This window comes from Peromyscus californicus, unplaced genomic scaffold (genome assembly GCF_007827085.1).
Source record: "Peromyscus californicus insignis strain IS unplaced genomic scaffold, ASM782708v3 Scaffold_3__1_contigs__length_106647218, whole genome shotgun sequence".
Classification (NCBI taxonomy): Eukaryota; Metazoa; Chordata; class Mammalia; order Rodentia; family Cricetidae; genus Peromyscus; species Peromyscus californicus.
The window spans coordinates 4,455,918-4,697,697 of NW_026294551.1; the positions used below are offsets into that span (position 1 = coordinate 4,455,918).

At 47.8% G+C, this 241,780-nt stretch overlaps 7 protein-coding genes across 14 annotated transcripts; 2 read left to right on the forward strand and 5 right to left on the reverse strand.

The window, feature by feature from the left end:
• Window positions 1-8,076: 8,076 nt before the first annotated feature.
• Window positions 8,077-24,705, reverse strand: Afmid (arylformamidase). The gene is made up of 11 exons (XM_052757490.1): window positions 24,595-24,705; window positions 22,855-22,945; window positions 15,735-15,839; window positions 15,607-15,655; window positions 13,204-13,289; window positions 13,052-13,124; window positions 12,831-12,928; window positions 12,528-12,606; window positions 12,300-12,441; window positions 11,775-11,879; window positions 8,077-9,731 (listed from the first exon to the last, which is right to left on the reverse strand). The coding sequence occupies exons 1-11, from the start codon at window positions 24,649-24,651 to the stop codon at window positions 9,699-9,701; spliced, it is 918 nt and encodes a 305-aa protein (XP_052613450.1). The 5' UTR covers window positions 24,652-24,705; the 3' UTR covers window positions 8,077-9,698.
• Window positions 24,706-24,813: 108 nt separating this feature from the next.
• Tk1 (thymidine kinase 1) lies at window positions 24,814-37,140 on the forward strand. Its single transcript, XM_052757491.1, has 7 exons — window positions 24,814-24,911; window positions 24,998-25,029; window positions 25,918-26,028; window positions 29,922-30,015; window positions 34,434-34,523; window positions 35,083-35,202; window positions 35,292-37,140. The coding sequence occupies exons 1-7, from the start codon at window positions 24,846-24,848 to the stop codon at window positions 35,481-35,483; spliced, it is 705 nt and encodes a 234-aa protein (XP_052613451.1). The 5' UTR covers window positions 24,814-24,845; the 3' UTR covers window positions 35,484-37,140.
• Window positions 37,141-37,255: 115 nt separating this feature from the next.
• Syngr2 (synaptogyrin 2) lies at window positions 37,256-43,347 on the reverse strand. Of its 2 annotated transcripts, XM_052757492.1 has the most exons (4): window positions 41,740-43,299; window positions 38,913-39,150; window positions 38,418-38,557; window positions 37,256-38,329 (listed from the first exon to the last, which is right to left on the reverse strand). In XM_052757492.1, the coding sequence occupies exons 1-4, from the start codon at window positions 41,836-41,838 to the stop codon at window positions 38,132-38,134; spliced, it is 675 nt and encodes a 224-aa protein (XP_052613452.1). In that variant the 5' UTR covers window positions 41,839-43,299; the 3' UTR covers window positions 37,256-38,131. The 2 variants fall into 2 exon arrangements, with proteins under 2 accessions (XP_052613452.1, XP_052613453.1); XM_052757493.1 differs by lacking the exon at window positions 38,418-38,557 and having other exon boundaries at window positions 38,134-38,329; window positions 41,740-43,347.
• CUNH17orf99 (chromosome unknown C17orf99 homolog) lies at window positions 41,903-48,007 on the reverse strand (the record flags this gene model as incomplete). Its single annotated transcript, XM_052756203.1, has 4 exons — window positions 41,903-41,999; window positions 44,998-45,114; window positions 45,235-45,529; window positions 47,713-48,007. Coding segments are annotated over 4 exons (804 nt in total), but the record flags the coding sequence as incomplete, so codon positions are not given.
• Window positions 48,008-57,879: 9,872 nt separating this feature from the next.
• On the reverse strand, window positions 57,880-67,781 carry Tmc8 (transmembrane channel like 8). Its single transcript, XM_052757072.1, has 15 exons — window positions 67,480-67,781; window positions 67,203-67,351; window positions 66,814-66,963; window positions 66,538-66,623; window positions 65,825-65,961; window positions 65,437-65,584; window positions 64,266-64,436; window positions 63,525-63,664; window positions 60,676-60,799; window positions 60,237-60,334; window positions 59,900-60,083; window positions 59,648-59,778; window positions 59,408-59,566; window positions 58,777-58,855; window positions 57,880-58,368 (listed from the first exon to the last, which is right to left on the reverse strand). The coding sequence occupies exons 1-15, from the start codon at window positions 67,638-67,640 to the stop codon at window positions 58,123-58,125; spliced, it is 2,163 nt and encodes a 720-aa protein (XP_052613032.1). The 5' UTR covers window positions 67,641-67,781; the 3' UTR covers window positions 57,880-58,122.
• A 2,153-nt stretch (window positions 67,782-69,934) lies between these two features.
• Window positions 69,935-86,496, forward strand: Tmc6 (transmembrane channel like 6). Of its 7 annotated transcripts, XM_052758058.1 has the most exons (21): window positions 69,935-70,079; window positions 71,349-71,484; window positions 71,594-71,712; window positions 71,818-71,913; window positions 72,415-72,573; window positions 74,245-74,350; window positions 74,452-74,548; window positions 74,722-74,979; window positions 75,359-75,549; window positions 76,103-76,247; window positions 77,055-77,210; window positions 77,478-77,629; window positions 77,720-77,899; window positions 79,103-79,198; window positions 79,367-79,442; window positions 80,368-80,501; window positions 80,609-80,785; window positions 80,890-80,968; window positions 81,824-81,891; window positions 82,979-83,137; window positions 83,232-83,408. In XM_052758058.1, the coding sequence occupies exons 2-20, from the start codon at window positions 71,429-71,431 to the stop codon at window positions 83,112-83,114; spliced, it is 2,481 nt and encodes an 826-aa protein (XP_052614018.1). In that variant the 5' UTR covers window positions 69,935-70,079; window positions 71,349-71,428; the 3' UTR covers window positions 83,115-83,137; window positions 83,232-83,408. The 7 variants fall into 7 exon arrangements, with proteins under 7 accessions (XP_052614018.1, XP_052614022.1, XP_052614016.1 ...); XM_052758062.1 differs by lacking the exons at window positions 82,979-83,137; window positions 83,232-83,408 and adding an exon at window positions 85,395-86,496; XM_052758056.1 differs by having other exon boundaries at window positions 82,979-83,408.
• On the reverse strand, window positions 86,305-168,763 carry Tnrc6c (trinucleotide repeat containing adaptor 6C). Its single transcript, XM_052758055.1, is given in 23 exon segments — window positions 86,305-89,144; window positions 89,787-89,926; window positions 90,533-90,603; window positions 91,404-91,598; window positions 98,144-98,287; window positions 98,745-98,936; window positions 101,601-101,768; window positions 107,076-107,220; window positions 107,222-107,317; window positions 107,576-107,659; window positions 110,226-110,345; window positions 113,786-113,923; window positions 115,102-115,251; window positions 116,963-117,105; window positions 120,792-120,849; window positions 123,104-123,184; window positions 125,418-125,584; window positions 129,423-129,635; window positions 138,292-138,751; window positions 138,753-140,890; window positions 152,893-153,219; window positions 167,534-167,555; window positions 168,664-168,763. Coding segments are annotated over 23 exon segments (5,676 nt in total). The 5' UTR covers window positions 168,727-168,763; the 3' UTR covers window positions 86,305-88,783.
• Between the last annotated feature and the right edge of the window lie 73,017 nt (window positions 168,764-241,780).

Genomic DNA, 241,780 nt, shown 5'->3' on the forward strand with positions numbered 1-241,780 from the left:
ACTGGCCGGGCGGTGGTGGCGCACGCCTTTAATCCCAGCACTCGGGAGGCAGAGCCAGGCGGATCTCTGTGAGTTCGAGGCCAGCCTGGGCTACCAAGTGAGTCCCAGGAAAGGCGCAAAGCTGCACAGAGAAACCCTGTCTCGAAAAACAAAAACAAAAAAAAAAAAAAAAAAAAAAAAAAGAAAGCAGACTGAAGCCAGTTGGTTGTGATGACACACGCCTTTAATCTCAGCACTCGGGAGGCAGAGCCAGGCAGATCTCTGTGAGTTTGAGGCCAGCCTGGTCTACAGTGTGAGATCCAGGACAGGCACCAAAACTATACAGAGAAACCCTGTCTCAAAAACAACAAAACAAAACAACAAAAACCCCAAACAAACAAACAAACAAACAAAAAAAGAAAGCAGGCCAAGCAAGCCATGGAGAGCAAGCCAGTAAGCAGCACCCCTCCATGTTCTCTGCATCAGCTCCTGCCTCCAGGTTCCTGTTTGAGTTCCTGTCCAGACTTCCTTCAGTGACAGACTATGGAGTTTCATCATAGTAATAGTAGCCCTGACTAAGACAGTAGGTTCTTTGTTTTATGGCTTTTTATTTTTTCTGCTTTGGCTTCTAAGTGCTGGATCCTTTGTCCTGGCTCTCCTTCACTGCTCAGCCTTGGCTGGGATCTTAACACTTACGGGGCCCAGCAGGTGTGAGACAAGGGTAAAAGGTTTCAGGGTAAAAGGTTTTGGGGCAAGGACAGAGCTCTGTCCTTCCCAAAGTATATGCCACTCAAATCTAGACACTTGGGCTGTTAATTTTTTTGTTTGTTTTTGTTTTTGAAGACAGGATTTCTGTTGCAAGATATTTGGTTATATTGTTTAAAGAGATGGCACTGTGATTGGTTTAATAAAAAGCTAAATGGCTAATAGCTAAGCAGGAGGTAGAGCAGGGACTTCTAGACAGAGGGAGCTCTGGGAAGAAGAAAGACTGAGTTGCCAGTCAGGTGCAAAGGAAGCAAGACATGCAGGAGGAGAGGTAAAAGCCATAAGCCACATTGCAGCATGTAGATGAATAGAAATGGGTTAATTTAAGTTATAAGAGCTAGTGGGCCAGGCAGTGGTGGTGCATGCCTTTGATCCCAGCACTCGGGAGGCAGAGGCAGGTGGATCTTTGTGAGTTCAAGGCCAGCCAGCAAGATCTAGGAAAGGCACAAAGCTACACAGAGAAACCCTGTCTTCAAAAACAAAAACAAAAACAAAACAAAAAAGAACTAGTGGGACAAGCCTAAGCTATAGGCCGAGCTTTTATAATTAAAATAAGTCTCCATGTCATTTTTTGTGAGCTGGTGGCCCAAAGAAAAATCCATCTACAGGTTTCTCTGTGTAGTCTTGGCTGTCCTGGAACTTCCAAAAAAAAAAATGTCTACAGGTTTGTCTGTGTAGCCCTGGCTGTCCTGGAATTTGCTCTGTAGACCAGGCTGATCTCAAACTCAGAGATCCACCTGCCACTGCCTCTCAAGTGCTGGGATTAAAGGCGTGCACCACCACCCAGCTGGGCTGTAGATTTTCTAAAGAAACATTTATGTTTCTGTGTGAACTCTGGATTTTCAAGAAATTGACAAGGGATCCCAATTCCAGTCAATATTTGATGATACAGCCAGCTTTAGGATCATAAAATATTCATGTTAAACATCAACTTTCAGGAACTCACTTCTCCATTACAAAATAACATTCATGGTCTGGTAAAAAGCCAGGCAACAAGATCAGTCAACATTCCGGTGGGCAGTACTTACTGGACTCAGAGGAGGAAAAAAAAAAAGACATGGTGGCCAGGCATGTCACTGTGCACCCAGGAGGCAGAGGCAGAGAGATCTCTGTGAGTTTGAAGCCAGCTGTCTACATAGTGAACTCTGGACCAGCCAGGGCTACACCATGAGACCCTGTCTCAAAAAAGAAGACATGGAGGTAGGATGGGAACATGTTGGTGAGGCCAGCCTGATCTATGTACTGAATTCTGGGCCACCCAGAGCTGCACAGTGAGACTCTATCACAAAAGAAATAATTAAACAATCTACGACAAGCAAGTTGTCCTCTGACCTCCACGTGTGTTGCTAGCAAGAGGACATTCAGTAGATAGGCATGAAAAAAATGCAATTTTCAAAATAAGTTTCTGGGGAAAAAAATTTAAAAGATGGCTCACTAGCTCCTGCATTTTTTAAAATTTTCTTTTGTTAAAGAGATATGTGTATGAGTGTTTTGGCTGTATATCTGTATGCATAAGCACCTGTGTGCCTGTTGCCTGTGAAGGCCAGAAGAATTCGAATTCCCTGAAATGGCTCTCAAATGATTGAGAGCCATGTGTGTGCTGGGCACTCAACCAGGTTCTCTGGAAAAGCAGTAGTACGTGCTCTTAAACCACTGAACCATGTTTCCAGCCCTTGAATCTTTTTCTCCTTGATCAGGCTTTTCTTCTGTGTATATGTGAGAGAGTTTTGCTTTAGTTTAGTTTAGTTTTGTTGTTCTGGTTGTTGGGTTTTGGGTTTTTTGTTTGTTTTCTTTTGGTTTTTAGAGACAGCGTTGCTCTGTGTTACATCTCTGGCTGTCCTGGATCTCACTTTGTAGACCAGGCTGGTTTCGAACTCACAGAGATCTGCCTGTCTTTGCCTCCCTAGTGCTGAGATTAAAGGCGTGCACCACCACCACATCTGGCTGACAAGAGAATTTTATATAGTAAATTGTATGTAATATTTCAGAAATACTTGAAGCACAGGTCGAGGCACCAAACACACTGACAATGTTGTTGCTGTCTCCTGAAGGTGTTTTACTCTCGGTTGAAACTGTCCCATTGGACACTGACTCCTCATTTTACGTAAAATCTTGTTGTAGTTAATAATATTATTGATTTAGTTCACAGAGCATCGGCTTTCCCCTCATTCTTTATCTTTGGTTGGGGAAGGGCAGGTTGAGACAGAGGTGTTCTGTGTGGTCTGGGCTGTGTGGTCTAAGTAGTCTAGGCGTGTGGTCTAGGCTCAATTCTGTTTTCTTGCCTCAGCCTCCCTAGTGCTACAATTACAGGCCTTCAATACCACACCCAACTGGAGTTAAACAAAGAGAAAAAAATCCTAGTCAGCCCAGGCTGACCTTGAACTCACAATATAACTAAACTCCCGATTCTACCACCTCACCTGGGCTACGCACTGCTGGGACTGGACACAGGGCCTCATGCAAGCTAGGCAAGCACTCCACTAATGGAGCTATCCTCTGAGGCCGAGTCAAGGGTGTGTGCTTGTATGTGGGATTTGTTTTTGATTATGTGTGTGCGTGAGAGAGAGGTGTATGCACACATATGCACACACTCCTAAACACACATGTGGAGGCCAGAGGAGTACAATGAGTGTCCTGCTCTGTCACTCTCCATCTTAGCCCCTTGAGACAAAGTCTCTCACTGAACCTGGAGCTGGGCTGGCAGCCAGGCAGCCCCAATGATCCTCCTGTCTCTACACCTCTACACCCCACAGTGCTGGGCTTACAGATACACACATGGCCATCCCCGGCCTTTAACATGTGTGCTGGGGATTCAAACTCAGATAAGAACACAGTGATTGCTCTCACTCACTGAGCCATCTCCCCAGCCCTGAGTCAAGTATTTTTAGCATAACAGTCTAAATTTCTTTAATTTTTTTTATTTTAGCAAAACATTTGCCTGTAGATGGAGTTTTTCATTGGGACCTGGATCAGCTCTGTTCTACCAGCTGCTTCCCAAATAACCACTCAGAGACTTACTGTTTATGATAAATGCTCGGCTGCTAGCTCAGGCTTATTACTAATTAGCTCTTACAACTTAAATTAACCCATTTCTATTAATCTATGTGCTGCCCCAAGGCTGGTGGTGGCTGTTACCTCTCCTGAACGTTCTGCTTCCTTTCCATCTAGCCGGCGACTCCTCTGACTCTGCCCTTCTTCCCAGCATTCTCTCTGCCCCGAAAATCCTGCCTAGCCATCGGCCAATCAGCTTTTTATTAACAATGAGAACAATACATATTCACAGTGCACAAAGATTTTCCACAGCATTTGCCATGTGCAATTTTACTGTTACGTGATAAATTTTATTCATTTTTGCCAGTAACCACCATTCTGAGTCGGGTAAGAAGCTGGCAGACTGGATTTATTTCTCAGCTTAATCATAAGAAAATTATGAGGAATTTTGTGAAACGGAGCTAGGGAAGGAAAACAGAGAAATTAACAAAGGGTCAAAGGGGTCAGAGGAAAGGGCAAGGTCGTGTTGGCGCAGTCAGTCAGGCCACTTTGTTTGATGTCCCGAGAGTCCCCGTTCTCTAAAAACACCACACAGTGTCACAACACTGTGAGGTCAAAGCGTTTGGATCTTTGCTTACCTGAGAGTGTAACTGCTGAGAGGCGTATTAACTTCCCAAAAGATGCTCATTAACATTTTTTTTTTTTTTTTTTTGTAGACCAAGTTGGCCTCAAACTTAGAGATATACCTGACTCTGCCTACTGAGTGCTGGATTCATGCACCACCACAGCCTGGCTTCCTTAACTCTTCCACAGATAAGCTCCTCTTTTTAGCCCGGCTTGCCCGTCCTTCACCCTCCTTTTTTTTAAGACCTATGAGTGTTTTGCCTCCATGTATGCATGCAGTGCCCACAGAGGCCAGAAGAGGGCGTCGCCCCCCGGAACAGGAGTTAGTTGTGAGCTGCCATGGAGGTTCTGAAACTGAACTGAGCAAGTGCTCTTCACCACTGAGTCGTGGCTCCAGCCCTATTCCAAGATGATTTTTGGGTTTTGTTTTGTTTTTCGAGACAGGATTTCTCTGGTTGTCCTGGAACTCACTGTGTAGACCAGGCTGGCCTCAGACTCAGAGACCCGCCTGCCTCTGCCTCCTGAGTGTTGGGACTAAAGGCGCGCACCACCACTGTCTGGCCTGTTTGGTTTTTTGTTGCTGTTGTCGAAGTCTTGACCCCTCTGGGAAATGTGTCAGTGAAAGAACTGTGAAAAAGTTTGTGATGTTCAAGGTCTGACCAGGCATTCCCACCCCAGCCTGATTATTCAGTAACCAGCTCCAAGCTGCCCGGCCTTTGTCAGCTAAAGTCAATTATATAATGGGTCTAGTCTCCACAGCCCTGTCTGTTGACTCCTCTGTTCCTGCTCTAGGCAGGTTATTTGACGGGTAAGTACAGACTCAGAGCTACTGGGAAAAATCTGGAAGGTTCCTGAGTCCAGGTGAAATCAGATCCTGGAGTTAATCTATGAGCAGTTACTGGATGCTAGGCAACCAGAGAGACCCAAGGCAGGCCCTGGCTTCCCAGGCAGTCAGAGAGATATTCAATAGGGCCCCATCGCTAAAAACCCAAAGCTTTCAAACAACAAAAACCCCCAAGATCCCCAAATGCACACGAAGGGCCAGTGGCCAGGGCAGGAGCTCCGGGTCTCCAGAACCACCTTCTGTAGTCTGGGGCCACTGGGCCACTGGGGAACCAGGAAAAGACCATTGCCATATAGAGGCCTAGTTATTGGGCCAACTCTCCACCACTTTCAAAGTAAGGAGACCAAGTCATGGTAAATCCTTCAGTCTATTAAACAATTTCATTAAAACCCAAAGAAAAAGAAACAAAGCAAGATAATCCACTGCCTTGCCTGTGGTAACAGAAGTTGCTGGAGACAAAGGACAAGGTCTCTACTGTCCTGTGCAGAAGATGAGGCCTTCGGTCAGTCCCACAGGCTGATGACTTCTTTTAACCCAATAACTTCTTTTGGTGGGGGGGGGGGATAACTTTTTAAGTTTTAAAAGTAGTTATCTTTAATATTTAAAAATTATTATTTGTGTGTGTATGTGTGTGTGTGTGTGTGTGTATGTGTGTGTGTATGTGTATTCATACCGTGGCACCCGTGTGGAAGTCAGAGGACAATTTTTGAGAGTTGATTCTCTCCTTCTACCTTGGTATCCAGGGATGGGGCTCAAACGGTCAGGCTTGTTCAGCAAGCGCTTTTACCCCTCAGCCATCTTGATGGCCCTTCTCGGAGTTTTGAGTCTCGCTAGGGAGCCCTGAACAGACTAAAACTCACCATGTTGAACTTACTACACTCCTCCTGCCTCTGCCTGTCTGCTGGATTACTGGCAAACACCCTCCCAGGCCTTCTCTCTATACTGTGTTTTATGTATAGCATATCGTATACCTACATAAATGTTTATGTATTCACTTATGTTTTCTCTTGCCTGGCTTAGGGTACAGCCTAGGGAGCAACTCTCAGCCCAGCCCAGGTAAGCGATACCCAGGAATGCGTTACAGAATTCAGGGAGGCCCTGGGGTTTGTGAGTCACCTTCCTTGCAACTCCAGAGTGGATTCTGGTCACAACCACAACATTCCCACACTGAAGTCCTCAGTCCTCTTTCAACACTTACTGTAAAGAGTCAGAGAATCAGCCGGGTGCTGGTGGCGCACACCTTTAATCCCAGCACTTGGGAGGCAGGGCCAGGCGGATCTCTGTGAGTTCGAGGCCAGCCTGGGCTACCAAGTGAGTCCCAGGAAAGGCGCAAAGCTACAGAGAAACCCTGTCTCGAAAAACCAAAAAAAAAAAAAAAAAAAAGAGTCAGAGAATCCAGACAGAGCAAACACCCCTCCATGTCTCCCTGGCACCACACCCTCCATAGAGCACAGAATCTTGTGTGGATCTTTCTAGAGTTTTCCCTTTCTATTCTTTGTTCTGTGCACACACGGAAACCCAGGGAAGCAGAGACAAGCTGGCCTCAGTGAGTCCCAGGCCAGCCAGGAATAGGCAGGCAGACAGACAGACCAAATAGAAGCCCATGGAAGTTGTGGCCTCATATATGACATTCTGAGACCATGCTGCATCACATAGTTGAATATCTACTTTCTGTCACTAAGACTGTATCTTGATTTTCTTTTTTCTTCCCCTCCCCACTTGGTTTTTCAAGACAGGATTTCCTCTGTGTAGCCCAACTGACTGTCCTGAACTTGCTCTATAGATCAGGCTGGCCTCAAACTCACAAAGATCTGCCTGCCTCTACCTCCCAAGTGCTGAGATTAAAGGAATGCACCGCCACCACCCAGCATTATCTTGATTTTCTATGTGGTACATGAAGATCCTCCAGTGGCCTCGTAGTAGGTGTCACTTGGATGTTCATGTGCTCGGTGACTTAGGATGGGGTCTTTTCCAATAAACCCACTGTGAACTGAAATTATCCCAAGTCAAAGATGCATTTAATAGGTCTGACCTCCCCAGCGTCCCAGCTTAACCCAACCTACCTTAAAGATGCTCAGAAAGCCAGGCCTGGTGGCCGGAGAGATGACTCAGTTGAGAGTACTTCCTGCTCTTCCAGGGTCATTCCATTCCCAGAACCTATGTCAGGCAGTTCACTATGTAGCCCAGGCCGGCTTCAAACTGGCAGTGCTCACGTGACTCATGTGACGCCTCAGGCTCCCCAGTGGAGGGATTACAGGCATGCACTCCCATGTGTGTGGGGGTGGGGAAAGATTTGTGGACCCCACAAGGCTCAGCTTAAAAGAACCATACAGGAGCTCAAGGCCTGGCTCCAAGCTTATTGAAGCGGTACATAAGCTCTGAGAGCGGACCTAACCACATGCAGTAGCCCCAGGGGTAAAGTTCTGGGTCCCCACCTCTGCTGCAAGGGTTTCTCAGGGACACAGCCGCCTTAGAGCCAGCTATGCTCCTGCCGGGAACCCCAGTAAACTCAGTGGGTCCCTAGACTTGGGGGAATCATTTCTTTGGTCTGTTGTTGGTGCCCTTTTTGAGGTGAGGGGGTATCTGTTCATATCACCTCAGGAAAAGTCATGTGATACAATGATGCCTGAACAAGGACAAACAGAACTGATAGTCAATGGGGGGGGAGCTGGGTGCATGGCCCCCAGTGGGTGATAAAAAGCAACTGAGGCGCCGGGCCATGGTGGCGCACACCTTTAATCCCAGCACTCGGAGGCAGAGGCAGGCGGATCTCTGTGAGTTCCAGGACAGCCAAGGCTATACAGAGAAACCCTGTCCCAGGAGGTTGGGGAGGGCGGGGGGAAGCACTGAGGCTTAGCTTGTCTGTCCAGAAATGGCTCACATAAGGGAATAATTTTGAGAAAAGGAGCAGGCAGATGCTCCACTCTGCATGAGCCTCTGATTTGGCAGAAAAGGGTGAAAAAGGCGATGACATGGGAGTGTGAGTTTACTGTTTCTCACAACCATCAGGATGCAAGATGCCATAGTTAGTGTCAGCTGTCAACTTCACACTAGACACACACCTGGGTAGAGAAACTCGGTTGAGGAATTACCTCCATCAGAGTAGTCTGTTGACATGTCTGTAGGATTCTGTCTTCATTGCTGACGCATAGAAGAGGGTCCAGACCACCGTGGGCAGTATCATTCCTAGTGCGTACGGACTGTATACCAAAGGCAGATGAACATGAGCCTGGGAGCAAGAGAGTAAGCAGCCTTCCTCTGGTCATTTCTGCTCCCAGTGCCTGCCATGGCTTCCTTCAATGACAGACCATTAAGTGTAAGAGGAAATAAACCCTTTCCTTCCCAAATTGCTTTTGGTCATGGTGTTTATCACAGCAACATAAAAGCAAACTTGACAGAGAGAACCAGAGTATAAATTAAATGTGTGCTAAGAGCCCTTTCTAGGTCCAAAGGCCCTCCTGCCTTTATGGCTCCTGACATGCCTCATCATGCCCAGTTTGGGGGAAGCTTTGAAAATGAAGTAGGAATGCCCACATGAGCTGCTTTGGAAGGCCCAGCGGCTGCGGGGTGTACTGCAGGAGTTAGGTCTGGTGGAGTCTGTCACACAACTGTCTTTGTGCAGGTGGCCTCCCTGGGATGCTGCAGTCCTAAGTAAATCCTTGTGTTCGTCTGTACAGCAGGCACAAGCCTGGGCTCTTATTACCATCGTCACATCATCACCATCGTGCATGTGTAGGTGTGCACGCTAAGGCACACGTAGACATGACAGTCAAAGGAGAGTTTGGGGAGCTGGTTGTTTCCTTCCATATGGGTCCCCAGGACCAAACACAGGTTGTCAGACTTGGTGCCAGGCCCTCGGACCTGCTGCACTATCTCATCAGCTCTTTTTCTTACTTAGACACGGTCTTGCTATGCAGCTCAGGCTGGACTTGAACTAAAAGCAACCCTCCTGCTTCCGTGTTGGGATTCAGGTGTACACCACCACACCAGGCATGACCTTTATCTCTGTCTTTTTTTTTTTTTCTTTCCTTTATTATTTCCTTGTTAATACCAGGGATTGAATCCAGGATCCTATACACATTGGTCAAGCATCTACCCTTGAGCTGCACCCCCGGCAGTTGGTTGGTCTCTTTCATTCTTCATTCCCTCCCGACTCCGCCCTCTTCTGTGGTGCAAGACAGGAGCTGAGTAATAGCCCCAGTCCCAGCCAGTCCACACTGATGCTGCAAAACGGCACAGAAAGCCGGCCAGAGGCCGGTGTCATGCCCTGTCAGCAGGAGGCAGGCAGACTTGGCCAGATGGTGGCTGTGTGCATATCCCAGTGCCAATCTGCAGGCTCTCCCCGGAGCTCCATCCAGGTGGGGAGAAGAATGACATGGAGGCTGTGTTCAGAGCAGGGAAAATGTCCCAGTGGATGGACAAGCCAGCATTAGGTGGCAGTCACCTCTTTTCTGGAGGTTTTCTGAGGTACACACAGGCTAGAGACCAGGTGTCCTCAGAGGGTCGGGAAGATTGTTTTCAAAATGATCTGCAGTAAGAAGAGAAGATGAGAAAGTCCAGGGCTGGATGGCTACCCGACTGAAGAGCATCTGTGGGTGCCGGGAGTGGTGGTACAAACCTTTGATCCCAGCACTTGGGAGTAGAGGCAGGAGGATCTCCGATTCCAGGCCAGCGAGGCTACACAGTGAGACCCTGTCTTAAAATAAATAGACAAACCAAACAAAAAGATGGTCTACAGAGCAAGTTCCAGGACAGGTACCAAAACTACACAGAGAAACTCTGTCTCAAAAACAAAAACAAAAACCAAAAAAAGGTCAAAGCTAGCCGGGTGGTGGTGGTGCACACACCTTTAATCCCAGCACTCAGCATGCAGAGGCAGGTGGATTTCTGAGTTCAAGGCCAGTCTGGTCTACATATTGAGTTCCAAGACAGACAGGGTGACAGAAAGAAACCCTGCCTCAAGAAAAACCTAAATCAAAAAAGCAAAACAAAAGTCTATCTAGGCTATTTAGAACGATCCTGTCTCAAAATTTAAAAGTAGGGACTAAGAGGCAGCTCAGCTGGTGAAGTATGTGACAAGCAAGTATGAGGACCTGAATTCAGGGTCCCAGCACCCACATAAAAGGCTGGTGCAGTGTGCACGTGTGACCTCAGTGCTGGGCAGAGTGGCAGAGACAGCTGGGTTCCTAGACCTCACTGGCCACCAAGCCAGGCAAAATCAATGAGCTCTAGGTTCAGTGAGATGCCCTGCCTCAAAAAATAAGTAGAATAACCAAGGAAGATATCTCATGTCAATTTCTGACCTCTACACACACACACACACACACACACACACACACACACACACGTAAGCATGCACATATATACAGCACACATACTATATGTGTACACACGCACAGGTTCAATCCCAGATACACAAAATAAAACCAAGCTAGTCAGCCCCATCCCCTACTACCAAAGGGAGAAAAGAAAAAAAGAAAGATTATTGCCCATCAGAATCGTGGCAACAATTTTCTGTTTACTTTTTGCCTTTTTATGTTTGTTTGGTTTTGGTTTTTTTTTTTTTTTTTTTTTTTTTTTGGTTTTTCGAGACAGGGTTTCTCTGTGTAGCTTTGCGCCTTTCCTGGAACTCACTTGGTAGCCCAGGCTGGCCTCGAACTCACAGCGATCCGCCTGGCTCTGCCTCCCAAGTGCTGGGATTAAAGGCGTGCGCCACCACCGCCCGGCGTGGTTTTGGTTTTTTGAGACAGGGTCTCTCTGTGTAGACCAGGCTGACCTCAAGCTCACAGAGATCCGCCTGCCTCTGCCTCCCTGAGTCCTGGGATTAAAGGCGTGCGCCACCACCGCCCGACTTACCCTTTGACTTTTAAAGAGAACTATTTATTTATTGTATGTTCACACACCATGGAACACAGGTGGAGGTCAGAGGACAACTTGTAAGAGTTGGTTCTCTCCTTCCACCACGTGGGTCCCAGGGATCGGACTGAAGTTCTCAGGCATGACAGCAAGGATCTTTTTCTTTGCCCAGTGAGCCACGTTGCTGGCCCCTCTAAACTGTTTCTGCTGTTCTCTGTGTCCAAGCTGTAATAAGGCTGATAGGCTTCTACACTCCTCAAATCTCAGTGTACAGGAGACCGAGGCAGAAGGATCACCGCAAGTGTTGAGGGCAGCCTGATCTGCATAGGAGGCCCCAGTCCAGCAGGGCTACACAGTGGGCACTGTCTCAGACACAAACCGAAGGCTGTGATAAACACTAGCCACCTGCACCGGCCCTTCTGTGAGGCTGCTTTCACTTCGGCACCTAGACACCGGTCAGTGGTTTTCCTGTGCCCTTGCTGCCCTGGCCACGGCCATGTATAGTTCCCACACGGCAGATCCCTCCACACTGTGGAGAGAAAGTGGCCTACAGAAAGCCCGGGATGCATTTGCCTCCTGTGTCGGGGGCCAGGGGCCTCAACCTTCTGGATGCCGAGGTAAGCCAGCCCCTCCACATAGCCGTCCTCTGTTAGGGCAATGGGATCCACACTCTCCGCCTTAGGAGGGCTGTGCTGAGGGAAGGGTTGAGCCCCACCTGGGTGAGTACGTCATCCTCTCGGGTCAGGTTCTCTATGATGTCAAAGTGATCCACACCACGCAGCTGCTGGAAAGAGGCCTTCCACCCTACTCGGCGCAGTGTCTGAACAGGAATGAGGAGCAGACATAAGAGTGTGCCTGGGGGAGGTAGGACTCTCAGTGTTCAGTGATGGCAGGTTCATCTGAATCCATCTGTTGAATGACTGACTGTCCCGGAGTCCAGTTAGACAGAATATCTCTATTTATTACAGTCCTGAGGACTATACCAAGGCCTTCCTCATGCTTAGAAAGTACACTACCACCAGGTGACATGTTTCCTTTCCTTTTAAATTTTGGAACAAGTTACTTAGGCTGGCCTTGGGATCACTTTACAGCACACCCTGACCTCACGGTCCTCTTGCCTCAGCCTCCAGAGTAATTGGGATAGTGTGTGCACCACCAAGCCCAGCTCGGGGCCCAATAACAAGGAAGACGAGATCACATGACCCTCAACCAGGTGTCATAACCAAGCCATTGGCAGTACCTCATAGAACTTCCTGGACTGTCGGTGGAATTCCGGGGAATCATGCTGACCCACAACCACTAGCACAGAACAGGATGGACCCACAGGCCTCGCTGGGGCCATCTCCAAGCATCGCTGTGGGCTGTTTCTCTGAGCGTCTTCCCTGGGGGAGGGAGAGTGGAGGAGTCAGGGCAGAGGGGAGACAGGCCTCAGGTGAGGGCTGGAAATGGAGAGAGGCCGACAACTCACAGGGTCATGTGCAGAGGGGCATTCTGGGACGTAGATATGATGGGCTCCAGGTCATAGATTCCACTCACCAGGAGAAAGCCTGTGAAGGTGAGGAGCTCAGGCCAGGGGTCAGGCCCAGCAAGATGGACCTACCCACCCTCTAGGTCAGCACCCAAGTCACCAGCCTTCCAACCAGCTACTCAACCCTCCACCCCTCTAGAGAGGGGAAGAGCTGCCTGGCTAGACCCTGTACCTACAGAAACCTTAATGGTTGGATGCCAGCCTGGGCAACCTGAGATCCTGTTTTGACAAACATTGAGAAACCTTGGAGGTTGGGTGTGACACCATGCTTGGTCCAATTGGCAAGGAGCACCATGGCGGCCAGGTGAGCTCCTGCAGAATGTCCACAGAGGTAGATTCCCCTGGGTCAGACAGAGAGCAGGGTTATATCCACGGCCCTAAGGCAGCAGGAGTCCCAGTCTGCTTCTGGCTCCACAGACCTACCCCTCCCTTGGACCACCACGAGCATCAGCAACGATACCTACTCATTGCTCGGATACCGCCGCTGCAGAAATGCAACACTGCGGGTCACCTGCTCCACCATCCGGTCCAGCGTGCCTGAGTAGAGGAAAAAGCTGGATCAGGATCTGGGGCTCTCCCCTCACAAAGCTCCGGCCCCCAAATCTTCAGAGGCTACCTTTGGGTGCAATGTCGTAGGCCGCTATCACCACGACCACCCCCTGTGCTGTCAGCGGGTTCACCATGAAGGCCGAGTCATCTTTACTGTGGAAAGACAAAGAGGGGGCTGGAGGGCCAGCTCATGGGTTAAGAGCACTGGCTGCTCTTCCGGGACAAAGGTTGATCCCTAGTTCCCATGTGGAGGCACATAAACATCTGTAACTCCAGTTCCTCTTCTACCTCCGCATGCACTAAGCGTGCCCGTGGTGCACTTACATGCATGCAGGCAAAACACTCACACACATCATATGTCAAGGAGCTTGTAATGCCACATTTGGGAAGGAGAGGCAGGAGGATCAGGAGTCCAAGGTCATACTCAGCTACTTAGTGAGTCTGAGGCTAGCCTCGGTTATGTGAGATCCAGTCTCAAAAACCCCCAACAACAGAAAAAGATGAAGTGACCACTGGAGGCATCTTGACCATGATGCTGTTTCCCTAAGGTCCCAGACACACCACATGGCAGATATCCCACGCACACAGGACACTGTGTGCCGAGAGAAAAGAATAGGCTGCCCTCACTCCGTCACGATAACCACAAGAGCTTGGGGACTTTCACCTCCAGGCTCGCTCCCTCCGTTGGAAAATAGAGACAGTCATGTTCCCTCTCTTAGCAAGTCGTGAGAGCTGAAGATTAAAAGTGTAGAAAGTTTTAAATGAAATGTAGTGGATGAATAAGCTCAAAAAAGACGAGCATGCTGGAGGGGGATAGATCCAATGACAGGCATTGTCCTCCAAGATGCTAAGCACCCTCCTTCCCAACTCAGGGACATCAACTGTGTGCATACAGTATGCGTGTGTAAACATGTACTCCCCATTTCAAGTATCCCAGGCTGGCTCAAACTCCCTACATAGCTGAGGATAACCCGGAACTTCTGACCGTGTTGTCCACCTCCTCTCGCTGGGATCACAGGTATACACCATCACACTCAGTTCGATTCAGTGCTGGCAGTGGAACACAGGGCTTAGTGCACACCACAGGCTTTCTACTGACCTAGCTATATCTCAAGTTCTTGCTTTGTGTCTTCTGAGACAAGGCTGGCCTCAAACTTGCAGTCATCCTCCTGCCTCAGCTTTCCCATTCTTATTTTCCAAAGCACTGAACATTCCATGTCCTCTTGGTCCCAAACAAGCCTGTATAGCTGGTCACGCTGACATTACTTTGACAAGCAAGTTGGTCAAACACAATTTTCAGTGCATGTAGAGTCTTGGATTCTATTTCCTGAAAATATATGTCCAAATCTTGCACCCAAGAGCTCAGGATGTGATCTTACATGGATGAAGAATCTCTACAGACAGAAGTGATAATCTTGGTGGGCTGGAGAGATGGATCAGTGGTGAAGAGCACCGGCTGCTCTTGGAGAGGACCTAGGTTCAGTGTCCAGCACCCACATGACAGTTTACAACCACCTATAGCTCCAGTTCAGGAGATCTGATGCCCTCTTCTGGCCTCCTTGGGCACTGCATGCACGTGGTACATATACATACATGCACACAAACACTCATACACAAATAAAAACACAGTATGCACGATGTATATGTTGGGTGGTGCACCCGTCACAGCACACGTGGAGGTCAGAGGACAACTCTGTGGAGTTGGTTCTCTCTTCCACCTTTATGTGGATTCCAGGGACTGAACTCAGGCTGCCAGGCTTGCGTGGCAAGCACCTTTACCCACTGAGCCAACCTGCCAACTTGAAATTGATAATCTTGAGATCATCTAATTAGGGACAGGGACATCTACATCTAAGACAGTGCCTTTTTTAAAAAAGATTCATTGCCAGGCAGTGGTGGCACACACCTTTAATCCCAGCACTTGAGAGGCAGAGGCAGGTGGGTCTTGGAGTCTAAGACCAACCTGGTCTACAGAGTGAGTTCTAGGACAGCCAGGTATACACAGAGAAATCCTGTCTTGAACTGCCCCCTCCCTCCAAAAAAGATTTATTACTTTTTTTTAATGTATGTGCGTGTATCTGTGCACATAGGTGCAGTTCCTGTGGAGGCCAGAAGAGGACATCAGGTCCCCTGGAGCTGTAGGTCTCCGGGAAGAGCAGTAAGTGTGCTTAACCCCTGAGCCATGTGTCCAACCCTAGGATGATGTCTTTATAAGGAGAGGGAGCTCTGGGACAGTCATCAATGACCACGTGGAGGCCAAAGCCAGAAGCTGAGCACCTCACCTAGCACCTCCAGGCTGTCCCTGGAGCACCTTGATTCTGACTTCCTGCCCCACAGGAAGAGGAAGAGAGAGGTCACATCTCTCTGCTTGCAGACTGGACCTCGTGGTAATGTGTCACGGCAGCTTGGGAACGCCAATCTGAGGAGAGGTGACTCCTGCTCTTCTTCAGTCACCCGCATCCCTACTCACCTTCCACTCTGCCAGTATCCTCCATGGAAGAACAGGAAGAGGGGGAAAGCTGTAACAAAAGGCAGGGGGTACTGGTGAGCCAGACGCCTGGCTGCTTCTGCGGGGACCACGAGTCCTGCTCATCTCACCCTTGGAGTCCTCATCAGGAAAGTAGATGTCCATTTTTTCCCCTTCGCAATCTCCATAGGGGACATCCAGCTGGTTTCTCCTGGTGGCCCGGGCTTTCCTGGTGGCTGCAGATGCAGACAAGTTGTCAGTCAAGCCCGGAACAGCAAGTTGTAGGCAGCGGTGATAAATGGTCAGCTGAGGCAGCTCCCGGCAGGAGGTTCCCCAGCCCTGATATCGGCAGACCTGTGGCCCCAGCAGCTCTGTGGCAGGCACAGTTTCACTGCATTCTTCTCACACATACCACCAGACGCACGCCTTAGCTAAGCCTGTGGAAAAGCAATCTATTTTTACTTGTATTTTTAAATTACACTTTTATCTGTTCATTCGGTGTGGCATGCATATGTATTAAGGTGTGAACGTGTCACAGTATGCTTGTGGAGGTCAGAGGACTACTTGTAGGAATCAATTCTCTCCTTTCACCATGGGTACTGGGGATTGAACTCAGATCATCAGAGGGCAATTTACAGATCTTGTGTGTGTGACGGTGAGGGTATGATTGCCACCAAGTCTGAACTCAGGTCCTCACATCTGAGCAGCAAGCACTTCATCAACTGACCCAGCAACCCAGCCATGCTTTGTTTCTATTTGTTTATTTTTTTGTCTATTTTTATATTATTTTAATTTAATTTTATTTTTTGGTTTTTCGAGACAGGGTTTCTCTGTGTAGCTTTGCGCCTTTCCTGGGACTCACTTGGTAGCCCAGGCTGGCCTTGAACTCACAGAGATCCACCTGGCTCTGCCTCCCGAGTGCTGGGATTAAAGGCGTGCGCCACCACCGCCCGGCTATATTATTTTTATATGTATTTAATTTGTTTTTTGAGAAAGGATATCTCTACATAGCCCTGGCTGTCCTGGAACTCACTCTGTAGACCAGGCTGGCCTTGAACTCACAAAGAAATCTGTTTGCCTCTGCTTCCCCATGCTGGGATTAAAGGTGTGCACCACCATGCCTGGCTCCTTGTATTATTTTTTGAGGCAGGGTCTCAAAAAAGGTATATGGAGCCGGGTGGTGGTGGTGGCGGTGGTGGCGGCGCACGCCTTTAATCCCAGCACTCGGGAGGCAGAGGCAGGTGGATCTCTGTGAGTTCGAGGCTAGTCTGGTCTACAGAGCGAGTTCCAGGACAGTCAGGACTGTTACACAGAGAAACCCTGTCTCGAAAAGCAAAGGGGGGAAAAAAGTTTGCCACGCTCCCATCTTGCCAACCTGAAATTGGTAATCTTGAGTGTGGGGGCCCACAGAGGCTTCCTAGTAAGACCTTACTCAAGGTCAGAGACTCTGAGCTCGCTTTACCCAGCAGGGCTGCATAATGGGATGATTTGGCATGGGCGTGGTTACCAGGTGTTTTGAAGGGTCCACACTTGGCTGTAGTTGTACGTTGATCTTGAAAGGGGGAGGCCTTTTGCCTCACCTCTTGGCACTGTATAAAAAGCCCTTTGGAATAAACCTCAAGGTGGCTGGTTTATTGACCCAGCCCTTCTCTCCGCCTCTGTCTATATTTCTATCTAATACTTCCTCATTCCTCCCCCCAAGAACCCTCTGCCAGGTCAGAGATGGACTCCCACACTTGAGACCATCCATTTAGGGACAGGGACATCTGAATCTAAGACAGTGCCTTTTAAAAGAGATTATTTTATGCCTGGTGGTGGTGGCACACGCCTTTAATCCCAGCACTCGGGAGGCAGAGGCAGGCGGATCTCTGTGAGTTCAAGGCCAGCCTGGTCTACAGAGCGAGATCCAGGACAGGAACCAAAACTACATAGAGAAACCCTGTCTGGGAATAAGCACCCACAGGAAGTGTAACTTCTGGGTCAAAGGGTGGACATGCTTGTCAGTAGGAGGGTACTGCCAGTGTCCTCCACAGGAGCTTCTAACAAGTGAGCTGTGTGTGCCTCTGGGTCATCAGCACAGGAGTCAATCAAAAACTATTGATTTCATTAAGAGTCCTAACAGCTTGCCTGACTGGATTAGACTTACTTGGTGCTCCTGGAGAGCCGCCTGGGATTAAAGCTGTAAATACCACCACAGCCTGGCTTAAAACCACACTTTTGTTTTTTTTTTTTTTTAAAGATTTATTTATTTATTTTGTATACAGCATGTATGACCAGAAGAGGGCACCAGATCTCATTACAGATGGTTGTGAGCCACCATGTGGTTGCTGGGAGTTGAACTCAGGACCTCTGGAAGAGCAGTCAGTGCTCTTAACCTCTGAGCCATCTCTCCAGCCCTAAAACCACACTTTTGTGCTCAGTTGAAGAGCAAAAGAAACAAAGCCACTGTAGGTGACTGGGGTAGGCACATAGGAATCCCAGACATTCAAAACACCACTGACCAAGAAACTGCCCCTGGCCAGGCGGTGGTGGCACACACCTTTATTCTCAGCACTTGGCAGGGAGAGGCAGGCAAATCTCTGTGAGTTCAAAGTCAGCCTGGTCTATAGAGCAAGTTCCAGAACAGCCAGGGCTATACAGAGAAACCCTGTCTGGAAAACAAACAAACAAACAAACAAAAAAAGACAAGAAAAGAAAAAAGAAAGAAAAGGCCTCTGGCTGGGACGTTGCTCAGTGGACTTCTGTGCAACGATCTTTTTGTACACTGAATATTTGTTGTTCTCAGTGGTTGAATAAAGGGCTAACTGGCCAATAGCTAGGCAGGTAGAGGTTAGGTGGGACTTGAGGACAGAAAGAGAGCATGGGGATAAAGAAGGGCGGAGTCTCCAGCCAGACACAGAGGAGGCAGATGATCATGCCATTCTGAAAAAAGGTACTGCCACGTGGTGGAATGTAGATAGAAATGAGTTAATTTAAGTTGTAAGAGCTAGTCAGTAACAAGCCTGAGCGATTGTCTGAGCACTTATAATTAATAAGTCTCTGTGTGGTTATTTAGGAGCTGGCTGGCAGGACAAAGAAAGTTCACCTACAGTGGGCAGCAGGGACACAAAGGTCAGGTGGTGTACAGCCACCCGCAGAGTGTAGGTACCACCCAGCCTCCAGGCTCTGAACTCTCAGGTAGGAACACAGGAGGGCTTTAGCAAGACGCCCCAGCATAAACCTCCTAACAAAGCCAGAACTGGACTTTAATTATCCATAACCCAAAGTGTCAAAACACTTACAGACAAAACCCTGCCGGGGGAAGTCTTCTGTTTGCTGTGATATGTGTTGTTCCCATTGGTTAATAAAGAAAGTTGCATTGGCCTATGGCAAGGCAGCTTAGAGGCGGACGGGAAATCCGAGAGAGACAGGAAGAGAAAGGCGGAGTCTAGAGAGACGCCCGCACCGCCAGGAGAAGCAAGACGTGAAAGCACCAGTGAGCCACGGCCACGTGTCAGCTCACAGATCTATAAGATATATAAGATAAACAGAAACGGGTTAAGTTATAAGAGCTGGCTAGCAAGAGGCCTGAGCCATAGGCCATATAATTTACAATTAACACTAAGCCTCTGGGTGATTATTTTATAAGTGGCTGAGGGACCACGGGGCCAGGCACAACTGGAGGAAGGCAGACCAGGAGGCCGGGCAGGACCGGAAAAAACTTCCAACTACAAAACCCCAGGTTCTAGCAGTCATGGCACAGAACCAACCTGAGTACTGTGTTAGCAGGCTAATAGTGGAAGTGGAGGCCTGAGCCAGGCAGCTGAGAGGGTAGCCTCAAACTTCCAATCCTCCTGCCTCCACATTCCAATTGCTAGGATCATTGGAGTGTATATCACACTCTGTTTTGCTTTGTATTTTTGAGACCCTTTCCCCAAGCTGGTCTGTATCTCACTATGTAGCCCAGGCTGGCCCCTTGAACCTCCTGCTTTGGCCTCTTGAGTGCTAGCACTCTGGTGTTTTGTTTTGTTAAGATTTATTTTATTTCTATTTACATACGTATATGTGCACCTCTGCAGGTGTCTGTGGAAGCCAGAGGAGGGCCCTAGATCCCCTGGAGTGGAGTTAAAGGCAGCTATGTGCCACCTAACATGGGGGCTGGGAACCAAAGTCTGGTCTTATGCAAGAGCAGTACATGCTCTTAACCACTGAGCCACCTCTCCAGCCCTGGGATTCTGGTTTATTTTTATTTTTCACTTCATTTAGCGTGCGGCACACCTGAGCCCTAGTACGGCCACTCAGCTCTGCAAACCAGAGCTCCCAGAAGGACTTCACACCCCCACCCCATAATTAAAAGAAACCTTTTTAAAAAACATAGTTGTGAAGCAGGGCATGGTCACATGCCTTTAATCCCAGCATCTGGGAGGTAGAGGCAGGGAGCTCTCTGAGTTCGAGGCCAGCCAGGCTATGCAGTGAGGCTCTTGTCTCAACAAGACAAAGGTAACTCACAGCACACGGCTGGACCTTCTCTTCTACCCTTGCAGGGAGGTCCTCTGAGTTGGCTGGAGGATGTTTTTCAGTTTTCCCCAACCCCATCCGTCTACACTCTTCTTCCATCTCCTGTCTCATCACAATGAGGAAACCTCGGAGCCTCATGGGCAGCTCTGAGGAAGCCCTGGGATCGTCCAGAAACTCAGCAACTGAGGAAAAGTGGTTTCTGGTTAGTAGATGGGTGGGCAATTTGACCTCATCTGGCAGGGAAGTGGGACATGCCTGTTATACATAAACTAAAGAAGAAGTGGGGACAGACAGACAGACAGAATTGACTTCTACCAACTCAATAATTAAGGGCAACATTTTAATGCAATATCCTGTTTGCTTTGATCTGGTTTTGTTTGTTTCTGAGACTGGGTGTCATGTAGCCTAGGCTGGCCTCTAATTCACTAAGTAGCTGAGGATGCCCGGCGCTCCCATTACCACTGACGGAGGATGGATTATAGGTGTGCACCCGGCCAATGCAATTGATTTAAAATAAAAAGGTGGGGCCAGGGAGATGTCTTAGCAGGTAAAAGCCCCCTGCTGCCAGTCAAGCCTGACAAACTGTTTCATCCCATGTGGCAGGAGGAGAGCAGACTCCAGCATATTGCCCTCTGACCTCTACATGCACATGTGGTACTCGTGCCCACCCACATACACATACAAAACAAATGCACACTATGCCTGGTGGTGGCAGTGGCGGTGGTAGCGGTGGCGGTGGCGGGCGGCGGCGGCGGCGGCGGTGCACACCTTTAATCCCAGCACTCGGGAGGCAGAGGCAGGTGGATCTCTGTGAGTTCGAGACCAGCTTGGTCTACAAAGGGAGTTCCAAGACAGCCTGGGCTGTTACACAGAGAAACTCTGTCTCTAAAGAGACATTAAGGGGCTAGGGGGCTGGCTGGGTTGGTAAACGTGCTTGCCTGGGAAACACAAAGAAGAAGGCTAAGGGAAAAAAGCTGAAACCCAAGCCCTGCTAGGACACGGTTCACTGTGTAGCCCTGGCTGGCCTTGAACTCACAACCTAGACCACACTGGTCTTGCACGCTAGAGATCTGCCTTGAGTGCTTGCACCACCAGAACAGCCCTGCTGGAATTTCTCGAGAGCTGCGCACAGGGGTTTCTGAGCAAGCATCGGCTACTCTGAACTCTGGCCTTTGGCTGCTGACGTCCTTCCCTCTGGGCTGGCCTTTTTTAATCCCTCTAGACAAGACCGGCAAATGGGCTCGCTCCAAACCCACACATCTCCACGTATTTACTGAGATGGCCACAGCGAGGACCCTTCAAAGCCCAACCCAAGAAACAGTTCCAACCCACACTTCAGGGACAAGGTGGAAGACAGAATGTGTGGATTAAACGCCCCAAAGCCTGATCCTCCCCTCTGGCTATCTGTTGAGGAAACTCCCTAGCACAGAGATCTGGTCAGTCAGCTAGGCAGAAGGCCAGGATCCAGTTCCCCGAGTGCACAGCTAGCTGCCTCAAGTTCCTCCCCTGAGGGGACAGCTGGCTCTCTCCACACCCGACTCCCTCCTCAAAGCAGCTTTCCACTCAGCACGGATGCCTCACCAAGGGCTGGAGCTACCACAGAGCACCACAGCACTCTGGGGCAGAGGGAAGACCACACATGCACAGTTCCCAAACTCTGATTGCTTTAAAGGAAACCAAGGCTTAATTTCCCTCCCTCCCTTCCTTCCTTTCTCCCTCCCTTCCTTCCTTCCAATCTTTCTAGTCATTGTCTCCTGTATCCCAGCCTGGCTTGGCATTCACTCCATAACTGAGGCTGACCCTGAACCTCTGCTCTTCGCTGTGCTAGAATCACAGGCATGCGCTACCGGGCAGGTTTATCTCTCACTGAGAATTGAACCCAGGGCTGTGTGTGTGCTGGGCAAGAGTCCCCCATCATACTCCACCCTAGCTGCTTTCTGTACCTGCAACCCAGCTCTCAGGGGGCCGAGGCAAGAGGTTTATGAGTTTGAGGCCAGCCTGGGTTACATAGTAAATCAGAGGCCAGCCTAGGCTACACAGAAAGACCTTGTCTCAAAATAAAATAAAACAATCAAATTAAAAACTGCTGGTCAGTAGTGGTGCATGCCTTTAATCCCAGCACTTGGAATGCTGAGGCAGGAGGATCTCTGAGTTCAAGGACAGCCTGGTCTATAGGACAGTCAAGGCTGCTACATAGAGAAACCCTGTTTTGAATACCAAAAAAAAATGAACTTAAAAAAAAATAGCAACAATATCTTGCGTTCTTTCCTCTTTTCAGCTCATATTTCAGTGCCAACCATAAAATGCCCTTTTAGAGTGGTGATTCTCAACCTTCCTAATGCTGGGACCCTTTAATACAGTTCCTCATGTTGTGGTGACCCCCAACCATACAATTATTTTCGTTGCTACTTCATAACTGTAATGTTGCTACTGTTATGAACTGTAATGTAAATATCTGATATTTCCGATGGTCTTAGGCAGCCCCTGTGAAAAGGTTGCTCAGCCCCCAAAAGGGGTCCATGACCCACAAACAAGCTGAGAACCACCGCTTTAGAGCCTGGAAGCCCTTGCCAACCAGGAGGGGAGGCTGTGTCTCACCAGAGCTTGACCTCATCCAAGCTTCTTCTGCCTCCAGCCATATCCCCACCTCCTGCCCCAGCAGAGGGGGCTGGAACAAGGGAAGTGCCCCTCAGCACTCAGGGGTGCAGCCCCCCCATAAGTGGCTACTGGATCCCCAGAGAAGTCCCACAGTACCCTGGATTCCTGTCTGCACGAAGGTGCTGATGACTTCTTCTGCTTTCATCCGGATGACCCACCTGCTAGGTGAGTACTGCTTCTCCAGTTCCTGCGGGCAAGACAGGGCTCTGTGAGACGCCCCCTCTCAGCTGGGTGTGCCCACCCACCCCAAGACAGATGTTCTTCTCTGTTTCTCTGCCCTGAAAAGACCCTCTGTAATACACTCAGCTATCTTCAAGCCCTTGTACCTTCCACTACCATACCCTCTAGCTGTCCCCAATTAGGTATTTCAGTGGAACACTACATGCCATTAGGTTTGTGGCAAAGGAGCACCCCAATGGCAGCCATGCCCTTAACCAGCTAACAGCCTTAATGAGAGATGAGGTCTGTAAAGGTGTTCAGTTATGGCAATGGAGGGCCACATTCCTCCAGAAACTAAGACCACAGGAGGCCAAGCAGCTCCGTGGCCATTAGTGACCGATCAAGTGGTATGACTCAGTTTTCCTGGGAGGTCAGTATTGATCACAGGCAGACACAGGGTCACAGGGGCAGAGGTAAGTGAGGAAGGAGAAATCAAAGGTCAGTTTGCAAATGCTGCCCAGCCAGGTGGAAAGCAAGGGGTGTGGGGGAGGCTAGGCAGCTGGGGTGCAGTGACGTCCAGCTGCAATCCCAGCACTGCGGAGGCCGAGGCCAGAGGAGCAACATAGCTTTGCGAACAGCCTCGAACATAGCAAGTGCCTGGGTAGCCAGGGCTACAGAGTGAGACCTTGCCTGGAAATAAATGAAGTAAAAAGAAGGAATACAGGTCAATAGCAGAGCGCAGCACCATGAGAGGAACATATAAAATGCCCACATGTAACACAGAAAGTAAGGAGGAGATAGATTACAGCTAACGCTCTAAGCCAACAGCATCATGGGAATCTTGAAGATAGTGTGTCATCACGCAAAGGCCTGGGCTGAACCCCATCAACTGGCATTACCTACTGCCTCTAACCTCAGTCTCCTCATTCGTATAATGGGGGTTTTTCACAGGATTTCTCTGTGTAGCCTTGGTGCTCCTGGAACTTGCTTTGTAGACCAGACTGGCCTCCAACTCAGAGACTTGCCTGCCTCTGCCCGGGATTACAGGCGTCACCAGGCTGACAGGTTGTGAGAAAGGGGAGAACTCCAGTGTCCCTAACTTTCAACAGATTCTGAGATGCCTGTCCCTGACCTAAACAAAGAATCTCGTTTAAATAATACACGCTGACCAGTCCAGAAATCATAACGGAATAGTAATTAGCCAGCGCCAATATGTGTTGTCCTGCCTTGTGTATGCCGTTGGTAAGCCTTGCAATAATCCATGGCCGAGTAACCAAACACAAATTCGTAGTACAAAGACTGCTTCTAGTCATGTTCAGCGTGAACCATAAGAATTTTTAGCTGAAATCAAATAATGAATACTGTCTGTCCCTGGAGGTGCCTGCCTTGCTTAGCGACTAGGGACCCCCAGCCTTTGACATTTTTCAGATCTAGTTTCATAAACCCACACTGAACCTCAGAATAAGGTTCAAACCCTCAGCTCCTTAGTTCTGCTGGACTTCAATTTTCGCTATCTTGTTTTCAAAACCAGGTTAACAGGCTAAACCTGCCCTGAAACGAGAAAATGAAGAAATCTGGCGCTCAAGCCTTGAAAATCTGGCACGTGGGCACCGAAGGGGTGGTCTAGTGTCTTCCTAATATTCCAGTCCGGGCTCTGGGCGGCTGCACCCCACCTACCTCTGCAGACAAGGTCTTCCAGGGCGTCTCGCTCGCGGAATGCGCAGAGGCAGCCATGGTCAGGTCTAGCACGGAAGGCTACGCTCCAGCTTTTGCTCCAGGATCCGGGAAGAGGGGGCGGGACCACGTGCGCCCTGTTCGCTGTATTCTGCGGCTTGCGATTGGTCGGCGCGGATTATTTAAAGGAAAGCGCCAAAACTTGCTGACGTTTACCACCCACAGGTCCCGGGACCGAGGCTTGAACAGCGACCATGAGTTACATCAATCTGCCCACCGTGCTGCCCGGCTCCCCCAGCAAGACCCGGGGGCAGATCCAGGTTCGGGGTCCGGCCTGCGAGGGGGCGGGTGGTGGCTGGTGCCCGGGGTGCGCGAGCAGGGACCCCTAAGATGACTTCTCTCGTAGGTGATCCTCGGGCCCATGTTCTCAGGAAAAAGGTAATGAATGAATGGGTGTTCGGGGCGGATGGGCCTCCCCCTCTCTGCAGACCCTGGCTCTTCTCTCCCGCCTCCCCCTCCTTCTCAGCCCCCGACTAGGCAGCAGACTCCGCCTGACCTCTGTACGCGCCTTCCCGCCCAAATTCTGTCTCTCGGATTCCTGCTTCCCTCCCGCCCTAACCACAGCCCCTTCTCCCGGGGAACTCTTCTATCTTTGCTGAGGCGGATCACATCGGGTTACCATAGAGACCCCCAGCCCACATCCCCAGAAGCCCACAGGGCAACCCCATGTGGCCACGAGGGCCTGGGCGGTGCGTGGACACCTCTTCCGCGAGTTTCCTCATGCATTCCCCATGCAAGCTCGCCTGAAGCCACGGAACTCAATTTCCACTGAGGCGAGGGTCCGTCCACTGGAAGTCCCACCTGGGACTCCAGTCCCCCACTGCTCGGGGATTCTTGGTTTTATTTTTTGGGTATTTTGTTGTTCTTGTTGTTTTGACTCAGCGTCTTTCTATGTGGCCCTGACTGACCTGGAACTCGCTCTATAGACCAGGGTAGGCTCGAACTCACAGAAATCCGCTTGCCCCTGCTTCCCTAGTACTGGGATTAAAGGGGTGCCCCACCTACCAGGCACCCCCACTGTTCTTGAATGGTCTGCTGTCACCTGAGTTTGGTCCCTTGCTCGGAGGGTGAGGCCCAGGCTCTGGGGTCCAGAAGCAAGCGCTTTGGCGCCTCTTCAAAAGCTTCGTAAAGTTCATTCAGAAAAGTTTGTTCAGAACAGCTGGGGGTAAGCCTTGGCAAACGGGTGAGGTTTGGGATGTCCGCCACTAGGTGGTGGCGGTGAGCCGCCTTTCCCACGGGTCTCACCTGCCCTGGTAACTCTTGCAGCACCGAGCTAATGAGAAGGGTCCGGCGCTTCCAGATCGCCCAGAACAAATGCCTGGTCGTCAAGTATGCCAAAGACACGCGTTATAGCAGCAGCTTCTCCACACACGACCGGTCAGTCCCGCCCCCTTGATCCTGTGGAAACCCTCAGGCATGGGGCAGACTGTCAGATGTACCAGGGTGGGGGGTCTTTGTCAGAACTGGAGAAGGGATGGGCTGCTACAGGCCTCTAGTGGACAGGAGTGAGTGCTCAGAATTCTGAATGGCCTGTCCCAGATGGTCACTGTGCTAGGAGAGCCTGGGTTCCACTTGGGTAGAGGCTGCACGACGCCCCGTCATGACTGACCCCACAGAACTTTTTCTTCAGTGGGCTCCCTGCCATTCACCATTCTGAATTGTTACGCCAGAGCACTGGACACTTCCTTTTGCAGCCGAAGGGCAGGAGCTGACTAAAGTGATTTGGTGGCAAGTTTGGGGATTGGTGTTCTGAGTGTCCTGGGCTCACCCCCGAGCCAGAACTGACCACTGGAGCTGCAGGTCAGGGTTGCTGTAAGCTGGGCCAAGGTTGAGAGCAGGGCAGGTTTCTGAATCGGAACGGGAAGCAGAGTGTCCAGGACTTGGAATTGGGGCTGGAATTCAAGCCATGCTTCCGACCAGGCTCTGTGCTGAGATCTTTCCTTCTTCCGAGTGTAATCACGCTGTCCACAGGATGGGTGAGCATCCAGGAGGACCGAGAGCAGAGGAGGCCACAGAATGGCCGTAGTGTCTGGGGTGGGCCACAGCCAGTTTGGGGCCTGTCCTCTCTCTGGTCTGCTGGGGGGCGGGATTTAAAATACAGGAGTACTGTGTTAGCTCTTTGGTTGGGTTTTGTTTGTTTTGTTTTACAACTTTGGACTTGTGGGTGCGTGCATGTCTGCGCCTGAGCTCAGAGGACATCATCAAGCATTAGTCTTCAGCTTCCATCTTCTTTCATTCAGGTTTGTGAGTTCTTGGGTTTTGGTTTTTTTGAGGCAGAATCTCTACAGAGCCCTTGGCTGTCCTGGAACTTACAGAGATCCATCTGCCTCTGCCTCAGCCTCTCTAATGCTGAGATTAAAGGCGTACACCAACACGCCTGCCTTTTTTTTTTTTTTTTTTTGGTTTTTCGAGACAGAGTTTCTCTGTGTAGTTCTGACTGTTCTGGATCTCACTCTGTAGACCAGGCCAGCCTCAAACTCACAGAGATCCACCTGCCTCTGCTTCTGGTTGTGAGCCGCCATGTGAGTGCCAGGAATTGGACCATAGGTCCTGTGCAAGAACAACAAATAATCTTAACTGCTGACCAACCTGTTTATTCATGGTCGCATTATGTAGCCTAGGTGGGCCTTGTAACTTGTGACCCTTCCTCTTTATCCTGGAATTACAGGTGAGCAACACCACATCCACCCCCTAACACCCTCCCCACACACACACACACTCTTTTTTTGTTTTGTTTTTCGAGACAAGGTTTCTCTGTGTAGCTTTTGGAGCCTGTCCTGGAGCTCACTTTGTAGACCAGGCTGGCCTTGAACCCACAGAGATCCGCCTGCCTCTGCCTCCCGAGTGCTGGGATTAAAGGCGGGCGCCACCACCGCCCGGCCACACACTCTTTATTACTAGGATTATAGACAAGTTCTGTCATGCCCAGCTTCCCAAGTCTTGAAGAGTGTGAGGTCGTAACTAAGGCCGAGACATTTGCGTGACTACCACTGCACACTGCTTGTCTGTGTTTTGGTAAACTGTTTTTTCGGAGTTTGTTTCGAAAGTGAGGTAGACAGAAGACAGAAGGAAACAGAGGGAAGGGATTGGATCCAGCCCAGCATTCCACTCCTTAGAAAGCCATGCAGACAGTGAGGCCGGGTTCCCAGTGTCCTTTAATGGCATTCTGGAGCATATCCAAACTGGCTTTCAGAGGCCTGGGTGGGTTCTTCCTTGCCGGGAAGCAGTCTGCCACAAGGTCCGTAAGCAGGGGCCTCTTGTCTCAGCTCTGCCAGCAGGTAGCCATGTAATATAGAGAGTCCTTTAATCTGTGGGGGGCAATGAATGGAGGGGGTGGTTCCAGAGGGTCACCCTGCTGCCTGGCTTCCAAGCTCGCCTACCATTCCGGACACTGAGAACAAGATACTTCTTGTCTCAGTTGCCACTAGGCTATCCACAGGCATGTTATAGCGTTCCTAGGTGCTGGACTCTCTTGTGGGGCTGGAGAGATGGCTGAGTGGTTAAGAGCTCTTGCCGAGGACCCAGCACCCACATGGCAGCTCACAACTATCAATGACTCCAGTTCCAGGGGAACCGATGCCCTCTTCTGACCTCTGAGGGTACCAGATGTGCCCCTGATACATAGACATCCATGCAGGAAAAACACACACATGCCTAAAATTTTAAAAAACCTTTGCCTACAGGAAAAGCGCAAAGCTACACAAACCCTGTCTTGAAAAACCAAAAAAGAAAAACCTTTGCCAGGTGTTTATAGTGCGCACCTTTAATCCCAACACTTGGTGGACAGAGGTAGGCAGATCTCTGTGAGTTCGAGGGCAGCCTGGTCTCCAGAGAGACCCTGTCTCAAATGAATTTTTTTTTTTTTTTTTTTTTTTTTTTTTTTTTTTTTTTTTTTGGTTTTTCGAGACAGGGTTTCTCTGTGTAGCTTTGCGCCTTTCCTGGAACTCACTTGGTAGTCCAGGCTGGCCTCGAACTCACAGAGATCCGCCTGGCTCTGCCTCCCGAGTGCTGGGATTAAAGGCGTGCGCCACCACCGCCCGGCTCAAATGAATTATTTTGCTTTATCTTTTGGCACCAACAATAGAACCCTGGGCATGACCTACCAGGAGCTCTACCACCAGGCTGCGATCCAGAATCTCCCTAAAATTTTAAATTATATTTTATGATGGCAGTGATATAGGTCAGTGTTATCCTGGTTTATTTCAAATTTTAAAAGAAATAAAAATAGTTTTTGCTGCTCGAGTTGTGGTGATATATTGTGTACCCTAATAAACTTGCCTGAGGATCAGAAAAGCAGAGCAGCCAGCCTCTAGTTCTTCCCTCTACGAAATCCTCAGCCTAAAGAGAGTGAGTTCCTGTTTCCTCGCGCCTTATAGACTTTCTTGGCCCTGCCATATTTCTTCCTGGGATTAAAGGCGTGTGTGCTTCCCAAGCAAAGGCATGAGCTCTCAAGTGCTGGGATTAAGGGTGTGTGTCACCACTGCCTGACCTCTATGTCTAATCTAGTGGTTGGCTCTGTCCTCTGATCCTCAGGCAAGTTGATTAGGCTACACAGTATATTACCACACAGAGTATTGTGGACCCTGGGGACTGTGTCCCCTGAAGACCTTGAGCTGGAGTTGTGGCTTAGTAGCTGAGGGCTTATGTAGCATACATACCTGATTCCCAAGAGGGTTAGTTTTGAGGTTTGGGTTTTTTGTTTTTGAAACATTTCATAGCCTAGGCTGATTTAGAACTCACTTGCTTCAGCCTCCTGAGCTTCTGAGCACTTCAGTTACAGGTGTGAATGCATTACCACACGCACTTTAGGCCATAGGTTTGAACCCCTGCCCTCCTGTTTTCAGAGACCCAGCCAGACTCCTTGGACATGGCCTTTTCTTCTTACTCTCAGTCAGTCACTCTGTAACCTAGGTCAGGTGCCTGATGACCAGTTAGCTGCCCCCAAGTCCTGTTCCCCATTCTAACCATAGGAGAGATTTATTTCTTTTTTTAAAAAAGACAAGCATAGAAATCCCACCTTAATTTCCAGAGAAAACTTTGGAGTCTTTGCTGAGCTTAATAGCAAATGCTATTAATTTTCAGTTAAGGGAGGTAACTTGTATTAACTGGTTTTGTGAGCAAGGCCCTTTATTCCCCATCCCTCTCCCACAGGAACTGATGCAACACCACAGGTTGCTCTCCTGGATCACGGTAGCACCCTCTCCCCTGCATTTGGGCCTGGGGATGCCCTGCTGCTGGCCTTGCTCATCCTCTGGCCTTTGTCTTCCCAGGAACACCATGGATGCACTGCCGGCCTGCCTGCTGCGGGATGTAATCCAGGAGGCCCTGAGTGTGGCTGTCATTGGCATCGATGAAGGGCAGTTTGTAAGTTAGCTTGAAGCATAACTCACACTCACACCCCCGACCCCTCTTGTCCCTGCTGGTTCAGAAGTTCCTTCTTTCATCTTTTGGGGAAGTTAGGAGACTAACATGTCTTCACTGGTGTGTGAATGCCCTGACCGTATAGTGTTGTCGTATAGGATTTCTTTTCCCGAACAGGCTGGGGATAGAGCTCAGTGGGAGAGCTCCTCCTTCACCTCTGTAGTGGCTGGGCCTCCAGGCCTTTGACACCAGCCTTGCCTTGGTTTGGGAGTTTGTCTCTGTGGTTTTTATTTTTCTGAAAAATCTTGAGTTAGTCCTTTCTGGCCAACTACATCCCTGTTTTTTTTTTTTTTTTTTTTCCAGGGCATCCTCTGACTGGGGTGGGAGTTGTCTTTTGTGGTCTTCAATTCCCTCTCTGAGTGCCTGAGCTGGCAGAGCACCTGCCTAGCATGCACACGGCCCTGGGTTCCACCCCCAGCACCATGTGAGCGGGCTGTGCTAGCATGCCTATAATTCTAGTGCTAGCATGGAGGTGGGGATCAGTCCAAAGTATCCTCGGCTATATAACCACTTTGAGGTTAACCTGGGCTACATGAAGGCCTGTCAACAAAAAGGGTCTGGCCACACTTGATTCTTTGCCTTTAAGGTTATCTCTAGTCCATGAGGGCGGGCAAGGACAGAAGCTTAACAAATGTGCACTAGACTCCAAAACTTAACATCATGGGTGTTTTCAAAAATATTTGTTGGCGGGTGAGGTGGTACTGTAGAGTCTCCTGTACTTGAGAGACTAAGGCAGGAAGAGAATCAGGAGTTCAAGGCTAGCCTCAGCCACAAGGTGAGACATTTTCTTAAATAATCCCAAATAGGGCCATGGGACTGCTCAGTGGGTAAAGGAGCTTGCTGCACAAACCTGGAGACCTGAGTTTGATCCCTGGAGCCCACGAAAGGGTAAAAGTAGAGAACCACATCCAGAGTTGTCCTCTGACCACCCACACATGTGCTAGGGTACACATGAGAGGCCTCCCACCCCTACATCATATGTAGTAGTGACCATTTTAAGACAGATAAATGGGCTGGAGAGAAGGCTCCATCGCTGATCACTTGCTGGTTTTGCAGGTGACCCAAATTTGGTTCCCAGCACACACGTTGGGCACCTCCGGCTGCTTATGACTCCAGCTCAGAGGATGTGATACTCCTGGTCTGTGTGGACATCTGCATGCACGCACACACATACCCTCACATAGACACAAAACTTAAAATGTTTTAAATGGTTTAGTTGTCAAATAAAGATGGAATATATGTCCCTAGCATGCAGCCTGGTGACACTAACCAATCAATAGAAAATAATTTCCCACTGTCCTGTGGCTCCTAGTGGCTTGCTCACAAAGCTAAATGGTGGCCCTGGGTGGCCTGGGTTTGGGCTAGAGGTTCTTTGTCACTTGCTGACGCTCTGCAAGCTGGAATTTGCTTTGGCCCTCTGGCTGTCTGCTACTCTCATGCTCTACTTTGGAAGGAGCCAAGCTCGTTGGGGGGGTAGTCCCCAGCCTGCTCCCTGTACACCCCGCTCCCCAGGGCAGGGTAAGGCAGCTCTGGCTGTGATGCCCTCAAGTATAAGTCCTGCCCCTCGGGCCTGCTGCATTGACCTGCTTATCAGTTATGCCCTTCTGGTATTCCTAGAGGCCCAGGTCTGGCACCAGCCTACCAGTTGCCCCAGTCTGTTCCCCATCCTAACCTATAGGAGAGATTTATTCCTATGTTTCCCACCTTATGACTGAGAAAAAATAATTTATTGAGTGGATTCTTCAATTTTGTTTTTAAGATTTATTTATTTATGTATGTATTATATGCATATATGCCTGCGTGCCAGAAGAGGGCATCAGAACCCATTATGAGCCACCATGTGGTTAGAGGGATTTGAACTCTGGACTTCAGGAAGAACAGGCAGTGCTCTTAACCACTGAGTCATCTCTCCAGCCTGATACTTTGATTTTTGAGATGAGGCCTTGCTTTGTGGTCCAGGCTGAATTAGAACTCAGCCTCCTGAGTGCTAGGATTATAGTCCCAGCCCCCAGCCCAGCTTCAGTGAGTGTTCGTTGTGCACGCTATATAAATACACGGTTATTCCATCTGCCCCAGCCTGTAGGACCCTGCTCTTTACAAAATTCAGGATCTCCCCCTTGCAAAAGAAAAGGCCCTCCCTTTCTTGCCTTGGACAGTGGGTAGAGGGTTGTCTAGGGCCCCTGAAGCCACAGCTGAGGATATGGAGCCTCCCATGTGTTCATTCCCCAGGGCCCTGCGGGCTTCTTGGCAAGAGTAAAAGAAGCTATGCATCCTCCAGAACTTTGTGTTTCGTTTCTGTGTGGCACAAGTCATGACAACCTAGGTCACAGTAGGAACACACTAGGAAAGGAACTTGCCACATCAGCATCTTTGAACCAGAGACTACTGGGAATGCCCTGCATGCACCACATCGTGGCTTCTAAAACCTGCCACAGGGCACAGTAGGCATGGAGCAGTGGGACTCCAGAGAGGGGAGAAGCTCCCTTCCGTCCTTTGGCAGAAGGGCTGAAGCCTGGCTTTGCTGTGGACCAGGAAACATCAGGAACCTGCACTCTTAGTTGTGGGAGGGGCCTGGAAGGAGGGTGGTGCCTCACTAGTTCATTTTGGCATAGACTGTACCTAAGTTTTGTTGATGCTCTGATTGAGTGGGGAGGGGTCATTATCCACAGTGGCTAGGGTTCCTGGCCTAATGTTGGCCCAGGAGATTATGTTCAGCCAGTGCCCCGACTCTGAGTGAGGGCCAGCCCAGCCTTGATGCTTCTAATTATATACATGTGTTTTTATAGAGCAGGCCATGTCACATGCTGTGACTATTGTGGGAATGGCTGGGTCCAGGGACCAATCACATCCATTCCAAGTATCTGCCCTTTGGCTGTGGCGTTCTAGGTTCTGGAGACAAAACTGGAACTTCCAGGTGGAGGGAATAAGGAGGAAGGCGTGGGGGAGGGATGTGTTAAAAAAAAAAACCTGGTCTGAAGAACCAGGCACAGTGGCAGCACCTATTAACTCAATATTCAGAAGGCTGAGGCAGGGGATTGTGACGAGTCCCAGGCTAGCCTGGGCTATACAGTAACAACCAATTAAAAAATAAAAAACAAAAGGGATGGGGAGAGAATTCGGTTAGTGAGGCACCGTCTCTGCACACATGAGCACCTGAGCTCTGGTCCCTAGCACCCTGTAAAACACTGGGTATAGCCAGTGTCCATAATCCTAGTATTAGGGAGGCAGAGACAAGCAGGTCCCTGGAGCGCGCTGTTCAGCAGCCTCACTGAATCATTGAGCTCTAGAACCCTGTCTCAAAAACAAGGTGGAAAAGCCAAGCTTGGTAGCATATGCCTTTAATCTTGAAGAGGCAAGTAGATCTCTGAGTTCAAGGCTAGCCTGGTCTACATAGCAAGTTCCAAGCCAGCCAGAGCTACAAAGTGAGACCCTGTCTCAAAAAGAAGACAAGAAAAAGACATACAAGGTAAAGAACTATTAAGGAAAACGCCCAGTATTGGTCTTGGCCTATACACGTTCACACACATTCTTGGACATGACATGTGTGCTGAACACAAAAGGCCCTGAAAGAACCGAAGCCAGCAAGATCAGGGGCTGGGGACAGGGCAAGGGCCCATCTATAGCTGTTTCAGGAGAGAGGTGTGCCAGGAGCCAGCTGGGCAAACTGACTGTTCTGGAGACCAGGCTGGTCTTGAACGAACAGAGCTCTATCTGCCTCTGCTTCTCAAGTGCTGGTATTAAAGGCCTGTGTCACCATGCCCAGCAAAGTTCCTTTTTTTTTTTTTTAATGAGCATGAGTGTATAGCTATAAGTATGTATGTGCACCCTGTGTGTGTAGTGCCCATAGAGGCCAGAAGAGGGCACTGGGGCCCATGGAAAGATGATTGTTAGTGACCATGTGGGTGCCAGCAACCTGAACCAGGTCCTTTGCAAGGGCAGCAAGTGCTTACCTGCTGAGCCATCCCAGCCCTCTGTGAGAGTCTGTTTTAAACAGAAGCTGTGTTTAGCTTCTAAGGCTGCCCGAACAGCACTCAAAATGGGCTTTAAGCACAGAGTTTTGTTCACTAGCTGTTCTAGAAGGCAGAAACCCATGATTGATTAATTACAATCAGAGGACTGTAAGGGGAAGTTCTGGCCTCTCCTCTGTTTATAGAGGTCTCTGTTGGGTGTGGAAGTCTGCTGGCAAGCCCTAGGTAGCGTCACGCTGCTGCACCCTGGGAAGGGTTTGGGTAGCCAGGGCATGCAGGTGGGTGCTGCACAGGAACGGTCGCATGGCCTGGTCTCCAGCTCGGGGCTGATGCGTCTGCCTGAAGCCCTGCCCATGGCAGCTGCCTCACTTCCTCCTCTACCAACTTTCCCAGTTCCCTGACATCGTGGAATTCTGTGAAATGATGGCCAATGCAGGCAAGACAGTGATCGTGGCAGCATTAGACGGAACCTTCCAGAGAAAGGTAAAGTGACTCAGGCCTGGCAGTGGGTCCTGAGAGGGAGGTGGGGATTTGAGCATGAGACAGTACACAAGATGTCCCCAGAAGTAGGTATGTTCAGAATAGTGCTCTGACCAGGCCAGGGGTCGAGAGCATGAGGGTGTGGCTCTCCAGAAAAGCGGGATCAGGGTGATGTATCCTGATCACAGGGTATAAGGGAGAAGCTGGCAAGAGCTCAGGCTACAACGTGCTTGCCTTGCAAAGCATGCAGACCTGCGATTGATCCTCAGAACCCTCTTTTTAAAAATGCCAGGCAAGCTGGTGTGTGTTTATTACCCCACCACTGGGAGGCAGAGACGGGTGAATCTCAGCTCACCTGTAAGTCAGCCTAGCCTACACAGCAAGCTCCAAACCAGTGAAAAAAACCTGTTTCCAAAAAAAACCAAAACCAACCAAGGTGGGCAGTGCTGGAGGAAGAGCACCTACAGTTGCGCTCTGGCTTCCGCACGCATGCACACGAACACAGGCAGAAAGGGGAGCTGCCTGGCTGAATGACCAAACATACCTGCTGTCCTGTGTGCAGGCTTTCGGCAGCATCTTGAACCTGGTGCCGCTGGCTGAGAGCGTGGTGAAGCTGACCGCAGTGTGCATGGAGTGCTTCCGAGAAGCGGCCTACACTAAGAGGCTGGGCCAGGAGAAGGAGGTAGCTCCTTGTACTTCTGTCCATGGAGTCGGGTGGGCTTGGGCTTCTGAGTGCTACGTTCACACATCCTCTGTGGCCCTGTCCACCAGGTGGAGGTGATAGGTGGAGCCGACAAGTACCACTCCGTGTGCCGCCTTTGCTACTTTAAGAAGTCCTCTGTCCAGCCTGCTGGGCCAGACAACAAAGAGAACTGTCCGGTGCTGGGCCAGCCTGGAGAGGCCTCAGCTGTCAGGAAGCTCTTTGCCCCTCAGCAAGTCCTACAGCACAACTCTACCAACTGAGAGGACCTGGGGCCTGCCAGCTCCTATCCAAGCTGGACTCTCAGAGAACGGAGGAGAGGCTGGAACTGCCGTGCCTAATGGACACTGTGCCCTGGACAGGCTCATCTGCTTGTCACAGCCTTTTTTAGTTCCCTTGGTTGCAGAGATGCTTCAGCCCAGACTGGAGCCAGCACTTGTCTGGTGGTTAAGGTTTGACATCCAGCCAGAGGTGAGGACAGAGCCACATGGTGTTGTGACATTGTTGGTGCTGACTTCTTCCTCCTTGGTGGCTTTTGCTGCTGGGTTTCAGTCTCACAGAGCCCCGCCCCTTACTGAGGCTCTAGCCCTCACAGCCCTCCCTTTGTGCGGAAGCCTGACCTACACTCCCACAATGTGCTCCCGCCCCCTGGGCCAATCTTTACACAGTGGCACTAGGGCTTGCCCTGCTGAGCCCCAGCCCTGTGACTCAAGACTCTTAGTGAGAGCCTGCTTCTTGTGCGATAGTGTAAACAATATTAAAGTTTGCTACTTGAGAGCGTATTTCTCTTTAACCTGGGTTTCCCCAAATCTTGCAGCCAGAGTCCACATGACCTGGGGGGGCAGGGATTTCTTCCCTCTTTTGTAATGGTCTCTCCACCACAGCCCAAGGGGAGCAGTTACCCACCTTCCTGTCTGGTGGGTTTCAGGACAAAAATGGAAAAGCAGGGAGAGCCGAGGGGATGGTGTCTCTAGCTGGCACTGGGAGGTCAGGTTTTGTAACAGACACTTGATAATTTGGGTTGAGAAAACAGCTCATGTGCCTTGGAAAGTGGGCTGTGACAACTCTCTTGAAAGCCAAGGACCTGCGTCTAAGACATGTCGGTGTGTCCCTGGCACTGTGCCCAGCCTCAGGACATGCTCGAGAGGGAAGACCTCCTGCTCCGAGCCTGGGTATATATAGCACCTTGTTAGTTTGTTTATACTTCAGATTTGGAAACTGTCAGAACCCGCTATTGATGGCCTCATCATTGCACAAAAGAGCTGCCTCGGGCATGCTACTTCCTGATAGAGATGGCTCCACTCCATGCCATGTCCCAGGGAGGCATCAAGAGGGACCAGACTCGACCTCCCCTACTGTGCCCTTCACTTCTAATGGCAAATGTCTGCTCTGGAGGAGGCACTGAGAGGGGCAGCCCCCTAAGGCCTGCTCTAGGATGCTACCTGGGCTAGCTATTCAGGACAACTCATCTTTACAAGCTGACACAGTAGCTATTTTAAGATGCAGTAGAAGGCAGTTGGAAGAATGAGACCCCATTAGGGGGAGCTGCCACCCCATGTTCAAAGTACACGTTCTTCTGGACATGACGGTTTACAGCTTTATTCCCAACACTCAGGAGGCAGAGCCAGGTGGATCTCTGAGTTCCAGGACAGCCAGATCGACACAGTGAGACGCTGTCTCCAAAAAAAAAAAAAAAAAAAAAAGTTCTAGAGCCAGGAGGAGGCAGGAGGATTGCCTTAAGTTGGAAGCTTGCCCGGGTTACATAGTGAGAGACTCTGGTCTAGCCAAGCATGGCAGCACAGGTCTGTGCTTCAGAGTCTGGGGTAAGTTTTGAGGCCAGCCTGGGCTATCTAGATACTATCTTTGAAAAGCTGGGGTGTAGCTCAGTTGCCTAACATGAAGTCCAGGGTTTAAACCAAGTACTTGGGGAGGGTCAGAGGGTCATCTTTGGCTATATAAGCTTGAGGCCTTTTCTCAAAACAATACTAATCAAAGTGTATTTCTACCCCTATCTGAGGCGCCATCAAGGACAACACACTGAGAAAAACATTTATTCCATCTCCCAACTAGTCTACAGAACATGAGGGCAGGGATGTCCCCACCAAGTCCCCAGTACATTCAGTGCAGGGGTTCCTGTCCTCCTCACTAGCATCAGAGAACTGCTGGGGAATATTTACATAAAGCTGGGTGTTGTCTCCAGGCAAAGCTCCTCCCTCCCGTCAGGGGCGGGAGCAAGAAGGAAGTGATATCCAGTCCCTCTGCCTGCTCTACAGCTGTCGGGCAAGCAGCCTGGGGCCAGCTGGCACAGTGGTGACCCCAGAACACAGCACTGAGCATAGAGCCCAGCCGAAGCTGGGTAATGAACCTGAGTGAGGAAGTGAGGAGCCTAGGCCCGGCACTCCAAGGAGATAGGTGCATGGACACCCAACCTTGTCTTTGGAGGGAAAAAAAGACAGCTGGGGCTCCTGTGGCCTCAAGCTGAGCTCCGCCTTCCAGCCGAGGGGAAACTATGGCGTATGTCAAAAACAGTATACAGCAGGCACCTGCTCTGGCCGGGACGGGATCCAGGGTTATCAAAAGCAACAAGGAACAGAACACACAGCTCGGTGGTAGCGCTGGTTAAGCAAATTCAAGGCCCTGGGCGCCATCCCCAGCACTGGGGATAGGCAGAGAGAAAAGATCTAGTGAAAACCCTTTGCTAAAAAGGAGGTTTGGGTGGGTGGCGGTGAAGCCCCTTTGGGCACAGGCACTTCAGGTGTGCTCTGTCTGGCTGCAGCTAGGATGCAAAAAGGCATGGGCTCTTTGGCTGTAACAGGCAAGGGACTGCAGTTCCAGGCAGCAAACCTCCAGAAAGAAGTCCAGGGGAGAGGGGTGGCCCCAAGCACTCTCCCTGCCTCTTTACCCCGGCTGCTCAGTACACAGGGGGAGGCTGGTAGCCTTCAGTGGTCTCCACGTTCTGGGTGAAGGGTGGCTGCTGGTAGTTTTCCACCGAGGCACTGGGGTAGGAGGCGTAGGCTGTGTTAGGGTCTGGGGTGGGGTCCACATAGTTCTGAATGAAGGCATCCACTCCAACCTTGTAGCGCTGGTAGGCCAGGGAAGCCAGCATACCCTGCAGGGGAAGACCCAAGGTGTGGGCAGGGCAAGGGGACCTCCATGTCCACCGAAGCCTCTGCAGCTGCCCTCCGCAGCCCACCTACCCAGGAAAAGATGGAGAAGAAACTGAAGGCGATGGCTGCCCGTGCTGAGTCCTCTCCCACCAGCACATCTTCAGATTTGGTGACTGCCCACTGGTTGGTCAGGAAGCAGAAACCAACGAACCACAGGAAAGTCCAGAGAGCTGGGGAGACAACAGGAGGGAAGAGTTGGCCCCAGGGACGGATGGGATTCCCAGGGGCCCAGGAGGGACTCAAGGCTTTGTGCTGTGTAACCGATAGAAGCAGAGGGCAGTGGGGGCTTAGGGGTCAGCTGCTAGGTGGGATGGCTGAGTTCAGAAACCTGATGCCATGCCCTTATGCCCCAACACCCTTGAGTTTCTGAAGTCAGAATGCCTTGTGTGCCATCCCAGGGTATATGGGGACCTAGGAGAAACCTCAGGTGAGGCTCCTGATCCTGAGTTGCTATCAGCAACCCCTCCCAACAACACCAAGGCGCCTCAATTGTGAAGCCCTGGTGTGCCAGTGCCGCAGGCATACCTGAGAAGAGCAGGTCACCAATGACCAGGTACTTGCGGTCGGTAGCATTGCTTATCTGGGAGAAAAAGGCATCGACCACCAGGAAGAAGGCTGAGGCCAGAAAGGCCAGCACCCCGATGGCACTGCCGTATCGGCACGCATCCTCATTCTGGTTAAACACACAGTGTAACTGGTCAGATTTATGAGTGTTGCTGTAGCCCTCGCCGAAGATGCAGGAGAACACGATCAAGGCCAAGACCTGAGGGGAGAGGAGCGTTGATGGGCAGGTGCAGACACCTGTGGGCCAGATCCTGTACAGACCCCTCTTGGGGCCTAGAGATGAGGATCCTAGCAGGGCCTCAAATGTCTCTTTCTCTTCTGATGCCTCGTTCTGAGACTGGTATGTCAACCCCTTCTGGACTCCTGGGAGTGAGGTGAGGGGCAGGCTGTGGCCAGGGTATCATCAATTCTTCACCACCAGGGGCCAGAGGACAGACTGGGCTGTTATTTGGGAAAGGGCTATCCCCAGCTGTCTGACTACAGGTATCATCTCAGTTAGGCTTGTGACAAAAGACAGAATAATCTGCTCATCTCCATTAGCAAATGAGATTTGCGTTGAGTTTTTTGTTTGTTTTGTTTTTTTCGAGACAGGGTTTCTCCGTGTAGTTTTACTGACTGTCCTGGATCTCGCTCTGTAGACCAGGCTGGCCTTGAACTCAGAGATCTGCCTGTCTCTGCCTCCTGAGTGCTGGGATTAAGGGCGTGTGCCACCACCGCCTGGCTGTTTTTGGTTGGTTGGGTTGGGTTGAGTTTTTGTTTTGTTGTTGTTTGTTTGTTTTGGATAAAGGGGTCACCTTTAGTCCAGGCTGGACTCTGTATAACCTAGGATGATCTTGACTCCTGATCCTTCTGCCTCCACCTCCCAAATGCTGGGATTACAATCATGTACTACCATGCTTGCTTGGGGCTCCCCCAACCCTGTCCCAGCCTCATTGCTGGCAATTTGAACCTAGAGCCTCAGACATGCTGGGCAGGTGCACGATTGGTTGTTTTTGTGTTTGAGAGAGAGAGTCTCACTGTGTAGCCCTGGCCATCCCGGAACTCAGAGAACCGGCCTCTGCCTCCAGAGTGGAGTGCTGGGGTTAACGGGTGCACCACACTTGCTCCTTCTTGGCTGTTTCATCGTTAAGAGCAGTCACTGCTCTTGCAGAGGATCTGGATCTGGTTCCCAGCACCCGCATGGTGGCTCATTACTTCCTGTAACTCCAGTTACAGGTTATCAGGGGGCTGGATAACTGTCTGCTGACATCTGTGGATACCAAGCATGCACTAGGTGCACCTTCATATACACAGGCAAACACTCATACACAAAAAAGACAGGATCTGGCTCCGGCTGGCCTGAAGCCTATGGCAATCCTCCTGTCTCAACCTCCTCAGTGCTGAGATTACAGGCGTGAACCACCACATCCCATTTGAAAGAGCTTTAGACAAGATGGGCCACAAAATCACGGTGGCGAAACTCAAGAGTTTCATCCAACCCTCACCCCAACACCCTGTCCCAAGTCAATTCTACAGCATCAACCAGCATCTTCCAGAACACCCTTTAACAGCAGCCCTGGCCCCTCCAAGACTCCCCGGCTGGCCAGCCCTCTCCCTACCAGCTTCTTTGGCACGCTGGCTGCTCCCCTCCAGAGAGCTACAGCCTAGATTCCAGCCCCACACTTGTTCTCCTCAGAACAAGGTTCTTGGGGTGGTCAGATCCAGAGGTCTGTGGGCCAGGCTCAGACCCCTCACAGGAGCCAGGACGGAGGTGGGAAACTCACCAGCAGAAACTTTCCAGTTCAGAAAACAGCCCTTTTGCAATCGCCCTAGTCATTTCGCCTCCTCACACCTCAGGGCCACTGCCAAGCCCACCTCAACACGGCAGAAGGAGCTGAGTCTGGGCACCTGGCTGCCTCCAGACTCCTAGGGCCAGAACAAACCGATTCTCCCGGAACACTCTATCGGGCTGTGGAACTGAAAGTCACAAGCCCCGCCTCCAGCTGGAGATGAAGCCGGAACTCCGGACTGGGCGCTGAGTCTGGGTCAGGACTCCTGGCACTGCCAGCCTGACTGACAGAGTACAACCCGGGACGGAGTCTACTAGACTCCACCGCTAGGCTGAGAGGCTCGGGGAGCCACGGCACCTCCAAGATTCCAGGCCCAGATCCCCTGGGAGCAGTAGGCCCACCCTCAATCCCGCAGCTAAAGCCTCAGCTTTCAGAGTTTTCGTCCCAAGGTATGGACACCCGCCATATGCGCCTGGTACTAGAGGGCTCGCCCGGCGTCTGGGGAGGGAGTACATTCTGGGTGGGTTAGCAGACCTGTTGCTAGCCTCTGAGCGGGAAGGAAATCCTACTTCTGGACGCCAGGCCACCCCCCTCCTTGCACCCCACGTGGCCTCAGAAAGTCCCTTCCAGGTGAATTCCCCACGCTGGGAACCGCGGCGTGCAGGCCACCTGCTGTGGCGTGGCCCCGAAGCCCCACCTCCTGCCAGCAAGGCGACGGGCCTGCCCCCCCACCCCAGAGCACCTCGGGGACATCCCGCACCGGGGTGGCCGGGACGGGTGGTTGAGGGTGCGGCGGGGCCCGGGCCCGAGTGGCTGAGACAAGATCCGGAGCCACGCGGTGGGATAGGCGACAGGACGCACGGCCTGGAGGGGACACAGACGCGGAGGGCTGCGGGGCCCCGCGCTCTCCGCCAGGCCTGGGACCTGCGGCCGCAGCCACCTGTCGTGCTCGGAAGCCGGCGGTCCACGGGGCCTGACGACCAGGACGCGCGGCCCCGGGTCCTCTCTGGCCGACTCACCATGCTCACGAGGCGCGTCACCACCTGAGGCTGCGACACGAAGCGCCTCAGGTCGAAGGAGCCGCCCGCGTTGGCCGCGCCGTAGGCCCCGCTCTCCATGTCGCCGTCGCCGCCGAGCCGCGGATGGCCGAGAACCAGCCGGACCGCCCCGCCCGTTCTGGCCTCAGGGGCGTGGCCAGCCGGCGATTGAGGGCGTGGCCAGCCGCCGATCGAGGGCGTGGCCAGCCGCCGGGGACTCGCTGCAGAGTGCCCCTCCGTGCCTGCGGTGGTGGTGGCAGGTGCAGGAACTTGGAGCTGCGCCTGCGGCGCCAGGGTGGGGCAGAAGGGAGGAAAAGCTCACCCCTGGGAGGTCTGTCCTGCTAAGCTCAACCAGAAAGGTTCAGAGAGTCCCCAGGAAGAGAAACTCTTGGTGACCCCCACCTTACACCCACACAGTGCCCTGGCTTCTGGTCCTCTCCAGAAGACACCTGAATCCCACCAACCCAGAACCTAGGCTCATAAATGTCCAGAGCTCACCACTGTGCTCCAGATCGAAGGACTGGGGCTTAAGTTCTTGCCTAGCACATCAGAGTCCCCTGGGTTCTAACCTCGGGACAAGAATAGGATTAGGTGTGGCCCCACCAATCTGGGTACTCGGCCCCACCAATCTGGGTACTCGGTCCTCCGGAGCTAGGCCTGGGATGGGGTGGAGGACAACCCCTTTACCCATGCCTCTTGGACCTTCCAGGGAAAAGGCTCCGAAGGACAGGGTGTCTGTACATTTCTAGATGTCAAGATCATGCAGGGCAAACCACACAGTGATGGTCTCAGGAAGGGGAGGAAGAGGGCAGGAGAATAAGGAGTTCATGACCAGCCTGAGCTGTCTGAGATCCTGTCTCAAAACACACAAGCACACACACACAAATGTAATTTTAAAAATTAAATAAGATCATTAGTTCAGAGAACCCAGCTGCCCTTCCCGCCCAAAAAAATAACATTTAGAAAGGGAACCAGGTGCTTACTCTGTGAAGGGTTGTGTGCCAACCCAGGGGCTGAACTGACTGCCCAGAGGCCTCCAGACAGCCTTACATGGACAACACAAATGTATTGCCAAGGCAGACATGGCTGTTGAGGCATGCAGAGGGCTGAGAGGTGACTAGCAGACACAAAACGAGTCAGGACAAGATGACACTACTGTGGTCACTTCAGTGGGAAGGAATAATGAGGGGGGCTGGACAGTAAGGGAAGTTGAGGCAGAAACCTGGCCCACCAGAAGGGGTGCACTGGAGGGGGAAGACAGGAGTGGGCGCAAGAGGGGCTGGGCCCTTTAACCGTCTACCCCCACCCTGCCCACACTCACACAGAGACTGACAAGCTGCTGGTGAGCACAGGGCCACTCTTACTATCTAACTCCTAAAATCTGCATACACACACACACACACACACACACACACACACACACACACACATACACACATACACCGTGAGTGTTTGCTGAGGGGGTCCTGCTAGCAGGACTCTCCTGACCTCCTTCCTTCACTTCTAGATTAAAAAATAATTAGACTTAGCTGGGTGGTGGTGGCGCACGCCTTTGATCCCAGCTCTTGAGAGGCAGAGGCAGGTGGATCTCTGAGTTCGAGGCCAGCCTGGGCTACAGAGCGAGTTCCAGGACAGCCAGGACTGTTATATAGAGAAACCCTGTCTGGAAAAACAAGCAAATAAACAAAACTTCTTTCGTTACATTTATTTAATTGTTTTGTGCCTGGAGTGGGGGGCACATGTGTCATGACACATGTCCTAGAGAGGGCATCTTGGAGCCTGTGCCCTCCTTCCAGCATTGAACCCAGGCTGCCAGGCCTGGCAGCAAGCACCCTTACCCATCTCCCGGGCCCCTTTTTAGACTTTGTTGTTATTTTATTTTGAGACAGAGTCTCACTATGCAGCCTGGCTGTCTTAGAACTCACTATGTAGACCAGGCTGGCCGCTAACTTACAGGGATCTTCCTGCTTCTGCTTCCCAAGTGCTGGGAGCAAAGGTGTGCACTACTACACTCAGCTGACACCTCAATTTTTGTTTTTATTGATTTGTTTCTTTGAGACCCAGACTCCTGTACTAAGACTGATCTGATCCTCCTGCCTCTACCTCCCAAATTCTGGGGTTACAGGTATGAGCCACCACACACAGAAACTTCTCACTATTGCCAAATTGTTGATGACCCCCCCCTCTTCAGTTATGCAACCTCAATGGGGTCGTGACCAGAAGTTTAAGAAGCTGGGCTCCAGTGCACCAGTGAGCAAGCACAGCCACTGAGTTACTCAGGCCGCCAACAACCACTCACGCTGCGGGACTCCCACACAATTTTATTTCTTTGGGCCTTATACACACTAATGCTCCAGACTTCTTGGGGTGTACTACTTTTGGTACCGTGATCTGCACACACATAACCTTTCTGCCCCCACCCCCCTCCCCCAGCTCTTTTTCGCTCCAGTGATGGGTTCTTGTATAGGGCAGGCAGGAAAGCCTGGGCTCTGTCTTCTGGTCACGACCTGATGACAAGGGAGTTACAGTCCAGGTCAGGCAGACTCACCCACTCTTATGGTTTCAAGAGCATCAGTGATCTTACTCATGCTACTAAACACACCAAGTCACCGAGAGGTTACTGGCTGGTCCCTGGTCACACGGTCAGCAGGAGCTAGGCCTCTGTACCCCATTTTATAGGGGAAAACAATGAGTCTCAGAGAGCGACATGCTCTCCCAAGAGTCTGGCCACTGGATAGTCTTGGGAGGAGGGCCAAGCGGAGATATTCAAGAAGGCGGAAGTGGCCACCACCCAAAGGCCAGTAGCTGGTGCTCAGAGATCTGTGGTGCCTGGAGCCAGACCACACATAGGCCCTGGCCACTGTACATGTGAGAGATGTGAAGGCTTGGAGAGGGGAACCTGGGAGGCCTCACCTCTGCAGAAAAGGCTGGCTGGTGGGACCACTGTGGAGGGCTGTGGAGGCCAGAAGCGCCTGGACCACCCTGGTTCCTGGAGGCCCCATGAAACCCATAGGGAAGTCCCCCACCAGATGTCAGCTGAGAGCCCTGGTTAGGGTGGGGTGTGTAAGGAACATGCTAGACACTGTAGGCTTTTGGCTTTAATAAGCAGCTTCAGGTTGGGCACATGTTGTGCCTCAATGACAACCAGTCTCACAAGACTAACCTGCTGTTCCCCCTGGGGACCCTGGCTGGTCACAGAGGTGGTCGGCCACTCGCCCCACATCAAGCGCCCATGATTACCTGGTTGACCTCAGCATCCCGAAACTAATAGCTGCAATGGAGACCAGGCTGCCAGCCAGCATGCAGGTGGCTGTCACGGGCAGCTCCCCTGTAGGGTGGTAAGGAGCCTGGGTTGGCCTTGGCTAGGCAAGGGGCAAGGGAGGCACGCGGCTTCCTCAGGCCCATCCTGCCCTGGGCAGTGCAGGTCCAGCTGTTCCCCAGCCCTGACCACCTTCCTGGACACGCTGTAGGCCCCACTCCAGGCCTGGAAGGGCCTTCTCACCTGGGGGCAGCAGAACTCGGGCGCTGCTGTCGACACTGACGCTGTTCGCAGCTTCGCAGTGGAACCAGCCCGACATCTGGGATAGTGGGATGGAGAAGTTGGCCGGCTTCCCATGGAGTGGCCTCTGCTGTGCGTGTACACGCCCATCATTCCCAACCAAGCTGTAGACGATGGGTGGACTGCCTGAGGATGCCAGGCAGGACAGCTCCACAGTGGGGCCTGAGTCCCCATCGTACAGGGTGAAGTCAGCCTGCAGCTGGGACAAGGGCTCTGTCAGGGTGGGAGAGGGCAGTGCAGGTGAGATGGAGGAGCTTTTCACACTCCCAATGCATTCTCCTCCTTCTATGTCAAATGACCCCAGAGACTCCACTGTGACTGCCACCTCCCCCAGGCAGCCTGCCAGACTGCTCTCTGCACAGCTTGACTAGCATCTAGTCTGCTTGTAGTATACACTATACAATTCCATTTTTAAAATGTTCTTTAAAATGTATTTTTAAAAATTCTTTTTTGAGCCAGGCGGTGGTGGCACATGCCTTTAATCCCAGCACTCAGGAGGCAGAGGCAGGCAGAAATCTGTGAGTTCAAAGCCAGCTTGGTCTATAGAGAGAAACCCTGTCTTGAGAACAACAAAAAGGAATTTTTTCTGTCTTTCTTTCTTTCTTTTTTTTTTCTTTTTGGTTTTTCAAGACAGGGTTTCTTCGTGTAGCCCTGGCTGTCTTAGAATTCACTCTGTAGCCCAGGCTGGCCTCGAATTCAGAGATCCACCTGCCTCTGCCTCCTGAGTGCTGGGATTAAAGGTGCACACCACCACTGCCTGACATCATTGAGTAATTTTAAAAATTGTTTTGGACTAAGCTCTTACAGGGACCAGGCTAAAAATAAAAATGGACTCACAAGAGCTAGGTTCCACATCATCAAGCTAACACTGAGCAGACTGCTTTCTAAGTTCCTAAATAGTGACTTGGCTGGACACAGCAGCACGTGCCTGAAATCCTAGCCCTCAGGAATCTAGGCAGAAAATAATAAATAAATCAATATGGAAAAGGAGGCTCAGAGAGATAGTTCAGCAGTTAAGAATGCTTACCACAAAAAAAGAAAGAAAGAGAGAGAGAGAGAAAGAAACAAAAGAGTGCTTATTGCAGGCTGGGTCTACAGAGCAAGTTCCAGGACAGCCAGGGATACACAGAGAAACCCTGCATTAAAAAAAAAAAAAAAAAGAAAAGAAAAAAAGTACTTGATGTGTGCCGGGTAATGGTGGCTCATACCTTTAATCCCAGCACTCAGGAGGCAGAGCCAGGTGGATCTCTGAGTTCGAGGCCAGCCTGGTCTATAGACCAAGATCCAGGACAGGCACCAAAACTACACAGAGAAACCTCAAAAAAAAAAAAAAAAAAAAAAAAGTACTTGCTGCTCTCAAAGGACCCCAGTTTGGTTCCCAGCTCCCATATGGTGGCTACAACCACCTGTAACTCCAGTTCCAGGGGCTCTGACATCCTCATCTGGACTCCACTACACATATGTGGAGCACACACATAGAAACAAAACCCTCATACACGTAAAAAAAAATAAACCTTTAAGCTAAGGTAGGGATGTGTAGCCCAGTGAGTGGGTGCTAACCAGCCTGACACACCCAAGCCTAGAGATTAAAGGTAAGTGCTGAGGAGCAGGGTGACAGTCTAGACTCAGGACAAGAGCCACCGCTTAGAAGAATGGAGGTGCTGGAGTCTTCGGCCTGATGCACTGAGCATCCCTACTGACCAGGAGCTAGCTGCCCCATGCCTGGTCTCAGCCTCATCAGGGCAGAAGGCAACCTCCCTTGTGCCTTTCCAAGCCTCCCGGGGTGCCCTGTTATATCATCTTGCTTCCCAGGCAAAGCAACTGAGGCCCAGACATTGACTTGTTCAAGATCCCACAGCCAGCTCACAAGGAGATCCCAGCCTTCCACATGCTGGGCTTCAGACCCTGTGCACCCCCTTTTAGGCTTTGTCTTGGTGTTTTTAGGGGGTCAGGATGCTGGACTCATGGAGGCAAGCAATACTTCCTTGTTCCTATTAACAGGGAGTGACGGCTGGGGTGGAGAGGGAAGGAAGAGGGTCTGGAGTGGGTGGCGGGGGAGATGAAAGCAGATGTGGTCACTTACAGGTTGTCTAAGCAACGCCCTCAACCTCAGAGAACTTTGACTTCCACAGTGGCAGTGGGGAACCTGACTGCCTCCCCGTGAGTGTGGACGAGATCATTAACAGCGATGCCTTGATTACCAGCCCCACGTCAGAGCCCACTGAACCTTCTGGCCCCTGCCAGGAGACTCTGTCCTCTGGTCACCATGGACTGGGCGCAGCCTTGGAGGCAGGCAGTCTGCCCTCTGTCCCCACTCTGCTGCCCTCCTCCTCTCTCCCCACCCCTCCATGGATCCACATCCCACCAGCCTCACCAGCCCGCACCCTTGTACTCACTGGCCCACAGCTCCCAGTACATCTGCAGCCTGGTGCTGGGCCCATAGGTACCCGAGTGAGAGGCTGCTTGGCAGGAGTACGTGAGCAGGTCTGGGCTGGACTTGAGTGTGATGTTGATTTTGAAGGAGACTGGCTTGTAGTCGTACACGACCCTCTTTGTCACCAGGAGACCTCGGCTAGCTATGAGGGAGTAAGTGATGGGCCGGGGTGCCTCGGGGATGTCGCAGGTTATAAGCACTTGGCGGCTTTGAGGGTACACTTCCAGCACTTTGTAGGCAATGGTGATGTCTGGGAGATGAACCAGTCAGGGAGAGAAAGAGATCAAGAGGGATCAAGCAGTTTACACCTCTGCTTTGGTAATTCTTCAAAAACTTAAAATGGTCAGAGCTGGACAGAGGGCTCAGGGGCCAAGAGCACTTCCAGAAGATTTGGGTTTTGGTTCCCAGCTTATATCAGTCAACTCGCAACCACCTGTAACTTCAGGACAGGGGGATGGACATGCTCTCCTGGCCTCCAAGCGCACCTGCACAAAGATGGTTCACAAAAACTCATGCAGATACATACACACATAAGCAAATACGTTTTTGAAAGAAGTGTAAAGCTAGGGGCTGAGAGTTTATCTCAGTGGTATATAAGGCTAGCAGTCATAAGATCCTGAGTTCAGTCTCCAGCGCCATAAAAAAGGGGGGGGGGTATAAGAATTAGTGATGACTCAGATATGATACTCCAAGACACATCCTAACAGAACCAAAGACAGACTCGAACAGATCTGTCATACACATGTCAGGGCAGCTCCGGTTATGGGTACCAAGAGATGGAAACAGCTTCAGATCCTAACAGTTGAACATGAACTGTGCAAGGAATATGATTTGATCTTGAGAACAATTGGGGGTTTAGAGGTATCATGCCATGGCAGAGCCTGAGTCCAGGATGTGCAAGGCCCTTGATTTCTGGTGAAGTCAAAAGGAAGAAATGAGGCACATATTTCTTGACGTCATAGCACCAATATAACATGACTCCATGCCTGAGAATCCGGACAGGAACGAAACTGCTGTGTAAGTACACCTTTTTGGGCTGGAGAGATGGCTCAGTGGTTAAGAATGCTTGCTGCTCCAAGTCACCCAGTGGCTCACAACTGCCTGTAACTCCACTCCCAGAAGGAATCTAAACCCTCTCCTGGCTTCTGTGGGTACTGCATATATGTGGTGCACAGACAGACAGACAGACAGATAGACAGACAGACACACACACACACACACACACACACACAGAGCAGGTATGGTGTCAGTCTTTAATGTCAGCCGTTGGGAGGCAGAATCAGGCAGATCTCTGTGGGTTTAAGGCTAGCCTTGTGTACATAGTTCCAGGAAAGCCAAAACAGTGAAACCCTGTCTAGAGGAGGAGAAGGAGGAGGAGGAGGAGGAGGAGGAGGAGGAGGAGGAGCACTGTTGGAGCCCATTTAGGTTTCCTAGTGGCTTTACCCAGCAGGTCTTCATAGAGAGGATGATTGGACCATGGGCCTGAGTACCAGGTGTCTGAGCTGGTCTGCACTTGGCTGTGCTGGGGGAGGTCTTTTGCTCCACCCTTTGAGATTCCTTTAAAAACCCTTTGGCAGAGACAGGGCCCGACGGATTGGGATCCAGGCCCTCCTGAGGCTATCCTGTATTTTCTGTTTCTCTCCCTCTTTACTTCTATCTTATATTTCCTGCTGCTCCTACTTAAGAATACTCTGGGGAAAAATGAAGATGGGATGCCTACCCCCCGGAGGAGGAGGAAATAATTAACATCCCAGACTCGGACTGTATAGATAGCCCTTGCTCTACTAGACCTGAAAACTGGAAGTACCATGATCAGAAAACTTCCCGTGGGCTGGGCATGGTGACACACACCTTTAACCCCAGCACTTGGGAGGCAGAGGCAGGTGGCTCTCTGAGTTTGAGCCATCCTTGTCTACAGAGTGAGTTCCAGGACAGCCAGGGCTGCACAGAGAAACCCTGTCTGGAAAAACCAAAAAAAAAGAAAGGAAAACTCCCATGGAGGAGTCTCCTGACTGTCACAAACATCTCCTGGGACTTCCCAGCTTCTGACCACTGTACACACTTTCTTTCAGATCCTAATTCCTGCCTCAGGGGAACTTGTGTCTCCTGGTACTGCAGCTGAGTGCTGAGGCTGGGGACCCACTCCACACGCCACGGCAGGGAGTGACTGGCTGAGACAAAAGCAGGATCTTTAATTAAATAAATCTTTAAGTTAGGCTAGGGATGTAGCTCAGTGAGTGGAGAGAGAACATGTTCTGGAGCCACCTGGCCCGACACCAACAGAGCATGTTTCTTCTGTGACTGTTTAAACACTTTAAGTGCCCCCTCTTTGTGGGGGGAGTTTTTTTTTTTTTTTTTTAATTAAAATCCATTTCCAATTTGAGATACTGGACCTAATGCTAAAGTCTGAGCTTCTCTGGGCTCTGTTTGGCAGACTTTTAACAGGACTTCTGTGAGCTTGATCTTTGGGGCAGCAGGCCTTCTCAGGGTCCAAGGAAGGTGTTTGGGGCTGGACTCGGTTCACTGGGCAGGGAAAGGAGTCAAGGGCCAAACTGTGGTTACAGGTTTGTTTGTTTGTCTCCTTCCTGCATGAAGGGCAGCGAGCTTGACGGATAAAAGTGAAAAGACGAACGGTCCCTCTCATTTCTCTCTCAATCCGGTGGCCCGGAATAGAAGCTGGGTTTGCATAACGTGGGCCTTGGAAGCGCTAAGAAAGCACAGTTTGCCGCCTGAGGTGGAAATCGAAGAGATCCCGCTCCACACTGAGCCGCTGTGGTGACAGCTGCCTGCCGGGGCTGTTGTTTTCCTCTGCTTTCATTTTTTGAGACAGGGTCTCACTGGCTGTTCTGGAACTCAGCACGTAGACCAGGCTGCCTTGGAACTCACAGAGATCCTCCTCATCCACCTCCCAAGTGCTGGGATTAAAGGTTGCAACCAGGACTGGCACCCGTGCCCCCCCCCCCACTTTTTTTAAAGATAGGGTCTCACTGTAGCCCAGGCTTGCTTCCACCTTGCTGAGGATAACCTTGCACCTGTGATCCTCCTGCCTCTAACTCCCAGGTGTGGGGACCATAGGTTTTCCCCCTCAACACCCACTGATGCTCTTGATTCTAACAGCCTGGAGCACTCCCTTCTCTCTGTCCCTGCGGGAAGGGTGGCTTTTCTTTCTGTACCTGGTTTTATCCTCATGGCCTGCAACAGTGCCAGCAACCAAGCATCCTCTGAGAAGATTTGTGAAGGAAGAAGGGATCAGTCAGCCTTCAGAAGCCTCCTGAGCAGGACTCCATCAGCAGAGCTGAGCAGAGGCCATGGGCTGAGGGGACAGGAAGGCAGGACGGCTTCTGCCCAGGTACTTTCCTGAGACTCAGCCACTAGCTCTTTTTTTAGCTATGACACTAATAACCTTTTTCTTTTTTACAGAAATGAGGAAATGGTAGTTTGGTCTGTGCCTCATCCGACTGAGACCTCCGTCAACACCACCCTGCACCCTTCCTTAAGCAGAACAGAAGGGGATGCCCAGGGACGCTAGGCGAGGGACTAGACATGGAGGGGACTGCCTGCCTCCACCCTGAGGGGCACAGAGATGAGCCTGAGTGCGAAGGGAGGGTCCATGCCGGAGAGCGGAGGGGAGGAGGCAAAGGGAAATATGGAGAAGGTCAGAGGCTGTGAGCAGCTTTCCCTGACTCCCTTCCTTCCTGGCTCTGTACCTGGACTATTGGGGAGGAAAAGAGGAGGAGAAAGAGGAGGGGGGACAAAAAGAGGGAAGAAAGGAATGGGAGACAAAACACACACACACATGTATATGTATTACACACACATATATGTATATATATTACACACACATATATATTACACACATATATGTATATATCACACATATATGTATATATTACACACATCATATATACACACGTATATGTATATATCATACATCACATATATGTATGCTGTTTATATATGTATATATATATATACATATATATATACAGAGAGAGAGAGAGAGAGAGAATACTCACTCTCAGCTGCTTCCAGAGCAAAGAAGCTTAATGGCTGAGTCCCCCAGCTCCCTCCCTCACCACCCTCCTCCTCTCCTGAGGGTTCCTCCTCCAGGGATAAGTGTACACTAGAGCCGGGTGGTGGTGGCGCACGCCTTTAATCCCAGCACTCGGGAGGCAGAGGCAGGCGGATCTCTGTGAGTTCGAGGCCAGCCTGGGCTACCAAGTGAGTCCCAGGAAAGGCGCAAAGCTACACAGAGAAACCCTGTCTCAGAAAACCAAAAAAAAAAAAAAAAGTGTACACTAGAATTTCCTGGCCTTCTCTGGATCCCACCCATCAAACAGAGCTATGGGGCTTAGGGCAGGGGGAATACTGCTCCCTATGAGGACCTGGGGTCCTGTGACTGGAACTGCTGAGGACCTCTCCTCTCCACACACTCCACACCCCTCCTCTCTCCATGTGCCCTCGAGGCCTCATCTGTAGGGCTGGAGGCCAGAATTACCCATCTGGGGCCTCCCAAACCCCTCCCTCACCATCAGGAACCTCCTTCCAGCCAAGGCACCTGCCACAGCATGCAGCTCTGCCCGAGGTGTCCCCAACTAAATCCTTCTCCCTGCAGTGTGGGGGCTACTCACCTTCTGTCTGCTTCCCCGAGAGGCTGCAGGCAGCTGTAAAAGAGAAGTACAGGGGAGCTGGGAGAGGAGCGGGACAGCCTGGACAGCTTCCTGCCCAGGCTGACTCCTGACACTGAGGTCTCCAGAGCCAGTTAGCATCTCCGAGCATGACAGCTGTTTATTTTATCTTCCTTCAAACGGGGTCTCTCCTGTATTCCAGGCTGGCCTTGAACTCACTGTGTACCTAAGGGTGGCCTGGAACTCTTGACCTTCCTGTCTCCACTCCCTGAGTGCTGGGGTTACCAGCCTGCACCATCAGCCTGGTGAAAGCTCTTTTGCACACTCTCACATTTGAAATCCCCGTTGCAGGCAAGTTAATGGGGACCAGTGTGGAAGCCCACAGAGGTTTCCTGGTGAGATCTGAGCTTGCTTTACCATCAGGGCTGCATAAGACCACGGGCCTGGGTACCAGGTGTTTGGAAGGGTCTACACTTGGTTGTATCTAGCAAGGGGGAGGTCTTTTGCCTCGCCCCTTGGCATTATTATAAAAAGCCTTTTGAATAAAGTTCTGGGCTAGTGGATAAGGATCTAGGCAATCCTGAAGCTATCCTGTGTTTCTGTCTTTTTCTCTCCCCTCTATCCTTCTATCTAAATCTCTTATCCCTCTCTCCTCAAGAGTACCCTGGGGAAAAAGGTGGGGGTGGGTCCCCCACAAACCAGGGCTGGAGAGATGGTTCAGAGGGCAACATGCTTGCCATGCAAGCATCCAGACCTTAGTTCGGGTCCCCAGTTCAGCACACCCAAAAAGGGTGTGGTGCATGTTTTAACCACAGTGTTGGGGAGCAGGGTGGAGAAAGGTGGATTTCTGGGGCTAACTAGCCAGTCTAGCTGAAACTGCAAGCTTCAGGCCAGTGAGAGCCTTTGCCTCAAAAAATAAGATGAGGAGGTGATTGAAGAAGACACCTGACCTTAATGCCTTAATGTCTGGCTTCCATATGCATCCACACTGGCAACTGCACGTGTGCACGCATAAGTGCACACTCACGCACCCCCCCCCCCCCAGTGGAATCGAGGCGATGCCCTAATCCCATCATACATGCATGTGTCGTCTATGGGGCTGGTGTCAGCACCCTGCTCAGACCCCCTCACATTCTCCCTCTCTCCCTCTGGTTCTTCTGCCTTCAGCGCTCTCTCTCTCTCTCTCTCTCTCTCTAACACCCCATTCCTACTTCCTCAAGGCCGTTCCCATGGTGTCTGCAGGAGACTCACCCAGCATGGCCAAGAAGAGCAGCCAAAGGAACCTCATGCTTCTGTTGGAGTAGGGCTGTGTGGGGCCTCTGTCTCAGGCTGTCAAAAGCTTCCTCATCTACCCTCTCCACCCTAAGGCCCCTGGATGCTCCTTGGGTGTTGGCCTGCAGCTAGGAGATAAATTGAACGTTGTGGCTATCCAGGGGGCCCCCTAATGCCCTGCAGGGCTGACTCCAGGGATGTCTGTGTTCTCCCTGTTCCCTGTAGGGGAGGGAGTGAGGCTGGGCCTGCTGAGCTCAGGATGGTGTTAACACAAGGGCCTTTCTTTATCAAGAAACTTTTTAAAAAATTTGTAATGATTTATTTTTGTTCTATGTACATTGGTGTTTTGTCTGCATGTATGTCTGAGTGAGGGTGTTGGATCCCCTGGAACTGGAGCTATAAACAGCTGTGAGCTGCCATGTGGGTGCTGGGAATTGAACCTGGGTCCTCTGCAAGAGCAGCCCGTACTCCCAACTGCTGAGCCATCTCTCCAGCCCCATCAACAAGGGGCTGGCTTTATGAAGGAGCCTGGAGTGGTTACCTGCTAGGAGGCAGGGAGGGGAGGAGGGGAGGAGCTTCGGTCCGTGTCCCCCACGGACAGGCATCTGCCATAGGGGCTGTGTTCTGTCTCCAGGTTAGACCTCAGGGTGAATGAGGCTTTCCCTCACCTGAGAGTGTGGAGCTGTGTGCCTAAGCCTATTCTTAAAGGAGTCCAGAGAAGGGCAAAGCCATCCCTTAAGGAACTGGACTCAGTCTAACCTGGACAGAGGAGAGCAGGCCATGTTCCCAACCCTAAGGCCACACCAGGGCCAGACCCACGGGGTCTGAGGGACACAGAGCACCAAGGAAGTAGGTGATATGGGCACTAGAACATGCTATCCAATGGGAGGCCGCTCATATCTGCCCACCCATGTGGCTGGGCTCCTCACCCCAGTCCAGGCCCGTGCCTGCCGACTAACTATGGCTTTCTGAGCATGCTCAGTGGCTGCTCAGCAAACATCCACTTCGGCAGTTTCTTCACAGTCAAGGTCGTCCACTGTCAGGTCACATCCTGTGTCAAGTGCGGATGCTCCACAGAGCCTGGCTGGCAGCTGCACTCAGGCCCAGCCCTGCCCTCTGGGAAGGCACGCTGCATCTGGGAAGGCCACTCCAGCTACTCTTGGGGCATCTATGGAGGCCTGTTTTTTTATCAGGAAGCTGTCTGAGCAGTGGTCTTGCAGCCAGAGAGCAGAGGGGAAGCCATGGGAAGAGCCAGCAAAGGGGTCAGGTCACCTGAACACTAGCTCTGCTCCTCACAGTGAGACCCCTCCTGCCAACCACCTTGAGTCAGCTCTGCCATTGAGCACCCACAGCCTGGCATCTCCCCCAGAGCTAACATCTGTACCCCCCACACACACACCTCTGTAAGATTCTCCAGTGGGAGCTGGGAGAGAGGGAGAAGACTGACTTAGTTTCCAACAAAATCTCTTTTCTTTAAAAATTATTTTTTTTAAATTTAGAATACTTATTTATATTTTATGAGTATGCATGTGTGCCTGAGTGCTTGTATGGCCTCCATGTGTATCCAGGAGCCTGTGGCAGTCAGAAGAAGGTGTCGGATCCCCTGGTATTGGAGTTACAGATATTTGTGAGCCAACATGTAAGTGCTGGGAATTGAACCCAGGTCTCTGCAAGAGCAGCAAGTGGCCAGCCTCTATCTATCTACTTTTGAGACAGGGTTTCACTACTGTGGTCCTGGACTGGCAGTGAAGGCACATTTCATAGCGGCCCTGGTATCCATCATCTAAGTCCTGACATACACCACAGAGGTGCTGCCCGGGCCTCCTGCACCCTGACCACCTTGCAGTGTCTCAACTGGGCAAGCCTGGACAGCACAGCACACCGCACGCCTTTCTCAACACCCGACACCTGCCAAATCCTGCTCACATCTTCCCTTTCCCCCAAAGCTGTACCTGGGAGGACTCCAACAAGCCCTCCCTTGAGACAGGGTCTTGCTGTATAGTCTAGGCTGACCTCAACCTCATAATCCTCCTGCCTCAGTTTCCCAAGTGTTACAGGTGTGAGCCATGAACCTGGCTGAAAAAGCAACAAATAGCCAAGTGGTGGTGCTACACACCTTTAATTCCAGCATTGGGGAGGCAGAGGCAGGTGGATCTTTAAGTTCGAGGCCAGCCTGGTCTACAAAGTGAGTTCCAGGACAGTCAGAGTTACACAGAGAAACCCTGTCTCAGGGGAAAAGAAAAAAAGAAAAGAAAAGAAAAGAAAAGAAAGAGAGAAAGAAAAGAAAACAACAAATAAAGAACCACAAATGAACAAGAAAGCCAAAAAGACTCCGATACTGCTGAGCCTTACAGCTCATGATTTAGAGGGCGGGACAAGAATCTGTTTCCAGCAGAGTTTGCTGCGGCTGCTGCTCAAAAAGCTGTTAATGGCTGGACGGTGGTGGCGCACGCCTTTAATCCCAGCACTCGGAATGCAGAGGCAGAAGGATAGCCTGTGAGTTTGAGGCCAGCCTGGTCTACAGAGCTGTTAATTACCGTGTTCTCTTCACCAGGACAGTTTGTGACCTCCCTCCCATTGATCACCAGGGCCTGCCTGTGCCCCTCCAGGTCTTGATGCCCCAGACACAGAACCCTGCACCTCTCTCCCGCCCTGTCTTTGTGGGCCAGGGAATGGGGACATCACCTTCCACCACTGACAGTACATTTTCCACGTGTCTCAAAGTGTAGGCCTGTACATACCACCTAGACCTGGCGTTTGGTTACAGATGGGAGCAGGAGGCCCTGTGAGGGCCAAGCATGCGAGGCAAGGTCAGTCACAGGACGGTCTGAACAGGCCAAGTCTTCAGTGGTCACCTGAGAAGACTCCAGTCTCCAGGGCAGAAGTCCAGGCAGGAGCTTCAGGCTTCTCAGCTGGGTGGATGGCCCATGCCTGTCACCCTAGAGCTTGGAGGCAGGAGGATCAGGCCACCTTGGCTACATTTCCTGTTTCAAGAGGATAAAAGGCACCCCCTGGGGTTCCCTCTGTCTCTCTCTGCTAACAGTTCTGCACTCTAGCTGCCTGTACCTGGGTACTTTAAAATGTCCCCACAGAGTCTGGTGAGCGCCTTTAATGCCAGCAGAGGAGGCAGAGGCAGGAGGATCTCTGTGAGTTTGAGGTAGCCTGGTCTGCATAGTGAGTTCCAGGATAGCCAGGACTATCTAAAAACAGAGACCTTGTCTCAAGATGAACAGACAGATAAAAACAAAAAAAGAAAAACAACATAACACACACACACACAAAACAAAAACAAAAACAAACAAACAAAAAACCCAGCCACACATGGTGGCGAATGCCTTTGATTCCAGCACTTGGGAGGCAGAGGCAGGCATATCTCTAGATCTCTATGAGTTCCAGGGCAGCCTGGTCTACAGAGAGAGTTCCAGGGCAGTGAGGGCCACAACAGAAAAACCTTGTCTCAAAAAATAAAACAAAAACAAAAAACCAGACACTGACCCCCATGCCTGGCTATGGCTACATCCAGACCAGTCACCTCAAAGCCAGTAGGATCCGTTAGCATCTGACCTTTATAGAGATTTCCTTCCAAGCTGTGGGTTCAAAGCCATTGCAGCAAGAGATGGGGTGAGAAGAGGAAACCCAGGCAGAGCTCCAGGCTGCACCCTGCCCTGCCTCTGCATCCCCCAGGATTGCAGGCAATCCTTCCAGGGTTGCCTCCCACAGCACTCCCCAAGGTCTCCAAGTGCAGGCCTGCACCTGCCACTGAGAGTCTGGCAGGGTGGGCACTGTCACCCCTCAGACTCACTGTCAGTTCACAGGAAGGCTGAGAGAACAATGCCCTGCAGAGGTGTGGCCATGGACCCTGACCTGCTTTCCCCAAGGGACCCAGATGTCACTGAACTTAAGCAAGCCACTCTCAGGATCAGGAGTGACCTCGGGCCCCACCCTGGTTTAGTGTGTCTTGGAGTCCCTCTATCTAGTTCAAGCCACTTGCTGAGCGTGGCTTCACCTTTGTGCACAGGTGGGTGGAGGGTTAAGCGGGTGGTGCAGTGTGGGAGGGGGGTGGCAGAGAAGAGTCCTCAGTCTGCGGAGGGCTGTTCCAGACCAGGGCTTGCAGCATCATGGAGAGAGGTATACAAACATTCCTGAGAGCAACCCCTTCCTAAGAAATTTGAATGCTTCCAAAAAATGTATATTTATAATATATCCACGAGTTAATATACATACCATTATGTACACTACAAAACACTCAATAAAACATATGAAGGGATTAGATAAAATAAAACAGAGGTAGAAATTCTCATGTTCTTCCTGCTGACCTGAGGATAAGGCCCTGGAGCCAGCTGTAAGCAGTGGTTCCTGGGACCAGTGATCATAGGGTAAGGAGGTGGAGGGGCTGGGAGGGGAGGCACCGGAGGAAGCTGCGGCAAAGCCAGGGGTAGGGTGTGGGTGTGTGGGGAGGGGGCGGGCCGGGGCTACAGTTCTGTGCGGCTGGGGAAGTGAAATCTGGAGACGGGAACCGAGGCACCAGAGCTCGAGGAGCTCAGCCTAGTGGAGGGTCCTTTCAGGGGTGTCCTGGGGCCGGGTGAGCCTGGGCACGGGAATCCAGGGCAGAAGGACCGCGGACGCGAAGCTCGAGAGCGAGGGGTCTCGGGCTCCGGGCTCAGCTCAAGCAGCAGCCGCGACAGGTCGTCCACCAGATGCCACTTCTCCTGGACCAGCTGCAGGGAAACCAAGAAACCAGATGTTAGACTGAAGCAAGCTGCAGCCGGAAGCCACGCCCACAACGTAATCTGAGGCCTTGGCCCCTCCAGGGCGGGTTCTCCAGGCAGCGGGAGGCCACCTCGAAGCCGGCCCCTAATTTAGGACCAGACAGCACCACGGCCCCGCCCCTAACCCGCCCCTAACCCATCCCAGCCCGGACCCAGACCACGCCCACCACCTGAGGCTTTGCTTCCACCCAAGGCCACGCCTCTACCAAAGTAGGCTGCCAGTGGCAGGAGCCGAGGGTTCCTCCCTAACCTCCGGGTACACCCGGCACGAGAGAAAAAACCCCTCACCCCTCTCAGCCAGATTCTTCAGTCTAGCTACACACTCCTAAAGGGCTAGGCCGAAGTGGAGCCACTCACCCACACCAGCTGCTTCCGCAGCCCTTGGATGGCTCTGGCATTCGCCCGGGACTGGGAGACGCACACGGTCAGGATCAGGCTTAAGGCAGACAGGATTCCAGGTCAGTCACCTCCCAGGCTGCAGTGGTCGCTGCCTGACTTCCGCCCCGCTTCCTCAGTCTTAATCTTTGAGACAGGGTATTGCCATGTAGACCAGGTTGCCCTGGAGCTCACTCTGTAAGCAGGGTGGCCTCACATTCATAGCCATCCTCCTGCCTCAGCCTCCCGAGTGCTGGGATTATAGGTGTGCACACCACACCAGATCTACCGTCTCAATCTCAAAGTTCTGTGCACACTGTTTTATCTAAAAACTCCCCTTCTCCTCACAGCCCCTCACTCCAAGTACTTCAGCATGGGAAGGCTGCTTCAGCAGAAGCTGGGTTTCCTCAGTGGCCATGCAGTCCTCAGGAGCATCCTAGGAGCCCAGAGGGCCTATAGTATGCCCTCAGGTCACCTCTCTTTGAGTCAGTTTCCCTGAGTCGTGCACCCCAGGACACTGTCTGGAGATGCTCAGGTGTACACCACCCCCGGGAAGGAAAAGACAAAACCAAGAAACTGGGTTTCTCCCACAGTCCCTGCTGTCTGGAAGCACCTGAGCAGAATGAGCAGCGGGAAGCTGAAGGCGTGAGAGCTGAGGTAATGGAGGGTACGCTGGCCAGCACGTGGCAGCTGGAGGGTCACCAGCTCTGGTACCACCTGCCAGGGGGCTGAATAGTTGGTGAAGAGGCCGCAGTCCCAGGAGGAGCGGGTGCTGGAGAGGTGGAATGGACAGGGTTGTCAGGGTCTCGGGGACGAGTCCTGGACCAGCCTCCCAGCTGCCAACCCCCATCACCTGGTGATCACGTAGGCCAGAGGTACTGCAGCCAAGAGCAAGCCCAGGAGCAACACCAGTTGGAAGAAGAAGGTGGAGCTGGAGGCTCGGAACAGCCTTGGGGACGCCCTGGAGTTCCTCAGGAGGGTGTACTGGAGGTGGTGGAGATAGCAGGACTTACCAGGGTGTTTTGTGGACCACGGAGTCTGAGGTCCAGGGGAGGGAGGACAGAAGGAGGATGCAGCGCTCGGATGCCTTAACCAAGCTCCCCACCTTCTTGATGTAGAAGGTGAGGAAGAGAAAGGCGCTGTTGAGGAGCGGCAGCAGTGGACAGTAGAAGAGACCCATCCAGGTGACAGTCTGCGCAGCCACGATGTCCAGCACATTCTTTGGCACCAGGAACTCCTCCCGGTCCAGCCAAGTCCAGAACCGGCCTGAAAAGCGCTCCACTAACATCCTGGGGTGAGGGGAGTGGGGGATCTGGGTACTCTCCAGGCGGAGCCACATGGGTCTTCCCTATGGCCATCACATCCTTACTCATGGGGACAGACCTGGCTTGCGCTTGGCAGTGGCCTCCAGCCATCCCCTGGGGTGTCCCCCTGTAGCTCACCTCCGAGGCAGGCTGACCAGAAAGGCGAAGGCCGTGGTGAGCAGGAAGTTGAAGATGATTAGTTTATATAACTCTTCACCCACCGAGTTCTCCCAGCACTGGGGTGCAGAGGAAGGGGAACCATCACTATCCCCAGGTTCCTCCAGACTCTTCCCTCACCCTCTGCTTGCTGGGTTTGGAGGTGGGTTGGTGGCTGGGGTGGGTCTCAGAGCCTTGCTTGCAGTCAGACATGACCTCGGGGGACAGAACTAGAGCAGAGGACTCCCAAACCAGAAGAGCTATAGCAGCACATCTGGGGTGTGGTGCGGGGCGCCCCCTGGGGGCACGCCGTGGTATGGCAGTTCCGCCTCCAGCTACTCACAAAAGTGATACCTGGGAAAGGACTGAAAGGGACCGGGCTCTGGAGTTTGGGGCTTCGTGGGGAAGGATGGGTTGCCACCTGGTATTCGCAGGCGTTGTAGCCGTAAGCCTCGCAGCTGGTCTTGTTTCTGCCTACGCACAGCACGGTCTGACCCAGCGAGAAGGAGAACATCCCCAGGCTGGCCAGCTTCAGCACCACGCACCTGAGGGCAGGGGCTGCATCAGAGGGGGGTCGGGGCTCTATCCAGGCCACAGAGTGGCTGGTGTCTGAGACCTGGTGTCGTGGGCTCAGCCCTGCCTCCTTCCAGCCTGCTTCATCTCCCTCCAGTGGTTTTCAAAATGCGGTTCCTCAAGCCTGACTCTACATAGTGCATGGGGAATGAATGGGTCTGGTCTAAACCAGTTTGGGAAATACCGCCCCGGCCAGCTATCCTCCCTGCTGCCAGATCTACGGTCCTGCAAGAGAAAGTCTGCGCCTTCCTGGGTCCTCAGAGTCTCAGATCCTCCTCCTTTTTTTATTTACTACATAGCCCTGGCTGGCCCAGAACTTACTATGTAGGCCAGGCTAGCCTCAAACTTGCAGAGATCTGTCTGCCTCTGCCACTGGTGTTAAAGGTGTGCACCACCATGCCTGGCCACCTTCTGTGTGTGTGTGTGTGTGTGTGTGTGTGTGTGTGTGTGTGTGCTCGCGTGTGCTCGCGTGTGTTGGGTACACTCGCCTGCACAAGTGCATGCGGAGCCCAGAGGTTGACTTTGGGTATCTCCTCTATTGCTCTCTACTTACATTTTTAAAATTTTATTTTTGTCTATTTATTTGAGACAGGGTCTCACTATGTAGCCCAGGCTGGCCCGGGGTTTGTTCTGTGGACCGAGTTGGCCTCAATCTCATAGAGATCTGCCTGTCTCTAACTCCCAAGTGCTATTTTTATTTTTAAAATTCTGTCTTCTGTGTCTCTATGTGGGTATGTGCATGTGAATAGAGTTGCCAGTGAAGGGCAGAGGCATTGGATCTCCTTGGAATCAGGGTTACAGGCAGTTGTGAGCTGCCCAATGTGGCTGCTGAGAATATGACTGGAGTCCTCTGGGAGAGCTGTACCTGGCTTAACCGCTCAGCCATTATATCCAGCCTCCACTTTTAAAAATTTATTTTGAGACAGGGTGGTTCACTGAACCCAAAGCTCAATGTTTCAAGTTAGGCTGTCCAGTGAGCTCCTGGGATCTACCCATCTCCCTCACCCCAGTGGGGTGGGATGTGGGGTGTGACAAGCATGTGCCACCACACCCAGCTTTTACGTGGATTCTGGGATCTGAACTCGGGTCCTCTTTCATGCTAAGCACACACTCCATGCTAAGCTACATCCCAGGCCCACTTGTTAACGCCTGGGCTCACTTATGCTTCAGTAACACATGCCAAGTGTAGTTTCTAAATATGTCAGGACCACATTGGTCTGATGGCCTGAAACCATCTTATGCCTATAACCTGGACAATTACAATGTCTGTGTGCCTAGGACAGCTGAGGACCAAGGGCTGGTCTCCAGTTCAAGGTAAGCCTGGTATAGTGGTGCTAGTGGCACACGCTTTTAATCCCAGCACTGGGAGGCAGAGGTGGGGGTGGGGGGGTGGGGGGAGCGGAGGCAGGCAGAGGCAGAGGCGGGCAGGAGCGGGGGCGGGCGGAAGCAGAGGCAGTGGGGGAGCAGAGGCGGGCAGGGGCGGGCAGAGGCAGGCAGGGGCAGGCAGGGGCAGGCAGAGGCAGAGGCGGGCAGGGGCGGGGGCGGGCAGAGGTGGGCAGAAGCAGAGGCAGTGGGGGAGCAGAGGCGGGCAGAGGCAGGCAGGGGCGGGCAGTGTGCTGGGATCCAAGGCGTGCACCACCATGCTTGGGCTTTCTTTTCTTTTCTTTTTTTTTTTTTTTTGGTTTTTCGAGACAGGGTTTCTCTGTGTAGCTTTGCGCCTTTCCTGGAACTCACTTGGTAGCCCAGGTTGGCCTCGAACTCACAGAGATCCGCCTGGCTCTGCCTCCTGAGTGCTGGGATTAAAGGGCGTGCACCACCACCGCCCGGCTGGGCTTTCTTTTCTAAAGCTGCATTGTATACTCTAGGTTTGCTGGCCCGAGAGCTTCCAGGTGATGCTCTTGTCTCTCTCCCGTCTTTACACAGGTGTACTGTAACCGGGTACAGATGTGTGCCACCACATCTGGCTTTCTACATGTGTTCCAGGATCCAAGCCCAGGTTGTCAGGCCGCATGGCATGTGCTTTTCCACACTGAGCCATCTTGCTGGCTCTTGACTTTGATGGTTTTGACAGCTTCTTCCTGTGTAGCCCAGGCTAGCTTTGAGCTTGTGATCCCCCTGCCTCTGCCTCTCAAGTGCTAGGACTATGCCACTGTGCCTGACACAGTTTGAGTTGTTTCTCATCTATGTGTCAAAGCAAATCAGAATTGACCATGAGGGAAGTGGAGGGAAAGAAGGCAGGACATGGAGGGGAGGACAGAGAAGCTGGAGAAGCTGGCGAGGCACACAGAGGTTTCGCGGGGACCCTCAGAGTGGGCTTGTGCTGGAATCATGACTGTGTGGCAGAGATAGGGGGATGAGAGTGACCTTGGCCAGGACACTTCAGCAGTGAGTGAGGGCCATCAAGGCAAAGTGTCCAGCCCTCACGGTTCACAGGAGCTGTGTCTCAAATCACCAGACTTTGTAAGTGTTCACAGCTGGCTCTTGACTCCCCGAGGCCAAACAGCACCCCTACCCTTCCGAATGGCCCTCTGCTTCATGCAGGTTCATGGCTCCATTCAGGGGAAGCCTCAGATTTGGGGCCCGAGGCTGAATGTTCTAGAAGCACTGCCCACCTCCGCTTTGGTGTATTGGTGAACATGAGACTCTCCCAGTTCAGGACTCTTGGGGACCACAACGATGCACCCCCTGGATACTCACCAGATCAGGGTGAGGTTGACCTCGGTGCTGGGAGGGTAGTTCTCCAGCTGGATCAGGACTGTGAACAATTGGGGACCCAGGAAGTTGACCAGGGCAATGACTCCAGGGGGCAGGTATTGCAGCACCAGAAAAAGGGTCTCCTGTGGGGAGGAGGAGGGGAGTCAAGGTTCCGAGGATGCAGCTCACCCGAGGGACCCTGGCCTGAGCCTCGGTCTTCTCGGCTGCAAAGTGGGGTCACCTATCTCTTCTCACAGTTCACACCAAAAAAGCAAGTAAACAAACTATAAAGAAAGGAATACATGGGGGGCTGGAGAGATGGCTCAGCAGTTAAGAGCACTGGCTGCTCGTCCAGAGGACCTGGGTTCAATTCCCAGGACCCACATAGCAGCTCACAACTGTCTGTAACTCCAGTTCCAGGGGACCTGACATCCTCACACAGACACACATGCAAGTCAAACACCAATGCACATAAAATAAATAATTTAAAAACATAATAAATAGCCAGGCGGTGGTGTTGCACGCCTTTAATCCCAGCACTTGGGAGGCAGAGCCAGGCGGATCTCTGTGAGTTTGAGGCCAGCCTGGTCTCCAGAGTGAGATCCAGGACAGGCTCCAAAACTACACAGAGAAACCCTGTCTCAGGAAACAACAACAACATAATAAATAAATAGATCTCAAAAAAAAAAAAAAAAAAGAAAAAGAAAAAGGAAAAGGAAAAGAAAGGCATCCCCTGTCCCTCACCTCCTTGTTGTCCTGTGAGTACTTGGTGGCCCAGAAGATGGCGCTGATGGCTCCCGCCACTAGGAGTCCAATGAGGACATTGGTACGCAGGTAGGTGAGCAGGCGGCAGGCCTTTTGGGCCCGGGTCTGCTGCTGAGCCAGCTCCAGGCGGCGGCCCTCTTCCAGCTCCACCTGAAGGCAGGAGGGGAGGGGTCCTGAAGCATTCCACACCCACCCACCCACCCTCACCCAGTCACTAGCCACCACTAATCATAGCCACGCACTCGCTCAGCTACTCCAACACACACACACACACACACACACACACACACACACACACACACACACACGCACACACCCACCTTTTGTAGTTTTTTTTTTTTAAGATTCATTTCTTTATTTTGTATACAGTATTCTGTCTGCATGGATGCCTGCAGGCCAGAAGAGGGCACCAGATCTCATTACAGATGGTTGTGAACCTCCATGTGGTTGCTGGGAATTGAACTCAGGACCTTTGGAAGAGCAGTCAACCTCTGAGCCATCTCTCCAGCCCCCCCTTATTTTACTTTATTTTTACAGTGTGTGTGTGTGTGTGTGTGTGTGTGTGTGTGTGTGTGAATGCCATGGTGCACTCGTGGAGGTGGGAGCAGAAATTGTGGGAACTGTTTCTTTTCTCCCACCTTGTGGGACCCAGAGATAAACTCCAAGTCACAACAAGGCCCTTTACCTGAAGAGCCATCCTGCCAATCCCTTGTTGTTGAGACAGGGTCTTGTCTCATAATCTTAGCTGGCCTGGCACTTACAAAATTGTACCCCAGACTAGTCGCAAACTCATGGCAATCCTCCTGCCTCAGCCTCCTGAATGCTGGGATCACAGATACGCATATCATACCTAGACACATTTACATATTTATTTATTTTGTGACAGGGTCTCACTATCTATCCCTGGCTGACCTGGAGCTTGCTATGTAGTTCAGGCTGGCCTTGTACTCACAGTGATCCACTTGCCTCCACCTCCCAAGTGCTGGGATTAAAGACGCTCGCCACTATGCCTGCGTCACACATTCTTATAACATGTGCATGTTCACATACACAGCTGGTTCGTACTGTCATCTGGTCACTCCTGTTCACACTCACCCACCACTTTCATCACGACACAGACACACACACACACACTCTGCCTCTCACACACCTTCAGTTCATTGCTGATTTCGTGCTTCTTGATGGTGGCAGCTTCCCACACCCGGATGCAGAAGTCCCAGGATGAGAAGACTTTGGCGCTGAGGGGCGCCCTGTAGCCCTGGCCCAGGAGTGGCTGCCGTGGGAGCCCCTCTACCATCCTGGGGGGAGGAAGGATTGCTGTGGGGGTTCCTCCACTCTCCACCCTTGGCAGTGGTTTGGCTGGGATTCTGGCCTCAGAAAGTTGGGGCAGGGACCCCTGTTCCTGGGTACCAGCCTCACTGTATAGGAGGCAGGCTGGGGGCCAGGGCGAGCCTCATTGCGCAGGGATCTATCTGCCAACTGATGAAGGATGGCCAAGGATGGGGGCCTGTAGGCGACTTGGGGGGGTCTTCCCTCACCGCTGCAATGTCCCACAGAAGCAGAGGAGCAGGCAAGCCATTGGGCTGAGGAGGTAAGCCAGGCGGATGCTGTACGCTGAGCTGTGCTCTGGCCCTGCCCGGTAGGCACCGTAGAAGAGATAGGTGTTGTTGAAGGCCTGGGGACACAGTGAGGACATGTGAATGCAGGTGGCATGCTGGGCCCTGTTCTAAGTGCTTATCCTCCTTGTGTGTCCCAGGCTGGCCTTGGACTTGTGACCCTCCTGCCTCGGCCTCCTCAGTACTGTTTGCAGGAACGCACCCCTGTGCCTGGCCTAAAATATCCCTGCTTTACAGACACTCAAAGAAGCTAGGTGACTTACCCAATGTCATACAGATTTGGGTCCAGGACTTAAGATACTGGCTCAGTGGCCTCTAGGAATTGGTGTGCGGGCGCGCGCGCGCGTGCGTGTGTGTGTGTGTGTGTGTGTGTGTGTGTGTGTGTGTGTGTGTGCGTGCGCGCGCGCGCGTGCTTATCTTAGAGGCCTGGACACTTTCTTCATTTGTCTCTTGCTCCAAGCTGGGTTCTACGGCTCATGGGCACATCTCCCTAAGTCTCTATATCTGGCCTGGCTGGTCTGTGTAAGACTCTCCCTTAAAAGCCAAAATGTCTCTTGAGGAGCAGGGGTCCTTCAAACTAGAGTCTCCCAGATGCCCCAGAGCATAGCCACATAGCCAGGAGAGATCCCACTTACCCTGCCAGTTAGAATATTCCAAAGTGGGTTGTGGAACCTTGGAATGCCGCTCTGGGGCTGGTGGCTGCCGGGGCACTGGAGGCCTGGTGAGTAGGAAGAGAGGACCAACAAGACAGGGTCCCCAAGACATGGGTGACACTCAACCTTCCAATTCCACTGCATCTACCCTAACACCGAGGCATCTGTGCAGAAGGTAGTATCAAGCAGAGTCCAAGGCTAGCCCATGCAGCTTGCCCAGGCTGAGGTCCACAGGGTCAGGGCAATCCCAGCACTCACTCAGTTTCAGGGCAGGGTCTGGCTCAGGCTGGTGGAGCCAGACCAGGGGCAGCAGGACAAAGCTGCCTGTCATCAGTAGCGTCAGCAGGTTGAGCAGCAGCAGGAAGCGGAGGAACGTGAAGTAGGACTGGATGCCCGTCCCGAAGAGGCCTGTGGGAGACGAGCAGGGAGCTCAGCTGTCTTCCATTTTCTATATCATTTTTCCTTGTAGCAATTACATTGCTCCTATTTGACTTTGAGATTGCCAACGTTGAGAATCACAGGGCTGTGTGATACGTGTGAGTGGGGACCAGCCCACGGCAATACTGGGACTTCACGTCCAGTATGTCCAATAGCCCTCGGAGGGCTGACTAGGGGGGTGGGAAGGGAGGGCTGGCATGGGATCCTACCCCCAATCTCGTAGAGCGCTTCCTCCCAGAGCCCGAAGCCGTGGGCCAGCCTCTGCGCTGCCTCCCTCAGATGCAGTCGGGCCACCTGCCCTCGGCGACGCCACCGCTGCCAGCAGGAGGTCTTCACCCCCTCGGGCTCCCGCAGATTCCTGTAGGACCGTGGCGATGGGGGCGCCCCCGAGTCATCCATCTGACAGGTACAACCCTCGGGCGCGCTCCCCCGCCCCCACCGCGGCTCATCCAGTGTCGCCGAGCGAGCGAGCGAGCCGCCCCTTACCGGATGAAGCGCTTGTCTGCCATGGCGTAGGGCAGCATCCGTACCGGCGCCCGGGAGGCGCACAGCCGCTCCACTTCTTCCTCCCACAGCTCCTCCGCCGCCGCCTGGGAGTCAGGCCGTCGGGGGGCCGGTCCTGACTGCACCGACCACTGGCGAAACATCCCAGGGGGCGCGCGGGACAGACAAGCACGATCCTTGCTTTCAGGAGGAACAGCGGGCGCCGGGTGATGAGCTTCGCCTTGGCCCTGCCATGTCCACAAGTGAAAAGAAGTCTGCTGCCGTCGGAGTCGGGGCTGTCCCACTCCACCTCCGACCCAGGCCTAGGTCTCCCAGCCTGTCAAATGAGGAAAAACACCCCGAGGACAAGAGAGAGAGGAGGGGAGGGGAGAGGAGGGGAGGAGGAGAGGAGAGGAGAGCGGGAGCCACCGGCAAAGCGAAGATTGGCTGTCACAAACCTTAAGCTTTGGAAAAACACAATCCCCACTCTTTTCCATGTGCGCATTGGCTTTTTGGGAAGTCACCCCTGTCCTGAACCCTGAAAGCTCCTAGAATCCCGCTTTCTGCAACACCCCAGCTTTGGATGTGCTAGGGCCCCGTCTGTGTGTTCTTTCTGGGTCTGCTCTGGTCTTAAGGGACCCAGAATAGGAGGCGTGGCTACATCCCCAACCGTGAGAAAAGGAGGAACCCCCAAGCCACCCCAGAGGAAGCTATAGACCTGGTCCAGCCCCTGGACCTCAATTCTTTGCCCTCACCGTCCTCTCCGCACAGCAGGCAGCTCACACAGGGGCAAGGGACCGAGCTCCCCAAGAAGCTCCCCCGTGCGATCAGCTCTGGACCCACCAGACAGGGCTGTGAGGGAGTGGGGTGGGGTCACGTGACAGGAACCCCCCTTGTGGGGGGAAGCAGCGTCTCCTCCCCTCCACCCACTCCCGCCTTCCTCGTAGTTTCCTCTGCATCAGCGTGCACTTCCTGCATCGGAGGGGGAGGACACAGGTGAGGGGCGTGGTGGGCATGCACCAGGCCTCCCTCCGCTCCCTCCCCCTCCTGCCAGCCCCCTTCCCGCCCGCCTAGCAGAGGAATCCGTTATCTGCCCTCCGCAGTCGCCCCAGAGAGCGTGATAGTGAGACGTGGAGGTTCCAGAACACCCAGCCGCTGGCTCTCCCGGACGCTGGCGCTTTTCTTTTCTTTTTTGTTATTTCAAAGCAGAGTCTCACTGTGTAGCTCTGGCTGTCCTGGAATTCACTATGTGACCAGGCTGGCCTTGAACTCACAGAGATAGCTGCCCAAGCCTGGGGTTAATTAAAGGCCTGTACCATCACTCCTGGCTGGTGCCTTATTTCTGAACTTCCCGCTTTCATCCCAGGCACTGCCCTCCTGTATGTCCTGGCGCCAAGCCCAGCCTAAGTGCTTAGGAAGCGACTCGGTGCACGTCACTCACCGACTTTAGCAGTCATCTTGGCCAGTTCCCAGTTCCGGAAGCCCTGGCCTTTCCTCCGTGTCCACCTCTTTTAAGGCCTTGTCAGCTCAGCTCTGGATTCCCTGAGGCTCCCCGCGTCCCTGCCCAGTGGCTCTGTATTTCAAGTTCATGCAGGAAGGCTCCCTAGGAAATGACTTTTAAGTTGGGCCAGAGTCATGCAAATTTCAGTGCAAGTGCAAGGGGGAGCTTAGGAGAGCTGGGTCAGCCACACAGGGACAGTTGTGAAGAATCTGTCACTGCCCTCTCCACTGCCCCAGCGCAGCCGGACCCTATTACCTCTGGCTTCACCTCATCACTGCACCCCACACGCTTTCTGGCGTCTGTTGTCTTTTGCGGGGGCGGGGGCTTGGTTTTCCCTTTTACTTCCTTCTCATGGTCACCCTGCCTGTCACATGGGGGAAGGGGCTCCATGGAGCACTCTGGTGGCCAAGTCCCCTGCTCCAACTGGTGACACCCTGAGGCTGGTAAAACTTTCTCAGCCTTAATGTCCTCGTCTGTGAAATAGAAAGGTCATTGCCTATGTCTCGGTCACAGAAAACTAGGCAATTGGCACATTTGGGACAGTGGGTACCGGAAGCGGCTTGAACTCTGGCTTCAGAAATAGACACCACGCCCACAGCAGAGGAGGCGGTAACCCCATTCCTTAGCCGGAGATGGGGAGCAGTGAACCGAGGCTGGGAGGAGGGGGTTGCCCAATCCCTGTGGAGAGGCTGGGGACTGGTAAGTTACCCCGGGACGTGAGTGGGCTTGGAAATACCGTCTCGTTTAGAAACTTGGAGAAACTGAGTCCTAAAAAAAAATTAGGGACTCCACCTAGGGGTTGTCTATATCCAAATACTCGGCCGCGCCCACTTTGCTCAGAATTCAGGGTGGAGCGCTGGGGTGGAGTCCGAAGCTGGCGGGCACAGGGCACTGTTTTGGATGGGCGGGGCCTACCCGCGGGCGGGAGGAGGTCATGTGACCTTCCGGGCCCGCTGCCATGTGGGCGGGTGGTGAGGCTACCTCCAGCTGCCAGTCTGGGAACCGTCAAACATTGCCCCCTAGACCCTTAATTACTGTCTGTTAATGACTCTTCTGCTGGTGGAGCTGAAACTGCGGTTCCCCGGGGCGGGGACGCGCACAGGTGAGCCACTTCGGGGAGCGGGGCTCCTTCCCTCCAGCTAGGCGCCTGGACCCGGGTGCAGGGTCGCAGCTCGGCTGTGGGGGCGGCTGCTCCCGCCAGGGGGATGACATCTTGGGTGCGGGTTCCTGGGAACTGCCGCTGCGGGCCTCTCTCCGTCTGGCTCAGGGCGCAGGATGATGCGTCCCGGAACTGCGCACACCTGGCCCGCCCCAGGCGGGACTGAAGACCTGGGGCCCAAGCAGATCCGGAGTCCCGGCCGGCCGGGAGCCTCAGCGCACTCCCAGCATCGGCCTGGAGCCTGAGAAGTACTGTGGCCAGGGAGGGGACCCTGAAACTAAGTGGGCACCACCTCGCCTGGCTGCTTTCCATTCGGGCGGTGCCACCTCCGGCTGGCTCCGGGCCGGCCCCTCCCTGCTGTGCTCCACTGCAGCGCGGGCGGGGGCGTGCCTGGAGCGAATCGGGGTTACGTGGGAACTCTCGGCCGTCGGGAGAGCTCCCCGAAAACTGCGAGTTCTCTAGGTGAAGACTGGGAGGATCTGAGGACAGGGCTGGGCCTGCCTTCTGGGGGGCAATGCTGCAGGAGTCAGGTGATTGGCTGCTCTTTCCTCTGCGCCCTCCCTTAGGGCCTTAGGCCAGGAGGACAATAAGCCCCTTACAATGTTCTGGCTGCAATTGTGCGGGGTGACAGAGCTGGACAAAGGGAGCTTGTGTCGGCTCAGCTTCCTCCTCCAGCTTTAAGCTGCGTTGGGAATGTAGGGAGTCAGTCTCCCGGGGACATGAGAACTTTGGAACACCCAGACCCGAGCGTTGGGGGTGGGTTTCAAGGAGTCCTGTGTGTGGAGTGGAGGCTGCCTGGGCGGTGCTGGGGGCAGGGCTTTGCGGCTGCCGGGCAGCACTTCCTGCGAGAGAAAGCACTTTGGGGTCATAGGGCGGGCACGGGAAGTTCTCTGAGCCTCCCGGCCCCTTCCTCTTCTCTACGAGAGTTGAAGCCCTAGGGCCAGGCCTGAGGACAGACCTCTCCCATTTTCCTGGGACTAGTGACATCTAGGAAACCAGTGGGGAACTGTGGCCTCACGCTTCCTTCCTGTTTTCTTTCCTCCCCCACAGCCCGTTGCGGGCGAGAATGTTATTTGGGGCCACTCATTAATTAACTATTTGTTTAGCTGTGGATGGGGGGCAGGCTGGGGATTCCTGTAGTGTGTTTGTGTCTTAAGTATGGGCCCCCAGGGAGTGGGTGCCAGGGATTGAAAGATGGTTTTATCTCAACAGATGGTGTGGGGGTCCCATTGGCTGCATCTAGTCTCTGAGCTCTCTTAGGTCTGCAGCCGGGCTGAGGGTGTACCACAGCCATGGCTCAGCCACTGGCTTTAGTCCTCGATGTCCCAGAGACCACAGGGGACGAAGAGTAAGTACCCTGGTGCTGGTGGTCTGGGATGTATCGCCCTGTCTGGTGTGAAGCCTTCTGGAAGTGGGAGAGGGCTGGACCATGGATTCCCACACTGGTTCCTCCCTAGCAGTCGGGAGCCCAGCCCCTATGAAGAGAGTGAAGTCCATGACTCCTTCCACCAGCTCATTCAGGAGCAGAGTCTTCGGGTGGCGGAGGAGGGGCTGGAGCTGCTGCCCTTGGCCCCAGGTGAGCTCAGGCCTGCACTCCGACCTGGGACTGTCTGCCCTTGCATGTACAGGCCTGGGGTGGCTGGGCTGGGTGAGACAGCTGCCGTGTCTCCACCATTCCTAGGCAGCGGTTACCAGACCCTCCCAAGGCCTGAAGGTGCCCCCACCCACAGCACGGCCACTCTCCGCATCTTGGCCAGCATGCCTAGTCGCACCATTGGTGAGTGGGACCCTCTGCCCTTCTTCTGACTTTGAGCTCGGCCTAGGTGTCAACCTAGAGTCGTTTCCTCTGGGCTCCCAGCCTCCCTGTTGCTGGGGCCTGAAGCCCAGCACAGCCCTGTGCCATACTCACCCTTGCTGGATTCTAAACATGACAGCATTTGTCATAGGGTTAAATATAGACTCTTGGAGCCGCTGGTGGTGGTGCATGCCTTTAATCCCAGCACTCGGGAGGCAGAGGCAGGCGGATCCCTGAGTTCAAAGCCAGCCTGGTCTACAGAGTTCCAGGACTTACAGAGTCAGGGCTATACAGAGAAACCCTGTCTCGAAAAAACCAACCAACCAACCAGACAAACAGAGGCTCCTGGGTTTCTGGCAAAGGGATTTCCTCCAGCCCTGGGAAGGGCTGAGGGACGGGGAAGCCTGGTGCTGAGATCTGTCCAGAGGGACTTACGGCCAGACCTGTCCCTGCCGTCTACTCCCCTGCCACTTGTTTTCCAAGGCCGCAGCCGTGGGGCCATCATCTCCCAGTACTACAACCGCACAGTGAGGCTCCGGCACAGGAGCAGCCGGCCCCTGCTGGGCAATGTGGTGCGCTCTGCCCGGCCCAGCCTTCGCCTGTATGACCTGGAGCTGGACCACACAATCCTGGAGGATGATGGTGAGTGAATAACCTAGTCTGCTGCCTGAGGGCTGCCTGGCTGTGAGGCCCCTTGGGTATCAGACACGAGGTACAAAGGTCCCAGGGTCAGTATGCCCACCCCCCACCCCCAACATCCGTCACTGAGTGTTGGGAGGCTTCCAGCGCGTGATGGTGGTCCGTAACCCAGTCACAGCTGTTAGCTTTCTTCCCGCTGGGTGAATAAATGGGTGAGCGGGAGACAGAAGCTCAGATCCAAGCACTTAGAGAAGACACTGCAGGGGGGCCACCAGGGAGCCTTCCAAGTGACCACAGAGCAGCGGAGGAGGCAAGTGCCAGGGCCTGAGCCTGGAGCAGACCTGGGTTCGTCCCCCGTTCTCCCCAGTGTGAAGAGGCTTAGGAACGGGAGAACCCGAGGCTCCTGACGGTGGGAGTGGGTTAGAGTGGCATGGGTTCCAAGTTCAGGACTGCCCCAGCTTCTCTGTTTACTCGGCCACCCGGCCATGTTCTGCCTTCTCCACGGTCTGCTCTCCCTTGCCCTCATCTTCCCTCTCTGTGGATGGGACTGTAAGTACTAGGCAAACGCTCTACCATTGGTCTGGGTCTCCAGCCCTTGGTGACTGAAGACAGGGTCAAGGCCTGCTCAGGTTGGCCTTGAACTCAGGTCCTCCTGCCTCTGAAGATTATTTATGTGTAAATTTGGAGTTGGGAAATTACCCCCATGGGCTGGTCGTAGCGATGAAGGTGGTGTCTGTTTATTTTGTGGGAGTGTGGCAACAGTTTCTCTTCCAGTTGTGGTGATAATGCTCTGCCCAAAGCAGCGTAAGGGACACAGTGTTTACTCTGGCTCACAGTTCAAACTGTGGTCCAGTGTGGGTCATCAGGTGGCAGGAGCTTGAAGCAGCTGGTCATGGGTATCCACCGATGAGTGCTGGGACTCGGCCGTTTCCTCCATTTTATATTGTTCAGGGTCCCCTATTCTTGTTCATGGTTACAATGGGTCTTCCCACACTGATTAATCAACATAATCCCTCCCAGGCATGCCAGGGACCCATCTGCAGGTGATTCTATCAAGTGACAGTTAACACTGGCATTATGGCGGCCATGAGGAGGCAGTGCTAACCTGTCCCCCATTCCCTTGTGACGTTGTGCATCTGTTGTGACAGACTTAGGACCTCTAAGATGAAGGGAACCACCACTGGGTCCTGGAACTTTTTTTTTTAATTAATTTATTTATTATGTATACAGGGTTCTGTCTGCATGTATGTCTGCAGGACAGAAGAGGGCGCCAGATCTCATTATAGTTGGTTGTGAGCCGCTATGTGGTTGCTGGGAATTGAACTCAGGACCTCTGGAAGAGCAGCCAGTACTCTTAACCTCTGAGCCATCTCTCCAGCACCTCGCTACTCTTTATGTTGAGTCCCAGAGTACCTTGATCAGGTCAAACCCTGCCCTCCACTTTATAAGGACTGATCACAGCTGGGAGGATGCCAGGATCTGGGGATGGGAGAAGGGGCTCCTGGGCCCAAGGGGTAGGAAGAACGAGGGAGGGCCGTCTGGACTGCTGGCCCAGGTCTGGCTTTGGCTGTAAGGGTCTTAGAGGGTTGTGTTGGGCTGGTGGCTGCCCAGGGCCCTGGTCAGTATGCAGCGGGAAGGATGCTGGGTACTGAGGGACCTTCTTCCTCTGGGCAGAGAAGCGGAGCCTACTAGTGAAGGAGCTTCAGGGTCTGTCGGTGGCCCAGCGGGACCACATGGTCCGGAACATGCCCTTGAGCCTGGGTGAGAAGCGCTGGCTTCGGTGAGTGCCCCATGGCCCCAACTGGCCTCCCTGAGCCCGGAGGCAGGCACATTCCTCTGTAGTCTAGGCACTTATGGTCTGGGCATTGTCTCTGTCCCCAGAGAGAAAAGTTGGAGCCCAAAGGGAAAGCGGAGGGGCCAGCAGGGCCGAGGTGGGATCTTTTCCTGCTGCAGCAGGCTCAGATACAGCTGCATTCTGGTAGGAGCTCTGAGCTGTAATGTCTGCTGTGGGTGTGGCTGGCTGGGGTGGGGGATACCCTATCCTATTGCTGTCCAATCAAGGCACTTCGGACCCTGGCTTTTTCCTGGGGCTGTGCACGATCGGTCCTGGCATCGCAGCACCTCAGGACTGACCTGCAGCTATCCCTACAGGCCCTGCACAGCCTGGGGCTGGTTCTGCTCTCAGGTCTGTATGCTGCCAGGCCGTGGCACTATGCTCTGAAGCAGATCGGCGGCCAGTTTGGCTCCAGTGTCCTCTCCTACTTCCTCTTCCTCAAGACCCTGTTGGCCTTCAACACACTGATGTTGCTTCCTCTGCTGGCCTTCCTCGTGGGGGTGCAAGCTGTCTTCCCACCTGACCCGTCAGGCCCGGCCCCTACCTTCTCTGGTCTAGAACTCCTCACAGGCGGGGTGAGGTCTTCAGCTCCTTCCATGTCCTGTGCCCGTCCTGTCCCAGCTTCCCTGGTGGGCTCCTGCCTGTCCCTAGGTGTCCTTATGGGTGGCTTCCCCTCCTGGAGGCCTGAGCATAGGCTAGGGCAGTGGTTCTCAACCTGTGGGTCGCCACAACCCTTCTGGGGATTGTATATCAGATATCCTGAATATCAGATATTTACATTACAATTCATAACGGTAGCAAAATTACAGTTATGATGTAGCAACAAAATCATCTTATGGTTGGGGGTCCCCACAACATGAGGAACTGAATTAAAGGATCACAGCATCAGGGAGGTTGAGAACCACTGGGCTGGGGGGGTCAGGGGATCCCTGACTCTGTTTGGCCTCCTGACAGGGCTGGTTCACACACACCGTCATGTACTACGGCTACTACAGTAACATCACGCTGAGCCAATCATGTGCCTCCCCATGGGAAAGTGACCAGTGCAGCCCCAGATTGGGCAGTCTGCCCTATAACATGCCACTGGCCTACCTCTTCACAGTGGGGGCTGTCTTCTTCTTGACCTGCATCACTCTGGTATATAGGTAATGACCTCAACCATGTGGCCCTCACTCTGAGTACCATCCTTCTATCCGCTGGTCATCTATAGCTCCTTGTCTGCCCACCCATCCACCTACCCATCCATTTCCCTACATCTATCTACCAACTCAAGTTCCCACTGGTCCATCTACCCACCACCCATCCACTTACCTATCCATCTCTTTTATCTTGATTAGTCTTTTTTTTTCTGCCCATGTATCTATTCATTCTCCCACTCACACCCATTCATTCATCTATATTCATCAACTTGTCCATCTGTCCACCCACTTATCCATCGAACTATCCTTGCATCTCTCTATTTTTTAGTGATTTCTTCTACCTGTCAGTACATCCATCCATCTGTCCATCCACCTATCTGCCTGCCAACCCATTTACCAATCTATCCACATGTCAATCCATCCATCCATCCATCCATCCATCCATCCATCCATCCATCCATCATCTATCCACTCCTTCACCTATCCACCTACCTACTCATCTACCTCTCTACCCATCCCTCCAGTTGTTCACTTTCTGCCTGTCTCTACTGCTTGCTAGCATGTCCCACTCCTTCGGGGAGAGCTACCGGGTTGGCAGTACTAAAGGCATCCATGCTCTTATGGTCTTCTGCTCCTGGGACTACAAGGTGACTCAGAAGCGGGCCTCCCGTGTCCAGCAGGACAGCATCTGCACTCAGCTGAAGGTGAGTAGCGACCTGCCCACACATGGCCCTTGAAACCAAATTAGTATTCAGCTGCTGCAGACCTGGCCTGGATCCCCTTAGGATGTTTGGGAGTGGTGTCTGCAAGCTGGCCTTGAGGTCCTGCCTGGTGATCTTTCCCTAAGAGTGTCCAGGCAGGTCTGATGCTCTTACACCCTTACTTCGGTTGGGTTGCCTCTGTGGTGTTAGCCCTGAGCTCCAGGGACTGGAGTTACAGAAACTGCTCTAATGTGCTTAGGCTTGAGCCAAGAGGAGGACAGGGGTCCCTTTCTCAGGGCACTCTGTCCTGTCCTGAACCCATCTGCTGCAGCTAAGAATGGCTTCCTTTATAGTCATTTAATGACTGCAGTAGCCAGAGGCTAAGGACTACAAGGGGTAATTGAAGCATTGGTCAAATCCTTTGTACAAGGTTCAAGGTCCCAGGGCTGGCTGGGCCTCATGGGAATTCTCTACCTTTCTGGGGTTTCATGCTGCTGTGACCCATGGGAGTTTCTACTGGGGACAGGTGTCCTCACCCCGGGGGGCTTTGGTTGGCTCGAGGCCACCCTTGCCCATAGGATGGGCGAAGGCCGCAGGCTCGGCACCTGGGATTCCTGGAGACTGGTCTGTGGTGAAGGGATGAGGATGGGGCCTCAAGGTGGCAGCCATCCTGCATTCCCTGGGTCCCAGCAGAAGCAGGTGTGGCCTGGGCCTCTTTGGGGAAGGGAGGGGCTTCGGCAGCCTGCCTGTGTGTTGGGCACATGTCGCCTTGGGATCCAGTAACAGGAGCGCACTGCCCACCACCTGCAGGAGCTGCTGGCTGAGTGGCAGCTGCGAAAGCGCCCCCGGAGCGCGTGTGGGCAGCTGGGGCAGGTTGTCGTGCTAGGCCTGGGATGGCTGCTGTGTCTGGGTACCACGATGGGCTGTGCAGTGGCTGTCCTCACCTTCTCAGAGGTCATGGTTCAGGTAAGGCAAGGGACAGAATGTCCTGGGACTGAGACCCCACAACCCCACTACGCCCATGGTTCTCACACTCCTCCTTGCTTCCTGTGTGGTTGGAAATGAAGGCTGGGGCAAGCTGTGTGTTTTCGGGGGGGGATGCTACCTGCCACGTTGCTCCCATCTTCCAGCCAGACCCTTCCTGTAGTGCCTGCTCTTACAGGACAGCCACAGCGAATATGTCCCCGTGGGTGGTGTACCTTTTCTGACTGAGCCCTCTCACTGTCCTCATAGAGATCTGCTGCTGGTGGCCAGGGGTTGGAGCTGCTGGCCCTGCCCCTGGTGGTCAGTGTCCTTAATCTGGGTGCTTCTTACCTGTTCCGTGGTCTGGCCACTCTGGAGCGGCACGACTCCCCTGTGTTGGAAGTATACATGGCCATCTGCAGGTGTGTGGCTGCGTGGGCTGCTGGGTAGGGCTCCTTGGAGCGTCTGTTACCTGGCATTCCCCTCAGCCTTCACAACCTCTACCTGTACAGGAGTCTCATCCTGAAGATGGCTGTCCTGGGTGTGCTTTGCTATCACTGGCTGGGCCACAGGGTGGCCACCTTGCAGGGCCAGTGCTGGGAGGACTTTGTGGGCCAGGAACTGTACCGCTTCCTGGTTGTGGATTTCATCTTCACACTCTTGGACTCTCTTTTTGGGGAGCTCGTATGGAGGTGAGGAGGCTCCACCTGGCCCTCCCACCCTGCCCTCTGGGCCTCTGGTTCCCACCTTGGTCAGTCAGGGACAGGTGGGACAGGGTTGATGTGTGCTGGCTACCCCTGCCAGCCCGTGAGAAGTCCCTGCACCAAGGAGGATGGTGGGCGGCAGGATGTGGGGTAGTTTCAGCATTGCTCAGAGACAGGAAGAGAGGGGAGGGGGCATCTTTAAAATGTCACGGGGTGTGGAATCTAGCTTTCTGAGTGCTCGTTGGGTCCTTGTGTGTTTTCTTTGAGAATACATGGCTTGAAGGATAGTTGAAGAATAAGATACCCCTTTTAAAACTTTTCTTACACATTTATTGTGTTTGTGCGTGTGTGTGTGTGCACGTGTGTGCGCACGAGTGCACTGGGGAATGTGGAGGTCAGTTCTCTCCTAACATGTGGGGCTTGGGGACTGAACTCAGGCCACTAGGTTTGGCAGTCAGCATGTTTGCCTGCTGAGTCCTTTTAGCAGCCCTTCTTTTCGTTTGAGGTCAACCTGGATGAGTTCCCAGGTTAGCCTTCAAGTTTGATCCTTCTACTTCACCCTCCTGAGTAGCTGAGGTTACAGGCCTGTACCACCCTACCCAGAAGTCCTTGGTTTTTGTTTTTTTAGATAAGGTCTCTGTAGTCCCAGCTGGCCAGGAGCTCCCTACATAGACCAGGCTGGCCTCAAACTCAGAAATCCACCTGCCTCTGCCTGCTGAGCACTGAGACTAAAGGCATGTGCCATCACGCCCTGCTACCCTTTGGTTTCTTGACACAGTCTCACTGTGTCGCATGGGCTGCTTTTGGCCTCTTGAGTGCTGAGAAAACGTAAGGATTTATTGTTTATTTTTGTGTTTTCTAAGACAGAGTCCTGGCTGGCTTTATACTCATAATCCTTCTGTCTCAGCCTCCTCCTGAGTGCTGGGATTTCAGACAGGGACCACCTTGCCCATTCCAACGTTTTGTTTTGTTTTAAAGCAGTACAACACTTGATGCTATGTGTTGAGATTGGTGTCTCTTTTAGAGAAGAGGCCGGGAAGAGCTTCTGTGGTGACAGCCCCTAGGCCCAGATGGCTGCTGTCTCTCCTGACATTTGCTGGGTGCTGGCTTGCCCTGGTGCAGGTGGCCCCTGCCTGGTGCCCTGGGGATGAGAGTCTCCCCTGCCCATCTCTCAGGGACTCCTCTGTCCAGGCTCATCTCAGAGAAGAAGCTGAAAAGGAGGCAGAAGCCCGAGTTCGACATTGCTCGGAATGTTCTGGACCTGATTTATGGGCAGACACTGACCTGGTGAGGGTCTCTCACCTGCCTCCTGCTGGCTGTTAGCCACTGCCTTCCTCCCCTGGGCACAGCAGTAGCCTTTTGGTTCTGGGTGGGCAGAGGGTCCTGGGGGGGGTGGCTCTCTGGGCAGGGCTGGGCGGATGCTCACCAGCCCTGCCTGCTGCCGTCCGTCCACAGGCTGGGTGTTCTCTTCTCACCGCTCCTGCCCGCAGTGCAGATACTCAGGCTGCTTTTCCTTTTCTACGTTAAGAAGGTAATGTGAGCTGGGCGTGGTGATGGGCACTTTAAATCCCAGCATTCCCAGCAGTCGGGAGGCAGTGGCAGACAGTCTCTGAGTTCAAGGCCAGCCTGGTCTACAAAGCAAGTTCCAGGACACCCAGGGATACACAGAGAAACCCTGTCTCTCTTTCTCTCTGACACACACACACACACATACACACACACACACACACACACACACACACACACACACACACAGAGTAGGTAACTTGGCAGTAGGGTAGGCCTGAGGTACTGGGCTTCTCCTCCATGACAACCCTATCTTAGGCAGGCTGGAGACATCTGCTGTCTCTTGGGAGTCACGCTGGGTCCCTCTCCCTAGTTAGTGTGCTCAGGGTCTAACAGCCAGGACTTTGGTCCCCACTGGTTCTGGGCCCCCTTCTGGTCCTCCACACTGGAGGTGGAGTACTCACCAGGCTGATACGGGCGGTACAGATCCAGAGTGTTGTCTCTGCCTGTCCTGGGTTCTGGCGTGGGACCTGGCTGCAGGCTCAGCCTTGCCCACCTGTCCCTTTCCTCCCTTTTTGTGTTGGGTTTATTTTGGCTCCTTTAGAGGGCAGTTCGCTGTGACAGGGAAGGCAGTGGGAGCGGGAGGCAGCTGGTCCCGTGGCATCCTCAGTCAGGAAGCAGACACGAATGCTGGTGCTCAGCTCTTTCCAGTTTTCTGCAGTCGGGGACCCAGACAGTGGGATGGCGCCGCCAGCATTCAGGGTGGGTCTTCCCACCTGTTAAGTGACTCTAGGAATGCTCACGGGGGTGCCCAGAGGCTTGTCTACTGGGTGACTCCAGAGCCAGTCAGGTTGATAAGTAGTATTAATCATATGAGGGTGGGGGAAAGGTGCTTGGGGGGCAGGGCATGGTGGCCTCGGCAGAATGCAACTCACAGCCTTTGTCCCCAGGCAAGCCTGATGGCCAACTGCCAGGCACCTCGCCGACCCTGGCTGGCGTCTCACATGAGCACCGTCTTCCTCACCCTGCTCTGCTTCCCGTCGTTTCTGGGTGCGGCTGTTTTCCTCTGCTATGCTGTCTGGCAGTGAGTACAGGCCTGGTTCTTTGGCTTTGGGATGGCACAGGACATGCCTTGTCCTAGCTGAGGAGTGGGACTGTTGCCTCAGGGATTCTTGTCCCGCTTTTCTCCAGAGTGAAGCCCTCAAGCATTTGTGGCCCCTTCCGGACTCTGAACACCATGTACGAGGCGGGCACAGTCTGGGTGCGTCGCCTGGAGCATGCTGGCTCCGGGGCCTCCTGGCTGCCCTGGTTGCACCACTTCCTGGTGGAGAACACTTTCTTCCTTTTCCTCATGTCAGCCCTGCTGTTGTGAGTTTTACGAGGCGGGGGTGGCAGTGAGGCTGGTCTGAGGTAGTGCCCTGTGCTTTTCTGGCCCTGCCCTCGGCCTTCAGCCTGAGCCCCCATTTCCTCAGGGCTGTCATCTACCTCAACATCCAGGTGGTGAAAGGGCAGCGGAAGGTCATCTGCCTGCTCAAGGAGCAGATCCGGAACGTGAGTGCTGCCCAGGGGCTCCCCTGGCACACCTGTTTGCTGTTGCTTTTGCGGATAGGGTTTCACAGGTTGTCTTGTGTACTGAGATGACCTTGGATTTCTGATCTACGCCTTGTTTATGTGGTACTGAGCATTGCACCCAGGGTCTTCTGTATGCTAGGCAAGCACTCTACAAACTGAGCTACAATTCCAATCCTTTTTTCTTTTTTGACAGTGTTTCTCTGTGTAGCCCTGGCTTTCCTGGAACTTGCTCTGTAGACCAGGCTGGCCTCATTAAACTCGAGAGATCCTCCTGCCTCTGCCTCCCTAGTGCTGGGATTAAAGGAGTGGGCCACCACCTTCCAGCTAAATAAAGTTTTTTTTTTGTTTGTTTTTTTTAAGTGATTGTGGAGTTGGTTCTCCCACTTCTTTGTGGGTTCTGGGAGCTTTTCTGCAGATCCATCTCCACGGCCCTGGTTTTTGTTTTTGAGATAGGGTCTTACTTTGTAGCTCAGGCTAACCTTAATCTCAAAGTGATCCTCCTATCTCAGGTGCTTGAGTACTGGGCTTGGTGTGAGCCACTTCTGTGTGACTGGGGTTAAGCAGAGAGCAGGCGTGACGTAGTCAGGCCTCAGCAAAGAGTGGGCAGGTAGCCTGCTGTTTAAGGTATGGGAAACAGCAGGTTCACACAGTACTCTCAGGACCTAGGTGTGTCTGGGGCCCTATGTAACATACGTGGGCCACCAGAAGGGATCAGAACTAAAAACATTGTTATTAAGGAGACAGTATGAGCTCCACAGGAAGTCTAGAACAGGCCAACTCTGGGGTGGAGGGATGGACTTCTGTCTTCTCATGCTTGTGCTCTGGCCTTTCCAGGAGGGAGAGGACAAGATCTTCCTGATCAACAAGCTTCACTCTGTTTACGAGGATGGGGAGCGGAGCAGGTGAGTAGAGGTCTGTGCCAGCGGCTGGGAGAGGGAGGGTGGTGTAAAGTGGCACTCCTCTGTTGCCGTGGTGCTTCCTTGGTGAGGCACCTCTGGACTCCAGGAGTGAGCTCCTGCTTGTCTCACCCTCTGCCTTCAGTGTCCCTGCCATGTCAGTTAAAGGGGAGTGGCTGCTGAGATACCCCCAGGGATGGAGAGCCACTTTCGGGCACAACTGAGGTGTGTGGGTGGTGTTTTCCTTGCATGTATGTCTGTGCACCATGTGTGTGCCTGCGGAGGTCAGAGGGCATCGGATTACCTCTAACTGGAGTTAAGCTACCATGTGGGTGCTGGGAACTGAACCTGGGTTCTCTGGAAAAGCAACAAGTGCCTTTGAAGTCTGAGCCATCTCTCCAGGCACAGACAAGTTTTACAGCGACCTTGACAACAGGAGAACTTCTCCCTGCTGAATGGGGCACAGACACCATGTTTCCACACTGCACACCCACATGGAGGTCCACCCATCCCCAGCAGGCCATGTCTGCCGGTCCTCAGCTGAAATCACCAGGGCTCCTCTCTGCAGGACACAGTGAGGCTGATGTCCTGCACTGGAGGCGTCTCAGAACACCCAGTCATCATGGGCCTCAGGCTGTCTTGTAGGGGAACCCAAGGTCAGACACACAACCCTGCCTCTGTGCCTTTCAGAGACTGCAGTTTTCCTTAGTAGTAGTAGGGTCTTGGCTCCATGTGGTCCTCACAGCTGATATACGTGCTGTGTCCCTAGATCCCCTGTGTTGATGACAGGCCTTTCCTGAGGGGACTGTTACTGTAAGCTGCTCCACACAATACTGATTGCCCACTGATACTCCAGTTTTGGACCACAAAGTGGCCAGTTCATGTGGTCCAGCAGCTCTCCCCGGCAAATGCCTGGAATGTAATCCCTGGTGGTTCTTCACACGACTCTACCAGTCTGGTCTTCACTGCCCTAGAGCCTTCAACCTGGAAGGCCTGACATGTATCACCTGGGACTCAGGGCATCTACTGAGCCCCTAACCACAGAGGTCGGAGGGACTTTGACGTTGGTTGGGGTTACTCTCCTTTCTGGCAGAACTCAGGAGGCTACCACAGCAACTGCCCTGCTTGTGGATGGAGGGGACAGAAAGGAACCTTGCACCCCCAGTCACCATGACCCTTCAGGCAGAGACTTGGACCTGAGGTCCCCACAGGACATCACAGTAGAGTGACTTCTTTCCACAAAATTCCCAAGGTGACGGAGCAAGGATGTGGGGGTACTCCTAGGGACCCTGTCCTATCTGGGACTCACTCACCCTGGGTTTTTACATTTTTTATTTATTTTGAAGACAGGATCTATCTATCTATATAGCTTTGGCTGTCTTGAGTTTACTATGTAGACCAGGTTGGCCTTGAACTCAGAGACCTCCTTGCCAAGTACTGGAATCAAAGGCATATGCCACCACCCCTGGCTTTCCCTTTCCCCAACTTTGTTTTTTTATTCTGATTAAATGGGTTTTGCAATATGGGTTTGTGTTTTTTGATGAGCTTGTGACCTGCTTCTGCCAGGTGCTTAAGACCCACTAGGTCTTTCATGGGAATCTCAGGGCTTGGGGCTAAGTGAAGGTCAGCCTCTACTGGCAGAGGGGAAGTGGCCACATTCTTCTGGGCAAGACAAAAGGTGAGAAACCAATCAGTGGTGATGTTATGTGGGTAAAAGAGGGGCCAGATTTAGGGAAGAACTCCTAAGGGATGACTCAGTGTTTTGGGTGAGCAGCCCCTCAGTAGAGGGACCAGCAGTACCCAGTCTAAGGTGGATGGTGTGGGGTGAGATGACTTGGGTGAGCTGAGCTACAGGAGCTTGGTCTCGCTCCTGAGACTGAACAGCCACAGCATCCTCCAAGTCTGCAGTTTTTTTGGGGTCACCTTGGGCCGGGACATGCCAGCAGTGCTGGGCCCACCCTTGCCCATGGAATCAGAAGTCCCTGCTGGACACCAGCCATCCCCCAGCTGGTCCAGTGCCACCTCTAAGGCCAGCAACATGGAAGGCTCCTGTGACATTAAAGTGGATACCATGGGTGTTTCAGCAGAGTTCCTAAGCTGTCACAGCTGATCTGGGCTGGATGGTGCTCTGTGTCTCCAGTCCGCATGGGCACTCCAGATAGCCTAACCAACTGGATTCCGTACTAAATGAAGACGTCAGTGGGTGATGACCTTTACTGTCATCAGTTCTGCTTCACAAGGTCAGGACACGCCACTGAGAAGGGAAGGAAGACACCCAGGGTGTTGCAGAGAATCACCAACACTGTCTTCTGTCAGCCCAGATCCAGGTGTGCAGTGACTCCCACCACAGGGATCCAGGCACTGCCGGAGCACCGAGTGTCACACAGGCAGTCAGCACCCCAGCTGACCGTGCTTTGCCTCTCCTGACCTCCATTCCTTACCTTGGGATGGGCTCTTCTACAAAGCCACCCTCACTGGTGTTTTGTAGGCATAGAAAGGGAGGGAGGATGAGTTAGCTGTAGCTGGCAAATGAAATCAACTCCAGACTTGGAAACTGCAAATTTCTGTTTAGCAGGTAGTATCGTTTCACAATGAATACAGAACTCAGTGTGGGGGTCTCATGTAGTCCAGGCTGGCCAAGGATGACCTTGAAATTCTGATCCTCTTGCTTGCACCTCCCTAATGTTGGCATGGCAGGTGTGCATGACCATTCTTGTCAACACTGCTTCTTGACCTTGGCTGCACAGAGAAGCACATGGGATTTGAAAACACCTGCACCTCTGCTACCCCAAAGATCCTTAAGGAGTACACAAAGGTCAAGGCTGATAACTGCTCTGGGTGAAATCTAGCATCATCGGTCATATGCAGACACCTAAGCCGAAGACTGTTTACAAGGATGGGTTGGTCGTATTCAGGCCAGGCATGCTTCCCTTATTGCCAGCAGGAGAAGAGCTTGTGAGGACGCCTTTACCAGCAATGACTCTGAGAAGCATTGGCTCATAAGGGCACACGTCACCCTGGCCTACTAGGTCTTTTTAGTACCATGGCTGCAAAGAAGCGTCCTGGGAGAGCCCTCGCCACCAACGTCTTGTCCGCTTCACTCAGCCTAGGCCAGCCCACAGTAGCTCCCACCATGTCTTGTGCCCCAGTCAGGCTGGCTCACCTCTGCGGGCATTCTCTGCCCATCCCACCACCTTGGCTGGGCATCCTGCCTTCTGTCTTCACTGCTGTGCCACAGTCTTGTCAGAACAGTATGGTGATTGGGCAGCTCCAAACGCACCACTTCTTGGATCCCTGACATCAGGCTTACTTCATCCAATCTAGTCCCATGAGGCCTTTTCTGCTTGTCCTCATTGTCAAAGTCCCACACAGCCTCGATGGCCAGGGCAGGTGCCACCTCCACAAAACCTACTGTTACTCCCTGGACGTCTTGAAGGCACCAGAAGGCTGACAACAGCACCTCCCAAATGCAGGCAAGATCCTCTAAGCCACTGCTTCTTTCCCCACAGGAGATGGAAACATCTGTGTCATGGCAGCTCCTAGGCTAGCCCTGGTCTGCTCTGCTGCTGAAGTCCTGGCTGGAGCTGGAGATTGCTGGAGGGCCAAGGGCAGCTTGTTATCCCGAGTCTTGTTCTTCCTCTGGTCTTTGGGTTCCCACGAGGCCTGGGCCCTTCAGTGATTTCCTCAGCAGAGCTAGCAGCTCCCCTTCTTTCCCGAGTCCCCTGTGGGAGGCCAGGACTTATCCTCAGCACACGGTGGGGTCAACATTAGAGGGTGAGAGCTGAGCCAGTGTTTCTACTTCCACCCACAAGCCTGCTGACAATGCTGTCGTTTTGTGCATGTTAGCCAATATGGTCTTAGGGGCAGAGATCAATGAAACACTTAGGAAGGCGTTGGGGGTCTTGAGCCTGTGGACTCAGGCAGCGCTACTCCTCAGGCTCCTGAGTACTGGGGCTACAAGTGCATACCACTGTGATTTTTCCAGATAGTGCTGGCGATGGAACCCAGGACCTTGTGCCTGCACACAAAGGCCCTACCACTGAGCTACATTCCTGCCTCTCTGGTCTCCTTTTTAATGCCTGTACTGGGCATGTGACAGTGAGTATGGGGCGGTGGTTCTGGGGGAACCTGTAGCCTCTGGCTCCACCCGCTGCTGGCCTGGGCAATACTGGTCTTCAGATGCATCCCACTCAGTCAGGCCAGGAGGACTTGGAAGCTGTTATGCTTTCCAGTGGCTATTGACAGGATCCACACATCCTCAGCAAAACCAAAGAGCACGGCTATAGCTTCGAGTCACACAGCCAAGACCGAGTCTAGGCAGGAACAAGTGCAGACTCGGCAGACACCAGAGGCTGTCTCCACACCCGGTGAAAAAGGAAGTCCCTGCCTCTCACAGACGAAAGACCCAGCAATAGTGAATAGCCAAGAAAAACTGCAGTTTATTAAGACTCAACAAAGCGCTGTATTTTTGAAAGCAACCTCTGGTGTGCGTCCAACCACCACATTCCACGAGGGGGGCATTAAGCGCCACAAACTTTCTTTTAATCTTAAGAGTCAGACATTTTAAATTCAAAAGGTTAAAAAAAAGAAAAGGAAAAAAAAGGGGGGGGGGACAAACAAAAAATGAAAACATCCTTTACTTCCATCCCCAGTTTTAAAACATTAGGAGTTTTTCTACAACTCAGTGCTAAATGGCAGCATGGCAAGCTGTACGTCTGGGAGCACACGCACACACGCACATATTTGATATACATACATCAAATATCGAGGACGCACGTATGGCGATGAGATGCAGTCACTCTGAGGAGGGCCGTTCCGTGGGACACATGATGAACCCCGTTGTGCATAGTTCACGATCCTCTAGAAATCTAACCAGCGTTTCTCTGCGATCCTGCAGGACTTGCTTTCTTGTTTTGATAAAACCATTAAAAAGCTAATTAAAAAATGTAATGCACAAGTTTCCTGACCACATAGGCAGGGAGAACAATGTTCATATATTTTTTAAAACATACTTGAGGGTGTGTTATTTCATTGTCTTTCTTCCTTGCAAAACAATCAAAACATTGATCATCTTTAAAACATAAAGCAATTTTTAATATATAAAGCACTCTTCAAACATCTATTTCTTTTGAGTCCATTATTTGGTAAATATGTAACTGCTACACATTAGAGATTAGGTATTTTTCTTCTTTGTGTGTGTGTTTTTTTTTCTTCTTTTTTTTTTTCCTCTTTTTTTTTCTTTTTTCTTTTTTTTTTAAATAACATCTTCAGTGCTAGGAGTTGGGTTTAAAAATACATGAAATGGTGTGGAGCTGCCCCCGGGAGCCCTGGCTTTCCTGAGAGCTAGCCGGCATGTGCAAGACAGAGACCACAATGCCTCGTCACCTTGAGGAAGGGTGAAGACAATCGACAGAGTCCATGGTGGCTGAGGGGACAGCACGTCCCATCCCACAGCTCTGAAGTAACACATCTGCATTCTGAAAATAGGGTTTTTTTTGTTTGTTTGCTTGGTTTTTTTTTTGTTTTGTTTTTTGTTTTTGTTTTTTACGATGGAAGTCTTTTTTTTATTCCTTTTAAATTTTTTAATTTTTTTTAAAATTTTATTTTAAAGTCTGAAGGAGAACAAAAGGTCTGTAAACAGGTGGGAGCCCAAACCACAGCTCCTCCAAAAGCAGTCACAACCATGTCCAAGTGCTTGTCCCCGCTCCTTGCGGAGCACCCATTCTCTACAAGTATCTATGGCCACAGTTCAACAACGGTTTTGTTTTTCTCTTTAACTTTATATTCCAGATGGAAATGGTGCAATACTCTGGTAATAATCTTCTTGCATTAGTCCACAATGAAAAGCTGCTAAAGGTAGATAGACATATTATTTCTCCAGAGATATACACTGTAACTTTAAATGCAATAACAGAGTCCTTGAGTAAACATTTACACATGAATTGTCACCAGCCCTGTCCCATGGGTTCTCTACTGTTCAGGGTTAGCCGAGGGCAGGGCAGGGACACCTCAGTGCAAAGTTAGAAGCGAAGAACAATGACATGTGACCAAGGCGCAAAAAAAAAAAAAAAAAAAAAAAAAAGCATATACTGAATAAAAGGGAAACCCACAGTTAAATCCCTCATACACTCAAACACGCGCACACAGTAAGCGCTAACTGTGCAAGAGCACATGCGCACATACACACTGTTCCACAAGCACACACGCACACGCACACGTAGGCTATGAACGTAGACATTTCCTAGAGCCTGTTTCTGTGCACAGATGTCAACGTGGAACTGTTCACATTTCGGTATTGGCCTGCTGGGTTCAAGTATTTGCATGTTTGATATGTCTTTTTTTTTTTTTAACTTTTAAAAAATATTTTTTTGGGATTAAAAAAAATGACATGAAAAAGTAATGAAAGAAGGGTAATGTGCATAGGCGGATCCAGGGGGACAGAGCACTGGCCACGCGCCTCAGCTCTGTGCCTGCACAATGCAGCCGCCTGCCCCGCCCACCGCCTCTGGTAATGTGCATAATCGTCACAGGCTCACTTTAAATAGGCTTCAAGTCTCCCCCCACCCCACCATAAAATAACCCTTTCCAGCCCACAGTCTGAAAAGTGCCCTTCATGATAGAACTATTCTAAGCAGCTTTTATACTTAAAACTCAAAATGACAACACACCGTACAACGTAAGACGACAAAAAATAAAAAGCTATGAGGAACATCCTGTCGTTAGCACGTGACACGGACCAAACGCAGCCCGCACTGTCTTCAACAGTTCGCAAGGGCTGAGGCCAAGGTTCATCTTCAAAACTGGACAGAGGTACTCGAAGGGGCAGCTTGTCCATCAGCTGGAGCCTCAGAGCCGGGCCTGGCATGGTCAGCTCTCTCCTCCCCAATGACGGTGACCCCTAGATGGACTCGCCGCTGAGCAGGTCCCCAGGCAGCAGAGTGTTGAGAGGCGTGGGGCTGCCGATCACCCTGGCATCATCAGCACTGGGAGGGCCCCAGAGACTGCTGGAGTACTGGGGCACCCCACCCCACAGCAGTTCACTGCTGCCTTTGCCACTCAGGCATGGGGTGTTCCAGTGGGCAGTGTCGCTGCGCACGAGGCCGTGGGTGCTGCCTGAGGAGCCCAGCCTGGGCTGGCTGCCCCCGCTGCTGGATTGCCAGCTGGAGGTGGGTGGGAGGGCTTGGCCTTGGGCCAGGAACCGGTTCACTTCTTCTTCACCAGCAAACTCAGCCAAGATGGTTGTGTTTCCCAGGACACACCTAGAAGGTAAGAGGCTGGGTAAGTGTGTCATCCCAAGTCCTGCGTCTGTGCTACCAGGAAAGACAGACAAAAGTATCACATGTCACAGGCTATCATGACCTAGCCTTGTGGCTGTGCTGTCACTGTTAATTCTAAACCAGATAATGAATTTGTCCTCATTTTAACCTCCTGGCAGCCACAGAGGATTAATGTGTGGAGTTCATGTTTCAATGTGCTGTACAATGGGGGGCTCAGCTGCTAACGGTGTCCCCCACCTCTGGCAGTACTCCAGAGCAGGTCTTTATGTATTCTGCATGTATAAAACACCCTCAAGTGGGCAGTGGGCTGCTGTGAGCAACCCTGGAGCCTGGGTGGCTAGAGACTCCTTTTGCACTCTTCCGAGGGGACAGACAGACACAAACACGGTGATGACATGAAGACACAGGAAGAGGACGGCTGTCTACAAGCTGAAGAGCTAGGCCTCAGGAGGAGTCAAGTCTGCCCACACTTTGATCTTGAATTTCCACGATCAGGGCTTGGAAAGGACACAGTTCTGGCCTGCAGTGTGGGGGCGGTGCCAAAACACTTACTCACCCCACCTAACAATACTGGGCGCTTGTGGCTACTTGGCAGTGTGAGGGGGGGCTGAGGAAAAAACATACATGTGCAGAGACTTCTGGGCCTTGGCGGCTTCTTCCTTGGAGCTGTACCGGACCACAGCGTTGCCTTGGGTCAGATTCAGGTGGAATGTGATGAGAGGCCCATGCTGCAAACACAGCGTCCGCAGTGTAGAACCATCAATCTGAGGAGGAAGCAAACGGCAGACCATGCTCTCCTCCAAGCTCTTGCTATGTTTTGCAGTAGCAGTATGGAAACTGGACGTACTGCATACTAGAACACATTCCCTCTGACAGGCTAGTGACCGCAGCTGACACAGAGAGATGCCTCTATGGCCAGACACCTGCAACGGGGGCTGCTTTAGTTATGTTAGTCAGAGGGAAGGGCCAAAGTGCCATTCTGAGTTCTGCAGTTTGCAAAAGGCATAGCAGCAGCCTGGTAGCCTTGTGGTGACAAGCTAGTTCTGTGCCAGAGAACTACAAGTTGACCATGTGTCTGAGGTGGCCAAATCACCTAGAACAGGTGTGTGCGATGAATGGTTCTCTTTATCAAAGTACTGCTTTTCAGCTGCTGAAGGGCGACTAAGCCACCAGGCACATGGCTGAGAGAAGCACGTGGCTGTGTCTGCCCACACTTACCTGTCCCCACACTCGCCTCTGCCACACTAGGCCTGAAGGAAGATGCCCGACACAGAAGGTTACCTGCTCCAGGGGCAGGGCAGTCACCTTCTTGGCCACAGGCAGCCACCCACGGGTATGACATGACAGCCCCTACTTAGCAGCACCTGTACCTGGGGTGTGAGGTTGCGCAGAACGAGCCAGCTGCTTGTTCTTCCTGAGGTGTCAGCACTCCAAGCAGAACCTGTGTAACAAGTCCATGGGACAAGAACTCAATCCACAGGCCACGTTTCTAGTCTCACTTAAACATACAGCAGGCTCTCGTCTTGGGACCCCGTGGAAGCCATGGCCCTTCTTGATAAACTCCATCTCATAATCACAGCAGATTCTATCCATGGCCCATGAAAACCGTGACTTCCCAAATACGCCTACCAGCCCAGGAGGCCTGTCGTCTTCTGCCTGTGCGGAGGGGCAGGTTTGACAGGGTACCTGAGAATCACCTGCAAAGTCCCCTCTCTACCTTGTTCTGTCCCAACCCCAGACAACACACCAAGTCCTGCTTGGTGAAGAAGTGATGTGGACACAGTGGGGCAGGACTGCTCCTACAAGGCTGGGCCACTGCTCTCGGCATCCGTAGCTGCCTGCAGCCTGGGTGCCTCCTCTTTCGTGCTGCCAGTGGAGCCCAGTGACCGCACATGTGGTCCAAGCACTTGGAGGAGGGGCTCTACAGCGCTACACAGCACTTCTGAGGGACCTTGGTTTTTAGCACGGGAAGTCATTATGTTTCCATGGAACCTTGTGGAGAAATTAAGACCCCTGTACTGGCTGAGGTGGTAGGAAGCCTAGAATGGCTGAATGGTCTTTTTGAGGACACAGTCTATGTGGCATGTGCCCTGCTGGTCTATGACGCTCCAGCTCTTTCTTAACCTCCCAGGCTCCAGGGGTCAGATAAGAGGCATGGGATAAGACAGCTACATCCCCTAAAGCATGTAGAGCAGCTACAAATACCCTGTACCCTTGTCAACAGGAGGTGGCAGTGCTTACCCGAGGAGTAGGAGCTGGTCCAGCCTAGGGGGCTGGTGCCCCAGGTAGAGGAAGGCTTGGGATTGGCTAAGCCTGGAGGTGGCCTGGTGGGTGCAGTAGTGTTTCTGGGTACCTTCCACAACTCATGAGACAGAGAGGCTTGTGTGTGAGAGGCTGGGCCCGAGGACCACGTTGATTTAATGTCTGACAGTTTACCTAGAAGGAGAGAGACAGAGCTTATGCACTGTGCACACCCAGAGGAGTGACTCCAGCCTGGGGAGCCGGCAGTCCCAGCACTGACAGTGACAAAGCACGATGGCCTGTCTGTTTCACGCTCCCTGTCTCTGGGGTGCCCAAGCTGGCCTCTGACTCCTAGGTCACATGACCTTCCTGCCTCGGCTTCCTGAGCTGACGGGACCAGGGACTGTGCCACTGCACCCAGCTTTGCTCTCTCCGAATTTCTCTTCAAAGATACTGTGTGTGCCCTGCGTAGACTTGGCTGAACTGCTGACATCTGCGATCAAGAATACAATAGTTCTGAAGTTTAATCTTTTTTTTTTATTTATTATTTATTAAAGTCTGTGTTTGTTTGCTTGAGATAGGGTCTTCCTATGTAGCCCAGGTTGGCCTTGAGCTTGTGGTGATCCTCCTGCCTCTGCCTCCCAAGTGCTAGGATTACAGGCTTGTGCCATTATACCTGATATATTTGGTGTTGAGAATGGAATTCAGGGCTTAGTGAATGCTAGGCAAGCATTTTATCAACTGGGCTACACCTCCAAGTCCTCTGATGTCCTGCTGATAAGTCTTCGACTTACCAGCAAGTTGTGCTGGGATGGTCATGGTCAGAAGCATGGTCTATACAGATGCTTCTTGTGCAGTCTCTAGGGGATTTAGTCTCCTTCTGACAGACACTTCCCCCACAGCCACTACAATCTATCTCTGAAGTGTCTAGGGAACCCGTTGTCTATCTAGCTGTACACAGATGTCTCCACTGCTTCTGCACTGAGATACAACACAGGTGGGGATACAGTCATTGGAACTCATCGGGAGGAACACAGAAGCAATGGCCACCATCGGCCCTAGCTCCTTCATCTGCCCAAGCTCAACTCCAACAGCCACCGGAATCCTGTGTGTTCCTGAGACACGTCTACAGTACAGGTGGGCCCTTACCCCAGCCTGGCCAATGGGAGGACCACAGCCTCACAGTGAACACTGGCTAGACACACTGTAAACCAAATGCTATCAGGAAAGGTGGTTTTTGCCTTATTTCTTTAGCTACTTCCCAGTGGAGGTGTGAAAGGTTTAAACACACTTCTCTGTCAAATCAGAAGGAGTGGGAGCAGTCCAGCAGCACTGGCTCTGTAACCTGACCGCGATGCTGGAGTACAACAACACTGCTTTCCTGGGGCAGCTCTGTATAGCAAGGCACAGCAGCACACCAGTTGAAAATCTAGGTGAGGTTTGATGGCATACAGGTTTATCCACAAATCCAAGACAATGTGTGTACACACATCTTGTGTCTGTGTCTTAAGGAAGCTTTTATAAAGCCTGGTGTAGTCGCATGCCTTTAATCTCAGCACTAGGGAGGCAGAGGCAGGTGGATCTGTTTGAGTTTGAGGTCAGCCAGCTATATAGAGAAACCCTAAATTTTTTTAATATAATAAACAGTTTTTTTTTTTTTAAAGATTTATTTATTTAGTATACAATGTTCTGCCTGCATGTATGTCTGCAGGCCAGAAGAGGGCACCAGATCTCATTACAGATGGTTGTGAGCCACCATGTGGTTGCTGGGAATTGAACTCAGGACCTCCGGAAGAGCAGTCACTGCTCTTAACCTCTGAGCCATCTTTCCAGCCCAATAAACAGTTCTTAATAAATAAAAAAAAAATAAACAGTTCTTTCTCTTACTCTAAAATAAATGATGTATTTGAAGGAGTTGTGAGGGCTGCAGTATCCCAAGAGTGCTTCAGACACCATGATGACAGGACAGTGGAGCACGGGTACACTGTGGAGCTGGGGCTCACAGTGGGCCTGCTGCAGTCTCCTCTAACCCACCTCAAACTCAGGTAAGCACACACAGATGCTGCTGCCTGCCTTTGCATTCCCACAGTCTCACAAGCCCTTGTCACTGCTCGGAGAAGGGGGAAGCTGACCTACTCAGGTGAGACCTACATATCATGGGGTCTTCATCACGCCATGAAGAGACATTACCACCCTCATGTGAGGATACATGTTCCCACTGCTGAGATGGTCAAGTCCCTGCCTGGCTTCATCATACATGGCCTCCCTGCCCTTGAGGAGCAATGGACCAACAGGAAAAGCTGCAGCCTGCCCGGGTTTTGTTTGGGGACAGAAAAGAAAAGCTCCTACAGGTCAAGAGGCCATTTTCTACCTGATACAATGCTGCTGAAAGCCACTGCAGCCAGAGGGACTGAGTGGTCAGGCATTCTGAGAAGATGGTGAGGAGAACCCTGTAGAACCAAACATGCACTAAGATGGGGTGGTAGGCATGCAGTGAGCAGTGTGGATGGGGTATGAGGAGCTGTGGCTTGACACCGAGTAGGGAGGAGGCCAGAGCTGTGTTTCCTAGCTCCCGGGAAAGCCTACAATAGACCTTCCTGAAAGTCCCAGAAAACCAAGGTGACAGAGTAAGGGCTGGGCAATGATAAAAATATCGGAGGTGGGTAAGTCACAAGGAAGAGAACCACTGAGAAGTTTGCTGAACCCTGTGGCAGGATGCCGAAGGATCACTGGGATTTTCCCTACCGAAAGGATAAGAATTTAAATATAGGGCAATTCTCATTCTTTTATAGCTCAAACAAAAACCACAAAATTAAAAAAAAAAATCCAAACTTCTCAATATAAATCTTGGTGAACATAGAAACAAGAGAACTTTTCTGAGCTCCACCCCCCACATCGGTGTTTTGAGACATGGTTTCTCGGTGTAACCACCCTGGCTGTATTGAACTCATAGAGATCCACCTGTCTCTGCTGCCCAAGGGCTGGGATTAAAGCCATGCACCACCACTGCCTAGCCTGAGCCTATCTCTCAATCCCACTTCCCTCGGGGACCTGGGGTAATAAAGAGGCACCTGTCCTGATCACTGTGTACACCCAGAGCCACAGCTTTCTATTCTGAGAAACCTTGTCCTTGCATCTAGAGGATATATGGGAATTTTCAGACACCTGGGTTCCTTATGGACTGGTTTGGCTCTGGTCATCCCTTTCTTACAAGTCTGTAAAGAAATCAAGACCCTGGGGACAGTGAATATGGGGATGGTGCCAGTTCTGTGGCAGAAAGCAGGACAGAAAAAACTTCTTCAACTGGGACCTAGGCACAGCTGGGCGGTCATGCCCATCGACACAAACAGAAAGTCATGGTTCCTCCAGCTCAGTTGGCTGCACCACTGTACATGCTATGACCTCCCCTAGAGCTCAGGATAGCTGACAATGACTCCTATACTGTGGGTCTTCAGGTTTTTGTTGTTGTTTTTTTTTTAAAGATTTATTTATTTCTTATGTATACAGCAATCTGTCTGTGTGTATGCCTGCAGGCCAGAAGAGGACACCAGATCTCACTACAGAGGGTTGTGAGCCACCATGTGGTTGCTGGGGATTGAACTCAGGACCTCTAGAAGAGCAGTCAGTGCTCTTAATCTCTGAGCCATCTCTCCAGCTCTGGGTCTTCAGTTTTTTTTTTTTTTTTTTGGTTTTTCAAGACAGGGTTTCTCTGTGTAGCTTTGTGCCTTTCCTGGAACTCGCTTTGGAGACCAGACTGGCCTTGAACTCAGAGATCCGCCTGGCTCTGCCTCCCGAGTGCTGGGATTAAAGGCGTGCGCCACCACCGCCCGGCTGGGTCTTCAGTTTTAAAAGATGTCTGCTCTACCAATAATCCTAAATGACTTCCTCAGCCCAGCGACGTCATCAGTCTAAGATCACAGGATGAAAGACTGACCCTTCATTGCTGTTCCTTGAACGAGCAATAGGGCCAAGCCGAACCAGGACCTCCTAGTCTTCAATGTTTTGTTTCAACAGTGAAATCTAACCCATAAAAGCATGTCCCTTTCCAGATGAAGCAAGTCTCGTATGACGATTGTGCAAAACAGTCCCACAAGTCTGGTTGCTGTTCACTTCTCAAGGGTTCAAACCAAAACAGCACCCATCAAATACTGGGTCTTGGTAAATTTTTTTTTTTCTTTTTGAGACAGAGTTTATCTGCATAACCCTGGCTGTCCTAGAACTTACTCTGTAGACCAGGCTGGCCTCAAACTCACAGAGATCTGCCTGTCTCTGCCTCCTGGGTGCTGGGATTAAAAACATGCGCCACCATTGCCTGGCTCTGAATTTTTAATACAGAACAGAATACAATACCAATGGCAATAAAATAAGAAAAACAAAAACGTAATTAAAACATTCAGCCAAATCAGAAATACTGGTATAATTCCTATAGTCCCAGTACTCAGCTAAGGCAGGAGGATGGGGGAAGTTCAAGGTTAGCCTGATCTAGAGAGTAAGTCTGAGGTCAGCCTGGGCTACATGAGACCCTGTCTCAAAAAACAAAACGAGTAAGAGTAACTACAACAAAAACAGGGTGTGGCGGGACATGCTTATAATCCTAACTCTTCAGAGGTGCAGTCAGGAGGATCAAGAGTTCAAGGTCATCCTCAGTTACACAGTATACTCAGGGCTACATGAGACCTCGTCTTAAAACTATTGAAGCAAACCTCCAAAACACCACCTCAAATCCAAACCCCCTCATATCCAATATCCTAAAAAGATATAAACAAATACAGAGGCCCAAGTCCATAAAATAAGCTCAACCCGACTGTGGGCATTCCCTGTTGGGAACTGTTGTCTTCCCTACTGGGCATGACTGTCTTCTCTTTCTAGTTTGGATCATCAATGCAGTCACTCAAACAATGGCCTTTGTGGCCAGGTCTGGCACTAGGTCAGGGTTCTGTGGGGAAGCATCCACCTGTTGACCAAGAGCAAGTGCAACAGCACTTGGTGTGGTGTGTGGCTGGCATGTCTACAGGTGTGTGCCAGCTGTACTCCTGTCAGAGAAGCCCTAGGGTACCAATGTGTAGGAACAAGTTTTTCTAGCATGCAGCACATGGCAGAGGAGGGTCTGAGCCTGGTGCTGAGCACTTTTGTAAATGCACAGGACCCTAAAGCAACATCCTTGATAGGATAGGCCATGCACACAGAGAGCTTCAAGCCACTGGGCTAGTTGGCTATCTCTTTAGTGCTGGAACTTGATTCTGTTTCTTTGCCTTGTCCTGGTAGCTGATACCTTTTTTTAGGCTTGGCCTCCTTTCTGTTCTAGGTCTACCACCTTTATCAGGAATGTATGGAACTGAAAGATGGCCGCTTTGCTGTCTAGAATGCATGTATTTCTCTAGGCTACCTTTACCACACTTTGGGCAGATGGTAGAGGACACTCAGAATGCTCCTAGTACCGCTCAGTGCTGAGGGATCACTTACTGCTCTACTGAAGCTTGACTCAGGTAGCTCTGCATAGCAAGCAACTAGCCCTTTCCTAACACTGGGACCAGCAGAACCTCTGCTGCATTTCTCCACCATCAACACACAGGCTTACCATTCTCGCACAGCCACACTTAAGAGTAATAAGCAGTGAGGGATGGGGTCTACATCCTCCACCTCTGCTTTAACTCTTACTTTGTTACCTCCTGCAGGCTCCTGTTTTTGTATAATGCAAGGACACCAGCAATCTGAAAGCAGTAGCTGTATCAGCCCCAGGGCAGCTGGCGAGGAAGGTATACATACAGGCTTCCATGCAGAGCTGATTATATTAAAGAGCCAGAGGTACACACACACACACCCTTAACAGGTAAGGTTGTAAGTAGTGATCTAACTAAATACTTGGGAACTGATGAGGGCCTCATGAGTGACAGGCTACTATGGAAAGGTGGTTCTTCCATTATCATCAACAGGGAGCTCTCTCTGCAAATGCCTCCCAGGATGACCTCCACTCATGTCTAAATGAGTGTCTAAAGCCTACACTCAAGCTTTCTAGCTTGACAGTGTGGCCTGGTACTGTTTGCACCGGATATCTGAAAGAGGCTGTGTCAAAAGTCAGCATCAACAATGAGGCAGGAAAACAGATTAGAGCTGGGTGTTTTCACCACACCCTTACTCCCAGCACTCAGGAGGCAGAGGCAGGAGGATCTCTGAGAGTTTGGGACAGCCTGGTCTACAGAATGAGTTCCAGGACAGCCATGCAGAGAAACCCTGTCTCGAGCCCTGCACACTCTGCCTCCCCCTCAAAAGAAGTGAGAGAAAAAAAAAAAAAAAAACAACCCTTGTTCTGAAAGGCTGATGGCTGAAGCTGTGATTGCCTAACACAATGCACAATGATTAAAAATGATGCGGATGACTTGCTGGTTGAAGATTCATCTACAGAGTGTTTTTATAAGTGTCAAGCTGTGTTTGTTGTTTGTGGATTAGGGACAGTCTCTGCAAGCTTCCAGAATCTGAAGCTCCTGTGGTCCTGAGCACCTGACTAAAGGATACTCAAGCTGTGTTAGCCTACTCATCAGCACATGCACACACCTCATGTCAGTGTCCTCACAGGCTCTGCCAGGCACCTTCTGATGCCACAATGGTCAGGTGAACAAAACAGGTGCCAACCAACTATGTCTGGTGCCACACCTGCCTCACAGACCACACACAGCCAGATGATGCCTCTATAGGAGCCTGGAGACCCGCCCACAGAAGGCAGGGGTGATGGCCCTCCTCACCTCCACTCTTGAGGAGGTAGCGGTTGACATCCTGGATGGTGGTGTTGATGGTAGGTCCAGTAGGGACACTGCCAGGAGTGACATCAGGGTCATTCTCGGGATCAATATTCTGAAGTCCTTTCCACGGAACTCCGGGATGGAATTCTGTTCATGGAAAGCAATATGAGGCTGCATACTAGAGCACCTTCATGTTGCATCATGACACTTAAAATTCATTTTTTCATATTTGTAGAAGTTTTAAAAATCTGATAACTAGGTTCAGAGGTACTCTTGCTTACATATAGTTCATTAGATCAATCATTCTTTTTGAGCAAACTAGAAACAGCTACCACATTTCAGGTGTGAATGCCTTTACCAGGTAGAAGCTGGTGTCCCTTCCCCACTCCCCCTTGCCACTGGCCTACTCCTATCTTGAACTGGGAAGCTACAGAAGAATGCTTGACACCAGTGTACTCCATGAAGTCTCAATAGAAACCCCAAGCTATGGACTTGATGAATGCAGGACCCACAGTGCAGATCTAGGCTCCCTCAGCTCTATTTGCCATCGTAGGCTCAGGGCACATTTGCTCTACTGTTGCCCACGAGTATCGTGCAGTCTTACCTGGGGGCCAGCTGATGCTGGAGCCATTTGAGATCTTATCACTGTCAGATTTGGCACGTGACCAGCTATGAGGAACAGCTACGGGAGGACTGGCTGGTGACTCACTGTTCTGGATTAAATCGTACCGGCCATAGGAGTCATCAATGGAGGACTTACCTGGAGGCCCGATGCTTAGACCTCCAGGGATAGCACCTACAGAACAGGACCAGGAACCAAGTGAACATTCTGCCAAAGACGCCCAGGATACACTGCAGCCTTCCCTTCCAGGTGCAGTATCTTACTCACCCCCTGCCGTTACATGGACTGTCAGCCTTAGGCTGTCCAGGGTTCTCTAAGAACTGTATCAGCCCAAATATGGTCTTTAGATGACTGAAACATTTTTTGTAGTGCTAGGCATAGAATCCAGGGCACTGTGTATTCAAGGCCAAGCTTCTACCCCTGAGAGACGCTGATTACCCAAGTATTATCAATCACATACCATTACTGTTACTGGTGTTTGTTTGTTTACTTTTGGTTTCTTGAGACAGGGTTTCTCTGTGTAGTCCTGGCTGTCCTGGAACTCACTCTGTAGACCAGACTGGCCTCAAACTCAGAGAACTGCCTACCTCTGCCTCCTGAGTGCTGGGATTAAAGCTGTTGATGTTGTTACTATCATCATTATTACTTTCCAGTGTGGGCGATCTAATACAAGGCTTCATAAATGCTAGGTAAATACTCTACCACTGAACTTTGTTTTTTGAGATGATATCATATAGTCTGGATTGGCCTTGAACTTCCTATGTAGTCAAGAATGACCCTAAACTCCTAATCGTCCTGCCTCTAGCTCGCCAAATCTTGTGATTATAGGTGTGTGCCACTATAAAACTATTTTAGTTTGTCATGCTGGAAGGTTTGTTTCTTTTTGAGATACGGTCTTACGTACCCCCACACTGGCCTTGAACTTGCTGTCTATTCTGGATCTTCCAGTTCCTACCTCTCTAGTGGTAAGATTATAGGCATTTACCAACAAGCTTGGTTTATGTGGTGCTGTACACTTTACCCCAGGCTTCTTGCAACCCAGGCAAGCACTCTATCAACTAATCTTTAGCCTCAGCTCAGAAACTTACAAAATTTTTTGATTTGTATGTGTACATCCATGTGCTTGCATAGAGGCCAGAGGCCATCAGGTGTCTTGCTCTATCACTCTCCTGATTTCCTTGAAACATGGTCTCTCACGGAACCTGGGGCTAGGCTGGTGGCAGCAAGCCCAAAGTATCCTTCTATCTGCTTTAGGAAACACTGGGGTTACAGGCATATGAGAGCACACAGGGTTCTGAGGATCAGAACTCAGGTCCTCAGGCTTGTGCAGCAAGTGCTCTTATCTGCTGAGCCATCTCCCCAGCGACACCCTCCCCAGCTCTAAGAGACTTGCCCAGGCAGGTTGGAACACATGGGCTCAAGTGATCTTACCGTCTTGGCCTCTTGAGGAGCTAAATTCATGTCATGTACTCAGTGAATATTAATGACTTTTTTTTTTTTTTTTTTTAAAGATAAGGTCTCTCTTTGCAGCCCTGGCTGTCCTGGAACTCACTCTGTAGACCAGGCTAGCCCCAAATTCACAGAGATCTAAGCCTCTGCCTCCAAGAGCTAGGATTAAAGGCATGTGCTACCATGCCTTTTGTGCTCTGGCTATAAACACAGATTCTTGAACTATCACTGACTGAGTTACACCCCTAGCCACATTGTCAATCTTATTTGGGGAAAAAATAATTTTTGAGATAGGTCTCATGAAATACAGGCTGACCTCCAACTTACAAGTAGCCAAGGATGACCTTGAACTCCTGATCCTTCTGCCTCTACCTCCCAACTGCTGGGATTATAGGTGTGCACAGAACATTCTCCACATTCCCAAGCTGGAAATCTTTATACCTTGGGAAGCAGCCTATCATAAATCTTCCTGGTCAGTGATCATGTTTGCTGTTATCTCTACGTCCCCTCTTCTGCAGTGATGCTCTTACTATGCAAGAACAAAGTGGGCACTGACTTACACACAGTAAACAACAACGACAGGGCCAGGTAAAGGTCACATGGAGATTTTCTCACTAAATTGTTAGGGGAATTTCCTTTTAGATTACTTTATATCAAGAGAAAACTATATGCCCTATTACATTTCTTTTGTTCCTTTCCAGTTCAGGGGATAAAACTCAGGCCCTCATGCATTTCAGGTTAGTGCCGTGCACTGAATCTAGCCCACTGGAAGCCAGGTTAGTTCCCCTGCCACTGAGCCACACCCTAAACCTCTCTAGGCCAACATGATGATTAGCAGTTTTGTTTCTTTCTCCTTTCTATTTCTTTTTGTGCTTTGTTTTGATTCTTTTAGTCCTTTTTTTTTTAACATTAAAAAAAATTCAATTCTTCACTATGTTCTTATACATCCAGGTGTGGGTATCTGCATGTGAGTGTAGGTACCCAGAGAAGCCATACAGTTTCAGTTACAAGCAGTTGTGAGCCATCCATTGTGTGACAGAACTCAACTCAGGTCGTCTGCAAGGCCAATATCTGCTCTTATCTGCTGAGTCATCTCTCCAGGCCTCACAGGCTCTTTCTGTTGTCAGAAAAGGAGTTAACTAGAGAGCATATGGGCTCTGACCTACCCTCTTTGGTGTTCTGGGGCATTTTCAATGAGGTGTGCATTTCAAGCTAAGACCTGACGGTGGACCTTGCAGGTACTGTGTAACGGTACAGACTCCTGTTCTTCGGCTTTTGGAGTTGCGTTCATGGAAATGCACAGGATGAACATGTGATATTTCAGACTACCCCATCAATAAGCCAACTGCAACCTTTTGTGGGCCGGGCATTTGGTCAGGACATACATACCATGCTTGCTAGGATTCTGGTCCAGGGGAGAAGCAGCACTAGACAAGTTACCCATGGAGTTGGGATGTGTCCACTGAGGGAGGCGTGACTGGGACTGAGATGAGTCCTTCACAGACAAACCACTGCTCATGTCTATGCTGTTGACATTCATGTTTGGGTTTAATCCAGCTGAAAACACAGATATTATTAGTATTTGCCTCTCCCCTGACAGATCTCACTCTGAGAGCCCTGGAGAGTCACCCTAGGCACAGCCACACACTTCACTGTAACTCCACTTCCTGCCTCTACAGCTTTTTGGAGACAAGGTCTCACTATGTAGTCCCTAGCTCGTCTAAAACTTCTGCTTGCCTCTGAGTCCTCAGTGTTAGGTAGGGTTATGGACATGTGCCACCACCTTGTCAGTCCCTGACTGGCCTTGGAACTCACTATATAGACTAGGTTGGCCTCCAACTCACAGAGCCATCTGCTCCTGACCCTGGTCATGTGCCACCATGCCCACACCCCTCTCCTTTTGTAAGACAGAATTTTAACATGTAGCTCTAACTTGTGTCTTCTTGCTTCAGGCTCCCAAATGCTGAGATTACAGGAGTACACCTGGTTCAACTGCAATTTTTTTTTTTTAATTTTGGTTTTTTGAGACAAGATCCCAAAGTGTGGCCCAGGCTGGGCTAGAAATCACCGTGTAGTCCAGGTATGCCTCCGACTCACTGCGATCCTTCTACTTCAGCTTCTCAAGCACTGGATTACAGGTATTAGCTGTCACAGACACTTTTTTTTTTGAGACAAGGTTTTTAACATATATTCCTGGATGTCCTGGATCTCGCTCTGTAGACCAGGCTGGCCTCAAATTCACAAAGATTCACCAGCCTCTGCCTCCCAAGTGCTGGGATTAAAGGTGTATGCCATTATCACCCAGCTACAACATCTACTTTTAACTATAAATTTTAATGCTGGTGAAAAAACGTGTTTTCTTCTTCTCTACGTATACATTTATTATTTTTTAAATGTATGTATGTATTTATTTTGATTTTTCGAGACAGGGTTTCTCTGTGTAGTTTTGGTGCCTGTCCTGGATCTCACTCTGTAGACCAGGCTGGCCTCAAACTTACAGAGATTCCCCTGGCTCTGCCTCCCAAGTGCTGGGATTAAAGACATGCGCCACCACCTCCCGGTTAAATTTATTTTTATTTTATGTGCATTGGTGTTTTGTCTGCATATATTTCTGTGTGAGGGTGTTGGATCCCCTGGAACTGGAGTTACGGACAGTTGTTAGCTGCCATATGGGTGCTGGGAATTGAACCCAGGCCCCCTGGAAGAACAGTCAGTGCCCTTAACTGCTGAGCCATCTCTCCAGTCCCCTATTTTTATTTTTTAAACTTTTGACACTATATATCTATTATCTATATATTTGTGTGACTATATTGACACTATCTATATATATTTGTGTGAATGTGTGAGTGTATGTATGAGTGTTTTGCCTGCATGTATGTCTGTGTATCACTTGCATGCTTGGTGCCCATAGAGGCCAGAAGAAGTCAGATGCCCTGTGACTGGCATTACAGATAGTTGTGAGCCACCAAGTAGGTGCTGGGAATCAAGCCCAGTCCTCTGGAAGAACAGCCAGTGCTCTTGACCACTGAGCCATCTCTCCAGTCCCTACAACATATTTTTTAAATAAATATTGCTCCTGAATTAAGGAGAGCATGCTACTAGTCTTCTCTCCTGGTTTCAGTGATGGACACCAGGGTTCAGACAAGACCAGTTCAGATGCCTCCACAGCACCATGTGCGAACTACCAGATCAAGCACGCTGCCTCTAAGTCCTGACAAACCACCTAAAGAACAAGTTCAGATGCCTCCACAGCACCACGTGGGAACTACCAGATCCAGCACACTGCCTCTAAGTCCTGACAAACCACCTAAAGAACAAGTTCAGATGCCTCCACAGCACCATGTGGGAACCACCAGATCAAGCACACCGCCTCTAAGTCCTGACAAACCACCTAAAGGACAAGTGGGCTGGGACAACTGGAACCTGCAGAAGTCAGCACTCATGGAACTTCTGAGTTAAATAGTAACAACTTTTCAGGAGCTCTGTGAGAGTGTGGGTGCTGCTGTCTGCCCACCTTTAGAATGGTAAGCTAATATTTTGGGGGGATTGGGCAAGAACAGCATTATGCTAGGATAATAAAGACTTGCTGAGGAGGATCTTTTTTTTGTTTTTTTAAAGATTAATTTATTTATTTATTATGTATACAATACACTCTTCTTCCTGCAGGCTAGAAGAGGGCACCAGATCTCATTACAGATGGTTGTGAGCCACCATGTGGGTGCTAGGAATTGAACCCGGGTCCTCTGGAAGAGCAGCCAGTGCTCTTAACCTCTGAGCCATCTCTCCAGCCCGATAAGGAGGATCTTAACAGAAGGCTGCAGTGACACATTCCTGGTGAGGCTCCCAGCTGAAAGTGGGTCAGGCACTCAGGTGGAGAGGAGCAATCAGTAGCAGAGCAACCCAGTGCTTCCAACCCCTCTCGGACAGTGAGTTCCTGTACTGCCACTGCACATTGGCGTGGCCCATCCCATAATTCAAACCTGTCATGGTAGAGGGAACTCCACCACTCAAGTAGAGTCAAACATTTTAGTTCTAAATTTCAGAGCAGGGGCTGCAAATTCAACTGTCCATGGGAGTCTGTGGGCAATGCAGACAAAGGGTAGATAGGTGAGGGGGCCTGAGGGCTTGTCCTATGGCAAACTGAACAGGTTTGCCACAATAAGGAGGTACTACTGGGCCAAATAGGTGCTGTCATATGGAAAGCAAGCTCTGTGCACACGTTTTTTTTTTTTTTGTTGTTGTTGTTTTGTTTTGTGTTTTGACGAAGTCTCTCTATGTGCCTGTCCTGGAACATGTTACATAGATCATGCTGTCCTGGAACTCAAAGAGATCTGTTTGCCTCCTGAGTACTGGGATTAAAGGTGTGTGCCACCACACTGGGCAAGCATCCCAGTTTTGCTCAACCACTGAAGTGTTTATGCACAGTCACATCCTGTGACAGGAACAGCTGTGTGAATCAGCCTCATTTACTTTAGAGATGGACCAGGTAGGGTGGTAACAAGGGCTGGTGTCAGAGCACTCAAGGGCCTTGTTCCCATTCAGTGAGCCAGTCCTGGCATCCTCTCATTAGACTGCCCCTGAATAACACACCAGGGGTCCTCTCTGCTATACCCTGATATCTAGAAACACTTCATTACTCACTGAACTTTTACCTGTCTGTCTGGGCCTCAATTTTAAATTTCAATCTTATATATTTTTTTATTTTTTTGTTTGAGAGAGGGTCTTGGTATATGACCTGGCTAGTCTGTTATTTGCTATACTTGCCCAGGCTAATCATGAACTGACAGCAATCCCCCTGCCTCAGCTCCCTAATGCTGAAATCATAGGTGTATTTATCTTTGGCTTATCATGGTACAGTGAACCTTTCCTTCTTGAGAGCTCTCAAGGTCACTGGGTTACTGTTCCTGTTGACACAATCAAGCCCATCAGGGAAGAGACACGGAGGCCTGGACTGTCTGAATGGGAGAAAAGGGAGAGACCCCAGAGAAACCTGGCCTTCTGGTTTCCTGCCACAGGTTGTTCCATTTCTAAGTGGCTCTTCAGCAATCAGTGTTATAGAGAAAAGCCAAGAGCCAACAAGACAGAACATTTTGTAGGCAAAGTTTCATATACCTAATAAACTGCCTATTTTAAATGTTATATCACATATATTAAATATATTATAACTATAATTTCAGTATCTTAACATTTTTATCAAAATAAATCTTTATCCAATTTCAAAGATTCATTGTACAAGGTGATTCCTAGAAGTAAAGTCTATGTAGTTTAAGGGACAGGCACAGCAGGATCTGAGACACTGTGGGATGCAGAATGGAGTATGTTCTGAACAACCACCCTACAAAAGAAGTCCATCATGCATCTGTCATGTGGGATTACGGTTACAAACCACACAAACACATGCACGCACACACACAATTATATTTTATTTTTATTATTTTTTGTTGGTGGTGTTTTGTGTTGTTTTTTTTTTTTTTTGAGACATGGTTTCTCTATAGCTTTGGAACCTGTCCTGGAACTCACTCTGTAGCCCAGGCTGGCCTCAAACTCACAGAGATCCACCTGTCTCTGCTTCCTGAGTGCTGGGATTAAAGGCATGCACCACCACCACCTGGCTCACACTGCATTTTATTAAGCAGGAACTGTTAGCCAGGATGGCCTTGAACCTTAGTCTATATTAGTTTATCTAACTGGCTCAACAGATCTAGTACTAGCATCACAGGTGTGAGCCACCATGTCCAACCCAAGAACTTTATACATTATTAACTCATGAAATCTTTAAAAGAACCCCGTATGATAACTATTTCTAGTTCATATGGACAGAAAAATTGAGGCAAAGAGCAACCAGGCCAACCGTACACATCAGCAGTGGATGGGAACTGGTCTCAAGGAACCGAAGTCCTAACTCGGGTCTTGACCAATGGACAGGATAATAACAGAGGATACAAGCATTCTAAAGAGGGAGGTATGGTGTTGGCAGCAATCCACTGCTATCCGCTGGCCTTGGTCCCTTTGGAGATATGCATTTGAAGCTACTTATTCTCCTTGTCCCATTCCCACGGATTCTGCCAGCTATCAGCAGACAATCCTGAAATGCTTCTCCTAGTTCCCCAGTTAGTACCAGAGTTCTCCAGCATCAAGCTTGTTCTGACAGGTCAGGTTCTGTGTGCTGGCCACACCTGTACTATACAAGTGCAGATCAGCAACCACCTTACAGAGGGTCTGCTTTATCAGTGTGACCATCACTGACCAGATGAGACAAACTCCTCTCTACAGCGGAGGCTGAAGGACAGAGGCTAGCAAGGACTAGTAGAGACCTGTAATCTTAGTACTTGAGAGTGGAGGCAGGAGGACACTGGGGAGTTTTAGTTGGCCTAGGCTATAGTTTGAGATGGTGTATCAAAGAAAAAAAAACAAAAACAATAAGAAGATAAACCAGGCCAGTTGGTGGTGGTGCATGCCTTTAATCCCAGCATTCAGGAGGCAGAGGCAGGTGGATCTCTGTGAGTTTGAGACCAGCCTGCTCTACAGAGCGAGTTCCAGGACAGCCAGGACTACACAGAGAAAGCCTGTCTGGAAAAACCAAACAACGACAAACCAGAATAAACTGAATGGCCTTTGTCACAACAGAGGGTTTTCCCAAGCACTACTCCTCAGTCCCAGCACCAGGGATCAAACCAGGCCCTTGTTATATAATTCAGGCTAGTCTTGAACTCATAATAGTGCTGCCTCTGCCTCCCAAGTGCTTGGACTGTAGGTCTCAGTACAGCCAGCCATTCTGCCTACCACACAGCAGTCCTGGTTATCACAGGAAGGACTTGAAGATACCTGTACCTTGTGTAGCTTTTAAACCCACAGTAGACTCACCAAGAGGATAAGGAGCAAAGGTGTTGGGTGAAGACTGCTGCTCTTTGGTCTGCAGGTCAGGAAGGCCGGGAGTCTGAGGATGAGGGGGGAAGCTATCCATGGCCGATTTGCCTGCAGAAGGGTGCAGAGACAGGTGCGGCGGGGGGTGGCGGTGGTGGAGGCTGCTTTACAAGCAGGGCCTGGGCCAGCTGGCGCTGGTGCTGCTGGATCTGCTGCTGCAGATTAGTGATTGTGCGCGCAACCTGGCAGGTGGAAACATATACATATACTGCATGTTAGCCAGGGTTGGGGCAGAGTGCATGGATGAGCTATAGACTGAGTGTATTCCTACCTCAGCCTCTACCCGCTGGGCCAGCCTCATCTCAAACCTAGCTGGTCCTGGGACTTTCCAAAGAGGAGGTTCAGCTGGAGAAGAGCCATCATCAAGCTAAGTTCATCCACTGGGGTTTCACCTACCAGAATTAGAGCTAATGGCATAAGTCAGTCTAAGTGACACTCACTTGCTGCTCCTGCTGCCTCATGGGTCCGGAAACATTCCGCTGGGCCTGTAACATCTGCTGCTGGATTTGTAAACGTTGGTACGCCTGTTGATAGAAAAGTCAGAACATCGTAAGAAAGCCATCAAAACAAGTGATTCGCTCTCCTTAACATTTAGAAAATAGAAAAAGAAATTCTTAGAATGATCTAGGTTAAAGGCTAGATTGGCTAGATGACGTGGCAGAACACTACAAAGCTCAATCCTGTGATTGAGCCAGCACCAAGCACTTGAGTGACCGATTCTTGGACACGCTGGGAAAAAAAGAGCACAATGCTCTGGCTGATGCAGTCTTCCCATTTGATTATCTCAAATGCTGGCTGAATACTGATTGCTTTTCTGCACAACACATATTTTGGGAGACTTCTTAGCTAGGGGACTCCTAATAGTACTTCCAAATCAAACAACCTGGATTCGGAAGGCCCTCTGTGAGGTTCCATATGCAGTAAACAGGTGCTGGGGAGAGGCTACCAGATGCAGCTGCCTGCCAGTGTAGTACAGGGAGCTCAGGGATGTAGCATTTGTGAGCTGTCACCCATGTTGGGGTGAGCTTTTTGGTGATACAGATTGCCCAAGTCACCCATGCTCCTGTAAGTAATGCCAATAAACTCACTGGGTCACCAATCCAGACTCAGGCAGAATCATTTCTTCAGTTTGTTTTTGGGGTCCATTTGATCCTTTCTCTCCAGGAAACACCATACAGAAGACTTAGTTAAAACAGAACCACATGGAGGTGTACTATACTGTTAAAAATGCCTCATTAGCTGGGCGGTGGTGGCGCACGGGAGGCAGAGGCAGGCGGATCTCTGTGAGTTCGAGGCCAGCCTGGTCTACAGAGCGAGATCCAGGAAAGGCGCAAAGCTACATAGAGAAACCCTGTCTCGAAAAAAACCAAAAAAAAAAAAAAAAAAATTAAAAAATTAAAAAAAAAAATAAATAAAAAATGCCTCATTAGTTGCAGATAAGGTTTTCACTTAAGAATTCTCTAGAAGTTCTAAAGCTGTAGCAAGTAATAAACTGCACTTCTCTAATTTTTCTAGAAAAAAAAACATGACCAGAATATACTAGGTGTGACCAGAATATACAAGGTGCAAGCCAGCTTTTCTTCCATCTTACTTACACAGGAAAGCCTGCTGGGTAACAAAGGCTGTGTGTACACCAGGTGCAAGCCAGCCTTTTCTTGTACCTTCCCCACCACAGGGAAAACCCTGCTGAGAAACATACTGTGTGTGTCAACCCCAAACCCAGCTCTGGCCTGTGACAGTGCAGAAAGCTCTGCAGGGTCCCCTAGGCACAAGCTGTGCAGCTTCCAGTAACCCTTTTCTGTCTTGGGCAAAGTAGCCTCCTTCTACTGCTGTCAGTCCAGGAAGCAACACACTTCATAGGTGTGCTGCCCACTTCAGGGAGGTCTCCCCGTGGGGGGCCATAGGCATGTGACTCCCTAGTTAGGGGTCTGTGTTAGTTTGAAAGAAAATGGCCCCCAAAGGGAGTGGTATTATTAGGAGGTGTAGCTTTGTTGGAGGACATGTGTCACTGTGGGGGTGAGTTTTGAGGTCTCAAATATGTACAAGCCACACCCAGTGTCTCAGACCACTTCATGTTGCCTGCAAGACTCTCAGCTACTTCTCCAGCACCATGTGTGCCTGCACGCCCCCATGCTCTCTGCTAGTGCTGGGCACTGAATCTGGGCCCTTTGGAGGAACAGCTGTAAGGATTCTGTATATGGGCAGCTCTGGGGTGGGGTGGGGTCTCGTCTGGTGCCTTATTACATCATCAGTGGGCGACTGCGTCCCAGCCTAAAAGCTGGACATGCACCCCCACGCACTCTCTCAGTCTCTGTCTCTCTCCACGCTCTCTCTCTGCTCTCAGTCTCTCTCTGTCTCTCTCTGCGTCTCTCTCTCTCTCTGTCCTATCCCCTCTTCTCTCTAATAAAGCCCATTCTAACTCTGGTAACCATAGCTCATTACTCTTCAGCTTGTGGCTCTTCCATCTCTCCAGCCTTTAAACTACACAACTCTTTTTTTCTTTCTTTTTTTTGGTTCTTCCAGACAGGGTTTCTCTGTAGTTTTGGTGCCTTTTCTGGATCTCGCTCTGTAGACCAGGCTGGCCTCAAATTCACAGAGATCCACCTGCCTCTGCCTCCCAAGTGCTGGGATTAAAGGCACTGCGCCATCACACAACTTTTAAGAACTCCTGGGTCACATTAGCTGATCTCAACTGAGGGTGTGTGAGACCAAGTTTGAATAGGCCAAAGAACATGTTCCAGGTATGGCAGCAACTTTTCTCCTCTATGATCCCATGATGGTGTTTGTATATACTATCCTTGGGAGAAGTGAGAAAATATTGTTTTGTGTTCTGTGGCTCAGGGGAGAAACTCTGAGAGATAAAAGGAACAGAGAGGACAGGTTACAGATCTGTGAGACTATGAACAGGAAGGGGTTAAGACATTTACAAAGCTTAGGAACAACAATACCCTTGAACAAAAACCTTCCTAATTCATGAAGAGTCACAAGACACAGTGCAATGTGGAAAACAATGTGATAACAACATCATCTCTCAGGGTGTTTTTGCCGCTTGCTGACATGAGGTTTTTAGACTGGGACCTTTCCGCTTACCAGCTGCAGCTGATAGAGCTGGTTCAACATCGTCATATGCTGAGGGTTAATTGGCGAGGTTAATAGTGCAGGGCTGAGACCAATGTTTTTTGCTGCAAACTGCAAAAGCTGTGCTTGAACCTGTTGAATAGAAAATAGATCATTAACCACCATCTCTATGGAAACATTCACTTATCTGTGTAGCTTTGTTTTTGGACACAAACTGGTTAACTGACATTATATTTGTTTGACAGCTGAACTTGAGAGGCTATCAGAACATTTTGTGGACATTTCAACATTAGTAGTTAACATGTTCAGAATACAGAAGACAGATAGTCTTCTAAAACTAATGTTTTGTTTTGTTTTTTTTCAGCTGGGTGTGGTGGTGCAGGCCTTTAAATCCCAGTACTTGAGAGGCAGAGTCAGGTGGATTTCTGTGAGTTCCAGGCCAGCCTGCTCTACATAGTGAGTGAGTTCCAGGACATTTAGGGTTATGTAGTGAGACCCTGTCTCAAGAAATAGATAATTAATTTTTTTTTTCTTTCTTGAGACAGGATCTCATATAGCTGAGGCTAACCTCAAACTGGCTATGTAGTGGGGGGCCTTGAACTCCTCCTAATCCTTTTGCCTCTACCTGCTAAATTCTGGGATTACAGGCAAGGGCCACCATGCTAAGCTACCTTCCAGAAGATTTCTTCCTCTAAATACTTTGGCTGTACATTTACTTTCCATGGCTTGAGGCTAGTACTATTAGAGGTTAGTTTATGTTCTGCCAAAGGGAATCTTTAAGGTCTGGAGGTAAGAGGATATTAATCCAGTTACTTGCTGCCTCAGTAGGAGGAAGGTGCATATATCTTACATAGGCCCCCAATCAGTCTCCACAGGAGTTGCTACACCCTTGATAATACATGTAACTTTTTTTTCCTACCAAGTTCCAGCCATCTCAACTCACTGTACACACCTGTTCTTTCCCACAGGTCAACACTGTCGTCCTATGTTTGAAGGTCAGAATATAGATCTCCCAAATTCCTAGGCTCAAACACCTCTCAAATGTGGTGGTCATGCCGGGCGGTGGTGGCGCACGCCTTTAATCCTAGCACTCGGGAGGCAGAGCCAGGCGGATCTCTGTGAGTTCGAGGCCAGCCTGGGCTACCAAGTGAGTCCCAGGAAAGGCGCAAAGCTACACAGAGAAACCCTGTCTCGAAAAACCAAAAAAAAAAAAAAAAAAAAAAAAAAATGTGGTGGTCAGAAGTAGTGGGAATTTTAGGGGCTGGAGAGATGGCTTAGTGGTTTAGAATACTTTTTGCTCTTGTAGAGGACTTGGGTTCAGTCCCAGTATCCACATGGTGGCTCACAACTATCTGTAAGTAACTCAAGTCCCAAGGATTTAGACACCCTCTTCTGACCTCTTTGTACACCAGGCACACAAATGGTATGTACACACGCAGGCAAAATACTCATACTCATAAAACAAAATAGATCAAAAAATTAAAAAAAGAAAAGAAGTGGGAATTTTGGGAGGTGATTAGGTCATGTTGGCTTTGCCTTGAGTGGAATCAATGCCTTTATATGATGCCCAAGGAAGCTTATTGCTTGCATCAAAGTTGCCATTTAGATGAACAAGCCCTCCACAGGTGCCAGACCCTCTGGATCCTTGCTCTTGGACTTGCAGCCTTCAGAACTACAAGCTGCTTGTAAATTATCCATTCCAACAAACTACACAGCAACTTAAATTAAATGTTACATGTAATGGGAGTTGAAAGATCACCATGCTCTCTTTTAAAAACAGATTAGATATAAGATTCTTCAAAGCCAGGAAGTGGTGGTGCATGCCTTGCCTTTAATCCCAGCACTCGGGAGGCAGAGGCAAGTGGATCTCAGTGAGTTCGAGGCCAGCCTGGGCTACAGAGTGAGTTCCAGAACAGCCAGGACTACACAGAGAAACCCTGTCTCAAAACACCAAATTCTTCAGAAATCCTAATAACTTCTAGGTAACAGAGGTCTTAGTAAGAAAGTAGCTTTGTTTCTGTCATAAAAGGAGTAAGTTATAGAAAATGAGCAAGCTATATTTATATATTTAGGATACACACATACACAGCACCATCAAAAACAACAACAACAATTAAAGAAAAAGAGGCCATAAATTTGTGTTTTGTTTTGTTTTTTTCTGGAAACAGGATCTTGCTGTGTAGCTTTGGCTGGCCCCGAACTCACAGAGATCCTCCTGCTTCTAAGAGGCCATACATTTGATGAAAGCAAAGAGGGGTACATAGGAAAGGTTAGAGGGAGGGGAAAGGGGGAAAATTACATAATTATATTTTAATCTAAAAATTATATATAAAAGAATCTCTATGGGTCTGGGCTAGAGAGATGGCTCAGCAGTTAAGAGCACTGGCTGATCTTGCAGAGGACCTGGGTTTATTTCCAGCACCCATATGGTGGCTCACAACTGTTTGTTACTCCAGTTCTAAGGGATCTGACACTCTTTTTTTTGCCTCCAGGGGTGCCTGGCATACACATGGGTATACAGAAATACACACAGGCAAAAACACCAATGCACATAAAATTAAAAAGAATCTCTTTAAGTGGGTATTGTGGTGTACACCTTTGAGAGGTGGAGAGAGAAGCAGATGGATCTCTGTCAGTTCAAGGCCAGCCTGGACTACATAGAGATCTTGTCTTGTACATATCCTGTCTCAAAAAAGAAAGACAGTGTGCTGGCTAGTTTTATGCTAACTTGACACAAGCTACAGTCATCAGAGAGGAAAGAGACTCAACTGGGCTGTAGGCAAGCCAATACCACATTTTCTAATTAATGATGGATGGGGGAGGGAGGCCCTGCCCATGGTGGGTTGTGCCTCCCCAGGGCTGGTAATCCTAGATGAGCAGGCTGAGCAAGCCATGGGGAGCAAACCAGTAAGCAATGCCCCTCCATGGCTTCTGCATCCTGCCTCCAAGTTCCTGAACTGACTTCTTTTAATGATCAACAGTTATTTGGAAGCAGAAGCCAAATAAACCCTTTTTTCTTCAACTTGCTTTTGGTCATGGTGTTTCATCACAGCCATGACAACCCTAACTGGGACATACACCATAAAAACAACAAACAAACAACATTTCCCCCACCTTAAAAAAAAAAATCTCACCAGGCAAAAAGGATCAGCTGGTAAATAGTAAATCTAATTCCCAATCTACAGCACACACACTCTTTTATTTATTTATTTATTTTGGGACAGGGTGTCTCTATCTATGTATCCCTGGCTGTCCTGGAACTCACTCTGTAGCCCAGGCTGGCTTCGAACTCACAGAGATCCGCCTGGCTCTGCCTCCCGAGTGCTGAGGTTAAAGGTGTGCGCCACCACGCCCAGTGCAGTGCACTCTAACACACAATCCCAACTGCCATCTCACTAAAGCATTACTGTCCTGGTTGTCCTGATGGCCTCTTCTTGATGTCTCATGTCAATAGCAGACTGCTTGTTTTTCGTTCCAAATAGCCCAAGAATATCATCAGGTTATCACAGTAATTTCCTTAAACCAGATCAGATAAAAACCAAGCACAGTGTGCAAAGCCTATGGAGTCAGACCTGAGGGGATAGAAACTGAGGCACTTGAGCACGGAGGCTGGGCTGGGAGGAATTAAGAGGCTGCACTGGCGGCTGCTGCATGGTCCTGGCTTGTGCTGCTCCGCTATTGCCAAACACACCCAGATTGCCACTCGGGATCTGCTGGAGACACAACAGCTGTTAGGATTGGGGGAGGGGGTGCTGGGTAAGGGTGAAGTGACAGGTTTCTCACCATGAATGCCGAGTTTTTTTCTGTTTCCTACCCCTTCAACCTGATCCCTAACTGCACTTTGGATGAATGCTATTTGTACAGGTTATAGAGGATGGAAAAATCAGCCTAGGAAGCCGTCTATGACTTTATATCACGGGACACACATGTAACAGTGCATTTTAAAGTGTCCCCAAACAATGTTGTCACAGTTAAAGAGATAATTAAGAACGTTTGAAAAATAACAGTAATAAGACATGTGGCTTGGGTGACACACTTCCTTCCCAGAAGGAACTGAACTACCTATGTTCAGTCAGGCAGACAGAAAATGTGATCGCTGTGCAGCAGGCAGAGGAGTCTATTTCAATGGAAATGTGGCAGTTCAGTTACTTCCACAAACCTCCAGACCAGATCAGTTAGCGGAGTCAGAGCGTCAACCTGGTGTCTGATGTACTGAACGCCCTCGGGGTGTGTTCCCACACACAGTGGCCCGAGCCACTGGCTGGCGGACGGCAGGGCGGGGCAGCAGAGCCTGCTATGCCCGTGCTGTGCCCGGCAGACTGGGGGTCCAGGGGCCAGACTTCCACTAAACTTCACCAACGAGTGGCCAACAGCCGAGAGGTCCACGATAATTCTTCAGGAACTACAGACACTCTAGGGACTGCTCAGTCTCTTGACAGGCACTCAGGCTCAGGTCTCCCAGTCCCTCTCTAGGGACCTCTCGCAGATAACATGAACGGGTAAAAGAGCCAGAAGGCTCTGTAAATCTCATAGAAGTCCCCTCTGTTTCTGGGGAGAGGAGGCCCCGTGGTGAAGACCACTTGGTAACAGACCCGTACTTGATTCAATAGCAAGTGAGTTCTGAGTGAGGGAGGAGCTCACAGACCCTTAGCTCAGTGTAAAAACAACCTTGAAACATGCTTATAGAGGAGCTCCCACCTCAAGAACTGCCACTCAGTTCTGAGCTTGCACGAGTGTTCCCAGGGGAGTCCTGAGAGCATTTCAGTAGTTTTACATGTTCCCTCCTATCAAAGTACCAACTGCAAACAATATAGTTTATTCCCTAACAGTTTAAAACAGTCAGGAGAATGAATGCAGACCACAGCCTGCTCTTCCCCAACAGCCTTACCTGTCTAGAAGAGTTCAAGTTTTGCATGCCCAGCCCTGAGGCAATCCCACCCAGGGCCTGATTAGGGAGTGCACTGTTGGAAAGGGGGAGCTTCAGGCTTGGGGAAGGCAAAAACGGTGAAGTCGTGGGCTCTTCCACGAGGCCGCCATCCTGATTGGAGAAAGAAAGGGTGAGCTGTGTGCGGTGCCCACCGGCACGCAGAGCACCAAACAGTTTCCCACGGAAATAGTGAGGGGCGGTGGATGGATAAAGAATCAAAAGATAAAAAATGTGTGGATAATGAGGAAATGGAGGACATGGGCAAAAGGAAGAGGGGAAAGAAAGAGAGAAACAGGATTAAGACGCTGCTTTTGCTAAGACACTGACAAGCACATACTGTAGCTTCTAGCATTCTCCCCATACCACCGCCCTGGCCTGGCTAGTAGGAAAGGGACAGCGACAGCATGAGTCTAACTGGAGACTCCACGAGCACAGCTCCCACCTCCACGCAGCTCCCACCTCCACGTAGCACTTGACTTTCTCAGTGTCATAAACAAGATCCTACTGACCTCAGCTTCACTGAGGTTACACTAAAGTGCCAAGCTCTGCAAATCTAACACCTCATCTAACAGCAGATTACTCTACAATTTAAAGAAAGAGCTCAGGTCCCAATTACACTTCCAGATTCAGCAAATGAAAATTAATATAATGGTACACATCCAGAATCTCAGCACCCTGAGGCTGAGGCAGGAGGATAATATGTTTGAGGCCAGCCAATAATTTGGAATTTCACGAAAACAATTTTTAGTGTAAATGTGCTCCTGACCACACATACCATAGCTCATCTGCCTGTGTGGAACATGAGGAGACTCTGGGAATAGCAAGTCAGGGTGTCAAGGGCCCTTTAAGGAACAGAACTTGGGTGGAATCTGGGTTCTACCACTAAGCTAACATCCCCAGAAAGTTTCCCTTTTCTTAGAAGCAAGGTCTTGTTCATAATATAAGGGTGGCTTTGAACTTGACATCCTCCTGCCTCAATTTCTTGAGTAGCTGGGATTACAAACTAGTGCCACCAAACCTCATTTTTTTTTTTTAAACATTTGTCTTTTCTTCCTTCAGTTTTATTTTCAGGGTTCAATATTTAAGTTGAATTTTTTCTTTTTTTTTTTGGTTTTTCGAGACAGGGTTTCTCTGTGTAGCTTTGCGCCTTTCCTGGAACTCACTCTGTAGCCCAGGCGGGCCTTGAACTCACAGAGATCCGCCTGCCTCTGCTTCCCGAATGCTGGGACTAATGGTGTGCGCCACCACCGCCTGGCCTTTTAAGTTGAATTTAAAGTGATGTTTTCTCCTTTTGGAGTCATACCACTTTGAAGAAGGGACATTGTCCCATAATAACTACTAAAGGAGGACAGAGTGTTGACTGGATTTAAAACACCCAGGGAGCTTCCCATTGGTACTTAATGTGGCCACTGGCAAGAAGCGCCAGCGAGACATAGGTACCCAACCCTGCCACTCTTTAAACCTGCTATGTATCATTTCCAATTGGAAGAACTGAGTATTCCAAGCAAGACAAAACAAACAAACAAAAAAACCAAAAACCACAACCATAAGGACCCTGGCCTACTGCATAACAGAACAGATAACTGTCAAGTTCGTGTAGTAACAAGAAGAGTCAGTTTTCAGTTCCAGCACTTTCCACACCTTATGATATCACGTATAATGCAATAATATCTCTGAGTAAGGAATGTTAGGAAAATTGAGGCAAAAGCCACTTAAACGTCCCAACTTTCTGCACTCTGACTTGCTTTAAGGACACACACATCTCAAATAAAAAGACTTCTAGCTGAAGGAGGCAGAAACAAGACAGATGCCAGATCAATACCTTGTCAAGGAAGGTGGGGCGGTCCATGGAAGACTCTTTGGAGATTGGTGGGCGGCAGCCGAGGGGTTTGGTGACCATTCCATTGTAGTCGGTCATTCCCAGTCCACGTTTGTCCATGTCCACCTTCTTTTCCAGCAGAGCGCCTGGGGCACAAGACACAGAGAGCAACACTGACGACACAGGAGCACAGGACAGGCGGTGGCGATGGCTTCGGGAAGGAGGTGGCCCCTTGGCTGCTAGCAAGGAGCAGGGGCATCATAGGCCTGAGCTGCTCCCCAGCCCCATGACCACCCTGCACACCTATGACTGGGCCCTGCTGGCTTTGCCCTGTCCACTCTGGCCACACTGCCCTCTGCCAGCCCCTCGGGAGCCCAGTCATCATCCTCTTCTGTCTCCCCAGGTCTTCATGCACTTGCTTCCTCCCTCCCAGCCACCCTTCTCAGGGCCTTCCGGACCATCTGACCTGAGAAAACTCCCTCCTCAAGCTCACTGCTTCCCATTCACTGCCCAGTGTGGGAGAGCTTTTGGCCTGGTGAACTGTGTTTGGGTCACTTTAACTGTACTATACAAGTCTGCTTCCACCTGCCTGGTTTCCCTGCTTTACATTATGCACAACACGATTTGGCATTTTTATATAAATGTACTACTGTCTGTTCCTGTCATTCACGGATTCTGTACTCACTCACTGTAGCGTGTTTATGGTCACTTGTGGACCCCTGTAGGTTGGCAGAAAACTTGACTTTGCTGCTAAGTGTCCAATTCAGGTCAGACAAGGTAGTACTCTGTCTTTCCAAGGTAAGGTTCTTGTTGGACCTTACAGTGGGAAGTGTCTGTGGTACATTTGGTGCTATCGTCTTCATAGCTGTGTGTTTTTTGTTGATTTGGGAATTAAAGATACTCCCTAATGGAAGCTAGCTGTGCCAGCTCATTTTCTTTCAGGCATGATCTGCAGCACTGTGGACTGCGAGTTCAGTGCTAGCAACAAAATCTGAGGGAAGCAGAGGAAAGTGCGAGAAGAAAAGGATTTCACTGGTGAGGCTGCTCAGGAGGTGCCCACAGCTACGGACAGACGGATAAACAGGCAGGACATGGTGACACTGGTGAGATGGCTGAGCAGTAAAGGAGCTGACTATGCAAATTTGGTGACCTGAGTTTGATTCCCAGAATCCAAGTAAAAGTTGAAGGAGAGAGCTGACTCCACAAAAACTGTCTTCTGACCTCCACACATGTACCATTACATGTGTGTTCACAGACACTTCATGCATATACACAGTTAAAAACATGCATAATGGGCAGTACAGCTGGGAGTCTGGGTACCAAAAAATAAAAAAAATCACAGCCATATTACCAGGGTCAGGAGATACTATATCCTGATTAACTCACATTTTATTACAAAAATATGTTAAATAATATGTCCTGATACATAAACATACATAAAACAAGGGTAGGTATGGCTAACAGGCTTGTGGGGGCCTCCCTGGGTTACCGTAAACAAGGGCTCTGTATTGGCTAAGGAGATGCTAGCAGTGGCTTTAGAAAATATAATGCCAGGAATATAAAAGATGTAGACTAATGCTTGTCTGCTTGTGCCTATCCTCCAGCATAGGTCTCCAAGGTGACTGAATAATGCAGAAGAACAGTGGCCCACTAGTGCCTTTTTTACATTATTTTGGTTTTGGCTATACAGCCCTGGTTGCTACTAGTGGGATTCCTGACTATGCAAAAGCAGGTAGTGTGTTGTCCCTGGCTGCTGGACTCTTCACTGGGATCCTAGCAGGCCTTGGTGCTTACCAGCTGTGGTGGTTTGAAAAAAAAAAATGGCCCCCAAAGGGAGTGGCACTATTAGGAGGTGTGGTTTTGTTAGAGTAGGTGTGGTTTTATTGGAGGAAGTGTGTTACTGTGGAGGTGGGCTTTGAGGTCTCATATATGCTCAAGTCATGCCCAGAGAGACAGATCATTTCTTGTTGCCTGCATATCAAGTGTAAAACTCTCAGCTTCTGCTGCACCATGTCTGCCTATATGCTGCCATGTCACACCATGCTGGTAATGGACTAAACTTCTGAAATGTGAGCCACCCTAATTAAATGTTTTCCTTTATAAGAATTGCCACAGTCATGGTGTCTCTTCACAGCTATAGAAACCCTAACTAAGGCCGGGCGGTGGTGGCGCACGCCTTTAATCCCAGCACTCGGGAGGCAGAGGCAGGCGGATCTCTGTGAGTTCGAGGCCAGCCTGGTCTCCAAAGCGAGTTCCAGGAAAGGCGCAAAGCTACACAGAGAAACCCTGTCTCAAAAAACCAAAAAAAAAAAAAAAAAAAAAAAGAAACCCTAACTAAGATACCAGCTGTCTCAGGACCCCAGGAATGTGGGGGGTTTTCCGAGCTACATCTGGGACCTTGGCTAGTACCATGGGGATGAGATTCTACAACTCTGGGAAATTAATGCCTGCAGGTTTGACCACAGATGCCAAACTTGGAATTAGTATGTTGAGTTCACCCACCCAGAGTAACCACATCCCTGTTTGAAACTCCCCAAACTGCCACATTACTATGTATGAAGAAGAAGTGCAGCATATCTACAAATTCTGATATTTTACAAGATGTCCACTGAGCATGGTCAGGTGATGATGAGCTGATACTGTTGTAACTGTTCAGAGGTGGCAAGTATCTAACTGAGGCAAATGTTGCCTTCATGCAGATTCATTCTTGTGTGATAATGTCTCTCCTTTCTGTACTAGTAGATAAGGGGTAAAATGGGTGTCAACACTGGGGGCCACATGTTCTGCTGTGTGAAATCTCTTGGTGACATTTGTGATGTGGGATCTGTTGTATAGGTCTGTGATGACAGTATATCACAGTAAAATATCAGAGAAAGTGAAGTTTGCTATTAACATAAAAACATAGAATATATATATGCTTACAACACATAGAAATCTGCTTGCCTCTGCCTCCTGAGTGCTGGGATTAAAGACATGTGCCACCACACCCACCTAAAAATAGACTATATTTTACAGAAAATTGATAAACAATTTTTTGGTAGCTCAAGAATAGGTTACTTGTTCCTGACTGGTACTTGTGGCACTGTGTCTGCCAGACTACTCCAGGCCAAGGACGGATGGGTGTGTTCAGTCTGGCCTGGGATGCCAGTAGCTCACAATGCAGATGAATGTCAACTGTTCTAGATGGAGACTGTCTACATCAGTACAGCAAATCTCTGTGTGTCTGCGAGAGTGGTCTCAGGAATGATCTAAGATGAGGGATGGATTACTTCCTCTGCGGATTCATATATGGTAACATTATTGGAAGATGGTAAGACAGGTGGGGTCCAGATGAAGTAGGTCACTAATGTGTGTGTCCTTGGGGCTATGTCTTCCCCAGGTCCTTTCCTGTATTCCTCTCTCCTTCCTGCCTACAGGAAGTGAAGAAGGCTGTTCACCACATGTTCCTATCACCATGACGTTCTTGTCCAAGTGCAAAGGGCCAAGTGACCATGGACTGAATTTCCTGAAACTGTTAGCCAAAAGAAATAATTCCTCCCTTTAAGTTGTTTTTTGTCATAGCAACAAAAAGAACTAGCTAATATAAACATGAGCCATTTATTTGTTGAAGTACTAGCAGAAAAGAAAAGAAAAAGGCAAATACACTGCTAACATGGCATATTGTCCCCATAGCTCACCTGTCCCCAGACACTTGCCATATGATTGGTGTTCTGTGGTTGCTCTTTCCCTGGAGCCTGGATTTGTCTTCAAGTTTAACCATAACTATAAGCAAATGGTTTTACAAAGCAAAGCTTCCCAAGAGGCACCCGGGAACAGATGCCCTGTTACTTACTCATGGCCTGGTCAAGGTTCATACTGTTGCTCTTCAAGGCCTCTTCAGCTGGCTCTCTCTGGGGGCAAAGCAGAACTCTCATTAGCAGCACATACAGACAGACAACCAGAGCAGCTCTTGAACAGCTCAGCACTCCAGCAGAGGAAGCGGCTACCAGTACTAGTTTTTAGAATTGGAAATGTTTTTCTCTGTTGCTGAGGTCAGAGATGTTATCTTTAAAAAAAAAAGACAAGGTTTCACTAGGTGTGGTAGCATATGCCTTTAAATTCTAGCACTTGGGAGGCAGAGGCAGATAGATCTCTGTGAGTTTGAGACCAGCCTCATCTATATAAGTTTCAGGCCAGCCAGGGAGACAGTGAGGACCACCACCCCCTTTCTCTCTCTCTCTCTCTCTCTCTCTCTCTCTCTCTCTCTCTCTCTCTCTCTCTCTCTCTCTCACACACACACACACACACACACACACACACACACGGACAGAGTCTCACTAACTGGCCTGGAATGCTATTATGTAGACCCTGCCTCTGTCTTCTGAGTGCTATAGAGATGGTATCATGTAAAAAGAAAACACTTGTAGCTAAAAATGATTGTACTGAGTCTAGAATGGAGAGCCAAGAACTTTAATTAGCTGGGCATTGCAGCACACGCCTTTAATCTTAGCAGACAGATCTCTATGCATTTGAGGCCGTTCTGGCCTACACAGTAGGATCCTGTCTCAAAAAGAAAGAACATTTTTACTGAACATCCTAGGAATAAAATGTGGGGTCCTAGGAAACTTTGTAAGCACTCCTATTCTTGCTTCTGTACCACACTGAGTAGTGACAACTCAGCAAGATTACAGAGCTGTGGACTCACATGCAAGTCCCTGTCTTATCTGTCACTCTGGGTGCCAGGACCTGTGTGACATCAACCTTCTGTATGTCATCAATGCCAGTCTCTATCATCCAAACCTTCACACAAACCAAGCAAGCCATCAGCTTCCTGCTGGTGACTGTCCTTTCATCAGTACAGATGGACCTCTGAAGAGAATCAAAGTTGCTTGTTAGGGGCTGGAGAAAGATGGCTCAGCAGTTAAGAGCTTGTTCTTGCAAAGGACCACAGTTCATTTCCCAGCACCACACTGGGTGGCTCACAAATGCCTGTAACGATTGCAGTTCCAAGAGATCTGACACATACAAACCCACATTCAAACACACTATGCACACATGAGAGCACCGGCTGCTCTTTCAGAGGACCTGGTTAGATTCCCAGCACCCACAAGGTAGCTCCCAACAGTCTAATCTTGCTCTAGGAGATGTAACACCTTCCTGACTCCCAAAGGCAGCAGGCATACACATGGGATATGGACTTAAAGCAGACAAAACACCACCATCCATAAACAAATGAATGAATTGAAAAATAAAAATAAGGGCTGGAGAGATGGCTCAGAGGTTAAGAGAACTTACTGTTCTTGCAGAGTACCTGGGTTCAATTCCCAACACCCACAAGATGGCTCATAACCAACTGTTATTCCAGTTCCAGAGGATCCCATATCTACTTCTAGCCTTTGTAGACTCATCAACTCATATAGGCTCATACACATGTACTTAAAGAATATTTTAAACATTTCAAAAATCTTAAAAAAAGAAAAAACCAAAGTTGCTAGGGACTAGGGGTGGGACAAGCAGTGTCCTGCTATCCTTGTACAGCACCAGTGTAAGGCACAAGGCCGTTCTGGACCTATTCTTTTTTTCAGTCATACATAGTGACTGAGTGATAAATGCTCATCAAACAAGGATTTGGAAGAAGACATGTGAAGGGCTTACGTGTGGAATGCGGGCAACAGCTTGCTCTCTGGACTGCCATTACCTGACCTGAGGGTCTGAGAAGACTGAGGTGCTTCTTCAGGGGACATCTGAGACACCTTAGTTCTGTCTACATATAGTTGGAAACTCAGGAACGAAGCTGATTTGTTAGGATGCCTCAGGGAGGCATGATGCTTTAACTCAGTGCTGCTTCTTGCTGGATCTTTTTATTTACTACATAAAGGAATTAAACTCACTTGTAATTATAAATCATAAGAAAATATGAAATTGTCTAAGTCCATGGAAATTAAAAATCATACATAGTCTTTTATTTAGAAAAAGACATTCTTGATGGAAAGTATGTGATTCTTTGCTGTACTCATGACTTAGGCCAAAGGGAACTTAATCAATAATTAGATAGTAACTTCATCTTGCAAAGCATCTATGCCTCATCACACACCACAAACTGGCTAAGGAATGCTTTCAGGCCATACACTTAGAGAGTGGGCAGGACATCAAATTGCCAGTTACCGGGAAGCCCATGTCTGTGAGTTGTTTGATCAGCCGGCTCATGATCCAGGCCTCATCCTGCTTGCCAGGCGTCTTCATGCCCTGGAACAGAGTGGACAGGGTAAAGGCCAAGAGTTACTTTTAATGTGTCACATTCAATGGGGGACAGCCCAAACTCAGTGACTGCAGAAACACTGGACTGTGCTGTGTTCCTCAGAGCCCAACATCATCGTGTAGTTAACACCATGTGAAATTGCAGGTGCACTTGTAGGCTGGCTAATGCATGACATTTATGGATTAACAAAAAGCAGGGAAATTAGTTCTCCTTTTATAAAATTATTTGTTTCATCACAATATGTATTATTTCCACTGGTCACAAGGAATGCCACTATGTGAAGTTTACTGAAGATTACATGGTGTTTATCCTTGAATAAGCTTTATTCTCAACAATGACAAAATGTGGAGGTCTTGTTCCAATGAATGAAAGAGCCACATCACATAACAAAGGAAGAACAAGCCTGTTGATCTTATTAACTACCCAACCTCATCCATATTCTGGCCCTCAGGCAAGAGGAAAGGGGTCTGAAGGAAATTGTAAAAGACAAAGAGGAGAGAATCCAACCACAGAGAAAAGGCAGCCCAGGGGCAGGGGCACAAAGGGTGCCACGAGAACCAGGTACACAAGATGAAGAGAGTCTTAGTATTCTCCCTACAACCAAACAAAACCAAACTAAAAAGCCCACCCTTCTCGAGAAGAATTTGCTTTCCTGGTCCTTATTTCCTTCCATTCTGTTTCTTCTCTCCCTCCTTCCTTTGAAGACAGGGTCTCATGTAGGCCAGGCTGGTCTTAAACTTGCTTTAGAGCTGAGGATGACCTTGAATTCTTGATCCTTTGTCTTCATTACCTGAGTGCTGGGTTACAGGTGTACTCTTTCACCATGGAGGCTGCGCTAGCTCCACAGCAGAGTGCATGGAGCTGTAGCAGCCAGGAGGTATTCTGCCCCCTAGCAGGCAGTTTACCTGGAGGGCATGCTTCCAGGGCCAGATCCTATCACTGTAGTTGACTACTTGGGGCTTTCTGGTCCCATGGCAACTGTATTCCCTAGTCCCACTGTAAACAGCTTCTCTTCATGTCTGTAATCACTTCTACTCCTTAACAGATAGGCTGACTTCAGGTTCTCAGTTCTGCCTGCTGCTTACTGAATGCTTTTCTAAAACTCTTTATTCTTTTAAAAATAACAATACATTCATAATTCCAAATTACAAAAGGGATAAAGTGAAAAAGTCCTCCATACTATCTCATCTGCTCAGACCCTGAGCTCTCCAAGAAGTCTCTCTTTGAAGATTCTTATTTATATTTCTGGAGAACCGAAAACTTGGAACATTACATAGAAACAGATACGTGTACACACAACTATTTCCCTCTTTCATCTTACCAGAGATTGGTGGCCCGTGCTATGTACTTTTTCTGTACCTTGCCTTTTCTCTCAACAATATCACTTGTTGATGTTTTCATAAGTATATATTTCATCAAGTGTTTGGTTCATCATATTAGGATGCATAGATAGATTCTAATTGGCTGCTGCACTAAAGCATATTCATTTTCATTCTTGATGACAACAATGTTACAAAAGAACTACAAATGCCCATGACAAATGGCTGTGCAATGTCAATTTGCAGGTGACACCAGCAAGGTGCAGTGGAACTGATGTCCCACAGCCTGGAGAGCAGATAAGCTTGTATTTCATTTACCTCTGTGTTCTAGTTTTGAGGACTGAGTCCACAGTCAATGGGTAGCCCAGCTCTCAAGGGTGTTGAGTTAACCTCTGGATTTCTGTTGGTCCGAGATGAAAAATGGCACCTCTCACTATTGGCTCAAGTGGCTGCCTCTGAGTCACGATGGCCACCCTCTTATATGCTGGACAGCACCTCGTATTCCCCTCTGATCATCTGATCATTTTTACATTCTTTGCTCATTTTCTTTGGGATATTGGATACTTTTATGTTCAGGGAGATCAGCATTTTTTTTTTTTTTTTTTGATGTAAATGGTATTTCTCCCCTACATTCTTCCTCTTTTTTGGCTTTAATTAGGGTGTTACTGGTTTTGTGCATATTTTATGATTTTGTTGCAATCCACACACCACCTTAGCCTCCCCCAAAGGACTTAATGGAAAATTTTATGAATAGGAAAATAGTTTTGAACTTTACAATTTACAGAAAGGATTAGAGTTCCAAGGCTACCTGGGAGTGAATTCTATCTTTGCACCATTCACTGGCTCTGCCTAGTCTACAGTACAGGCCTCCTAGCTTCCAGGCCTCTCTAGCAGTGCCTACCTTCTGAAGTCCTTTTTTTGAGGCATTGCCCCAGGAGCTGCAGGATGAGCTGCTTTCTTGAGAGGCAGCATTATTCCACATGTCCCCATCCTCATCCTCCCACTGGCTGGTACCTAGGTTCATTTCGTCCCCACCACTGCCCCAGCCTTCTTGCATAGATTTGGAAGCTGGAAGAGAGCAGACAGAAACTTGTCAGACTCACCTGCTCCAGAAGAAACCTGTGTCACAGGATACACAAGGCGAAAACATCAACTATGCTATCTACCTTTTAGCTATTTCTTTTCTCTTAGGCACAAGATTTAAGTGTAATTCATGTTTTCCTTCTAAACTCTAGCTGTGCTACTCCACACTTCCTCAACCACTATACATCATTTGGACACACAGGCATTCTAAAAATAAGTCTTGAGGCTATAGGGGGTGCAGTAGTCTCTTCACAGCATGAAAATGCCACTCAAATGTGGACTCCTGAAAAATGTCACTGTCCTCCTTTCAGGGCTCATCTCAGCCAGAGATAACCCCTGGGCAATATATCACCTGAGCCAGGGCTCTCACACCTGGCAACAGGCAGAAGAGAGGAACAGGAAGGGAAGCAGGTTTTTGGGAAGCTCAGCAGCCTGCACTTCTAATAGTGGCCCAGAAGATGTCCACAGACTCAAGACAGAACTCAAACAGACACTAAATTTTCTTTTCAAGATGTTATTTCCTCCTCCTTTAAAAAAATTAGGTTTTGGGTTGTGTGTGTGTGTAAGTTGCCACACATTATTTACTTCTTAGAAGAACTAGGCTGAAGTTCAGGCCGCTTAAGATGCTGAAACTGAAGGCTGGAGAGAGGCTCAGCATGTAAGAGGCTTTCTGACCTTCTAGAGGACCTGAGTTTGCTGTCCAGCACCCAAGCTAGACGCTCACAACTGCAATTAACACCAGCTCCAGGGGAACTACCTCTCTTTCCTGGCCTCTGAGGGCACATACCTGCAAACATGTGACATAATTCAACACAGACACATATTCATGACCATAAATTAAAATAAACACATTTTTTTTTTTTTTTTTTTAAGAAATACCAACAATTTGGGACTGAGGACAAAAGCTAAAAGCGACATCTCAACATCTGGAATTTTCTTTTCCCCTAGATTATTAACCAAAATTTACAAGAATAAATATTTCCAGAACAGTGACCATATGAAACAAATACCCACTTTTAGCAAAGCAGTAAAATACAAAATGTTGCCTTTTAAGAATCCAGGATGAAGCTGGGCTTAGTAGTGCACCGCTTTAATCCCAGCACTCGGGAGGCAGTTGCAGGAGGATCTCTGTGAGTTTGAGATCAGCTTGATGTACAGAGTAAGACCCTGTCTCAGATCAATCAATCAATCAGTCAGTCAACCAATCAATCAACCTGGACATACATCTAACAACAAGCAAAGAAAATGGAACAGTTCTGCAGCCATGGAAACAGATATTTTACTGTTTCTGTTTGTGGTCTTTTTCAGTAATGAGATGTAACCCAGGGTCTTGTAACAAACATACAAAGCAAGTCTTCTACCACCAAGCTGCAGCCTGTACTCACCTCTGCTCAAGTTGTTTAAAGTACAGACTTGGACAACCAAAACAGAATTTTATTTTCAAGATAAAAGCAAAGCAAGAAATGTCACGCTACTGTATTTTCAAATCCTAATCCTAAGAAGAAAACAGTGACATTTATTCATCTTGTTTGGTGGAATGAATTTAAATGGGTGGGCATAAAATGCTATAGACAGGTGAATGATGCTGCAGGTTTGAAGGTCTATTACTGTAATGCTTGGTAACAGAAATGGTTCAGATTTCAGACTAGGATACATTAGGGACTAGAAACATGAAAGTTATTTATATTCTATATATAATTTTTATGCATTTCCTGAAGGAAATTTTATTTATTATCTGAGGTTCTAGAGAGTGAGTCTAGGTAGAGTCATATGCAAGCTAGGCAAAATTACAGGCCCAGCACATGATGGGTTTTTTGAGACAGGGTTTTTCTGTGTAGTCCTGGCTATCCTGGAACTCATACTGTAGGTCAGACTACCCCCATCCCTAGGGATTAAAGGCTTGAGCCCCCACTGCCCAACTTTTTTCTTTTCTTTTTTTTGAGCATCAGGACCATAGGCAAGCTAGGCAAGTATGTAGTGGGTAGCTGTTCTTTGTCACTGAGCCACAGCCTGGTAGTAATAACAGTAGTAGTTGTAGTAGTAGTAGTAGTAATAATAATAATAATAATAATTTTGAGTCAGTCCCTCTACAGACACCTGGCTGCCTGGCTGTCCTAGAACTCACTGTTTAGACCAGCCTGGCCTCGAATCCTTGTGTCTCTGATGGGATTAAAGGCACGTGGCAGCACGCCCAGCTCAGCCTGGTGATTTTACAGAGCAGCCTTAGGTGCTGGGTGGTGTCTACTGCATGTCACCGCCCAGCCAGAGGCTTCTGCTCGATGACTGCCATGCTCAGGAGCTCCCCAGCCTCAGAGCTCTAAGAAATAAGCTTCTTTCTTTCATTTTTAAAAACAATATAATTTTTAGCCTGCCTAGAATTTGACTGTGACATAACATACATAAAATGTGGAATTTTCTATTTGGAATGTTGTGTTGGTGTTCAAAAGTTCCAGATTTTAGAGCATTATGGATATTATAAAAAGGAACGTTCTGTGAATTTTCCTTTTTATTTTATTTTTGAGACAGGACCTTCGTGAGTAGCTATGGTTGTCCTGGAACTCACAGAGATCTTCCTATCTCGGCCTCCCAAGTGACAGAATTAAAGGCATGCACTACCATTTCCAGCACAAAGGAACTTAATTGAAATCCATGCTCTCTTTCTTTCAAAATGAATACAAAGCCAGGTGCTGAGTTTGAAGCCATCCTACAAATGAGTTCCAGGCCAGCCAAAAGACTACACAGTGAGAAAGACTGTCTCAACAAAACAAAACAGCAGAACAAAGCACAATCTTTTTGTAGTCATATATCAAACATGGCAAATACTGTTTTACAGTCTTGGTTTAAATGTATTGAGAAAAAGCATTCTAATTCTAAAAACGTAATTTTTAAAATTAGTATGGGGAAGAGCTCGGTGACAAGAGTGTATACTTAGCAACACCCCTCAAAGCAAAACAACAACAACAACAACAAAACCCCCCAAAAAACCCTGTGTTTAAAATAGAGGTATGCTAAACTGGGCAGGTGAATCTCTGTGAGTTCGAGGCCAGCCTGGTCTACAGAGTGAGTTCTAGAACAGCTTGGGCTACACAGAGAAACCTTGTCTTAAAAACACAACAATTAAAAAACAAAACAAAACACCAAAAACAAACAAAATGAAAAAAAAAAGGCATGTTCTAAAATTCAGTGAAAAATAAATATTCCTGTAAATAGAATACTCAAAAACATTTCATTTACTTATGTTCGTGTGCATGACACACGTGAATGTTCGTGAGTGTGGTACAGGCACATAAATCTATGGATTCATGCCCTGTGTGTGCATAAGAGTCAAAGAGTGCGCCAGGTGTCCTCTTCTTCACTTTCGACCTCACTCCCTTAAGACACTATGTCCCACTGAATCTGGAGCTAGGCATTTTGGCTATGCTAGCTGACTAGGAAGCTCCCAGGATGCACCTGTCTCTGCCCTCCAATGCTGGAGTTCCAGGCATGTGCAGTCATGTCTGGCTTTTTATGTAGGTGCTGGAAATTTGAACTCAGGTCCTTATACTTGCACAGCAAATAATCTTACTTACTGATCTATCTCCACAGCCCCAGGAATCTTTTTTTTTTTTTTTAAATATTTATTATGTATACAGTGTTCTGCCTGCATGACAGAACAGGGCACCAGATCCCATTATAGATGGTTATGAGCCACCATGTGGTTCCTGGGAATTGAACTTAGGACCTCTGGAAGAGCAGCCAGTGATCTTAACCACTGAGCCATCTCTCCAGCCCCAGGAACCGTTTCTTAACTGTCAGATCCAGGCATGCAGAAGGCTTGGCTTACCTGGTTTGCACAGGGCTGGGGCAGCAGCAGGAGCGCTAGCTCTTCCAAATGGCACCACTGGTTCAGCAGGATGATCCCATCCACTGCCACTGCTGGGAGGCTTCCCCCACGCTGCTGTGCCATTGTCGACCAGGGGAGATGGGGAGGATGGCTCTCCCCATGAGTTCTCAGCCTTGGAGTGAACACTGGGCATTTCTCCCCAGCCGGATGAAACTGGGAAAGAGGGAGGATGCAAGTGAAACCAAAGTCAAGCTGTGACTTTCCAAATCAATTTAAATACTCATTATTCTGTGCCTCCAAGGGCCCCTGCTTGGAGTGGACAGTGACAAGGACAGCGCCCACTACTTGCAACGCCATGCCATGGTTGCCCAGAGAGACCTGAAGAGAAGACAGCACAGGATGGGACCAGTTCTAAATTGTTTGCTCTCAACATGAATATTATTATCTCAATTGTGAAGTTTGTTAATTTTCTTACTAAAGATAGTATGGAATTAGATCCCATGATATTCTTTATTCTAATAAAATGGAGTTACCTATTAGTGACAAAAGGACATGTAGCAATGAAATCATTTTAAATTACAAGCTCTCTGTTGAGCAACAGCTTAAGCAAATTGTCAACAATAACTGGTAAGTTAGCCCAATCAGTTACTGCTGGCAACTGCTACCTGTAATTACACAGAAAGTGTAACCAAAACTGGAGAAGCAGTTCTACAAATTTAAGGGGTAATTAAATGAAGAAAACTCGCACAGCTGATACTGTGGTACTGTGGCCAGTCAGCAGAAAAGTACTGAGTCAGCAGCTGAAAGAGTGAGCAGTGATTCTCCTGGTCTGGTATTCCTCCTCTTCCATGACTACAAATTACTAACAGAATAATTAAGTAAGTTAGAACTAAGTATAAATAGTCAAACCATAGTAATTAGTTAATCCATTTTTGTGGAAAGTTTTGGTTCCTGTTAAAAATCAGTAGAAAATCCTACACAACATTTATATGCAGCAAAGAATTCACCACCTTCACATTTAAAGCCTTGGGGGTAAGTGGAATAGTACTTGCTGACTGGGAAACCAAGCAAGCAGTTTCCGTGGGTTAAGCTGATCTCTGGTCTAGCCTCCAGAAGGAATGTGACACACTGAAACCTATTAAAATAGTTCTGGCGCAAAACAAGCACTTTCAGTTTATAGAAAATAATTTTAAATGCACAGCACTAAAATCATGTCCACTGTTTAGTGTTCTTGTTAGAGCAATCCTGACATCTTTTGTAAAAAAAAGTTGGGCCGGGCGGTGGTGGCGCATGCCTTTAATCCCAGCACTCGGGAGGCAGAGCCAGGTGGATCTCTGTGAGTTCGAGGCCAGCCTGGTCTCCAAAGCGAGTTCCAGGAAAGGCGCAAAGCTACGCAGAGAAACCCTGTCTCAAAAAAAAAACCAAAAAAAAAAAAGTTGGATGGATCAGGCAGACCAAGCTTTATTTACATTTAAAACATTGATGTTAAAATGAAGAACATTATCCTTCAGGGCTGGAGGATGAAGCTTAGTGGGAAAGTATGCAAAACACCCATGAGACCCTGTGTTCCATCCTAAGCATCCCAAGACAGGCCACCCACCCACCCACCAAAACCCCCCTCTGAAACTTTCAAATACTTTCATTTTTTGCCCAAAGTTTTTTTTTTTTCTTTTATGTGTGTATGTCTGTGTGCTCGCTTTTATAGGAATCCTGGGGGCCACACTGTATTTCCAACTTTGTTACCCATTTATTTATTTTTAAATGAAGGTCCTGTAGTGGGAGCCTATGAATGTGGTTCACAGGTTTTCACATAGGCGCCATTCTCACTTCTGTAGCAGATCTGCTAATCCCCAAGGCCCTACAAAATACAGAAAAGCAAAATCTACCCACCCTACCCAAATAGCTATAAAAAGTACAAGTCATTCCAATCACTTCTCTGTTAAAAACTATTGTAATGTTGCTGAAAACTGAATCCCTCTGCCTGGTGACTGGAAGGTAATTTTAGAGTCCCGGTCTTAAAATAGAGTTGTCATGGTGTCTTGCTGGTGCACACTGAGGAAGAGTGACAAAATGCCCAGGATGGGGTCCTGAAGCTTGCTGCTCTCTAGTTGTTGTTGCTCTTAAGACTTCAAAGAGCACCAATCTCTGACCTAGGCAATCATGTTTTCCCATGTTTCAGTGTAGTGAATGGGAGACATGCCTCTTCCACGATTAACTCACGTGAGCTCACATTAACTCAGTCTTTATAAAACCTTTTAATATTTGTGTCAGAAAAGTAAGCTTTGGATCGAGTAGCAGTGATGTAAATGCAAATTCAAGCTTGTAGTTAGCTTCAGCCTTTCTGGACTTTTAAAGCCAACCACAGCCTCCTGGTGAGCAGCCTCAAACTTGCTACAGCTATCACAGGTGGCCCCAAGGAAAGAAGAGCAGGCATTCAGCAGGATGCAGAAGGACTCTTGAACAAGCTCCTCAAGCGCAATCTTCCCTTGCTCAGATTTCAAGACTCTCACTAATATTTTACTTTGGCACCATTGTGTGTCTACAGGCTCTGGAAGAAAGGGGACAAACTGAGACTTCTTTTGGTGTTGGACAATAGCTCAGTCTCCATGAGCCTATGGGGGTCACTCATCTTGCTTAGATCAACTATATGCTCTCCTCCACATGCATCTTTCCCTAACACCAATGCTGCAGGCTGCAGGAATATATCAGAAGAACTCAGCTGGTTATGGCAAAGTCACTACCTGGAGGGATCAGGGGAGTTTTTGGTGTTACTTGGCTTGTTATATATCAGCTGTCTTCTGTTATGAAAATCATGTGTGCCTTCATAGTTTTCCCAATTGACTTTTCCCTTAGAAGGGCTAACAGTGTGGACTGATCACTCTCTGGACATACACATTCCAGGTATTTGGAGAACTGCCTCAGGAAAGGCTTTCTCTGGAAACAGATATCTCCCTTGGCCACTTTCAAGGACTAGCAGTAATAACAGTCCACATGCAAGTCTCCTGATTTAAGACAAATTCCACAAGGAGACACCGCCTAGGTCAGGTGGATGTTCAGTAATAGCTTTACACAATTCAGCTCGGACCCTCCTTTCTTACAGCCTTACTAACTTTATTGACCGCTAACTCCTTACCTAACCACTTCTAGGAATATTTAGATAACCGTCTGCACTGACAGCTATGCTCAGCCAGAAGCCCAGTTCAAGCCTCCCTGTAATTACCATCATTGGCAGCATCCGGCCAGGTCCATCCCCAAATGGAGGAAAGTACTTTATCAGAGATACCTCTGTACTCTGTAAGAACAGACTTCAGCATCTGGGCTACCTGTTTGAGAAGGCCTGGTGGATGTGCCAATTAAGCTTTACTTCCTCCTTTCCCAAACCTTACCTCTAGTTCCAGATCTCCCTTTAACTATCACCAGAGGCATCTAGCTGTACAGGTTGCCTAGCGACTGAGCACACTTTCCCCCACCCTGCAGAAAAAAGGCAGATAGCTTGGACAGATATGAGTCACAGGAAAAAAGAAGACAGTTTTATTTTCTCCCATTTGACCTAGCAACTTATAGATTCCTAATATTTTCTACCAATCACCTTTAAGATTATAGTTGAGCACATAAGAGCCCTCTTCTTAGATATTACCTGAATTTAGCCTTTAGTTAATTTTTAGTTAATAAAGACAGGAGGAACCAATGTAGTTAAACTGGTAAGGCCTAGGACAAGAACTGTCTCTTAGGTCTTCTTTAGATGATGCCTGAGGTTTCCTCCAGTCTCCATATACATGCACACACATTTACACGCATCTGCATGCACACCAGTGCATACATGGTGAGACTACTCATCATGCTATGAGGGCCATGGTGGTGCCCCTTCTCGTTTTTTTGGAGACAGGGGCTGTAACTCTGGCTGTCCTGAAGCTCACCATGTGGACCAGGGTGGCCCCCAAATCAGAGATTCCGCTGCCTCTACCTCCCGAGTCTTGGAATTTAAGCTGTGAACCATCACCCTCAGCTTGTGGTGGCCATTTTCAAGTGCTAACTCTTCTCAGAGTGCTTTCCATCTTTAACACACACAGGTCACAATGTAGACTTGGTTCTACTGGCCTCTCCCACTACACTGTGTCATTATGCTTTGAACCAGTTTCTCACATGCAGTTCTGACTGGTGTAGAACTTACTATGTATTATGTAGCCTGGGCTGGCCTCAAACTTCTGACTCTTCTGCCTTTGCCTCCTGAGGACTGAGATTAGAAGAATGTACCATTATACCATATTCTCCATACACTGCATTTTAATTTTCAAATTCCTCCTTCTCTGGCTCTCCTAGAACTCACTAAGTAGATCAGGCTGGCCTTGAACTCACAAAGATCCATCTGTCTCTGCCTCTTGAATGCTGGGATTAAAGGTACGCACTACTCTGCCTGGCTTCCTTCATTTTTTTTTCTCCCATCAATTGTCTTTCCTCCTCATTTTCTTCATTCTTTCAAGTCCTTAAAATCTGAGTTCCTAAAAACAGTCATTTCTCAGTTAAAAAAAAAAAAAAACAGGAACTGGGACTGGAGGGATGGTTCAGCAGGTAAGAGACTTGCAGTTCTTCCAGAGGACCTGAGCTTAGTTCCCAGTCCCCATGTCAGGCAGCTCACAACTGGTCTCTGGGGCACCTGTATTCATGGGAACACATACCCGCATGTAGACATATCCCTACACATGATCAATCACACACACACACACAAACAAACCAGGAACCACATGTTCAGATGCTGAAGCAGCAGCCTGTTAATGTAATTTAGTTCAGCAGAAACTGGGCCCAGAACTTCTGGTTAGGGATCAAAGTTACAGCGCTGGGCCTCTCTGGGCTGGTACAAGTGTGTGAATGGGAACACAGCCCTTTACTCTAGTAGAATGCTGCCACATGACACCAATGTTTCCTATCTTTCAGGCTTCTAACAGACAGAACTCTGCCTTTTTCACTAAAAATGCTGATTCACAGAAAAATATGCACCAACTGGGAACATCTATGGGTCTGGGTGCAACCTGTGACATTTCATTCGGGGACAGCGGTGCAGACAGATCCATCCAGGATTCCTATGTGGCAAGTCAACTGTGGAGTGCAGCAAACATACCATGCAAATGAGTACAGAAGGGGACACTCCTCTTGTCTCAGAATCTGTTCAGTGCCCAGGTTTCACATTTAACCAAAGCATGGTCCCCTGGCTTCCCTCATCACCCTTCCTCATGTCACACACAGAATTCACCTACTTTGGCTCCCTTACTGGCCTGCAGGCCCCACAGGGCAGGGGCTTGGCTGTTTTGCTACCTTCTGTGACTCTTGCATGAACACTGCCTAACCCAGGGTAGGCCTTGCAGGGGCTAAACCATGACCATTTTACCCACTACTGGGTGTATCATTGTCTGGCAGCCCTCTGGGCATGGTTAGCAATCTGTTCCATCTTCTACACAGACATCACATCTCTGCTCTCACACCTTCTCCCCTCATGGCTAGTATTGGTGTCCTTAAGCCCCTGGCCTCTTAGATGGCCTGCCTGGGCACTCACCCTTTACCTCTTCTATAGGTTGGAGCATGGATCTTCTTCCCTAGTAAATGAGGGATCTCTCCATTTGCATCCATGCTCTTTTCTACATGATCCTTTCTACCGACTTTTAAATGTGTTCCGTTCTGCCACTTCAAGTATTTTCTTTGTGGGGCTGGAAATTGAACCCAAGGGCCTTCAGCACGCTAGGAAAGTGCTCATTCGCTGAGCCCCAGCCCCTAGGCATTTCTCTGTTGACCGGAACTACGCACTCACAGTTACTCTCTCACAGTTGCAGCTTCAGCTAGCTCTGCGCTGAGATTCCACCTTTCAAGTACATCCTTTGTGTTACCCCTTCCCACCCGAATCTCTTGCCTCCTGTGCTCCGGAAACGCCAGCAAGAACACCACTACTTGTGTCCTGCCACCACTGAGTCACTTCTCTGCTTCCCTAGTCACTGTCCTTTTAAGCACCCCTCCATTTCACCCTGCCACTATCCCTCTAGGCTGCCATCACCTGCTTCCCCATGCAGATTCCCACTGATTCAATCTCTGTTTTCTAGTAAGAACAACCAGTTCTACAAAAGGAAGCCTAAGTTGTCAAGTTCTTCTTAGAACTGTTTCCTGTTTCTCGGGGCTTCTAGATACAGTCCAGATGCCTGTAAAGGCCTCATCTGTCCTTGGGCCTCTTCTCAGGTTGCTCATTGCTGTAAGGCCTTCTTCATGATGTCTAACCACTCAAGAATCCCTCCCTGTTCTTCCCATTTGTTCCCTGTGTACCACATGGAATGGGAGAAGAAGACGCAAAGAGCTCGCCACTGGTTCTGTTAGCGGGATGGAGCAAGGATACTACTGATTGTTCGTGTCCATTCGGATCTTGTTCAGTAGTCTGACTGGTCAGAACAGTGTTTTAAGCCAACATCTTTACTTTTGTTTTTCAAAAAATTACAATTGCTTATTTTTGAAGGATAGGGAACTATGGAGTACCAGTGGAAGTCAGAAAACAACTTGTGGGAGTTGGTCCTCTCCTTCTACTGTACAGGTCCCAGGGATCAAACTCCTGTTTTCAAGGCTTAGGGGCAAGCACCTTTATCTGCTGAGCCATCTCAAGGCCACTTAAGCCAGTATCTTACATGGGGCAGTCAACCAGCACTCAGCACCCATTCTAAAGGCCTCTCTAAGCCTCTACCTAGGAACAACAGGCTCAGGATGACCACGAGAAACCTATAAGACACCTAGGTGGGAAGACTTCTTCCTTTTGTCGTTTATGGTCCATTTAAACTCAAGGGAAGCCTGAAGAGATGGGTCAGTGGGTAAAGTGGCTGCCATGCAAACATGAAGACTGTAATTTAGGCCTGCCTGTAATTCCAGTCCTCAGGAGCTGGACAAAGAATCCATGGAGCAAGCTATCTAAGGTGGACTAGTTGAACTGGTGAGCCTCAATATATAAGGTGGAATGTGATTGAAAAACACACATAATATCAACCTCTGACCTCTACAAGTAATAATATACATCTGTCCACTCACATGTTCACATATGTATGAATATACATATACACACAAGCACACTACATATACACACATACACACACAAAACAAAAAAACAAAACCAACGAAACTATCTCCCTCAACCCCCCTACCCAAAACCCCAAAGAATACAAAACAGAAAGGAAAAGCTAAAACTAGGAACAGGGTTCTCCACCTGGGACCAAGTGACACACGTGGGTGAGCAGTCCTCAGGACAGAACAGCTTTACCAGGAAGTAACTCGGTTTTAAGGCCGATCCAAGAAGAGTGTGTGACACAGCTCACTTAGAGTGCAGCTCTGGGATAACTGGACTGCAGTCTCTGCTGGCTGCCCAGTATGTATGCTACATACTTAAAAGCAAGGATGCTCTGAGCAAAGCACCTTGAGGTTCAAAGCTTCCCAGAAGACCACCAGAAACACCAGAAATCATAACTATAGGAAATTGCTGTAAAAAATGAGGAAAGCTCCTGTAGAATGGGCACACAGACAAAGTACCCTCAGTCAATCGCTCAAGTTCTACACTATCGTCTCAAGGGCAAAACTTTATGCAACTACAGAAATGAGGCTGATTCAGGCCCTGGCTGTCTAAGAAGAAGAGCATGAGGCTAGGAAGTCAATCTGTGGGGCAAGGCCTCTTGAAGAAGTGTCTAGTTCCTCACTTGTATTAGAGGTCTCGGAACACAGCTATGAGTTGGACAGTATTCCCTTCCACATACAGGGAGTGCTGTGGTATAGTTCTCACAAACCATGATTAGAGCATAGTACTTTGTACCATGGACCAATATTCCAGATAGAAACCTGAGGATCCTGCTGGTTCTCCAAAGTCCACCTGCATTGCCTATGCTTTAACATGGGTTTCTGTTTGCTCAATCAAGTTGCCTGTGGCTCTAGCTGGATTATCCCAGTATCTTCCTTTCCACTTGCACAGAGCACAAACTCCAAACACAAGTCTTAGTCTGATTTTGAAATTTGTCTTTCAACTGAAATAAAAATATGACTTGTATAATGACTCAAGTTTTACAAACACTGTTTCATTTTTAGGGAGGAACTTTAAAACTATCAGTGAAGAAGTTCTGTTCTAGAACCATTAAATCAGGTTCTCTGGGGCTGACAGCTCATCCTATGAAGTGTCAAGGCAATTTAAGGAAAGCCAGGGCTGAGAACCACTTGTTTTCTCTAGTAATAGAGACATCTTACAAAACATGCTAATGCAAGGGGTCCTGGCTCCACTGAAGAGGACTCTGCTTCTTTCTTCCCAAATCTCATTGGTGCTGGCCCTGTCATGCAAAGGTTGGATTACAGTATGGGACAGACTCAGACTATTTGCACAGCACAGGGCAGAAAAACGAGCTTGTACCTGGCTGTGGTATTGACTAAGATCAAGTAATGCTTCATCGATTGGGCAAAGGCCAAGGAAATGCACAGAACCATGAACAAGTGGTTTAGGCAGGCAGAAAGAATACAGCTGTACGGCAGAAAGATTTCAAAGTTGCTCTTATAAAAGGATGTCATCTGCCCAACGGTTCCATTACTGACAAAGAACCCAGACAAGCAGAGTACAACATAGCAAAACACAAGTTCAAAACAAAATTAGCCTGTGGTTGTTGGAAGAATGATGAAAAGGACCCAACTGGCTGGAAACCCTGGCTATATTGAGCATACCCAGTGCTTTTCTTGGAGAGCTACTAGAGGATCTTGCTTTGTTTGCTCCCTTGGAAAACAGCTACACTAGTCATTTGCTATGAAAGTACCAGTCCAAGGATTCACACACAGACACAGAGTACACACCAGTGATATGACCAGAGGGCCCCGACCATACCTGGCCCGAGCAGTGGTGACCGATTCAGCTGAGTGCCAGCCTGGTGTGAAGGTGGCGTCTCGGCCTGGTGTGTGGTGCTGCTCGAGGTGGGGGTCGTGGGAGTGGCAGGGGTTGTGGTACTGCTCTGGATGACTGGATTGTTTCTGTCCCACATGTTTACAGTTTTATTGTTGTAGGTGCTTGGGTCCCCCCAAGCTGAGGTACCATCATCAATTTCCATTTTGCGTCGGATGGATGGTGGGGAAGGCTCCTCCCAGCCAGTTGCCTCACTGTTGTCCTTCTGCTTGACTGGCAGTGGCCCCCCAATCCACCCTGTCCCTGTCTGCTTAACAGAAGCAGCTCCTCCCCAGTTACTCACATTGTTGTCTTGAGGCTTGTGAGCCCAGTTCTGCTGGGTACCAGTCTTGAGAGACTCCCCCCAATTTGTACCTGGATTCACCTTAGCATTTGTGCCGCTGCCCCCAGCCACTGGTCCCAGATCTTGTGGCATCATTCCAACCAGACCCTGACCTATTACCATCAGCATCCCATCCAGATCCATTTTTCTTCCCATCCCCTAGATGGCCAAGGACAGATGATGAATCAGCCCAGTCTCCTGCTCCTGCACTCCAGGCTGGGTTTGCTCTTTGTCCATCTCCCCAGTTTTGGGATTTGGGTTTCTGAGGCTCACCCCAGGTGGGTGATTTGTCCTCTTGGTTTACGGTCCCACTCCAAGCATGGCCACTCTTGGTGGCAGCAGCATTGTTAACAGCAGTAGAGCTTATTGAGTCCCCCCAAACTCCTGGGCCAGTTGGCGCTTTGTTGTTGCTGTCTCCCCAGCTTGCGTTTGCTGGCACGGCGGCAGGTGGCGAGCTGACCCACCCTGATACTGAAGAGGTATTTGTACTGTTCATGATGGACCCATCACTCTTCCCCCCTGAGTTTGAAGGCTGAGTAGCTGCACTACCCCAGGCCTCTGTCCCATTGTCATTTTTCCTCTCAGACCTGGGGGACTCTTCAAATTCCCAGGCAGTGTTTTGCTTTACAGGAGTCTGTCCCCAACCAGTATTAGACAGAACTCTTGGGTCAAGATCGTTCCTTGGCAACTGGATGTGCCCTTGGTCTAGAACCCCCTTGTCTCGCCTCCTGCCCTCTCCTGTTCCTTCCCTCCCAGTGCTTCCTTCATTGTGATTGCCAGACCCATCGCTGCTTCCTTCACTTGTAGTTCCAGAAGATGCGGCTTTGGCCCACGAGTTCATGTGTTCACTGCCAGGCTGCAAGGCAGGTGTCTGGCTGGCGGCACTGGGACTGTCCCACCCTGTTGATCCTTTCCCATTGATGTCACTACTGGAATGCTGGTTTGGGGGCTTCCCCCACTCCCCATTCACACCATTAGAAGAGCTTCGGCTGGGGTGGCCCCAAGCTCCTGAATGGATATTACCAATGCCATTGTTGCCATTGCCCCTTCCCCAGGCAAGGATGCCAGGACCTGCAGGAGGTCCCGAGTCCCAGGCACTCCCTCCATTCCCTTCCTTTTGTACAGCACTGCTGGATCCATTCTGTTTAGCACTTAATGCTGAGTTCACAGTGTCTCCATTCCCCTGATTGAACCCAGAATTGTTGTTTCCTGTGGTAGGGTTACCAGGGGACAGTCCCCACACAGAACTGCCCAATCCTTCCCCACCACTTCCACTGCCTTGAGAGACTGATGATCCGTTAGCACCAGGAAGGCCTTGCAGGTGGGGCGGGATGACGGCCCCCATACCAACAGCCATGCCCCAGTTTGGCAGTCCGTTTGTCTGCATTGCATTGATAGGGTTTGGTGAAGCGTTCATGGGGTTAGTGTTATTTGGTCCATCAGTGTTAAGGTTCTGAGGTTGTACGCTGAAAGACACATTCTGAGAAGTGGACGTCTGTGGTTCTGTGCTCTCTTGGGGCAGCAAGTTTCCCCAGGCACCTAGGGTGCCCACTGGGTTCCCATTCTGGCTGCCCATATTCTGACCTATGGCACTGACTGGACTGCAAATACTGGAAGGGTTGCCTGTTGCCACAGTTCCTTCATGCCCGAGTACAGGCCAGGCAGCTGGGTTGGCATTAGGATTAAGGTTGAGATTAATGCCCGCGTTGGAGTTGGAAGCACCCCAACAATTTTGACTTCTCCCATCTCCGATCATGTTGTCCATCTTTCCATCTCCACCACCAACAGAGCAGTGAGTCAGGCCAGAGCTGGAGCCTGTGGCTACACCCCACACTCTGGCCACACCTCCATTCCCGTTGGTTCCACCTGCCCCAAGGGCACTCTGATTCGAAGGGCTTTGGACGAGCGCACCACTGGTGCCATTATTGCCATTTGTCTTCTTGGGATGTCCTGTGAAGCTGCCCTGGGCGCTCCCTGTAGCCATGCTACTGTTCTCTGAGCCACAGTTGGAGGCAGGGTCAGTATCTGTAGGACATTCTGAGGCAGACTCAGTCTCAGTTACTGGGATGGACGGCCACACCTCCTGGTCAGTCCTGTCTATGGTCACTTTATCCCAGCTGCAGTTGGCTTCACTTCTGTAAGAGGGCTGCTGGCCCCAATGGGAGTTTTCATAATGATCTGCCAATCCACTGTGACCAAGACCTGAAAAAAGATGAAATGAAACTCAAAATTATATTCTCTTCCCACTTGCCAATGAATCAACTAAGAACTCTAAGAACTAGTTTTGGGGATTTTTTTTTTTTTAAATCTCAAATTTTCAATTCTAAATGACAAATGCAAAAAAAGGGGGGGGGCAGTGAGTGTGGCTCAGTAGTAGAGCACCACAAAAAACTACAAAACAAACGAACCCTTAAGACTTAGCATGTTTTCTTAACAGCTATATTGATGACATTATGCTCATTGGACTAAGTGAGTAGGAGGCAGCAACCAAAATTCAAGGATCTTCCACCTCAGTGAAATTCTTAGGAATCCAGTAGTGGTTTCTGGCATGCAGCAATATTCCTTCTAAGGTGAAGGGTAAGTTATTGCACCTGGGCCCTTCCACCACCAAGAAAGGACAACATTTAGTAGGTCAATTTGGATTCTAGAGACAGTATAATCCCCATTTGGGTGTGTGACTCCAGCACATATACTAAGTGACTTGGAAAGCTGCTAGCTTTGTGTGGGGTCTGGAACAGAAGGTTCTTCAGCAGGTCCAGGCTGCTGGGCGGGCTGCTCTACCACTTAGACCATATGATGCAGCTGACCTGATGGTATCCTCCTGAGGGGTCAGTGGCAGGTAAGGATGTTGTTTGGGCTTTTGGCAAGCCTCTATAGGTAAATCACAGAAGAAACCTTTGAGATTTTGGAGCAAGGCTCCACCATCATCTCCACCCAACTATTCTCTATTTTAAAGAGAGCTCTTGGCCTGCTGTTGGGCCTTAGTGGAAACTGAACATTTGACAATAGGCTACCAAGTTACCATGCGACTTGGGCTGCCCTTTATGAGATGAGTATTATCTGATCCACCAAGTCATAATGAAGGACGAGTAGAGCAGCAATCCATTATCAAATGGAAGAGGTATATACGCATGATTGAGCCTGAGCAGGTCCTGAAGGCACCAGCAAGTTGATGAAGTTGCCCAAATGCCTATGGTTTCTCCTCCTGTCACAATGCTGCCAAGCATGCACCTATGGCCTCAAGGGGTGTTCTCTGATTGGCTGACCAAACAAGACAAGACTGGTTTACTGGTGGTTCTACACGTCATTCAGGCACCACTCACAAGTGGACAACTGCAGTATTATAACCCTTTTCTGGGACAACACTGAAAGATACAGGTGAAGGGAAATCTTCAAAGTGGGCAGAACTTCAGGCAGTACACATGGTCATGCACTTTGTTTGGAAGGAGAAATGGCCACATGTGCAATTGTTCACTGATTTACGGGTTGTACCAATGTACTGGCTAGATGATCAGGGACTTGGAAAGAGCACGATCAGAAAATTGTTGAGAAAGACATCTGGGGAAGAGTATGTGGCTAGATTTCTCCAAACAGGTGAAGGAATGTGAAGATACTTGTGTTCCATGTAAGTGCTGATCCAAAGCCGGGGAGGAGTTCAGTAGTCAGGTAGATAGGAAAACCTGTGGACAATGCTCGACAACATGGACTTTCATTCACCAAGGCTGATTTGGCTACAGCTGTTGCTGAGTGCCAGATCTGTCAACAGCTGAAACAACACTGAGCCCCAGATATGACACCACTCCTCAGGATGACCAGCAGCAACCTGGTGACAGGTTGACTACACTGGACCACTTCCTCTGTGTAAAGGACAACGCTTTGTCCTTATTGGAGTAGATACTTATTCTGGTTATGGATTTGCCTTTCCTGCACATAATGCTTCTGCCAAACCACTGTGATTCATGGACTTATAAAATGCTTTATCCACCATAATGGTATTCCACACAGTATTGCTTCTGACCAATGTGGTGATATTTTGAACAAATAAAATTGCCTGAAGATCAGAGGACAGAACAAGCCACTAGATTAAACACAGAGGTCAGGCAGTGGTGGCACACACCTTTTAATCCTAGCACTTGGGAGGCAGAGGCAGAGATCCATCTGGATTTCTGTGAATTCAAGGCCACACTGGGCTACATGAGATTAATCCAGTCTGAAAAAGAAACAGAGCCAGGCAGTGGTGGCACACACCTTTAATTCCAACACTTGGGATCACACACATTTAATCCCAGCACTAGGAAGGTTGGGACAGGAAGTGATAGGGCTGGGCAGAGAAAGGAATATTAGGTGGGTGGAGACAGGAATTCACTCTCTTGCAGAGGATCTGTCAGGCTGAGGAGTTGGTGAGGTAAGAGGTGGTAGTGGTGGCTTTCTCTGCTTTTCTGATCTTTCAGCTATCACCCTGATATCTGTCTCCAGGTTTTTATTATAAGACCATTTAGGATTCGTGCAACAGACCAAGGAACTCACTTTACAGCCAGAGAAGTGCAACAGCAGGCTCACGCTCATCAGTGAATCACTTGATCAGGAATGCACTTGTCTTACCGTGTTCCCTGCCATCCTGAAGCAGCTGGCCTGACAGAAAGATGGAATGGCCTTTTGAAGACACAGTTATAACATCAATGAGGTGGCAGCAGCCCGAGGGCTGTGGCAGCGTTCTCCAGAAGGTGGTATATGCTTTGAATCAGTGTCTAATATATGGCATAGTTTCTCCTATAGCAAGATGTGGTGGTATTTTACTTATACTGAAATGTGATTTTAATTGTATGTTAATAAATAAAGTTGTCTGGGGGTCAGAGCTATTAGAGTCATAGCAAGTGCGTCGGCAGTGGCGCACGCCTTTAAGGACCTGGAGGGCGGTACATTCAGGCAGTGACGAGGCAGTCACATGTTTGGGTTTACAACCAATGAGAAGGCAGAACAGGAAGACTTTAAAGACAGACACACAGGAAGTAGGTCCCTTTCAGAGAGCTCTCTTGGCTGGAGAGGATCCCTGAATCAGGAAGGGTGAGGCTCTTAGCTCTGACCTCTTGGCTGTCTTCTCTGAATTGGCTCTGTGTTTCTTATTTTATAAGACTGTTGGTTACATCTACAGCAAGATCCACAGGTCCAGAAACTAAGAGGTAGAAAGGGGAATAGTTCCACTCTCTGTCACCCCTAATGACCTACTAGGAAAGTTTCAGTTTCCTGTTCCCATGACTTTACGTTCTGCAAGTCAAAAGTTTTGGTTCCAGAGCGGGGAATGCTTCTGCCAGGAGACAATATATTCCATTGAACCGGAAGCTCAGACATCCCCCTGGCCACTTTGGGCTTCTGATACCCTTAAGCCAACAGGCTAAGGAAGGAGTAACAGTGTTAGGAGAGGTAACTGATGCAGATTACCATGGGGAAAGTGGATTGCTTCTCAACAATGGAGGTAAGAAGGATTCTGTCTGAAGTGCAAGAGATCCTTTGGAGAGTCTCTTGGTGCTACCATGCCCCGTGACTAAAGTCAATAGAAACTACTACAAGCAATCCAGGCAGGATGACAAAGGGCACAGACCTGTCAGGAATGAAGGTGTGGGTCCCTACTCCAGGAAAAGAGCCAAGACCTGCTGAGGTGTTTGCTGAGGGTGGAGGAAATGCAGAACAGGTAGTGGAGGAAGGTAGTTATAAATACCAGCTAAGGCCATGCACGGAACCAATTGCAGAAATGAGGATTATACCTGACAAGAGTGTTTGTATAGATATTTGTGTTTCTTTTCCTCAAATTCTTTTTTTCTGGTTTTTCGAGACAAAGTTTCTCTGTGTAAGAGCCCTGATTGTCCTGGAACTCACTCTGTAGACCAGGCTGGCCTGAAACTCACTGAGATCCACCTGCCTCTGTCTCCTTAGTGCTGGGATTAAAGGTGTGCACTCTTTCCTCAATTTCTTTATCATATAACATCAATTAAGATAGTATCAGTGGTTATCATATTTAAGTTTTCTAAAAGAATGTTCTGGGGCTGGAGAGATGGCTCAGTGGTTAAGAGCACTAACTGCTCTTCCAGAGGACCTGGGTTCAATTCCCAGCACCTACATGGTAGCTCACAACTGTGTGTAACTCCAGTTCCAGGCAATCCGACATGTCACACAGATATACATGCAGGTAAAATACCAATGCACAAAAAATAAAAATAAATTATTAAAAAAACTAAGAATGTTCTTCAAGCAACATTGCCACCTTTCCTAAAATTTCTAATGCATTTGTGGTTGTACAAGGGATAGTTACATCATGTTAGGTGAAATTATGGCCTGGTTAAATATATAATGTGATTGTACATGGGATAGTTATATCATGTTAGGCATAATTATGACTGGGCTATTGTTTTCATTCTGAAATAAAAAATGGCATGAGATATGATTATGTGTTAAGTTGCCAAGGGGTGTATTTGTGATAACTATTCCTGGTTGTTGACTATATCTGGAATTAACTAAAACCCAAGTAGGTGGGTACACCTTTTCCTTAATTAAAACATCTGAAGTGGGAAGACACACTTTTTTTTTTTTTTAAGATTTATTTATTTATTATGCATACAATGTTCTGCCTGCATGTATGTCTGCAGGCCAGAAGAGGGCACCAGACCTCATTACAGATGGTTGTGAGCCACCATGTGGTTGCTGGGAATTGAACTCAGGACCTCTGGAAGAGCAGCCAGTGTTCTTAACCTCTGAGCCATCTCTCCAGCCCGGGAAGACACACTTTTAATCTGATCTTTTAAGGTGGGATATCCACCTGTGCTCTGGACCACACCTTCTGCGGGAAGCCTACCTAAAGAACATGGGAGCAGCAAGACTACACTCTTTTGCTTGCTCTCTAGCAAGTCCGTTCCTTCACTGGCACTACAGCACAGTTCTTTGGAATTCTGGTGTATACTGAAGACCAGCTAAGACATGCAGCCTCGTGGACTGAACTACTGGATTTTTGAACCTTCTATTGGTAGACAGCCATTGCTGATCTAGCTTTTAATAAATTCCATATAATAATTTTCATTTTGTAAGTTCTGTTCCTCTAGAGAGTTAAGGCCACGTGTGAAGAACTATCATAGTCACTGGAAAGAACATGTTGTGGTCACATCAACCTTTGAAAACAGAGAGCTTTGCTGCCTGACACAAAAGTAATATAGCTGGAAGTGGCAGGCATGCATGGAATCCCAGTACCTAGTCCTCAGGTATTTCTGGTTGTCCTGTGTAGCACAAGGACTTTCTTTGTTTTTTAAGATTTACTAATTTTCTAGATAGATAGATAGATAGATAGATAGATAGATAGATAGATCGATAGATAGATATTTTGCCTGCATGTACATATGTATGTGCACATGTGCACCTGATACCTATGGAGGTGTCTGAGCCTCTGGAACTGGGATTGTAGACCACTGTGATCTACCATGTGGGTGCTGGGAATCTAACTGCAGTCCTCTGCAAGAACAAGTGCTCTTAGCACTGAGCGTCGCTCCAGTCCTACATGAGTTTCAAAGGCTAAAATCTACCTCTGATACCCAGAGTTGACAAGTGAGAATCTTCACTTCTCTAAGACATCACACACCTACCAGCACTCTGAAGAGTTTCCACAGACACCAGCTTAAGTGAACCTCACAAACAAACCTTGTCTATCTTGCAAGAGAAGGGAGAGGTGAGGGAGGTGGGGTGCCTCACTTAAGTCTGGAACCCCTAAGTAGTGAGGAATTAAAACACATGCTCAGAACATGATTCTTCCTGCTACCTATCACACACACTATTATCAATAAACTCCCCTTAAAAAAGGAAAGATAAATGGAGTTCAAGTGTAATGCTGAATTCTCTTCTTGTGTTTACATGGCTTCTGTTCTATAAATAGGAGTCTCTATAAAAATCTAAGCAACATAGCTGTCTTAAGTGATTAAATCAAAAAGGATTAAATAACAGCAGGAAAGGAAAAGCTCCCCTTTTGATTTTTAAATATCCAAATGTTACCATATGAGGATAAAATTTTCTAGGCAAAGTAGTTAATACAAACCTCCCAAAAGCTACAGTAAGCAAAGTTTTCATTAGTATCAAATGAATCAGCTAGGGATGTGAGGCCAGTGTGTTGAATGCTTTCATTGGCACTCACACTGACAGTAAAGGCACTTGGTCTTCATCACCGTATGTCTTTTACCTGAAATCACGAAGTAATAAACCACAAATTGTAGAAAGTAGTCCCTGGTGGTTTCAAAATTTGACAGTGTGTGTTCCTTAATGTCTACTGAGAGCACAGATTCCTTGCTACCTGGTTTGTAGGGACAGGGTCAATGTCACAGCTGTCTTCAGCTCTTGAGATCCTCCCTCTCTACCACATATAAATTTTACATTTCATGTAAAAACCCAAGGGTGAAAGTACTTTGTGTTCCAAATTCCATCGAGGGGCAGAATCTCTCACATCTCACCTGTCAGTTGCTACAAGCCCAGGTAGTCAATAAGGTGGAACAAAGCAAAAATTTGCTGGGAATAATGGTGTCCAAAAGAATAATCTGTCACTTGTGTTTCTGTACAAGAGATGACTTCTCAAGGTCGAGAAGATGAAGATACAATAAGGAAATGATGTAGGGAGGTTGTGCCTGCTTGGAGCCACGGGTAGCGGGGTAAGTAGTACCACGGACACGGCCTTGCTCTGTGCAGCTCTCCCATTTTCTCTATTCTGAACTGCAGCCAAGAGCTCCCACCACAAGCTGGAATGCCACACACACTCCAGCTGGAGAAAAGTAGCTATTCCAGGCTCAGGGTCTGTTCTGTTTCTCCTGCTTTGGGGTCTGAAGAAATACCGGAAGTTGGTACAGCCCACCTCCCAGGAGCTGTTGCCTCTTGCAGAGTGGCCTCTGGCATCTGGGCTCTGACTGCAACATGACGACCACCTCTTGTGCAACTGCCAGATTGTTCCCAGCAGTTTGGCTCAAGCTACCTGCAGGCGCCGACCGTGCCAGCCTGGAATGGACCTAGAGATGCTTTTGCCACCCTGGGGAAGTGGCCCATCTTATCCCCTTATAGCAGGAGTAGGAAGCATCCATGGACAGGTTCTGTAAGCTTTGATAATGTAATTGTAGCTGACACTAAACCGATCTTCCTTCCTCTTTAAATTCTCTCAATTGTCAGGACATTTTACTTCAGGACTCAATGACAATTAGCACCAGAGCCACCCCCATCCCTCTTTCTTTTTACTTTTTGAAAGCTAGCCAAAAGAATAACAGCATGTTGCCTACTGGCTGAATGCAAATAAACTGGTATTTCCCCAGCCACCTGCAGGAGAATGTTTTACATTCCTCCTTGATCTCCTTTATACAACCCCTCAACACCTGCAGACCAGCACTGTAATATTCTAAGCAAGGTCCATATGTAAACTGGCATGAGTTCAAGTTCTTAATTACTTTCCTGTCTCAATCCAAAAAGGGTCTAAGAAGTAACTACTGCCACATACTAGTCAGAGCTTCAGAGCTTCTGTTTATGATGTACAAACTAGGCACGAAGACAATACATCGTTCTGCCTAAAGGTACAAGGAGAAAAATGTTTAAAAAGATTTTTAAAGAAAAAGTTCTTACCTGGTGGTGGTGGCATATGCTTTTAATCCCACCACTTGGGAGGCAGAGGCAGGTAGATCTCTAGGTTCAAGGCCAGCCTGGTCTACAGAGTGAGTTCCAGAACAGCCAGGGCTATACAGAGAAAACCTGTCTCAAAATGCCTCCCCCCACCCCAAATAAAACAAAATAAAAAATAAGAATAAAAAAGTTCTCACATGCTTCAAGCTGGAGTTACCCTGAATCCTCGCAAAACCAGAGTCTGAAGAGAAAAAACACGGCAGAACGTGCTTTAGAAACACACCACTGTGTGAGTCCCTCTGTGTGTGCACAAACATTCATCTGACCAGGGCAGGGTAGGTCTTCCTCCAGTTGGTTAAACAAGCTCTTCTCTCTCTCAATCAACATGAATGTAAAAGTTCACTTCCTGTTGGGCTCTTCTGTGACAAAGCCAAGGCTTCACTCACCAATAGCAGCCTATACAAAGAACATCTGGACTGGAGCTGGGAAGGACAGAGGCCCTCACAGAGCTCACCTTGACCAGGTCAGGGCTTGTGGCCTGTGTTTTCAGTTTTGTAGGTCTGCCTTCTCAAGACCCATGGCTCTAGCTAAGGCTGCAGGGTGGTCTCCCCTCAGTTGCTCCCTGAGCCCTTTGAGGGTATTTCTAGGCTTCTGTCACTTGTCATTGGGCACACTTATTGGAAAGCCCAGTTTCCATGAGGGAAGCCACCTACAAAGTTATATGTAAACTGCATGTTGTGGAATATTAGTTGAAGATGTGTTACGTTTGTTTATGCTGTGGAACATTTGTTTAATGATGCAAAGATGTGTTGCATTCTTTTATGCTGCATTTGTTTAACTCTGTGAGGCTGTGTTTATTTTGTCTGTCTAAAACACCTGATTGGTCTAATAAAGAGCTGAATGGCCAATAGTTTGGCAGGAGAAAGGATAGGCAGGGATGGCAGGCAAAGAGAATAAATAGGAGGAGAAATCTGGGAAGAGAAGATCGAAGATCAAGGAGCAAGAAAAGAAGGGGCCAGCCATACAGCCACACAGCCAGACATGGAACAAGAAGGAAAGAAAAGATACACAGAAATAGAGAAAGGTAAAAGTCCAGAGGCCAAAAGGTAGACAGGATAATTTTTAAAAATTTATTTATTTTTATTTTATGTGCATTGGCATTTTGCTTGCATGCATGTCTGTGTGAGGGTGTCAGATCTTGGAGTTACAGACAGTTGTGAGCTGTCATGTGGGTGCTGTAAATTGAACCCTGGTCCTCTGGAAGAGCAGTCAGTGCTCTTAAACGCTGAGCCACCTCTCCAGCCCCTAGACAGGATAATTTAAAAAAAAAAAGCTGGCTAGAAACAAGCCAACCTAAGGCCGGGCATTCATAAGGAAGAACAAGTCTCCATGTGTGCATTTATTCCACAGCTGGGTGGCAGGCCCCCAAAGAAAACAGCCAAAAGAGTGAAGAAAACAAAACAAAAAACACAACAACTGCATATAATTCTGCAGGCACAGAATTAACTATAATAAGCTTGATGCTAGAAAACAGAGCTTTAAATTGGTAGATCATTATAAAAGTCTGCTTCTGCTTTAAACTTGACTAAGTTTCATTATCACATCATATTACTGAACATTACAAATATCCAGGAATAATAGTAATAATAGTTATTATTATTTTGAGACTAGGTTCTACTATGTAGCCCTGGCTGGAAAGTGTTATATAGACCAGGCTGGCCTCAAACTCACAGAGATCCTGCCTCTAACTCTAACAGAGTGCTGGGATTAAAAGTATGTATTACCATGCCTGGCCAGAACTTATTTTTGCATGCAAGCATCAGAAATCTTGGTCATCCTACAAAATGGGATAAATGTTGACACTAGTAAGCTTCATGTGACAATACACCATCTATAATGAGTCAACACAGAGGGGGATGACAGAACCTGGGATCTGGAAGGAAAAATGTATATTACTGTTCTCTGGGGAGCTGCAGCCTAGCAAGCATGAAACCAAATCCTCAGCCTCAGGTTGCCGAGGCCTGGGCATGTAGTTCAATAAAAGAGTGTTTACTTATTAGTATGTACAAGGCCATGGGTTTCATTCCCAGCACTGAAAGTAAAAATAACAAATAAGCATAGCCAGGCTGTTCTAGACCATCATGAAACACACGACAAAGGTCAGAAGTGTTTCAAAAAGGCCATGGTCAAATCCCTTTGCCTCTGACACATGTTCACTTGCCTGTCAGTTTTAGTGCTATGGAGATGAGGGTGCCCACTAAGCAGGAGCCTGCAGGAAGCAAATATTCCCACACTTGTAGCAGCTAGCTCTAGGCATTTATGGAGCACTTAAAATGCTAACAAATCCTGCCACCGGCCCTCAACAGAGCTGGCACCAATTCACATACTCTTCAGGCTCACAAGCTGCCTGTAGTGGTTTTGGAGCCTGGAGAGAACTGAAGGAATTAGTAGTTAACATTTAGATCAGCAAATGGTAAAAAGCACCCAGTAAGTAGGACGATTACTGTTAGCCTAACAGGGAACAAGATGTTAAAGTTTTGAGAAGAAATGGGGGAGGGGGGGCAGACAGAGGAGGGGAGAAAAGAAGAGGGATTAGGTTTTGATGCAAGCAGAGAACTTATTATCCCTCTGGAAGATACTGGAATGTACTAACAGAACTGACCTAGGTTTGGCTTTAGTAAATCATTTGAACCATGAAAAAGAGAAGCTCCTAGTCACAGTATGTTTCATACAGGTCACAGAGGTGAGAAAGCATGACTGCACTGTGTGACAGAACCGAGTCAATAAGACTGAGAGTTTAAAAACCTGCTTTACAACTGCTTCAAAGATGGGTGTATGCTTACCATACACCTCAGTCTCAGCAGTCCTGCTACACGCTGTCATTTGCATTGGATGATGCCTGTCACAGGCAAGGTGATGCAGTGTGAAACTGAAACCATCTACCAGGAGGAAGGAGGACCTTTTCACCTGATAAGAGTCCCAAGTGCTAAGAGTATAAGTGACATGGCAGCTGTGGTCTGGAAGGAGAATCTGGCCTGGCTCTCCCATACTGTATACATAGCTGCTCACCTACAATTCTTGTGGTTAGTCTACAATGCCATGTCATCTAGCTATGCCCACCTTGGCCAATTCAACTTCTGTGGAATAGTATTTGAGTCAGAAAGAAAAGGGAACCAACTCTGGAGACTCGAGTCATGGGAGACCAGTGCTGTGGGAATTGGTTCTGTTCAGCCAGTGGTATTGGGGTGACTAGCCTTATAGGGCATGGTCTTCTCTGAGTGTAAGACCGAATAAGAATGGAGGAGAGGGGTTGCAAGCTCTCTCTTGGGTGGTCGGAGCAGGAGCAAGTGGCAGAGAAATGTGGCTTGTAGTTGGTTCCCTGGGGCAGAACAGCAGAACAATGACAGCTGGATTAGCAGCGGCGTCTTCTTTGTTCTGTGTCATGAGTGTATCTTACTGATTTCATTTTCCTGATAAATTTTACCTGTCCCATTGCATCACTGTCCCACTTCACCTAACCCCAAACGGTCCTGCTCCCTGGCACATTGCCCTTCACGGTGACGGGCGGGACAGAGAAAAGCCTCCATTTACAGACCAGAACCCTCCTTTTAGATGAGTGAAGGACTAGCGGGTGGCATCATCAGGACTTCTAGGTTTTGACCCACAGTTTAGAGACTTTTCCAGTCTACTAAGTCAATTATTCAACAGGAAGTTCTGACACTCCACAGGCTATTTTCAACTTAGCTGAGATGTGAGACTCTAATAAACTCATCAGCAAAAGATGCAAGTCACACGGTACACTGCACGGTCGTGTGCTGCAGACTGGCATATTGCAGCTCTAACAGGAGTGATGGAGCTAAGCAATAGGAAGGTCTGAACAGAGAGACACTGAGAGGGTAGCCCTTTGCATGGACCGCTAGGGAAAAAATAACCACTGGCTCCTCTGTGAGGTGGCCAGGACAGAAAGCAGGCCATGGAGAGGACAAGTTTCTGTAGTGGCAGAAAAACTGAGTCTGCACATTAGGAACATGCAGGTATCTGGGGGGGCTGCTGAGTCAGTGAGGTGGTAGGAAGATCCAGCCGGCAGCACTGTCAGACACTGCTGGGGAGAAAACAGACGGTGTGAAATGAAGATGTCTGTCTGGGAGTCAAGAGCCAGCTTCTCATTTATACTCATACAGACTGATTCAAATTTCAGGCGTTTTTTCATCCATAAAGTGAGTTATATTCTAAACACACTCATATATACACGTATACATAGTGTGTATATATGTTATATGATCACGCAAATATCTATATATGCCCCTTGCCCAGTTTGTGTGTATGTGTGAATCTATATATCTATACATTTTTCATGACAAGGGTCTCACTACATTGCCCAGGCTAGCCTCAAATTCTAGAACACAAAAGATCCTCTCACCTCAGCCTGAGTAGTGGAGACCATAGGCACATGGAAAGAAAGTCTCAGCATTGGGGAGCAGTGCAATAGCCAAGCACCTGCCTAGTAAGGACAAGGCCCTGGTCCTATCTCTAACACCAAGAAAAAAAAAAAAAAAAGCCCTATTCTTCCCAGTTCTTACCTGGCTGGAGTTTGCTGGGATGTTGCTGTGTCCCAGCTCCAGGGAGGGGAGGAGGGCTTGCTCCTGCAGGTCTAGCAGCCTGTGCTGGGCTCACACTGGTCAGAGTCCCTGTAGGCAATGGCTGGCCTCTCTTTAACAGCTGCTTCTGTTCTTGCTGGCGAAAGCGTGGAGGCACCTCCCGAGGCAGGTAACGGGATGCAGCTGGCTGCTGGCCACAGGCAGATGAACGTTTGCCATTGCTGCTGCTAGAGAGAGTGCTGGTGGAAGTACTGGTACTGGTACCGGCAGGTTGGGGCTGGCTTGAACAGGTCTTAGTAAGTTCTGGCACTGCAAAGTCCCAAAGGAAAAAAGGTGACCCAAAGCTTTAGGAAACTTAAAACTCAAATAAAACAAACAGCTCTCAAGGACACACGGCCCTGTTTAGTGCATATATGTAAATCACCCATCCACGTGGATGTAGGTGTGAGCATCATGTGACTTCTGATGGTAACAATGCAATATTCTGCATCTTGGGTTCTGTCAATGACTAGAGTGAGCACTATGGGGTCTCAGAGTTGGCATTTATGGAGACCATACCTGCAACACTGCTGTGCTCTGCTACAGACTTGACAAGGATGCAGGTGGCCTGTTTCACTAACAGTAACACACGTTAATGAAGAAGACAATTTGTGTCAGGTGCAAAAGATCCGACCCTCAATACTCAGACCCACCTTCATCTTGAATGTGAACCATTATCCAGAATATATAGACCGAAACAAAGTTTCCACCTTATTTTGTGAATGTCTTTCCTTTTATGTCTGAATAAAAGCTTTGTACAAAGGAGTTAAAAAACAATTCCAGGTATCTTTTTATTGTATTTTTATGTTCTGAAGTGTTTTCTATGTGCAGCATGTGCATGCCTAGTGCCCATGGAGGCCAGAAGAGGGTGCCAGATCCCCTGGAACTGGAGTTACAGGTGGTTGTGCACTGCTATGTGGGTGTTGGGAATGGAATCTGGGTCCTCTAGAAGAGCAGTCAATGTGCTTGACTGCTCTTGACTGTTGAGATGTCTCTTCAGCCGCTCCAGTTACCTCTCTTAGGTACTATAAGCCCTTCTGAGTCACAGCTACTGTAAGATAATGCTATGGTCTATAAGCTAGTTTTCCTTTCCTTTTATCGGCAGCTCCAATTAGCCTGAGTTTGGGTCTTCCAGCATGGACTCTACTGAACATGAGGTAACCATTATACTGTCGGTGCCCTCAGGGCCTTTCCTATCTTTCTGTCACTTGTGCCTATCAAGAAAGCAACTGAACTCTCTCTTTATAGTAACTCAGACTAAGTAAGACTCTCAGGGTGCACCCCCCCCCTCTTTTGTTTTGTTTTTCGAGACAGGGTTTCTCTGTGTAGCCCTGACTGTTCTGGAACTCACTCTGTAGACCAGGCTGGCCTCGAATTCACAGAGATCCACCTGCCTCTGCCTCCTGAGTGCTGGGATTAAAGGTGTGTGCCACCATGCCCAGCTTCAGGGTGCCCTTTCTAGAGCAAGTTCTTGCTCTCAGTGCTTCCTGCTGATCCTGTGTCCCTGTGTCAACAATCCATTCCAAGCCTCTAATGCCTTACCACTCTGCCTTAGCCTCTCACTCCCAGAAGATAAATGTGACTTTAGTGTGCAGGAAAAAATAAAAGCAATTAGTCAAAACCTTTCTGAGTTTCTGCCACTACAGAAACACAACCAACACACTGTTCTTTGTGGCACACCTCTGCTAACTCTATTCGAAGACTAAGATTGTAGTCTCTCACTGTGCAACACATTTCTCAAATGCTAACACACAGAGAGGCACTGTTTTTCTTCTTCTTTCTTAGTGGCATGTGCATATCTGGTGGGTCTCAGGATCAGTGGCCAGGAAAGGAGAAGCAAGATGGATGCCCTGAATTTTCCACCCAGGATTCTCCAGACCAGAAACAAAGACCTAAAGATTGGGTCTTAGATTAACCTGTTTTATAGATGTTTACATCTTTTCTTGCTTTAATATGGCAGATACCATTCTTTCAAAAGAAAAGAATTTAACAGTCACTCGTGTTCCCATGGAGGGTGGGAAAACGCACACTTCTTCAACAGCCTTTGATAGCCACCCTTATCCCTGGCCCCCAGTTCTCTCAGCTTCGTTCCAATTTCTCTCCTCTGTGAAGTGACAGGTCTTAGAGAGTTGGTGTAAGCTGCCCCTTTCTGCTCCTTATTTCCCATCCTTCTCTGTCCTCCTTTTTGGTTTGTGGTGTTTGTTTTTTTTTTATTTTGTCCATGGAGGCCATACTGTGCAAGGTGATAATGACTTTCTGGTGCTTAAATCCAATGTCACCTTCTGACTATGTTCTCACTTCTAGTCGTCAGGACCAAAGACTTCTCCTGTGGGCACCAGTGAGATCCTGCCTTCCTACTCCCTGAGCCACAAAGATGACTAGGCCAATGACAACAACACTGCCACTGAGTCAGAACTAGAAGTTATGCCTTTACACTGCCAGTCCAGGTCTCTTCTACTACACTGCTACTAGTTTTTACAAAAGACCGAAGGAGCCAGGAAGGTGGCTCCTCAGGTAAAGGTACTTGTCACATAAATCCGGTGAGGTGCGTTCAATTCCTGGAGCCCACCTAAAGGTTGAAGGAGAGAACTGATCCCACAAACTTCTCTGACCTCCACATGTGGCTGTGTCATGTACACAGACACATCCTATGCAATATCAACTAACTAAAGAACTAGACCAAAGGACAAATTCAGGGCTATTTTTTATTATTGTTAAACCTATTACAGGAAAAGGAATTCACATTAAGTAAGCAAAATGCTGTAAATCAGCCGCTTTATTTTCAGTCTAAGCCACCAAAGTCTAAGACCTATCAATACAGAATATTCAGTTCTCCTGTGTTGCTTGTCTGACATACTAAATGTGTCTGATCTGTGAAGCCTCCCCTTCCTCTTGATTAACTGCTACCACGGGGGACAGAGACTGGCAGAAACCAAGAAGAATACTTTTCACAGTTCTGAAGGATGGGAGGAAGAAACCAAAGAATACATGAGAGAGACCATCCATGGTCTCCTAACTCTAAAATAGTTACCACCCAGCCCTTCACGGGACAAGTTTGCTGCGTATTGATACAGGAATAGAAATTATTTATACTACTAAACTACTAGGCACACAAGTCACCCAGGAAAAGACTGCAGCCGTGCATCCCCATGTCTCCTGTTTATTACTTCAAAGCATGTGATTATGAATAAATATGAATACACTCCCCCCCCCCCCCCCATATCCTTTGCTGGGAAGAGTTCATCATCACAGAATAAAAAGGGGAGGAGACACTTTTTAGTGGAGAAAGGCACAGGAAATACCATGTTCCAGAGGCATCAGCTCCTCTTCTCCATCCCAGCACTTCAGGCACAAGAGAGCCACACTCATCAGACTGGTCAGGAGGCACCGCCCATCTCTTACCATTCCTTGGGTCCTTCACACCTTTTTTGTTCTCAATCCTGCCCTAGGCCACCCAAGAGTGGGCACCCACACTCACACAGCCTCCTCTTTGAAACCCAAACACAACCCCAGTGCTGCTCCAGCTCTGGTCCTGGCTTTATCTTCAGCTGTCAGCTGGACGGGGCCACTTGGAAGTGATTTATTTATTTCCCTTCCAAATGAAGATATCCAGGAGAGGAGCAATAAGTCTCTGGGAATGAGCCAAGTGTCTCCTTCTATAGAGAGCACTGACACACAACTCATGATTTCTTACCCAAATGGACCAACAACTGGGGAAATAAAACTGTAACCACATGTGGCTACTGAATGCTAAATGTACTGAGGTGTGCTGTGCATATAAGACAGAGACTATCCTGAAGACCAGCTGTGATGGCATGGGCCTATCATCTCAGCACCTGGGAAGGGAAGGCAGAATGATCAGGAGGAATTCAAAGTCATCTCAGCTACACAACAAGTGTAAGGCTAGCCTGAACTACATGAGACCATGTCTCAAACAAACAAACGAAACCAACCCAGCCTGGCCTCATAGTCCTGGGCTACAGTGCTTTGGCCACCTGTCTTGCTACAGGCATGTGTCATTATGGTGAGCTAAATGGAATTTCTTCTCTCCTTTCCCCACCTTTTCTTCTCTCTCCTCTTGTTCTCTGCCTCCTGAGGATCAAACTCAGGGCCTAACACATGCTAAACACTGAGGTACACTCTCAGCTGTTTGCATTATGTCTCTGTTAGACAGAGATCCAAAGAAAAAAAGGTAATGTGCTCCTGAAAAAGAAAAGTTTGAGCAAGTTTCTCAGAAATATATTACACTTAAGGATTTGTTTCCTTAAAGGCTGAGACAGAAACAGAGAACAAGAACCTAGTAGTTGTGAGAGGCCAGAGGCTGTTTCAGGTGACTGGTTTCATTTACAACTCTGTACTCCACATTGAGTACTAGCATATTGTCTCAAATGGAAAAATGTCATTTAGTGTATGTTACACTAGAGATAAGACCGAGGGTCCTGGAAAGTAATGTGAACATGCTGAGTTCCTAATCTATGAGTTACTTTTCACAGAATGTTTCCAGCTGTCTGAAGGGCTAACACCTTGGGCTGGTCATCTGGGACCCAAAGAAGAGATGCCTGGATGAGCAAAGCAGTGAGATAGCCAGTCAACAGTCTAAACAGGGTGAGCTGCTCTGCTGGGCCTCTTTACGTGATGTGCTGATAAAGCTTCTCGGGTTTAAGCCAATATTTTTTTTGGCTCTCTGAAAGTATTAGTCACATATGGCTACATGCTTTTTTCAGATCTAAATTTCCGATTGTATTCCTGCCCCTGTCTTAGACATCCTATTTCTGCCATCCTCTTCTTCAGATAAATGAATCTAGGGCCACCTTACAAAAGAACAGTTATAAAAAAAAACTTTCAGCAAGATAGAAATTTTAGTTCCTCTGCATTAATAAGCAGTTCACGTTTCTTAAGTGAGGGCGACACCTGCTGGCAACAATCTCTGAAAGCAACTGTCTAAGAAGTAATTTTCTGTTTTCTGTTAAGGAGTTCAGCAGCACAGTCCCAACTGGCCAAGCAGCCCCTGAACCCTACAGTGTCAAATCCTCCCACAGAGCAGACTGCAGTGACTTGGGAACCCTTTCCAAACCGTCAGCAGTCTCAGAGCCCAAGGAACACAAACGTGTCTTAGTCCTGGGCCACTCAGTGTTGGTTCTAGCCATGCTGAGCAAAGCCTCTTCCAGTCACAGTCACAACTCATGCTCACTGCTCATGCTCTGGCCTTCATGTGGCTTCGGCCTTTCCTCTGCTCTGCTGTCGTACTTCCGTGTTTTGAACCTGACTTTCAGCCTGGCTTCCAGCTTCCCGGCACTGCTGTGACCTCAGAGACAGGATGGTATCTGCTGTCTACTCATTCCTAAGTGCCATGGCCACAGAGAGTTCAATGTAGTGTACAGTTAAACTATTGTCACTGTTTAAAACACAAATCCTATCAACCCAGATCTTCTTTGCCTTGTGGTGTTCTGAGGAAGAAGGTGCTCATTCGTGTAACAGACATATTAGTTTACTTATCCAATCGTTGGCCTGGGGCTGTAGGGAGTATGGTAGCTAGGGGACCATGTGTGTAATCCAGTAGATATGAGAAACAACGTTTAGAGGTATGTTCTGTCCCAATGCATTACCAGTTTCTCTGAAATGGTATTGAGAGTAATTAAGTGCTACTCTCAATATAGTGTACTAGATAACATTAAAGCTAAAAGTAAAGTTTTTATTGCTTTTTTTTTTTCCTTTTTTCAAGGCAGGGTTTCTCTATGTATAGTTTTGGTGCCTCTCCTGGATCTCGCTCTGTAGCCCAGGCTGGCCTCGAACTCAGAGAGAACCGCCTGGCTCTGCCTCCCAAGTGCTGGGATTAAAGGCGTGCGTCACCACTGCCAGGTGTAAAGTTGTTTTAATAGTGACTACTAACAATAAGAATAATTTCATTCAAAAGAAAATAAGGTTGGAAACTGTGTTATGTTAGAGCCAAGTAAGCAAAGCAGCATTAATGCCTACTGGCCTTTCTGAACTCCTACCCATGTCCATTCCCACCAAGGCAGCACACTGGGCAGATAACCAAGGACACGGAGGGCTTGTTACGCACCTTTAGCACTCTCTTGCCTCTCCTTTTCACAGTCATCCTCAAGTGTGCGAGCTCTGGGACAAACAGGGCTTCCTTCATCTCAGAAAGAGGCTTGTAAATTTGGGTCTCAGGAGTTCTTCTAGGACACAGATATACTGAATACACCGTCCTTAGGGCTGTGTGCATTATCTTTTTTTTAAAGTTTTTCGAGACAGGGTTTCTCTATGTAGCTTTGCGCCTTTCCTGGAACTCACTCTGTAGACCAGGCTGGCCTCGAACTCACAGAGATCTGCCTGCCTCTGCCTCCCAAGTGCTGGGATTAAAGGCGTGTGCCACCACCGCCCAGCCTGTGTGCATTATCTTTAATAAACAGGTAAATTGTGAAAAAAAAAAAAAAAAAAAAAAGCTAAAATCTTGGGACTATTTCCCAGAAAATGTAAAACTGTGCAATCTACCAGAAGAGGGAGCTCGTGTCAAATCTTGAAACAGTGAGAGAAGCTGGTGAGGGAGAAGGCAAGGCTTTGACAAGTTCATGCTCTTGCAAACCTGAAGCCTTGCTCACACTCTCTCCTCTGCTGGCTCCTGCGGCACTGCGCCAACCTTCTATTTAGTTCTGGAAAATCTCCTACCACTAGCCTTAAACAAAGCCTGTGCCCTCGGTGTGTGTGGGTCCTAATCTCTCCCTTTTAGATCTCAGTTCAGCACTACCCAGATTCCCTCCAGAACTTCTCACCTACTTCACTTTTCCTCACCCTCAGTTCTTATCAACCATGTGACTGTCTTGCCCAGCAGCCACTGCAGTTAGCAAAGACACATGGAATAGATGGTTGAGATCTCTGTCCATCCTCCATAAGACACTTGGGCCTATAAGGAGAGTGTTGTTTTTGTTTGTTTGTTTTTCCTCCTGAGCCTTGGCTGTCCTCAAATTCACTATGTAGACCAGGCTGGCCTTGAACTACAGAGATCTATTTGCCTCTGCCTCCCAAGCTGGGATTAAATGTGTGTGTGTCACCACACCTTTCTATTTTTAAAAGCAGATAATCTTCCAGTCCTTAAAGAGACAGAAAAATACTTACTGAAAAGATGACTAACTATATAAATCTTTTCAGATAGAAAGTGCAAAATAAGTAAATCACAGTATCCAGAAATTTTCTTACATTCACTTGCTTATGTATCCATCTCTCTATTAAAATATTTGTAGGAATAAGATACTTACCCAGAGCATCCAATAGGTCTTTACTGTTAGTCAGCTAATGAGCTAACTAGTATAAAGTCCAGTAGCAGAATATGACTAATGAAAACTTGCACTGTGCAGGAATGTCATCATCTTTCAAAGTTATCAAGTCACTGCAGGTCCAAAGAGGACAATGACAGAGACATCAGGCAAACAGGATAGAGTGCTGAGCCTTTATGTGAAGCTCAAGAGGCCAGCGGAGAATCACAAGAAAGTAATAGAAAGGTAGGCAGCTGATGGGAACAGACATTCCTCAAAGAAGATACACAGGTGGCAAATAAGGACGTGAAAATAATGTTCTAAACTATGCTGGATAGTTTTATGTCAACTTGACACAAGCTAAAGTAATCCGAGAGGAAGGAACCTCAATTTTTAAAATGCCTCCATAAGATCAGGCTGTAGGCAAGACTGTAGGGCATTTTCTTAATTAGTGATTGATGGGGGAAAGCCCAGCCCACTGTGGGTGATGCCATCCCAGGGCTGGTAGTTCTGGGTTCTATAAGAAAGCAGGCCAGGCCGGGCAGTGGTGGCGCACGCCTTTAATCCCAGCACTCGGGAGGCAGAGCCAGGCGGATCTCTGTGAGTTCAAGGCCAGCCTGGGCTACCAAGTGAGTTCCAGGAGAGGCGCAAAGCTACACAGAGAAACCCTGTCTTGAAAAACCAAAAAAAAAAAAAAAAAAAAAGAAAGCAGGCTGAGCAAGCCATGGGGAGCACGCCAGTAAGCAGCACCCCTCCTTGGTCTCTGCATCGGCTCCTGCCTCCAGGTTCCTGCCCTGTTTGAGTCCTGTCCTGACTTCTTTTGATGATGAACTGTGATGTAGAAGTAAAAACCAAAGAAACCCTCTCCTCCCCAACTTGTTTTGGTCATAGTGTTTGATCAGAGCAATAGAAACCCTGACTAAGATAAATACCACTAGTTATTAGGAATCCTAACAAGGCCCAAACCATGTGCTGGTGGAACACAGAACTGAAACAGTACAATCACTTTGGAAAACAGTTAGCAGCCTCTTGAAAAAAAAAATTAATATAACTATTCTCTTCCATGTATTTATTCAAGAAAATCCAGCGATACACTATTTTAAGACTGGGACATAAATGCTCATAAAAGCTGAAGAACAGGAAAAAACTCAAATGCCCAGGAGCAGGTGAATGGCTATGCAAACTGTTGGTATGCCTGCAAAATGAAACACGAACCGGCAAGAAAAAGGAATGAACCACTGACACACTACACAACATGAATGAATCCCCAAGGATTCTGCTGAGGAAGAGTACAATGGTATATGATTCCACTTATTACATATCATGTTAGAAAGTTAACTCTATGGCAGAATCAAGTCAGTGTTTGCTCAGGGACAGATGGTCAAGGAGGAGACAGGAGAAATGGGGGTGGAAGGAACAGAGATACTCTTAGGAATTGCTTGGTGTCATTTTGATGGTAGTGGCGGTTTCACAGGGGCATACGTTCCAACATGCAGCAAACTGTTTTCTTTAAATATTTGCAATTTACTGCATTCCAATTATAACTCAATAAAGCTATTAACACACACACACACACACACACACACACACACACACACACACACACACACACACACGAAAAGAGGCCAAATGGGGCTATCATTCTCAAATTCTTTCTCAGAAAGCAGATTGCCAGCTCCTTTTTAGAATTAAGAACTGCAATTTCTCATCTTGGAAACTGTCTTTATGGTTAAAGTCTCAGTGGCCAGACAGACCCAGCAGAGAGGTGTCCTACCTTCAGGCTGACAGAAGCTGAGCAGACGCAGTGTAGGGACCTGGACTGTCGCCTGCTGAATCTGTAGCCAAGGGGCTTTGCTGACTTTCTTTAAAATTTAGATTAATAATTTACATGTCCATGTACCTGTCCAGAATTTGGGTTTTAGCAATATGTTTTTAATTTTTTAAAACAGTCTCCATATTTAAAAACACCTTAAGTCTTAACACACTTTCCTTTGTTCCTACAGGGAAAATTAACACATTTATTATCTCTTCCTCCTCGGGTTGAAGAGTAGAATTTTAAAAATTCCCTTAAACATAGAACAACAGAGCTAAAGAAAGACAAATCTAACATTTAAAATTTTAAAAGATGATCCCTAAATACCCTTCACACAATAGACCTCTTAGGAACTTCTTTCAGTCTTGACAGACTGTGCTTTCAGTTGTTATGTGGAAGCAGAAACAACATACAGGAGACAACCAGAGACCAAGGGTCTTGTTCTGCCACTAACGAGCTCTCATAAACCATTGAACTCCTTGAGATGGCATTTTGGCATTTTCTCACTCAGCACTATGGGAGCTGGAAAAAATCCTGAAGGAGCCTTCAACTCCAAGACTTTAGTCATCCTACAGACAGGAGGATGAAGTGTCATACAATGTAAAACGCACAGTGCTGAGCCCACTGAACAGACTTTAAGCTTCTACCTTTAGAAGACACTCACACCCTCAAAACATCTGGCTTAGGAGGAAAATGAGATTTTTAGCCATTGTATTTTCATTTCTAATGTAGGAAAACAGAGATCTGATGTTTTATAAAAACTAGATGCTGGTTACTGCATTCAGAGGACTGGACAGAGAGCCCTGGCTGCCTCAGTTACACAAAGGTGCCACCACTCAGTGAATGTGGAATCAAGTTCTCGTTTCTTCTCATCTCTATACCATAAAGTTAGAATGACATGCAGGTTGCCAGAACTCTTCATTCATGTTGTTAAAAAGCTTGTGTGTTTCAGGTGAGCTACATGTAACCCGTGACTCTGAAACCTAACCCCATGCACGGATATTGAAAGACTATGGTTTCAGATGGTCACACTGATGATAAAGCGCAGAAAATGAGCTTTCTCCGAGAACGAGCAATTACAAAGTGAACACATGTCAGTCTCACACTCCTACCACTAAGATCTTAACTCAGTGGTCTTTTCATCATAACCAAACATCAAGGCACTTGCTTTCACAAATGATGTGACTAACTCTCAAATCAATGAAAAGGTCCCAGAAAACAAGAGGCTCACAAAGTTCCCCTATAAAGCTATTAGTATCTGTAACTAAATTAAGGCAGGACCCCAAAGAAAGAGAGAGCCTGCTGCTGTTTGGACACCAGCTAGCGAACAAGAGAGCAGGCTTGGGTGTTTGCTGCCCTTCTTTAGTCACTAATGAAAAGATAATGTGCAGAAGAATTTATCAGGATGATTCTGTTTATGAACAGGCTGGCAGGAAGGTTTCTTTCTTTCTTTTTCTTTTTTTCCTTTTCGAGACAGGGTTTCTATGTGTAGCTTTGGAGCCTGTCCTGGATCTCACTCTGTAGACCAGACTGGCCTCGAACTCACAGGGTTCCTGTGTGCTGGGATTAAAGGTGTGTGCCACCACTGCCTGGCTGGCAGGAAGGTTTTTAAATGGCTTAGTATTTGGGCATAAGAGAGCACGAACTATGGAAAGCACTGGATTCTGTGTATTTACGTGAATACAGAATGAGATGTAAAGGATGGCTAATAGACATTAACTGGGAAATAGCTCAGGATGGAGAAGTTTCTCTTAGGAGTTTTTTTGTTCATTTTGAGTGTGTGTGTGTGTGTGTGTGTGTGTGTGTGTGTGTGTGTGTACTTGTGTGTGCATGTGAGTGTAGAGAGGCCAGAAAGTAACATCAGTTGTCTTCTTCTATTACTTTTTATCTATTTTTTGAAACAGGGTCTCTCAATGAACTTGGAGCTCACCAATTGGAAAAACTAGGCCAGAGAGTCCCAGGACTCCCCAGAGATGGAATTACAGGCATATGCCACCTCACCCAGTTTGTCACGTGGTGCTGGCATCTGAACTTAAGGTTCTTATGTTTATTTAACAAGCACTTTACCAACTGAGCTATCGTGATCTCCCCTCCCCCTTTAGGCAAGGTCTCCGTTCTATAGCCAAGGCTAGCCTTGAACTCATAAGCCTTCAGTGTTTGTCTCCCAAATGTGTTTTGTTTTGTTTTGTTTTGTTTTTAATTAAAAACAATGTTTTCTGTAAGAGGAAGGCATTTTACGTAGAGCTTACTTAAGGACAGAGGTCAAGCAGGCCCAGAGGGAGGGAAATACTGGTAGAAGACAAGAGTGGAGCCGCCATTTGCAAGTAGAGCTCCAGAGGGGAGCAGTAGTGTCTCCTGTCGACAAAGAAAACATGGTTCCTCCTGGTACGACCTAAGGGCAGGATGCCAGAGAAAGATGTTCCGAAACGCCATCTACTTGGCCTGATCTTTAAAACAAGAAAGAGACCCCCACAAATAAATCACAGGCTAGAACTTGAAAAAAAAATAGCCAGGTGCTGGAGAGATGGCTTGGTGGTTAGAGAAAATCAGGGTTTGATTCCAGTCACCCACACGGCAGCTCACAACTGTCTAGAACCCTTGTTCCAGGGAACTGGACATTTTCTTTTCCAGCCCCTGCAGACATACATGCAGGCACAGGCACAATGCCCAAACACATAAAAGAAAAATAAATCTTAAAATAAAACAGAGATCCAGAGATAATTTCTATTTTAGTTATGGTTTTGCAAAGCAGACTTCCTAGAAAGCCCACTTTCAAATTTATAAGGCAGAGAGAAGTGTGTTCTCCATTAGACTGACAAGACAGGGAGGGACTCCTAAGGCCACCCCGCCTGGAGTGTTGCTGTCCTTCTCTGACCCCCTTCCTGATATGGGCTGCTCTGAAGCCCACTGGCTGCAGAGACAGGAGAAGGTAGGTAAGGGTCTGCTAGGTGACGTTTCACAGACTCTCCTGGCTTTGTAATGAACTTTGTAGCTTAGATTACTACTAGCCCTGGTTGACAACAGCAGCAACAAGGAGAATCTTTAATGCCAGGGCCTAGAACTGGCCTAGCACAAAGGCAGTAGCTGAGTGAGGGCTCTGGGAAGAAAGGAGGGACATACAGATGTAGCCCTGCACTGGGTTCTGCAGGCCACGACAGGGGAAACAAACAGAACACTGGCAAGTTCTAAGAGCAAATCTGTCTTATGTGTGCGCACAAATGTTACTATGTAACACGTCTCATCACCAAATCAGGCCATGCCCTGTCTAACATGAGTGTCTAGGCCAGAGTGTCACCTCACAGCAGCCGATTCTGATGGGACTGAGTAATCACGGACTCTGAGAAAAATATAAACGTGACGCTGCTTATAGTCATTAGAAAACATTCTAGGCTGGAGAGATGACTTGGTGATTAAGAGCACTGGCTGCTCTTTCAGAGGACCTGGGTTAGTTTCCAGCACCCACATGGCAGCTCACAACCACTCTCTAATTCCAAGGGACCTAGCACCCTCTTCTGGCTTCCCTGAGTGCCAGGTACACATGTAGTGCATACATGAACATGCAGGCAATATATTCATACATATAAAATAGAAATAATTAATTAAAAAGAAAATTATGTCGAAGTACTTTAGATTGTTCTGTTTATAAGGACACAAACAACTGTTTTTAGGACAAACCCAAAGGGCAGTTACAGTCACTGACAAACTGTTCCCACAGCCCCAGTCACTCAGAAGAGACAGTAGAGCCCACAGTCACTTGTCAGCACAGTGACACAAAGCAGGAATCCCACGCAAGGGTCAGCACAGTTAGTTCAGGCACCATGCAGCAGTGAGCAGTCACTGTTGGGAAGTAAACAATAAGTGACCATGGAAACAGATTGTGAAAATGGCTCATTTAAGTGGGGGGGAATGAATGATATAGAAAGATTCTGTTTTTGTAAATGACAGTAAGAACCATTGTTTTATTTGAAATCATAAATTCAAATACAGCCACGGCCAGTCTTTTTGGACCCTTCTAAAAATATTCTAACAGAGCAGAGATGTCCTTGTACCCTGCTGTTTCTAACATTCATTTAACGGTGAACTCATCTCTGGACGTGACTCCAGTGACAAGGTGCAAGGACAGACACACAGGGTCAGAAGCTGAGCTCCCCTACTTATGCCTTTACTATAACAAAACCAAGAACTCATCTCAAGTCCTGTTCAATTATGAAGTTCAAGTGAGATCATACATATAATGTAGCTTTGAAAACTATAAGATGCCAGCTAGAAGTGAAGTATTAGTACAGACCGTAACTGAGAGAACTCTTGCAAAAGTCCTGACAATGGGAGCAAGTGTGCATGTCCAACTGCGTCTACATGTGCAACTGTGTTCAAGGAAGACAAAAAGATTTAAGGAACAGTGAAGGACAGCACAACCCTTTACTGAACATCAGTTACACTCTGGGTACTGGCCTTTCCTGTGTGAGCTCATTTGTCTTTGTAACAACTTTATGAGGCAAGAACAATTCACCACTTTTCTCATTTTAAAGATGCAATACCTGAAGCTTAAAGAAGTACACTGTCATGGATGGAACAGAGCTGGTCTGTTCATGGATGGTGGAGGGCCTTGGGGTACAGCTTCCCTCAGCTCATTCTAACCTCCAGCAAAGCCAGATGCCTGGGCCACACTGAGAGCTGCCTCTGTTTCTACCGTTAAGACAAACAGATGCCGGGCGGTGGTGGCGCACGCCTTTAATTCCAGCACTCGGGAGGCAGAGACAGGCGGATCTCTGTGAGTTCGAGGCCAGCCTGGTCTCCAAAGCGAGTTCCAGGAAAGGCACAAAGCTACACAGAAGAAACCCTGTCTCAAAAAAACAAAAAAACAAACAAACAAAAAAGACCAACAGGCAAGCAAGCTCTGGAAATCTTACACATCAGTAAGAAAGAAACAGATATGTCTGCAAGGGAATAGCTGTCAGTAAGGAATTTCAAGCTTTAAAAAAATTAGCCTTTTCTGGGTCTTATTCCAAATGAATCACCTTCCTGAATTCAATCCTTATTTGGTGGGAATAAACTAAAGGAAATTTAAAAGTGTTGTTTAAAACACAGATGACATTTTCTAGGCAGTTTTATATTAACCTAAGGATAATGAAATGTAGATATATAAAAACAGATTTAAGTGAAGAGCTTCACAATGTATAATAAATGTAGAGTCAAAGGCAGACTTAGGTCCTTTGTTTTAAAGTCACCTTCTGGGGCTTAGGGTTTAACAACACTAGCTCTTGCAGAGGACCTGGCTTCAATTCCCAACACCCACATGGTGGCTCACAATCATCTTAATTCCAGTTCTAAAGGATCCAAGGCCCTCTTCTGGGCTCTGTGGGCATTGCACACACTTGGTGCACAGACATACATGCAGGCAAAATATCCACAAACATAAAATAAACTTTACAAAAGTCACCTCATTGCAAAGTTTGGTACTGCTATAAAAAGTATGCTCCTCCCAAAATATGTTAAAAACAAACAAACAACTTACCTTTGGTTTTTGGATCAGCAGCCTGAAAAAAAAAATCAGAAATGCTTTAGAAACAATTGTGTAGAAAGTACAGATTGATGAAAAGTTTATAAGTAAATTTTTAATTGTTTTAGGTTTTTCTCTTTTAGTTTCTTTGAGACACGGAGCCTTGACTAACCTGGAACTCACTGTGTAGACCAGGCTTGCCTCAAACTCATAGAGATCTGCCTGCCTCTGCCTCCCGAGTGTTCAGACTAAGACTTTTAATTCTTCAAATTTTAAAAGCACACTTCAGATAGTTTACTACTGAGAAAAATAAGCATTTGTCTACATGCTGTGATTACATGACAGTGTTAAGTTACAGGCAAAAAAGTTTTTATGGAAGCCACCTGAGCTCCCCATCTGCCACAGTCTAGAAGGTATCCTTCAAACCACAAGGCACATTACTTAAGTGAAAGCAAAGACGGGTGGTATAAAATGACTATAAAATTTAAAGAACTCTAAAAAACAGATTTAAAATATATATATACACATTATACACATATATATACATTATACACATATATGCGCCTGTGTGTGTGTGAGACCTTGCAGGTGAATGCAAGTCCCCAAAGGTCCAGCAGAGGGCGCTGGATACACTGGCACTGGAGTTACAGGTAGCTGGGAACCTTCCAAAGGGGGTGCTGGGACTGAGCCTGGGACCTCTGGAAAAGCAGCAGATGGTCTTAACTGTTGAGTCATCTCTCTAGACTGTTTATAGAACTTCTTATTTTAACATTTATAAACAGGACTTATAAAGAATATTTACCAAAACTGCAAAAATTATTTCTAGCTTTTCTAATGTTGTTAGTTTCATGGCCCCTTCCTGATGTTTTAGATGGGGCTGCTCTGGGCTGGACACCATCCACTCTCAGAAGAAGACATGAACATTCTTGACACATCAACTACACAGCCCCTGAAACAAGACATTTTGAAGCTGGCACCCTACACTCACTTCACAAGCCAAGTGTCTATTATTTACTAATTATAGATTTAGCATATTGATTTAAAACAGTAATAGAATAAAATCAAGTGTGGTCATGAGACAGCTATGTCAATGCAGATGCGGCACACATGACTGCAAGGGCATGGAGGAAGGAATTCTAGCAAACCTTTTTCTGAGCACCTTCCTTCTTTTTCTTGTCTTCCTGCTTTTTCTTTTTCTTTTCTTCCATCAAACGTTCCTCTTCTTGTGTTTCCTGTTCTTTTACCCTATTGAATATTTAAAAGTTGGTATTAGTAGGATGACTGATTGACAAAATGGAAAGCAGTAACCGGGACTGGCAGCACAGGACTATAATCTTAGCTTTTGGGAAGCTGAGGCGAGAGAATCACGACTGGTCCACAGGTGAATTCGAGCCCGACCTGTGTGGGGGAGGGTACGAAATGTAGAAGAGCGCTTGCTTGCCTTGGATGTGAGAGGCCCTGGGGTCTAAGACTCAACTCTGGGGAAGAGGACAGGGATATTAGTACACAAAGTCTTGGGGTAGACACTGTCATATAGGATGGAGCCACTTTGAAAGGATGTCAGAAATGGAGGTTCACCCAGTACTACAGCAATTGCCCCGCTTTGTTTGTTTAAATGTCTTAGCCGTCTCATTTGTTCAGTTCACATTTGGAGAACCAGACTAGCACCGTTCACTGTATGAGGGATATGGAGTAAGGTACAACCCATCAGACTAGTGCTTTTCAAAGTGTTCGCTCAAGAGACTGCCATCACCAGGTGCTACCCATTAAAAATGTCCATTTGTGGTTTCTACCCGGCCCCACAAATCGGGCTCTTTAGAGGTGATTCCCATGTATGCTCTAATTTCACATTTGTCAGACAAAAGGATTATCTTTTTACACAGAGCCCTGCTCAGCTGGAGAGCTATTACAAGATACACAGCATGGAGGAACTCTGCTTTAAAAGGTCACAGCAGCCTCAAAGTTGGGCTGTAGAGCTGAATGGAGACTAGCTAACCCAAGTGGTATGCCAGTGATCACTAACTATTGCCTGACAGCTCCATGCTCTCCCAACAACACAGGCTTTGGCCCTTCTTCATTCATTCATCAGCGACGTGGGGAACTTTCTCATTAGAGGGTACTACAGGATGAAGGGCTTTCCTGATATCTGGTGCTGTGGCACTGTGGGTCGGCATAAGGGTATGAAGGCCCTGATGATGGCTACAGACCTAGGCTTAGCATAGGCAACCTTGCAGCTCTGGCTGTCTAGCATCCCATCAAATGGCACTCTCAACACGGATCTTATTCCAGGCCTCCTGCTACTAGCCACCTAGTCATTTCTCTCTCATGAGTCTTGCAATAAAGTGGTCCCTCTTAACAGATACATTGGCCTCCAGGACTGCCGCACTGATATCCAATCCATACACCATTAACATGCCCTGGGTTCCTTTCCAGTGGATGCCCAAGCAACTGGCTGAGGGCTGCTGGTTGTGACTGGCTGGGGTTTCATGTGCTCCAGCTAAAATATAGGGAGTCTGGAAGTGCTTCCCGCTGCTCAGCTCAGCCAATCTGTCCACTGCTCAGTGAATGTGCCAGCATCTGGGGACTCCCTTCTAAACCAGATCTTCTGTGGGTACTCTATCAGCTTACGGGCCACATCACTTTCTATAGTTAATTCTTTGTTGTTGTTGTATTCTGAAAAGGAATCTCACTATGTGGCCATGGCTGACCTGGGATTCATTACACAGACCAGGCTGGCCTCAAACTCAGAGATCCACCTGCCTCTGCCTCCTGAGTGTTGGGATTAAAGGCGTGTGTCACCATGCCCAGTTTACAGCTAATCCTTTTATCATAGTTTATTCCTTGAATGAAACACACCCATTTATACCACTGTAAGATTTCTATATCCCTACTGAACCTAGACTAATTTAGGTGAGCAGGCATATTTAACAGATAAATAGGAGGAATAATGTGCCCCAAAGCCTCTGCCAAGCATCATTTACCCATGCATAGATGTTGCTTTGTATTTAATAAATTTGCATTTTTAAATTTATCAATGTATTTTTATATATAACTACATATAAAAAAGAATTTCAACCTAGAGGCAGATTGTTCATGACAAAATACTATCATAATAAAACCAATTTAAATTGATATGGTGGGGATATCTGTGAATATTCTTTCTTCAAAACAGTGATTTCTCAGTCTTTGGCTTCCAGTCGGAATTAACTTGGGAAACTCAAAAACGTCCAAAACCAAGGTTGCTGCAACTCATCTGGATGAAATCTTTGTGAACAGGACTCTGGCACAAGCATATTTAAAGCTTCCAGATGACTCCAGAAGTTCTGCACATTATGAACCTTGAAAAATGACTATTCATGATCTTAGAGATACTCTCCAGGAATGTTTTCATGCTAAAAGGTGTACAGTCACTAAGCCATCTGTATGCACAGCATTCTAGGTTTAGGTAGTCCTAAGTGTGACCAGGTATGGTCCAACCATGTAGCTTCAGCCACACATCTAGGAAGAAAATAAAAACCGTATCAACAGTGGCTGCCTGCTGTTACAGTCAGGCTTTCCTAATCTACAGCACACTGAGACACTTAAATTATCTTTAGAGAGGAAATGTAATAAAGGGTAGGTAGGGGTTACAGAGGTATTCTACAGAAGGCGGAATAAAATGACTTCTGCTTAATTCTATTCATCTGCAAATTAAAGTCATTAAGGCCAGCTACTTCTTCAGCCCAGGTAAAAGCCGCTCTTTTTCCTTTTTTGACTGCTTATGTTTACATGACAAAACACTCCAGCAGCAATCACTTCTACCTCTAACTCCTACTCTACAGCTGCTGTTTCTTTCATTAATTTCAAAAATCAACATCTAATCACATTTTTATTTTGTAATGTAATACATGCCCACGGGAAAACACACGTTGTACAATGATGAAAGGAAAGACTCCTTTGCCTGTGTGTCAACTGGTGTCATCTTAGAAGCAATGGATGCTGAAAGCTTCTTGGGTATCCTTAAGAATGCTCTTTATGGGACTGGGGGCACAACAGCTCAGTGGCAGAGCACTTGCCTCAGCACATGTAAGGCCCTGGGTTCAATCCCCGGGTCACCACCCTCCACAAAAGAAAAGCGGCTGCAGCTCTAGCAGGTGAGACCGTGGTGTCCACTTGCAAATCCCAGGAAGCAGGAATATCTTGAAATTGAGGCCAGCCTCAAAAACAAACAAACAAAAAAAACCAAAAAAAAAACAAAACAAAAACAACAAAAACCCTAAACCAAACCAAAATATTCTTCTTCTGTTTCTTTTCTTTTTGGTTGTGAGCCTAGCCTTTAATGGCTGAGCCATCTCTCCAGCCCCTGTAATAAATGACATGTACTTACTATTCCCATTTTCTGTGTTACTTAATGATCCATTCCAGTAAATGTGGGGCTTGTTTTTTCTTGTAGTTTTGGTAATGGTGGATGGGGCCTGTGTAAGTGTTACAGGTCTGAGGGGGAAGGTTTCCCCAGTGAAGGTGTTAACAGTTCTGGAGGGAAAGGTATCCTGAAAGTCAGGAGCCAAGGAATACCACAAAGTCATGCCCTACAACAAACCTCACACAAGAGATTTATTGGGAGAGACACGAGAGGTGAGAAGCAACAAAGAACTGAGCAGGGAGGTTTTACACAGGGTTTCAGGGCTGTGTGTGTGTGTGTGTGTATGTGTGTGTGTGTGTGTGTGTGTGTGTGTGTGTGTGTGTGTGTGTGTGTGTGTGTGTGTGTGTGTGTTCCATGGCAGAGATATCCAGAATGGGGACTGATGGGATTTCAGGCTCAGGGACTGATAAGTTTTGGTGAGTTTTCAAATCCAGAAGTGGGCTTGAACCTTTTACCCTACAGTTTGGCTCTGCTGTTTCTTCAAATATGCAGCATATACAGGTCACTTTTTTACTTTTTGTGGAACCCTCTCCCCCTCTTTTAAGGTAAGATCTCACTGGGTTGTCCCCCTGGCTGACTTTAACTTACTATGTAGATTAGACCAGTCTTGAACTTAAAGACTCACCTGCTTTTCTGCCTCCCAACTATTGGGATTAAAGATATGCACCACTATGCTCAGTTGCTGTTTGGAATTTTTTTAAAATTGTTTTTGGTTTCTTTTTTTTTTTTTTTTTTTGGTTTTTCGAGACAGGGTTTCTGTGTGTAGCTTTGCGCCTTTCCTGGAACTCACTTGGTAGTCCAGGCTGGCCTCGAACTCGCAGAGATCCGCCTGGCTCTGCCTCCCGAGTGCTGGGATTAAAGGCGTGCGCCACCACCGCCCGGCTGTTTTTGGTTTCTTAATGACTTGTTTTTATTTTATGTACATTGGTGTTTTGCCTGCATGTGTGTCTGTGTGAAGGTGTCAAATTCCCTGGAGCTGGAGTTATAGACAGTTGTGAGCTGTCATGTGGGAATTGAACCCAGGTCCTCTGGAAGAGCAGAGGCTCTTAACTGATTAGCCATTTCTCCAACCTCTGTTTGGAGTTTTTAATCGCTGTTCTTTTATTCTTCTTATGTTTATTTGTATTTTACACTTCTCCCCTCACCTAGAGTTTAAAAGTCTAGCCTTTTAAGCCGGGTGGTGGTGGCGCACGCCTTTAATCCCAGCACTCGGGAGGCAGAGCCAGGCGGATCTCTGTGAGTTCGAGGCCAGCCTGGGCTACCAAGTGAGTCCCAGGAAAGGCGCAAAGCTACACAGAGAAACCCTGTCTCGAAAAACCAAAAAAAAAAAAAAAAAAAAAAAAAAAAAGTCTAGCCTTTTAAAACAATCAGACAGAAAACGGGGTCTCACGAATCCTGGCTGGCACTGAACTGGCTATGTAGCTGAGAATGACCTTCAACTCATGAGCCAGGTCCGTTTATCTCCCAATGCCGCTATGTCCAGAGCTTTCTGTCTAGCTCCATTCAGCTGGGAGCAGTTCTTGCTAGAACTGACAACATGACAGGTACACCAGTTTAAAAATCTAAAACTTCTATAAAAGTATATGCTACAATTTTCCCCTTTAAGCATTTTAAAGTACATATAGCTCAGGTCTATCTGTGCAGTCCACAAACCTCGTCCCCCACCAAGCCTGGTAAGTATAGCTCTCACCCCTCATCAAAGAATCTTCTTTTTGCAAAAGATGGGGAGTAGTACAGAGATCCATACCTGGCCAAAATGCAGAGAACAACTGACAGTGGAGTGCCCAATTCCAATGGACAGACCTGCAATGCAGCCCCAACTCCCAAGCTCGGGGAATCATGGAAGAGGGGGCACAAAGGCTGGAAGAGGAAGGAGACCAGGACACCTGCAGGTAGACAGCGTTGCCTAGACATGACAGGGAAAACGCACCCATGAACTCTCAACAACATGATTACCTGAACAAGACCAGCACACCAGCTGACATGCCAACATAGACAGGGGAAACTCCATAAGGTCTTACCCCTAGATGAAGGGCTACAGGTAGTCAGTAGTTGCTAACAGAGGGAGAATCAGTTTCCTTCATGGAGAAGCTCCTACATAGGCTGTCCAATCCCAAGGGGTCAGCCCTGGACATATGTTCATACCAGCAATGCTAAATGGACTCAGTAGATTGCATATGTGTGTGTATGAGTATACATATACACATATATGAATATATATGTAACAATAACTAAAGAGGAGGTTATGAATTTGGGAGGGAGTATGGGAGAAGTTAGAGGAAGGAGTAGCACAAGAGTGATGTAGATGTAGTGCTCATGTATGACATTCTCAAAATAAACTTAAAAAAAACCTAACACATGACATTAGGGCAGAAAGACTTACAGGTCAATTTGCTCTCCAAATAAGTGACATATTTTGTGTCACTTAAAAAAAAAGGGGGCTTAGTAGTATTATTATTCCCAATGCCATGTAATTAACATGCTTCCCCCTTCAGAACACAAACTATGTATTTCCCTTCTCCCAGCCTCTATTCCTCTTTGTAAGTCTGAAAACACTAACTAGCTCACTCAGTTGTGATTCTAATCCCCCTATGATCTCAGCAATGCTGAGTACACTCTATTAGGCTACTGGCATTTGTGCATCTTTCCAATATCCTACTAGTTATTTTTTTACATTCAACTTCTATTTTGAAACATTTTTTAAAAAGTATTTATTTTATGTTAGAGTATTGCCTGCATGTATGTATTTGCACCGTGTGCATACATGAGCTAGTGGAGGTCAGAAGAGGGTGTGTCTGATCCCCAGGAAGTGTAGTTACAGATGCTTGTGAGCCACCATGTGGGTGCTGGGAACTGCACCCAGGTCCTCTCCAAGAACAAGTGCTCTTAACTGCTAAGCTCTATCTTGAACCCATGAATCACTCATTTTGATGTGACTCAAAGTGCCAGGGTAGGACAAGGACACAGATGAGCACAGGAACACTGACACCCTTACCTACCCAGCACTGTTCACTTCAATGTTTTAATTCAGTCTTTCCACTGTTTGCTCTTGTGGAACTGCTTGCTCATTTTTCTGGGAAATAAAAGTGTCTCTTTAAGAAAGGGTTCATGTAAGCCAGGCATGGTGGTGCACGCCTTTAATACCACTACTCAGGAGGCAGAGGCAGGTGGTTCTCTGTGAGTTCAAGGTCAGTCTGGTCTATGTATAGTGAGTTTCAGGACAGCCAGGGCTGCATAGTGGGACCCTGTCTTGGGTAGGGCTGGAGAGATGGCTCAGCAGTTAAGAGCACTGACTATTTTAACAACGACCCAGGTTTTATTCTCAGCACAAACTCATAACTGCCTGTAACTCCAGTCCCAGAGAATCTGACACCTTCTTCTGGCCTTTGTGGCTACTGCATGCACATGGTGCATGGACAAATATACAGGCAAAACACCTATATACATAAAATACAAATAAAGGGAACATTTTTTTAAAAGAAAAAAAGATATGTAGAAGTGAATCTCTAGAAACTGTGCAAGCTTCCTTTTTGTTAGATTGGTGATCTGGCTGGTCTAATATGTCAGGTTGTGAACTGATTTGAAGGCACCATGCTGCTGCATCTCAGCACACAGTCCTTGTCAGAAGGACCATGCCACTGAATAGAAAATCCTTTTCAGGTCCCATGCTTTTCTGCAGATACATATGTGTCTCCCACACCTAGGTTCTGAAACGTCATGAGTATACACCCTCAGTGGTGTCTGTGCTCGCTATCCATGCTTAGCATTGGCAGATGGATGTTTTCAAGGCAGGTAAATTTGTTTTCAGCTCTGTATTTCTTGTGTGTGTGTGTGTGTGTGTGTGTGTGTGTGTGTGTGTGTGTGTGTGTGTGTGTGTGTGTGTGTGTAGTGCTGCACACCTTTAATCCTGGCAGAGGCAGAGGCAGGAGGATCTCTGTGAGTTCAAGGTCAGCCTGGTCTATAAAATGAGTTCCAAGACAACCAGAATTACTTAATGAGACCCTGTCTCAAAAAACCAAAAACCACAACAAACAAAAAAATCCAGATCCTGGCACACTGAGCAAGTTCTCCACAGTCAAGCTACATGGCCAGACTTTTAATTACTGAGATAAGGTCTTGTTATATAGCTTCAGCCAGCCTGGAACGTACAACCTCCTTGTCTCAGCATCTTGGGTGCTGGAATTATAGGCATGAACTACCACATGCTCTGTGCTGGCTTACTGGAAGTATCTTTCTTTCGTTTTCTTCATTTTTTTCTTGGGAATGGATTTCACTGTATAATTCAAGCTGGCATCAATCTTGCCATTATCCTCTCTCAGCCTCCTACATGTTGAGGAATACAAGTGTACACCACAATGTCCATCTCTCCTTCAGTTTTCTAAAGAGCATACTGAACCTCTTGGATGGTCTTGGACTGACAATGTATAATTTTCCATTTTAAAAAGTTATTTTCTAAGCCGGGTGGTGGTGGTGGTGGTGGTGGTGGTGGTGGTGGTGGTGGTGGTGGCGGCGGCGGCGGCGGCGGCGGCGGCGGCGGCGCACGCCTTTAATCCCAGCACTCGGGAGGCAGAGGCAGGTGGATCTCTGTGAGTCTGAGGCCAGCCTGGTCTACAAATGAGTTAGTTACACAGTGAAACCCTGTCTGGAACGCTGGGGTGCCCCCCCCAAAAAAAGTTATTTTCTACTATTGTGTGTAGTGTGTGTAGTGTGTGTAGTGTGTGTGTGTGTGTGTGTGTGTGTGTGTTTGGCTTTCCTAGGTCCTCCAAATTTAGGCAACTTTCCACTTTCTTGAATGCTGTGTTCCCACAACACCTTGCCATTGTTTTACAGATGTAAAACCTGCTCTTTTCCAGCTGCAGATAGGAAGGCTGTCTCTGTTTCCTACAAAATCACATTTCTCTTCTAAACTGAGGAGCTTTGTGTGCACGAGAAGATTTATTATGGTTACCATGCATTTCATCTAGTATTAGGTACAAGACTGTAGCCACTCAGAACTGCCCCATTGCTGGAGTTGTCCCGCACTGTCCTGTACCCAGCTCTAACTCCCTATTCCTTATTCCTATTTCTACTGTGTCTGGTCTTGATCCTCATGGAAACTTCTATTTCCTGACTATCCCACGTCCTTCCAAGCTGCTGTCATTACTTCCTTAAGAGACTAAAATCTCAGTATCATCTTTTATGTTCACTAACCCAGTATCACAAGAAGGACATTACCAATGAAAAACATGCTACTAGTTCAGGGAGGCAGCAGACTAAGGAGGGGGGACTGATTCATGTAACACACACCTCTGGCCAACAGCTTTGCATGCGCTCTGGAGTTATAGCCACAAACAAGGTAATGCACACATCTAAATGACTCTTGCAGGTCACTGTCATTAGCACTGTTCTCTGCCTGACAGTCAGGGTAGCAGAGAAAACACCTGCAGGCCTGAGGTGCAGGCCTTCAAGATAGCCAAGGGAACTAGTTTCCTGTCTTCTGGGCTGTTGGTGTCCTGGTGGTAGGCCCCTCTCCTATATCTATGGCCCCAAGAAAAATCTAGAACCATTTAAAGCTTTTCTTCTCTTTCTTTTTTTTTTTTTTTTTTTGGTTTCTAATCTCAGCTAAAGCTTACAAAGGACAAAATCTTCCATGAGTACATATTCTTTTCTGATATGATCAAGTAATAATTAGTAAGTTACTATCTGTCTTGTGGGATTAGTAATATTATAAACTTGAATTTGGAAAGTTTCTGGACCTATGGGATAGTTTTGTAAAATGCTAGCATGTACTGATTAAATAAGGACTAAGTCGGTGTTCTCAACATGTTTTAGTGTGTGTAGGCTCATCACATGCACATGTGCACGCTTCTGGAGGCTGAGGAAGGGGTCTTCCTCAATTTTTCCACCTGCTATGGTGAACCTGGAGCTCACTGGTTTGGCTAGCCTGGCTCTCCAGCTTGCTCTTCTTGCTCCAGTAATTTTCTGGAATTACAGGCAGGCTCCCCTATGCCAACCCCCCCCCCCCCCCCCCCCCCCACACACACACACTGAGCCAGCTCCACAGTCCTAGAATTTCACTTATTTATTTCTAATTTTTATTTTATAGATAGAAACTCACTATGTAACCCAGGCTAGTTGGGAACTTGCTATGGAGGCCAGGCTATCCTCAAACTGAGATCAGAGGTAGCCTGCTTCTGCCTCCCTAGTGCTAGGATTAAAGGCATGAGCCACTACATCTAGCTTTTTTTTGGAGGTAGAGGCACCTTTGTTTCTGATCTCCTTGACCCACCATAACTCATCCTTTTTACTCTGTCTATATTCTCCATTCTCTTGTGTATTTCCCCTACTTCCAGACAGCCCACACCAACTACCAAGTCTCCATCCATCTGTGTTTTTACAAAGGATTTGATTTAATTTTTGTTTTATAAAACTGGGACCCTGTTACACATTCCATTTTACATCTTTCTTGTCTTATTGTACGCCTATGGTGAAGAAGTTCCCCACCCTCAGCTGACAGTCAAACCTACTCTTTTTAATGGCTCCTTAATATACTGTGGTGTGAATGTTATCATAATGCACTCAATCATTCCTCCATTCATACATGCTCACTCTATTTTCAGCTTACTGTTACTACAAAGGAACTCTTGCTCCCCTGCCCAGCTTCTCTTAAAGAAAACAGCATTGCTTTTGATTGGCAGTGCAGCTTCTGTTTCTGTAGCGGGAACTAGGTAAGGAGGAAACGTGCTACAGGGCTAAGGCTGGGGCCAGGCTGGACATGAAGCACCTGTGAGACACATTTTGGTGGGTGGTGGGAGCACGAGGAGGGCTCTGGCCTGAGCTAGCGTCTGGGATGTCGATACATGCGTTTCTTTTATTCTCAAACAGTCTAACAGTCATGGAATCGGAGGGTGGGAAAGGCCAATATTCACATTCTGGAAGCTGCAGCCTGAAGGGAGGGAAGGAAGAGCTTCTTCACAAGGCTCTGTGGGCCGCATGTCAGCTGTCTGAAACCACATTTCCCCAGAGAAACAATGTCTTAAAAGACAAAAGAAATTATGTGGCAGGCTGGGAACTCAGCTACTAAATGCAAAACCAATCTAGACAGGAAATGCTCCAGATTTCTTGACTTTTTGTTAGTTGATTATTCCCTGTATTTATAAAGTAGGAGTCAATAAAAGGACTGGGGTTTGTATTTGCCTCTGGGGGTTAGCTACCTGAAATCAAAACCATTTCTCATCCTGAGTTTCATCTGCAAGGCACACAAGAACCCACATCCTGGGATTAACCAGGCTGTACTCCAAGCTCATCTCATCCAAAGCATTATCTAGCGCATTCTGTAAGTGACAGAGGGTATATCATCATTTAGAAATCTGGGTAGTTGGGTGGTGGTGGCACACACCTTTAATGGGGGTGGGGGGCAGACCTCTGAGTTTGAGGCCATTCTGGGCTACAGAGGGAGTTCCAGGACAGCCAGGGCTACACAGAGAAACACTGCCTCAAAAAACAAAAATTAAAATCAATCAATCAATCTGGCTAATTCAGGAAGACTTTGCTTGCAGTGTTTAGGTTAGGAGGGGCTGGTAAATGAGAAGGGGGGAGAAAATGCATCTTGTCCAGCCACCACAGATATTTAAGGTTCTCACTATATTCAATTTATGTTACCTGCTGTGTTCAGGAGTTCCTGCTAGATTCTGAGGGCAGTGCAGCTTCTGAGAGAATGGGTCAAGACAGTCAAGACGGAAAATCTGACCGCAAAGCCCCAGCATGGCCTGAGCAACATTTAGTACTTGATACACTATCCATAGTTCTGGGAGTGAGAGCCACAGGATTGGGTTCCACAGAAATGTCCAGTCACTAGCACAGAGTATGGATGTAGAGCTCTTGGGTCACTTGGCATGACACCCTAAAAGTAGGGGTGAGGACCCATGCACTAAACGATTCTGAAGGACAGGACCAGAAGGTGAGGAAGCATCTCCTCTGAGGATCTAAGGGTAACAAAGCTGACAGACTCTTCCTCTTGAGTGTAGGAGGGACACCCTGTGACTTTCTTCTAACCATCAGAATATAGCAAAGGTCTATGTCACTCTCCTCACTCACTATGTGATAGAAACTTGGTTCTAGCAGATGTCTTCCTCTTGATTAGGGGCTTTAAAGACTCAACTTACTGTTAATCTTATTATTGCAAGGAACTGAATTTTGCCCAACTATGGCCTGAGGAAGACTGAGGGCTGACCTTTCCCCACAGGAGCCTTCAGGGAAAAACCCAGCCCTGCCTTAACTATAGGTCCTTAACCCTCAGAAGCTGTGAAACACTGAACAGGTATTGCTGTAAGCCACCAAGCTCATAAACTTGTTAGCCAGCATAAAGAAGTAACACAATGAGTTAGAACTTCTGAGACTGACCAAAAAGAGAGCAAGCCCACTACAGACTCACTCTCTTGCTGATTTACAGTGACACCAGACAAAGTATAATAAAATAACAAAATACAAACAGTGAGGAATAAGCACAACTATGTGGACTCCCCAAGGAGGAGCGGAAATTTAGGAACTCAACCTGTATGAAGGTAACTTTCTCATCTCTCTCTTCTCTCAAATTCTGACCAGGGTATAGGTTGACGTAGAACTGTGCTGTAGTAGGGGTGGCCCAGGCAGCTAAAGTGGTTTCAGGGGAAGAGTAGAAGGGGCTTGAGGGAGCTAGGTGGGGTGGAGTGATGCCAGGGAGGAAACAGCTATGGAAAGGGATTCTCCCAGTTCTGGTACTAGCTGTCATAGCCTGAGGCTTACCCCCGGTTCCATTGGATACAGTGGACACAACAGCACAACAAGGATGTGAGAAGTGCAGTGCAAGGTCAACACCCCTCCAAATCTCACACCCACTCCACATTGCCAAATGACCCAGGCCCCAGGTACTGAACGGAGGCCTGGAGTGCTGAGCTGATCCTGGAGTCTATGCTCACTGAATGTAAGGTCTGGTCTGGACCCAACTGTGACTTTTACTTTGGAATATAGAGAAGAGTCAGAGATCTGAGCAGTGGCCTCCAACTTTCCAAAGGAACCCTGGACTACTGCCATTTGGTGCTAAGATGGGCTTTAGCTCCACGATTCAGTTGTTAAGATTTACTACTATGGGACACTTGCTCACCTATGTTCATAGCGGCTTTATTTGTAATAGAAAGAGGCCTCTGCAAGTGGCACATTAAGCTGCGTGGTGGATTTAGCCTTTGCTAGTACAAAACAAAAGAAGAAGTTTCTGGGCTACACGCTGCTTGGATAAAAGCATAGACCCATGATAGCTTCCAGAGCTGGCGGTAAACGTACCACCGCCATGTAGGGAAGCTGAGGTGGGCGGAGCCAGCAGCTTCATACATCAGCGCCGGTTCAGTCTTACAAATGCTGCAGTTTAAAGCAATAAATTCACAATAAGACAGATTCAGATGTAATAGTTTACAATGTGTGTAAAATATACGTAGGCTTGAAAGAGACAAAAAAGGTGATATATACAGTTATAGAAACAAATACATAGTTTTAAAAAATAAAGTCTTTAAAGAGACAGTAAAATTAATATAAAAAATAAGCCACGTAAAGATGAATATTACACAGAGAATCTGGATTGTGCTGTCTTTTAACTGCAGAAAAACATTTGATCGTAAAAGATGTTGAGTTAAACCAATAGGTATATTTTAAAGATACCTTGACTTCAAAATTTGGATGTAAGGATGTGTTGCCTTGGAAAGGAGGCTCTGCTTTTGTTTCCACAGAAAGCAAGAGGCTATGGATTTGTTCCAGATTAAGATACATCAGGTTTGACCAGCCAAGACCCCCTGAAAGGTCTCCAATGACACCATGGCCCAGATGATCCAACATCCAGAATGGTTTGAAGGCAACTGGCTCAGACAATACAGCCTCATGGACTATTCCATAATTCTAAAATTTTCTTCGTGTCCCCATAAGATACAGCGCCCCCCTCCAGCAGGAAGTAGTAAGAGAAGCTACGCCCAAATTCCCAAATTATATGTAATTTTACTTTGTTAAGGTTAAAACCTTCCTTTTTGGAAAAAAAGAAAAAGAAAAGAAAAGGGGAAGTGCTGTGAGATGTTCTGTATGGCAAATGTGTTGCTCTGATTGGTTAGTAAATAAAACACTGATTGGCCAGTAGTCAGGCAGGAGGAAGTATAGGCAGGACAAGGAGGAGAATAATTCTGGGAAGTGGAAAGCTGAGTCAGAGACACTGACAGCCGCCGCCATGACAAACAGCATGTGAAGATGCCGGTAAGCCACGGGCCACGTGGCAAAATATAGATTTATAGAAATGGATTAATTTAAGCTGTAAGAACAGTTAGCAAGAAGCCTGGTATGGCCATACAGTTTGTAAGCAATATAAGTCTCTGTGTTTACTTGGTTGGGTCTGAGTGGCTGCGGGACTGGCGGGTGAGAGAGATTTGTCCTGACTGTGGGCCAGGCAGGAAAACTCTAGTTACATGCCCCTCAACTGAAGAACGGATAAAGAAAATGTGGTACATTTACACAATGGAGTATTACTCAGCTGTTAAAAACAATGACATCAGGAAATTTGAAGGCAAATGGATGGATCTAGAAAAAATCATCCTGGATGAGGTAAGTCAGAACCAGAAAGATAAACATGGTATGTACTCATTCATAAGTGAATATTAGCTATAAAATAAAGGATAATGCCGGGCGGTGGTGGCGCACGCCTTTAATCCCAGCACTCGGGAGGCAGAGCCAGGCGGATCTCTGTGAGTTCGAGGCCAGCCTGGGCTACCAAGTGAGTTCCAGGAAAGGCACAAAGCTACACAGAGAAACCCTGTCTCGAAAAACCAAAAAAAAATAAAAATAAAAATAAAGGATAACATTGCTACAATCCACAGACCCAGAGAGGCTAGGTAACAAGGAGGGCCCAAGGGGGGCGTGGGCGGGCACATGGATCTTCTTGGGAAAGAGAAATAGAAGAGATCTCGTGGTTGGACGGGGTGGGCGTGGGGGAGGGATGGGAACTTGAGGGATCGGGTTGAGGGGTGAGCAGAGGGGGAGAGTGCTGAGAGAGATGACTGGAAAGGGGGGTTTTATGGAGTTGGGTAGAAACCTGATGTAAGAGAAAATTTCCACAAGTCTACAAGGATGGCCCCAGCTAAAATTCCTGGCTGCAGTGGATGCATAGCCTGAACTGGTCATCTATGATTGAATTGGTGACTACCCTGTCATCAGAGAGCCTTCATCCAGTGACTGATGGAGGCAGATTCAGAGACCCATAGCCAAACAAACATTGGTCAGACCTCGGGGAGTCCTGCTGAGGAAAGGGAAGAGGAATTTTTTGGAGTCTGTGTGTGTGTGTGTGTGTGTGTGTGTGTGTGAGAGAGAGAGAGAGAGAGAGACAGAGAGAGAGAGAGAGAGAGAGAGAGAGAGAGAGAGAGAGAGAGAGAGAGAGAGAGAGAGAGAGAGAGAGAGATCTGAGAAAAATCTACAGAAATAGCTTGCCTGGTTCATGGGAGCTCACAGAGTCTGAACCAACCAGGGAGCCTGCATGGGACAGACCTAGGCCCTCTGCATATACGTGACAGTTTGTGTAGCTTGGTCTACTTATGGGTCTCCTGGCAGTAGAAGCAGGGCTGTCCTTGGTGCTTTGGCTGGCTCTTGGGAACTTACTCCTCATGCTGGATTGCCTTGCCCAGCCTAAATACAGGGGGAGGTGCTTGTTCACAGCACTTGCTATGCTTTGCTGATGCCCACGGGAGGCCCGCCCCTTTCTGAGAGAATAAGGAGGAGGGGCGGGAGGAAGGAAGGGAGGGGAGGCTGCAGTCAGGATGTAAAATAAATTATTAAATTAAAAAAAAAAAGGTTTACTACTAAAAAGATTTACCTCTATGGCCTCAACAAAGCAAGATAGATCCCAGCAGCAACCCTCAATTTATCCCACTTAAGAAACAATGCCCCCTACTGCCCACCTTGGACACGCATCTCTGAGATTTGTCTTCTGGCCACCAATTAGTCTCACAGGAGTTCTATGTTCTATGTGATCTTCTGTTGTGTAGCTTTTTTTCTTTCTTTTAACCGCACAACAACTGGTTTTCACACTTGCTGGCTTTCTTCTGTAAAATATGGTGATCACCTACACATAGCACACCCTTTCCTTCCCCACTGGTAACTGTACCTCAATTTCCTTTACAGAGCTACTTCAATCCAAGGTCCTAGAGAGGCAGTAGCTTCAGGGAAGCATTGTTTATGTAGCTAATTAGTAGGCAGCATATTACCTGGGCCACAGTGCTCGGACTCAGGGATGGTTTGACATAAGGAATATCCAGAACTACAGACTGAAAGCTGGAGTAGGCTTCTCTCAGCCAGAGATCTCAAAATGAAGACAACACTGAGGAAGAGAAGCCAAGAAACAGAAAGCTGAACTCAGCCTGTATGGGCGTGGCCTAAGGCAGAACACATTCCTGAGCCCAGTGCCCAGAGGCTGCTCTCTAAGCTAGGGAAGAGCTTGAGCTACACCAGGCAGTTAAGATGGGAGGGGAGGCAGCACTTGGCTGGGAGTATATTTGCATTACGAGCGGTCCCCTGTTCACCAGGGGCAGCTGCTCAAGTTCTCTGGGTAGCTGTTGGTTTCTTGTCTGGGCAGTTCTTGCAGCTACTTTTACCTGACCAAAGTTCATTTTTGTTCTCCCCTAAATGACTGTTATTTTCTATCACATGTAACTTAAGAATCCTAAAAAGTGTTATCAACTGTCCATATCTTTAATGTAGGCTTGCCCAGGAAGACTAAGTACTGACCCGATGCACCATCATTAACTACAATTTGCCTTAAAATCAATCTCATTCAGTAAACCTTCTGACTACTAAAAAGTTACCTTGGCATTACTATATTGACATGCCCAACTCTGTGCATACATGTGTGAAGGTCAGAGATGCTGTCTTCAATTCTTTTCTACCTTCTTCGTTTTTTTTAAGTCATTTTACAGTTTATATATAAAGTTTTTGTTTCATACGTTTTATTTTATTTTATTTTTTAAGATTTATTTATTTATTAAGCATACAGTATCCTGCCAGCATGTATGTCTGCAGGCCAGAAGAGGGCACCAGATCTCATTACAGATGGTTGTGAGCCACCATGTGGTTGCTGGAAATTGAACTCAGGACCTCCGGAAGAACAGCCAATGCTCTTAACCACTGAGCCATCTCACCAGCCCTCGTTTTTTGTTTTTTGAGATAGGGTCTCTCACTGAATTTGGAGCTCACTAGACTGATTGCCTAGACTGGCTAGCCAGCAAGCCCCAAGGACCTACCTGTCTCTCCTCTGGCAGAATTATAGATGCAGGCCACTATGCCTTCCTTTTCTGTGGATGCTGGGGATCTGAACTCAGGTCCCATTCTTTTAGGACAAGCACTGACAGCCATCTACCCAGGCTGGGTGACATTTATTTGTTTTGTTGTTTTTGTGGAACAGATTCTCCTATAGTCCTGGCTGGCCTCAAACTCCTGATCCTCCTGTCACCATGCCTGGCTTTTGTGAATGTTTTTTATTTCACAATTAAGTTCAAGGTAGTCTCACTTTTCACTTATTTGTTCATTTAATTTTGAGGCAGGGTCTCTCTATTATGTAGTTCTGGCTGTCCTATAACTCACTATGTAGACTATGTTGGCCTCGAACTCACAGACAGTCACCTGCCTCTGCCTCCTTAGTGTTGGGATTAACTGTGTGTACTATCACACCAGGCCTCTAGTCTCAAATTTTAAAATCACAGTATAATTTTAACAGCACTCCATTTTCGAAGATGTTTTAAAGTAATAGAAAGGAAACTCCTAATGAATTTTTGAGAGCCAATAGCCTCTGCTGGCTCATCCAACTGCTCATGCTACAGCGGCTGGTTATTAACAATGACAGGATCTCACTGCTTGCTGGGAAATCTGACAACATGTACTATATACTTCATGAACAGCACTTCCAGCTGCTGAGGTGTTTGGAGGTGAGGAACTGGCTGGTTATTCATTTACTGCCCACAGTGCCAACTTCTGCCTCTTGCCTGCTCTGTGAAAATGATCTGTGACATTTAACTACTTTTCCTTCACCAGCTGGCACGATGTCCAGCTTCTCTGGCAGAGGGCGCTGGAGAGAAATAGACAAGTTTACCTCCCAGCTGGGTGCTCCAAGGCAGGTTCTTGCAAGCACACTGCAGAGGGGCTCCCAGGGACTACTTTCATAGTGGACTGTAGCTTTCTGGCAAGTTGGATCCACATGGCAAGCACCTCAGGGACTTCTTTGCCATGCCTTTTCCAGTGATGTGGGGGGTCTCAGGTCTGGGGACTCTTAAAGGATGCCCAGCTCATCTTCCCCACTACTCTAACCCTTGATACACTTAAGGACTCTTCAGGCTTGTCTGCCTTGCTCACATGATTACACGCTTGTTTGTTTTCTCTTAACTGATAGAGAAACCTTCAAATGACAGCTTATTTCAAAGCCTGCCAATAAACTGAGAGTTTAAAAATACTATCACACCAATAAACAAATTCACAGATGTGTTTAAATAAGGAATAAATTAAGTCAGAGTACAAAGCTATAAACTGAATTGAACTACCATCACATAAAACTGGAATCTCAGACCAACAGGCAGAGTGAAAGCAGCACTGTGAATTTGTCATTTCTATGCCCTAAAACTGAGGATACACGTGGGTTTAGGAAAGGCTCACCCTTCATGGCTGTGAAAGAGAGGACAAAGCCTAGCACCAGAGCCTCAGGCCAGCACTGAAGTGATGAAGCAAGCCTGCAGCAAGCCATCAACACCGAACTAGACACCAGTCATCTGTCTCCAGGGGACCTTCCTGTTCAAAGCCCCTGCAATTCTGTGAACTAGAGGGCTGTTAACACCGACACTCAGCTTCAGGAGTCATTAAGCTAACGCATGCTCAAGCTGGATTCTAATTTGGGAGAGGCAGGAGGCAGACAAGACCTGGGCAGAAATAGCTTGATGACAATCTCTGCAAAGGAAAAATCAAATATAAAAAGAGATGATAACCACCCTCCATCCTGTTCCTTTATCTACAAACGTCTATTGCTGAGGGCTTGCCTTCAAAATAAGAAAGGTATATGCTCAGCACAGTTGATAAATATTTAGCTAATAGTTTCTATAATGAAATTTAACAAATATAAAAGGTTTCTGTGACTAATTGTAACAGCAGGAAAGAAAACCATTACTACTAAAAATATTTACTGATAGTTCCCATTGAAATGTGAAATATAAAAACTCTCAGAAAGCCAGGCGTTGGTGGCGCACTCCTTTAATCCCAGCACTCGGGAGGCAGAGGCAGGTGGATCTTTGTGAGTTCGAAGCCAGCCTGGCCTACAGAGTGTGTTCTAAGACAACCAGTGTGGTATTGTGTTCCCCAAAATATTGTGTACCTTAATAAACTTATCTGGGGTCAGAGAACAGAAAAGCCACAAGATACTTAGGCTAGAAAATGTTAGCACACGCCTTTAATCCTAGCATTCCAGAGACAGAACTTCCTCTGGATCTCTGGGAGTTCAAGGCCTCATTGGAAACAGCCAGGCATGGTGACTCACGCCTTTAATCCCAGAAAGCAGCCTTTAATCCCAGGGAGTGGTGGTAGAAAGCAGAAAGGTTTATAAGACGTGAGGACCAGAAACTAGAAGCATTTTGGCTGGTTAAGCTTTCAGACTTCTAGCAGCAGTTCAGCTGAGAGCCATTGGGATGAGGACACAGAAGCTTCCAGTCTGAGGAAACAGGACCAACAGAGGAATTGGCAAGGTGAGATAGCTGTGGCTTGTTCTGGTACTCTGACCTTCCAGCATTTACCACAATAACTGGCCTCGGGTTTGATTTTATTAATAAGAACTTTTAAGATTCATGCTACACACCCAGGGCTACAGAGAGAAACCTCGCCTTGAAAAACCAAAACCAAACCAAACCAAAACTCTCAGAAAATATTTGAAAAACACTTGTTAAAATTATTAATTTATGGGGCTGGAGAGATGGCTCAGTGGTTAAGTGCGCTGGCTGCTCTTCTAGAGGTCCTGAGTTCAATTCCCAGCAACCACATGGTGGCTCAAAACCATCTATAATGAGATCTGGTGCCCTCTTCTGGTGTGCAAGCATACACACAGAACACTGTATACATAATAAATAAAATCTTTTAAAAATTATTAATTTATTTTATATTTTCAATTATGCATCAGATTCAGATCAGAGGAGAAAAAAGTCTGAAGAGATTTAGAGCAGCTGTTCTCAGCCTGTAGGTTGCAACCCCCTTTGGGTTAAATGACCCTTTTACAGGGGTCACATTATCGAGTATCCTGCATATCAGAAATGTTCATTATGATTTATAATAGTAACAAAATTACAGTTATGAAGTAGCAACGAAAATAATTTTATGGTGGGGGGGTCACTGTATTAAAGGGGTAAAGCATTAGGAAGGCTGAGAACCACTGATCTAGAGGATGCAAGAAATAATGAAATTTGGTCTTTAGTCATTTGTTCAGCAAACAAAGCCATATACTCTTTATTGGACCAAATGAGACCAGAGAATTTCTCACTTTGTAAAGAGTGTTTCCTGCCCCCAACTGCTGTTTCTGCTCCTCAGATTCCTGTCTGGAAATCACCGCCTGAAAGTGACAACTTTAATGCTGGAGTATGTGAGGTTTCAGGAACCATGTGACTGACAACAACACAAAAAAGCAAATGTTCCCTGTTATTCTCATAAAATTCACATATTATCAGCTGGTCACATCACATTCACAAGAAAGCAACAAATAAACGTGGGCTGCTCAGTTCCCTTTCTCCAGTGGCACCATAGTGAACAAAGTCTAACGCTTCAGGTTCTCCTAATTGCAATTAAGAAGTTTAAACCGTCACTATGACTAAACTTTCCTAAGTGACATTGATATAAGTGAGGAGCTTTAAGAAAGATCCAGACAGGGCTGGAGAGATGACTCAGAGGTTAAGAGCACAGGCTGTTCTTCCAGAGGGTCTTGAGTTCAATTCCCAGCACCCACATGGTGGCTCACAACCATCTGTAATGAGATCTGGTGCCCTCTTCTGGTATACAGGCAGCATGAAGACAGAACACTGTATACATAATAAATAAATAAATCTGAAGAAGAAGAAGAAGAAGAAGAAGAAGAAGAAGGAGGAGGAGGAGGAGGAGGAGGAGGAGGAGGAGGAGGAGGAGGAAGAAGAAGAAGAAGAAGAAGACGACGACGATGATTCAGACAAAAGTACATCTTCTCTGTTCATCACACATACAAAAGCATGCACAAGAGTCAGACTTCAAGTTTCTTCCATAGGTTAAAAAAAAAAATTAAAGGTGAAGTGACAATCTTCATTGCACAGAACTAGTTTGGGCTCTACACAGTACCTAGGGCTCCAGATCCTGCTGCTCACCAACAGCACTGTGACCAGCTCCCTAATGCCCACTCAGTACCACTTGTGATTCCTCTACTGCCAAGGTATCCTTTTTAAGGCAATGAAATAGCACTGTACTAAAGCCACAGATGAGGGGGTAAGTTGGTCCTCTGTTTGCCTTTCTGAGACTGACTGCACTGTGCCTCTTGAAGGTCTGGTTCCTGTCCTCAAGGAGCCAGTCAACACAGCCATTCAAACAATGGAGTCCTGAATGAGATTTCAACATTTTACATCTATACAACTTTATGTCTCTGAGGTATAAAAACTTGGGCTGTAGCTGTAGCTCAGTTGGTAAAACATTTGCTAGAATGCATAAAGCCTTGGGTTTAATCCCTAGCACAAATAAAAAATGGTCCTCTGTTACATAGTGAATTCAAGGCCAATCTGGCTGACATGACACCCTGTCTAGAAAAAAAAAATTATCAAAAACTTCCTGGGCCAGCAAGATGGCTAAGTAGGTACAGGTGGACTACTACAAAGCCTGGGACCACATTAAGTCCCAGAAACCCACCTGGTGGAAGGAAAGAACTGACCCCCAAAAGCCAGTCATCCTCTGACCTCTTACCTGAATGCTGCAGTATGCATGCATACATAAAAAAAAAGCTAAATAAAATGCAATTAAAATTTTACTCAAAAATAAATGTTACTACATCACTGTCATTTATCTCCACACACATGTACCATTAAATAAAATTTAAATATGCAGTACCCAATGAGTGAGTTGATTCCAATGTGAAATGTACACTGGAAAGTCTGAGTTAAGATGCTAATTATTACTGAATCTTGAGCTCTACAAATACTCAGACAAAAGCAAAACAAAGCAAAGGCTGGAGGGAAATGTGTTTCTAATGGGACAGTGGCTGAAAGTTCAGCAGTAAACCCCAGTGAGAGTAAATGCAGGGACAGACAGGTGCAGAGGAGACATTCTGAGGTTGAATGATGGAATGACAGAATAAATAGCTGTTAAGACACTTCTACCTAGCATGAGGTCACAGGGACATAGTAAACCACCATCCTGATTTACAGACTCAAGAATGCTATGATCACTGGACTGGAGAGAGGGCTCAGTGGTTAAGAACATGTGCTGTTCTTACAGAGGACAAGGGTTTAGTTCCTAGCAACTACACCAGATGGCTTACAAATGCCTGTAACTCCAGCTACGGGGGTAGGAATTTAAATGTTTTCATGTTAATTGTTATTTTTATGTGTATGGGTATTTTGTGTGCATGTATGCCTATGGATGGACCTGTGCAGTATCCAGAGAGGCCAGAAGAGGGTGTCAGATCTCTTGGGACTAGAGTTAAAGATGGGGTCATGTGGGTGCCGAAAATCAAACCCGGGTCCTCTTGCTCTTAACCTCTAAGCTGCCTCTCCAGCTCCTTACAGGCATATGTACGCATGCATGCACGCACGCACGCACGCACGCACGCACGCACTCACTCACTCACTCACTCACTCACTCTTGAGACAGAAACTCACTAAGTAACCCTGGCTGGTTTAGAACTTGTTATGTAGACTAGGCTGGCCTCAAACTCAGAGATCTGCCTACCTCTGCCCCCTACACACACCCCGAGTGCTGGGATTAAAGGTGTGCACCACCACCACCACCACCACCACCACCACCACCACCACCTCCACCACCTCCACCACCACCACCACCACCACCACCACCACCACCACCACCACCACCACCACCCGGCATCACAAAAATTTTTATATTTTTCATGAGCAGAAACTGCTATTTTATTTTCCAATTTTCTTCAATTATTTTCTTTGACACAAGTGGTACTTTCTTTATAATTACTTCAAATATCAAGAATAGGCTCTACACCTTTCTTTTTTTTTAATTTTTATTTATTTTATGTATATGGTGTTCTATCTGCATGTATACCTGTATGCCAGAAGAGGGCATCAGATCCCATTATAGATGGCTGTGAGCCACCATGTGGTTGCTGGGAATTGAACTCAGGACCTCTGGAAGAGCTACCAATGCTCTTAACTGAGCCATCTCTCCAGCCCCTCTACCTTTCTTTCTTAAGCAGCTAAGAGAATACCTGGCTATCACCTGGTGTCCCAGGACTAAATGATCCTGACTCTATGCATTTGCGACTCTGACTTTCTTTTCCTCTACTGAATCCATGTGACAGATGAACCTCCAGTAACACCTGCACACTTCTGTGGGAACCACACTAACATTTCAATTTCATAAGACTGCAGTTACTGCTACTATTTCCCTTTTTAAAATTCTTTATTCTTTTATCCTTTCAAGTGAAATTTACAATCATCTTTTTATGTTTCAAAAAGAAAAATAGGACTGCCAGAAAAATATTATGTAGGGCTGGTGAGAGATGGCTCAGCAGGGAAAAGTTCTTGCCACTTAAACCTGATGACTTGAGTTCAATCCCCAGAACACACAGGGAAAGGAGAGAAACAACTCCCCAAAGTGTTTTCTGACCACTAACATACACCCCATCCCATACACCTGCTCTCTCTTACACACAGTAACATATTACAAATTTTAAGAATTGAACCAAGTGCAGTGGTGGCGCACGCCTTCAGTCCTAACCCTCAGGAGGCAGAGGCAGACAGATCTCTATGATTTCAACTCCAGCCTGGTCTACACAGAGAGTTCCAGGCCAGTTAGGGCTACATAATAAGACCCAATCTCTAAATAAATAAATAAAATTAAAAATCAGAATTGCTTTATCCAGGATTATAAACTTCTATGATCCCAGCCCCTGGAAGGTAGAGGCAGAAGGACCTCAAGTCCTGGATAGATAGCAATACTTCATCTCAGCCCAGAATTTCTCTAAAGCTAAGCTCACTGAACTGAAAGCTCTGTAGGATTTATTTTTCACATTTTTTTTTTCCTGAGACAGGGTTTCTCTGTGTAACAGTACTGGCTGTCCTAGAACTCGCTTTGTAGACCAGGCTGGCCTCAAACTCATGGAGATGTGTCTGTCCCCGTCCCCAAATGCTAGGATCAAAGGCATGCGCCACCACTGCCCCAGCTTAATTTCCACATTTATGAACATCTCTCCATTCCTTTCTTTCCTCTTTCAGTGTGTCATTTTGCTTTGTGTTAATGATGACACTTAGGGTCATGGCCACATCATCTCCCAGTGAGCTATAACCCACTTGGTTTCCTTCACATGCACTTTCTATACACAAGTGTAATTCAAGCTCCTAATCAGCTGACTTCAAAACAGATGATACCTAGGTAGACCTGACCTAGACACACAGATCCGTAGAGCTTGGGTTTTATGAGCAGAGGCAGGTGAGGAAGTTCAAAGTTGATGAGGACTTAACACAGCCGCTAACTTGAAGATGGCAGAACGAAGGGGCTGTGAGGAGCATTTCTGACAGCCAGAAAGGAAATAAAGACCTACAACTTCAGGGAACTCAATTTTTCTAGCAACACAAATGAGCTAGCAAGCAGAATCTCTGCCCAACAAGACAGTGACCTAGGACTCACTGCTTTTTAACCTGTAAACTGTGTTCACTTGCTACAGCACAACAGAAAACCAACATCACTGCCCCGTTTAACCACCCTGGACTTTGAAGGCAATGCTGAGGACTAAGTAGAAATACTGTTCAGAAGTCTTGTTTTGTTTTTGGTTGTTGGTGGGGTTTTTTTTTTTTTTGTTTTGTTTTGTTTTGTTTTTGAGACAGGGTCTCACTATGTAGCCCTGGCTGGCCTGGATCTTGCTATGTTAGACCAGGCTGTCTAGAACTCACAGGCACCACTACACCCAGTCCTTGTTCAGGAGTTTTAGTAGTCAGGAACAGCCAGGAGTCAGAGATCATCCAAGTAATTAGAACTGAGTATATATGTAATGGATGCATATATATATTGGTTTTTCAAGACAGGGTTTCTCTGTGTAGCTTTTAGAGCCTGTCCTGGAACTTGCTCTGTAGACCAGGCTGGCCTCGAACTGCCTCCTGAGTGCAGGGATCAAAGGTGTGTGCCACTACCACCCGGCCCGCCACTACCACCTGGCTGGAATAAGTTTTTTGTTTGTTTGTTTGTTTGTTTGTTTGTTTTTTGAGACAGGGTTTCTCTGTGTAGTTTTGGTGCCTGTCCTGGATCTTGCTCTAGAGACCAGCCTGGCCTCAAACTCACAGAGATCCACCTGGCTTGAGTAGATTTAATACAAAGATTTGTTAACTATTCAAAAGGGGATATGTTTTAAAGGGACTAAAAACAGGACCCGAAGGGGCAAAATGCAAGGACAGATATTTACTACCTAAAAGATGAACATGTGTCTATGAATCAGGAAAGGGCTAAGAACTGCAAAGAGCATACATCCCTCTGCAGGGCTGAAGAGGATGTGGCCCCAGAGGGCACACAGCTGCTCTACAATCAGTGATGAAGAATTCCAGCTGAGGGCACAGGTCTGAGTTGATCCAAAGAGTCTTATAAGTAGGCAGAGACTTCATAGGGGTTGTGGAGAGCTGCTTTGTTAAGTGCCAGAATGAGTACCCCTGCAAACTCTAGACAACTCTTCTAGTAGCTACAGCAGAAGCAAGCACACTAAAAGGAGGGAAGAAGTCTCCTCTGTCTACCTCTTCTTTTTACTGTCCCTGCCTGCCTTTTATTGAGACTTAACATGAAGCCAGCTAGTTAAAAAGTGAAATGTTCATAATGCTGGCTACATTAAAAGCAGGGCAAGCTGGGCAGTGGTGGCGCTCACCTTTAATCCCAGCACTTGGGAGGCAGAGGCAAGGGGATCTCTGTTAGTTTGAAGCTAGCCTGTCCTACAAAGCAGGACAATGAGGACTACACTGAGAAACCCTGTCTTGAAACACCCCCTGCATGCCCCCAAAAGCAGGGCAGATGGATATGGATTTACCAGACTGGGATCTTAGAGACAGACTGACTATTGGCAGTCTATCCCCTTTGCTGCTGGCTTCTATAAACCCTGAATGAAAAGCATTTGAACTCACATAAAGCATCAAAACAATGTTTGCACCCAATGATGTTCTGACCTTCTCCCCTAGAAAAAGAGCTGACTTACTATACATTACAGTTCAATCCCAATTCCACTAAATAGTCTCTTCTCTAAAGACAAAACTTGTAGATGTAACCAACCTTCTTATTAAATAAGAAACACAGAACCAATGCAAAGAAGAAAGCCAAGAGGTCAGAGCTAAGAGCTAAAACCTTACCCTTCCTCCTGCAGTGGTCCTACCTCTCTGAACCAGAGCTATTTCCTGTGTTAAAGTCTTTATATAGAGTTCCTGTCCTGCCTTCTCATTGGTTGTAAACCCAACCACATGACCGCCTCATCATGGCCTGTCTGTATAGACCTCCAGGTTTTCCATGATTGGTATTGAGATTAAAAGCATGTGTATCCAATACTGGCTGTATCCCTGAACACACAGAGACTTACCTAGCTCTGCCTACCAAGTGCTGGGATTACAAGCGTACGCCACCACTGCCCTGCTTTCCTATGGCTTGCTAATAGCTCTGACCCCCGGGCAACTTTATTTATTAACATACAAATAACATTTTAATACAAATAAAATATCACCATAAAAACTGTTGAACTAACTTGTGATAATTCGTTTGTGATCTAACAAATAAAGCTTGCCTGGAGATCAGAGTGTGGAGCTAAGCCACTAGTTAACCATAGAGGTCAGGCAGTGCACACACCTTTAATCCCAGCACTAGGGAGGTGGTGACAGGAGTTGGAGAGGTAAGAGGTGACTTTGGCTCCTTTACTTCTCTGATCTTTCAGCACTTACCCCAATATCTGACTCCGGGATTTTATTATTAAGCCCGATTAGAATTTATGCTACACTAACTTCCAAATGTATGTCTATAAAATATGGGAGACAGAAAAGCAAAGCACAGTTACTCCTCCACTGCCCACTCCACATTTCCTTTGTCCTCCTTCAGAACCTCAATTGGCCAGTGCTCTCACCATGACAATATGATTCCTCAACAGAGAGTACAGCAGTGTTTCATTATTCTTCAGTACCAGAACAGAAGTTCTACCGCAGCACATCCCAGGGAGTCCCCAATTACAGAGACCCCTTGCCTTATGGTACAGCATCACCTCAATTTCTCCTCAGTCACCAAGAATAAGCATCCTAGGAGAGTAATAGCTCTTCTACTTTTTGGTTCACTGGCATAAAGAGCAAGTACTGCCTTTATCTTCCAACTCACAAAACTGTTCTGTGACCGCTGGTGGAAATTTATTTATTTCAAATCCTCACTCATTTCCAAGTTGCTAGGATAACAAGACGACATTCTGGGTGAGTTATTAGGTGTGAACTCGCAGGACTATTTTCAGGGTTTACTATTGTTATCACTTGGAAATAGGACTGTGAGTTTGTGCCTACCAGAACATGGCTGAGTCTGTCTTTTCCTCCTTTTGATGCTGTTGACTTTCAGGGAAGAAGGGATCTGTTATCAGGGAAGTTGATCATGTCACTCCTTCTGAACTTGCCCTACCTATTCTGTCTCTTTTTCTCTCCCCTCAATCTTTTAAACAGTTACTAATCTACTTCCCTCTCTCTCCACCATTAGCTTGGTAGCTATAAATGCTCTTTTTGCTTCTCTCAATTTGAAGTTCCATTAAAAAAAAAAATCATGTCCTGCAGAAAAAATATATATATTTTTTTAAAGATTTATTTATTTATTATGTATACAGCATGTATAACTGCAGGCCAGAAGAGGGCACCAGATCTCATTACAGACAGTTGTGAGCCACCATGTGGGCGCTGGGAATTGAACTCAGGACCCCTGGAAGAACAGTCAGTGCTCTCAACCCCTGAGCCATCTCTCCAGCCCTGCAGAAAATATATTGAGTGACATCTTTCTTTTCATTCCCTATGAGGTTAGCACATAGCTTCTACCGTTCTAGATGCTAGGAAGTTAACCCATCATGGACAACAGATGACTTAGCATAGAGATCTTAGGCATTATAGAATGGGTGATTTAAATAATATGTCTTACTCAGTTCTAGAGGTAGAGGTGAATAAGATCAGGAGCAAGCACGACTGACCTATGGTGAGGAGGACCTCTTTTGGCTTGCAGATGCCTGTTTTCTCTTTCTGTGCTCACAGGTAGAGACCAGAGGGAAAGAAGCAAGCTTTCTTATGTCTCTTCCAACCAGGTTCATATAGACAACATGTGCTATGGGCTTACTGAACTCCAACAGTCCACTGTTTACTAAGAAGGGCTGGAACTGATCCCTATCCTTGGACACTAGAGTGTGATTCTCTCACTAACCCAGTGTAGGAAAGACTGCCTAGGGCATGGCATCACCTAAGTCTAACACAAACTACAGGACCACACAACACTTTAAACTGTTTGGTTTCTAGTGCTCTGTGTTGCTGTCCTTCACTATTTTTTGCTATCTTACAGTTAGTAGCACTTCAGATTTTCTTATTTAGCATCTCCTGTGCTCTTCACTCTTTTCTGTTTTTCTGTGTTTCCAGTGAGGAAAATGTTTCCTTCTACACAAGGAAACTTCTTTACAATTCTTTCAGCATGGGCCTGCTGATGGCAAAGTCTCTCAAGCTTTTTTTTTGTGTCTGTCTAGAAGCACCTATTCTCTACCTTCACCTCTGAAAGGCATTTTTGCCTGATAGAGATTTCTAGGTTGGCAGTTATCTTCTCAGGACACTTTACTGTTCCACTGTCCTCTGATTTCTATTTGCTTTACAAAGTAGATCTTCAGTCTTTGAAGATAATGTGTCTTCTTCATTTGGTTGGTTGAGACAGGATCTCCCTATGTTACCCTGGCCGACCTGAACTCCTGTGTAGTGGGTAGCCATTCCAACCTTGATCTGGAAGTTCCAACCCCCACTGAGGCTTCAGTAACTGTCACGCCTACAAGGCGGGGCCAAGAGAGGGCCCTGAAGACCCAAGATCCAGATGCGCCATCTCTCTTGGTTCCTGGACCCCGACACTGGAGGTAGACCAAGCAGAGTTCTCCAGAGAACACTGCTGGACTGCGCTGCATCTTTCCCAGACCCTGCAACCTACCTATCCCTTCATTTGTAAGTTACGCCACTAAATAAACCTCCCTTTTAACTATGTGGAGTGGCCTTAATAATTTCACCAATACTCCTGGGCTCAAGTGATCCTTTAGCCTCTACATCCTGAATAGCAGAGAGTAGTGTGTCCCACCATGCCTGGTTTGCTCCCCTGGCTGATGTCAATGTCAAGGTTTTGGTATTTTGTTTTAGCCATCTTCCTCCTCCTCTTTCTCCCCCTGTTCAGCCCTCTCCCCATTCTGTGCAGATCTACAGTGATACTTAAACCTTTAAATTTTTGGCTGCCAGGTTGCATTAGTTTTCAAAGACCTTAGTGATTCTTTTTTTTAAAAGATTTATTTATTTTTATGTGTATGATGTTTAGCCTGAATGTATGTTTACACACCACATACAAGCAGTGCCTGTGGAGGCCAGAAGAGGGCGTCAGATTCTGTGGAACTAGAGTTACAGATGGTAACATGCGGGTGCTGGGAATCAAACCTGAGTCCTCTAGAAGAGCAGCCCAGTGCTCCTAACCACTGAGCCACCTTTCCAGTCTCAGTGGCTGTTTTTTTTTAAGCACTGCTCCTGATTTATTCTTCCTCCTTTCTGAGACTTCGATTCTAAGTATTGTGGACTTCAACAGTGTCTCATTTACTTCTTCGGTATTTTTGTTTTTCTTGCATTTTCACTTTCTAGCCTTCTTTCTCATAGCTGGGGCAGGAAGATTTTCTTCTGGTCTATCTTCTATTCACTAAAGTCCTACTGTAAAATTTCTAATTTGAGAGAGTGTACTTTTCAAGCATAGAATTTTAAAAACTTCATAGTTTCAGTTTTCTGCTGAATTCTCCACTCGTCATCTAATTCATTAACCGTATTAATCAATACCCCTTTGAGGTCCCCATCTGACAACTTTTACATCTGGCTCTTCAGTGGGAGACCTTATTACTGCCTGCCTGTCTTTACTCTCAATGATTATCTTATACATTTTGTGTTCGGCTCACTGTTCGTTTTACGTGTGGAAAGTTGTAGATTATGCAAGCTTCTGGACAAGGTTACCTTCCTCTAGACATGGTGTAATTTTGCTCTGACAGGCACTTAAGACTAGGGTGATTCATTAATCAATTCCAGATGATTCAAAAGTTTCAGGTTTATGCTACTCTGACTCTGAATGTAAAAGTCCCCTCTCCCCAGATGGTTTTTCCAACCAAAATCTAGATTGTTTGCAGGGTCCTCCCTTCTCTGTCACCCCCAAACCATAGTTTGTAAGCCCTAGGTTTGTGTGCCTGCTATAACTCTCAACTTGTCAATTGTGCCTTTCTCTCCAGCCCTCCAGTCAGAGCGTGCAGCTGGCGAACACCTTTGAAGGGTCACATGGTACAAGAGTTTCTCTGCCTCATTAAAACAAGCTTCTCTTTAGTGGGCACACACAATGGTAATGTCCAACACCTTCAAACACAGGGACAATCATGCGCTGGCATTTTCCGTCTTTGGCAGAAGGTTGGTCTGCCCAACCCAGAAAGAGCAGAAGTCCAAAAGGAAACTGGCTTGGATGGCAATTTTCTCCAGCAAGCAACAGGGATAATCTTACAGATATTCTCACTTGACCTGCTACAGGACATCAGTAGAGTTCTTTGTAGTTCAAAGGCAAACCTGTCTTCATTTTAATATTCTTTTGTTTTTTTCTTCTGGGCTGTGGATGGAACCCAAAGATCTCACACATGGTAGGCCAGTGTTTCTACCACTAAGTCATGTCCCTAGCCTATTGTTTTAAGCATGCTATTGCATTTCTCAAATTCTCTTAAGTATCAGATTTTAAAGAAATACTATGCCAAGTGGTGGTGACACATGCCTTTAATCTCAGCAATGAGGAGGCAGAGGCAGGTGGATCTCTGAGTTTTAGGCCAGCCTGGTCTACAGAGTGAGTTGCAGGACAGCCAGGGATACACAGAGAAACCCTATCTCGAAAACCCAAAAGAAAGACTGACCAACACTGGAGCCAGTGCAACGAGGTAAAAGTACTTGCCACATATGGTGGATACCTGATATTACTGTCCTCTGGTCTCCCCACGGGTGGCATGGCATACCCACACACACAAAACTCCACACAGAGAGAGCAGAGTGAGAGAGACAGACTAATGGCTAATACTGATGAATTATCATTTTGATTAACTATTATGACTATTCTTGGTTGTCAACTTGATTACATCTGGAATTAACTGAAACCCAAATGGCACATCTGTGATCTTTTCCCCTTAATTAAATTATTAAATTATTTGAAGTGGAAGACCAACTTTTTTTTTTTTTTTTTTTTTTTTTTTTTTTTTTTTTTTTGAGACAGGGTTTCTCTGTGTATCCCTGGCTGTCCTGGAACTCACTCTGTAGATGAGGCTGGACTCAAACTCATAGAAATCCACCTGCCTCTGCCTCCCAAGTGCTGGGACTAAAGGTGTGTGCCACCACAGCCCAGAAGAAGACCCACTTCTAATACAGATCTTTGAGGCAGGAAGCTCCATCTTTAATCTAGGTCACATCTGCTGGCCTATATAAATGACAAGGAAGAAGGAAGCTTCTCTCTCTCTCTTCTGCTTGCTTGCTTGCTTGCTTGCTCTTGCTAACAAACCTATCCCTTCACCAGCTTACTTCCTCTGGGTTCTGGCGTATACTGAAGACTAGCTGAGATATCTGGCCTCATGGACTGAACAACTACTGGATTCTTGGACCTTCCAGTTTGCAGGCAGCCACTGTTGGATGAGTGGGACCATTCTAATAAATCTCCTTTCTCTGAGAGAGAGGGGAGTGGTAAAGATATTGATTCATTCTGTAAGTTCTGTTCCTCTAGAGAATCCTAATACACCAAGTTTTACAATAAAACTAAAGTAAGTATTGTGGCTATCATTTTTCATTTTTTGTTTCACAACTAAACTAGTTTCATAAAGTAAGTCAGACAGCCAATTCTTTCTAAGTTTTCAGATGGCTTACACACACACACAAAAAAAAACCCAAAAACAAAAAAACAAAAAACAAAACAAACAAACAAAAAAACATGAACAGATAGGCAATTCTGAGAAGGAGAAACTTAAGGTTAGTTGGTTTGTTTGGCTGTCTTTTGATACTACAAACTGGACTCAGGTGTTGCATGTGCTAAGTGTGTGCTTTACCAGTGAGCTAGACCCCATCCCGGGGAGAATTACTTTATCAACACCTTTCCATGCTCTGGTTAAGCTTTTGGAGTCTAAAGGAGGCTGAAAAGTGAAGATCCTGCCTAACACAAAGTTAGAGTCAATAAACATTTCCTTCCTACTAAAAACTTACCTCAAAAAAAAGGGGGGGTGAGTTTGCAGAGACAGCTTAGCAGTTAAGAGCACTAGCTACTCTTCCAGAGAACTTGCGTTTAATTCCTAGTACCCACATGGCAGCTCACAACCTGTAACTCCAGTTCTAGGGAATCAAATGCCCTCTTCTGGCCTCCACAGGGGCCAGTCATGCATGTGGTACACAAACATTAATGCAGGCAAAACACTAGTAATACAAACATAAAAACAAATAAATCTTTTGGGGCTGGGACGATGGCTCAGTGGTCAAGAGCACTTGTTGCTCTTGCAGAAGACCCAGGTTCAGTTCCTAACACTTACATTGTGGTTCACAATCATTTCTAACTACAACTACAGTTCCAGAAGACCATACACCCTCTTCTAAACTCCAAGGGCGTCAGGCACACACATGATGCACATACATACATGAAGGCAAAACATACATATAAAATGAATAAATCTATTTGTTTTTAAAAGGCTTGTTTGTTTTTACCTTATGCATATGAGTGTTTGCCTGCCATGGATGAATGTGTACCATCTGTGTATCTGGTACACATGAAGGACAGAGGGTGTTGGATACTCTGGAACTGGAGTTACAAATGAATTTGAACCAACACGTGGGTTCTGGGAACTGAAATCAGGTTCTCTACAAGGGCAGCCAGTGCTCTTAACTGCTGAACCATCTCTCCTGCTTTTAAAGTTTTTTTTTTAAAGTCAGGTGTGATGGCATAATAACTATAGTCCCAATACTCAAGAAGCAGGCAAGAAGATTGTGTAAGTCATCACAGAGCTCCAAAGCATGAATACTCAGTATTTAATCAGCCAAGCAGTATTTACCAAGTGCACTATAAGTCAATAAGCTGTTTTAATTAAACACAAACTTGCCTACAAGATTAATAATCTAAGGAAGGCAAAAAGGCATAAATCTATGATTGTTATAAAGAATAGAAAGTGAAGGTATCCCAAGAAAGATATTGAAACATCTGCTACTGAACAATTCATGCTAGGTGTCAACACCATGTTAAAGCATTCTATTTTTTCTCCTGTTTCAAATACCTCTAAAATGAAGAAACCAAACTATACACAGAAAGATACATACATGTATACACATACACATAACATACAGTGACTATGCATTTTTAGGCACCTTATTTACTGCTGAAGTACCCAAGTACCACATCATAGAAATTAAGTGCATAGGAGGCAGACTTGTATTTCTCGAACCCTGACTGGGTTCCCTTTGTGAAATGCAGGAAGTGAAACTGACTAACGCTGCAAAACATATCCTAACAGTCTTAACAAGACAGCAATTCCATCCTACATCTCTTTCTTGAAGAATAATTTAATATTCCAGCATTTATGATGTTTTCAGGGTAAAGAAACTTCCTTCCTCACCTTACAAATTTTACTAATCAATTACTATGGCTATGTTCTCAATAGGGTTAAAATAATACCACTCTGTAGACTTGAGTCACTTCTTTGAAATTACAGTAATGCACACACAAGTAGGTAATTACAGAGCAGAGGTGTGACTGTGAGAAACAGACAATGTGTTTCTGTGCTGTGTGGCAAGCACGTGCACACTGCACAGGGTACATTATTAAGCATCTCCTCCAGGTGAGATAGAGAAGGTACCCAGAAATTAAGCCAAAATTACCTTACAAGTGACATAGCTACAAATACAACCCAGAAGTAACACTCTCAAGACTGTGCTTGACAGTGGTTATCAGAAACTGGTTATGAGCTGATGAAGAGAAATAAGGATAAGGTGAGGTTTTCATAGCTATTCTTCCTAACTTAAAGGACTATGCTGGAAGATGGTATCTAAAATACTTAACCTTGACTGTCATCCTCACAAGATTTAGATCCCCTGGGAGACAAACTCCTGGGATGCCTGGAGGGTGTTTTCAGGGAAGTTTAACTGAAGAAGAAAGAGTATGTGTATGGGGGGGGCAGGCGTCCCATGGGCTGAGGTTCTAGACTCAAGGAAGGAGGAAGCCAGTTGAGCACCAGCATTCTGCTGGACTGAGGATGCAATATGACCAGGAGCCTCATGTTCCCACTACCATGCCTTCTTCACCATGATGGACTATTCCCTCAAACTGAGCCAAACAACCCCTTCTCTCCTGAATTCAGTTGCGTTTGTTAGGCATTTGTCACAGCAACAAGAAAGGTAACTAATCTACTATTCCCTCTCTTTGCATGACCATATACTCTATTTTACAAAGGAATGGTAAGAATGGATGTGGTTTCTATTCACATGTCTTACGGGCCAAGGCTAAAAGATAGCCACCACACATGCCTTTAATCCCAGTACTTGGAAGGCAAAGGCAGGTGGATTTCTATGAGTTCAAGGGCAGCCTGGTCTACACAGTCAGGACATATTGAGACCCTGTCTTGGAAAAAAGAAAAGCAAAAGATAGCTACCATAATAGCTCCCACTTTTGTTCAGATTTTACTTATGTACAAAGCCCCAAAGTCTCACAACTACAATGCTTTTCTATATTCTCATATTTGTCCTCTCCTCTATAGCCCAAGCTGGCCTCACACCTATGGCAATCCTTTAGGCCTCAGGCTTCCAAGTTATGGGATTACAGGGGAAAGCCACCACATATGGCTTTATATTTTCAAAAGAACAATTCAGTTGGGCATGGTGGTACATGCCAGTAATTTAGCACTTGGTAGGCTGAGAGTGTATGTATGCATTTACAGTCAGCTTGGACCATAGTGAGTTACAGGCCAGCCTGAACTACACAAGATCCTATCTCAGAAACACAGAAAAACAGATTTTACTCAAAAAAGATGAAATAATATTTGAGATTACTACTTTCCCAGAAGAATGAAAGAAAGAATGACAGCTACATATTTCAGCTATGTACAGCTGCCTTTATAAGGCAGAATCACAAGACTGCTATGATGACTAATCACGTCAACCTGATTGGACCTGGAATCAACTAAGAGACATGCCACCTTGGCGTGGGTCTGTGAGGGCATTTCTAGAGGAATTAGCTGAGGGGAGGAGACCCTCTTCCCAGGGGAAATCAGTGCTGTTACTTGCCTGCCTTCACTGCCTGATGGGCTGTGGGCTCTTGCTCTGCTGCTGTCTTTCACTGATGTCAGATCTCAGCTTCCCTGAGTTCTAACGTGGAATGAAGACTGGCAGTGCCTCAGGAACCTTCCAGATCTTAAGCACCAATTGGGACACTACTGAGGCATCTATCTTGGAAACTGTGGAGCTACCAGGTTCTCAGCCTCTCCAGTGTACAGAGGGCCACAGCTGAATTACCCAGCCCCTGTTAGCTATAGGTATTCTAGTAACCCCTCTTTTATACTATGTGTCTGTGGTGATATATTTGTAAACTAAGAAAGCTTGTCTGAAGATTAGAGGGCAGAGCCAGCTACAGAGTTAGCCACAGAAGTCAGGCAGTGGTGGCACACACCTTTAATTCCAGCACTTGGGATCACACACCTTTAATCTCAGCACTAGGAAGGTTGAAACAGGAAGTGATAGGGCTGGGCAGAGAAAGGAATATAAGGTGGGAGGAGACAGGAATTCACTCTCTTGCAGAAGATCTGTCAGGTTGAGGAGTTGGTGAGGTAAGATTAGCTGTGTAAGGTAGCTGTGGCTTGCTCTGCTTCTCTGATCTTTCAGTTTTCACCCTGCTATCTTGCTCTGGGTTTTTATTATGAGAGCATTTAGGAGTTGTGCAACATGTATTAATCATACATTCTATCAGGTCTGTTCCTCGAGAGAACCTTGACTAAACAAGTGGTTTTCCTAGTCCCTCTTCCACCATCAGTTCAGGGAGGCCCAACTTTTAAGACATTGCTTCTTCCTTCCACCCACACAATTCAAAACTTCACCTCAACAGACATAGTTATTACCCTGATTGTGAAGATGATTTTACAAGTGCATACTTATAAAAATTTACTGACTAGCATATTTTTAACATGCACAGACTAATTTATGAAGAAAAAAACCCTTAATATATATGCTAAACAAAAAGAAAACCTCATGAGGGGAAAGAACGTTTCAATCTTTAAAACAGGCATGATTACTTCACCACCTCACTATCTGCAGCTCTTTCCACTGTACCCCCACCAGCCACTGGAACAATTTATTTGCTCATCTTCCTTAGGCTTGTATTTACATTTGCCAACTTAGTAATTTTTTAAATCCTGATTAATTTACTTTTCTTTGGTTATTGGCAAGAAGACCATCATTTAAAGAACATTTATCAACTAATATGCTTTACAATTTTCTTCTTTTGACATTTGTCTATGCCCAAAGACACAGAACTAGTTTCCCCAAGACTTGGGATTGAGTCCAAGACTGTCTGGCCTTAGTAAGTCATACCACTTCTTTGTTTCCTGGTTTTCTCTACAGAACTATGTAATTTCTTTTCTTCAGTGCTGGGGATGGAAAAGAAAGCCTTCTTCAGGTTAGGAAAGCACTACACCACTGCCTAGAACTATAGTTTTAAATAGTTTACATTAGTTAAGAATGATGGTTAAAAACACAGCAGGTAAGCTAGAGCTGATGTGTGTTGCTTGTTAGTAACACTGCAACTGTGAATCATCATGACTTTATCACTTAGAATATCCAACAGCAGTGCTAACGCAAACCTAAAAACAAAGCAAAACAGTCCTCCATACTTTTAGCAAAAAAACCAAAAATGTCAAATAAAAGCATTACCAATTTTAGTATGCACCAAAGCTCTGAGGTACAAGACAGTCTCTTTCTCTCTCTGAAGACCTATAGTGAATTGTCAGAGTGGTGAACTCAGTGATTATAATCCTTTTAGAATTTAGAACACTGTTATCTCCCAAAGATTCCTGATGCCCATTTTCAGCCAGCCCCCTCTCATGTTAGCTCCAGACAACCACTGATATACTTTAGGTTTCTGCAGATTTGCCCTTTCTGAAACCATCATAGATGTGAACTCTGGCTTCTTGGTATGTATTTTTGTCTGCTTTGTTGTACAGTGATGTGATGCAATCAATCTCAGGGCAAGTACTTTACCATGAGCAAAACCACCCCCCAGCCAATATATTTTAGGATTCATCCTTGTTCTAGAATTACATTACATTACTACTACTGCTCAATTAATTAATTTATGAGTATGTGAGTAAAACAGTCTTGGTATGTAGACTTGGCTGGCCTAGCACTCAGAGATCCTTCTGCCTTCTGAGTGCTGGGATTAAAGGTGTGCACCATCATACCCACTTCCATTATTTCTAATTATTGAGTAGTATTCCTAAGTACACACCACACCTCTTTATATATTTACCAGTGGACAGTCATCTAGACCATCTCCATCCCTCACATTACTGTCTTTTGATGATAGCCATTCTAATAGTGATATGGTGCCTCACTGTAATTTCAATTCATCTCCCTATGTCTAGTGAAACTGAGTACCTTCTTACATGCCAACCATCTATGTATCTTCTCTGATGAAATGTCTGTTGAAACCTCTTCTGTTTTAAAGTGGGGTATTTTCCTACTAACTTATGATGATTTGTCTTCTTTTCTTTCCTAGGCCTGGGACATGTCTTTAATCCCAGCACTTGGAGGCAGAGACAGGCAGATCTCTGTGAGTTTGAGGCCAGCTAAGGATGCATAATGAGACACTGTCTCAAAAGAAAAGAAAAAGATTCTTACTCTTTGCCCAGGCAGGTCTTCAGCTCCTGGGCTCCAATACTCTTCCTGCCTTTCTATCAATTTCAATCACTTAACATGTATCTCTACTGAAAATCACGGTAGCAAACTAAAAACGTAAAGTCCAGCCAAATAAGAAACAAAAGATAACATGCTTGTCCCAAAGTCAGATGTATGATTCTCCTTTCCCAGTACGACTGTGAAGCTTGCAATACTCCATTCCTGTGAACTTTTGTGTTAAAGGACCAAAAGAAAGATACACTGCTGTAGAAAAATGGGTCAAGTGAGGGAAATTGCTTTCCCACTGAGGTTTGAGATTGAATAGGAAGTGGCTGAATTAGACAGAAGAAAGGCAGGCATCACCCATTCATACGTGGCTCTTGTATAGCAAAGGCTCAGCTTCCTCTGCACTTAGCCCATTAGCTAAAGCATTCCCGTTTCAAGGTGACACGGATTCTTCCTCCCCCCCTCCTTCACAGAAATGTGTCCTCCCTTTTCATAACTTGTATTAAAACTAGAATCCTTGAATGGACTTACATTTTTCAGTAATATTAATTTTCAAATACTGCTCTAAGAAAATTTTATTCTGCTGCGGCAGAATAAAAATAACCCACAAGTTCTATGTACTAAGATGGGCACACTTGCCTGGGCCATCTTGATGCCACAGTCAGGAACCTGGGGAAAGGAACATTTACACCAGGGTTTCCACATGAGTACTGTTTCTTCTACACACATCAAAGGCGTTTCATTTAGAGTCCCAAATGACACTGACTGGAGCTGTCAACTTCCAGCCTCATTAGAGACCCATGAACCGATGGTTAAGAAATCTTTTATGAATAGGCCAGATACTTCAGATCAAATATGGGGTATCAAAGATCCCCTAGATGTTAGAGTTGATAAAAAATCACTCAGCCAGCCTGAATGAGATAGTGTAACAGAGCCATGGGGGTAGGAAGAACTGAAGACAGGTAGGCCTGGCCTCTTCTCTCATCTATGTAGAGAATAAACAAGGTGATTCATTCACTCCTTAGCTGGTGCTACTGTGACATCTGGAACCTTTAATGGGCTGCAGTCTTTGGCTTGACAGACTGTACACAGCTCCCAAATCCAGGCTTTACTCTATCTCTGATGTATGGTGTTCAGGACAGCAAACAATAAGCTTTGCAAGAGAAACGAATGAGAATTTTGAGCATATGTAAAGGCTGAATTCAGAAACTGATGTGTCTTAGACTAATGTAAGATTCACTCAGAAAAATTACAAGTTAGAAAATAAAAATTATTCAGCCTTAGGATTTACCAAATCAAAGTTCTGCCATCCAAGGCTAAATAGGCACACGGGGGCTATTTAAGTAACTATAGCTAGGGACTGGGAGTGTATCTCAGTGGAAAGGTCCTTGCTTGGCATGTATGACACTTCTCAGTTGGGTTCTCAGAACCACAAACGAGTGAATGAATAAGTACACATAAAATTTTTGACAAGTACTTAAGAGTCAATAAAAAGTGATTCCAAGAAATGAATTTCGACAACATCCTTTAAAAATCCTCTTACTTGCCGGGCAGTGGTGGCGCACGCCTTTAATCCCAGCACTCGGGAGGCAGAGGCCGGCGGATCTCTGTGAGTTCGAGGCCAGCCTAGGCTACCAAGTGAGTTCCAGGAAAGGTGCAAAGCTACACAGAGAAACCCTGTCTCGAAAAACCAAAAAAAAAAAAAAAAAAAAAAAAAAAATCCTCTTACTAAGTGAACAATAAGCTTAACATATATGCTAACCGGGTAATTCAGCTTGGCCAGAGTAATCTCTTCCTTGGATTGTGCTCATGTATTCAATGGGCTTGTATCTAAAGATAGTCATCCAATGTGTTGACACAACAGATACTATTGTTGCTATTTATTAAACCTAAAATTTTAATGTCTGTGAGAAATACCATGTGCTATTCTTTCTCGATTTTACTTGGGGGCATTTACTGGAAGTACCAGGGCCTCAGGGAAAAATAACGACCCATTCCTCCAGGTACCCATAGAAAAAAGTGATGCAAGGATCTCCTTGATGTCCACTGAGATGGACTCATCACCCTTCTATTGTTCCTCCCAACTAGGCTGACTAGTTGAAAACTCAGTCATTACATTAAAAGGCTAAAACCTGAGCAGAAGTACTCAATTATCAACTCCCCTCTTTCCCTCATGATTGCTTGTGGAAGCAGCATCTCTGAAGAAATACATGACTCAGAAATGAAAGTATTTATTTATTAGTACTCTACACAGAGAAACTTCTCTAGTAACCAACTATAGTAATGATCCCTAAAAGTATAGTTTTAAAGATTTATTTTTATTAATGTGTCTGTGTGAGCATATGCCACATGGTGCGCAAGTGGCTGTGGAAGCCAGAAGAGGGCATTAGATCTCCTGAAACTGGAGTTCCTGGAGGTTGCAAGCAGCCCTATATGAGTGCTGGAAACAGAACTTTGCTCCTCTGCAAGAGCAACCAGTGCTCTTAACTGTTGAGTCATCTCTCCAGCCCCTGAAAAATTTTACCTTAATATTTACAAAATACCACAGTGATTGTAGGGACTACAAAGAGGAATAGCATATTCCTATTAACAGGTAACTCAAGCCTAATAAAGAAATGATTAGCATAATGAAGATTTTTGCACTAATGTGCAACCAGTTACTAAAGACTTAATAGATGGTTAAGTACAATATGACTAAGATTCTCCTCACCTAACTATGTAAAAGAAAACAACTTCACTTGTTTTACTGTTTTCTCAGGTAGAATGTAGCAGTTACACCTATAATCTCAGTACTCAGGAGGTTGAGGCAGAACAATACTGAGTTCAAGGCTAGCCTGAGCTACATAGTAAGCTGTTCTCAAAAAACAAACTCAAAAAACTTTCTCGTTCTATTCTAAAGGAGTAAAAAAGAGAAAAGTTTATTTTGTTTTTAAATCTTTTGTCTTTGCTAAACAAGAATCTATTGTTCCTTAAGTTTATGGAAGTTACATTTGTTTAATAAAATGTTGTAATCTATAAATAAACACCCAACAAAACTACTAATGTAGCTATACTGTAATAGTTATGTGATAACCCAATCTTGCTTCTTTGCAACTTTGAAAATATTTGCTTTTTCTTCCTTTTGGTCAATATTCCATGTCCATAAAGTTTAAAGTATATCTTGGGATGCTATATAAGTTGTCAGGTACTCAGAAAACTTGCTTTCATTGATAGTATTCACCATAATTAGCACCAGAATCCCACTCACACATGGCCAGATGTATGCCTGGGTTTTGCTGTGATCCAAATTTCTACCCCAGGACAGAACCTCACACAATAAGTTCTCTTGCCCCAACCATATTTACCAAGGATGTGTTGTATTTAACGGGACATTTCACCATGGCTTCTTGGGGGCTTAATTTTAAGCCTTCCAGGTACACCCTCCAAAGAGCGGCATGCTTCTTAGAATTCCTTCTTTCTGACAACCCACACCAACCCTGTGTGTTTTGTCCTGCAAATTCTTAATATCTTTCAGTTCCACCCCGTCAATATGCCACCCAGGCCACCTGTCACACACAGCCAGTCATACTGCCCATAATTTGAACACTGCATCTGTTCAAGGGATGTTCCCCATCCACCACTGTTCATGTCAAGTTTATCAACAACCATTAACAGTTTCCAAGCAGGCAAACAATGTTTGGTTTTTTTCCCTTGCCAACACACAACTAACAACATAAAACTAACACTAAACTCACCAACAACACAAAAACTAGGTCCCAGTGCCCATTTAAGTTATTAAGTACAGAGTCCCTCTATGTCTCAGCCATGGTGTCCCCTAACTCGGTGTGCCCATTATTTCCTTGTAGAGCTATCACTTTCACCCAAGGAAGTTCCATCTTTCAGGACCAAGACTTTTCAAGCCAAGTTTTGTGTGTCCACACCACCATCACCCCATCAAGCCACTTTCTATTCTGATTGATGGGCATACCCTCAGCATTTCCCAAGGGCAGTTCCCTTAAACTACAAGTTAAGAGGGAAGCTGTGCTTGGTGGTCATGGAAGACTGGGAAATACTGGGCTGGACTTCTCTAAGCATCTATTTTGAAACTCACCCTTACAAAGAGGATATGTTAAGTGTATGACTACATAAGCATACACCAACCATAGATTTTTGCCAAATTCCTGTATGGGTGTGTAGCTTCCTCCAAACCTTTCTTGACAGTTCTCTCTTTAAATACCATCACCAGCAGGCCAACTCTAGGAAGTCCAGAAGTCCCTTCTTTCACTGTAGCTGTGCACACAGAAGGCAGCAGAGGGGAACAAGGAGAAGCTCTGGCCATTAGAGGACTGAGGCACATACCAAGGCTGACTGACCAGCAACTCAATCTATACCAGCTAAGGTTCTTCACATCTATACATGACCAGGTTCTTCACATCTATACATGACCAGAACACTCATACTTATTAGCTAACCCAGAGAAAATGCTCAGAAAGCATGCTGTCAATACCAGCAGCAGGGTGGGTGAAATGCGGTGCAAAGGAGTTGAGATTAAGAGATCATTTTAAAAGCCACACTATTTCTGTATGTGATGCTTTGGGGTGCACTGAATTTGAATTCTGGTATCTCCTACAAACTGTAGGTTACGGTGGAAATTCCTTCCTCCTCTGTTCTTCCATCTGCTCACCTGTGAAATGGGAGCAATAAAGGCAACTACTTTAAGGGAGTATTGTTAAGTATTAAATAATATGGTCTTGACATGGAGCCACACTGAATGTTTATTATGCATTTTTGAAGACTTTCCTAAATGGAGATCTGACTGACAGGATACTGACCACCTCCCTACCTCACAACTGTCCTCAGTGACTCTGGCACTAGGGTCTATAGAACTACCAATTTCTTTCTTCAGGGTATTCCCTGACAGAAGAAACTTTGCTCCAAATATCAGCCTATAGCCTCCTTCATTGAGAACAAAGCTTACTATAAGCCTGTTCCTTGCACTCTTCCTCTTTCTCGGTATTTCATATTTCATATGAACTGTGAGAAAGCAGCATGTGATCAAGGAATACTCCTGCACCCCTCTCCCACAGCTTCTGAACAACTCTGTTGTTGATCTCTTGTCTCAGCAAGAAGGCAATGCATGGGGCCTGAGTTGCCAGCTCCTACCTGCAGATCCAGCTTAATTCCAGTTTGCTATTTTAACTTGGATTCTCCTGCTTAGTTCAAAGAGTAATTAAAAAGAAGTGATCTTTGGGAATAAAAAGTCCATAATGCAAGCTCAAGACAAGCAAATAATTTTTGCTGTGAAAGTTTTCTGGCTTCGGAGAATAATGACTTGATGCTTCGATACTGTAGGTCCACAGCTCAAGCCTTCTGTAGAAGGATGCTTGACCATATAAAGAATATTCTCTACCAGAAGGTCTAAAGAAGGAAAATAGAGAAGGTCTTTAGATTGAGAAATGAGGCATCTGTTTGGGCATTTGAAGGCTCCTGGGGTATCACTTATTATACAAAAAAGTGATGGCTATAAAGAATGCCATCAGCTTCAATGACAGTGAACTGACAATTTAAAAAAATTTGTTGTGGCAGAAAGGTTTATGAAGAGGTGAAGTGGAAAGTAAAGCCCATCAGACCAACCCAGCTTGTACTCTGGGAACCCATCTCCCAAAGGACTCCTCAGCCTTGAGACTATGCATGGCCAGGTGACCTCATGTGTTTGTAACAGGAAAGATGTGTTGCAACAAATAGGAAAAGGGGAGGGGGTAGTGACAACTCCATATTCTAATTCCTAGAAAAAGTATTTCAATTCATTGCCTGCAAGAGGTATATATTTCAGAAGTCACATTCTTGCCCACTCTTGATCACAACTATATCACAGCTGGGACTCCAAGAGCCACAGGATTTACACGAGCAAGAAGGCTGCTTTCACAAGGCTGATCCTGCTGTTGTGGTGTGCAGCTGTGGAAAGCGGGCTCAGGAGAGTGTGTACACTGTCTGAGCTGCCTCAGGGATGTTTCATGGCTGGGTGCCCAGATTGTCTAGCTCTGCACACAGCTCTGTAGTGTTTTGAGGGCTACATGGGAGGAATGCATTCTTAAATTAACAAATAGCTCTCCATCTCTGCATAGCTTCTTCATTCTCTGGAAGCCTCTGAGGCCAAGAAGTCACTTTAGTGCAATTCTAAAAAACGGCACAAAGTGTATGGAGTTGCACAGCACCCTGAACATGCAAAACCGTGTTGTATCAAAGTGGAGAATAAAAAATAAACCAAACACGCTCTGGACAGAGGTTTTCATTTCTGTTTCACATCACTTATATGCATTCTGGCAAGTAATCTTTGTATTTTTAAGTGATTATATTTTTGAAAAATTGTGTATAACCTGAAAATTTATCAATAGGAATACATCTATGTGTTAAAAGTTTATTTTTAAAAGGTATATTATTTTGTAAGAAACACTCTCCTCACAACAAGTATATAAAAGTCAATTTGTAAAAATTTAATTTACATAATTAAACTGGCTTTAAAAAAAAAAATCTACCCCCAAATATTGACTGGTTCAAAAATGACGCTCTGCTCTTCTTACTCAAAGCAATGATGTCTTCAAACAAGGTGATTAAGATGTTAAGTATTGTTAAGTCCCCTTCACTGAAGCCACTTATCCTGATAGAGGACTTCATCACCTGCTCATCTCTCAAGAGACTTCCCTCCTGCTCACCTACACACACAACAAGGCCCTCTGAAAGAATGCTCGAATGAGAGGTAAAAGCCTATCTAACTGTCTCAAAGTAATCTCAGTTAAAGGAAAACAAACCCAACTGGACAAAAACTGTCACCTGGCTTTTCTTAGCTCATTTAGAACCTTCCAAGCCCTGCCTGATGAGGGCTCTGCCTCTTGCTCCCTCCACCCACACCTCTCCAGGATCCAAGGACTACTGTAAATCCAGACTCCTCATCTCCTTTTCATGCTTTCTTCAAACTAAGTTTTCTTAGCTAGCTTCAACCCCAAATCACCATTGTCTCAGATGCTATTTGTAAACCTAAGGAACTTACAACCAATCTCCTTTCTTGGACGATCTCAAATAGCACCTTGGCACAGTAAGCCTTAGCTAAGTCGTAAATAGTCATCACACACACACCCCTCCCTCCCTTCATGGATCAAATTCATACTGGAGAAGGTGGCAGTCTACAAAACAGCTCTTCTACACGTTAGGTTGTAATGGAGCTACTTCTGAAGCCAAAGACACTTTAACACGCTCAAATCAAATCACACAAAAAGTAATTTTATTAATCTCACCCCCTCCATGTCAACTTAGGTCCATCAAGAGTAAGTTCACAGGCAGGACCCCCTTCTCCCCAGCTGGTGGATATGAATGGGTGGGGTAATACACTCAATTCTTGCAGAAATTTTATCTTCCACATAAAGCTCCCTTCAATGAAGAAAAGCTGCTCTTCATCCCACTCCTGACTTCCCCCTGGGTTTAGTTCTGGGTAACAGTATTTGGAAACACACACTGCTTAACAAAAAGGTGGCAGCAATGAGGAATACTGTCCTTTAAAGTTTCAAATCGTCTCCAAAAATGGCTTGGCTACTTTTTAGCCAATGATGTCAAATGAAACAATGCACCTTACTCCAGCATAACCAGTACTCCAAAATGCCAAGTCAATTAAGCATAAATATAAGCCTGTTACAAAATATTCCTTTTATTAAAGTATATCTGTCATTGTGACAACACAACACTAAACATAAAGACTACCATCATTTACAAGAGTCCCAACAACCACCAGAACATTTAAACACCAGAATCCCAAGTGGAATTAAGATGAACCCTTTGCCAATCTCAGGGTCTAAGCTTTAATTTGTCACCATACTAGCACATAGGAGGTCCCTGTCAGATTGCTTTGGACAAGAAGCAGAAGTTTAAACTCATAGTTTTAAAATCAAATCCACATAATTAAATCATATGTGTAGGACATATACATTTAGCTATTACTTTCAGAACTACTACTTTCTCCTTATTCAAAATACGAAAGAAAAATAGAGCCTAAGAATCTTTTTGGTGGGAGAGAGGGGGGAGACACAAGGTTCTCCGTGCAGCCCTGGCTATCCTGGAACTGTGTAGACCAGGCTGGCCTCAAATTCATAGAGATCCACTTGCCTCTGCCTCCCTAGTGCTGGGATTACGGCTGACTCTCAAGAATCTTCTAAGAATGCATATATTAAAGTATTTTGGTAGGATATATCCATATCTTTTCAGTATGATTAAACAAAGTCCCAACTACTCAGACCTCCCATGAGCAACAAAATCAATTCAGTGAATATAACAGAACCCTGCATTTTAAAAGTCTCACTATGTATAATTTTCCTCAATGAAAGCATCTTAGTGAGTGCCACACTGAAATGTCAAAAGCAAGGCTCACCTCTTCTGTTCTGGAAAAATGTAATTTTCTTCAAGGTGCCCTCTGACAGCCAAGTTCAACTGGCTTGGGCTGTTCTATCTAACTCAGTCTCTCATTTCGTAGGGAAAGAAGTTTGCAATCCAGGAACATAACTGTCAGCACCCTACACACTTAAAACTGTCCTCTGAAGTCACTTGAGTCACGTTTTGAGGGTCTCAATTCATTTATATAGTTATTCCAGTCTAAAGACAGGAAACTGCTTAAAATAACACCGTATACAGTCAGGTGCCATTCAGCGATGTGGTCATGAACGGACTAGCTCTATTGGTTCAAGCCAGTGCACACCAGATACCCAGAAAACAACCACCACCCAGAAGCTGGGCAACACAATGGCACAAACCAGCCAGGAGACGTGCAACTCCTTTAAGATGCCCAAGTTGGCCATCAACGGAGCACCATTTTGAGTTTTGAATCTGTGCTTCATACCCAGAAGCCAACGAGCAGACCACTCAAATGGAGGTTTCATCTGGCGAAGGCAAAGGTTGGAGACAACTCAACTAATTACATACGGAGGCATCAGCACTGTCAGATGTCTCAGAACGCCATAGGTGCAGCCGAGCCCCGCCGGCTCCTCCTCCCAGGGTTCCCGCACAGCATCCCAGCACCATCCTTCATCAGAATTCCTCCAGCTACGCGCAGCGCGCGCGCCAACCGTCTCCTTGCCCGGCCAACGCACAGGGGGGTGGGGTGGGGGACAGCTTGACGTCCACATCTGCAGGCTTTAACTGCTACAGATGTATTTCGCTACATCTCACCTACTTGGTGAAGGCGCGGACCAAGCATCCCTTAAAAGCAGAGGCGGCGTCGGGGCGCTCGGGTTTCGTTATCTGTTAACGGGGCCGGGATGGCTGCAGCGGCGGCGGTGCGTCTTCCTCGCACGCAGCACTCCGCAGTCCGTTTGCAACACCGTTACATATAAATCCACCTCATTTCACAACTGCAGGGGGCCCTCGGGGTCGCGTACGGCTCGCTAAACAACGCCACACTGCGGATCGGTGGATGCCACCCTTTGGAAACGCACGGTCTGCAGGGGACCGTGCAACGAGACCGACTCTCCTCCACTGCATTAGTTTAAAAAGAGAGAGCGAGCGCGGGGCGGGGGGCGGGGGGGGACACGGCTAAGCGTCCGACCCCTGGGTCCCCCAGCCCGGTGCCGCACGCCCGGCCCGGCCCGGCGCTCGCTGCCCGCGCCTCTCCTCCCGCCCGTCAGCCCCTGCCGGCGTCGCACGCGGGTCGCTCGGGGCCGCCGCGCTCCGGCTCGGCCGAACAAAGGGCCCGAAGACCTCCGGGCTCAGCTGCGGCGGCGCGCTCACCTGGGCTCCGTCCCCGGCGGCGGCTCCGCGGGGCTCCGGCGGCGCGGGCCTGGCGGTGGCGAGGTCGCTCTCGGCCGCCCGGGGCCCTCGGAGGCGCTCCGGCGGCGGGGGCCCGCTCAGAGCCGACGCCGCGGGATCTAGACCCGGCGCGGGCGGCGGGTGGGCGGCGGCACGTCTCGGCAGGTCCAGGTCCAGTGCCCGCGACGCCGCGACGCGCCCTGCTCCTCAGTCTGGCGGGCCGCGTCTCGGACGCAGCCCGGGTAGGAGGCGGCAACGGCGGCGGGCGGCTGGGCGCGGGGCCGCTCCGCTCCCTCCGCCCCAGGCTCCGGCTCCGGCTCCGGCTCGGGCGGGCCCGCGGCGGCGGCGGCGGGAGCGCGACGGCGCGGGGACGGCCTGTCACGGGGACAGCCGGGGGCGGCCCGGCGGCTCTCAGGGCTGCGCGGCGACGCGGTCGGCGACGGCGGCTGCGGCTCCCGGGGCCGTCGCGCTGAGGTGCGGAGCTGCCACCGCGGCCATCTTGTTGCTCTAACTGACAAGAACCCCCCCTCCCCCCGCTCCAGCCAGACGCGGCGCTCGCACCCCGGCCCCGCCCCGCGTTGGCCTCCAACAGGAAGTCGTACCGGCCCCTGGCACGTGACTCCTACCGCATCTGCATACCGGAGGGCGATCTGGCCAATCAGCTCCTCGATCCTGAGCTCCGCCTCCAGGCACCACTCCCGAGCCCATTGGTTCGTCCCGAAAAGACCACGCCTCCTCCTTTTCCCTTAATACCCGCCCGCGCTGAGGTTGCCCAGACCGCGCGGGGAGCGCGCGTGGTTGCGAGCTGCGCGCTCTTCACGCGCCTCGGACGCGCGCCTTTCCCCGGAGCTGGCTCTCCTTCCTGGTCAGTGCGAAGAGCCTCGCCGAGTGACCCCTCGTTTCTGGGCACTGTGGCTCCGCGTTAGCGTGCCTGCCAAAGGGGTACAGACTCAGTTCTACGCAGCCGCCGGGTCCTCCGGGTCTGCGCCCCGCGGCGTCCCGGCTCTGCGCGACGTTTTCGCCCGGCGGCGCTAGCCCTCTGCGCAGCTGCGCCCTGAACCTGGCGCACGCACCGGCGCGCGTCCTGCCCGTGCCGTGCACACGCCTTGCACCTCCCCACGGTGCATACACGTACGTGCGCGGGCCGCGGCCTGGAAGCTCACTGCGCGCTCCTGGCAGCTGCCTCCTGGCCCCCTCCTTCTCTCAGCGGCTCCCAGGGGAGCGCCCCGCTGCGAGCCAAACAATCCCGGCTGCGAAACAACCCCCCCGGGGAGGCCTGCTTTCCTTTCAGCTCCCACACCCCACCCTGCCGCTCACGCAGCCTGCCCACCCGAAGACCGTGGGCTCCCGCTACTACACACCCCGCATTTCCTTCCTGGCTCTCGGTAGCCCGCCGCGGTCCTCCATTCTTTGGCTCCTCCTCGGTATACATAATAATCCGTTGTGGGCAATCAGGCGTAGTGTGCGCTCCGAAGAGTCCTCTTTCAAGTTTCAGTTCAAGCCACGGGAAGATTTTTGAAAGCTCCGATTTTTCTCCATTTTTATGGAAGGTCGTGGAAGGAGGCTAGTTCTTCTCCACCGCCCCCCACCTTGCTGCTCTGGGAAATCGGCGATGCTTCTGAAAGTTGTTGGTGCTGTAAGAGGCCATTCCCTGTCTGTGTCACCGCCTGAAAGAAGAGACAACGCTCTGTTGTACCTTCGCGATGCAGTTTTGCCGCCGTCAGTAACATGCTTTGAAATTTTTTTTTTTTTTTTTTTGGATGAAAGGGACACAACAGACTCCCTGCTCTCCTTTCCCTTCAGGGTCCCATGAGCTCCGTACACTTTCTTCTTTCTGCTGTATTTTAAACCCTCGGATCGTCAGATTCACTCACTTACTCTCCGAAGCCGGCTTCACACGCCTGTTGTGTGTGTATTTCCCATCCTGAAAACCCACATCCCTTAGAAAGATCTGACGGCAAACGTGGCTCACACAGTGACTTCTGCCTTCTCTAGTCAGCGTTTTATTGACTTCAGTTTAATTCTTGGCTGCTGAGAACCTGCATCTTTTGTGTTTCTCAAAAGTGCAGGTATTATCACATGATCCAGGAAGGAGCACAAATAGCATCCTGCAGATACACTTCATGCACTAGGTAGATTGCTAAAATCAGGAGGAGCCCAGGATGCGGGTGGACCAACATTGTAAACTTCAGTTGTTGGAATATTGAACCAAAATGACATCATTTAACATTTGTTCTTGAAGTTGACTTTGTGATCATAACCTTTTCTCTCTTCCAGATTCCTTTGTTATCGTCTCCTCCTCTGGAGTTTAGCCAGGCACAATAAGGATCTCTTCCTACCTTAGATTTCCAAATACCCATAGAAAAGGTGGACTGTATTTTTTTTAATTCAAAATTAAGACTCATAGTTTGACATATGGACCTGTGGTGTTAAAAAAATATTTGAGGCTCAGTGGTAGAGTGCTTACTGAGCATGCCCAAAGCACTGGGTTCATTCCCCAGTGCTGGTATACACACACACACACACACACACACACACACACACACACACACACACGAAAAATTAAAAAGCACATGTCAATAATTTCAGTGTTGAGAAAGCAGAAACAAGATTCTAGGGCCTCACTATCCAGCTTGTCTGGTTTACTTGGCAAGTTTCAGGCCTGTCTCAAAAAACAAGGTGGCTGGTTGTTGTGGTGCACACCTTTACTCTCGGCACTGGAGACATAGAGACATCTGAATTCAAGAGAGTCCCGGGCCAGCCAGGGCTACGTAGTGAGACAAAAACAAAATCAAGGCAGATGATGTCTGAGGTGTTCTCTGGCCTCCACATGCATGTGCACACGTGTACATGCACACGCAATACACAAAGAAATATGATCACCTCCCATGGAGGTGTTCAGGAAGGTAGCTTGTCTCCTGGCTACCTTCCCAGAGGACCTATGGCACGAGCCTTGAGGGAGGCCAGGGAAACAGTACCAGAAGCTCACCGAAGAACACCGAAGAGAAAGCACCAGCAAGCCTGGGGAATCAAGGGAGAGTTTCCAGGGCCCGCAACAGCTCAGGAGTAGGTGATGGGTGGGGCCCATCACAGACAGCGGTCCATGCTGCTGAAGACAAAGTAGGACTTTCGATTGCTAAGAACCTTCCTGGGAAATACGGCGGATAAGTTGTAGAAGAAGGTCCAGGTGGATGATGGTAGTGCTGGGTAGGAGCCCGATAAAGTTGTGTGGACAGGAACTAACCAAATGGAAGTACTGAGGTCCGACAGGACGCTCTAGACAGATGAGGAGTCTGACTTAGACTCTGGAGTGTTGGAGGGGACCCATGTGGTGGAAAAGGGGTATGAAGTTAGATAGGGTCTAGCTTCCTGTCTTAGTGGATGGTGGGTAAAGACTGAAGCAGAGCCCACAGCGGGAAGAGTTAGATTCTGAAGCCTTGGATGTGCTCAGGTCTAGCCTCAAAGACTCGGGGTGAGACACAGAACCTAAGATGACTGTCAAGTCACAATGAGGAGGTCATCCATACACGGTTCTGAGTACTCCAAAAAGCCGTTATCTGAGCCCTGTGATGATAGGCAGGTGGCTTAGGGGTACTGCCATTTCTCTGGTTCAGTTCCACCAAATTGGTGATCTGGTGGATCTGGTGTACCCAGGCCAGAGCTAAGGAGATTCAGGTTGCAGGCTTTCTTTAGAGGGAGGAGAGAGATTAGCTGGCAGGCATCCACGGCTTCCTTACAGCTTCGGTACTCATGGTAGAGCCAGTGATAAACCAGGAATGGGGCTTTATATCACAGGTGGGGACTCCCAGTTGCTGTCTGAATTCACTCTAGGCCAGCCCCTCTGTTCTTTACACTCACTGAGCTGGTATTTGCAAGAACTCACACAGACGACAACCTAATAGACATCTGCCTGCCTGAACTGTTGACAGTCAGCAGCAGACAGGGCACAGTGACTATAGGAACAGTTTTGCCCCTTGTTCTGCAGATCTTGCACCTTTTCCATTGCCCCTCCCCATTTCCTTTTCTGAGTCTTCAACTGTAGTCCAGGCTGCACTGGGGCTCACTGTGGAGCTCAAACTCAAGGCAATCTTTTTGTCTCACCCTTTTGAGTACTGGGGTTATAGGCATGAGCTACCATGCCTGTGTGGGTTTTTGTTTGTTTTGTTTGTTGTGGGGAGGCAAAGCCTTGTTATGTAGCTCAAGCTGGCTTGAACTCTTGCTCCAGTCCTCCTGCCTCAGCCTCTGAGGGCTGGGGTTATAGGTGAATGCCTCCATGTCCATCTCTACTATCATATTTGTAAGTGAGGTTACATTCTTCCTTCGTGACTTTTCTGACCCAGTGTCACAACTTCTCATTTCAGGGGACAGCTCTGTCTTAGTAAGGGCCACTAGCGCTGTGATGAAACACCATGACCAAAAGCAAGTTGAGGAGAAGGTTTACTTGTCTTCTGCTCCCACATCGGCTCTGCTTCTTCTATGCCACCTCCCATCAGTCTCCACTGTTCTCCCTCAGATAAATAGGATTTCAGCATCAGAATTTAGGGGTGAAATTTCTGAACAGGTAGAACAAACACCCATAATGAATGGGTTATCCCTTAAGTTAGGGGGAATGAAGAGCAGAGAGCTAGGCTGGAAGCGAAGCGTGTTGAACCAGCATGGGCTGAGGGGACTGCTCAGGGAAGAGCGCTTGTGTAGATATGTGAGTACTTGGGGTCCATCCCCAGTGCCACAGAAACAAAAAGGAGACCGCCATCAGGCTGAGAGTTGGAACACAACCGCTCAAAGTTTGAGGGGGAGGTGACATGCTGAACGCTATGCTAGGTGGTGGCTTTCCAGGCTGCACCATGGGAGAATGGATCAGAGTGAGGATCATAGGACCTTTCAAACAACTGGTCATTCATTCATTCATCATCCATTTGTTCTCTCTGTTTTCTCCCTTCCGTTCCCACCTGAGCCCTGGTGACTGCTTGTCTCTCCCCCTCCCTGAGGCTCCAGACTCCCTCTTCTGTTGCGATTCTATCCCAGCACTGGCACTGTGCCTGGCATGCAGTAGGTATTTAATAACTACTTGTTGAAGGAAGAACATAGCAGAGCTGGTGTGGAATGACAGCCACGAGAAAAGAAGTGGAGACGTTGCAGAGAGAGATGTAGACGTGACCACGCATGGGACGCCAGGACATCAGGGCCATTGTCACTCCAGGTGACACAAGAAAGATGGGAAAAGCAGTAGGAGGGCTTGCTGGGACTGGTTCACATTCCTCAGATAGCGCATATCACTTTTCCTCTGTTACTAACACCCACCCAAGGGAGGCCCAACTCTTAAGATACTTCCCTTCTTGCCTTCTGCAGCTCCTGCTCCAATGCAACGTATGTAAGTACATATGCATGTGTAAGTGCTTCTGTAGTGATTATACATTAGGAAGTACCTAATTTCCTCATTGCATTTCCTACCCATTGTCACACTCCTTTAAAATACAAGACAAGAGAGAGCATATCACTGACCAGTTTTGCTTCCTAAAGCGAGCCAAAGATTTCCTTGTTTTATTTTTTGTGTATGTTTTGTCTGCATGTGTATATGTGCATTACACATTTGCTTGGTGCCCCTAAAAGCCAGGAGAGGATGTCAGAACTGGAGTTACAGAAGCTTGTGATCTGCTATGTGTGTGTTGGAAACTGGATCCAGGTTCTCTGAAGAGCAGCAAGTGCTCTTACCATGGATCCATGTCTCCAGCCTCCTCCAAAAGTATTTCAATGTTGCCAGCAAGATGGTGGGCAGAGGCACTTACTACCAGGCTTCACCACCTAAATTCAATCCCAGGATGGAGAGAGCAAATTGACTCTCCCAAGTTGTTCCTTGACTTCCACATGAGAGTTGTGGCATGCAAGCACGCACACGCGCGTGTGCGCACACACACACACACACACACACACACACACACTAATTGAAATACTAAATTTTAAGGGCCAGCAAGATGACTCAGTGGATAAAGGCACTTGTCACTAGACCTGATGACCTGCATTCGATTCTCAAGATCCACTGATGGAAGGAGAGAACCAACTCCAGAAAGCCATGGCAGGCGCATACCCCACACCCAACACAAAAATGTATAAAATAAACAAATATAATTTAAAACCATTATAAATGCCTAGAAAGAAGCTGATATTTTATTTCCCATAAATACCGGTTGAGGATTTATTTCAAATATGTTTATGCAAAGGAAAACAGAGGATTTCTTTGGTTGTCCCAGGTGGTGTGAGGTCAAGCTCCAATGGCTGCTGTGCCCCGACAGGGGCTGGATCCCCTGCTGTTCTGTGAAGTGTCTAGTTGACTCCATGTGCGCAGAGCTGTGTCTGAGTGGCGTGCTGTGGAATCTCCAGTGCACGGCACATTGCGGGCATTCAGTAACACTTGGCAGATGAACGGGAGACTCCGTTACCAGACATTGCTGGTTTGCACTGCATGTGGCATTGCGGTGGAAGGCCATCAAAATGACATCAAAAGCTGGGCATACCAGTGCACATCTGTGGTCCCAGCAGTTGGGGGGTGGAGGCAGGAGAATCAGGAGTTCAGATTCATCCTCAGCTACACAGTGAGCTCTAGGCCAGCCCGTGGGCTATGTAAGAAACTGTCTCAATAAACTAAACAAAGTGCTGGAGAGATGGCTCAGAATTGATCCCAGCATCTACATAGTGGTTTGCAACTACCTGTAACTTCAGGTTCAGGATCCTATGCCTCCTTCTGGCCTCTGTGGGCACCAGGCACACATGGACTGCACAGACAAACATGCAGACAAAACTCCGTACATATAATGTAATAAAAAAATAGCCGGGCGGTGGTGGTGCACGACTTTAATCCCAGCACGCAGGAGGCAGAGGCAGGCAGATCTCTGTGAGTTCGAGGCCAGCCTAGTCTACCAAGTGAGTTCCAAGACAGCCAAGACTGTTACACAGAGAAACCCTCTCTTGAAAAACAACAACAACAACAATAAACAAAATACTATGCCAAACAAAACTGCTGGAAGTGAAGGGGTAAGTATCGGGAGCAGGGCCAGAATGACATGCTGGGCTCAAGGGCCCTTAGATGGAAAAGTGAAGCTGGCAATTTGGGCAGCAGAAGCAGATTTCAGTAGCAGTTTGCAGAATGAGCCCAGTTTGACCTCAAACACTCAGAGCTGAAGTTCCTGCTAGAACCAACAGGTTGACTAACGAGAGGAACAGGGCCACAATCCTTACTGGCTTGTTTCAGCTGCCCAGGTCTCGCCTTCAAGCAGTCGGTGGGCTGGGGAAAAGGAGCAGGTTTACTAGGAGCCAGTCACACTGTGTGCCAGTCTCCCGGTTATGAGTGTGTACTGCATCATCACCTCGTGGTGGTCTCGTTCTTAGACCACCAAGGAAGTGCCCTGTGTACCTTCTAGCATGCAGCCTTTGTTTTGGAAATCTCCACCCGGGAACCATTACTGAGATCTGCTCCACAGGAGCAGGTTTCAAGTGCCAGTGTTGTTTTGAGAAGAGTTGGCCATTGCTCCGTCTGCTGAGGGGCCGCCCGGTGTGCCTCTCAGGAGGATCCCAACAACCCAGACGTGGACATTCTCCTGCACACTCGTGGAAGTGCACACGCACACGTGGCTAAAGCCGGAGGAAAGGGGAAGAAAAACCGAAGTCCAGTGACATTCAGAGGTTGCCAGGCTTCTAAATTTGGAATCTAGTGTGATCTGGAGTCAGCCAGCGGTCCTGATTGTTCGTCTCGAACAGCCTGGGCAGGGTTCCCAGTGGCTAGTTGTCAGACCATGGGGAGAACATGACACTGGACCAAGGGGGAGGCTAGATAATGAAATCCCCACCCCTTCTTCTCACCATAACGACCATTTGTTTGTTTATTTTTGTTTTATTCTTTCCAAATATAAAATAATATCTTCCATGAAATAATGTAGAAAATATAGAAAGTTGGAAAGATGAGCAATGCTCCATTGTCCCTAGTCCTGAAAGATGCCTGTGTTCACACTGAGGAGCATTTCCAGTTGGGTGTGGTGGTATGTAAGTGGTGGAGGCAGGATGATCAGAAGTTAAAGGCCTGCCTCAGCTATGTATAAAGTTTACTCCAGACTGGGCTACGTGAAACCCTGCCTCTAAAAACTCTTCTGCTGCGGGTGGCGTACACCTTTAATTCCATCACTCCAGAAGCAGAGACAGGCAGATCTCTCTGAGTTGGAGGCTAGCCTGGTCTACATATTGCGCTCCAGGCCAGCAGGACTACTTAAAGACTATATCCTTCCAGACTCACATCTTGGCATAGTTTTGAGCAACCACAGAATGAAGCCAGGGCAATGGCTCAGTGTTTAAACACAGAATGAGAACTAGAGGTTGGATTCCCAAACCCCAGGTAAATGCTGGTTGGCGTGACAGCCCACCTGTAATCCTAACACTTGGGAGACAGAGACAGGAGAAAGCTGGCTAGCTGGAGTAGCTCAATCAGTGTGCTCTGGGTTCAGTCTAGGAATAAGAAATATTTCACGGGCTGGAGAGATGGCTCAGCAGTTAAGAGCACTTATTGCTCTTGCAGAGGACTAGAGTTCAGTTCCCAGCATCCAACATGGCAGCTCACAACTGTCTGTAACTCTCGATCCAGGGGAATCTAATGCCTTTTTCTGGCCTCTGTGGGTACTGCACACATGATACTCACACTCATACAAGCAAACACACATACACATAAAATAAATATATCTTAAAACAAGCAAAGTTTCACACTGAAGTCTTCCACACTAGTATAATAACTTCATGTAAAACATTTGCATTGCAGTTCTATGGTTTTGCTCAATGGCTTTGCAATCGCTTACATAGTGAACTTCCTTTCAGATGTGAAGCCTGTTATGTGAATGCCAAGTCCTCCTCTCTGGGAACCTGGGAGAACTGATGCCATAGAGTGATGCTGACATTCCACAGCCACAGTGTTGTGCTCCGAGGGGTTGACACTGTTTTTCTACAATATGCAGGAGAAACACCTCTCTTTCCTTCTTCCTCTCCCCATTTAACAATCAAAATTTACTCCTAAAGAACAGGCTGTAGTTTTAGTGAGGACTGTGTTTATCCAAATGACTCTTACTTCTGTTAGCCCTCTTGTTCAATGCAGGAAAAATAAGTGAGTCAGTTTTATTGAAAAAAGTCAGATGGAGGCATTCTGCTGTTGGCTTTGAGGGGCCCTGCCTCTGGGCGGAGCTGCTTTCTCAGGTTCATGAACCCCAAGGACTCCGGAAGGCCCCTTGAGTTCTTTTTTATCTTTTCTTTTAAGTATTTTGTATTTATGTGTATGTGTGTGCCTGTATCTTTGCACAGAGCCCAGGAGAGGGTGTTGGTTTCCCCTGGAGTGGTGTTGGGAACTGAACTCGAGTCCGCTGGAAGAGCAGTACATACTTTTAACCCCTGAGCCATTTCTGCAGCCCCCAGACCCTGTGATTTCTGCTGGTCAGAGCAAGGGCTATTCCTCTCCAGGGCTGGAGCCCTGCTCAGGCTTCCTTTTCTTGCTACCCTTCAGAGTCTCCCTTCTGGGGTCGGAGAGACAGCTCAGTCAGGAAAGTGCTTTGGACACAAGCATCATGACTGGAGTCCGATCCCCCTGAACACACGTGAAAGCCAGGCACGACTGAGGCGGGAGAGACAGGAGGACGCCTGGAGCCTGCTGGCCAGCCGGTCGAGCCAAGTCAGCAAGCTCCAGTTTCAGTGAGAGATCTTGCCTACAAAGTACAAGGTGGAGAACAATTGAGGGAGACACCTGATGTCAACTTCTGGCCTCCACACAAGAGTACACAGGTGCATGCGCACACACGCGTGCGCGTACACACACACATACACACACAAACAAACGAAAAACTTCTCCAGCTCTGCAGAGAAGACACACCACACAACCTTAGGTACAGTTCCCCCTAGGAAGAGTGTAGCCCTTGAACAGCCCCGTCTGACAGGGTACTGTCAGTGGAGTGACGACATGGGACTCAGGAGATAACCCCTGTGTCATCCTTGTTGTTCACTAGCCAGCAGAACAGGAGAAAAGATCTCTCCAGACCTTGACATACCAACTCAGACTCCTTTGTCCCAAGATTTATGTGGAAAGATCCATTGGGGCACAAGCAGGCCTTTGTGCTTTGGTGTCAAACATGGTTCCTAACTGGCAGCCTACACAATGGGCCTCTGTGTTTGTTCCCAGAAGACAGCACAGATCGGCAGCAATGACACATGTTTTAATTTTTTTTTTTTTAAATAAAGTATAAAGCACCAGACCTGACATTTCAGCAGAGTTCTCTTTGGAGAATCTTATACATATCACTAAAAGACCTTGTTATGCATTGTCCTCATGGCTGTGGTGACACTCTCCCACCACCTGGAAGGCTGCTGTCTCTTTTGCAGACTGCAGGCATGTCATGGATATAGGGCAGTGATTATCACAGGTGGTTTCCCTGGGCTGGTGTGCCACCAAGTGCTGGAGTTCAACTGGGACCAAGCGTGAGAGTTACTAGAGAGGAAGGGTCTACGCTCTCCGTGTGTCCAGCCAGCAGTGAGCTTTGCAAGGCTTAGCATGTGCAGCTTCTGCAGGTGGGCTTCCTGAGGCTGTTGGTGAAAGACCTACTAAGAGAACACTGGCTGAGCTGGGGACAGCTCTCCTAACCTACTTGCAGCAGGAATGTGGGGGCATGAAGTTTGTAGGCACGTTCAGGGTTCCAGCAACCTTTTCCTTTGCATCTCAACTCTGACCATCAGCGGGGAAACTAAGAGGGGTGGCAGAGAGAGAGGGAGAGGGAGAGAGACTGATTGGTTAACGAATGAATGGACTCCCACGGAGGCCCAGGATGGGTTGATATTGTCATCTTGAGTACAAAAGCTGTTTGGGGCAGAGTTCTTTATTTATTGGCGAACCTTGGGCTGCTTTCTTTTTTTTTTTTTTTTTTTTTTTTGGTTTTTCGAGACAGGGTTTCTCTGTGTAGCTTTGCGCCTTTCCTGGAACTCACTTGGTAGCCCAGGCTGGCCTTGAACTCACAGAGATCCGCCGGCCTCTGCCTCCCGAGTGCTGGGATTAAAGGCGTGCGCCACCACCGCCCGGCTCGGGCTGCTTTCTTTTAAGGCCTTCAACAAGCAAACTTCAAATGAGGTCTGTTGCATCACATGGAGGATGATCTTTTCTCAAAGCACACTGATGTAGACACTACTCACATCTGGCAGGGGGGTGTAGCTCTGTTGATAGAATGCTTGCTTAGCGTACTTGAGACCTGGGGTTTGACCCCTGGTACCCCATAAACAAACTGTGCATGGTGGCATGTGCCTTTAATCTCAGCACTTGGGAAGTGGAGGTAGAAGGATCAGAAGTTCAAAGTCATCCTTGGCCACACAGTACATTCATTGTAATATGTAAGTGGTGTTTAACCAAACAACTAAATGCCATACTCTAACCAAGTCACAGTCACATAAAACTAACCGGGGCAACCCTTAAGGTATAGAAGGTGGCACACAGTAGGTGGTCACTCAGTGTCTGTGGATTCTGCAAGTAGTAGGTGCTTTTCTCTGTGGTGTCTACTCTAGCTGGGGTTCTACACGTTTCAGTCTATGGTTTGGCTGTTTTCTCTCCAGGGCCTAGAAAAGAGTCTTGCACACAGTAGGGATGTAATAACGCTCTGGGAGAATGAATAAATAGAAAGGATAGTAATGTCCACAGGGACAGGCTTCCATGTGTGGAGCCCTGTGAGATGGCACAGGTCCCAAGCTTGCTGGCACATGAACCTGGCCCTGCTAGCCTGCGTCACCTCAAGAGTACTTTTATCACTATGGTCATTGTAGGGTTGCAGGCTTTTCTTCCCACACAGTTGGCCACGAGACTTGCTGGAAGGTTGGGGCCATTCCTGTTAGCTGGATTCCCTGGTGCCTGGCACAAACTAAGCACCTCCATAAAGTGCTAAGTGATGGAACACATCAGTCAACGACTTCATTCGTAATCTCTCAAGACCTTTGGCAGCTTCCAAATGGCCATTTCAACCTTTGCTTCTCCTTCCTCTTCCTCTTCTTCTATTTATTTATTTACTTATTTTTACTTTTTTGAAACAGAGTTTCTCTATGTAGCACTGGCTGTCCTGGAACTCGCTCTGTAGACCAGGCTGACCTTGAACTCACAGACATCCTCCTGGCTCTGCCTCCCAAGTACTGGGACTAAATGTGTGCGCCACCACTGCCTGGCTCAACCTTTGCTTCTTACTGCTCTCCACAGGAGTAAATGCATATTGATGGTGCTCAGAAGGTCGACACTGCCCGGTTCCTTCGTAATGCCCATCGCTTTGTGCTTCTTGCCGCTTCTCCCAGTGGCTTTCTGCCCTGAGCCTGGATGGAGCAGGCTTTCATCTGGGTCTCTTCAAGCACCCTAAATCAGGTAGAGGGCAGGACCTCTTGTGATTCTGAGGGATTTATAGACACCTACCCCACTATTCCTGGCATTTTACAGTAACGTAGATCCATTAGATGGCTGTTTGGAGAGAGATTAAAACAGTGAAGGTGAGTAGATACGGAGGCACTTCTTGTCCTAGCTCTGTCAATTACGTCCAGTGGCTTAGCGAGCTGTCGTCGCAGCCCGTTAAGGGGAGTGTCAGAGAGGGTGAGAGTGGGTCTCTGCAGAGAGCCTTAGGAGGATAGTCACGTTCTCCCATGAGCTTGTTCCTGAGAACTGCGGGCTGAAGCTGGAAGCCTATGGAATGCCAAGATTAAACATCTTCTTCATAAGCTTCCAGAAGAACAAGAAAGAGGAGGACTGAAGAAGCCATAGGATGTGAGATCGCCAAGATGGTGGCCCTGACATCTTCATTTCAATTAGGGATTTTAAAATGTTTTAAATGTATTCATTTAGTGTGTGTGTGTGTGTGTGTGTGTGTGTGTGTGTGTGTGTGTGTGTAGGGGTGTATGTGCATGTGTGTAAGATACGTGGCTCAGAGGTCAGAAGAGGAGGTCAGGTCCCTTGGAGAGCAGTTGTGAACTGCCCAATGTTGGCACTGGGAGCTGAACTTGGGTCCTTGGGAAGAGCAGCAAGCACACTTATCTGCTGAGCCATTTCCTCGGTCTCCTAGTTTGAACTTTGAAAACACTTCAGGTTACATTTTTGAAATAGCGTATTTTTGAGCTGGAGATGGCTCTGTTGGGAAAAAAACTTGCTATGTACATAAAAATAAAATAATATAAACAATAAGGTAAGAACAATAGGACTGGAGAGACGGCTCAGTGGTTAAGAGCGCTTGCTGATCTTGCAGAGAGGACCCCATTTCAGTTCCCAGTCCCTACAAGGTGGCTCACAACTGTCTGCACATCCAATTGCAGGTGATCAGAAGCCACCTTCCAGCCTTCGAGGGCACTTCATGCACATGGTATACGGACATACATGCAGGCAAATGCATACGATAAAAAAATCCTTAAAAATTATAAATAAATAAAATAGGTACACTAACCAAACATCTACTTAAAACAAAACCCCAAATAAATGCATTTTGAAACAATTGTTTGATTGTCATACAATTTTTCTATTATTTAATTTTTAAATTTATATATGTGTATGGGTGTTTTGGCTACATGTACATTAACTATATAAAAGGAGCTAGAGGAAGAGCCTCCCGATTGCTAGCAGTGTTGTCTCTGTGTGGTGAGATTATTTGTAACTATTTTTACCATTTTTTAAAATGTGTTTATTATTGTTGTGTGCATGGTCCAAAGCTGTGAGCAAAGATCCCTTCTCTCTTCCTAAACTGATGGTCTCAGGCATTTATACTGTATTGGAAAGCTCACCAGCAGGGAATCTTCCAAGCAGAACAGTCTTATTCAGGACTGGGTTCAAGTACGGCATGTAGGTTTGAGCACCATCCCTACAGAGGTCCTAGTTCATGACTAAAATGTCATTCAAGGAGAGCTATGGAGCAGTGGTGTCTGGGGCCAGGGCTAAGGTATTTAATGGGTTGTGTGATGGTTAATCTCAATTGTCAAACTTGATGAGATTTAGAATGACCCAGGAGATGGGACTCTGGCCATGCCTGGAAGGGATTATCTTGGTCAAGTTAATTGAGGTGGGAAGACTCAACTGTGGGTGGGACAATTCCTGGATGGGGATCTTAGTCTCTATAAAATGGAGAGCTGTGCACTAGCCTTTGTGGCTTTTTGTTCCTGGCCATGGATGTGATGTGGCCGGTTACTCCAAGCTCTCTCAGCCTTGGCTTCCTGCCATGGTGGACCATACACTTCATCTATGAACCCGAACAAACCCCTCTTTTCCTAGGCTGCTTCTTTTCAGAATACTTCATCATGGCAATAGGAAAATAAACTAAGATGGGCAGGAAGAGGAGGGAGCCACCAAGGGGAAGGGTAGGAGAGGAACAAGGCAACTGTGCCCAGGAAGCAAGGAGGGAGAACATTCCCGAACTGAGTCATAAAATCCACCACCGGCTCTGTGATGAAAAGGACTGGCTGGAGTAAGTAGGTAGTAGGCGATGGTGGTGACCATCACTAGAGAGCTTTAATGGTGACATCTGAGTGCGTGGTGGGAGAGTTGAGCAGTACAGAGCAGCACTGGCAGAGCTAAGCGTTGACACTAGAGGAGGCTTTGGGGATATCTGTGACTGTAAGTATCACGGGAAAGGCTTGGCAAGAGCCTGGAGTTTAAGGAAAAAGACAAGAGGAAGAGCAGGGCCTCTTACCTCTCCAGCCTAAACCCATTCCCAACAGCTGCAGAGAGGAAGGTGCCGCAGGGCTAGACGCAGACTGCAGGAGAGAAGGCGCTTTTGTCTCTCTCACAAAGTAAGTTTATATTGGGCTGGGGATGTAGTTCAGTTGACAGTGCCTGTCTAGTGTGCACAGAGCCCTGGGTTGGACCCCCAGCACCATGTAAACTAGGTGTGATGATGCACATCTTAATCCCAGCCATTCAGGAAGAGGAGGTAGGAAGACCATAAATTCAAGGTCATCCTTGGCAACACATTGATTTCAAGGTCAGCCAGGTTACATGAGACCCTGTCTCAGAAAGCCAAAAATGGGTACTGGAGAGATGGCTCAGCGGGAAACGTGCTTGCTGTGCAAGGGAGAGAGCCTGAGTTTGAATCCCCAGCACCCATGTACAAATCCAGGTTTGGTGGTGAGTACCTGTGATCCCAACATTGGGAAGGCAGAGACCTGAGAATTCCAGATGCTCACTGGCCAACCAGTCCAGCCAATTGGTGAGCTCCAGGCTAAGAGGCAGACCCTATTTCAGAAAGTAAGGTGGAGAGACACTGAGAGACAGCTGACATTGACCTTGAGTCTCCGTGATGCATGCAGGGCACACACATCTATCTGTATGTTCATATGCATATACTTACATGCACTACACACACACACACACACACACACACACACACACACACACACACACACACAGCCCCCTCGACCACATCACAGTAGAATGAACTAGTCTTTGTGTACCAAAGACTCCTTTTACTCCATGAGCCCTGTATTTTGAAATTGTTGATTTTTTTTTTTTTTTGCTAGTTTGCTTTGTTTTGAGACAGGGTCTCTGTATACCCCTGGTTTGCCTGGGACTCACTATGTAGACCGGACTGGCCTAGAACTCAGACATCTGCCTGCCTCTGCTTCCCAAGTGCTGGGATTAAAGGCTTGGGCCACGATAGTCAGCTTTGTTTTATGTTTTTAAAGAATAGAGTTTTGTTTTGTTGCCCATGATAATCTTAAATTCTTGGGTGCTCAGGAACAGCACTGTATTGCATTTATTAAGAAAGAATTCAGTTTCATTAGTGGAAAACTACATTGAATACAGTCAGATAAACATGAGATAAGCTGTATACCACACTGGGTTACATGACTTGTGCGAGGTTCAGAAAGAGTATTTTGCTTACACTGGGCAGCCACATTTTTAACACACTGAGGCTCGCTGCCTGTCCTTCAAGAATAAAGGTGCAGTCTGAGTGTGGGGGTGCATGTCTGTAAACCTAGCACTTAGAAGACAGATGTGGGCAGATATCTGAGTTCAAGACCAGTTTAGTCTACATAGTGAGTTATGGGCCAGCCAGTGCTACATAGTGAGATCTGTCTAAACATAAATAAAGAAATAAGTACATCTATAATAGGGTTAGAGAGATGGCTCACTGGGCAAAGCCACTTGCAGCCCAGCTTGACAACCTGAGTTTGATCCCCAGGACCCACACGGTGGAAGAGAGAACCAATTCCCACGAATTACCCTCTGACCTCCACACACATGCTGTGGTATGTGGGCAGTCATCTACTCACATGCACAAAATTAGTAAATTGAATTAAAAATGTTTTAAAAAGCAAAATAGCCGGGCGGTGGTGGCGCACGCCTTTAATCCCAGCACTCGGGAGGCAGAGCCAGGCGGATCTCTGTGAGTTCGAGGCCAGCCTGGGCTACCAAGTGAGTCCCAGGAAAGGCGCAAAGCTACACAGAGAAACCCTGTCTCGAAAAACCAAAAAAAAAAAAAAAAAAAAGCAAAATAAACGACGACAACAACAACAACAATAAAATGAAGGCGCAGGGCCCAGGGACAATTGGAAACGTGCTGGGCCAGTGCACACTGTTCCCTCTCCTCAGACCAGGAAGGAAGGGAAATGGCCAGGCTCCTCCCCACCAGGACCCTACCTGCCTGTTACCTGTGAGGCCATCCTGTTCTGAGTGTTGTGTTGTGCCATGGACAACCAGTCCTAAACACCAGATACGCTCCCTGGTGCCAAGACTCAGCGATGCAAAGGGTCTGGGTGAGAAAGCCCGCTGCATAGAAGCAAACTCTCAGAATTGGATAAGCGTCCCCAGAAATGCCCATGTCTCCTGGGTACTGGAACTGAAAGCTATGCCTGAAAGAAGATTACATTCAACTGCAGTGGCTGCCTCCATCCTGAGCTATTGAAACAAACATCAAAAGTGAGGGGGGGGGAGCTGAGGCCAAAAGCCAACCCAGAGCTTCCTGTACACAGCAACGCATCGCTGTGAGTTCGGGCAGTTTGCAGTCTATGGGCAGCATCTATACTGCGACTTGTGTTTAAATAGTGAGGGGTGTTCTGGAGTACGAAGTGGGTATCTGTTTCCCTTTTTACTTCCAGTAAAACAGTAATTGCAATAGAAACATCAATCCATAAATAAATAAGTAAATAATGAATAAACCATCAAATACCGCCTTGCATTTCCACTGACAGTAGGAACAGAAGGTTTGAGCAGATCATCAAAAATAATAAGGAAGGTGCCAAGGGAGGAAGGAAGAGCACTCTGCACTTGACTGATATTGCCATGGGGGTTTGGGGGCTGTCTCTAGGTAAGAAACAGACAGAAACTGGGAGGCCTGGTTGATGTGAAGGGCTGGGGAGGGAGGCCTTCCAACTGACTGAGCCCCAGCAAGACGCAGGCTTTACAGACTCAGAGTCGGTCTCCTGAGGGATAAGGTGAAGTGTCTGGTTTTATTGAAAATTGGACTGTGTGAAAGAGGGTCAAATTAAGGGACCTTTCTCAGCAGTTACCTGAGGGACCTCTTCTCTCTAATTACTAAGATTGCGCAGTTAAAACGAGCCCCATTGTTCTGCATGCTTCTGAAAAGGCAGCCTTCTCTCAGAAGGCTCCAATGCAAAGCGCCAGGCTTATCTCCTGTTGTCTGAAGTGGTTCATCTACATGGAAAGCAAGGGGACAGAGGTTTGTCAGGTTAATTGCTACTGGAGAGAAAAGAAATAATAATAACAAAATAAAACAGCCCTCCAATCTGCTGGGAAAATACATTGGAAAACAGACACGTAAGACTTTAAAAAATAATTGTAGAAAATGTTCTGTGACCAGGTGGTGGTGGCACATGCCTTTAATCCCAGCACTTGAGAGGCAAAGGCAGGTGAATTTCTGTGAGTTCGAAGCCAGCCTGGTCTACAGTGTGAGTTCCAGGACAACCAGAACTGTTACATAGAGAAACCCTGTCTTGAAAAACCAAAAAAAGAAAAAGAAAAAAAGATGTGTGTGTGTGTGTGTGTGTGTGTGTGTGTGTGTGTGTGTGTGTCTGTGTCTATGTCTGTGTGTGTGTGTGTGTGTGTGTGTGTGTGTGTGTGAGTGAGAGAGAGAGAGAGAGAGAGAGAGAGAGAGAGAGAGAGAGAGAGAGAGAGAGAGAGAGAAAGGCATGCCAAGGGATGAGTGTGGAGGTCGAAAGAAAACTTGCAAGGTGTCAGTTTTCTCTTTCCGTCATGTGAGTTTCAGGAATTGAACTCACGTTGTCAGGCTTGGCAGCAAGCACCTTTACTTTACCTACTGGCCCAGATACATAAAACTGCAAATAAATTGGTCAGGCAGTGATAGTGCATGGCTTTAATCCCATCAGAGGCAGGCAATCTCTGCCTACTCTATAGAGGGAGTTCCAGGATAGTCAGGGCTACACAGAGAAGTGCTGTCTCGAAAAACAAACAAACAAACCTGAAAATAAAGTAAAATTGTGGCTACAAATTTTGTTTTCCATGAATTGGAATGGTTAAAGGTATAGAAACTAGGGCCATAAATGACCCAAGGTAAAAGCACTTGCTGTGCTAGCCTGCTAATCCGAGCTCACATCCCAGGAAACCCTGGAAAAAGCTGGATTCTGCACTGAAGCCTCAGTGTTCCAAAGTCCTGGGAGATTGGAGGAGGTGGTGGGAAGCTCACCTGGAAGCTCATGAGCAGCTCACAGGCCAGGCAGGTGTCTTCCGCCATTCTCCACCCTATTTTTCTGAGTCAGGGTCTCTCACTGAACCTGCAGCTCATCTAGTTGGCTAGTCTGTCTGGCCAATGAGCTCCAGAGATCTGCTTGTTTGCCTTGCCCCCAGTTGTGGGACTACAGGTGTGCTGTGGTGGTATTGTGTTCCCCAAAATATTGTGTACCCTAATAAACTTATCTGGGGTCAGAGAACAGAAAAGCCACTAGATACTTAGGATAGGCAGTGGTAGCACACCCCTTTAATCCTAGCATTCCAGAGGCAGAAATCCATCTGTTCAAGGATACAGCCAAGCATGGTGACTCATGCCTTTTAATCCCAGAAAGCGAGCCTTTAATCCCAGGGAGTGATGGTAGAAAGCAGAAAGGTATATAAGGCATGAGGACCAGAAACTAGAAGCATTTGGCCTGGTTAAGCATTTGGCAGGTTAAGCTTTTAGGCTTTCTAGCAGCAGTTCAGCTGAGAGCCATTGGGATGAGGACACAGAAGCTTCCAGTCTGAGGAAACAGGACCAGCTGAGAAGTTGGCTAGGTGAGGTTAGCTGTGGCTTGTTCTGTCTCTCTGATCTTCCAGTGTTCACCCCAATAACTGGCCTTGGATTTGTTTTAACTAATAAGACCTTCTAACAATTCATGTTACAGTGTGCTTTGCAAAACCTGGCTTAAAAAAATATTTATTTACTTTCTTTGTATATGTGTGTGCCTTGATATACATATGTGTACCACGTGTGTGAGGGAGCCCATGGAGGTCAGAAGAAGCATCAGATCCTTTAGAACTGGTTACAGGCAGTTGTGAACAGTCGTGTGATAGTGGGAATCGAACCTGGGTCCTCTGCAAGAGCAGCCAGTGTTCTTAACTAGTATTTCTCCATCTCCCTTTATAATGAGAGTTCTGAGGACCTGAACTCGGGTCCTCTTTCTTTCTCAGTGCTTTATAGACTGAGATACCATTTTAGCCCCTGATAAACTTGTTTTGATGGTAATTATACAATGCACCTTCATTTACAGAATGAAAGTGCATTTTCAAGTGTCCCCCACCTCTCTCTCCCTCTTTGTCTGATTTTGCCTACGCTTCGCCTCACCATTCCTCTCCTTGTCTCCCTCCTATCCCTCGCAGTTTTGGAATATGGTAGGAACACTTGGCTTAAGCGAGGAGGATGCTGAGAGCCCTTAGGGAACACTGGTTCACGTTCATTTAGCAGAACAATCCCTGTTTTCCTGCAGGCACATTCTGCTGTCTGAGCACCGAGCCCTGGCGGGCGGGCAGCAACCCCAGCAGAGAGAACTTGACTTTGATATCCCTGGGCCTATGTGTGATTTCCTCCCCACCCCTGATTTCCCTGGGCCTATGTGTGATTTCCTCCCCACCCCTCCCCGCCCCACAAGCAGGATCCAGAAGCCTTGAGTAACTAACTGGCTGCCTTTCTCTCTCCTAGGACAGTGGTGGTAAAATCCTATTTTCTAAGGCATCTGAGAGCAGCCAGGGAGATAACACGCAGCAGGATGCCAAGGAGGGCTGACTGTCAGGTGATTGCTTCCTAGACACTCAGCTCTGGGGCTGGTGAGAGGATGGTCCAACACTGCTCTTCCAGAGGAGCAGGGTTTAATTCCCAGCACTCACATGGCAGCTCAGAACCATTTGCAATTCCAGTCCCAGGCGATCCAAGGTTGCCTTCAGGCCTCTTCAGGCACCGTGTGTGTGTGTGTGTGTGTGTGTGTGTGTGTGTGTGTGTGTGTGTGTGTGTGTTACACAGACAGACGTGCAGGCAGAACGCCCACACACATAAAGTAAACAATAAAGGACAAAATGTACTCAACTCCTCTCCTCCCCGGCCCCCGGCCCCGGCCCCGGCCCCCTGCCTCCCCACCAGGATTTCCCTGTGTCACCCTGGCCATCCTGGAGGAGCTTGCCAGGTGCTAGGACTGAGGCATGGGCCACCACACCCAGCTTCAGCTCCTCTCTTATCTGCAAAGCCTTTGCCACAAAGTCCTGGCTGGCTGGGACAAGGTGGCAGAGGTGACATGTTCTGCATATAATGAAACTCAAAGAAGAGGCAGGAAGAATGCAAGGCAGGAAAGAAAGCTAGGCATGGGGACAGGATATTCAAGAAGCTCCAGAGCTGATACAGGATTTTCTAGACGTCTGCTTGGGCCTGCGAATTTAGGCAACATCCATATGAACCTACAAGAGAACTAAAACCCACATATTTTCGCTAGCCTAAGCCAGCCCTTGTGAAAGGACGTTCATTTGTGTCTGGCTTCTCTGGGCCATCAGAGAGCAGGTAGGGAACAGGAAGTGGTGTCGGGCTGGAGCCTGTTATGTGGGACTCAATGGGGTTGACTCTCTGCCTGTGAGTGGCTTATCACTGAATTGTGAAAACTAGTGATAGATTAGAAAAGGTAATGTTTTAGGGCTGGAGAGATGGCTCAGCCGTGGAGAACACTTGTTACTCTTGCAAAGGACCCAGGTTTAGTTCTTAGCACGCACATTGGTACCTTTCAACCATTTGTAATTCCAGGTCTAAGAATTCTGATGCTCTTTTCTGGCTTACATGGCTATTGAACACACATGGTTCACATTCATAAATGCAGGTAAACACTCATACACATAAAATAAAAATTAATAAATATTAATTCTACAAAAAGGACGAAGGACAGGAGTAAAAGGTGCTTGCCTTGCAATCAATCACAGGGACCTGAGTTTGATCCCCAGGACCCACATAAATACATTGGATGCTGGCATCCACTTGTAATCTCAGCACTGAGGAGGAGGGGACAAGGGGAGCCTTTAAGCTCACTGGCCAGTCAGGCTAGTCTAATTAGTGAGCTCCAGGCCAATAAGAGACTCTGTCTCAAAGGAGCTGGATAGTGCTTCTGAGGGTGACACCCGAGACTCACACCCCCAACACATGCGCCTGTACACAGAGGAGCATGCATGCACACATGCATAAAGTGAAAGAAGAAAACAGAAAGCCAGGATGAAATAACCTACCAGCACGCAGGCTGAAGGGTAAGTTCTGCGATCCATTGATTTCAGTGGTTTAGAGACAAGCAGGCACATAGGTTACTTAGCTGAGATAGTGTGTGTGTCTCTTACTATAGGTCTTGCCCTTGACTGAAAGATGTGGCCCTGGAGGTGCTCTGGAGATAGAGAGAGGGAGGGAAGTTCAGGGAAGGGGAGCTGAGAGTTGGCATTCTCTCCCCTGGCCACACTAAAAGCAAGGTCATGTGCTTAAGTTTCTGGGCTCTTGAGTCTGTCCAGGCTGGGTGGAGGACTTGTCCTCTGCCAAAGCCTGGTTCTCCAAGTTATGAGATCTTAGCCTGGCTCAGAAGGGACCTACGTCACTACAACCTTAATGCAGAGAGCCAAAGGGCCTTGCTGGTTCTGTGGGAAACAAGAGAAGCAGGTTCCCAGTCTAGAAGCCATCCCAAGACCATCGAAGCTGTCTGGCCCTTGACTTCCTCCCTGGCTCCCTTCCTTTTCTAAGGCTTGGGCCCAGCGGGAGGGTGTGACAAAAGAAAGAGGCAGAGGAAAGTCTCAGCTGTGCAGAACAATGTGTGGGCACACGGTAGGCCGAGTGGGGTTGCCCCAGACTCCTAGCCTCATCCTGTAGCGGAACCATCAATGTCAAGGACACACAGGATAGGTGTCCCCAGAAAAAACCCTGTTCTGGCTTTCCTTCCTCCAGGCTGGCTAGACTAAGAGTGGGTGAGAGCCAGCTGCCTCCTCTTTCATGGTCTTTGCCCTCCCCACCACACGTCCTGCCTCTCCATCACCAGCGTCTAGAGGAAGGTGTGAAGAGGCCCTTGGCCAGAGGGGTTTTACAAAGCCTCTCAAAGCCCCTCAGGCCACAGCTGACCCAGATTCCTTCCTGCTCCCTGAAATGGGGAAGGAACAAGTCTAAGCAAAAAGTGCTGGAGCATTTTGTGGATCCTGATCCAAAGTGCGTGCAACCTGCCCACACCTTTCTAGAGGAAGGAGTCGGGACAGCAAGTCCATGGATATACCCCTTGACTACGGTGGGCAGAGGCAAGTGGTCAAGCTTGGGTGGGTTTGTCCCCCGAGAAGCCATGCCCCCCACACCCCCTTTCCCCATATAACTCAGGGACAAGAAGACCCTAGGGCCTCTGAGCAAATTTTCCAAGGAGGTCAAAGTTAGACTTTTCCAGCCTGTGCTTGTGGTACTCGGTTTCTTTTTTGTTGCTGAGACTGCCTCAGGGCAGTCCTGCTGAGTGTGAGAGAGAAAGACATTACAGACAGTGGAGGGTATGTGTGCTGAGTGTTCCTATGTGAGTATGAGACAGAGGGAGAGTGTGTGTGTGTGTGTGTGTGTGTGTGTGTGTGTGTGTGTGTGTGTGTGTGTACATCTGCCCAACACTTACCAGGCAAAAGCAACTGTGAAGAAAGCAGGAACACGTCCCCATGTTCTATTCTCCAATGACCCCTTGAAGTATATGACAAATAGTTAAAAGCCCATTTAGCTTTTATGCTTCCAATTCACAGTATCCATTCCAGTTAATTACAGTGATTTAAAAACATCTGCATTTACTGAAGGAACCCCTCCTCCCTGTTCTCAGTGCACCCTCATCCCATCTCTCTTCAGGCCACTGAGCTGACAAAGTCATCATGATCCCCATGGAGTGGAGTGTGGGACCAGGGCTGTGGGATGTCAGCAGGGCGAGGATTCATCAGGCTGGAGAGGAGACTGGGATGGGCCAGAGGGAGCTGGGGCAGGTGGTGGGGTGTGGCAAGGCCTTCTCTCCAGCAGAGGAAGCCCGTGTTGGGAAGAGCCAAACCTAGAAAGAAAGGAATAGATTCAGCGTCCTTCATTAATTCAGGAGCTTGGGATTGTTCATTGACAAAAGGGGAGACACAGGCAAGAAGGGCTTTCAGACGCAGGCCGGAAGAAAGTAAGAGACAGAACATGAGGGCGGGTCAGAGTCAAGCTCCCAACCTGGCTCACAGACTGGGTCTGCACCCTTCCTTCCTGCCCCCCCACCCCTTGTGTGTATGTCCATGTGTGTGCATGCGTGTAGTTGCATGCGTGTGTGTGTGTGTGTGTGTGTGTGTGTGTGTGTGTGTGTGTGTGTGTGCAAACCAAAGTTCAACACTGGGTGTCCTCCACAATTACCTTCCACCTTATTTTTTGAGACAGAGTCCCTCACTGAACCTAGCGCTCCCCAGTTTGGATAGACTGCTCCAGGGAGGCTGGGGTTAAGGCACACAGCACTGAACCAGCTTTTCTGGGAGCCCTTGGTGATGACAAGTCAGTCAACAGAGCCCATAGTTCACAGTTCACACTCACCAGCAGCCCACGGTGCATAGCAAATGTTCAATAAGTAGACTTTGACGGGATGGTGGTAAATGTAAAGGGAAGTAAAGGCCAAAGGGAGGCATGTGCTTCAACCCCAACACTGACGAAGAACTTTAACTCTTTCCAGAACTGAGTGTGTATTGCTTCTGTCAGGGCAGCGGGGACACATAGCTTGTCAGGCCTGCCAGCAGCCCGAGGAGCTTAGGGATACCACTCAGATAAAGCCAGGTCCTTGCTTAAACCACAGAAAAGAATTTGAGGACAAAGCAACAGGAAGCAAAGCCAGTTTATTAAACAGAGTTAAAGATGGGACCATGCCTTAGATTTAAGGGCACAGTATTCGGTCCAAGTCATGGGCGTATACTTCTCAGAAGATTTCTCAAGAGATGTGTCTTTAAAACAGCACTCTATGTAGTTCTGTGACTTACTAAATTACATTGTTCAAAGGGTGTAAGTCACATGCTCTGTACATGCAGTGTGGGGGTGCACGCCTTTAATCCCAGCACTCAGCGGGCAGAGGCTGATGGGTCTACATAGTGAATTCCAGGACAGCCAGGGAGACCCTGTTTAAAAAAGAAAGAAAAAAGAAAAGATGTAAGATGTAATTTACCACATGGCTTAAAGATTAAGCAAAGTTTAAAAATTAAGTAACATTTCAGGGCTGGAGAAATGGGTTAGTTAAGGGCGCTTGCTACTCTTACAGAGAACCCAAGGTCAGTTCTCAGCACCAAGTCAGATGGCTCACAACTGCCTGTGACTCTAGATTCAGGGGATTTGATACCTCTAACTTCCACAAGCACCTGCGCTCACATGCACATGCCCCTCCCACATGCACATGCCCCTCCCACATGCTCATGCCCCCCACATGAACATGTCTCCCCACAAGCACATGCCCTTCTCACATGCACATGTCCCTCACAATGCCCCCCCAACATGTAATGCCCCTCTCACATGCAATGTTCCTCCCACATGCACATACTCCTCCAACATGTGCATGCCCCGCCCACATGCACATGTCCCTCCCACATACACATCCCCCCTCCCAGATACTCATAAGCAAAAATAAATAAATAAATAAAATAAATGAAAAACTAAGCCGGGCTGTGGTGGCGCATGCCTTTAATCCCAGCACTCAGGAGGCAGAAGCAGGGGAATCTCTGAGTTCAAGGCCAGCTTGATCTACAGAGTGAGTTCCAGCCGTTTTCTGGGGTGCATTTTTGGGTTTAGGAAAAGAGGCTTGCTGGCACAGTTAAACTCAAGGTTGCCAACGCTGTAGCCCTAAGTAGGCATAGTTCATTTTTTAAATTAAACATTGTTTTAAAGTTGTACTGACTAGTGTGTGGGTGTGGGTATGTCACTGGACTGGTTTAGGAGGTCAGAGTTCAACTTTGTGGTCCTAATTTGTTATTCTTAGCATCCATGTTGGAGAAGTCTTTGGGTTTCTCTCTAGAGGCAATTCTGGCTTATCGGTTATGTTGAAGTTTTCTTCTTCCTCTTTTAAAATCACATTTATTGATGTATTAATTTATATGTGTGCGTGTATGTGCCACAGCCCACGTGTGGAGGTCAGACGGCACCTTGTAGGAGCCAATTCTCTCCTTCCACTGTGTGGGTCCCAGGGACTGAACTGAAGCCTCCAGGACTGGAGGCAAGTGTCTTCACCTGCTGAGCGTCTTGACAG

Coding starts and splice junctions, on each gene's coding strand:
- Afmid (XM_052757490.1), bottom strand. CDS start 24,651: ATGGCTGCCTCTGCGCATTCCGCGAGCGAGACGCCCTGGAAGACCTTG. Junction 22,946..24,594: donor GGAAGACCTTGTCTGCAGAG/GTAGGTGGGGTG, acceptor TCTTGCCCGCAG/GAACTGGAGAAGCAGTACTC. Junction 11,880..12,299: donor AGTCCAGGAAGTTCTATGAG/GTACTGCCAATG, acceptor ATTCCTGTTCAG/ACACTGCGCCGAGTAGGGTG.
- Tk1 (XM_052757491.1), top strand. CDS start 24,846: ATGAGTTACATCAATCTGCCCACCGTGCTGCCCGGCTCCCCCAGCAAG. Junction 30,016..34,433: donor GCATCGATGAAGGGCAGTTT/GTAAGTTAGCTT, acceptor CAACTTTCCCAG/TTCCCTGACATCGTGGAATT. Junction 35,203..35,291: donor GGCTGGGCCAGGAGAAGGAG/GTAGCTCCTTGT, acceptor CCTGTCCACCAG/GTGGAGGTGATAGGTGGAGC.
- Syngr2 (XM_052757492.1), bottom strand. CDS start 41,838: ATGGAGAGCGGGGCCTACGGCGCGGCCAACGCGGGCGGCTCCTTCGAC. Junction 39,151..41,739: donor TGACGCGCCTCGTGAGCATG/GTGAGTCGGCCA, acceptor CTCTCCCCTCAG/GTCTTGGCCTTGATCGTGTT. Junction 38,558..38,912: donor TGGTGACCTGCTCTTCTCAG/GTATGCCTGCGG, acceptor TTGTCTCCCCAG/CTCTCTGGACTTTCCTGTGG.
- Tmc8 (XM_052757072.1), bottom strand. CDS start 67,640: ATGTTTCGCCAGTGGTCGGTGCAGTCAGGACCGGCCCCCCGACGGCCT. Junction 67,352..67,479: donor GCAGACAAGCGCTTCATCCG/GTAAGGGGCGGC, acceptor ACGGTCCTACAG/GAATCTGCGGGAGCCCGAGG. Junction 60,800..63,524: donor GTCAACCTCACCCTGATCTG/GTGAGTATCCAG, acceptor CCCTGCCCTCAG/GTGCGTGGTGCTGAAGCTGG.
- Tmc6 (XM_052758056.1), top strand. CDS start 71,429: ATGGCTCAGCCACTGGCTTTAGTCCTCGATGTCCCAGAGACCACAGGG. Junction 74,980..75,358: donor TAGAACTCCTCACAGGCGGG/GTGAGGTCTTCA, acceptor GCCTCCTGACAG/GGCTGGTTCACACACACCGT. Junction 79,199..79,366: donor TATGGGCAGACACTGACCTG/GTGAGGGTCTCT, acceptor GTCCGTCCACAG/GCTGGGTGTTCTCTTCTCAC.